The 241,997-nt window shown below is 33.6% G+C and overlaps 4 protein-coding genes across 4 annotated transcripts; 1 reads left to right on the plus strand and 3 right to left on the minus strand.

Annotated features, from left to right (window-relative positions):
• Positions 1–12,354: 12,354 nt before the first annotated feature.
• LOC118193285 (neuroplastin-like) lies at positions 12,355–167,618 on the minus strand. Its single transcript, XM_085819499.1, has 12 exons — positions 167,447–167,618; positions 154,254–154,562; positions 145,484–145,610; positions 132,582–132,754; positions 80,371–80,484; positions 74,737–74,943; positions 53,915–54,029; positions 40,155–40,324; positions 37,773–37,886; positions 27,588–27,761; positions 23,340–23,475; positions 12,355–19,377 (listed from the first exon to the last, which is right to left on the minus strand). Exons 1-12 carry the CDS (start codon positions 167,508–167,510, stop codon positions 19,323–19,325), a joined length of 1,758 nt encoding a protein of 585 aa, XP_085675625.1. The 5' UTR covers positions 167,511–167,618; the 3' UTR covers positions 12,355–19,322.
• Positions 55,080–64,676, minus strand: LOC146996962 (uncharacterized). Its single transcript, XM_085819500.1, has 2 exons — positions 64,406–64,676; positions 55,080–55,490 (listed from the first exon to the last, which is right to left on the minus strand). The coding sequence occupies exons 1-2, from the start codon at positions 64,473–64,475 to the stop codon at positions 55,174–55,176; spliced, it is 387 nt and encodes a 128-aa protein (XP_085675626.1). The 5' UTR covers positions 64,476–64,676; the 3' UTR covers positions 55,080–55,173.
• Positions 167,619–193,443: 25,825 nt separating the features above from the next.
• On the plus strand, positions 193,444–196,059 carry LOC118205778 (apoptosis-inducing factor 3). The gene has a single exon (XM_035378063.2). The coding sequence runs from the start codon at positions 193,528–193,530 to the stop codon at positions 195,157–195,159; it is 1,632 nt and encodes a 543-aa protein (XP_035233954.1). The 5' UTR covers positions 193,444–193,527; the 3' UTR covers positions 195,160–196,059.
• An 11,413-nt stretch (positions 196,060–207,472) lies between these two features.
• On the minus strand, positions 207,473–230,940 carry Dim1 (thioredoxin-like protein Dim1). The gene is made up of 3 exons (XM_085819501.1): positions 230,783–230,940; positions 230,087–230,224; positions 207,473–215,453 (listed from the first exon to the last, which is right to left on the minus strand). The coding sequence occupies exon 3, from the start codon at positions 215,423–215,425 to the stop codon at positions 214,997–214,999; it is 429 nt and encodes a 142-aa protein (XP_085675627.1). The 5' UTR covers positions 215,426–215,453; positions 230,087–230,224; positions 230,783–230,940; the 3' UTR covers positions 207,473–214,996.
• Between the last annotated feature and the right edge of the window lie 11,057 nt (positions 230,941–241,997).

Consider the following 241,997-nt stretch of genomic DNA (forward strand, 5'->3'; position numbering starts at 1 on the left):
TGCGATCGCGGTGTTGAGATTTAATGCCGAGAAAATCCAGTACATTTCGAACATTGTGGACAACTGTCGGTGCACTTGATGTTGATAATGTGGCCACTTGATTTAAATCAAGTGCATTTCGATGTAAAATAAACAAAGTGCTATCACGCCATTTCTCGACATAAAATAAAACAAGGGCTATTGCGCTGCTTGGGTCTTTTCGTACTCATTTAAAGCGCGGTTGCGCTGTATGGGCTTCTTCGACAGTGTTTTTTCAATACCCCATGGGACTCAAACGGTTAGCCTCCTCGCCCCTTCCAGACAGAGAGAGTGCAGAGAAAAAAAATATTTTTCTGAATGATCGATATCATTGATCTATGCATCATTCTATTCAGGCTCGTCCCCAAACATGGGCGGCATAAATAGCGACCTAGGCAGTAATGACAAAAGCCATTACTGATTCTGCACTAGTGACTATCAGGCTTACTAAGAAAGCAATTTCCGAGTCTCTTGGAGGAGAGCCTGTGAGAAAGGTTGCTAACGCGAAGGGATGGGACTCTAGGATGTTATTCATTAGATAGGTCTATGTAAGAAGATTCAAAAACTGTTTTGTATTATTACCGCATGTCACATATTTTCCCATACACGTAAAGAAGTTAGTGTAAAGATTAATAATGCTACAGGGGACATTGTTAGCTACATGTTCGTTATTGCTTTTAAAGCGAAATTAGATAATTAGCTTATTTACATATTGCTCTCGTATAGTAGAGTATCGGATAAAACTGGAAAAAAAAATTAAATCATTAAGATACAATAACATGCCTAACAAGTATTAATTTAGAAGTCAAACAACAAAAATCAGTGTTACATTTTCAAATTTTCACAGGACTAGTTTCCATGGTTTAACCGAACCATCATCCTCAGCTGCAAACGCGAGAATGAACGAGATAAGATATAGTGATTAGCTAAGATAAGATAAAACTGGACAGGAGATAAGCTATTGGCGCCGTCTGTCGATGAAACGAGAACTAAAACAGAATTTCCTTAAAGATTGAAGGGAAAGATGGATTGGAATTAGGATCGTTAACTAGAACAGAAAGATTTTTTTAATGTGAAATGCCTCTAGAAAATCTAATTCACCGATGGAAGATGTTTTTTTAATAATTTTGGCTGCAGAAAAAAGATGCTGATCTCAACACACCAAAAGGCACACTCTTGTTAGGAGATTATAAGAATTCTGTTGTCATTCCCTTCTTTCCATCAATTAGCTATAAAATTGCACGTGTTTTACAGAAATTTAACTTTCGGGTAGTTTATTCTCCCATCAATAAAATTTCTAGTTCCACACTCAAGGACCCCATTCCGGATATGAATTCCTGGGGTATTTACAGGTTTTCTTGCCAGTGTGGTTTAATTTACATTGGACAAACTAAGAGAGACTTAAAATTTCGCGTTAAGGAACATGAGGCATATGTTAGAAAAAAGGAAACGCAGAAGTCTTCTGTGGCCCATCATTGTTGGTCTAAAAATCACACTTTCAATTTTTCTACAGCAAAAATTATTTAAAAAAAAATCTTCCACTGGTGAATTAGAGTTTCTAGTGGTATTTCACATTTAAAAAAAATCTTTCTGTTTTAGTTAACGACTCTAATTCCAATCCATCTTTGCCTTCAGCTTAAATTATGTTTTAGTTAGTAGTTTAAATTATGTGTAAAAAGGAAATTATGTTTTAGTTCTCGTTTCATCAACAGATAGCGTCAATAGCTTAACTCCTGTCCAGTCTTTCTTATGTATTCACTATATCTTATCTCCTTCATTTACGCTCTTGCAGCTGAGGATGCAGGTTCCGTAAAACCATCGAAATTAGTCTTTTGAAAATTTGAAAACATAACTCTGATTTTCGTTGTTTGACTTCTAAAATAATTTTAAATCATATTTTTTTCTGTTTAATAATCTAATTTTTTCTTTTCATAGTTTCTACTTTTCCCCTCCTAATTAGCAGAATAATTGACTAGTTAGTTTTGTGCAATTTTTTTTTTCTAATTACCAGAATAGCTGATTAAGGAAGTTATGTCCTGAACAGTAATTTCAATACTTATTTAAATGTATTTAATTTTAAGAAAATTACTGAAGTTCTTTGCTTAATAGCAAACTTAGTTTTTTAATGATAACGGAATTAACAATTGAGGAGCACAATTAATAATAATTAACAATTATTAAGAATTATTAGCAATAATTATCAGTCGAGAAAAATATATTTTTATAATTTTAATGCCGATGACGCTCGGCATAACGACTTCTCTCAAATAACAGAAAAAGAGCGTTATAATCTGTGGCTGTTATAGTAAAAACTGCTTTTAATACGCCATTGGAGGCATTTTATACTATAACAGACGGTACGGATTTTATGAAATAGTAATTATAACGATAACTGACTGTAACAATATTTCCAGCATGCCTGTCTTAGAAACAAGATACACAGATATCCCTTTCCAAAATTAGAGAAAACTTAAACATTCAACAATTAACCATTTAAGTAAATACTGTAGATTTTCTTAAAGAATTAAAAGACCTAAGAAGTATCTTATCTTTTTTGTGTTGCCGCGATTGTAATTCCGTAAAGAAGCAACGAAAGATATCGTTACGACGATATCGAAGACTTTACAGAGAACTAAACAACTTCGAACTTGGTCGCATTGTAGGGCTTCCACCGAGCAATAGGTCGCCACCTGCAGCGTACAGACACTGCTGTGCAAAGATATTGGCAGCAATGGTTGCTACAAGGAAACTGCCGACGAATGAAGGCCAAGGGTCACAAATGCGAGGCAAGATCGCCAGGCCTGAACCGCTCCAACCGTATCATTGTCGACTATTCAACGCATTACAGCCACGTCTATACCTCCCGTAGTACCGTCCACCATCTCACGGCGCTTGCTTGAGGCGGAGTTACGCTCACAGAGGCCTTTAAGACGTGTGCCTTTGACCCCACAACATCGGCGGAGTCGTCTGGAGTGGTGTCACAGCCGATCATCATGGCTGCCATCAGACCGGCATCGTATAGTGTTCAGCGATAAATCCCCCTTCACTCTTGAAGCAGATGACCACCGTGTTCGTGTCTGACTGGGCCAACGGTCCCAGTCAGCCTTTGTTTTACAAAGGCATACAACCATAACCCCTGGTGTGACTCTGTGGGGCGCTATTTCTTATGACAGCAGGCCATCTTTAGTCATCCTCCGTACATTTTTAACAGCTCAACGATATGTTGATACCATCCTGCGGCTGGTTGCATTACCCTTCATGGCACGTCATCCTGGTGTCATTTTACAAACACGATAATGCCAGGCCACATACCGCTCTCATATCTCTAGACTGTCTCCGTGCGGTTGATACTATTCCTTGGCCAGCAAAGTCACCAGACCTATCACCAATCGAGCATGTCTGGGGCATGGTAGGCCGCCAGATTCGGGCACCACAAAATATCGCAGATCTGGAGCGACAACTGATGAATGCCTGACAGAATGTGTTGCAGGATGCAATTAGGAACCTCTACCACACCTTGCCACGACGAATTCAAGCATGCATTGCATCCAGGGGCGGTTCGACCAACTACTAATTTGAACACTCAATGGGTGATTGTGAGCCGTGAACAGGCCTTGATGTTTTAATCATTTTATTATCTGCGTATGAGCTATACACATAATCAGTTTCATCAAAAACAACCACTTCCTTCATGGTGCTTCGACATTTTTGCAAAAGAGCGTATTATGAGCGTTAAACTGCCACTATAGACTGCCATAAAAGTCTATAGTGGTTAGGGGAGCCGACTACGATTCCGAAGAGCCTGGGTTCGAATCCTGGAAAAAACATGGTGCAAATTGTCTGCCACCTCATAGGAGGTAACAGTGGCCGCCCATTAGGTGCCTCCATAATAAAATGACTACCAATTCGTGTCTAGGTAGTGGGAAAAGCCTAAAAACGGCTAGTGCTCGCCGTTAAAAATGGTAATAAAACGTTTTGAAAAGTTAAAGTTTCTGGTTTTTTTTTTTTTTTTTTCTCTTTTTTCCAGAGTAAAATTAAATCACTACCCAGATTCCTAAATTAAAAACGTCTCCAAAAAGTCAAATAACTTACTTATTCTAACTACTGTATCTGAAATTTTCTGCAATTAGTAGTTTTAGCTAATGTTATGCATTTTTAGAGGTTAAAACGCTTCCACACAAGCATATCGAGGAAGACTGCGCATGCCTTATGCTTATGCATTTTTTTACACATTGGCATTTATGCATTAAACGACAAAATAACATAAACTAAGATTTTATGATGATAATATACAGGGTGATTATAATTAAAGTTTAAGTTTCAAAACGCTATAAAAAAAGAACCATTCATGAAAATGACGTCAAATTTGAAAGGAATGTTATTGAAGAAGGCGGAAAGCGTATGGCAGAAGAAAAAATTTAGTTTCAAAAGTTACCAACAGATGGCGCTGCAAGCGGAAGAAGACGTAAATTAAAATATTAGTTAAATTTCAGTGTTATAAAGCCGCCAGGTACCAGGCTGTTCCTCATTTCGCGACTCAGGCAATCGCCATGGGTGTTTCACTGCAGGACCGCGCTCTGCTGGTAAAGCTGTATTACAAGAATGATGATTGTGCAAGAGTAGCTCTGCAAAAATTCAGGACACTGAAGGGTATAAAAGAAGGCGTTGGTCCAATGAGTGTCGTAGGTCTAAAGAAAAGGATGCAAAAATTCGAAACGACAGGTACGAAACATCCTGCAATGCTATCCGTACAAAATTGGCCATGTGCAGGAGTTGCTTCCTTCTGACCTGACAGCTAGGGAGACGTTGGAAATTTTCCACGGCCATTCATTATCCACTTTCCATATGACCATATGACCATAAGCCCATTTCCATATGACAGGATACGTGAATACCCAGAAATTGTCGAATATGGGCAACAGAAAATCCACTGGCAACGCACCCCGTACCACTTCATCCTGAAAAGGTCACGGTATGGTGTGGCTTTACGGCATTAGTCATCCTACAACCATATTTTTTCGAGCAGACGGGTGCTTCCGGTCCTGTTACCGCAATCGTCACTGGTCAGAGGTATGCGTCTCTTTTGCGCAACCACGTGATTCCAGCTCTGCAACAGCGTGGATGTGTGAATGAAATCATTTTTATGCAAGATGGCGCTCCTCCGCACATTGCATATCCCGTGAAGCAGCTGCTGAGGCGCCATTTCAGAAATGCTCGAATTATCAGCCGTCATTTCCCTACAGCCTGGCCGTCCCGATCGCCTGATCTTACTCCGTGTGATTTCTGGTTGTGGGGATATCTGAAGGATGTTGTGTTCCATGCTCCAATTGCAAATTTAGCGGAATTAAAGGCACGCATTTCGCAAAACATTCTGAACATCACCCGGAGACACTGCGATCCGTTGTGGAACATGCTGTTTGTCGCTTTCAACTTGTTGCACACAACGGTGGACATCATATTGAACATGTTTTGCGACAGTTCCGAACTTCTTTGATGAATGGTTCTTATGCGGTATGCCGCCGCAAAACTCTTGAAACCAACCGATTTGTCCCTTCCGATGTGATATGTACAGTCATGCAAATAAAATTATTCAACAATTCTAATTTGTCAATGCGTTTTAATGTGTAACTTCCACCTTAGCCGTTGTTTTACGAAACATTTCTCGTTTCTCGTCGTGATTCTGCCGCTTACAGCGCCATCTGTTGCTAACTTTTGGAACTAAATTTTTTCTTCTGCCATACTTGTTCCGCCTTCTTCAATAACATTCCTTTCAAATTTCACATCATTTTCATCAGTGGTTCTTTTTTTATAGCGTTTTGAAACTTTAATTATAATCACCCTGTATATCTAGTCAGTGCTAGTGCTAGGCATTTTGTCGCCCGGTACAATCTCTGAGGGTCCTAAAATCTGCCGTCCGGTCCCTGCTACATTCTAAAATTTGTTCTGCCCCTAAATTCTACTGTCTAATACTTCTTCGAAATTCTAAAAAATCTGACTGACAGCTTTAAATTTTGCAGCTTGGTGCTTCTCTACATTCTAAACCGCATCGGTTGTACCATGTCTGTATTTAATACAAATTCGAAATATTGTGAATAATATGGTCAAAGTTCATATATGATAACTGTAGTTACGAACTAGAGCTGTATATAACTTAAGAGCGTAAAAAACGACTACCTTTATACCCCCTGAAAATTCTGTACTCTTTTTATTAGAAACTTATAGTGTTCCTCACTACTTTGTGTATAATAAAATTCGAGGAACTTAGTGAATTAAGTAGGGACTTATCGCTGAGTTCAAGTAGACAGCGTAGATTGGAGAACGGTTAAAATACCCTTTTATTCACTCAAAGAAAATAATAAAAGTTTGCCCCTTTTCGGGCTTACAGCAAAACCCCCACTTGAGCTTTTAAATCAGGATAAGAAAATAAAAAACTAATCTAATACTAACTAAAATTGACTTACCCGAAGCTAAACACAAATATTTAACGTAGTTGGCCCTTAATTTAAACTATCCGGCGATTATCAACAGGCACATACATACAATACGGTCGAGCGTAATAGATTCAAGCAGGGCTTAATTTCTAAAATTAGGAATGTCAAAAGTCCTGGTGTGCGTTTGTAAAATTCAATAAATCTAAATCCCCTGCTGAAATATTATGTAGCTGACTTTCATCATAATTAACAAACTGACATCCAAATAACTAACTGCACACTGTATATGAAAATGTTAACGGCAGTTTGCCTTAAAGGAGAGCATATAAGGTATTTTCTCCTCCTTTCCGCAAGCCTGCCTTCGCTGTGTAATTGAAAGCATACTCGACGCGTATTTGAGAGGTCCAGGGTTCGAGTCCCGGCGAGGGCATTGTGGATTTCTTCAATTTCCTGGGGGGGGGGAACTAATGACTCTACAAGTGGCGTATAAATTAAAAAATGTGGTGGACGACGACAATCTGTCACTACCAGAAATTGGATATTGGGTCTCTTAATTCCCAGTCACCCACTAAAAGGAGAAGTATATAAGATACTTTCTCCCTTCTATCTGCATGCCTTTGTGGTATAGTTAAAGGCTTACTCAATGCGTATTCGAGAGGTACAGGGTTCGAGTACCGGTCAGGGCACTGCACAATTTTCACGTCTTCAGCATCAAAAACCTAAGGCGCCTGAACTAAAAGGTGGCGACGATACTTCGTAACCATCAGGATTTGGCGATTGGGTCTCCTAATCCCCAGTCACCCTTTAAAAGAAGGAAGTATATAAGGCGTTTTCTCCTTCCTTTCCGCATGCCTTCGTGGTATAATTGGAAGCATACTCAGTGCGTATTCGGGAGTCTAGAGTTTGAATCCCGGCGAAAGCACTGCACGTTTTTCACGTTTCCAGTGACAAAAACTCTAATGACTTAACAATGGAAACATTTTATTTATATTTGTATACAATCAAAGTTGTCAAGTACTGATCAGTTATGCATATCGAAAAGTAATTAATACTAGAAATAAAATGTATATTCAGCAAATATATCCGATCTTGATACTGCATATTTCAACAATAACCAGTTATTATAATTATCCATCACATTAAATGCGTATGAAAACGAAATTCTCATCTGAAAAGATAAATTCAAGTGTTTAGTTGAATTTTTATTATTTCAAAATACTTTTAATTAAAAAAAAATCACGAAAACATTATTTTCTTCAAGACAAGTTCAACAGTTTTGTGAAACAACAAAACATTTCAAAGTTTCTTATCTAGAGATTTACATAACTTTGGTATTTAGAAAATTACGGTGAAAAAATTGTCATTTTCACAAATTTTTATCAAAATTCTGTTCTGCTTCCTTACTCTAAAATGAATCCATTTTTTAACACAGTTTCTCAATACTCTTAACCGCCATTCTATTAAAAGCTGAAGAAAAATATTTCAATACGTTCTAAATTATCCGCATCCGCGGTTTCAGCATTCAGGAGAATTGCCATGTATTTGGCATATTTAGACTATACACGAACCAACAGCCAAACGTATTCAAACGGCGCGTGTTTGAGAACATGCATGTTTACACATTTTATATACACAACTATGGCTGATAAGTGTTTTTTTGCTCACCAGCTGTGAAAGTGTAGATATCCGCGATATAGATTTTCCCTCTATTTTCAAAATTACCTGTTTCTCATCAAATATTTTTCACTATTATTACAGAACAGTACCTATAAGCTGTAAAGATATCCAAAAGCATTTTTCATCAATGCCTTGGCAACTTTTCGTTTATTTTACATAAGGTACTGCATTTGCTTAGGTGTGGTGATGTTTCTCTTCTTACAAGTAGCTCAGAAAGGTACTTATTTAAATTCTGAACGTTCTAAATTTCAGCTCCAAAATTCAGTAGAAACCCTTTTAACTGGCATGACTGGAACCTCACTGATTTCGGATAAGATATTTTTCTTTTGGATGACTGAATATATTACTAGGGTTTCTACGTGTATGTTTTGGCATGAAACTGCAGCATGCAATGTTAGTTGGTCACTCTTTTTTTTTTTTCCAAATCTATCGGCTGCAATCGAAGAAATAATATTGAAAATCGTACAGATTATTTAAAATTAAAACACATACTTTTCCAAAAGACGCGGTTATGGTAAGAACATAACAAGTGAAAAGTATTCATGGATAAAGTACCAATAACTATCACAATGTTATTTATTTAAAGAAAACTTTATTTATTCCTATAAGAATACCTAGTAATATTAGCATTATAATATCTACAAGTAATAAGAGATCATCATTTCTATTTCCTCTTATCTCGATTCTCTCCCGGTCTTATAGCGCATTCTATTCCTTAGGATTAATCATTCATGTTGTCTATGTTATCACCACCAGGTGTCCTTCTCTCGTGCAATGATTTTCAGAACTATGAAGAACATTAGATATCCCTGTTATCTTGAAGCTCTTCACTATAATTGCTTCACAGTCAGAGCTAATGCGCCCACAATCTATGAGCAAATGAATTAGTAAGAAGAAAACGACTACGTGGACGAATCCTCTTTTACAATTTCGAACTCGCATTCCGAACGCTTTGAGAAAAAGAAAAATCGCATGAATATTTAAAACAATTTAAAAATATTTAAACAAATTTCGAAACCTCGCGGGAGAAAATTTGGGGTTAAAACAAAATAGTACAATGACCATATGTATCGATATGGACCGTTTTGCTTTTCTTAACATCTATTACAAGGGATTGTAATAGATGAAGTATTGAGCGGGTAAGAATGCGAAGCAGATATTAATAGGCCTAGTACAAATCATTTCAGTCTTCTAGAGTGTGTTCATGTGGTGATGCCCTTGTATCCAAGTTATTATTCAGTTCTCTAAACATTCAGTAACTCTAGAAAAAGAACTTGAAATCCTTCCTTTGTAGATTTATGGGGGAAAAAAAAAAAAAAAAAAAACACCACCACCTTTTGCTTTTCTTATTTTTTTTTTTTTTTTTAAGAATATTAACATCTCTGAGAAACATCAGTTTTTTTTTAATTTCTCAAATTTTGAGGTATTATGTTTCTGTTAGAAGCAGTTCAAAGTGCAGGTAAACTACCATTCTGTTGCCATTCGCATCCAGTGTTAGCTGCATTGCATCGAATATCTTTTTATTAACAAGTAATCTTTTGCAATGAATAATACACAGCATTGGTTTTTGTCCAATCTCTCATGATTAACAAGCTAAACTTTTCCAACTCGCAATTTTAAATGTGCTAGGTGCAATTTTTGTACCTCTGAAGAAATAACGTACTGCTCAGTAAGCCTGTCCTCTTCACGATCCATATATAAATCACCCACTGAATTATTAAGGTTATCATTTTTTTTTTTTTTTTTTTTCTGTATTGACATACAGAATGCATGTGCTTGTAGAAATTCCATTTTACTTTCTCATCTGCGCATATACAAGACTATTTGTGAAACATATTCTTGCTTGCGTACGAGTTCGTAATGACTGAATGCACATAATAGCTTAATAAAATTTATTTTCCAAAAAGATTCACTTTACAGTTCTAGCTCTTCTCAATATTACAGAATACAATTAATTACACTTCAAAATACTGAAAACGTTAAACACAATGCAATGCAAGCACATCTGAAAGGCGATGCTTTCATGCAGATGTCAATACTCCGCAACACTCCAAAATCAGCTCTGAACTAAAAACCAAGAGCAGATGCTCTTTCCGGGCTTATGCAATTTTTCCCCAGCCACCAAGAAATCCCTAGTGACTTCCCTTTCTAAAAATTTACAGGCATATACAGTAATAGATGTAGAGTTTTACACCTTTTAGAGTTACATATAGGGATCAGACAAAATGTCACCGAATGCTCATTAAGTTTCCCGACTGCCCACGAAATTTGGCAACAAAAATATCTCCAGCTTGCCAATATCGAGAGATAGCCATTTTATATCAATGTTAAATAGATTTATTTCTGTAATCTTATTTTTTTGGCAAAGCTTCATTTCTCTTTAGACTTTTCATGCTACATTATACTACTACAATTTCACTAAAATTATTTACATACATACAAAAGTCGTGACAATGCCCCATTCCCAAGGACTGCCCCCTGGGTTTTTGGCTATTTCTTGGCAAATCTTAATAATAAAGCTAAAAGTACCAAAAAAAAAAAAATTTTTTTTTGTTAGTGGGCATGAATCCAATAGCAAATTGGTAACCTGAGATGCTAAGCAATAGCATAAAACTCTCCAATGCGAGGTTCTGAATAACTTCAGCTTCCTTTCTTTCTGTCCCCCTTTTTTTTGTTTAGCATCTGTGGTGCATAGAACTGGGCAATACTCCTGGACAGGGAGACATACTTACAACTAAGGCAAATCAATTCAATACTAAAACAATATCATCAATAAATAACATACAAGAAATCAAAAAATAAATGAACAATTAAATGCATGAATTTACATACGCATAGGGCCATGGTCTTAGTATAATATTTTCATTATATTCATTATGCCAATTACATATTATGGCCACAATAAGGGCCTAGTTTGTCGGAATGAAAAATTTTAGTTTTCGAATTTAATGACTAACGGATCTGAACTACGAGGTCATTCAGCATGTTTAGGACTGTGTAAGAACCATCTTAGGGTGACTGTAGTTTAGGAGAAAGGCCTTTTTGTCTAATAGGATTCCATAACCACAGCTTATCACCTTCGTTGAATCGACTTCCTGTAGCTCTTGTGAACTATCGGGTGTACATCTTCTCCGTTGCCAAGTTAACTTGGTCTCAAGCAAAATTTTTCATCACTTCAAAACTCTGCCAGGAGATCATGAATGTAGGAGCGTCTGGGATGGAGAATAGTCGATAATCTCATGGACAGAACTGCGTCAGGCCAGTAAGAACAGAAGTCAGTTCTGATCCCCATCCTGTTGGTTTCTGGAAACCATCAGGGAGAGTTTGTTAAGGATGGTTCAATTATACCTATTATGCCGTCTGACAGTGGATGTAATGTGTCATTTGGGTTTGATCTATGATGAGTAGTTTGCAGAGTTAATTACAGCTGAGATAAAATTCTTTCCTTGATGGAATGTGACTGAATAGGCACTCCAAACATGGAAGTCCACTGTTATGTGATTCGTCTGCTACTATGACAGCCTTTTGATAGGGATAAGATACTCTTCAGGTCACTTAGTGAAGTAATCAAGCTTTCCAGGCAGGGTCTTCTAGACAGGGAATCGGCATTTCCGAGGAAAACCTTTCCTATGATGGAGAGTGAGTCTCTGTATCCTTCTGGCTGTTTGGCCTTCAGGATTCTTGAAGTTTAAGAATGATGTCAGCGAAGGCATAATCTGTTCGGAACAAGAATGCAGAGGTAATGGTGGAAGTGTTCTACATTTTAACTATGGGGGCAACTCTTTTCTGGTGACACAGTAATTCCTCTCCGAATTCCTCTTTCTGTCCCCCCTTTTTTTGTTTAGCATCTGTGGTGCATAACAGAAATAGTGATGTTCAGCGAGTCTCAGAAAGTGATCGCTCACATGATGGACTACAATATCCAATTTTATACTAAACGAAAAAATATAATTTACTGATATATTACTGAAACAATATATAACAGCAAAAATATACTAAGTTAGTGTGATTTAGGGTGTTATTTATTACCAAAAATATTATATAATTTAAACAGCTTATTTTATATTTCAAATTTTGCACAGGATAAAATGTGGGAGAGAGGGATTACGGCAACTGTATATTAAAAGAAAAATTATTTTCTGCACCAAATTTCGTACAGTATGCAATGAAGAATTAATATGAAATTATCATCCTACAATCAGCAACAGAAACCATAAACACACAAAAATGATGTAATGAAATTTTTATTACTCTTTTAAGTTTTTAGATTAAAAAATATTGATATAAAGGGTAACTAAATGATAAATACGAAGTCATCTATACATCAACAATTATTCAAGAATTTCACAATAAGGAAATATTTTAAGTATCAGACAGATTCAAAATTTATTTTTTTTTTCAATAAAGATCAGAGTGAAATTATTATATAACATGAAAATGTTTTGAAATTTAAATAGTATACATTAACTTTTATAAAAAATGGAAAAGTTTTTATAAATTATAATTATTACGCTTGTAAGTAATTTATACAAAATCATAGGATTATGTCTATTGCATATATTAAATAAAATTTTTGATTTTACAGAAAATGAGGTTAAAGTTTGACTTCAGCTATTTGATTAAGAGACAGGGAAAATAACATCTAACTTTTTACATGCCGGCCTAACTATTATTTCTTGAATTTAGCTTTATCACCATGCTTATAACCAGTGACTGAGAAGAGATGAAAATGGGAACTGAATAAGAAATGAAAATTTAACTATGTATGACTAACATTTTTGAACTGTTTTAAATAAACATAGTGTGAAAAGTTCTCGCTTATATTTTTCGAGTCTTTTCACATATAAAACATTTCAGGGGAAAAAAAAAAAAAAAAAAGTATGATTGCTTTTGGCCACTATGAACTAAATTTGTACTTCATTTTATTTGAAATGACTGGAAATGAAGGATGTCCCAATACTTGATTAATAACGTAAAACAGATAACAACAAAGTAATAAATAGAGAGTAACTATGAACATTTCTGGTTGAGAGAGCTTCATCATGCATATGGAAAAATTCCATATTTCCACGCATGTATGCTTAAATAAATAAGGACACGGAGATTTGCCAAAACAAGAGATATTTCACACCACTGCAGAATGAACACCGAAATATATCCACAGATGTTCAATTCTTTTAAATAAATTATTTAAAATGAAGAATGATTATAACAAATGCAATAAAAATATAACATTAAAAATGAATCATGTGTTTAAAAAAGATTAAATTTAAACTTGATAGGGATAAACCATATTAGCATATTTTTATATCCCTTAATTTTAACTATCAAAAAATAGACATTCAGATTTTTAAAAAAATGCCAGCATTTCAGATATTTCAGTACCTTCTACAGCAAAACAAAGAAATGTAAAAATCTGCTTTATTAAACCTGACTAAAAAAAAATATATATATCCCTATCCAGTTTTTAGACTGAAATAATTTACGTTCATCGCATATCATTTTTGACAAGATTCGATCAGAAAAATCGAAAAAAACTGTGCTCTGGAGAAGGAGAAACGAGGAAAATATTTTGTCCTGAACAAAGCAATTTTAGTTTTCAGTCTCTGCTTATAAGTCTTTAGGAGAAAAAAAATGAATAAATTAACTAAACATGTTATGGTACATAAGTAATAACTTCTCAAGTAACTAGATATTAAAATAAATAAAATTGGCATAAGGGTGATTTTGAATAATTCTGAACAATTAATTAGCTGCCTTATGAACGATTTAACATAGTTTTCTGTCTTTTATGTAAATTAGCTTTTAGAATACGTTTCCAATAACTAGTGCTATTATTAAAAAAAATGCAATCTCACAACTGCAGAAAACAGACACACAAACATTAACTGACATGTTATTGTTTTATAAGCTCAGAATAAGTCTTCTAAAAGAAGAAAAACATTTACGAAGATTAAGAATAAAAAGATTGCACATATTATACATATACACATACATAAACATTCTAAGTAATGTTTCCATGACAAGGAATTTTTGCAAGCAGGAATTTCAGATGTCTTGATAAGTTATCAGTGATGGAACAAGAACAGTCGAAATCATAAAAATGACAAAATTATAAATATGTTAATTTTGTGATCTACTTCCTTGTCTCATGTTAAATTGTACAATAAATAATTAACAATTAAATGTATTTGCTGCAAATATATGAAGAGTTCTTTATACACTGTAACACAAAACTTCAAAAAAGCTATTTCTTTGTGGAGTTAATATACTATATACACATTATGAACATTGAAAATTAATTTTAAACAAAGTGAAATAAAACAACAACAGCTATAAAATCTACATAACTACATTGCACAACTCAATTCGGCATCATTTCTTTTAGAATAAATATATGGCAATTTTTTTAAGCTGGGAACAACAGTAACTAAGACAGTAAAATACAGACTAGAATCAAAATATGAAATACAACATATAAAGCTGCATTTTATGGAATTAAAATGCATAGAAAACAAGGGCTACAAAAATCTTTCTTCAAACAAATAAAAAAATCATCAAAACAATACAAATATTTTAAGAAACTTGGCATGCAGTTTAAAACCAAATCTACATGACGTATAAAATCACACAACAAATAAAAAAAGATTAACACTAGTAGACTGTTTTCGTACAAAACACGTTAAAACTATCTGACATACTGACGAAGTACTGTACATATATATATATTTATTTATATATTTATATTTTATATAAATAATCTGCATAAAATAATTTATCACTGTCGTATTTACATACTGACAAAGCTTCTAAATTTACATGACATTTTAAAACTTAATAAAATCTATAGGTACACAACTAATCGTCTCAATTCTGAATAAATATTTCATTATGAAATTACTTTCATAAAATGAAAACACTGGCAACACCATCAACAATTAAAGGGAGAAAGTGTATCTCCTAAACAAAGAGGTTTAACATTTTAATAAGAATAATCACAAAAGTTAGAACAGCCTGAATTTAACGTCAGAATAACTAAGTAATAAATTTCGAAAAACAAATGTTAAATACTTCAGATTTTACAATCAATTTTTTGAGAGAGATAGCTCAAATAGCCCAATATTAACAGGTTAAGTCCATATTATTTTCAATAGAAAGAAATATAATAATACATTTAAAAATATTTTATATATATGAACATTTGTAACTGTGCTTCTTATTAAGTTAACATTAAATTTATTGCAAATTATAGTACTCTGAGGTTCTCAAAATACATGGCATTAAAAACACTGACATTTAATTTACTATTTCCTAAAGCTCAGTCCAGTTTTACAAAAGCAGTTAAATTATACATACAAGCTATTTTTTTTTTTTTTTTCCCAAAGAAGAGGCAAATTATTTAAAATAACACAAAAAGGGAAAAATGAATTTTATGTCTGAAGTACTATTTGAAATTGTTATAACATAAAAAATTATGTACAATCAAAACCATTTAGAATACTTCTCGCAATATTTTTAAAAAAACTGCTTAAACATGAATATTTTTCACGCAAGTGCAATATATATTTATGACATCATGAACAAGATCACATAAAATAAATACTTTGAGAGGAAAGACATTTTTAAGAAAGTTCTACTGTATATATATCTATATGGATAACAAAACACAAAACAAATGACAAGTTATAACTTTTCCCATTTACATAAAAAATAAATGCAGATACTTTAGGCACTGATTGCTATACTTTTGTGAATTATTCTTAAATATACTGATAAAACATATTACTTTTACTTAACAGTAACAAGCAACAGCATTTTTACATGATGGTAGTAACATTAAAATCCACATCAAAAGCAAGAGAAAAATAAGAATTGAATGCTGGAAATTAAGGATATGACTTAGTTAAATTGCCTAATTACATTAGAATAAGTGCTCATTTTGAGCACATCTATAAACATAGGACTTATATAAAATATAAACATTCATACATAATTTTGAAAATATAATTTGGAGAAAGGCCAAAAAATACATATGATAAGAAAATGAAACATTTCCAGCTATCAAACAAACCAAAGAATTTCTAGTAATTTCTGAACCTGAAAAGATTATGCAGTTTTACATCAAGAAATTTATGAAAAGTAACTATAAACAAATAATTAATATACTTTGATTTTTTTACAAATCTATAATTATGCATTCAGAAACTTGCATATATCTGTTGCGCTCTTAATTTACATATTTCCCACATGTGAAAATGCATTAATTTTCAATAAAAAAGCAACTGCTTGATATTTCTCCCATGTTGATCAGAAAGTGGGAAAAAAATTATGTAAATATAAACACAGGGAGGAGAAGAAAAAACAAGATTTGCATTAACAGAATACCTCCGGCCAGCAGAAACCAGTAATTCAAATGATATATAATACACATTTGTGCACAAAAACAATCTTTAGAAAGTAAAACATGCAAATATATTAACAAGTACAACACACTGGATAGACAAAAGAAATACTTTGTACTAATCATTTGCATGTTTGTTATTAGATAATCAATTAATAATCTATTAGAAAGCTTTGTAAAACAGCAAGACAGATAATTTAGGTTAAAATAACATGCCAAACAAATATTAATTTAGAAGTCAAACAACAAAAATCAATGTTATACAGTCAAAAGTCTTTAATATGGATGTCCATAATCCGGACCTCAAAGCTACAAACTTTCTGTGCATGCGCATTTAATGTATAACGGAGTGTATAAGCTAAGCTAAAATTACCTAATCATCTATTTCAGTTAATGTTGCAGATTGCGTTGTTCCTTAATCTTCTAATTGAATCTGGCTTATTATTTTTTGCAGACTGTTAGAGCAATTTCATAAAAGTAAGCTTGAACTTTCGATTATGTCAAAAAGAATTTCCGATTCTGGAGCTGCCAAAAGGATCTACAAAGCAAAAGTATGTTTCGATGTCCACCAAACAAAAAGTTGAATTGCTGCAAAAAATGGATAAAGGCATATCCTTTGTTTCTCTAACCATTCTAAAATCTGTTAATCAATTTCACGCTGCTCTGGCGGGGAGGGGACGGCACGGCGTGCAATGAACTGGAAGTTGATCTATCAGCAGTATCCTTATCTTCCGAGCAGATGTTTTTATTTTATTCGGCTTATAATTCCTTACTAAATGTATTATTTCATCTCGATGTACTCTGTCTTTGATATGATTTAAATCAAATTCCTCGTCATTATAAATATCACGAATACACATCAAATAGTTTTCTGGTTGCAATTTTCTAATTTCGACTATGCGTAATGTATGCTTTACGCATGCGCGCATGTTGAAAGTGTTTAATAAAGTAAACAAATAAATATTATGCTTTTTTTTTTGTAAATTTTGATACCCTTTAGATCATAATTGCTCTTTATTTCATAAATTACGGTTTCATATTTTTAATTTTATAATTTCTGCATGCCGTCTTACCAGATTTAAATTGATGATCTATAATCCGGAATCGCCAAAGTCCCGACGAGTCCGGATTAAAGATTTTTGACTGTATTTGCAAATATTCACAGTTTCACACTGTGAAACTTTGCAAATATAATGCTGATTTTTGTTGTTTCACTTTTAAATTAATAGCAAAATAGATAGTTTGTAGCAAAAATAACCTATGATTTCCTTCAGTTATCTCAGAAATGCATCCCAATGAATAGTGATCTTATACCAAGTCTAAGAAGTAAAATGGCTTCTTCACAAAACACCATAAATATGAGCATAAAACAGAATATTACCTGTATGGCTTTTATTTGTGAAATTTAATAAAGAGTACACCCTTTTTTAAATGGAAAAAAAATTACAGCAGCATTTTTTTCAATGACATAGATAACGATATATAATAAAAGGTAAAGATAGGCTTAGAATATAAAATACAGAAAGAACATCCACTGTATATGAATAAAATTGTGGCTAGCTATGTAAAACTTTGCTTGATGAATGAAAAAGCATCACTATGTTTTTAAAGCACATAATGCATTAGTATGAAAAAGAAGGTAAAATTTTTAAGCATTACTAAAATGTCATTTTAATTTTAATTTGGCTTAAGGTAATACACATTTCTATTATGTCTTTAGTCACTTTGAATGACTTGAAAAAGTAACTTGTAACATGCTATTTCCCCCATTAGTGAAAGTATTAAAGGCATTTGACTGCACAGATTGTTGATGCACAAAAGAGGCCGGAGGTTAGACGTACAACACTCTAATAAATAAATAAACAAAACAGTTTTTATATGCAAATAAAGCTCCTGTAATGCAAGTCATAAGTTTTAATTAAAACATACAGTTTAAAATGGACAACCTGAACATACAGCAGATTATAAAATGACTGAAAGACAATTCTCAGACTTTTCTTTCTTTCTTTCTTTTTTTTTTGGTACTTCACAAAACTGAACAACACCCAAAATGACAAACATAAATAATATTAGAGGGAAAACATACACAAATATCTACAGCCTGTATCCAGATATGCTGAAAGTAGTATAAAATCTTATATGTAGCAAACTGATTCTAAGATATGTCTCAAATTAAAAACACTTCTGATGAGAAAATAATAATAATAAAAAAAAAAGATAAACTTTATTTCATATGATTATCATCATGATCTGTAGAAAAAGTAATTTCCTTTTAACAGTAAAAATAAAGGAAAATGTGAGTAATATCATTTAAGGCTATATGTTATGCCAGGAAAACTGCAAACATAAGAACATCTTGCTTTATGAAAATACTTTTTTTTTTTTTCAGAAGTGAGCACTGTAGAGGAATATTTTATTGCATTTGACATTAACACGCAAGAACAAGAATACTCTAATGAGTCCCATAGGTCCTGGCACTACACACATAACTACTAAAACACATAGGACATTTAACTGACATTGCTAATGTTCTCGTTGTAGCTATGCATTCAAGATGCATATAAATCATCTCAAGTTCTAAATTAAAACTTCCTTTCTCACATGAAAGAGTTCCTTATAAACCATATTTAAATGATTAACACAACCATATAAGATTAAATTAAAAAAGGAAAATTCCAAGTGACAAAACAAGTAACAAAACAGAAAATATTTCACATAAAATGAAATACAAATCAAGAATAAATACAGATAATGAAAATATATTATCACGACTAAATTCAATGAGCTCCTCAAAACTATTTCCTTTGTCTAACATCTTGCCCTTTCATTTTTTGGTCACGATGATGTTTGCTACGGACAAGAAGAAACCACATTAAAAGCTTAATTATAAACACAAATTTAATTAGATTACAACATATACTACAAAGTTAAAAGTTAGCAAAAAATGTTAACAAAACATTTCAAATGTAAACAATGTGTTTAGTCACTGAAACATTTGCTACCAGATGCACTGGAAGACAGAAGTCTTTTGGTATTTGTTAGATAGACCTACAGGCATATAAGCAGGTTGTATCATAACAAGGATCATTTCTGCATTAAGAATTTCTTAACTGACATAGTTGTATGATTCAGAATATTGTATACAGCACTCAACCAAATTCACAAGCACTTACTTGCACACAAGACACAGCACTAACAGTGGAACATGTTGGCACAAATTAATTAACGGTTAATGCTCAAGTTACAAAAGAAAACAATCAATATTACTTTGACTTCAGTTTTGATACTTCGTATTCTTTTCAGTCTCAAAGCTATAGATGCAGATCTGGCTCTAAGCATAGGTAATTTAGACAACTGCTTAAACTGGTGACTTTTAGTTACAGCAGCACTGGAAATATTTATTATGCAACTGATAATGTTACATATGACAAACATATACTTCTTTATAATAACATGAGTGAAATGCATTAGCTGAGACTTTCCAACTTATAAATTCTTTGAATATCTGAGTCAAACAAAAGCAGTGATTCATTGTTGAACACAGTACAATTCCAATTAGATTACCATTTCATGTTAACAGTTAAAAACTAGATGCTGCCACATACTAAAGTTCAGCCTACATCAGCCTTCTTTTCATGATCACCTTAATCTTTTAATAATTAGTCTTCTTTTAATGGCTGTATCCCCACACATCCAAAAAATAGGGATATATGGCTTTGAACGACAGATAGAGTTATTTTTCGTATTTTCTTGTTTTCTTATCTCATGTGTAGCAGCTCAGTACTATAGCTGAACTCGTCTACGACTCTTTCGACCTGTTGATATGTTCTCCCTTTTACTTCCCATCTATATGGTATAACTGTTAGAAAATCGACTGCTTGTGTTATCCAGGGATAGTGCACTCATGCGCAAGAGCCTAAAACTGCGAACTGTGTTCGCCTGAGTCGACAGATAGAGTAGTCAAAGCGTAAGTGGGAGAAAATAAGTTTCAAAATCCTGATTTGTTTCTATATGACAGTATAGTCTATGGTGCAGTGTATGAATAATGAAATTAAATTTTCCCGTTTATACAATATATATATATAATCAATCATCTGTCTAACCAATTAACATCAATGGCCTTCACCCTTTAACTACTATAAACTAGTCACTATTAAGAAAACTTCAACTGTAAACTTCTCAGAATTTCTGTACCATCTTCGGCAAAGTGCCTTCAAAGCTCTTTTATAACTTTTTCATTGCAGGTGACTGACATTCCCTTACAACTGCGAAGAGAAATTTTTTGAAGACAGGGATCAGAGCATTTCTAAGAGTAAGAGCTTAGGGGACCTTGGTTCACTTATGAGTTGTTTAAAGCTATATTTACATAATACAGTCAAAAGTCTTTAATCTGGACGTCCATAACCTGGAATGATCTATAATCCGGACCTCAAAGCTACAAACTTTCTGCGCACGCGTACACGCATTATGAGTTTACGCATGTGCATAATACCTTTACACACGCACAAATACGTTTATGCATGCACGTTTAATGTATAACGGATTGTATAAGCTAAGCTAAAATTATCTAATTATCTATTTCAGTTAATGTTGCAGATTGCGTTGTTCCTTAAATCTTCGAATTGGATCCGGCTTATTATTTTTTGCAGACTGTTAGAGCAATTTTATAAAAGTAAGCTTGAACTTTTGATTATGTCAAGTTTCCGATTCTGGAGCTGCCAAAGGATCTACAAAGCGAAAGCATGTATCGATGTCCATCAAACAAAAAGTGGAATTGCTGTAAAAAATGGATAAACGCATATCCTTTGTTTCTCTAACCATTCCGAAATCTGTTTATCAATTTCACGCTGCTCTGCCGGGGAATGGACGTCGCAGTGTGCAATGAACTGGAAGTTGATCTGTCAGCACTATCCTTATCTTCAGGGCCGATTTTTTTTATTTTATTCGGCTTATAATTCCTTACTAAATGTAGTATTTCATCTCGATGTACTCCGTCTTTGACATAATTTAAATAAAATTACTTGTCATTATAAATATCTAAAAAATTTTCTGGTGGCAATTTTCTAAATTTCGACTACGCATAATGTATGCTTTACGAATGCACACGTTGAAAGAAATGTTTAATAAAGTAAACAAATAAATATTATGCTTTTTACTTCCTTGTACAAAGTAAAACGGAAGTATTGTAATTGCAAAAAGTTTCAGCCAGCATATTTCAACTAAAATATCCCATTTTGACCTCTTTCAAATGCAATTTAACTATGTATTTCCGTGATATTTGTATGTAAGAACAGAATAAAACACTATTTTCCCCCAAAAAATTATAAAGCTGCTTTAAAATGAATTCTGAAGAGAATTTTTCGTGGCTTTTGTACGAACGTGTGTACGTACTTGCATAACTCAAAAACGAGTAGCCTCAGAACGTTGAAATTTTGTATATAGGACTGCTATAACATGTAGATGTGCATTTCGTATTTTGGTTGCAATCGGCGGCACCAAACGTATATAAATATATTTATATATATATATCCACTCTATTACCCGGCTCAGTGATCTCAGTTTCTTTACTCTTATATGTTTGTAAATTGCACATTTTTTGCTTTAAAAATGATTGAATTATGTTGTTCTTCTCATCCGGTTAAGGTTTTTATGCCTTTAGTAAATCTGTATGGAATATTTTTAGAATTATCAACAATTTTAAAATTGTTTAAGTGTTGCTAAGCCTAATAATGTTTTTGATGGCAACCATTGCTCTTGTTTACATTTGAAACAGCAGGATAGTGGATTTGTTGCCAATCTAGAGAAACTTAGCTTTGCAACAACAAAGATAATGCCTTCATTTATTATTTAAATCATGCTTAATCCTTTCTGGAATTTTTTCGAGGAAATAAGCGTTTAGGATTTACTTCGTAATTTTTAATACAGATATTTTGAGCTTTTATGTATTTTTGCCTTGTCGCAAAGTGAAAACTGAATTGATTGAATGAGAAATACTCAATCGTCTATGAAAAACTGTTTCTTTTTTGTTTTGTTTGCTTAATTTCTTTTATACATCGTTCTAGCTTTGTTATAGTATTTGAATAGAACATGTGGCAACGATTAAATAATTTTTTAAATGATATAAATTTTGTGCATTCTGAGTTATAATATGAACAAAATATAATACTGTTAAGTAAACCTAGCGCCAGAGTGTTGCTATGGTAAACAAAGTGAATTTTAAAGAATGCAATTATTCTAATGTGGTTTATGCGCTGTCGGCGAAGTAGGTTTAATTTAATCTAATAAGTTTAAATGAAATGCAAGAAAAAATGCATATAATTTAATATTCCGTACAAGGAAGTCGTGGTGTACACATCAGATATTTTTTTTTTGTCAATTTTGATACCATTTAGATCATAATTGCTCTTTACTTCATAAATTAGGGTTTCATATTTTTAATTTTATAATTTCTGCATGCCCTCTTACCAGATTTAAATTGATGACCTATAATCCGGAATCGCTGAAGTCCCGAAGAGTCCAGATTAAAGACTTCTGACTGTATTACATAAATTAATTAATAAATCTATAAGAACTAACACTCATGGATAAGTATAATGTCTTCATTCTACCTAAAAGTAATGTCTATAATAAAGGTTTTCTAAGACATAATAAAATATATCTTTCATCAGTAAAAGTTACAAATAACAATAATAATTCTAATAAATTACAGTCTGTATTTTCATATTGGTTTACTAATGTGTACATATACTAAAACACATACTAAAAAAATGCAAACTTGATTTCAAAATATTTATGTACCAAATAAAACATACTTATCTGTGGGAAGATCAGTGTCTGGTTCATCACATTGAGTCATACTCTTCCTTCTTTCATATACAAAAATAATGGAACATAATATAGCAACTTCTGCACAAATTCCAAGGAAAGGCCACAGTGCAGCAAGTTTATCTGAAATTAAAATCAGTCATGAGCATAAACAAAAGATTTTAAAAGTAATATACCATTAATTTCTAGCAATAAAAATTTGAAAAACTACTTGATTTGAATGAAATCTATCATTTTTATTCTTTGTAATATGTAGATACAAATACAAATGTAAAAATAAAAACAAAAGTGCATTTACTTTGCAATATCCATTGTACCTAAATTTTGAATCTACATTCACAAAGCAGTGGCAATTGTTCTAGTAACTTCAGACTGAATTAGTTAATCATGGGAAAACACTAAATATTTGTCCTCCCCCCCCAAAAAAAAAATAAATGAATCCCAACAACATTCTTAAACTGTAAAAGTTCTGTTTAAGATTTCTCATTAAACACCAGCTTTACAATAAAACAGGAGACTTAATTCTTTGACACTTTTCTGTTTCATTAAAATTCTTCACATAATTATCTTAGGTATGATAAAATAGTTCTATCATTCCATTCTTACAAATTTGATTTAAATTTTAATTTGACTTATCTTGGGCAGCTTTAGATCATTATAATTATTATTTTCTTATTTACTGCAATTTGCTTATTTCAATAAATAAAGCTTCCTTACTTATAATGAAAAGACTTCAAACTCCTTTTTCATCATTTCTAAGCACTTCCATGGCTGAATTTTTAAAACTACACATGAGGGGGGATTTACATGATTTTTTTTTTTTTTTTTTTTTTTTTTTTTGTTGACATCTACCTCTAATGAACAACAGCAAAAGTTTTATTCACCACCTTTTTCAGGGACAGCAAAATACAACTGTAGTAGTAGTCTTACTGATCTTATCAGATATTAGATCTTCATGTCATCAATATTTAAACAGAAATTTTTTTAATTATTGCTTAAATCATTTTTTCATAATGTCACATATTTCTTAAGCTTCACAAAACCCATCTCAATTTCCCCCCTTCGAAGTTATCAAAAAAGTGAAGTAGACAATGCCATGCTTTTTACTGCAATCACAATATGAAGACTAACAATGATATGTAATAATATGGCAGGGTCATTCAAACTCCACCCTTGGCAGTTCTGCAACATTAAAAAACATATTAAGTACTCTACTGTAATAATCATATTATATAATTCTGTTGAGTCCTAGTGCTGCCAATGAAGCACACAAAAATTCTCAATGAGCATGATGCCACACAGAAGTGCTGCCTAAAAAAAAAAACCTAGATGATGAATGGCACATATTCATCTATATAAGTAGCACAGTCAGAATGGTAGTTGCTCTCTAGTTTTAAGAAACGCCTATAGAGAGCACGCTGTACCCCACCTGTTTCTTCAATATAGGAATGGAATTTGTACTAGCGAGATGTGCTTAACTATGAGTAAGAATCTTTGTAAGGGAATCGCGGACCCTAATAATGAGCAGCAAAACAATACTATACTCTATTTCAGTAACCTGTAAATAAATTATTTGTTGTGTTTTAAACTGAGCCTTTCATCGTCTGTTACATACAAAAATGAACCACTGAAAGAAATTAAATTGACAACGTTGATGATAGTTACAAGTTTTGGATTAGCAAAATCTAACACTAGTCTCATTGCAAGCAAAAGTTTAGATTTCTTCATGATATTGCATAAAATAGTCCAAGGATTTGCTGCATTTGAAGTTCTTTCTATGGAACACACTGTGTACATACTGCCTTCTAATACTGCTGGCTCCCAAGTAAGCAGTTAATATACTATCATAAAAATACATAAAAATATATTTGCTATATATAATAATACAGTAGTCATCTTTCATCAAATTAACCATAACCTTTCTCTTTGTAATACGATAATTCAGAGAATAAACCATTTATATTTACACATCTCTCAGACAGTGGTGGGATTAAAAAATTTTCAGAACCAGCTGCAGCCCAAATAAGCCTTAAAATTAGGTGCTTAGCAGATATAAATTGCTTAAATAAAATTAAAATTCTACTTCAACAGCTGATTTTCCAAGAAACCTATTTGAAACTGAACTATTTGAATCCTCCCACTGCTCTCAGTTAGCATAACCTATTTTTAAAAACGGTATTATGTGCCTAACAACTTATTCTTCAATGAGCTATTCTATGCAACCTTTCTACAGGTGAAGTATCTTTTATATTTAAAATGTGCACTGCAATGCATTATTGCTTGGCGAAAAGCATAATTTTAAATTAATCATTCATTAATGAACTACTATTCTCAAAGCTCCAATCACACTAATTGCTAATGTTATATTGTAACCTCATACAGGCCTTGATATTGAAATTACTATGGCAACTGCTGATGCAACTGCCATGGACAGCAAAATATCATACCAAATCTATGTTAATTTGAATTAACTACCTAAATAAAACACTGGAGAAACTTCATCGCATATTAAATCAAATAACTATGAAAATTTTCACTATATAACATGTTCTATGTATTTAATCATTCTGGTTCATTAAAAATTATACACATTATCCTATTTATTAATAAAAGGACTTTTCAGTATTGAGATTTTAGAAAATGCGATACCATACTAGTCTTCAAGGATTCAATATCACACATACGGAAATTGAGGAGTTAATTTCTCTTACTGTCTTTCAGTCAAACATGCTTTGTTTTCCAAAATAAATATTATCACAAAATTGAACAATTAGCTATGAGTAATTCCTCTTAGTCCTGTACTTGCTGACATTGCTTGCTAATGCACTACTTAGTTTAAGTAGTGCATTAGCATTACTAAGGTCAAATTATTTGAGAAACTATCTTTCCGTATCAGGATTCAATACTGAGACGACACTTTTGCATTTTTGATAGTTCTCTGTTTATAGATCTATTAATTATTATCTGGCCATCCAGTTCACTTTTGAAACTGAATCTGATATCATCCTTCCCATCCTTATAATAATTCAATATTCTTATAATAATTCACAAGGACCCTGATTCCAATACTACTGTTTATTGTACACCACTTATGTTTGTTTACTACCCCATGCTAAGTCATGTCACTTGGCTAAGCAAAATTACCTTCCTTTTACCATTATGTATTTCACACTTTCAAAATTTGTTCCTCAAAACCTCTGCTCACAAATGAGCTACATTATTTGAGATCAGTTGCCACTGACCAAAGATTTTCTTCTCCGTGGCCTTTTAAAATATTTTCAGCTTACCATTAAAGACATTTTGCTATTAGAAGTAACATTAATAACCTTGTCCTGCTTCCAATTCATTCTTCTGTGAGTTACAAAATTGCAGAAATTCTCTAGAAATTCAATTTTCAAGCAATTTTCCCTCCTATTAATAAAATCCATCGTTTAACTATTAAAGATTCCATTTCTGACTTTAATTCTTGGAGGATTTATAGCATATCATTTTGATAGGTTGAAGTCTTTGATAGGTAATCATACTTGAAAATTTAATCATAATTTTGATTTTTTGACCAATTTGTGTCAGCAAAAATTATCCAAAAAGCTTCTTTGAGTTGCTGAATTGGATTTTATTGAAGTTTTTCCCATTCATAAAGATTTATTTTGAAAATTTTCTTTAAGTTAATGACTTTAAGTCTAAACCAGTCCTTCTTAACCCTTTTAAAATTCTATTAACTTAATTTTTCAATTTTGTTAAGATTTTTGCTGACAGATGATGCTACTTTCTTGCTCCCTTTACTGTCGTAGGGTATAAATATGACCACTGCGCCTACTGCTTTTTAGTCTCACAGATTTCTTTGCTCCTGATGAAGAGGGACCACCTGTACTTGTTTGCCTTTAAAATTGACTGAGTTATTGACTATGACTATGTATGCTAAACACAAGGTTGTTGCTTTGCTAATCTTAAATTTCACTTTGGTGTCTTTCTCTTCTGTTTTTGATATGCAATCTTATCAAAATCAATCCTCTTTGATCTAATAAAAATTAAACCATTAATCTTTCAAGGTCTGCAACTATTTTTCCATAACATGAACTTTTGTGCAGCAACATTAATAGATAAAGAACTGCAAATGGTTAACTGTAACAGTTTGATTACATACTTTACTTGGAAACTAAATTAAATTTTATAAAAAAATTATACAAATAAAAAATAGTAATAAAACTTATATAAAAAAATAATAAAACTTATACCCTTTATTCTTATAAAAATTGTAGCGTTAACTGAGTCAATTTGATTATAAGCTTCACAAGTATAGTAATTTCTATCTTGAAAGTCTGCTTCTTCAATCATCAACTTGCCCCTTTTCAAACCTTCATGATCTAATAATTTAACCCGTTCATTATCATCATCAACTTCTTCACCACCTACGTGTAAAAATGTAAATAAAATTTTAATTTTAATTATTTTTGATTTTACACAAGACAACAAATTAACACTAGACTAGATTATACTCCAAATCTCTCTATGAAATTAATGCTAGAACTACCAATGCATCCAAATGATGGACTTTTCCCCTTAGTAAAAAGAAGTGTACATTAATCATTGATAGTTCTAGTAACAAAAAACTTTTTACGGAAAATAAAAACATTATGGATCTGATATTTGAATATATTTCAAGCAAATACTAAGAAATATAAGTGGAAAAGAATTAATTAACCCTTTGTAAATGGAACACCCAAATTTAATCACTTCTCAAACCTTTAAATTCAACCGTAAATAGATAAAGCAGCATATCAAAAGGAGACACAGAATTTTCATTTATTATGAGTTATTAAAATCCACTTTTTTTCAAGTAATTTTCTCTATTTTTTTAATGATATAAAAAATTTTATTTGGAAAAAAAAATTAGGCATAATTTTGCTGGCTGTAATCCAAATTATTTGTTCTATATTTTTTTTAATCTTTCATACAAAAACCATACGCAGAATCATTGAATAAAGCCAGGTGTTCCATTAGTGGGAACACTGCGCCTTTAGCGATCTCATGCTGTTACGAATCAGAACATCTGTGCTTAGGAGAGAACATCCGTTGTTTATGTTTTCTGTTTCTGTTTTTTTTTTGGGGGGGGGGGAATGAATTCAACCAAAGCAGTATTGAGGGGTGAGGTGTGTTTTGTGTTATGAAAGCCCTAATATTGGCATCTCGAATTTTTTGGGAGTAGTTTTTAGGCGGGAATTTCATTAGTAGCTTGACTTATCTTTACTTAGACCTGCACGAATTGGTTGCTGTCGCATTTTAGTCTTATTCCCGTTTATTTTCAATAATTGCATAGATATTTTTCGTGTATGTATATATTATAGGCTTATTTTTCTTTATTGTTAATATTAATCGTAGTTAATTTCTTTATTATTAATTTTCCATAAATGACAAGGAGAGGTCTAACTCTTTCCGAAAATTTGTAAATATTTTTGTATATAGGACTTGTGTATATAGATATTTATCTCATTTATCCGTATATATTCAAGAATATTTTGAATATCCAGGAAACCTTGTATACAGCCATAATACAGAGTTTTTTCATTCTTATACAAATGCTTCTACTCATTTTTGTGCTTCACTGCAATGTTCGCTTACTCGCACTTTTAAAATCTCTGGCGGCGAAGTGTGAATTAAAACGGTAAGTGCAATTTTACAAAATTTTACCTGTATACTCCTTTAGGATTAAATAGACTGCACACAACTTTTTTTTGTTGAAATTCCGACGTTAACATATAGTGCGCCGCAACGGGTTAAAAAACCAACATTTATTTTCCAATATAACTCATAGTTTGTATAACTTTTAAGACACATCACTGCATTGAAAAATAATTCTGAAAGGTTGATATTACTTTTCCAATGCAACTTCTCCACAGTTTAAACACACTGCTTCCTGTATTTCTAAGACATTTTTAAAGTCTCCTCCCACATAATTTCTTTGATGGAAATCCAAATAAGGATTAAAACTATTAACTATAATTCAATTAAATTACAGTTAAGAATAATGGACATCATACATAAACAAATTTTTCAAAAGTGAACAAACATATCTATTAAATATATGAAAACTATAACAGCACTTTGTTATTTATTAAAAAAGAAAAGTAATAAAGTCTTCTAAAAGGCATCTAAAGTCTTCTAAAAGTTTCCTCTCATTTCTAGACATTTTAAATTGAAAAATCCACTACACAGAGTTTATGAAACTTGGGTTTCAGATAAATTTGTTAAGTCCATTTTCCTAGTTTTACTATTTTAAAATCTAGGTTCCCCATATAAAGACACTAAATTTATTACTTTCTCGATTTCAACCTAATAAGTGGCTGTAAAATAATTTTGCTTTCTTGGAGCAATCTATAAAATTTAAACTAGGTATAAACAAAGATTTAGCTGGGAAATTTATGTATAAGGGGGGAGGAATCTATCTATATAATTACTAACATAACGCACAGCATGGTTAGTAGAAAGTAAAAATTTGCATAAAACACTGTTGTAAACCGAATAACAAAGTTATAAACGAATCAGCCTCACAAACACAATGCTGTTATAGTGATACACAAAATGTGTGCTGCTTTACCAGGCCATGTAAATCATTTGCTAAGAAAAAAAGTTTTCAATAAAATAGAAGCAACCCTAAAACCACAATTCATGAATTCAAGTACTCTGAAAACTTCTGAAAAGGCCACTAGAAAGATTATTTTATGGCCTTGAAAAAATAGGATCATTGGAAATTAAGAGCTGGAAAAAGACTTTAATCTATTGTACAATAGATAACAGAAATTACAACTGCTATCATTGACAGATCACTCAATAATGGGATATATAAGGGGTAGCAGGTGACTTCAATACACTAAATTCAACAGCATGAAAAGCATTGCAACAAAGTAGCAATCTTATTAATGAAACAGGATCATTCGAAATTAGACCTGGGAGAAGGCAAACTGTTACACTACATATAGCAGAAATGACAACTGCTGTAATTGACAGATCATTCGATAATCCCTATAAATATCCAAAATTGTATAATTTGGAGTTCAAACACTCCAAAGAATTTAAAACTCCAATATATCCTGTCTGCTGTGGTTTACAATAAACTATTAAGCCAATTCTCGCTTATTACACAGAAGTTACACAGCATGCTTATCAGTTTTGGTATTTCACAATGTTTGTAACAAGGCTGCCTAAATTAAGACATTTTTATGCCTAAGGACTTCCTCACATTTAAAAAACTCGCAAAGAAACTCCCGTGACAAGAGTCCATACAGAAAGAATGATTAACATTCTTTTAATTATCTGAGTGGCATAATTTTTTAGATCTCCTCATGAAGAACTGTATTTAAAAAGCTTGTGATATCTGGCGACTGTTTGGCGATCAACAGAGCGTGCTTGGCGCATGTAGCTCTTCTCCAAGAAGGGTTAATGTATTTGAAGGGAGTTGAACGTTAGCCTCGGAAGAGGAAGGTAGTAGACTCTGCTATGCTGTAGGAGCGACGTACTGCTCTCAGTTCACTATTATACTTTGAATCATATATTTAATAAATTTTTGTTTCATCTTCTTAAATGGTGCCTTGTTGAACCATGAAGTCATCACAACACGCTCTCTTACGAGATCACCAGAGAGGTTAGAAGCTTAGAGCGTTGAAAACAGAAATGGTGTAAAGTTAAGCCTAACTCACGAAAGAAGTGTGCATTTGCAAAAGGGAGTAGAAACATGAGAATTATTTAATTGAGAGTTCAAAAAGCTTGATTCTAAAGCGAATAGAAGAAAATGTTCAAAAACGCAAAGAAAAGAGGATTTAGTAACAGTTCTATTGGAAATTGGCGAAGAAGCATCCCCAGATTTCAAGCTAGTAGAACTGAAACACAAACCTGAATTCGTGCTGAGTTCAAGATGCTGAGTTCATGAAAGAAATTCTGATTACTACAGTGGAGAATAGAAAAAGAAAAGAAGAAATGGAAAGAATACAAATGGAAGAAGAAAGATTAATAAGAGAAAGAGAACATGAAATACAATTAGCGAAGATTCGAGCAACTCAAAATGAAGGAAGTAGAAGTCTGACACCTTCATTCCAAAACACAGAACGAGAAACCGAAATTTCCCTTGACAAGCTGATCAAAGGAGTAGAAACACTGACTATATGAGTACCGAAAAGAGCAGAAGAATGGAATATATTTTTCAATTCTATCGAAAGAGCATTTAAGCGCAAGAAGGTTCCGGAAGAATACAAATCGGAAATATTATTGAAATTAATTGGAGAAAAAGCTTCAAATGTTCTTGTTTATATAAATGAGGAAGATCTGCAAAATTACGAAAAAGTGAAAACTCTTGTTCTGAAGGAATACCAACCTACTCCTCAAAACTGTTTAGAAAATTACAGAAGTACTAAACGTTATTCCGGAAAAACGCATATCCAGTTCGCTTCATGACTAACAGCTACATGGGACTATTACTGCAATTATTAATGCAAGTCAAGAGAAGTAAAGGATTTCGAAACACTCAAGGAGTTAATTATTTCAGATAAATTATTCCAAGCTTTAGATGAAGAAACAGCTGCACACGTCGCAATACGCCAAGGAAATAAATGGCTGAATCCTCAAGAATTAGCTACAGAATGTGATATTTATTTCACGGCCAAAGGAAAAACTTTCAATGAAGTTCGAAATGGAATTAAGCGATCACCGACATTTCTGGATACAACATATACACAAGATAAATATATTCCACCAGCCATGAGAAAAGAATATTAAAAACAAGAAGAATTTCATGCGAGAAGAAAAGAATGTTATATTTGTGGAAACTATCAACACATCGCAAGAGATTGCCCAGACAAAAGAAGAAAGAACGAAACTGCAGTAAATAGGAAGGGAAAGGATGATTCCAAAACTCAAAAAAAAATTCAAACAGAACATCAAAAGAAGAAACCATTTACGATGGTTTCTTCTTTTGATGTTCTGTTTGAATTTTTTTGAGTAGTAGACTCATCCCATCTACGATCCGAATTCGCAGAACGCACATTCAACCACTGCAAAAAGTAGATGTTTTTATTAACTCTGAGAAAAATCGAAGCTATCGTAGACTCTGGAATGCAGATAACGATCGTACATTCATCACTCATTCCAAATTTAGAAGAGAGAGAAGGAGGTAAAATCTTGCTAACACCTGCTTTCGGACAACCAATTGAAGCAAAAGTTTGCCGTGTACCTATTTACCATAAAGATAATGGAAGCAATATATTTCATTTTGTGGATATATTAATTGCAGTAACTGATAAGCTAAATGTGCCTTGCTTAATAACTCCAGAAATACACGAAATGTTGATTAATCCTGCGGCAGAAGAATCAAGCGCAGAAAGAAATAATTACAGAAACGAAAAAACGCAAAGTTTATTTGCCAATGCACAGTCAAACAAAAGCGTCGAGTACACCCCGCTAATGCTTTTGGAGGAGAAAAACGAAGAGGAGGAAGGAGAGAAGGCGAGTGTTTACGTAAACACAGACTTGTCGTCTGCTGAACGCCTACACGAAGAGCAAGTTAACTGTCCTTTGCTGAGAGAAGTATGGAATCTAGCTGTAAGAAAAAAAAAAGGAAATTATTTATTTATTGATCATCTGTTACATCACCAAGAAAAAATATTAGAACAGACTGTTTTTCAGTTAGTGCTTCTGCTTAGTAGAAGAGCACAAGTGTTGGAATTAGCACATAGTTCCATTTTTGGTGCGCATCTTGGAATAAGGAAAACAAAGGAGCGAATACGATATTCATCTTATTAAGCTGAATTAGCACAAGATGTCGAAACCTTTTGTAAAACATGCAAAGATTGTCAGTTGAAAAGTCCAGAAAAGCGATCTGACAAGATTCCCATCACACCGGTCAGAAGGCCAGGATTACCTTTCAAAGCAGTTAACATCGACGTTATTGGACATTATTGAACCTCCCTCTGCTAGGAAACATAAGTATGTGTTATGTCTGGTAGATCAACATTCTCGATGGCCAGAAGCCATTCCACTAAAAAGCTTGACAGCAAAAGCCACTTGCGACGCGCTTTTGGAGATTTTCATGAGAACAGGAATCCGTAATATAATAGCTAGTGACAACGGAAGTAACTCTGTTTCAAAATTAACTAAAGAATTCCAGAAAAAGACTAGGTTCTCACCCTAGGTTCTCTACATCTACTTACAGTGCTTCAAATGGATTAGTAGAAAGATGGAACAAGTCCTTCAAGCAAATGTTACATCATGTCATCAGGACTGATCCTTCGAATTGGGATAAGTACATCCCATACCTGCTCTTTGCATACAGAGAAGTACCAAATTGTACCACGGATGTCTCACCATTTCAGCTGATGTATGGAAGACAACCAAGAGGTTTTTTAGCAGTACTGAAATCTTCATGGTCAGGAGAAATACCTATACCACCTGATCTAAGTGAATCGGCAGTGGATTACTTACAGCATTTAAAAATAAGGTTAGAACAAGCAGCTGAACAAGCCAATTTAATTGCAAGTGATAAACAACAAAAATATGCTGACTACTTTAATCGGAGATCAATACCAAAAAATTTCAAAATTGGAGAACAAGTTTATTTACTCATAGCAGATTCAAATAACAAACTATATGCACGATGGACAGGACCAGGAGAAATCGTGGATCATTGCCCACCTCATTCTTATAAAGTAAAACTACCTGATGGAAAGATCAAACATGTTCATGCAAATAAAATTAGAAAATTCCACGCTAGCGTCAATGCAGTTGGAGTGATATTTGAAAATGAAGAAGAATTTGGAGAAATTATAACTTCGCCAGGAAAAGATTCGAAATAGAACATTGCCCTGGAAAAAAACTGTCGAACGCAGATGCATTATCCAGATTCCCCACCTGTTAACTTTGAACATTAATTTACTGTTCATCTTCACGAATATTTTGTATACAGTCAAAAGTCGTTAATTCGGACTCGTCGGGACTTCGGCGATTCCGGATTATCGATTTTTTCGGATTATAGATCATCAGTTTAAATCTCGTAAGATGGCATGCAGAAATTCTAAAATTAAAAATATGAAACCGTAATTTATGAAATAAAGAACAATTATGATCTAAAGGGTATCAAAATTTACACAAAAAAAAAAGCTTAATATTTATTTGTTTACTTTATTAAACATTTCTTTCAATGTAAGTTGTTTAAGTTGCTTCGTTTTATGTGATAATAATTTCTCCTTAATTCTATAAACAGACATAATTTCTTGTTCAGTCATAAAGTTCCGCTGTTCAAGTCCCGTTAATTGCTGTGCCGAGAATACCGACTAACTTGTCAATCGAAATTTTTTTGTTTTCACTAACCTCTCTGTCACATTCTTCATGTCTTTATTAATTTTTTGGAGCAATTCCACTTTTTATTTGTTGGACATCGAAAAACGAAACATACTTTCGTTTTGTAGATCCTTTGGAAGTTCCAGCATCGGAAATTCTATTTGACATAATCGAAATTTCAAGTTTACTTTTATAAAATTGCTCTTACAGCCTGCAAAAAATAATAAGCGGGATCCAATTCGAAGATTAAGGAACAACGCAATCATTAACATTAACTGAAATAGATAATTAGATAATTTTAGCTTACACCATCTGTTATACATTAAACGCGCAGGCGAAAACGTATTCTGCACTTGCGCACACGCATATGCGCAGTAGTCAAGGTCTTACGCGCACGCGTAAGGCGTCTGTGCACATGTGCCAACGCGGCGCATGCGCAGAAAGTTTTTAGCTTTGAGGTCCGGATTATAGATCATTCCGGATTATGGGTGTCCGAATTAACGACTTTTGACTGTAGTTAATTATTAGATAGTTTTTCTTTGCTTTTCATAATAATTTCATAATTTTGTGCAAATAAGATGTTTATGTAATTTGAAATAGATAGAAAAATTATTGGATAACAAATATTCGAGGTAAGTGGTAAATTTAGATATTTGTCTCCCAAGGATATAAATCATGCTGCAGCATCATTAATTAAAGAGAACGTTAAGAATATAATTTTATATATATATAAGAAGCTTAATAATTTTTACTGTCATCATTGGAATAATACTAGGGTATATTTTAACATGTTTATAAAAGAAAAAATATCAACTTGGTTTCTTTGGGTTAAGAATTGATAAACTGTTACAATAATAATAATGCTCGGAACAAGTAAAGTTAAAAATGCGTTATCTATGTTTATATATGTTTATGTAGTAAATTAATCTGCAGTTGTACGTATTACATTGCAAATGTCTGTAGTAATTGAGATTTGAATATTAGGGTAGAACGTATAAATGTATATGTAGTTTCTTTTTCTCGTTGATCGCAAACAGTTGATAGATTTTAGTTTTCAGATTGCTGATTGATTGGTAAATAATATCAACAACAATCTTACGAAGAAGGTGTGATATCTGGCGACTGTTTGGCGATCAACAGAGCGTGCTTGGCACGCGTAGCTCTTCTCCGAGAAGGGTTAATGTATTTGAAGGGAGTTGCATGTTTGCCTCGGAAGAGGAAGGTAGTAGATTCCGCTATGGTGTAGGAGCGACGTACTGCTCTCAGTTCACTATTATGCTTTGAATCATATATTTAATAAATTTTTGTTTCATCTTGTTAAATGGTGCCTTGTTGAACCCCGAAGTCATCACAAAGCTTCTATTACTTAACTTTGAATAATTATTTATTTTAGTCTCTGTTTTCATAAACTAGCATTCACATTAAGATATTTACATCATTAAAGAAAGTAAGACAATAAAATAATTTAAACTAATATGCATCAAGTAATAAAAAAAAATCTCATGATCGGAGGAAGGTGGTTAAGCTTATTTGGCCGTCTCACTTTTGAAATCATTTCATGCCATTTTTGTTTGCAGGCAGGAATAATTTTTTTACTGGAAGGAAATATTTGTTGCCTTGCTATCAGAACTAATAAAAGCAATTAAACCATTGTGCTAATTAGTAATGGTAAATAATAATTAATGCTTTAAATTAGCCCTATTTTACTAAACTATTATTAACAAATAAAAATTACGCACATTTTATTAAATATATGTATTAAAAAACAATCATTGCTTTAATCAGCATGTAATTCTAATAATGGAAACTATAAAAAAATGCTTAACCCAACTTCTTTTAAAAGCAAAATTAATAAAAATTAATTCTCGTAAGCTTATTTTTCTAGATGAAGTACCAGATAAGCTTTATCATTGAAGCCAATCAATGCCACCAATCGCAGCTTATATTATATCCTTTGGAGTTTGTCAAAATGGCAGTTTGAATTCCAGTATGAGAGATTTTGTCATTTAAAAAATTTCAAAGACCAGAGATACCTTTAACCCTCTGAACGGCCAGGGCTTTTGCTAAGAAAGCACAAATTTCGCAAAACTACTATGAGAACAAATTATTTTTTTGATTTTAATGTAAAAACTCTCCTGGTATTTCATACCTGGATTTGTTTTCTTTTGATATATTGCCTTAATTTCTTTGAAATATTTTAATATTCATGCATATATACGTTCTTACAGATATCACAAAAAATATTCTAGGCCGTAATATACAGCCTTGCCGCTTAGAGGGTTAATGCGGCAAAGGCAATTTTTTTTTTTTTGTCACAGTGGCAATATCCCATACTGAGAATCCGTCCTTTCTTTACATACACTCATCAGTTTATTAACCCTCTGAGTGGTTATAGGTACTTACAGTCTTTTAATTAAAATTCGAGTTCCACAGAATGTCATGAATTGGTGGTATTTTCTTGACCTTAATTCCAAAATGACAATCTCACTTTATACCCTGGACTTCTTTTCTTGGAATATACTTTCAATCCAAAATTGGGTACCTAGGAGATGGCTCAAATTTTCATGTGCCATGAATCGGAAAGCTATACCTCTATATGGAATTTTATTCCTTGGAACATTCAGATGAGATTGCATATTTACTAGTAAATAACAGGCTGAAAATCTGTCTGAGAAAGATATAGCTGCTGATTTTGACAATTGGGAATTTCAGCAAAGCTTTCACATTGTGCATCAACACCATTAAAAAAAAAAAAAAAAACTCCAAATTTCCTTTAAAATATATGATTACAGTTATTGAACTATTTATACTACGATTTTTATGTAAAATGTATTTAATTAGTTGTTCGAAATTTTATGTCATTTGGCTGCATTTTTTTAAAGCTTTTTTAACGCTTTTATCTGCAGAAAGAATCCACAGTGATGTGTTATAATTACCTTGTTTAAACTTGGCACATTCATAAATTGAGAGTATACTTCAACAAAACACTTGTTAAAAAGAGCTATAAATACTATCGTTAAGACAACTTAAATCAAAATTAAAGTATTTGATAATTAAATGAATGTTCTTACAACTCTTCATAATGTATAACAAATTACCTATAAACCACTTTATATGTGGCATAGGAGCTCCTTTGGCAAGGCAGTATAATTCTAGAGGACTACCTTGAACCACTACAGATGATTGCTCAAATTTCTCTAACTTTATTTTAGCTGAAAGGATAAAATTGCATTTGTATAAATAGTATATATATTTAAGTATATATACTGATGGAAAATGAAATCTCAACATTAAGAAGAAATCTTTAGAGGAATGAAATGTAGGCAAAGCATTTGTCTAGGTAACGTATTTATTAAATTAATGTTTCAAGGTCACAGGTTAAAGTATGTCGCACAAGAATAGCCATTTCAAATGTGAAATGATGATACACTAAATAAACCATTGTAGTCATCATGATGTTGAATGCAAGCTTGCAAATGTGTATGCATTATGTCACACATGTAGCATATGTCATTTTGCGGGGTACAGTTCTATGCCTGTTGTACTTGGTTAATCAAATCAGCAACAAGCTGTGTTGGTTGTGAATGTCGCTGGATTTGTTGCCCATGTCCCTAATGTGTCGATGGGGTAAAGATTGGGTAATCTTACAAACCAAGGCAATGTGTCTACTCTCTGTAGAACACACTGGTTGGTAACAGCAATATGGCGATAAGCATTATCCTAAAGAAAAATGCCTCCCTGGAATATTCCTCAAGAAAGGCAGCACAACTCGTGTAATTAACATTCCAAAGTAAAAATTTCCTGTCAAGATGTGTGGGATAACAATGAGAGTGCTCCTGCTGTCATAAGAAATTGCTCCCCAGACCAGAACTCCTGGTCAAACGTGTCTATGCTGCAGATAGCTTGGTTCCAAATACTCATCTGGCCTCCTTCTAACCAATAAATAGCCATCATCTGCACCAAGACAGAAATTGTTCTCATCTGAAAATACAACTGATCTTCACTTTGACCTCCAGTAAGCTCTAGCTTGACACAATTAAAGTCACAGACGGCAGAGATTTAGAGTCAGTAATATGGCCACTACAAGACATCTGCCTTAGAACTATCCTTCAGGTAATCAATTTGTTACAGTTGTTAAATGATCCAACAAAAGTTGGAATGTCTGCTCCAGATGTGGTACTACGCACCACAGACGTGCAGGAAATAAGACAGACTTCTGTTTGAGTAAGCAACACATGCACGGCCAGACCCAGCTTTCTTGAGACAGTACCTTCACATGACAACTGCAACCAACATGCATGCACAATGGATACATCCTGCCATGTCTTTCTGCAATATCATGAAAAGATAACTCATCTTCTTGTTCTATTAAACAGCCTCATTCAAGCTGAATAAGCTGTTGCTACTGTCTTCTTTGCTTCATTCTTGACACAAATTTCACTCACCCACTCTAGAAGATAAATAAGGACGCGAAGTTTACATTGTGCATTTAAACCACACATGATCACGAGTGGCCAAACAGTAAAGTCCCTGAACACTGATAGTTTTGGTCCGAGGTCCGAATCCCGCGAATGGGCTGGCTGCATGGGAGTTTTCATGGTTTTCTTCATGTATAATGTGTTAATACGAAACAGTTTCCTTTAAAAAAATCCTCCACAAAGGCTGGGAATTTTCATGGTTTTCTCCATGTATAATGTGTTAATATGAGACAGTTTTCCTTGAAAAGTTCCTCCACAAAGACATCCAACAAATATGATTTGCAAGTTCATAATGGGTCCTATTAGTACCATATTTAATAGTGAAATCTGAACAGATATCATTTGTCAGATGTGTAAATATACCTCCCCAAATCTGTTTATCTAAGACAACTCCTTCTTGATGTTGGGATTTCATTTGCCATAACTGTTATATAAATATATTCACCTATATTATAAATATTGAAAGATGCTTTTAAATTTTTATGACAATAATATAAAAAATACATCAATCTTTAACTGAATTAGAATATTTTGCAGAAATAAGTTTAAATGAAGTACAGCAAAAAACATTCATAATTTAATAGGTCGCAAAGGAAGTCATGGGATCCCCATAAGATTTTTCAATTTCAATTCATCATTATGTAATTACTTTATTTATTTTATATCAAAGTGAATTCCTACTTTTGACTGATACTCATGATGTTAGCACAAAATCTGACGACTACACACCAGAAGCTACCCTCTCTATGTGGTATAGAATATGTGTAAATTTCCCCCTTCTCATTAAAATTCAGCTTTTGTGACAGTCTGGCATAACATAAGTAACATTTTAGCTTTCTAAGCAGTCTGGAAAAATTTGTGTAATAATCACAAGACTATAGTTATTGAACAAACAAAACAAATAAGAACATCACTGTATTTGAAACGACAGAAATGTTTTTGTTTTTATACCCATTTTAAAGAATAAAACCCAAGAAAAAGAAACAAATATGATGAACTTACATTGAACAACTATGGTAGCATTTAAGGCAACATCAAGCTGCTTTCTATCAATAGCACAGACATAGACACCTGAATCATTATATGAAGACTGCTGAATAAGAACAGAATTATTCTTTTCATATATTTCTAAATGACCTGGAATAGGTTCTAATAATTTATCGTCTTTAAACCTAAGGGGGAAAAAAGAAGTCTATAAGAACTTTTTGGTAGTCTTATAAATTACTACATAAAATTAGTTGCTAATAAATATTGATTATACTTAATAGTACAATAGAAACTTCAAGAAATAAGGGAAGAAAATTATTTTTAGACCTTCACTGGAAACTAAATTTTAATACGGAGGAGATAACTAAATTCTTAAGTTCCACCGCAAGTTTTTGGTTTTATTGTAAGCACAAAGTATATGCATTTCATTTAAGAATTTGAAGAATAATAAAGGGTTAACTTTATCTTTTTTCTGTGCTGGTATTATTCACACCTGTGCAAGAAGTCGCCAGGTTTCCTAGTAAGATCTGTTTAGTTTATGATAACGAAGAGAATAAGATCTTGCAATGTGTTTAACTATTAGGTGATTCAGAAACAACAGGATTTAATTACCGACTCCTACTAATACTGCTTCTCATAACAATGCATTCTACATTATTTTAAATTTAATGTAAGGTGGGAAATGGTAATATATTTTTACTAGTATATTTTAAGATCTCATAATTACATTACAATATTATTTAACATAAAATTAAACCATTATGTAACAGGGAGTATACAGGACATATTTTACTTAGGTATTAATGTATTACTTCATGCCGAGAAGAGTTTTTTTTTAACATTTTTATCTCTAAATAATTAATAAAAATTTTCACATTATACACTGTTTCAATTTTCAAAACAGAATAATTCATATTTACGAAATGTATAAAATTATACATTAAATTACTTTAAAAAGCGACACAATAGATTTAACACAAAGTTATTTTCTCTAATATTAAAATGTATCATTTACTATAACAAGTAGAGACAAGGATATGATGATTCTTCTCTGTAAGGGATACTTTATCAGTTTTTTTGCTTTCATTGAAATTTTCAAACACACTAAACCTTCTTCTGCAAAATTGTCAAAATTATATTAAAAATTATTAGTACATAATGTTGGACAACAGACAATGTCACCAGCAAGTAACAAATGTTTAATACTGCCCTCTGAATCTTCTTTAGAAAAGGACAAAACTTTACTCCACTTCTGCAAGTCTCTGGAATAGAATATTACCATAGAATGGTTTTGCTTAAAGACTCAGTTTGTCACAAGAATACATATTTAATGTAATCATATATGCATTCTCTAAGCTACATATGTTCATCTTTTTCAGTGTAAGTTAAATAAACATAATTCATATTACATGAAACATCACACATTATTAGTTGTCTAGAGCAAGAGGAATTTTACTGCAAAATAAGAAACTTTTATGCACTTCATTTTTAAACTATCAAACATAATTTCTTAAAGTAGAATACAAAAAAGCTTGCTCCTGATACGAAAACTCATAGATACAAGCTAATCACACTGCTGCATGTCTGTTGGTTATGTAAAAAAAATAACGCTATCATAGGGGGGGTGTGAAGTGAAGTTTTGTCGTTTGGTTATATTATGCGTAACTTCATATAGAGTTTTTGGAATGCTTTCGTTTTTGTATGGATTATGCAATTAAGGTTTGATACTGTGTCTTCGTTCGGGTGTTCATGTTACCCACATCCATGATTATCCTTAAGTCACACGTGCCCCCTGGGTAGTGCTAAATGGGTAACTGCCACAAAGTCCTGTCGCATATCGGGGTTTAGTGGGATGAGGTTTGGTTTGATGATGAATAATCTTATGACGACCCAACGGACTGCTCCTCCCTGGGAAAACCAGCGACTCTAGGGAGGATTTGAAATTCTGAGGACCTTTGATCTGGAGAGGAGGGGTCTTGGAGGAAGCAGCCATATAGAGGATACAGGAGAAAAACTGAGTTTTGCGTCTCAGGCCGCCAGATAGTACATGAGCCCCGGCCAGCCTAACCAGCATGTCTTGGCTGCTCTATCAGCTGGTGTATAATCTCGCCTGCCTTGTAGTTCCAGGTGGTGCCTGGGTGGGTTCCTGCATGGCAGAGCGGGGGGCTCTTCCGAGGTCACTGCTGGCTGCTGAATCTGGGGATAGCCCCTCCAAACTGGCTCTTAGTAAATCGGAAGGAATTTTCCCCCCTTTTTTCAATCAAATACCAAAATGGATGTTAGCAATATAGAGTCAGATAAAAATGCATCCTCTGAAACCCCCACTTTAAACACTGTAGCTCCTTCTAAGGGAGTGAATGCGCCCTTTGGGTGCAGATGCTCTTCTCTTTAGGCCTACAGAAACCAGAACCGCTGGTGAAGGGGTGAAGTGAATGTGAACCCAGTGGGGATGGATATTGACTCCTCTGTCAGAAGTGCTGTGCCAAGTGTGCAAGCGGATGACCAGTCACCAATGACAGAGGTTGTAAATAAAAGAAGAGAAAAGAGACAATGCCAGAAGGAGCGGAAATGGCTGAAGAGGGCCATGGAAGGGATCTCGATCACTGGGGAAAAGGGAGCGAGGGAGAAAACAGATAATGCTGGGACCTCTGGAATGACCTCCAAACTGGTGAGGGAGAGCCATTGAAGCGATGAGGATTCTTGTAAGAGAGAACGCATTGCTGGTCACACCTCAGAAATGGCCCTCAAGAAACGACGGCTTTATAGTCAAGCTGTGAGGAAGGCAATTACTCTGCAGGTCGTCTGCAAGGATGACTCCAGAGACATAACGTCGGCAGATTCGGAATTCATCACTTCTATGATTGAAGACTGAATTATCGACGGCTCCATCACCACCTGTAGGGTCCACAAGACAGTCCTGTAGCTGAATGGCCTCAACATTGCATGTGAGGACCAGTAGACTGTGGACGTCCTAGACTTTAATCAATGATCTACCTGGCCCTGAAGAAAACCATCCCGGTTATCACGCCGTGGCTCCCAGGGACAGACTACCCATGAATAGGTTTTTCGCTTGGTTTCCTGGTAATAAATAGGTCACCAAAAGATAACATCAAGCTCCTTGATGCCTGTAACAAGGGCCTGGATGTTAAGAAGATTGCCCTCAAGGCAGTCATCCCTGGAGACGGAGGTAACACTCTGATGCTGGGAGTGGAACCTGAGCTCATGGATTACCTGGAGGCCCAGAATTTCAAACTTTTTTGTGGTGCCCATGGCTCTGTACAGCTGAAGGAACCAAGACAACAAGAGAAATCAATTCCTCCACCCAAGGATCCTTTGAGGAAACAGTTGATGGGAGAAGGGGAGACCGAAAAGGATTCGGAACCAGAGCTTTCTTTGGAGGCTCTGGGGAAGACCTCTGAATAGGTTTCCCTGTTACGACTCCTAAAATACTTTAGGGTAAGTTCTTATCTCTCATTTAACCTGTTTTAAAGGTTAAGGTTAGTCAGCTAAACCTGCAACATAGCAGAGCAGCTTCATATAATTTAGCTGCTCAATTAGGTAAGCAAAGCACTTTTGTTGCCTTAATTCAAGAACCTTGGGTCTTGGTAGGCCCATGAATGCACACTTCTTTTCGTCAGAAGGACCTAACAAACGACCTAGAACTAGTATTTACATTTCTAAAAATATAAAAGCTATGAAATTATCTCAGTTTATATCAGAGGACTTAACTGCTATTTTAACCAAGGACATAAATAGTTCACTGAGAGGAAACATTTGTTTTTGCTCGGTTTACATGGCTTATGACTTTAACATTCCGCAAGAATTTATAGATCTTGCGAGTTTCTGTGAAATAAACAATATTCCTATGGTTATTGGTGGTGATGTAAACGCTCATCACCTATCATGGGGCAGTTCTGATACCAATCTTAGAGGAGAAAAACTCATGGAACTGATAATGAATACCAACCTAACTTGGGTAAACAGGGGAAATCACTCCACCTTTGGCAACAGAAGAAGAGAAGAAGTCATTGATCTCACACTAACCTCTTCTGATATTTATAACCTTATTAAGAATTGGCATGTAAGTGACAATCCCTCACTTTCAGACCATTGCTTTATACAATTTTGTATTAGAGATGAAATTTCAGCTGAATATTTCAGAAACATAGTCACAATGACATATGCCTGGACTTGGGCAATGAGATCCCTATAATCTACATGCCCAAAGATGCAATTACTAAAACAATAGTTCCAGATAAACTATTCTCAACTTATATACCAAAAAGGAATGAGATAGAATCTCTAATTGACCTAATTCCAACAGGATCAATTGAATGTTACACAGATGGATCAAAATCCAACTTTACCGGAGCTGGAGCTTTTCCAGAACCAAGGGATCTGGACAAGATTTCATTAGATTTCATCTATACCTTGGTAAACTAACAACTGTTTTCCCAGCTGAGGTTCTGGCGATCAATAGGGTCGCCAGGGAACTCTTAGCTAAAAATACAGTTGATAAGAATATATATATTCTCTCTGACAGCCAATCAGCCATCCTTGCCCTTACTAATCATGTCAAGTTACAAAACTGTATTTTGAACTGTACTCAAAATTTCAATTCCCTGGCTCAGGCCCATAACACCATTAGTTTAGTCTGGGTCCCAGGTCATTGTGATTTTGCTGGAAATGAACTAGCTGATAAAGTAGCTAAAGATGCTTCGCAACTACCCATGCCTGGCCCAGAACCATTTTACCCAGTTTCATATCAATCTGTTAAAAAAGAAATAAGAAGCTGGATAAAGAACAAACATGATAATATATGGTCTAAACTACCAGACTGTGCTCATTCTAAACTGGTGCTCAGTACACTTAACTTATCAGGTAAACTCATATACCTCAGTAAAACTAACTTACGCCAGGTAATTCAAATTGTTACCAGACTTGCTTATCTGGCCAAGCATCTCCACAAATGTGGTCTTGTCGAAATCTCCTGTCTGCCCAGCTTGTGGAGAAGAAGAGGAAACACCTTTTCACTTCCTGGGACGATGTCCGGTGCTTTCTGTCCCTAGAAACAAATTTCTTGGGTTTCCCTACATTAGCTTTGATCAGGCTCTTCTATACAAAGGGCTCTCTGGCATAATAGGGTTTCTGATGTATACTAAACACCTACAGGTAAGGTGAATATACACCACCTGGCCATTTGGCTCTGCCCTCCTTAATTAATTAATTTTTATTTATTTATTTTTTATTTTAAACTCACCATCACACCCTTGTTTGGACAAGAGTTTGCGTTTGGTGGTTTGGGAGGGATTGAATCGGCTCTTCATCCAATTGGGAAGTTTTAACGATTTAACAGACACCCTGAATTGGACACCCTGAGATGGGATCTTTTGCTAATACTAAATATTTGGTGTCAGTTTGGGATCTTATCTATTTATTTATTATTTACCTTTCAGGGAGTTACCATTTAAAACCTTTGATGTAAATGATCAAATGGCGGAAGACCAATGAGCAACATTGCCTAAGTTCTTTTCCTTCTTTTCATAAGACGGAAGCGCCACTAATGTTATGTTATGTGTCATCGTTCATTTCCGGTGTTGCTGTCGAGAAATCTTCAATCACAGTAAGTGATAAATTAATAAATCTTCAATCATGGTAAGTGAATTGAAAGCGATTAAAGCTAACAAAAAGAGCTTAAAATGCATTATCAGAAAGCTTGAAAATAAGGTAAATTCTACAGTGGATGAAACAGATATTTCCTTATTGGAGTTATATGAATCAAAAATATTAGAATTTAAAAAGGAATTAAGTAACATTTTCGATTCTTTATTTGTAAATTGTGAGGAAAAGGACATCAACAAATTCATTAAGGAAAAGGAAAATGTAGTAGATAATCTCGATGAAATTCATTTGAAAATTAAAAGAAAACTTTCTGAGATCAGTTCTCAAAGGAATAGTTGCTCAAATGAAAACGGTTCGAGTCAAGACATAATTGTTTCGGATATAAAACTGCCTAAATTGTCTTTTCCTATATTCAGTGGGAAAATTGAAGAATGGACTGAATTTGAGGATTTATTTTCCACAGCTGTGCATAAAAATTTCAATATTTAAAGAGTTCGTGCAAGGCAGACGCTTTAAATATTATTCAGACCATTCCAATTTCAGATTCGAATTACGACATAGCATGGAATCTGTTGGTTGAGCGCTATTGCAACAAAAAAGATTTGATCAATTCTATCATAAAGAAATTAATTTCTATATTTCAAATGAGTGATTCTACTTCATCGCTTTTAAAATTTATCGATAAGATGCATGAATGTTTATGATCTTTAGAAGCATTAGAGCAAAAGGTGGAAGAATTTTCAGACACGTTAATTTTTTATTTATTAGTTGAAAAGTTGGATAGAAATACTTGGTGTTGGTGGGAAAGATCACTTAAAAAAAAAAAAAAAAAAATAGGAGCAGTTAAACAACTGGCATGCTTTTTGAAGAAATACGCTCGCACTCTATCACATTACAAACCTCCGCATGGGGAATCGAAACGTTCATTTAATACCAAAGCTCTTACATCACTTTCGGAAAATTCAAAAAATTGTCCTTATTGTAAAGGTGATAATTTATTGTTGAAATATGCACAATTCTTAAATTTAACAGTAAAGAAACGATTTGAATTTGTAAAGACAAAAAAACTGTGTTTCAATTGTTTATCTTTGGTCCACATAATCAAGGAATGTAAAAGTTCTAATACATGCAGAAAATGTCAGAAATTTCACAATTCACTCTTACATTTTGATCGAAGTGAAGAAAATTTCAATACAGCAAATGGCACATCGAATAGAAACACAAACAAGACTAATAAATTTTAGCAGTAATCTTTCTCCAAATGCTGATATACATTTACTCCATTGGCAAGCAGCCAAAAGGTTAGTGACACTAATGAAACCAACCAAGCAAAGTCCAATAACGGTACTGAATATTTTCAGTTCTTTCAATAAACAAGTTCTACTTTCAACTGAAATTATTTTCGTTAAAGGTGATGATGGAAAATTTATTTCGCTGAGAGCTGTCCTTGATTCCGGTTCTCAAAATAATTTCATTACTAAAGAATGTGCTAAGTTATTGAATTTGAAGAAAAGAAAAATAAACGTTTCTATTTCAGGTAGCAATAGTACAGTTATGGGTGTTAAGGAAAACGCTATAGCAACCATCGCTAACGCTACTAGAGATTTTATTTGCACCTTACAATTTTTTGTTGTTCCAAAAATAACTCGCTTAACGCCTCTTAGATATCTAAACATTCCTGATGTTAAGCAGTTGCAACTCATTGGTTTAGCTGATCCAGAGTTTTATAAACCTGGTCCAATACATGTTTTATTATGTAATAAAATATTTTTTGATTTACTGGGAACAAATAGAATAAATATGCAAGACCTGATTCTCCATCAGTCAGTTTTTGGATACATTATTAGCGGGTCAGTACGCATGCCGCAGCAATGCAATGTTGATAATTATTGTGGGTTTGTTGAAACTGTGGATCATTTATCTGACAATATGAGAAGGTTTTGGGGGTTTGAAGGTATTAATGAAGGAAAAAAAGTGAAGAGTCAGGAAGAGGAATTTTGTGAACAGCACTTTCTTCGTACACACAGGAGGCACGATGATGGCAGATATGCAGTGGAAATGCCAATTAAGGAAGAAGGGCTTAGCCTTTTAGGCGAATCGAGAGAAAACACTAGCAAAAGACTGAATCACCTACTTAAACTCTTCACTCGCAATCCCGCAATGAAATCCTTGTAAGAAGATTTCTTAAAGGAATATAATAAATTAGGCCATTCTGAAGAAATTGATGAAGGGGATAGCTCTAGTTTCTCATATTATCTTCCTCATCATGGGGTTTTCAGACCCGATAAACCTAACAAACTTAGGGTCGTGTTCGATGCCACTGCTTCTACAACTACAGGAATTTTGTTAAACGATTTCTACTGAATGGAGGGTTAGTTCAAGACAAACTATTTGATATTATTTGCACATTTCGAACACATAAAATTGCCTTCACAGCAGACAATGTAAAAATTTATCGTCAGATTTTTGATTAAGGAACATCAAAGAGATTTATTACGTATCTTATGAAAGAGTGCTGAAGAAGAACCAGTTAAGGTCTATAGACTGAAGACTATAACTTACAGTACTTCCAACGCACCATATCTAGCAACACACACACTTAACCAATTAGCAGAGGACGAGAGAAACACTTTTTCGTTAGCAGCGCAAATAGTACAAAGGGATTTTTACATCAATGACGTACTCACAGGAGCCCATATTCTAATAGAGGCTAAAGAATTACAGTCGCAATTGATTAACCTATTATTACATGAAGGAATGCGTTTGCACAGATGGTGTGCTAATCAGCCTGATCTTTTGCAGTTTCCATATGGACAAGAGGAATATTCTTTCAGTTATTTCGATGACGATCAGAGCATCAAAACTTTAGGATTATTATGGAATCCAAAGGTAGATTGTTTTTTGTACAAATCAATGATAAAAAAACCAGCTACTTACACAAAGAGAACAGTGTTGTTTGACATTGCTCACGTTTATGATCCATTAGAACTGCTTGGTCCAGGGATAACAAAAGCAAAAATCTTCATCCAAAGACTTTGGCTATTGAAGCTTGATTGGAACGATCCACTACCCGAAAAGGTAATTAAGGAGTGGTAACTTTTTATTGATTCCATGCAATCTATCAACAATTTGCAAGTGAGTAGATATGTTTTACAGGACAGTTTTTCTGAGATACAAATTCATGGACTTTCAGGTGCATCAGAACATGCATATGGAGCAGCCATTTATTTACGCTGTAGAAGTGACAATAATTTATCTTCACATTGCTTTGCAGCAAGTCCAGAGTAGCTCCACTAAAACCGTTGACAGTACCATGACTGGAACTCTGCGCAGCTGTACTGCTAGCACAGCTTGTTACAAAGGTGGTGCCTTTATTGAAATTGGACATCGGTAAAATATGTCTGTGGTGTGACCATAGTGTTAGCGTGGCTTCAGAATCCCCCGCATGTACTAAAAACTTTTGTTGCTAACTGAGTGTTGCAGATCCAAGAGCTAACACAGACATGCCAGTGGAATTATGTGCATTCAGAGGAGAAGCCAGCAGACCTTATTTCCAGAGGACTGAATTTTGACAAGCTGCATGATGCTGATCTCTGGTGGAAAGGTCCTTCCATTCTTGAGGGAAGGTGTTATACCTAGCAAGAACATTGACTTTGAACAATTAGAAAAAACAGAGACATTTTCTAATGAACCGAGAAAAAGAACTGACATTGCTTGCTTATGCACTTTGCCTTCAAAATTTATTGATAATGTCCTAGATATCACTAACAATTAAAATTATTACGTATTATTAGTTATATTTTCAGGTTCATTTGGAACTCTAGGTGCGCAAAACAGAAAGGAGCACAGAGAAGAACAGGAGGGGTAAGTTGAAAAAAGTTAAATGAGTCAGAATCCTTTCTAGTAAGAAAGGTTCAAAAATGTAATTTTTATTTAGATTACAACTTTCTCGCACAAGGTAAACCCATTAATAATAAAAGTAATTTACTTTCTTTGAACCCCTCTTTTAGATGCAAATAATGTAATGAGACGAGGGGCCAATGTAAGGTTTTTACATAAAAATCAAATAATTTTGCCTGCTAAATGCAAACTAACTAAGCTGATTGCTGAGCATTATCATCGGAAATATTTACACGTAGGTTTGCAAGCATTATTGTGTTTTATGAGACAGAAATTTTGGCCATTTCAAGGTAGGAATTTAACTAGAAAGATTACCCATGAATGTATATTTTGTAGTAAAAATAAACCAGTCACTATCAAACAAATTATGGGGTCACTACCTGCAGAGCACGTAAATCCAAGCTCACCCTTTAACCATGTAGGCACCGATTTTTGTGGCCCATTTTTTATTAGGAACAAGGGGCAGAGGAAAGGAACTCTTCATAAGGTATACTTAGCTCTTTTCATTTGCCTTATAACAAAGGCTGTGCATCTCGAACTAGTGAGTGACCTCACCACTGACGCATTTATCGCCATCTTAAAGAGATTTATTGCTAGGCGCGGAAAATGCTCAATCATTTTCTCAGACAAAGCAAAAAACTTCGTTGGCGCAAATGCCGAATTTCAAAGAATTAACAATTTAATTAGAAATCAAAAAATTAGCAGATTATTTAGGTGAAGGACTCGTTTGGAAATTTATTCTCCCACGGACACCTAATTTTGCTGGACTATGGGAATATGGAATAAAATCCGTGAAATATCACTTAAAGCGGATTGTAGGTAATGCAAGGCTGACTTTCGAGGAGTTATTAACTGTAGTAACTCAGATAAAGTCTGTTTTAAATTCTCGCCCTATTACTCCCTTATCTTCAGATGTAAATGATTTAGAGGCCTTAACACCAGGCCATTTTCTCATTGGAAGACCCTTGAATGCTATAGTAGAACCCGAATTAATTGATATACCTGAAAACAGACTCTCAAGATAAAAATGAACTACCAGATTTGTCCAATTGATATGGAATCGTTGGCATAGGGACTATTTAAACACACTACAACAGCATTCAAAATGGAAAGTAGAACAAACGAATATTAAAATCGGTATGCTAGTACTAGTTAAGGAGGATGGGTGTTGGGGCGCATTACAAGACTTTTTCCTGGAGTGGATGGTAAGGTTAGAGTAGTAGAAATACATACAGTCAAAAGTCGTTAATCCGGACTCGTCGGGACTTCGGCGATTCCGGATTATCGATTTTTCCGGATTATAGATCATCAGTTTAAATCTGGTAAGATGGCATGCAGAAATTATAAAATTAAAAATATGAAACCGTAATTTATGAAATAAAGAACAATTATGATCTAAAGGGTATCAAAGTTTACACACACACAAAAAAAAAAAAAAAAAAAAAAAAAAAAGCTTAATATTTATTTGTTTACTTTATTAAACATTTCTTTCAATGTAAGTTGTTTCGTTTTTTATGTGATAATACATTCTCTTTTATTATATAAACAGACATAATTTCTTGTTAAGTTACAAAGTTCTGTTGTTCAAGTCCTATAATTGCTGTGTCTACCGACTAATTTGTCAATCGAAAGTTTTTCGCTTTCAATAACCTCTGTCACTTTCTTCGCTATCGGAAGCGAATTATAATGACAAGGAATTTGATTTAAATCATATCAAAGACTGAGTACATCGAGATGAAATACTACATTTAGTAAGGAATTATAAGCCAAATAAAATAAAAACATTTGCCCTGAAGATAAGGATAGTGCTTCTAATTCAAGCGGCGTTAAAGATAAACAAAGTTTAGATAAACAAATGTTAAAGTTTAGATAAACAAAGGATATGCCTTTATCCATTTTTTGCAGCAATTCCACTTTGTGTTTAATGAACTTTGAAACATACTTTCGCTTTGTAGATCCTTTACATATTAATAAATATATATCAGAAATTCTATTTGACATAATCGAAAGTTCAAGCCTACTTTTATAAAATTGCTCTAACAGTCTGCAAAAAATAATAAGCTGGATCCAATTCGAAGATTAAGGAACAACGCAATCTGCAACATTAACTGAAATAGATAATTAGATAATTTTAGCTTAGCTTATGCCATCCGCTATACATTAAACGCGCACCCGTAAACGTATTTTGCACACGCGCACAAGCATATTCGCAGCCGTAAAGGTCTTACGCGCACGTGTCAACGCGACGCATGCGCAGAAAGTTTGTAGCTTTGAGGTCCGGATTATGAGTGTCCGAATTAACGACTTTTGACTGTATTATTTAGGCATTATTAAACGTATTAAGCGGCATTATTAATACATATTATAAAGGCATTATTAAGCGTGGAATTACAAAAATTGCAACCCCAGGAAGAAGCTTCCTAAGTTAGTTAAGTGTTAACTTATTATTATAAAGCTTGTATTGTAACTTGTATTGTGTATAAAATTTTGTATTGAAAATTGAATATTATTGTATTGAATTGAGATGTTATTCATATTGCGTTATTGTATAAGGTTGTAATTGTACCATTTTGTATGTTATTATGAGTAGTATGGCACGAAATTATTGAAGTAACCCTTCCATGCCGGGGGGGGTATGTTCAGTCATTAGGACTATTTCGCTTTAAGATTACGTCATTTTTTCCCTTCTTGGCGTTTTCCACGGCACAAATGTTCATTACAGCAACCCTGTAAATGCTCGCTCAGTTTTTATTGCTGTTGTTGTTAGTAGTAGTCATCGCTTGAAAGATGGCATGCATGTGATTAAGGTTTTAGAATAAAATATTAATTAGTACAGTCCACATCTAGTTAATTTGGAGTTGTTGTATAACAACGCACGCATCGCATGAACACCATTGATATTTCAGTACCAAAGACAGAAACAGAAGACACTTGGGGGGGGGATGGATAAAATAAATCCATCAAACTTTTAAATAACAAATTTTCAGTTATTAACAATAAATGTATTCTTATTTATTTATATAACTTGAAAAAATTACTTCAGAATACAGAAATTAAAAAAACTCTGCAACACTAAAAAGCATTCAACTTTTAGATGCACCTCATTTTTTAGCAATGTGAAACTGATCTCTCTTCAAATGAAAGAAATATATCTACTACAGTCAAAAGTCGTTAATTCGGACACCCATAATTCGGAATGATATATAATCCGGACCTCTATTTCAGTTAATGTTGATGATTGCGTTGTTCCTTAATTTTCGAATTGGATCCGGCTTATTATTTTTTGCAGACTGTAAGAGCAATTTTATAAAAGTAAGCTTAAACTTTCGATTATATCAAATAGAATTTCCGATATATATTTGTTAATATGTAAAGGATCTAAAGCGAAAGTCTGTTTTGAAATCCGAAATCTGTTTATCAATTTCACACTGCTGCTGGGCGGGGGGAACGCTGCGGCCGACGCGTAATGAATTGGAAGTTGATTTGTCAGCACTATCCTTATCTTCAGCGCAGATGTTTTTATTTGGCTTATAACTCCTTACCAAATGTAGTATTTCATCTGGATATGCTCCGTCTTTGATATGATTTAAAACAAGTTCCTCGTCATTATAATTCGCTTCCGATAGTGAAGAAAAGTAACAGAGGTTATTGAAAACGAAAAAATTTCGATTGACAAATTAGTCGGTGTTCTTGACACAGCAATTATAGGACTTGAACGGCGGAACTTTGTAACTGAACAAGAAATTATGTCTGTTTAATAGAATTAAAGAGAAAGTATTATCACATGAAACGAAGCAAAACTTTAACAACTTACATTGAAAGAAATGTTTAATAAAGTAAACAAATAAATATTAAGCTTTTTCTTTTTGCAAATTTTGATACCCTTTAGATCATAATTGTTCTTTATTTCATAAATTACAGTTTCATATTTTTAATTTTAGAATTTCTGCATGCCATCTTACGAGATTTAAACTGATGATCTATAATCCGGAAAAATCGATAATCCGGAATCGCCGAAGTCCGGACGAGTCCGGATTAACGACTTTTGACTGTATCAATAGCTCCTTAAATAAAACTAGTAGTTTTAAAATGCTCTAAGCAGATTATGGTTTTGGATGGAAAGGTTATAATTTAACGAAGATTACCTTCATTAAATGTTACTCTAATTGCAAACATAGTATATAAACAACAAACCAATAAAATAATAAGTAAAAATATAGTATTTTTGTAAGTAACAATAAGCATGAACTTACCATACTACTGTACAATGAGGACATTCAGACGTATTACACTGTAAAACTAATGGCTCTCCAGGAATCAGTAACTTGCCCATGCCTGGTTCATCTTCGTTTGGTTCTATCATATTTTCTTCAATAAATAAATAAATAAACAAATAAATAATAGTAAAATGTGAAACAACTCATTTTCATACAGATTTTGAGATCATTAAATACAATTTAAATGAAATCATAGCTACGAGGTAACCAAAAAAGTTCCTGCTGTTTCTTACATCCCACTGATAAAGTGTTCACAGAGAGGAAGTTAATTGTGTGCTGGAAAAATGATGGAAGGTTAATATAACCACTGATCAGCACTAATAAATGCACAATACACACACATGGCAATTACAGTTGTCCAGCATGGATTGATGAAATAGAACAGAAATATGAAAGAACTTCTATTCAACCATAGATGCTATGAGAAAGGTGCAGATTTTTGAGAAACGGAAAAGTTCAAAATATAATGCATACTTAACAATGCTCTAGAGAAGCGGTATTCAAACAAGGTGGATAAATAAAAAAAATATTAAAAAAAAAAAAAAAAAAAAAAATTCTGAATTTGATGGAACATAATTAAAGGTCAATGCTATGAATGGAAGACTGTTTTTTGGGAGTTGACTGCATTTTTATGGGCTCGCACTACATAAAATTTGAATACCACTGCTCTACAGCTATATAAGTTTATATATATGGATGAAATAAATTTTTAAAATTTAGATTATGTAATAATAAAAAGCAATTCTGAGCATTTGTTTAAATATGATAAAATGCGATGATAATAAAAAATGATATTTGAGAGATAAAACTATAAACTTTCACAAATTTAAATGTTGTTTAAGAAATACAGAAAGAAGACACCACAATATTTGGAGGTGGGGAACAGAACTGCATATTGTTAGATGCAGCTACATTAAAAAAAAATAGTAATTAACAAGTATGCTTAAAATAAATGCATCTTTTAACTGGAAATGTAAAAAGCCTAAAACCCATAAACATCTTATACACGTTAGTATTACTTTTCATATCTATACATTGAAAATAACACTTAAAATATAAAATTTTCAGATAGTATCACACAAAAATAATTTATCAGCAAAGTTATACGATGAACATTCTGGAATAATAACACAACACATCATATATTCTAAAAATTTTTAATCACAGAAAAGAAGTATACAGAAAGAATACTCAATGATTATGTAACACTGTAAGGAATATTTTTTCATCTATTTTTATAGATATTTCTTACCAGTAACAACAATGACGTTTTGATGATATACACCATTACTGTTACATTTATATTCACCCGTATGAATAGAATCTGCGTCTTCAACTATAAGACGCATAGTTGTGAAAAAATCTAATTCCTCCGGGGAATATGTGAGAGAGTCTTGTTCCAGATGAAATTTATTGACAGAGTTTGGCACTACCGGCTTTCCATCTTTATACCAAAGATGTATACCAATTCCTGCAACTCTGCATGCGAGGATGAACTTTCCACCCTTCTGAACGTACGTTGTACTAGTAGTGAAATCAATGCTGGAAACAGCTGAAAAACAATAAAAAACTTTGTAAATTTTATCCATATTATAATAAATCTAACAAATTAATAAGAAAATGTGGTACTTTTCCGTTTTGCCGGCGCAGGTGATAAAGTCGACAATAATGGTACAACTGATGCCAAACGGAATATCCTCGCTGGTAACCTTTTACACCTCATTTTCAAAACAAGTCGCAGCCATTTCGTATCACACTGATTGTTTCAATACTGGCATACAATTACATAGAATTTTTACCAGATAGTTCAGTTTTATGCCCTAAGGCCAATCTAATGAGAATGCACTAGCCATCTTACCAGATTTAAACTGATGATCTATAATCCGGAAAAATCGATAATCTGGAATCGCCGAAGTCTCGACGAGTCTGGATTAAAGACTTTTGACTGTATGCTTAAATTCCCCCCTTAAACAAAAAGTGCTTTATTATGGAAATTACTTTATCTCAGTTTTTCTATCTCTAATAACTATTCTATACAATGCTCCCAGAAATTACCTATACCATATTTTTTATTTCTAAAGCACTCCCAATAGTATATCTCGCTAAGTAGCATTTTCTCCTTATTTTTTCCTCTTACATGCTTGCACTTTAACCTTTAAGATGGATGAATTATTAAGACGAATTCATTGTCACTAAACGATTAAAAAGTTAACTGCAGATGGGGGTACGAAAGAGTTTTAAGGATACATGGAACATCTCGACAGGAAAAATGAAGCAATTTTTGCAAAAGATTGAACAACATGTATTTTATTTTAAAATAAAGATATAACCGAGATTTTTCTTTCTACAGTAAATGTACATATTTCAGCTCATATATAAATAAAAAGAAATTAATTAGCTGTATAAATTAGTTTGTAAGAGCTAATTAATTTATTATACAGCTATGAATTTTGGGTACTTTTCCATTTTGCTGGCGCAGGCAATAAAGTCGCCAATAATGGTACAACTGATGCCAAAAAGAATATCTTTGCTGGTAACATTTTATGCCTCATTTTAAAAACAAATCACAGCCATTTCTTATCAGATTGATTTTTTTTCAATACTGGCATACAATTACATAGAATTTTTACAAGATAGCTAAATTTTATGCCCTAAGACTATTCACGGTAATTAAGTCAATTAGGATGCAATCAAACCGCTCACCTAAAGGTGCAACTATACAAAAGGCAAAATCAAGGGTTAATTTCATCAATTCTAATGAGAATACACTAGCGAAGTAAAGCACTGCGGTTTTACATAATTTCTGAGTAAGCTATTCGTACAAATTGAAATAATTCTTGCATTTAAACTTGTATTTCAAATTTAGATTTAGCTTGAAATTAGTGTAGATAATTAGCGAGAGAATTAGATTTGTGTAGCGTAGTTTACGTGAGATGAGATCACTTGGGGTCACGTGAATCAGGATGTTGTACCAAAGAAAGCATAGTAAATTCTTAAATTAATGACTTTTTACAAATTTATTGTCTTTATTTATTGACTTTTTATAAAATTTAAACGATATTAAAATATTTATGCCCTCAAAATAAAAAATTCTTAGAACCAACATTTGTAAACATTTTGTATATGTATGCTCTATGTTGTCGCCAATAAAGTCTGCTTGGCGAGATTTGCGCAAGCGAAACGGAAAAGTACCGAAAATGAATATAATAACAGTACACAAATTACAAAAAACTGTAAGTGCTCTTCTAGCACATGATCTATTGTGATTTGTGATTTTTTGAACACACAGGATACGTACAATGAACAACATTTTCATACAGAAGCTATATTATAATTTCATTTCATTGAAAATATAGGTTAGAGTAGACAGAAGAGTGCCCCTTGTATTAACATGAAGTTGTTGTTTCATTTATTGCCAAGTTGATGTTTCATTTATCATTAAGTTGGTGTTTCATTTATGGTAGCCTGAGTAGTTGAATGTTATGGAAATCATATTATGATGTAATCGGTTGCATGATTGCTGTAAATTTGTAAGAGCTTGGTGGTGGTGTGTTGGTTAGGGAGTATATTGCTTGTTTTGTGGTTTAGACTGTAAAATGGCTGAATGTAGTAAGATTAATTTGATGTTTCTGTATGATTTGGAAAGAAAGAGGAAAAGAGCATTACTTGACTGATAATGAAGGTTTACTTAGTAGCCATTATTAAATGTCCTGCGTGTAGAAAGGAAATGCCGTATGGGCAAACGGCGAACGATAACGGCGCATCAGAGGGGTTTTTTACTCTTATTTTGTGAATTTATGTGGCGATGCCATTATACAGATTCTAGTTCAAATAATTTTAGGAAGTTTTTGGATGCTGTTAAGGAACACTGTTTGACTGAAGAAATGCTAATTCGTAAATAAGGTAAGTGGATATTTCGTTTGTGTAGTGCACAGATGAACTTCCTTTTTTATGTTATTTCAATGTTTGCTTTAAAATGTAGTTTACTGAGTTTATATATATTTTGTTGGTTGCTTCTTTGACTTTTTAAGTGAATATAGTTCGATGTGTACATGGACAAAGTCAAGGGAGTGTGCAATGCCTAGTTTGTCCAATTCTCTGATGTTTTTTTAAGTGAAAATAGGTCGACGTGTACACGGATACTGAGTTCGTGCAATTCTTTGTCTTATTATTCTGGGTTTGTGTAGCGGTGATTTTTACCGTAAAAATCACCGCTACAAAACAAAATAACAAGTCAAAGAATTGCACAAACTTGGTATCCATGCACCGCCAAAAATCGCCAAGGGGTACTAATAAATATATTTTTACTAAAATATATAATTACAGATTTTAATTTTGATATATTCTAATAAAATTTTAATTTCTGATACTTTCAATCTGACCTAGTTGATAACACAATATAAAATAAAGTAATAAAACAGTTCTGATGAGAATTTATATTACAGCTTTTATATATAAATTTTTATGAATGCCCCTTTAATAAAATAAAGAACATATATCATGAATAAGCTACAGACAGTAAATACCTTTAAAAAAATTAATAGACAATATATACATATATATGTTAAGAACCAGCTTCCTTTATATGATTTATCATATTTCTATATTGTTACACTAATAATTTCCCTTCATGTCTGATATTATATAATAAATCAGTCCAGAAATGATTGTTTCTGATGTAATAACTGGCACGAGCAATTGCTGCTCCATCCTGAAAATTACTATGGAGTAAAAATCTAACATAATTTTAAGTAATTCAAAAAATCGATGTAAATTATATATATATATATTTTCAAACATTTTCATTAGTGAAAGAAAATACATCATACTTTTTAATTTATTAAATGCTAATTTATGTTTGATAACATCATTTTAAAGTTACTTAGCCCTTTGGTTTTGGAATATTTAAAAAAATAAATGTTAAAGTAAACTTGCTTTTGAGGAGACAGGATTAAGTTCTGATTGCTCCATTTATATTTTTATGCATTTCTTAAATAATGTTAAAAGTTCAACATAATCAGCAAGCTATTTTAAAGTAGACTTTCATGTAACTTTCAAGTACTAGATCAGAATCTGAATCAGTTGTCGGAGATGAGGAACTGCTAACATGTAGTGGTTATCAGTATTCAAGGATGTTCTACATTGTTATAATACCATCCATATACACTGCTCGACATTGAAAATGCAACACAAAAAAGGAGTGGTAAAAAATTTATGCAAATTTTAGAGTAGACGCACGTCACTGAGTTATGCGAATGATGTGAAATGCGCAGCTCTCCGACACACGTGAAGTAGGATATAATGGAAGGAACGTGCAGAATGGGCAATATTCGTGTCATTATTTCTGCTAGACGAATTATCAAAGAAAGCTGGATTTTGTCCCGGAGGATACGTGTAATAGTAGAGAACGCCAGGCTGCCGTCAACGAAGGCGCTTCCAGCAGATAGACGATCTTACGAGGGGTATGGTGATCAGACTAACAAGGGCAGGTTGGTCCTTACGTCAAATTGCAGCTGATACCTACAAGGATACAAGCACGGTGCATCAGCTATGGCGAACATGATTGGAACAAGGAAATGTGGGAAGAAGGAGGGGTGCAGGTGCAGCCAGAGTGATGTCAGCCCGTGTGGATCGACGCATCCGCCGACAAGCTGTGGCGGTCCCGAAAGTCACTTGTACCACGATTCTGCAGCATGTGCAAGATACAGTTGATGTTCCCGTGTCGACCAGAATCATTTCCCATCGATTGGTTGAACGTGGCCTGCACGCACAGCGTACGTAAAGAAGACTGCCATTGACCTTACAGCATAGATGCCAACGTTTAGAATAGTGCCAGACTGGAGCCATGTGGATGACAGAATGGCAAAATGTTGTGTTTTCAGATGAGTCACGCTTCTGTTTATCCAGTGATAGTCGCTGCATATGTGTGTGTCGTCGACATGGAAACAGATCTAATCCAGCAGTAACTGTGGAACGCCCCACCGTGCAACAATGTGGCATAATGGTTTGGGGAGCTATTGCCTACAATTCCAGGTCACCTCTAGTTCATATTCAGGGCACTATGACTGCCCAACAATACTTGAATAATGTACTGCGGCCGGTGGCAATCCCCTACCTACAGGGGCTGCCTAATGCAATTTTTCAGCAGGATAATGCCCAACCACACATTGCTCGCATCTGCTAACGTGTTCTGCAAGGTATACAGATGCTTCCCTGGCCACCGTACTCTCCTGACCTGTCACCAATCGAACATGTGTGGGATGTATGTGATTGCACGCCATTTGCAGACTCTCCTGCCTCGTTCAGAAGACGAACTGTGGCATATGTTGAAAGGGAATGGAGAGCCATCCCTCAAGACACCATCCGCACTCTTATTGACTCTATGCCTAGACTTTCTTCGTGCATCGCTGTCCACGGTGGTCCTACATCCTACTGAGCCGACACCGTTCTCGCTCTGTGTCCTGACTATCATTTTGAAATAAAGATCATTTATTACAGCTTGCTGTCTCTTTTTTCCAAATTTCATCACTTTCTGACCACTCATTCTTTGTGTTGCATTTTCAATGTCAAACAGTGTAATTAAATTCATTTTCAACAATGTGTTTGTGGAAGCAAAAGACAGTTTTCATCAACTTCATTAATGCTGAATATCTTTGTTTTCCATTTTCTTTCAACCTGAATAATTCAGCCCACTGCTTACAATATGGTAACAGGTAGTTTGGCGACATTTTGCAGGCGATAAAGGTTACTACCTAGGACTTTGGGAATAATGTGAGAAGTACTCAGTTCCGATTACGCATTATTTTGTGTGAGGGAAATGAGGGATCATGACATATGTCATGTGACATTAATGGACGAATCCCTGTTCTTTAATTGAAAAAGGGGGTAAATTTGTAAAAATATCTGCCGTACTTTATAGCGTTAGTTTCATTCTATGTTCTGTGAAACAGTGTTGTTTAATATTTGGATCCCATGGCCCTATATAAAGTAAATCTGAAATTTTTATTGCGTTTATGTGTAATTGAAAAGAATTGCTTAATTGCGGATAAGTATGAATGTCCAACATGTGAGAATGAAATGAGATTGTGTGAAAGGAAGGATATTACAGATAAGTTTGAATGGCGGTGCAAGAAATCTGGTGAAAATGGACATTTTGTGATCCATCATGCACTCAAGATTCTGTAGAAGATTAGGTAAGTTAGTATTTTTAATTATCTGAGGATATTATTTTTATGCATTGTTCTAAATGTAAGCAGTAAATAAATTAATATGGTATTATTGGAAAATTGTTATTAGCAATGATTTAGTTTAAAGTAATTAGGATTGTAAGCTAATTTTTATTAATTTAATGCATGTGCTTATTTATATTTTAAGTAGTTTTTTTAATTTAATTATATTTTAATTTAATGATCGTGATTTTGAGAGTTACATGTTTGTAGTATTTTGGAATACGTTTGAGTAGAAGTAAATGTGCATGGAAAGAATTTAAGTATTTGCCACTAAGTAATTGGAACCATTTTTAATGTTTGCATTATAAATTGGCAGGTGAGGTTTATAATAGATAATTTAGAGGGAAAAGTTTTTGGATATTTTATTTATTTTATACATGCTAATATTAATCCTTGGAAAGGGTATATACTTTTTCGTGATCAGGTAATTTCATATATGTCCTTTTTACCAAATTTAAAGATTCACAAAATTTTCATGCATTTTCGTGAAATTTTTCTAATTTATGAGAAAAAAGCAGTGTACATGGATATAGTGAAGAGTGTGTGCAATGCCATTTTTGTGCAATTCTGGGATGTTTTTTTAAGTAAAAATAAGTCGACGTGTACATGGTTTAATTATATTTTTAATTAAATGATAGTTATTTTGTGAATTATATATTTGTAGCAATTTGGTATATGTTTGAGTGGAAGTAAACGTGCATGGAAATAATTTAAATATTTGACACTAAGTATTTGTAACCATTTTTAATATTTTGTTATAAATTCGTTGGTGACGTTTATAATAGATAATTTAGAGGTAAAAGTTTTTGGATATTTTATTTATATTATACGTGGAAATGTTCATCCTTGGAAAGGGTATATACTTTTTCACGATCAGGTAATTTCATATATGTGCTTTTTACCGAATTTAAAGATTCACAAAATTTTCTTGCATTTTCGTGAAATTTTTCTAATTTATGAGAAAAAAGCAGTGTAGATGGATAAAGTCAACAGTGTGCACAATGCCATTTTTGTGTAATTCTGGGATTTTTTTTAAGTAAAAATAAGTCGACGTGTACATGGTTACTGTGTATGTGCAATTTTGAAAAACGCGGCAAGGAGTTTGCGATTCTGCACTTTTTCCCAATTTTGCAGTTAATATTTGTCATGATTAAGCAGTTTTGTTCCATAAAATTTCTAGCATAAGTGTAATTCGGCTAGCAGATTGTTGGAAAAAGTGTTGAGTAAATAAAAAGAAAAGAAACATGCCTTTACTTCGTGAAGACAAAATGGCGGCGAGGAAAAAAAAATAGAGGGTTGCTGTAGCAGAGTTGGTCGCCAAATTTTCACGAAAAAATCACCAAGTTACCATAATCCAAAGATTAACCAAATTGCTATCTGACTTTTTGTTGTATCATACATTTTTTCATGTTCTGAAATGAAATTGAGCAAATTATCATATAATTTCATCAGTGAAATGGCATTAGTTATTTCATGGCTTGGAACAAGATTAATATCATTATATTTGATAAATGATAAATACACTTTAGGATATAAACCTCCTCACAGTGTCCTACAATGAATGGGGTAGAGTTCAACTATACAGAAGTAGTTTCATCCGCCCCATATATTCAGCCTCTTATATATACGCATCTTTCAGAATAATAACTTTCCTAATGGATTAAACATTTCTAGAATTTCTACATTTTTGTAGCCTGTGCTAGTGATCTGTCTCAAATCAGAACAGCAAATGTCAGTAGACAAATATTTTAATGAGTATTCTCGTATTTTAAAATATTACATACTTACAGTACTTTAAAAAAAATTGACATGTAAAGTAATCATTTATTTTTATCAGATTATATATTTCGTTTTGTAATTAATTCATAAATTTATTAACAGTATTAATAAACTGCCATATCACAAATATACTTCAAAATGTTTCTTAGCAAAACTCCCAAAGCCTTAATTATTGATTTCTCTAAAACCACACCGCCACAACTGGCTAACATAGTGTGGGTCATCTTAGAGAAGGGTAACTATATTATGTAGATACACTCTATTATGCAAAACAAGGCATGCATAGTAAAAAATGGAAAGCTTGAGCAATTATTAGAGAAAATTTAGAACACAACACAGAAGGTTAATATAAAGTTTATAATCATAAAATTAATTAAAAGAAGCAAAAATTTGGCAAGACTTTGTATTTGTAAAATGAATATATTATAAGCATTATCTCAGAATGAAGTGTCAAGCTTGAAAACGCCAAATTTTATTCACCAGGCTAATTCAGTTTTAAAAATGTGAAATGCTAAACTTCACAAATATTACAGCTGCTTTAAAATATAAACTCAAGTAAATAAAATAACTACCTTAAAAGATATATTTCAAATGAATTATAAATACACAACAAAAAGCACTTTTTTTAATTATAAATTTAGAAAAATTTATAATAAAAGTACCATTTTATGAATCATTACACCTACATATTATAAAAATATTTTAGAATTTAAAATTATATTTATAATTCGAAATAATAACATAACATTCATCAGAGGCAAAAGTTAGAATAAACAACTACTTTACAATCCACAAAATAAAAGTTAATGCATTCTAACTTCAATTGTTAACGGCGTGGGTCGCCGGCAATTCTATATTTCGGCTCTATACTTTCTTTATATTTAATTATACAGTTAATTTGAAATCGGTATTTACAGGTTCCTAATATTTACTTTATTCAATACTCTGCATGTATTACCATAACACATGAATATCATTGATATTTCATAAATGGTTTCAATATTTCTCATAAATGGTTTAAATTTTTAAAAGATAATAGCACTCGCGTGTTAAGTGACACTGATGCAAACTCCCTCTGAAAATTTTTTGCAATGGATCGCGAGAAGCCTATACATGTTCATAGTATCGACGAACCACGGTAATTGCGGAATTAAAATTGCAAAATGTGAAACAGCATTAAAAAGAAAAACTGAACGAAAAAAAAAATCCATATTTAAAGCTGGCTATACCCTGGCATACACTGTATTAAAATGCTTATATACAGAAAAATTAAACAAATCAATTTCGATCCAAGTAGCTGATACATGAAGTATAAATGACAAATTACTTTACTTTTCAAAGATGCACAAAAAATAGAACTGCAAGCATAATGCACGTGAAAATTCATTCATAACAATGCAATGATTTATTTAATTACTTTACGCTATAAGAATTTAAAAATCACAAATAAAACACATACCTGATATTAAACAGAGAAGGCCACAGATGATTGAAGGTACGAGCTGTTTACTGAATAATAATTCCTCCATACTTGGAAACGAAAGAAATGACTACTGCATCAAAGAGGCTTCACGCGATCATGATGAGAAATTGAAAAATGCTGATAATCATTACAACAAAAACAGTAAGTAACACAAACACAAACAACAAACATGAAACGATTATCCTACATACACTGCGCACAGAGAGAACCCTGCGCGTAATATCAGAGAAGTTAAAAAACCTCTGCGCAATGCCAGATATTGCTTTGCAAGAAACGTGTTTTGTGGAACAACTTTAACACCGGCGCGATTATTTTTAGATTCTTCCGGCACCGTTTTATGGATGATGCATTCAACAGAGTAACAGAATGTTTATTTGGAAGACGTCCAGAAAATGTCACATTACTGTGCTCAAAAAAATTAAATTAAAACTTGAAGTTTGAGGTAAAAGTGGTCAGAGGAACACAGTTTGCAAGAATATCTAATTATCGTATCATAGTTCAAAGTACATTTTGGTCTTCCCTTTTTACATTGTTTATTAAAAGTTTAGCATTAATTTACACCCGCTATGTTTTATTCAGACAGAAATAACTTAATCTAGAATATTCTTTATGCCTAACCTTAAAATAAGTACCGTTTAGAACAGGATAGTAACGTTTTCTGAACAATTTCAGCAGTCGCGTAGTTTTGATAATAATAATAGGTTTAATCTTTAACAAAAACTATAGAGATGTTTTAATAGGCAATCATAAATTATTATTTAAATCTGTAACACTAAATCATCATAACGAATGTAGAATAACTACTGAGTTGGATTGTTCTATTAGAACTCACATCTGTAGTATTCAGAGAGTTAAAAAAAATTGTGCTGTATTTAAATACTTCCCTGAAAACGAAAACTTCTGTATCCGATGAGTATCTACGGGATAGGTATCCTTTCTGCTTGGCTTAGGCTTGTATCGGGAACCCCTTCTGCATGTCTGATTGGTAAGCGTAGAATTTTTCAGAAATAAGAGAGAGTGATTTTCTAGATTTTTTTGCGATATTATAGAATTCATTCTTTTCAGAAAGCTATGAAATTCAGCACAGTTGATAAAATTTTTTCTATTGTGAACAATATTTACCTAAATCAGATATATAGGTGAAATTTCGAAAAGTTATATTACATTCTGATACAAAATTGTGTCAAGTGTAAGATATATGTGATAAGAAGGAGAACGACCAAAATCCCAAGCAGTACTGTAGCGAGGATTTAATTTTGGAAGGGGGGCTATGACTTTCATCTAAAACTAATGTAACTGTGTTCTATTTATAGACTGAAATTTCCGTTTCAGGGCCTTGCAGTCCTTTCAGCTTTCCCTAAATACAGCCATGATGCTGTGTAAGATTAAGGCTAGCCTATAGATGAACAGGCTAGCTCATTCGGGTAAACTAACGAAAGCTGAAGACTCGTTCGGCTGTGACGTTATTGAAGTTTGCTCAAGTCGCTCGTAACGTTTTGCGTTTCTTTTCGAGATTATTTTTCTTTTCATTGGAAAAATAAAAATTCGAATATTTGGAATATTTGGTAAGAAGCAATCCTTAATCCATCAAGTATTGTTTACAAGTCTTAATTAGGAAAATCTCCCCCAGTAATTTATTATTTCACAAAAGATCTCAAACCTTCGTTGCAGAGTTTGAAATTTAAGATTTAGGTACTCCTAAAGTTAATCATTTTTGCTTCATCAAACTGCAAAAAGGAATTTTACAAGAACTGGAAAAGATGTAGTATAGTAATATTTAAATGCTGAAATAGAAGAAATTCAAACAAGGCAATTTATTCTTTACCTAACTCTCTGTCCCATATTTATAGCTGTACCACCTTGTCCCTAATGTCTCGAATTTAATTTGCTGACATGTAAATTTATTTATGTTTCTAGAGTTCTTTTTCGGTCGGATCACTTCTGCAATACTTGTTTCACCCAGAAATTTTAGTTATTGCTTTGGTGCTTTTGTTCGGATGAAGTCCCATCACTTTTTCTTGTCATATGTGAATGATTTAATAGTAGACCAAAGTGGAAATCGTATAAAATCCCGAGTCGTTAGCTTTTAAAGATGTATTATAGTTTCTTGCTGTAATCAATAAAGCAACAGCATTTAAGTAATAAGCAGAGTCGTAGCTAGGGTTTTCAGCGCCCAGGGACAACTGAAGATTTCGCGCCCCCTACTGCTTGCCAAGGAGGGAAAACATTTAATTCTAAAATGTCGTAACATCAGTTTGGCGCCCCTTGGATTCTGCGCCCGGGGACAGATGCCACCCTTGCCCCCCTCTAGCTACGCCCCTGGTAATAAGGTTATGCATATGAAAGAAAAGTATTAGGTATTTATGGTCATAACGCATGTTTTATGCATGTCTTTATATGTGTTCACAGTATTCTATATATTGTGTCATTGGCATTTACCGTAACAATATTTAATATAATAAGGTTATATATATAATATTTTATAAAAGTAATTATCTATTGAATATTTTATGTAATAGTGTTAAGTTTAATCTTTTCCCGTGGGCTGTAAATTTTAGATCATAACTTACTGAAACGTTCTTGAGACTTCAGTGAAAGTTCTTGAGACGCATTTAAAATAGTGAACATGCTGGACATATATGTTCCAGCCCCTGGAAAAGTATGAATGCTGTATGAAATAATATGAAAGAAGAAAGCTTTAAATTGCTTTAGTATCTTTCCAAGTTATTGTAACTAAATTATCCACAACTGATAGCTTTAAGTATAACAATACAACTGAATATTTTAGAAAACAGAATTGTGAACTTTTAACATGTTGCTTTCTGTATTCTATGGGCTTGTTATTCCCTCTTAATGCTTATACGTACATCGCATATTATTGATATCTTGATTCTGGTATGAACAGTATTAACAATTCAACAGGATCGCATTATAAATAGTTAATGGGCTCACAAGTGGCCTAGTGGCAAAATCACTGAACACTGGCTGTTTGACCTGGGTTCGATTTTAGTGGTGTGGTGGTGTATTAGATTACGGCAAAGCACTCGAGGGCTATCTTCCTTAAGGGAGGGATGCCTTCGTGGAGGACTTTTTAAGGGAAACTGGCTCGTATACACGTTACACATGGGGAAAACCACGAAAACACCCATGCAGCCAGCCCGTTCGCGGGATTCGAACCTCGGACCGAACTACCAGTGTTCAGCGACGTTACCGCTCGGCCGCTGGTGGGCCTCGGGTTCGATTTTAGATGAACGGACTGAGTGCATGGGAGTTGTCGTGGTTTTTTCCAAGTTTAATGTGGATACGAGCTGGTTTCTAGTAAAAATTCCTCCACGAAGGCATGTCTTCCTTTAAGCATATTTCTAGAGTGCTTTGCCATAATCAAACCAATCTAAGTACTTAATGTGATAGGGCCACACGAATATAATTTTAAACTATTTAAATTTATTTGATACGATGTGTATCGTATGTAATATTACTTAACCTTTAGCAGCCTGTCAAGTTATTTTCTAAAAATGCCTTTAAAACTGTCGCGAATCTTGGACAGAACTCCCCATAAAATGTCGCGAAAATAACCCTAAACCTCTGAAAAATGCCTGCTACTCCTTTTATTATTTCTCTTCTCTCCCAGAATTTTACTTCAATGATTCCAACTAAATGCGATGGATTGCTTCAGTAAACATTAGTAAATGCAAACTGTCAAGTTGGAAATGAATAGCTTATTCCTGATGACCATCTCAGTGCCACATGGTCCATCAGGTACAGCTACCGAACTTAAAAGCTTTCTTTCCAAAGGGACTCTATAGGATCTTAACCTCTTTATCCACATAAACTCTACTAGATCATACTAAGGAACCCGAGGACTTCTCGCACAGACGTAAAATAATACCAGCATAGAAGAAGGGTGAAAGTAACCCTTTATTATTATCAACTATGAACAGAAAGGCACGTACTCTCGTGCTTTACAATAATACCGACAACTTGCGGTGGAACTTAAGAATCGTTACATAATAAATTCAAGGCTAAGGAATGGTGATGGACTAGCACTTTAAGTTAAGGCTAACTAGGTTGACTTGACAACATATCCGGCGTGATAATTATTAAAATAGCCAAAAGGCGTATCAGCAATTCCACGTAACAGCAAGGACAGACGTGTAATGTGCCCTAACTAGCGGAAACACCCTCTGAATAAACTCCAAGAATCACCCGTTTCAATACTCCCTTTACTTTACTTTAAATTAGCATCCCGGCGAGAAAATGCGAGGAGAAGTTCAGGCAATATAACAAAAATCTGAATACTGGTTAACTGAACTAAGGGAAACTCTACAACTCTTATTTTCAAATAAAGTGTTTTTAAAACTTACCCAGTTCTCTTTTTAATTATTATGCATTTAAGTCATTGGTTATCTCCTGAATTTCAGTACAGATTGATTAAACTGCTATTAATAAAAAGCCATATTAACAAACATATGGGGCAACGTACGTGCGTACGTACGTACGTATCTCGCATAACTCAAAAACGAGTAGCCTCAGAACGTTGAAATTTTGTATATAGGACTGCTATAACATGTAGATGTGCACCTCGTATTTTGGTTGCAATCGGCCGCACCAAACGTATATAAATATATTTATATATGTATCTAACTCTGTTACCCGGCTCAATGATCTCAGTTTCTTTACTCTTATATGTTTGTAAATTGTACATTTTTTGCTTTAAAAATGATTGAAATATGTTGTTCATATCTTCCGGTTAAGGTTTTATGCCTTTAATAAATCTGTATGATATATTTTTAGAATTATCAACAATTTTAAAGTTGTTTAAGTGCCACTAAGCCTAATAATTTTTTTGATGGCGGCCATTGCTTGTTTACATTTGAAACAGCAGGATAGTGGATTTTTTGCCAATCTAGAGAAACTTAGCTTCGCAAAAACAAAGATAACGCCTTCATTTATTATTGCGAATTAAATCATGCTTAATCCTTTCTGCAATTTTTTCGAGGAAATAAGTGTTTAAGATTTAATTCGTAATTTTTAATACTGATATTTTGAGTTTTTATGTATTTTTGTCTTGTCGCGAAGGGAGAACTGAATTAATTGAATGAGAAATTCTCAATCGTCTGTGAAAAACTGTTCCTTTTTTGTTTTGTTTGCTTAATTTCTTTTATACATCATTCTAGCTTTATTATAGTATTTGAATAGAACATGTGGCAACGATCAGATAATTCTTTAAATGATATCAATTTTGTGCATTCTGAGTTAAAATATGAACGAAATATAAACTGTTAAGTGAGCCTAGCGCCAGTGTGTCGCTATGGTAAACAAATAGAGTGAATTTTAAAAAGAATGCATTTATTTTATTGTGGCTTATGCGCTGTCGGCGAAGTAGATTTAATTCACTCCAATAAGTTCAAATGAAATGCAAGAAAAATGCGTATAATTTAATATTCCGTACAAGGAAGTCATGTGGTGTACACATCAGATTTTTAAAATAAAGTTAAATATTCAGCGACATAAAACTTTGGGAGTGAATATCTAAATTTTAGTCCTAAAGCGGGAGGAGGTGGGAACCCAATTTTTAAGGTTATACGCGGATTGCTGATTTGAAAAAGGATGGTATTAAATGCTAATTATATTTCTTGTAATTTATGAAAGCGAAAATTCAGATGATTTAAGGATGTAGTATAAACAACTGTTTAAAGACGAGTACAAACAACATAAGTTCCAAAACAGTATGGACCTCTTCCATATTGTTTTGGAAGGATAATATTTTGAATGCTATTCATGCAGATTACCATTCAAAATATTCGTGAATGGTATTTCTTAGCATGATATTCCTGCTAAGAAATTTATTAAAAATATCTTTTCGAACATCAAGTAATGAATCTTTGTCAGTAAAAGTTTATCTATTATCAGAATAATAAAGTTTATCTTTATCTCAACGTAATAAAGTAAAAGTTTCTCTTTGGTATAAATAAATCTTCTGTTTCTGCTTTTTCTTAAGCAATAATTTCAAGACTTTTTAACGTTATGATATTAATTTTAAAACATTTCATCTGTTTTTAAGATCAATAAATAAAACATTTAGGAGTTATTTAAAGATTCAGACAGTGATAACATCAATGTCAAATTTGCATTTTACTTTTTTATTTTGTATTACATTCGAGACATTCAGAAAGGGAATTTTAACCTGAAACTGCTTTTCTTTATGAATTTTCAGTTGATCATTAATTTACTGACTGAGTTTAAAAATCTTTGCTTTTCTGTCCATGAAACATTAGTAAATTTTGGATTGAATTAAATCTACTTCTCCGACAGCGCATAAGCCACAATAAAATAAATGCATTCTTTTTAAAATTCACTCTATTTGTTTACCATAGCGACACACTGGCGCTAGGCTCACTTAACAGTTTATATTTCGTTCATATTATAACTCAGAATGCACAAAATTGATATCATTTAAAGAATTATCTGATCGTTGCCACATGTTCTATTCAAATACTATAATAAAGCTAGAATGATGTATAAAAGAAATTAAGCAAACAAAACAAAAAAGGAACAGTTTTTCACAGACGATTGAGAATTTCTCATTCAATTAATTCAGTTCTCCCTTCGCGACAAGACAAAAATACATAAAAACTCAAAATATCAGTATTAAAAATTACGAATTAAATCTTAAACACTTATTTCCTCGAAAAAATTGCAGAAAGGATTAAGCATGATTTAATTCGCAATAATAAATGAAGGCGTTATCTTTGTTTTTGCGAAGCTAAGTTTCTCTAGATTGGCAAAAAATCCACTATCCTGCTGTTTCAAATGTAAACAAGCAATGGCCGCCATCAAAAAAATTATTAGGCTTAGTGGCACTTAAACAACTTTAAAATTGTTGATAATTCTAAAAATATATCATACAGATTTATTAAAGGCATAAAACCTTAACCGGAAGATATGAACAACATATTTCAATCATTTTTAAAGCAAAAAATGTACAATTTACAAACATATAAGAGTAAAGAAACTGAGATCATTGAGCCGGGTAACAGAGTTAGATACATATATAAATATATTTATATACGTTTGGTGCGGCCGATTGCAACCAAAATACGAGGTGCACATCTACATGTTATAGCAGTCCTATATACAAAATTTCAACGTTCTGAGGCTACTCGTTTTTGAGTTATGCGAGATACGTACGTACGTACGCACGTACGTACATACGTTCGTACAGTCGCAACGAAAAATTCTCTTCAGAATTAATTTTAAAGCAGTTTTATAATTTTTTTTGATGGAAAAGAGTCTTTTATTCTGTTCTTACGTATAGATATCACGCAAAAACATTGTTAAATTGCATTCGATAGCGGTCAAAATGGATATTTTCGTTGAAATATGCTGCCTGAAACTTTTCGCTATTACAATACTTCCTTTTTACTTCGTACAAGGAAGTAAAAAAACAGTAAGAGAAAAGTTTAGATTTATGTAACGCATCACAAAAGAGCAGAATAATACTAATGCTTTTTGTGGATATACAGAAGACAGAAACATGTTTTCAGATATGTTCGTTCATCAAAGAAAAACATTCCATATGAAGCTGTTTTCGAAATGTTGAATATAGAAAAGTAATACAAATGCAGTATAGGAATTCTTTTTTTCCCTCGCACCCAACCGAACAGATGAGTGGACGATCAAAACATAACGGGTGGCTGGAATTATTTTGCTTTACATGCAGTTTTCCTGTATATGTAAAACAAAATAAACTTCTACACATTCCTGGTAAGCTATAAATAGTTTAAACTGATGAATTGAGATGGAAATTTATCTACAAATTAAACTTAATTAGAGCAAACTGTCAGTAGGCCTTTAAATTTCTAATTTTCAATTAAAGCACAACCCTTGCAAGACATTTTCAGTTTCCCTGCATTAATGGCATTGCTGTTGACTTTTGCCCAATCACTGCTCCGGATTAAAACAAAGACTTTCCGAGCTTATAAATACTACTGCAGTTATTACGTATCACTCTTTCTCCACTTCGCCTTCCTGCTGGCAACTTGTCTCATAACCTCTACTAACTATTCTAAATTATTTAAGATGTAAGTGCTTATCTAAAATTGTAGGGCACGTTTAGTCATTTACGTTCACCTCACCAACTTTAAAAGACTGGTGACCCGGACGTGATTTGAACACGCAACCTTCTGATACCAGTCTTTCAATGGGGGTATTGATGGGAAAGCGAAATTGAAACTAAACAGTCAAAGCATTTCATAATTTAAATAAATGCTTATTTTGGTCTTAAAAAAACAGCATATTTATTTTTATATAACTTCCATACTTGTTTACAACATATTTCTTATTTTTTTGACATAATAATATAATAAGCTTTTTAAGAAATAAGGCTTACGCAATGCTTATCATGGAACACTCCAAGTAACAACGTTTTTAACTAAACTCCTTGTTGCCACACAGCGAATCTTAATAACTATACAAAAACATTACATCATGTTGCCAATTAGAAAATCTTAATAATTATATAAAAACATTAAATTACGTTCCACTACACCAGTAAATGAAAAAAGTTATTGATTTTGCAGCATTCTCAATAGCAGCTGATAAGAGTACTGGTAGTACAGATATAAAGCACCGCCTGCTGTTTTCATAAGAGATGTTACTGATGAATTTGAAATAATTGAGAATTACTGGAAATAATTCTTGTGAAAGGAAAAACTATTGTACAAAATATTTTTTTCAGAAATAAAAAATGCAATAATTAAAAATAAATTAATTTGGGATAAACTGTTTGGATTTGCAAGTGTGCTATGTTTGGTAAAAGAGAATGGAGTAGTGGTAAATTTTAGAAATATAGCGAAAGAAGATAAATTTTTAGAATTTTTAGAATACATCGCATTATTTATCAAGAAGCAATCTGGCAAAATTTTGCAAATTAATCAAATTTTGGAAACGGTAATTAAAACAGTAAACCTTATCCGTGGATGAGCTATAAACCATCGAAAATTTTGTTGCGTTGCTTGATGAAGAACTGCTGTTAAAATATTTCGATTGTCAAAAGCATCTTTTAGCAACCTGATCCGATGTTGATCGGATTTTTCGAAACCTTGCCTTTTCATTGGTTATCAGGTTTCTGGTAACCAATTTACTCTGTTATCAGGTTGTAACCAATTTAACCTGGTAAAAATTGGTTTCTGCATAGTCTTTCTAATAGCACTAGATAGGGAAATTGGCCGATAACTACTAAGTTATTTTAGATGTTTATTTTTCTTTAGGAAGAGGTAAAATCACACCTCTCTTCCACTGCGCAGATACTAGACCTGTCGCTCAGATTCTGTTAAAGATACATAGTTCAGTGCCCTTCTCAGTTTCACTCAAATAATTCAGAAATTCTACGTGGATGTTATATTCTCCTAAGGATTTCTCCATTCTCTGTCCGTCAATGGCCATTCTAAACTCATCTAGAGAAAAAGGAATAGTAAAAATATCGTGAGTGTCAATTGAGCTGTTTTAACTTTTACTTAGCTTCTCTAATTTCTTCCTTGTTTAGATTTGATATTTTCTGGGTGAAAATCCCCTTTTACCTGGATCTTAGGAAAAGCTTGGCCAAAAGTATTCGTCACAACTTTATCTGAAGTTAAACTTTTCCCATTAAATTTTAAGAGCCTGTCTCTTATTTTGCAAAAATGCCAAGAATGTATATATTTTCATGCTATTTTCCTTATTATTGATGTTAAATGTAAATTTATCAAAAGATTTCCGTTTAGCTTCCAAGACAGCCTCCCCGAGCACTAGTACATGTTTTCTCCAGAGTTTTGCATCACGCCTGCCTTATAGATAAGTCATCTTTTCTTCTTTAACAATCCCGATTAGTTTTAATTTCCTTCACTTTCCCTGACCAAAAGCATTTTTAAGCCCTGACTCTTTGCTTTTGGCAACCTGATTTCAGTTAATCTCCGAAAACCTACCCAATCAGCTTTTTTTTTTTTTTTTTTTTTTTTTTTTTTAAATTTCTTGATTTACTTTGAAAAGAGGGAGACGTAGTTTTCTATACAAACTGGGGTACAAATTTGTCTATGCCCAGATTCTGGGTCCTCAGGAATATATCGTTTTAAAAAAGTAAACAAATAAAAAGAAACACGCAGTAAATCCGGCGCTAGCATTTCCTTAGTAGTGGCTTGAGTCGGTGGGTCAGGGGTATCAAAAACAAGCTCACGGGAGCTAGAATTAAGAAGATCCCTAACTTCTAACTAATTACAACTGGTAGACAATAATAATGACAGAAAAGAAGGTTAAAATTTGATGCTTACCTCTTACATGAACAAAAACAGATTCCTCATCATATACTACAGAAAGTCCTGAGTCAATAGAATTTTCTGCTCTGCACGTATACAGACTGCTGTCTTCGTCAGAGACATCTCTGATGGCAAGGAAAGTGTTCACTTGGCCACCATCAGCTAAAGAATATATGGTTATCCGTATATCCAATTCTTTAAGATGAGATGCCATAATGTTTCCTAAAGAATACAATTTTAATATATTTCAATTGTCAGCAATTCATAATAACTGATTAAAAGAAAATCATATGTAAAAATGCTCACAGTTGTACGTTACAAGATTAAAATATTTTCAGATTTCTTTTTAGCATCTTTTCTGTCTTAATAAGACGGCATGTTATTATGTTTCTTGTAAGATAAAAACTATAATCATTTAAAGGAAGTTTTAACATTTCTTGCATCTTTTAATGGCTGGATGATTAGACTCTAATTTTGAAACATTTCGTGTTTTCTTCCCTTCTCTTACTTTTTATGAACATAATGCTTTACTTATTACAAGAAGATGCGAAGAGGTAAAATGATTTGATTTTTATATCTTAATTTAAATTCTAAGACTTATGTTAAAATTAGTTTAAAGTATATTTAAAATCCATCCCATATTTAATTCGGAAACATCTTTTGCTGCTTCATCATCAGAGGGTTGGTTCAATGAAAGAAAGAAATAATACCTTACTCTGTTTCTTAACCGACAAAGGCACAAATTAAAATTCAGTACTTAAAGAATTAATCAAAATAATCCGTGTCTTTTATCAGTCCATTCCCTAGAGGCCTTAGTCAGAAGTGCAAAATATTGCAAAATTATAGCATCAAAATCATCAGCAATCTTTAAAAAGCTTAAAGAATTTTTTTTTTTTTAGTCCAAAGGGGCTTTGTCCCTGAAGGACTATCGCTTTCCTTTTGCAATTTTGCGTTGGTTTACTACAAATGTCCATTTCACATTTCAAACTATTGCCACCAAATGTTGCATTATATTTAAAGAAATTAAACAATGAAAAATCTGCAAAATGTATGTATATTTCTCGCATTGTGATAAAACAAAGGTACATAGAGCCATCGAATTTTGAATGACATAATCCTACTGAGAATATGGGCAAGTGGAACCCAAATTTGAAATTTGAAATTTGTTTAATTATCGATTTCATACTTTGTAAAACTTTAACGAATTTTTGATTAACAAACTCAAGGATTTCTTTAAATAAATGCAGGGCTCTAATATTTGGTGGAAAATTTTGAAAAGTGAAACGTCGTTTATATTGAACCAACGTAAAATGCCAAAAAATTCCAAATTTGGGCTTCAAGATGGCCATGTTCGACTGGAGGACAATGTTATTCAAAATTTGATGTCTCTAGGTACCATTGTTTTTTCACAGTGCGAGAAACGTACCTACATTCATGCAGATTCTTCATTATTAATTTCATTATTTAATTTCTTTAAATAAATGCAGGGTTTAATATTTGGTGGAAACAATTTGGAAAGTTAAACACCGTTTATATTGAACCAACGTAAAATGTCAAAACGAAATTAATAGCCCTTTGGGGCAAATTGCCCGTTTGGGCTAATAAAGTAGCATTTCAAAAGGTACCGAAATCAGCAACACAGGTTTAGTTAAAATGGATTTTCTAAACGAAATTTTAGAAAAATTAATCATAAACAGATAAAAATTTCTTATAATCAGTTTCTTCAGTGGTTTGTTAAAAGAAGAGGCAAGATGAGCATTTTCTTACACGCTAACCAAACTCAGCTGTTTTTGGATGAAATTCCTGCGAATTCATAGAGTACAGATTACTTGTCCAGTTTCTGTCAATTAACTCATTTTATATGATCTAGATCTATACTATAATTTCTCTTTTCTATTAGCTCCCACCAAGATGCGTATGAACAACGACTATTTAAGGCTGAGTTCTTGGAAGTTTTAAGTATAGAACATAGAGCTAAGAGCTTACTTCCTACTTCCATGGTACAGAGCTTTCGGCAGCAACAGTCGCAGATATACTTTCTCTCACCAATTCTGATAAGTTAGTATACCGGCATTATCCATTTTGCTAGTCGATATTGGATGGCGCAATTAGAATTTTAAGTCAGCCCTTTAGGTAGTCCATATACACTGCATAGTCTTCGGCTACGAAAGCATCTGAATTTGTGAATTCAAGTTTCTGTTTTCTAAATTCCACTGGTAACAGAGTTTTAATCTGCACGCAAAAGTTGTGCATTTTGTGAAACGTAAGTAAAAAAAAAAAAAAAAAAAGCTTAGCACCTTCTTAGGACTGACTCTGTTACTCTTTCATAGACGAAGCGATAACTCGCTGGTCTGAGCAGGTTTAAGTCTTTTTAGCTTAGAGTTACACGGGATAGTAACCTACAGTTGGCAACTAGCAATCAAGAGGAAATGGATGCGAGAGATGGAGCGCCATTCACTGTCAATAATACGTTTTCTCAATAACATGGAAATTATTTTATCTGCTTTTTCTGAATCCAGATAATGATCAGGTACTTTTGAATTGCCATTCATAATGTTTTTGTTCAAATGAAGACTTTACAAATCATGGCTTATCAAGAAACAAGAAACGAACAAGATACAGTGTTCACGAACAAGAATATAACAAACTAAAAACTTAATATAATGCTGCAAGTACAATTCCAGTTTAGAGATAGAAATTAAAAAGTAATATAACTCGCCTTATTGAGCATAGGAACACTAAAATGAACATCACGACAAATAGATTTACATATCTTATGTCATATAATCGCGCTCCTACGTGACATGATCACAAGTGACAGGATGACGTAGAATAACCGAGATATATCGAGAGATTCCGACATTTCAACATCACAGCAAGCAGTTCACGAATACAGATATGCAGTTATCTGTTCTTTATGAAAGCTGCCATTGCTACAACTACAGCAGGAGTTTAAATCCAATCTAATTCCTACACGATAAATACGAACGCATAATAAATGCAGCAAAACATTTACTGAGCAAAAAATGCAAGTATTAACGCTACAGCAAAAGTTCAATGATATGAAGTGAAAGAAAACATAACAAACTGTTACTAAGTCTTAAAAGCTAAATTAGAGTTAAAAGTGTTTTAGGAAGCATAAAAAAACAAATCTTTTGAGTGTTGTTGAGTAATAATTTTGTCCTGAGTATCATAGCATTCTTCGTCAAATTTACAGCTGGATTCTTTTACTTCGAACAACTTTTTTCAATAATGAAAGATAAAGACGTCAAATAATGTTTATAAAAGAGGTGAATGGCTTTTCATATTCTTCATAGAGGAGTCCAAGTAGGCTCTAGTAATACAGCTGTGTTTTGTTATGATCTGAAGAAGAGAGGAACATCGTAGAGCCAGTTGAACATTGTTGAACGGGACTGTTAATGAGATGGCTTTAGCCTCGTTTAGGCAAGAATAAATCTAAACTGTTATGCTGGCCTGCATGTGTTTCCAGGATGACCTGTCCATCTTAGATGTATAGAGACGACATCCTCGATCCTTATGTAACATCCATTGGCTGCTACAATCGGTGATTCCTTTTAGTTTATCATAACGCCCTCCCACACACAGTATGTGTAACGTAGTAACATCGCGAGCAAGATATTCAGCGAATGGATTGGAATTTTGCGCCAAACATTCATGAACAAGAAGAGCATTATGAGCAGGCGTAATGTGATGCAAACTCCTCTGCGCAATTCATTTTGCATTCTACGAATTACTTCACGCAAATGTCGCAAAATATTCAAGTAATGTTCTTGTAAATAATCTGACAAACTGATTTCTGAATCTGATCATAATTTCTTCGTATATTTTGGAAATATAATGAACTCCGTGTATTTTGCATAGCGTGCGAAGAAACTTTCCACGATTCCAGATGATTTTATTCCTCTGTGGAAATAGTCCTTTTAGATAGATGACGCTCGTTACAAACATTTATTTATGCTCTCAGAAATACTGATTACTATCAGAAGTCAGAAATAATAGTCACTTTCCTAGAGATGTCTCAAGGAGAAAGTATATTAAATTTACCTTTTTCATTGGAAAGCAACACGACAACATAACACGAGCGGACTTGTAATACAAGATTAATTTTGCAGCGCCGCCATGCGTTATAATGAGTGTGTACTATATAGAAATATTCATGGTTCATGCACATGAAATATAGGTCTTTATGTTTATGAGAGAAATAAAAATATAACCGAAGATTGGAAAAATCTATAAGAAACAATAATAATATTCTTGCGTTCTGCGGATACATGGATTTGGAGTGATTTACGACAACACTTAATGAAGAATCAAAATACAATTACTTAATGAAGAATCAAAATAAAATTTATTCGCAGGTATTACACAGAAGATTTCCAAAACACGTTTACAGTCGTCGAAAAGACTACGTTTACACGCTGAAACAATTAATAACACAGTCTTCCTGCTTTCAGGCTATAAAAGGGAAGACAGCTTCACAGCAAAGCACTAAACTGCAGCTCCCGACTCTGTTCGGTCGCTCTCAAGCTGTGGCGTATCTAGGGTGGGGCAAGGGGGACATCCGTTCCCAAGCGCAGCATCCAGGAGGCGCCAAATTGATGATACACATTTCAGAATTAAATGTTTTCCATTCTTGGAACACAGAAAGGGGCGCAAAATCTTAAGGTGTTCCCGGGCGCTAAAAACCTTAGCTACGCCTATGCTCTCAAGCTAATCTCTGAACTCAGGATAATACTACTGAACTCAACATGCTCTCGATACTCTCAAGATACTCATACTCTTCACGATACACAGTAGTCCGTGAAAGCCAGCCTATTTATAGCTTTTGACCTGTCTTCGAGCACATTGCGGGAAAAACCGGTAACAATTCATTCTATAATGTTCTCGCTCCGTCTATAGCATATCCCCAATTTTGACTCCAAATCGACGATTTCACGCCAAATCTGGCAACCCTAAACTCGCTTTGAGGGGTAGCTATCTTACCGTAGCTAGGCATTTCGTAATAATATTGATAGTTTTTATAGACTGTTTTGATATCATTACTTTTCATTGCGCACTTGGTGACATAAATTTTAATATATACATCGATTTTCCCATTTTTCATTCCTGAATGTGCAAAATGGTATCAGTGATATATTTGTGAAATAAAATGGAAAAAATCACTGTTTCCATACAAATGATATTATTACAGTGGAAAAATTAAAGGTTTCGAAGCAAATAGTAAATACACGAAATTTTACCAGAATTTCATCAGAAAAATATCTCGGTCCTTGAACTGGACGTAGAATCCTCTTGAGTGCTATAAAGATTAAAACGTTTTATATACCTTTACTCTGAATGAATAATATAATTTTATCTGGCAAATACACAAGAAGAGTTCCCTGTCATTCATTATCTTATCCATTTAGATGAATAGTTAATAATGTTTTCTCTCCGGTTTTAGTTTCCCGTCACAAAGCTATGAAATAAGAAGTTATTTCTCGCTATCTATTCGCATATCATCAATTTCTGTCAACGAATGAAGTAAACATGTCACATTTGGACGGACAGTTTATTGAAAAAAGTGTCGTGATGACTGCGAAGTTTAGATGATAAGTTGGTTGTTGCAAAGAGAAATAACCTACTTACCAATATACCATGTAATCTTGGGCTGTGGGAAACCTTGCGCCTTGCAGTTTAGTTTCAAGGTTCGACCTTGTATGACGCTCATTTTCTCAGGGAAATCGAGTATGTTGGCAGGAGCTGTGAGAAAAGAGAAATAATTAGCAACACTAATAACTTAAAAACATGTTTCGGAAGAAAAAACAAGTTTCATAAGATCAACCTCACGCCGTGTGCTCATTAAATAAAAGATAGGAAACTACTGAAATAGCACAGCATCTTATTACCCTCGTCTGCTCTATCATGCGTCCGTTTTCAGAAAACAAGAATATCTCAATAGAATAATAGATAAATAGATTTATTTGAAATTTTTTATTTTAAAATAAATTAATATTTGTTTTAAAATTTATATTAGTTCAAAGGGACAATTTGCCCTTAATTTCGTTTTGGCATTTTGGGTTGATTCACTATAAAACGGCGTTTCACTTTTCAAACTGTTGCCACCAAATATTAGAGCCCTGCATTATACTTAAAAAAATTAATTAATGAATATATGTATGTTTCTCGCATTGTGGAAAAACAATTTTATCAATTTTTAAGTAAATCAAATTTTAAATAACGTAGTCTTCCACTCAAAAATGGGCATCCGGAAGTCCAAATTTGGAATATGAAATTTGTTTTATTGTCTACTAGCTTTCAACCGCGGCTTCGCTCGCGTTGATGTCCTTAAATAAGTTTCAACTCCGCGTGAATTTTAAAAATACACTTAGAGTAAAATTTCAGTAAATGCTGCACTTCTTCAATAGCTATAGACCGCCGCGGATATTTTATATTTACGCGGAGTGTATCGTCACGAAATCTAGTAAAACTGCTACGTATATTTCTTAATGACTGAAAAATGTTTGTGAAAGAAGAGCCAAGAGCCGGAAATCCTGATGGATTTTAAATAATAAATTAAATTAAACAAATAAAAATTAATAAGCGCTTAAAGCTTAATTAATAAATGTTACGCTTTCATGTCTTAATTACTTAATCGACCATCATGAAACTTTCAAGAAACATTTTTGATATATTATAAAAAGTTATAGGCTATAAAAAATATTTGTGCGGTTTAAGTCACGCACCTGCACGCGCAAACAAACTTTTACATACTGCTAACACGATAAAAGCTATATGCATGGATGTTACTTTTTGTAAACACTTCTTAAAATTATTTTTTATTTTTGTATAATTTATACAACACTATCGATTTTAATCATTTAAATTCAGTTTTACATGCATTTTTAATTCAAATGGGCAGAACAGAGGTGAAAAAGAAATTCATACTATAGTTTTGATTTTTTATAACGCAAATGAGCAAATTGTTTGGTAAAATTGCAGCATGTCAGCAAGAAATAAAAATCGTATACTTTACTGAATTCTCTGGTGAAGTCGTATCGTCTTCAACTTAGAGTACATTTTAATAGTTTTTTAATTTTTAGATTTTTAATGTCATTTTATTGCCATATTTTTAGTGTCATATTGTCCATTTATATATGTATGTATACATATATTTCGTAATAAAAAGTTTTTCATGCATTGCTTGTTTCATTTATATTTAAATTACTTTGTTCATGGAAATTATTACAATTCTGCAGTTATGCTAATTTCTACTTAGATTTAATCAATAAATAAAATACATAAGAAATTTCGGCAGAATTATGAAAAATTAATTTTTATCTTACACATGTGAGCTAATCCATATTATTTAACTTTAAAATTTACTTTATTCTTCGCATATGAGACTTGGAATTAGATTAGCATATATAAAAATAAGTTATAGTCTAAAAATATATGTAAACATTTATTCACCTGTAATGATTAAGGTAGAGGAATTTGTATGCATATAACTTCTCAAAAGTAAAAAGCGTTATGAGCTAACTGAAGATTTTAAGCTTTATTCATAATTTGGCGTAATAGGTTAATTAATGTTAAGCTCTTCATAATTTTGTAATAAGAAGTAGAAATATTTCTTTGTCAACATTTTATGCAATATATGAAGTTAAAAACAATAACATGAGAGTATTTTATGGTTACTTATTTTCTGAATCTCATACATTGCAAATAAAGCTGAATAATTTTCATGTAAGAGAAAGTAAATTCACATTTTTTTCTTATTTTAATGTATATTAAAATTTATTATTCGATTTTTTATGCCTATTATGCTCAAGTAGACAAACTACCAGTAACATCAATTCACAAACTGTATTAAAATATTCATTTATAAGTAACATTTTAGGAAGTTAAATCTAGAAGATTATATTAAAGGTTTACTGAGACATATATATATATATATATGATCAGCCGTTTTAACACATTCAAATTTTGCAAGAAATATTTTTAATAAATTAATTTTCGACTATTATGATTATTTAATGGAAAATTTAGCTTACATAATTGCATGTTCTAATCTTGTGAATGAAAGCTATGAATAATCATAATTTTTTTAACTAAAATATGTATACAAAATTCAGAATGTATATCGCTATATATGATTTTTAAATTTCTTTTATAAAACTTGCAGAGACATTAGGTATTTTTTTCAAAAACAAATGCAACCGCCTTCGCCGAGAATCGAACCGCGGACCTCTGAAACACGCGCCCAGCGTGCAGACCATCACACCATAAAGGCATGCCAAGAAGGCGGGAGAAATACCTTATAAACTAAGCATTTTTGATTTCTCACATCAAATTTTGAAAATTTCTGAAATATTTATTCAAATTTTTAAGTACCTGAAATACCTTATTTTTTATTAAAAAACCAAATTTTCAGTCTGAATTTCTTGCTATTCCAGTTTTTATGTATAAGTTGCATCGATTTCCTTATTTTTATTACTTACTACACATAGATAAGGGCAAAAACCATGTTTCTGATAGCGATAGTGTTAAGTATTTCAGAATGTTAAATATTGTAACATGACACCGAATTTCCAATATTTTAATTTGGATGTAATTTTTTGAAATATATATTTCGTTAGATATGGAAAGAAAAATTATATGTCCAAACAATGAAGATATGGTTGTCTTTAAACTGTGCGTTTTATTTCAGTAACGGTCTACTTTGATTCATAATCTTCTTCATCACCAGTAAATGTTTTTGTAAGTACATAGGTAGCAAATCTAAACAGATGTATATGTCAGATATTTAAAATCACAATAGCATGTTAAAAAGTAGCGTAAAACATTTTTTCAAGAGATAATATTAACCAGAAATCTAAAACTTTACCTCAGCCATAAACTTTACATACAGCAAATACCAATTTTTCAGTTTGCAAATAAAATAAATATAAAATAAGCATATAAAAATCGCACCATCAAGGAGTGAGCAGAGTATTATAACTCCTTGTAATGCGTGTGGTTTCACCCGAATATCGGGCGATATCTCACTATCGAGAAGAGCGAACGAAGAAAGGGTCACTCCTTTTTATCAAAAATATTTCTTGAAAATATCAAGACGATCGGTTAAGTAATTAAGGCTTGAAAGCGTAACAAACAAACAAACAAACTCACATTCGCATTTATAATATTAGTTAGAATTTCATATTTTGTAAAACGTTAGCTAATTTTTGATCAGCAAACTCGATGATTTCAAAACAAGCAATGGCAATGGCAACACTGTACGAAAAAGAGGAAAAAAAAAAAAAAAAAAAAATATCTCCATTGCCGCAAGACTGCATATCGGAAATTTTAAAGTTCTAAATATTTAAAAGAGTTTAGTGATGTTTCTGTTGCATTGAATTTTATGGTTTAAGTGCGAAGAACATGATATTTAATAAATAAATGAACACGCAAAACGTTAAAAAGCGCTCCTTTGGGTATAATATAAAATCTGAAAGCTTTCAGATCTTTATTTAAAACAAATCATGCCAGCCAACCAGAAGATAGCACGAACACGTTAAATACATTAAAAAATTCCCGCGTAATAATAACAATCAAATAAATTTCCCAGGTGTGACCACAGATAAAAGGATTTCAAGAAAACGTTTTTTTAATTAGATTATGTTAATTCAGGACACAGCAGGAGCAGAAATTTCTATGTTCAACATTCTATCCTGGAAAAACTTAGAAGACAGAATAAATTTAACGGGTTGAAATTTTATTTTATGTATTTTAGTTACACCAAAAGAAATGCAATTCGACACAGTTCGGTTTAGTTACGGCTTCTAAGAGATATGAACTCGTATTTACATTATGCTTGAGGAAAACTATGAAAACACCTATGCAGCCAGTCCGTTTACAGGGGATCTAATCCGAATCGAACAACCAGCATTTAGCATCTTATCAGCATTCGGCTATTGACATTCGAGATAGAACGTTACATATAAGTACCAGCTGCATGACTTTTAGTTAAAGGAATCCTATCAACGTGTTAAAGCACAGGAACCTCCGAGACGATACAGTGATTAGTGAAGCTGACTACTGCACCGAAGCGCTTGGGTTCGAATCCTGTATAAAGCATAGATGTCTCTGTGTAGAAACGCACTCAAAATGCACGGTGAGTCAAAATCCTCTTGAAAGATTGCTGGTAAGGAAAGAGGACTGGGAGACCATCGGAACGTATCCCAGTGTGTTCTCCCTCAGAATTCTATCTGAGGCGCAGTCTTAGCAGTTAGCATGGCTTGGCGATATCTGATATGCCTAATTGGATGCGCAGGTGCCGGCTTTGATTCAACCTGTGCCTGCATTAATTTCAGGAGACAAAAGAATAATGTTTAGTTTGTTTCATCCCTTTCCTTTAATAGACGGAAGGAATGCCGGTAGAAGAAATACAGGGTGATTATAATTAAAGTTTAAGTTTCAAAACGCTATAAAAAAAGAACCACTGATGAAAATGATGTGAAATTTGAAAGGAATGTTATTGAAGAAGGCGGAACGAGTATGGCAGAAGAAAAAATTTAGTTTCAAAAGTTAGCAACAGATGGCGCTGTAAGCGGCAGAATCACGACGAGAAACGAGAAATGTTTCGTAAAACAACGGCTAAGGTGGAAGTCACACATTAAAACGCATTGACAAATTAGAATTGTTGAATAATTTTATTTGCATGACTGTACATATCACATCGGAAGGGACAAATCGGTTGGTTTCAAGAGTTTTGCGGCGGCATACCGCATAAGAACCATTCATCAAAGAAGTTCGGAACTGTCGCAAAACATGTTCAATATGATGTCCACCGTTGTGTGCAACAAGTTGAAAGCGACAAACAGCATGTTCCACAACGGATCGCAGTGTCTCCGGGGTGATGTTCAGAATGTTTTGCGAAATGCGTGCCTTTAATTCCGCTAAATTTGCAATTGGAGCATGGAACACAACATCCTTCAGATATCCCCACAACCAGAAATCACACGGAGTAAGATCAGGCGATCGGGACGGCCAGGCTGTAGGGAAATGACGGCTGATAATTCGAGCATTTCTGAAATGGCGCCTCAGCAGCTGCTTCACGGGATATGCAATGTGCGGAGGAGCGCCATCTTGCATAAAAATGATTTCATTCACACATCCACGCTGTTGCAGAGCTGGAATCACGTGGTTGCGCAAAAGAGACGCATACCTCTGACCAGTGACGATTGCGGTAACAGGACCGGAAGCACCCGTCTGCTCGAAAAAATATGGTTGTAGGATGACTAATGCCGTAAAGCCACACCATACCGTGACCTTTTCAGGATGAAGTGGTACGGGGTGCGTTGCCAGTGGATTTTCTGTTGCCCATATTCGACAATTCTGGGTATTCACGTATCCTGTCATATGGAAATGGGCTTATGGTCATATGGTCATATGGAAAGTGGATAATGAATGGCCGTGGAAAATTTCCAACGTCTCCCTAGCTGTCAGGTCAGAAGGAAGCAACTCCTGCACATGGCCAATTTTGTACGGATAGCATTGCAGGATGTTTCGTACCTGTCGTTTCGAATTTTTGCATCCTTTTCTTTAGACCTACGACACTCATTGGACCAACGCCTTCTTTTATACCCTTCAGTGTCCTGAATTTTTGCAGAGCTACTCTTGCACAATCATCATTCTTGTAATACAGCTTTACCAGCAGAGCGCGGTCCTGCAGTGAAACACCCATGGCGAATGCCTGAGTCGCGAAATGAGGAACAGCCTGGTACCTGGCGGCTTTATAACACTGAAATTTAACTAACATTTTAATTTACGTCTTCTTCCGCTTGCAGCGCCATCTGTTGGTAACTTTTGAAACTAAATTTTTTCTTCTGCCATACGCTTTCCGCCTTCTTCAATAACATTCCTTTCAAATTTGACGTCATTTTCATGAATGGTTCTTTTTTTATAGCGTTTTGAAACTTAAACTTTAATTATAATCACCCTGTATTTGACAAATACAAATTGATTAATTTTGCTTTTGCCTTTCTCTTAGATCAAATTGTTTGCATTATTTAGATTACGGCAAAATAATCAAGGGGTATCTCCCTAAGGGGAGGAATGCTTGCATAGGGGAATTCTAAGGGAAATGACTCGTATTTAGTTACGCAGGGAAGTAAATACATAAACTCCTAAAAGAAGAAACTATTAGCTGGGCCTGGGACCCAGGAGCCGTAAAATCGCTAAATAATCAGTGTTTAGTGATTGTGGGAAATTTCTAAAACCATCAGTGGGCAGTTTATAAAACAATAGCAACAAGACCAGCAATCGAGATGGCTGAATTAGTGTTTTCGCAGTTTTCCCAAAGACACAAAATGACAAAAGGTTAAATTTTATTTTAACTTCAATTTTCTTTAAAATATTCTTTAACAAAGAGTCTTTTCAGTAGGCAAATTACTCTAACGTGCTCTATCGTAGTTAAATAGCCACATCCAGCAAGAACATGATTGTTGCAAAAAAAATCATTCATATTCTCAGATGGACATTTTATTGGTACTACAAACAGTTATTTTCATTTCTAACATATTGTCAAAATTCTGTATACAAAATAAATATTAAGTGAAAATTTGTTATGCTGTCAAAAATGAATGAAAAATGAATTATATTTACATACAAATTATATTTTTATAAAGATTTTGCTTGTCGCTGGCAAAAGCCTTGGGCACACCATATAGGTGACAGTGGGGCTTTACTCAGTTCCACCCCGAATTGTGAAGAACAGCACCCCGGGGGGAACGGGTCCGAGGCTGTTAAGGCCCTACCACAACCTCTTGAGAAGACTTTCGACTCGCCGCCTATTTCAAGTGCCCCATGCCGCTCAGATACTATGTGTTTACAAATATCCATGCCTTCTCCGGGATTCCAGTTTGGGCTCTTCGGTTCGGCAGTCAGTGTCGCTAACTACTATCCCGGTTTGGCGGCTAAATCGAAACATGTTAAAGTTACCCAGGAATTCAAAATCATCCTACTAGAATTTTTAAATTGTAGTTTTTAGCTTCCTATATATGTGTGTGTGTTTGTGTGTGTGCGTGTAATGAAATAATTTTTATTGACGATCGTGGATGATGTAGACACGTGACCAGTAGTAGTCATATCGGGTTCAACACTTCTAGTTTCTTAGTAAAACAACTCTAGACACAGGAGTACACAGAAAAAACAGCGCAAGATAAACGCCACTTGGCTACAATGTTACATTTTACACTTTTGTAATACATCTGAGCCTACCAGCGGCCGAGTACCTGAGTACCACAGAAGCCATTTTACAGTAGTATCGCAACTTATAAGGTATTTCTCCCGCCTTCTTAGCGTGCCTTCGTGGTATCGTGGTCTGCATGCTGGGCGCGTATTCCAGAGGTCCGTGGTTCGATTCCCGGCGAAGGCGTTGCTCATTTTTCATGAATCCTGCTTCCAAAAAATAACTTATGACTCTATAAACTGAACAATGCAACAATGACCAGTATCTTTTTCTTCAACGAAAATCGGTTCGATGTGTGATTCCAGATGTTAGTTCGCCTGGCATGAATACTGGCATATCAGCAAGAAAGTACTGAAGAGAAATTGAAGAAACTTATCGTTATGATGGTGATTTATTTCGGATGGCAACATGTTTGACGGATGTATTTAGTTCCTGAAAATGGCACCTTGACGCCATTGTAAAGAAGTTTTTGAACACCACATTTCGAACTAAGGGGGAATTCTTCCCGCGGTCGGCCTTTTATTCAGTATTTAGTTTTAGTTTATGAATATAAAAAAAACTACTGTTTTTAAAGGCTCGGTATTTATCAATACTTTCCGTTGCTTAACTTATGAAAGAAGTTAAAAAGTAACTTAAATAAATGTATATGTATTTTTCGAGTTGTAGAAGGGAAGAGGGTAGCACTGATGAAAAGGTTGGCATGAAGCAAAAACAGGTTGAGAATCTCTGCCATAGACGAAGTATTTCTTTTTATGGACGATAATGCCACACATTTTAGAATCAGTGCAGTGGTGCACTCATAGGCATCAGAATCTCCTACGAGTGAAGAACCGGTTAGCTGGATGCTTCGCTAATCTCAGCCCCAGTGAGTACGTACGGGACATTATAATGACAGAATTAAAGCTTGCAGTCCTCTACCAAAAACCAAGCAAGGTTAAATTAATGATCGGCAAGGGGTCCCTATACTTTGCCTTTAGAAACAAAGAAACACTACTGTGAAACATGATCAGAAAGATTTATCGGTGAGGTAAAAAAGTGCACAACGTTTCATCAACTGAAAGATTTGTACAGATAATTCAAAGAAAATCTAATATCTAGCTGAAAAATCTAAATACCAAGCTAATCAAAATGCACAATTCAGTCTTCCATTTCTGTATCTCTTCGAATATGTTATGAAATTGTGAAAAAAAAAAAAAAAAAAAAAAAAAAAGCACCACACAACCGCAGATGACAGCGAATAATAGTAAGAATATGGACATGGGCTCTGTTTATCGCTTTGGTCATCGTGTTGCTATTTAGGATACAAATCGAAAGAACTAAAGAGTAATAACTTCCTTTGCATATTTCGTGCCCGTAGAATAGGGCAAAAGCATGGAATTCCGACAGATAATATATTATTAATGCTGAATTCACATTTATATAATTTCAGATAGCATGTGAGCACAGTCCTTTTGAAATAACATATTTTTTTAGAGCGACTCCATTAAGGGAAACTGACAATGCAGAACAAAGGAATATCTTCTGACATTTGAATGTAAATTCCTAATATAAAAATGCAAAAATCAGAGCGTTACTAAACTGATAAATTTGACTATGATTGAGAAAAGTACTCAAAATAAATCATTTTAAAAAAATGTTACATTTCAGAAATCAGACGATAACTATGTACAGCGAGTGCGAAGCTTTGTGAAATATGTTTTACAATCAAATTGTAAAAGTGATTGCGCTAATACTTCATTTTCGCAGCATTTCAAAGCTTAAATATTACATATATTTTTTTAATGCGAGAAGATGAAATATATTATTTGAATATATAATTTCACGTTGATCTTTCAATTATTTTTCCTTAGGCAGAAAATGGATTAATCGGCGAAGAACCTAGAATTATCAGAAAGCTAGTACAAGAGGGGAAAAAGTACTGAAAAGCACGGAAAAAATGCTAAATTGAAGGAAGTTAAATAACCAATATTTCGTTCTCTTAAAATTTCTTAAATACGAGCAAAACTATTCACATTTGTCGAAGATCAAATATTTTCTGCGTATATTAAGCACTTTCAGACATTCCTCCTGTGTACGAAGGGGACAAACTGACTGCTGAGACACACCTATAAAAATTTTAATCTCGAATACCTCAACAAACCACTCAAAATAGATGGCTAACAATAAAATAATTTTTGTGGTGGTTCAAATAAAAATTTTTTTCATTCCCAAGTTCATTAAAGCTGGAAAGTTTTCTATCAATAATATTCTCGGCGCATGCTGTGACTTAGAATTTTATCTCTTCAAGTGGGTCAAATCCCCCCCCCCGTAGAAATATCCTATAGGGTTATCTAATAGTACAGCTCAGCAGATTTGTCGGACCTTTACATTTCATCAAAGTATGACTCAGCGTCTAGTTTCATGAGGGGGGGGAAAGGACATTTTCGATCTTTTTTACCTCGTCTGAACACAAAAAAATAAAACTTTTCCTTTTTTTGTATCGGTGGCGGGTGGTTCAACTAAATCTACCAGCATTCTTTTAGTTAAGATCTAAATTCTCAAAAGCCAGCTAAAACAATAAAAATGTACATTTAAGTTTGTATCACTGCAACCATCCAGTTCCAACATGTCAATTTTTTGTACGTATGAAATATATATACATGTATGTATATGTAAATAAATATACATCATATAAGTACTATGTGTACATACATATACATGCATAAATACAAAAATTGATTAGTCAAGGATAGACATTTAAAAAATGTCAGACAAGAATATATAACAGAATAAATTAAATTCGTACGTATAATATACTATTACGTTTCAGATTAGGAATATCTCAAAGTGAACAGCAAAAACTTCGTCTTTGATATCACAGTAACATGCTATGAAACCATATAATGGGCAGGTGATATGTTCAGCTTTTCTGTCGTCGAAAATATCATATAGATACTTGCTATTAAAATTCGATTCCAAGAGGAGCCCACCAGCGGCGGAGCGATAAAGTCTGGTAGTTCGGTACGGGGTTCGAATCTCGGCGAACGGGCTACCTGCATGTGTATTTTTCCCCATGCATAACGTGTAGTATACTAGCTGGTTTTACAAAGCCCTTCACGAAGACAACCCTCCTCCAAGGCTTCGAGTCCTTTGCCTTAATAAATAAACCAAAACCAAGCCAAGTTACACCGATTCCAAGATTATAAAAACACGAAATACTTACACAAAATAAATATCAGCGCAATTTAGCAACCCTGAGTTAACATAAAATTATAATTAGGGTCGAAAATTGAGCGGAGCTCTGATTGTTGCTAACTTGTTTTACAGTAAAAGCTGCGAGGGAGGGAAATCCAGAAAATTTTAGATATGGACCCGAAATTTAATACCAGATATACCTCTCAATTTTCTTAACAAAATGTCGCATTTCTCACCGAATATTGGCACAGTTAAGAAATTGCAAGTATTCAGCTGCTTTACTTAATCTTGAAAGTAGATATTTTCCCTTCCCTTTTATTATTTCTAAATTAATAGGAATTTTTAAAAAGTTGTTGCTTTTATATTGTTACAGATTTTGTGCATTAGTGAAATTATATGTGAAATTGTACTTATATATAGATATATATAACGTAACATGAAAAATCTAAAGAAGCCATGCCTTGCCAGAAAAGAAAAAATACAGGGACAAGTCCATTTAACTTTGAGTACTCGCTAAACTGGAGAGTTATCGCCAAGCTGCAGATGATTTTGGAAACTAATTTCTGTCAGCAAATTTGGCGATAAATCGCCAAAATTTGCCAAACTTGGCGACCATTTGGCGACATTTGGGCTCGGTTCCTGTGTAACGTAATGAGTATTGTAATTGAATAACTGTAATTTATCCTCTATGTAGCTGTAACCGTATCTGGTCCTCATATGGCCTCCAATAATTTCGCGAAGCACTAGTGATTTCACGGTGGCTGGGAGAAAGCTATATAAGATCGGAGAGAGTACCCATTTCTTAGTTGTTAGTTCAGCTGAATTCGGAGTGTTGAGATATCCGTGAGTGCTTCACCTTCTAGATGTGCTTTGCTCTGCGTTGTGTTTAACGTTGTTAGAGTTTAAAGTGTAACTACTTATTGTACTCTGTGATACTATGAAGAGATACACGACTATTTTTGTGGAAAGTTCTAGAACTGTGAAAAGTTTCTTTTGGTAAAATAAATTCTATCAAGATACCATCGGTTCTGTGTGCGTTCAATCTATTACGAATCCGTTAGCACGCAACAATATGCTAATTTATTTATTGGATAGCTTACAAATATATACAGCTAATAAACGTTCTTTATATTTAATCCTTTAGATTTGCAGGCATAGAAACTTATCAGCTAAATTATTTCATAAGTTCATATCAAATTTTAGCTATGAATGAAATACCAATTAAAGTACGTTATTTTTTTTTCCTCTTTTTGCAGGGAAGTTATTCACATACATCATTTTAGTTAACATAAAGTAAACATTTACTCGTCTGGCGAGTCTGATAGATGATCAAGATGAATTTGCAATGTTAAGAATACTTTTACTTGCAATGAGCCGTTTGATGACAATTCCAATGTGAGAAGGAAGTTCTTTATTTCTTGCTGTCAATCATTCATAACGGCAAATAACAGTTGCAATAAAATCAAAGAAAGAATCCTATTTACTTTCTTTTAGAAAGAGGGAGATATTTAACAGAAGCAAGTTAAGATGTGTTTGTAACCATTGTTACTAATGATCATTTGCCTGCAGCATTAGGACGGACTGAAAAAGTTCTATCTTTTTGCAGACACGCTATGCATAAGCAGAAAAACCTTATAGTTGAATCAATGAGGCTGTAATGTTGCGCGCTCCCAACCTGCACGCAACAATAGTGGTGACTGCTATGAACTGGAAAGTATACAAAGTCTTGAGAAGGGTTTAAATCCCTTTTTATTCAACTTTAGAAATTACAGATGCGTGCTCTTGACGCTCACAAACTACGCCGACCCGGCGGTAAAATAAAAATAAGAAACTAAAAATGAATAATAACAAGTGACTACCTATGAGGCTCTCTAAAACGTAACTAACCTAACCGCGTTCTAAGATACCGCTGACAATTCAGCAAACTTCTGAATATTACGTTGAAAGATTTAACTATCTACCGAGGCAAGCACACAGGCCGAAACCCGTGGTTCTTCAATTTCTACCTAGCCACCTCCACGCTCGTGAAGCAAGAAAGCACACTTTCGAACTCGTTTCCCTTCTATTTAACTCAGCTTACTTCCGCTGACAATTTTGAATACTTTGCGCGTTCTACTAAAATTCACATACTCTGGCATTGGCAATTCCAGGGGAAAGTAAGGCTTGACAGGAAAGATAGTTTAAACTTAAAATAAATGTTAGTTAAAATAAATATAAACCTTACATTTGCCGCTGCCAGAATTTGGTAAACTTGGAAGCAGGTCCTAGAAACGACCTGTTGAAAAGTTTCCACAATTCTGAACTAAAGTTTAAGAGCCTCGTTTACATAAAAAAACTGTTTTCTCACAAAAGGTAGAATAAATTTCTGTAAATACCTATTTAACCCTCTCTTCTTACAGCAACCTTTCCTGGACTTCAGCAATCAATCTGTTCTCTTCCTTCCAGCATCTGGAAGGAATAAGTATCAGTATATTTCTAAATACATTATAATTTACACTTTCTTGACACTGAATAAGTTTTTGTTTTTGATCGATTTATTTTCCTTAGTTACTGCTTAATTCACATTCATTCAAGTATTCAAACATGAATTTAACTTTACCCTGGCTCTCCACCATGTGTGGTGTCAGACGGGAATATTCGTGTTTTTGTATTGCAACACTTCCCCTAACCACAATGATTTGTTAGAATTCAACGACCAAATAGACACACCTTACTCGACATTCTAAAACTCGATGAGCTATTTTAACATTCTTAAAATTCAAGTGTAGGTGGAGAACCCTACAAAACACATTCATTCTAAATTCCCTCTCCTTCATCTTTAGACATGTAGGCTTTCGCTCTAAAGCATGATTTTATCTACAGTTTAATACTTAAATTTGAATTAATTTCTTTTGAGCATTTACTTTTAGCATCTAAAATTTTATGCTTCCAGACTAAATTCTACTTTTACATAACTTTCAAGTATTTACGTATATTTACAAAATTCTAATGCATATGATTTTTACAATTTACCATAAAATGAATAAGAGAAAAATAAATTTTTACTTTACTCATTCTTCGCCAAGCTGGCGGCACTGAAACTAGATTTCTTATTAATACAATAATACGAAGTTATTTTTATCTTCGGCCAAATTTTGGCTTTAACATAACAGAATTAGTCTTTCGACAAACAGAAACTGCTTGTTCTTAGATTTTATACTTAAAGAAAATAATACTTTTACCTTAGCTAAATAAAGTAAAACAAAACTAAGTCTCAACGAGACAAATTAACTTCCGTCAAAACATAGAACTTCGTATTTACGCATAACATTTCGGAACAAAAGAAAAATTTTTTATAGAAGATTTTAACTTATCTTTGAGTTTTCGATGATTGGAACTCCGACATCCTCTTTTGGCAGAATTGCTCCCACCATATGGAATTCATCGACGTCAGTCGTCTCCTTTGTGTCCTTCGAGTGTCGTCCATGTTGATATTTCTTTTTCGCCCTCTGCATGCTGGCCTCTTGGAGTGGTAGTCGTCGGGTTGCTGTCTTTTCCGTTTTGCCCCTGGACGGCTGGTCTTGGCGTCCTCTGGTCTGGAATCATGCTTGAATTTCTTCTGTTGGTGGTGGTCTTTTCGTTCCTCCTGCCGTCTTTTCGTTCTCGGGAACGGCGGCCTTGTTTGCACCTGACACTCTGGCCCTGGAGGCGTTTTCCTCGATGCAGAATTTCTACTGCGATACGTTGTAAGTAGTGTTTTCCTCTTTACCAAAGCTTCTTTACGCGGCGGCGTTGCTTTCTTGTATTTCTTAAATGCTGGAGTCTGAACGTTTTCATTTCTTCTTTTCGGTACCGTCGCATGACTTGTAGAAGGGCTAGGTTTCTCTTCAGTTCTCTGCTTCTTGGGTGGTGGAGCGGGTGACGTTACTTCTTGACCTTCCACTGAAACTTTTAAGGATTTCAAAATCATTTTGATTATAATATTTTTTCACCTGGTCGGGACTTGCTTTACCAATTTCCCCTCTCTCGTTCTTAAGGTACACTACGACTCCCTTTATTTCCTGAATTACATAGGGGCCTTCAAATTTTTGAGCTAATTTTGCAGTAAAATTGTCTGGGGCACTTGATAAAGAAAATTTCCGCTTCAACACTTTATCTCCAACTTTAAAATCTGCTTCACGGCGTTTTCTATCATAGTATAATTTTTGTATATTTCTTGCCGTATCCGAGCTTTTAACCGCCTGGTCAATAAGTTTTTGCACATCTTTTTGTTTAACTTCTTGCTCTCTTTGTTGCACAAAGAATAATTTATCTAATGGCGTAATTAACTTCCGTCCTAAAAATAATTCTGCTGGAGTTTTTCCCGTAGTATCGTGATTTGCCGTTCTTAAAGCATAAGCTAATTCATTTATGTAGCCATCCCAGCGCTTGTGATGTGTGCTCACGTAACTGCGAATTATTTTTACTATGTTTTTATTAACTCTTTCTGCTATGTTAGCCTGTGGTCTATACGGAACCATTTTGATATGGCGGATGCCAAGTCCATTGCATATGTTTTCAAATATTTGACTAATGAATTGTTTTCCGTTATCGCTAATGACTTCGGTGCACCGTATTTTAAAATGTATCTGTGTAAGAATGCATCTGCGACTGTTTTGGCTGACGCGCGTTTAAGTGGAACAATTTCTATCCATTTTGAAAAATGATCTACTATTACTAAAAGAAAACTATTTTTATTTAACTCGCTCTGGGGAAAGGGACCAAGGAGATCTATGCCTAAAATTTCATTCGGAAATGTAGCGCGAATGCTATTTAAGTACCCGGCCGGGCTGTAATTAATATCATTTATTAACTGACATTGATTGCAGGACCTGACATACGCCGTTACTATTTTGTATAATTGCGGGAAATATACCGCCTCGCGTACCCTTTTTATAGTCTTTCTGACCCCTAGGTGGCCCGCTGTTTTTTCTTCGTGCAACTCCTTCAAAATGCTTAATCGAAGCGAGGCTGGGATAACTGCTTTGTACTCGAAATTTTCGTTTGTTGTTTTCGTATAAAATAATAAATTATCTATTATTTCATAGTTTTCTGCTCTATTTCTTATCGCATCGATATCTGTGTGCTCAAAGCTTTCGGGGTCTTTCAAATATGCATAGATACTTCCAAATTCAGGATCAGCTTTCAATTCAGCAATAACTGTTTCTCTAGAATCTAAAATTTTTGAAGTCAACACAGCGCATTTGAGTTCGTTTCCTTCATCGTCCAGTTTTATACGAGAAAGTGCGTCAGCTACATTGTTTTCCTTACCCGGTTTATATTTGATTATTAGATTATATTCTTGGAGTTTTAAAGCCCATCTTATTAACCTAGGCGTTAGGTTTTTCCCCGAGTAAAGTCTACCAACAGCCGCATGATCCGAAAAGACTGTTACTGGCGCTTTGCCGAAATAAATTCTAAATTTGTGTACAGCCATTAATACGGCTAATGTTTCTCTCTCTGTAGCTGTATAATTCCTTTGTGTAGGGTTCAACGTTTTACTAAAAAATGCCAAAGGATGGCCATTTTGCATAAGAACAGCACCTAGAGCATAGTCCGACGCATCTGCTGCAATTTCCAGGTTTTCGTCCCCCTCCGGGAATTTTAAAACAGGGGCATTGATGAGCGCTTCTTTTAACCTTTCAAATGCGGTATTTGCTTCTGCTGTCCACGTGAATTTACTTTTCTTTCTTTTAATTACTAACAAGGGTTGAAGAATATTAGCAAAATCTTTTATGAATGACCGATAATAAAAACATAACCCAAGGAAAGAAGAAAGTTTCTTGGCGGTGTTGGGAGGTGGGAAATTCTTGATGGCTTTTATTTTTGAATCTTGAGTTTCTATACCCTTTTGCGAAATTTTATAACCCAGATATTTAAGTTCTTTAGTTGCGAACTTGCATTTTGAGGCGTTAATTGTAAGACCGGCCTCTTTTAATAATTTAAAAACCTCTTCTAGATCTTTAATATGTTGTCCCAACGTACTACTCGTTATAATTATATCATCTAGATAGATTAAAGTCGATTTTCCTAGGACAGGCTTTAGAACAATGTCCGTAGCTCTCTGGAATGTTGACGGGGCCCCACACAACCCAAAGGGCATGCGTAAAAATGCATAAGTGCCCGATTTTGTTATAAACGCGGTTTTATGTATGTCTTCGGGTCTCATAGCTATTTGATAGTAGCCAGACGTTAAGTCCAACGTAGTCATGTATCTTGTAGATTTAATCTTTCTAATAATTTCCTCTATAACCGGCAAAGGGTAAACTGGGAATTTAGTAACACTGTTAAGTTTTCTGTAATCGATAGCAAACCTCCAAGCCCTTTTATCCGAAGGAGGAAACTCGTTCTTTTTCCTACGTAGTAAGACTGGACTCGCGTACTCACTATTTATGGGCGTTATTATTTGGTTTTTAACATTTCCTGAATGTGTTCTTCTATGATTTGCTCTTTCTGTTTATCATAGCGGTAAGGTTTAGTCCTACGGGGTTTGTCGGCAGTTAACTGTATCTCATGCGTAACTATTTGACAACTACCAGGCCGTTCTGAAAACAAGTTTGAAAAAGTACTCACCACTTGCTGGATGGCTTGGCTTTCATGGTCATTCAAATGGCTAAGGTCGACTTGCGGTTGTTCCACTGTTTCCACCACCCTCCGATCCATCTCCAGCATGATAGAACTTTCCTGAAAATTCAGTTTGGCCTTCGCGGCTTTTAAAAACTCCATACCTAAAATAAGTGGACTTTGCAAGTTTTTTACTACAAAAATTAATACTTTAAAGCTTTCGTTTTGAACCTGTATTTTTAAAGATAATTTTCCAATACAGTGACAAGTTTGTCCTTGCGCTGCTATGATTTCTGTGTTTTTATTTTTAAATAAGCGTAACGTATTAAAATTCTTCTTAAAAAAAATATCACTCATAAAATTTTATGAATCGTATATGAATTTTATGATATAAAATACAATATTACAATATGATATATATATTATGATATATATATTATGATATATATATTATGATATAAAATACAATATTACAATATTAATCGTATATGAATTTTATGAATCGTATATGAATATTTTATGAATATTTTACTCATAAAATTTTATGAATTTATCGATACAGGAGCAGAAGGTAATTACCTTCTGCTCCTGTATCGATGAGGGCTTCTACTGGTACATCGCCAACCAAGACTTGTATAATTGGTAATTGTGAGTTTTTTACGATGACCGTATTTAAGTATCTTCTTGAGGGTTTTTTTAAAACTTCCGGGGTCTGGACCCTCGCTTTCACAGGCCCCTCTACTCGTTTAAAGCTTTCCTTTCAACTTCTGCCTTCTGTGTACGCGGACGGTTGTTTTCAAATTTCCTTTTTGGGCCTTGACCTTCGAGCTTCGATGAGTTAGCTTGATAACTCTTTCCCCCATAAGAGCGGTTTGCATTTCTGGTCTGCTCATTTGAAGATTGTCTTCGGATACTTTGAGAATACGATGCCCCTCTAGCTTTTTCCGCTATTCTGCGATTTTGGAACTTGACCGCCAATTCGAAGAGCTCCTGCAATGTGCTTGGGTTTCTAATTTCGAAGTAATCTTGAGCAGCAGGTAGCAATCTTGGATTGCTACCTGCTGCTCAAGATTATTTCAATAATCTCCGCATCGGGTTTCTTCCCATACAGCATATCCGTCAGCTTAATTTTTCGCAGAATAAAGTTCGTCAGTTCTTCTATAGCCCGTTGATAAAAACTATATAGTTCGGCTTCTAGCCTTGCTCGGTCTTTCACTGTGGGGAAGGCCTTTAATAACGATTTTTTGAAATTTTCAAATGTATATGTCTGGCCTCCGAATTCCCTAATAAAAATTTGCCTATATTCTTCCACCATAGCGAGGCCTGTCCTCTTAGTACAGATGTGGCGATGGCAACTTTTTGTCTTTCAGGCATAGGGTAGAGCTGGAAGTGGTTTTCGAGGCCTTCTAGAAATATCGCCACCGAATTTTTTCCGTCGAAATTGACGTTTGGCTTGATTGACGCTCTCATCGTCTGGACCAGGTATCCAAATCCTTCCAATTGGCTTGCCATTTCTTGTTGTTGTCCAGCAGCTTCCATTCAATTTTCGGCCATTTCAGTTCGACAAGTGTTCGGGGGCCAATGTAATGTTGCGCGCTCCCAACCTGCACGCAACAATAGTGGTGACTGCTATGAACTGGAAAGTATACAAAGTCTTGAGAAGGGTTTAAATCCCTTTTTATTCAACTTTAGAAATTACAGACGCGTGCTCTTGACGCTCACAAACTACGCCGACCCGGCGGTAAAATAAAAATAAGAAGCTAAAAATGAATAATAACAAGTGACTACCTACGAGGCTCTCTAAAACGTAACTAACCTAACCGCGTTCTAAGATACCGCTGACAATTCAGCAAACTTCTGAATATTACGTTGGAAGATTTAACTATCTACCGAGGCAAGCACACAGGCCGAAACGCGTGGTTCTTCAATTTCTACCTAGCCACCTCCACGCTCGTGAAGCAAGAAAGCACACTTTCGAACTCGTTTCCCTTCTATTTAACTCAGCTTACTTCCGCTGACAATTTTGAATACTTTGCGCGTTCTACTAAAATTCACATACTCTGGCATTGGCAATTCCAGGGGAAAGTAAGGCTTGACAGGAAAGATAGTTTAAACTTAAAATAAATGTTAGTTAAAATAAATATAAACCCTACAAGGCATTTTTTCAAGAGATAAATTTCGAACCTTGTGCATAGTGAAAACAATTAAAAATAGGTGTTTACTAATCTACTACTGATTGTTTTTATGTGGAAATTTTATGTAAACTAAAAGTATGCCATTTTCACTTATGCAGCTATTTCTGGCAAAAAATATAAAACTAGATGAATATGAAATAAAGAAGATTAAAATGCAATTTATTTAAAAAATGAATTTCGATTTGAAAGTGAAAAATATTATAACTTCGTATTTATAATAAAATAGTTCAAAAAATAAAATAGTTTTATGAATAAAACAGTTTTAAAAATTGTCACTAAATACGATATTTTTCATAATAAAAAGACCGGATAAATGCCAAGGGGGCTCATATACCTTTAAACCCCTTCTGATCTTCGAATTATGTGACTGTCGCAAAAATTGGGATATTTTATTTATTTTAAAAGCAATTACTTCCAACTTTTTACAGCTGACTACATAATATACTGCTTTGGAAACTAGTAACCAGAAAGTTTGTGTTGCCACAAATATTTTTGTAATTTATTCCGCTTTATGACAAAATTTTTCTTCATGTTTCCACCTTGTGCGCATGATGTTTTAAAAATGGCTAATGGTACATACTTGAAATTTCATGGAATTCTTTATATGGGCACTATTTTCTAATTGAACCAAAAATCTGATGAATATTTTAATATTAAAAAATTTATGCACGAAAACATTACAGGTTTTTTTTAATAAAATACATTTTATAAACTGAACTCGAAATAAAATAAAAAATTAACATGAAATTCTTAGAATTTTTGGTTCACAGTAGTTTTAAATGTTATAAAATCTATATATTAAATATGGAATTGAATTATGCAACAGAATGTTTTAAACTGTGCGCGCAAGGTGGAAACATGACGAAAAATGTTGTCACGAAGCGGATTAAATTATAAAAAATATTTGTGGCAACACAAACTTTTTGACTACTTTTTCAGAAAGCAGCTATATTATGTAGTCAGCTGTAAAAAGTTAGAAGTAATTGCTTTTAAAATAAATAAGTTATCCCAATTCTTGCAACAGTCACATATTCGAAGATCTTATGGGTTTTAAGGTGTATGAGTCCCCTTAAATTTTAAGTATGAAATCCTCCATCATTAAACTTATCTGTAAGAGCTTTTTAAATGAGTGCATTATTAGTGAAACGCAGATAAGCGAAATGCGAAATACTGCTATTCTTTTTTTTTTTTAAAAAAAAAAAAGGTTTTAAATTTCTTGTTTTCCTGGCCTCAATTATCCTTACTAATTTCCGCTGGGAAACAGAGCACATAGGATATACAAACGTTGTGATGTCAGTGACTCCATGACAATGAACTTGATCACAGTTAATGGCATAGCTTACTTTCTAGTTATCTATTGAAAAGTCCTTAAAATCTGTAGATGGTTCGTTAATCAAGAAGTGAGGACTTTTAAAGGCTAGTAAATCAAGCGCTGTAAATCTGTCTGTTAATCCTCTTTATTTTTCTCGTAATGTGTGTGTGTGTGGCGAAATTAAAAAGCTTCTGTTTCCTCATGAGTGTCGGAATGAGTATCGGAATACCAATGAATGTTACCAGCTAAATACTAAAATTCTCAAGCAATACAAATGAAGGATATATTAAAAATAAAATATACAGAAGGAGTTCTGCTTGACTTCGGACATTGAAAACTGTTGTAGCTTGTGATACTGAACTAGGTATCATTATTGTAATGAGGATTTGGATTTACTAGATTTTTTTTTTAAATTTTCCAATGGCGGGCAATTGCCTATTCAACATCGGCCACTCCTAAGGCCAGAAGTGGTGGCCATTTTATTGTGGAGGCATCTAATAGGCGGCCACTGCTGCCTCCTATGAAAGGACGGATAGTTACAACCATTTTACTTCTCCTGGATTCGAACCCAGGCTCCGAAGAACTGATTTATATTCACGTTGCACATGTATGAAACCACAAACTCCCCACATATCCAGCTTATTCTCTCGGATTGAACTACCAGTGTTCAGCGCTCTTGTGCGCTTAGCCAATGGTGTGCGTACTATGGTGGGCTATAATATTTAAAATGCAGTTGCTTAACATGGAAGGACAGCTTCTCAGACCGGAAGGTGGTTACTGACTCCGATTACCGTAGTGAAGGCCTGGGTTCGAATCGCGGAGGAGACATGGCTGCAATTTGTCCGCTCTTCATAGGGGAATACAGTAGTCTACCATTAGGTGCCTCCACAGCTTCCGCCTTAGTAGTGGCCAACGCTCATAAACGGCTTGAGATCGTCATTAGGGAAAAAAAAAAAAAAAAATGCAGAAGATAACCATCAAAGTGGGAGTGAAACTATTAGCTGCATATATATATATATAAATTTAAATTTTGTTTCTATGGTTTAATTATTGTTTTTATGATTAAGGACATTTTGCCTCGCTCATGATTTAAACTCTTTTGTTTACACCTGTATAATTTGGTCCTAAATGGGGAAAAAAAAAAAAAAAAAAAACTTAACAAATCTTAATAGTGAAAATAGCATCAGTATGAAACTTAAACTAATATGAAATTTTTCTCTAGCGGTTAACGAATATTTTTAATTAATTTAATTAAAAAATAATTAATTAATCAATTTCATTTATTATCGGTACCTTTTTTCCCTAAAAGAGGGAAAATGAAATAACGCAGCAATGAAAGGCATGAAGTGATAGTTCATAAACACGTTACTTGCTTCCATACTTGCATTTTTAGTGTAATCAATTTAGTTCCGAACTGAATTTTAAATCTTATTGAAAGATTTGTGATGGTAGAATTCTGATTGAGATAAAACAGATTAAAAGGAAATAAACAGATTAAAAAAGTTTGTAAACTGCTATTTGAAAGAAAATTTAATTCTGTTGACATATTATCATTTCATTGTATCATATAGATTAATTAATTAACATAAAAAAGAAGACATCTTAACGTTTCGAGTTTCCTGCAAATTATCGGTAAAGGCCATCGTTGTAAATTCATGTATATTTCATAAATGCTCATTAAATGTACCAGCTAAATTTTTATCTTGATAGTTTTTAACCACAGCCTTGATAACATGAACATGAAATCGCAAAACTAAGAAATAACCATGGTCGACTAGAAAAAACTGTAATTACAATGTATGGTTTTTAAAAATTACTCTTTTTCCTTTTCTAACACAGAAAAATATGATCCATTCAGTTTCATAAAACCCGACAGATTTTCAGATTTTTTTCCCCTATTACCAGTTCAAACTAACGGAGAAAAAAAAGTAGATCACTGCAATAAAATGGGAAGCCGGAAAAAAGACTACATTTTACAAATGATTGCCGTAAGAAAAACTGGCCTCTAAATGCACGAGTATTTTAATGCAACGATTAAATAAAGCACTGAGTAAAATAAATCTTGACGAAAGCACTGACTGACCAGCGGTTTTTTCCCCCTTAGAATTACGTTTCTTAGAGGTTAGTTCTGATACTTGTTTACAGTGATTTAATCAGAGCGTAACGTGTCAATACAATTTTTTTACTAGTCAAGGAAATTGTCAACAGTTTAAAAATAAACTTACATACAAATTATGGTCATCATCAGAATGATCAAAACATTTTTGTAGTTTCAGGCGTTTTTTAAAAATAACTTTTATCGAGTTTCAAAGTGTAGAAAACTTTGAATTTCAATCACGTTCCATGAGGAATGAAAGCAGTTCTCTCATGTTCACTTGTGATGTAATGGTCATTACATCGATCCGATAAGTCTAGTATCTCGAATGCGATTCTTGTCAAGAATGCAGTCAGACTTTTTTTAACGCTCTTAGCTTCCAAAATTTATCGTTCTCAAAAGCTACAGAACATTTTACAAGCTGTTAGAAATCCATTTCACTCAATGATTGTGTGCAAGTAATGTATGTTTACTAAAATTAGCGTAGTCTTTTAATCATTGCACAAAAAAACCGATGTATTAACAAGTGATGCAAAATCAGTGCTGGTCTTGCTAATTATGTATTATTGGTTATTGTTGAAATAAATGCACGAGACTTGTGGTTTCATGTAAAAGCTAAAATCAAAACATACTTTAATAATAGAAGTTCAATAATAGTTCAATAATAGAAGCAACATACAAAAATTATAAATAAAAAAGTACTGAAAGGGTTCAGAATTAAACGATAGCTCCAAAGGGCTCTTTGAAAGTTTAATATGGTTTATCAGAGGAGATTATCCATAGAGATGGCCCGGGTTATCAATAGGATATTGGATGAATATTCATTTAGACTAATACGGGAAAGAATTTTCTGTATAAAAAGTGAAAAAATATGTGATTCTATAAAAAATATTTAATGTTTTTAATTAGATATATCATGATTTAAATGTATTTTTAATTTAAATCAATCAGATACTATTTTTAAGAATAGAATATACTGCTTTTAAATAGTTTAGTTTGTTAATTAATAACAGATGTATTAAATATGAAATAAGAAACAAATTAAATATTCTTAAACGAACAGAAAACCCTGTTTATTTTACGTCCCCTCCCTTCAGAATTTCTTATTCTCGCAAGAAAAGTATAAAGTTATAGAGGTTTATTTTAATTTTCTGATAGTTATTTTTATTTTAAAACAAGACTTTCCTTTCTTGTTTTCCACCTGCAAATCTCTACCAGAATGAGTTTTCAGGATCGCCTTTTATGTAAATGAGGTTGAAACCAGGATTTAAATTGAAGTCTCTGTCACTTCAGCAGGAGAGCTTAGAAGAGCCTTGTACAGCGTTAGAAAAGCGTGTTCTGCCTTCTGGATATGTTGTTGCTAAGAGTATAATCTCACTACGATTCGGCCGTATTTTTACGTGGCTGCTAGTATTCGCCGGTGATTTTTATAGAAAGCCAACTCTGTTAGCTATTTCTGTGCAGCTTCGGCTTACTTAGTATTAGATTAGTTTCTTATTTTCTATCTTGAGTTAAAGTCCAAGTGAAAGCTTATTGTAAGCCCGAGAAGGGGCCACCTGTGAATCCTTTTGAGTTAGAATAAAGAGTAAATTTAACCCTTCTTTGGACTCGTCATTTACGTACGAGAACTCTGCGGTTATTTACTACACAGTTCTTAAATATTCTAGGTTTCAAGGATTACAAATTTAGCTAGAATATTACAAAGTAATAAACGAATCAGGAATCTTAATTTACATTAGCTATCCATTTATTATACTTATTTTGTTTATCCAAATGTGTATTTTTAGCCATTTACACAGTAGTTTATAGAAGCAGATAGACTCTTTTTGGGTTAGCACGAAACAAATCAAGCAGAAAACCTTCAAATCATTCTATTCATTTAGAAATTATTACAGTTAAAGATTAGTTACTTATGCAGACAGTTAAACTTTGTGAATACAAATGTATTTAGCATATTCAGGCTTATTTCAGGCTGAGACGATGCAGCATTTTGCGACTTTCTTGCACTTCCAGTGCAGATGCTAGTGCAGCTCTAGCAGATTCTAGTGCAGTTCGGTACAAAGCGATATAATATGTATAAAATTACATAATTTTAAGTCTTCAATTCTTAACTACATTTGATGTGAAGTAATTGTTTCATAGTGAATATCATGCTTTCTAAAAATAATTGCTTGTTTTCTACTTTAGTTTTTCTCGCATTATTTTTTTTAGTCTCCTTATTAATAATACAAATTTATAAAAACCGGTTTAATTGGTGAACCGTCGAACGGTGCCTATTCTTGGTAGCTCCCGCCTGCGAGGCAGATCTTGCAGACCCGCTTCCACAACTCTGGTCTCTAGAAAAATTTCGCAGTATAAAGCATCCACCGATGGTTGCTCATTATGAGGAGTTCACACATGTTCTAATGTATACTATAAACTGGTAGAATGAGCTTTGGTCATTACTTCCTTTCATGCTGGGACAGCGAGAAATGCTCTCAACGCCATCTTAGTCTAGGAACATCACTGAGATTTGTGTTACAACTTACGTGGTTTCACTGGTGATTAGTGTCTGAAAAAAGTGCCTGAGGTGCTCAGAGATGATTGTTCTCGTCATACTATAGTTTTCAAGTGTACCGGGAATCGTGCTTTAGTCGAAGAGCATACGACACAAGTGTATCACGGTCCCGTGAGATGCTCTAAAACTGAAAATGGAGCATCTCTCTGTGTCATAGCATCGTTACCAATGATGAAATACCACTTGATTAGTATGATTTACCTACGAAAGCCCAAAGAAAAATTTCAATACTTGAAGTTAAAAATACCATCGCGACTGCGCGATAACGGTTTGGGACTGCGCGAAATAACGGTTTGGGAAGGAAAGAATAGAATCTTCGAAGTCAGGTGAGTTATGAAATGTGTGGTACTCGAAACACAAAACACACTCACAGTGAAGCGACAGATCGTGCATGGCTAGAGTTGTTCAAACTCTCAAGAACATACGTCCGCGTTCAGAGGTTAAATACCAGATTTTTCCACCCCGAAAGCGTTCCCACACAACGTCGTAGATTCTTCGACGATTATTTAGCAGGTATTAGACTACAACTGGTAGCATACACACCTTATAGCTCATATCTCATTCCATGTGACTTTGCTCTGTATTTTCATGCGGAGAACAGGCTAAAACTTAGATAGTTTTCCAACAAATATGATCACGTTAAACGATCACATTTGTAAAGGCTGAGATTGAAGAATGCGTACAACTCCTCGACGTCTGGTTACAAAGTAGGAAGAAATGTATAGTGGAATATATTTTCAAAGATAATGAAAATGAAAAGCCGCACTACTTGATCTGTACATATTCAAAATAATGTTCCAAGATTATGATGTCGAAGATTGAATCAGAGACAGGAAAAAAAAAAATACTTGGAGTGTAAGACCAAGTACAAATGCCTTTATATTTAGTGAAAAATACTACAATTGTATTACATTAAGTATAAACAATCTGTTTACCTAACTTGATAAAAATTATTTTATTTATTTATTATTTTTAACGAACTGAAAGTCACTTAAAAATCTCCAAATCATTTCCGACAAATAAAAGAAAATTTGCCACCAGCTCCGGTTCCAGCCTTTTGGTTTGTCCAGTTTGAAATCACTGGCCCTAGGCAGGCCAGTGATTTGGTCACTGTCGTTACTGGCATCCCGCAAACACATTTCATTTTTACTTTCTTGTACGAAGTAAAAAGGAAGTATTGTAATCGCGAAAAGTTTCAGGCAGCATATTTCAACGAAAATATCCATTTTGACCGCTATCGAATGCAACTTAACGATGTTTTTGCGTGATATCTGTACGTAAGGACAGAATAAAATACTCTTTTCCTTCAAAAAAAAATTATAAAACAGCTTTAAAATTAATTCTGAAGAGAATTTTTCGTGGCATCTGTACGAACGTATGTACGTACCAAAACGAGTAGCCTCAGAACGTTGAAATTTTGTATATAGGACTGCTATAACATGTAGATGTGCACCTCGTATTTTGGTTGCAATCGGCCGCACCAAACGTATATAAATATATTTATATATATATATATCCACTCTATTACCCGATTCAGTGATCTCAGTTTCTTTACCCTTATATGTTTGTAAATTGTACATTTTTTGCTTTAAAAATGATTGAATTATGTTGTTCTTCTCATTCGGTTAAGGTTTTTATGCCTTTAGTAAATCTGTATGATATATTTTTAGAATTATCAACAATTTTAAAATTGTTAAAGTGTTGCTAAGCCTAATAATGTTTTTGATGGCGGCCATTGCTCTTGTTTACATTTGAAACAGCAGGATAGTGGATTTGTTGCCAATCTAGAGAAACTTAGCTTCCCAACAACAAAGATAATGCCTTCATTTATTATTTAAATCATGCTTAATCCTTTCTGGAATTTTTTCGAGGAAATAAGCGTTTAGGATTTACTTCGTAATTTTTAATACAGATATTTTGAGTTTTTATGTATTTTTGCCTTGTCGCGAAGTGAAAACTGAATTGACTGAATGAGAAATACTCAATCGTCTATGAAAAACTGTTTTTTTTTTGTTTTGTTTGCTTAATTTCTTTTATACATCGTTCTAGCTTTATTATAGTATTTGAATAGAACATGTGGCAACGATTAGATAATTCTTTAAATGATATACATTTTGTGCATTCTGAGTTATAATATGAATGAAATATAATACTGTTAAGTAAACCTAGCACCAGAGTGTCGCTATGGTAAACAAAGTGAATTTTGAAGAATGCATTTATTCTATTGTGGTTTATGCGCTGTCGGCGAAGTAGGTTTAATTCAATCTAATAAGTTTAAATAAAATGCGTATAATTTAATATTCCGTACAAGGAAGTCATGTGGTGTACACATCAGATTTTTTTAGTTAATTAGCGTTATGAAGTTGAAGGTTTAAGATTTTAATAATTTTGAGTCCAATTTTACATTATTTTTATTTCCATTAAAAACGAACGTTAGTAAAACTCCAGAAAATCTACAAATGCAGTTAATTTACACTGTGATATTATCAGGACTACTATTTTGTCTAATTTGCTTTGGCAAGCATGTTGGTGTCCTGATGTAGAACAGTGAGTTTACTTTAAACTATGTTCGTTGAAATTGTAGAAGATACGACACAGATGAGAAGGGTTTAATTACCCTTTATTCTTCACAGTTTGCAGCTGTTCCCGCACTTCGGTATACAAAGACCAGTACTTGTGTTCTGAACGTAAAAAATTAAGAACTACAAACCTCGTATTTTGGTTGCAATCGGCCGCACCAACTAAATTAAGTAAGGACTAAACTCCAATGCTTTACAAAGACTACTAACGCACGAATATTGGCCTTTTAAATCTTTACGTATGTAGTACGTCGAATGCGGGAAAACTACAATACGTCTTCAGTATCAAGAGGACTAAATTTCTGGCCTTAAAGGCGGACAGCAACTGACTGAAAAACGCACGTGAATTAAGGTGGCGTAAAGTCTCTCTCTCTCTAACCCTTCTTGGCTCTACTGAATTCTTCTTCTTCTTCTTGGCTCTACTTCTTGGCTCTACTACAGCCTCTACTGAAATAATTAACAGTTTGCAAGCTGAATTTTCATACTAAAACTAACCGCGTTTATTATTATTTTTCGCGTTTCTCAAAAGATAATACTTTCACTTCGAATTTTTGCTAAAAGAATAATCACCTTGTTTGGGAATTCATTTACTTGGCAGCAGTTTTTCTGGAGTTGAGAATTAATAAGTCTAAAAAAGAAGCAGACTGACCAACGAACATTTACAATTTGCAATAAAGATAACTTCTCGTAACACTTCTCCAAGGTTGCAAACTTTATTGAAGCTGAAGTGCCATGAGGTGTTGTAACTGAAAGTCGTTAGTAAGACATAAACAAGTTTATAATTATTTATATACAAATATACAGCGTGTTTCAGGAAATAGGTTACGTTTTCAGGAGAGATAGAGTACACCTAGATGATGGAAAATCACGTAGCAAGTCATGGTCGAATTGGCTTTCCTGGGGCGGTAGTGATAACACAAAGCACAAGAAAAGAAGAATATGAACAGGGTTAGGAAACATGTTTATTATGCATAGTACAGCAAAAATCAAGAAATAAGAGCAAAAATAGACAACGATCGTCATCAAAGAAGGTGTTCGAAATTATGTCCCCGGGCCCTGATGTAGGTCTCACATCTCCGGCATACAAGATCTTATGTTCTGGAAAACATCCGGCGAGCCCCGGACTTCTCCAACAGCTGCCACGATGTGTGCAACAAGTTCCTCAACATTTCTAAAGGGAGTTTCGTACACCAGTGTCTTGACGTACCCACTAGAAGAAGCAGTCAATGTAAGTGTGGTCTGGCGATCTTATTGCCAATGCACCGGACCGCCTCTGCCGATCCCATGTTGAGGATACGTATCGAACACCTTTGATGACGATCGTCTGTTTTAGTTCTTATTTCTTGGTTTCCGCTGCACTAAGCATAATATATATATATATATATACATACATATATATATATATATATATATATAAAACTCAAGAAAGGAAGGACATGAGCAGCGTGAGATTATATATATATATATATATATATATGTCCTTCCTTTCTTGAGTTTTGTGTCATCACTACCGCGCGAGGAAAGCGTTTCTGACCATGCATTATCAGGGTCAATTGTTCCGTCTTACCTTCTTCGGGAACATGCAAGGACCTGACTCGGAACAGAGAGCTTACTAAAGCTATGTTCAAAACTGTGGGAAGTAGACAGGATACACAAGAAGGGTATACAAAACCCTTTATTTTTCTCTATTTACAATAACTTCCGTACTTCGGAATATACAGACCCGCTACTTGGGGTCTAACGTAAAAATATAAAAAATTGAACTAAACTCTAATTTAACTTTAAAATAATAAACGTGGAAGATTGGCCTTATATTAACAGGAAGCCGTATGTAGTACAGAGAACTGTGAACACTACAATACGTTTAAAATTTATCAAGAGGATTAAAACCTCTGGCCTGGAAGGCAACCAGCAACTGCGTAAAACTTCTAAGGTAAGCGGCCTGCTTCGACTCACTGCTTCCTCTCTCTCGCTTGGCAAAAAGCCACAACTTAAATACTTGGCGTTCTCCAGACAAACTTTGCATAAATACATTAACGCTTATAATTCTGGCCGGAAGTAGAAAATAAGAAGTGATAGTAAAGATTAAAAATAAAATAAACGTTAGTAAAACTTAAGGTCCTTACATACTTCCCGCCAGAGTTAATTAGTTTGAAACTGAGGTCTAAAACGACCTTGTTGAAAACTTTTAGCTCTGGAATCTAACGCGAGGCCAATCTTTTACAAACATTTTTCGCTAGAAACTAGAAATTTAAAAGAAAGAAATTTGTTTTTACAATAGCAGCTCCCAGGACACACAATTTTTTTTCATCTGTACTGCATCTAAACAGGAGCTTTTATTCAAATGTGGTTCCTTCCAGAGATCTGGAAGGAAAACTAGTTTAATGAAATGTTACAAAATGAAATGGCAAGTAACATGTATAATTATATTTCTCTTAACATTCTTATTTCATTCATAACTATTTTAGTTATCTTTCCCCGTGCTCTCTGACATGTGTTGTAAAAGAACACCAAACACGAATGTGTTTCTGTCTACGTGTTCAACACTTCCTCCTACAATCAAAACACTAACGTGTTAAAATTCAACATACCAAGACCTCGTAACACACCCTAATTTCAACTCTAAACCCTGAGGTACTATTCTGAAAGTGGCTAACTCTGAAGTGTAGCGTCAGAGAGCCTAACTACATCATTCAACCTTTAACACATATTCACCTTGATTTAGTCTTTTCACAGTCACACGAATTAAAAAAAAATTTAACATTACTTTCACTTTTACCATATCACGGTATTTCTTAACATTTAAAATAACAGTTCACATTGTATATAAGAACATATTAACATGCCGTTAATTTTATACATTTGAAAACATACATTAGTAGTACATTGTTAACTTCTATTCTTTTCAAAGCAAGTGCCAATTCTTTCTACATTGAAATAATACATTTCAAAAAGTCTTTAAGACTAAAACTTCTTTCTTGCCAGAATGTTTTAAATAATATTTATACAATAACTTTTTACAATATTTAAGTCTTTACACAACGCTATTATACATCAACTTTAGTTTTACGCGCGAGTAATTGAAAAACATAATACCAAAATCGGTAACAACTCATTTCTCGCCCTTTTGGCGATAAAGGTAGACCTCGCATGAGGTAAAACTTCTTGAAATCTGCCATTTGCAGTAAGAATGAAAGATTAACTTAAGTTTGCAAAGTAACATAAAATTTTACTTATCTTTGTGATATTCGGACATTCTTTTCTGGGCCCAGTCCTTAAAGGTAGTGCAGATAGTTTTTTGATTTATCCTCCTTCTTGTACGGGCTCGCCCTTCAGTGCCTTCCTCTAGATGCTTTCTTTTTTCTCCAGTTCGGTCACCCTTGAATACCTTCTTTTTCGCTTCTGCCTGTGGTCTTGGTCGTTTGATGGCAGCTGGTCTTGGCGGAACCGGGAAACTTCTTTCGTGCTCCTGCTTGGACCTCGTTGCTGGCCGTTCAAATTTTCCTTGTAACTTTTACTCCGCCGCTGATGGCCCTTCCGCAGTTCGGCGACATTTGCTGCGGAGAGTCCTGTCGGATGAGTAGATCTTCCGTTTTAGAGCCGGGTTATAGTTGCCGTCATTTCTCCTGGTTCTCTTTGCATACGTCGTCCTTCTCCCTTCTTCATTCTGGGGGTGTTCGCGAGCTCTCTTTTCTGGACGGTGGAATGGCTTCTTTTTCTTGTTACCTTCACTTTTCCCGCGGGGAAACTTTCTTTTCACTTGCTCCTGCCTCTTAATGGCTTGCCCTTGTACTTGTAGTTGTTCCACCTCTGGAGCTTGTGCCTGCTGTGTCTGCCGTGCCGGATCCTGCAAAAGATCTGAAAATATTTGCATTTTATTACGATCATAGTAGGGTTTGATTTGATCAATGTTTGCGGAGCAGGTTTCACCATTTCTGGCTTTTAACACTACTACAGCGTGAGTTATTTTTTCTATAACATATGGTCCTTCAAATCGTGGAAAACATTTGGCAGTTTTATCTTCTGGTGCTGAAGAAAGTGAATGCTTAACTTTTAAAACTTCATCCCCTACTTTATAAGTTACTCCCCGTCGTTTCAAGTCATAATAGAGTTTCTGTTTTCTCTGTGATACTTCAGTATTCTTCTTTGCTTCCTTAATTAGTTTTTCTATATCACCCATTTTAAATTCTGGGACTCTTTGTTGCACATAAAATAATTTATCTAACGGCGTTATAATCTTTCTGCCTAGAAATAACTCAGCAGGAGTTTTGCCCGTTGTATCATGTTTTGCGGTCCTAAGGGCGAAAGCAAATTCATTGACATAGTTATCCCAGCTTTTATGAAAATTTTTAACATAACTACGGATAATTTTCACTATATTTCTGTTGACCCGTTCCGCTATATTTGATTGAGGCCGATACGGGACCATTTTTAAATGACGTATGCCCAGTTTTTGGCACATGTCTTCAAATATATTACTTACAAATTGAGGACCATTATCCGATATAACTTTTAGGGGCGCCCCGTATTTTAAAATATATTTATTTAAAATAGACTCAGTAACTAATTTTGCGGAGGCTCGTTTTAAGGGAACAATTTCGGTCCATTTACTAAAATGATCAACCATAACAAGGAGATAGCGACTTTTATTTAACTGACTTTTTGGGAAAGGGCCCAATAAATCGATGCCAATTATTTCATTTGAAAATTCGGATTTAATACTATTTAGAAACCCGGCCGGGCGGAAATTAATATAATTAACTGCTTGACATGTTGGGCAGGACTGGACATACGCCCTTGTTAACTTTTGCAGTTCAGGAAAATAGACTGCCTCGCGTACGCGTTGAGTCGTTTTTCGAATACCAGCATGAGAAGCTAAAGGGCTGTCATGCAACTCCTGCAGGATATTTAATCTAAGACTAGCTGGGATAACAGATCGAAGTTCGTTGTTGGAATTCGTAGTTTTTGTATAGAATAATAGACCATCTATTAGTTCGTAATGGGCCGCCCTATTTCTTATCGCCACAATATCTTGGTGGCTAAAATTTTCAGGATCCTTTAAATACTCATAAATGCTTCCAAACTCAGGATCCTTACCCAGTTCGGTTATTACAGTTTCTCGGGAATTTAATGTACATGCTGTGAGCATTGCCACCTTTACAGTATTACCTTGTTCATCTATTTTAATTCTTGATAGGGCATCTGCTACGATATTTTCCTTTCCGGGGGTATGCTTGATTACCAGATTATATTCTTGTAGCTTGAGTGCCCATCTTATTAACCTTGGGGATAAGTTTTTCCCTGAGTACAATCTAGTTACCGCCGCATGATCAGAGTACACTGTTATGGGCGCCTTTCCAAAATAGACTCGGAACTTTTGCACTGCTAACAGAACTGCAAGTGCCTCTCTCTCGGTCGCGGAATAGTTTCTTTGTGTTTGATTTAAAGTTCGGCTAAAAAATGCCACGGGCTGCTGATTTTGCGAAAGTACCGCTCCTACCGCATAATCCGAAGCATCCGCTGAAATTTCTAAATTCTCATCCTTTTCAAGAAATTTCAACGCAGGAGCTTGCGTTAATGCTTGTTTTAATTTTTCGAAAGCACTATTGGCTTCGGCGGTCCACGAGAATCTTGCCTTTTTTCTTTTTAATTTTAACAATGGCTCAGCGATAGCTGCAAAATCTTTTATAAAGGACCTATAATATGAACAAAGTCCTAGAAAAGAAGAGAGCTTCTTTGCCGTGTTTGGAGTCGGATACTTTTGTACAGCGATTATTTTTTATTCGTCTGTCTCTATTCCTTTCTGAGATATCTTGTAACCTAAATATTTTAATTCAGGGGCTGCAAATTTGCACTTTTCGACATTAACTTTTAGACCGGCCTCATTTAATAAAGAAAACACCTGTCTTAAATCCTGTACATGTTGGTCGAGATTATCACTAGTAATAATGATATCGTCTAAATAGATAAATGTGGACTTTCCAAGAACAGGTCTTAATACAATGTCCATACATCGCTGAAATGTTGCCGGGGCCCCTGAAAGGCCAAACGGCATACGCAGAAGTGCATAAGTGCCAGACTTGGTTATAAAAGCAGTCTTAGGCACGTCCTCAGGCCTAACCCCTATTTGAAAATAACCAGTCGTAAAGTCTAAAGTCGTCATATATTTGGTGGATGTTATGTTCCTTAGAATTTCTTCAATAATAGGTAACGGATATACCGGATATTTAGTTATGGAGTTTAATTTACGGTAATCAATCGCGAATCTCCACCTTTTTGGATGTGTCAAAGGATAGTCATTATTTTTCTTACATAAAACCACCGGGCTAGCATAACTACTTGAGATGGGCGTTATGATCTTTTTACGTAGCATATCGGTGATATGCCATTCTATAATTTTTTCCTTATTCTTATCATACCGGTATGCTTTTTGGCGAACTGGCATTGAATCTCCGGTGTCAATACTATGGTTAGTAACCTGAGTAGATCCTGGAATATCACTAAATAACGAAGCAAATTCACTTACCACTTGTCGGGTTCTTCCTTTCTCGTCATTAGGCAGGTGGTCAAGATTTAACATCGGCGGTTCAGCCTTTTCTGCACGAACTGGTTTCATTGTCAGCTTAAGGGACGCTTCATTAAAATCCAGCGTTGCTTGTGCTTCTGAAAGAAAATCTATTCCTAAGATTATATGTGCTTGCAGATTCTTTACTATAAAAAACATCACCTTTACTTGTTCGCCCTTGATACGGACATACAGCGGTACTTTACCTATACACTTACATTTTTCTCCTTGCGCCGCTAACACTGTCGTATTATCCGAATTATATATGCGGTATTTCCGAAAATACTTCCTAAAAAATTCTTCTGCCACACAGGAACACTGCGCGCCTGTATCCAGGAGTGCGGTGGCTGGGATATTATTCACCAACACTTCAATCTTCGGAAGAGTCAAATTTCTCACCATTACCGTATTTAACTTGAAGGAAGAGGGGTTTTCTTGGCCTTCGGATTTCCGCACCCTCCCGTCAGCAGAAATCCGTTTTAGTTTAAATTATTTTTCATTTCCGTGCTTTCCTTCTTTTTCCACTGGCCTTGAGACTTTTTTCCTGGATTGCTATTGAACTGTCGACGTTCGCCGGCTGGTTTTGAATGCTCGGGTTTCCTTGCCCACTGATTCGCTTTGCTTTCGTAACCGTGTGCTTGAGTTTGCTGTAGTCTTGGCGCACCAAATTGGTTTCGCTGTTGATATTGGCGTCTTCTTTCAATGTCCGCCGTTCTTCTACTTCCAAACTGGATTGCTAGCTCAAATAACTTTTCCAGTGTAGTCGGATTTCTTAATTCAATAAAGTCTTGCACTTGGGGCAGTAACCTCGGCAAAATCACTTGAATTATTTCAGGATCCGGACGGTTTCCATTCAAGAGTTTGAAAACGTGAATTTTTCTTAAAATAAAGCTCGAGAGGTTTTCGATTCTTTGTTGATATATTCTGAAAAATTCCGTTTCTAATTTCGCACGATCCCTTACAAAAAGGAAGGCTTTTAGTAGGGCAGTCTTGAAATTTTCGTAAGTATAGGTGGGACTTCCTGCTTGACCCAAGAGACTTCTGCCTATACATTTGAACCAGTTAAGCGCTTGGCCCCTCAAAGCGCTGGTAGCTAAGGTAACTTTTTGAAACTCGTGCACGGGGTAGAGCATGAAGTGGTCATCCAATTTTTCCAAAAAACTGGTTACCGGTGAGTTTCCATTAAATGTTGCTTCTGGTTTCATCGAAGCTCGCATGGTCTGGACGATGTAACCAAATCCTTCCAGGGCGGCAGCTGGCATTTCTGGATTCTGAGCCGTTTCTGCAGGCAGCACAGGTTCTTCTTGAAACTCGGCCATGGTTATTCTTCTTCGTTGGGCGCCACTATCAGGGTCAATGTTCCGTCTTACCTTCTTCGGGAACATGCAAGGACCTGACTCGGAACAGAGAGCTTACTAAAGCTATGTTCAAAACTGTGGGAAGTAGACAGGATACACAAGAAGGGTATACAAAACCCTTTATTTTTCTCTATTTACAATAACTTCCGTACTTCGGAATATACAGACCCGCTACTTGGGGTCTAACGTAAAAATATAAAAAATAGAACTAAACTCTAATTTAACTTTAAAATAATAAACGTGGAAGATTGGCCTTATATTAACAGGAAGCCGTATGTAGTACAGAGAACTGTGAACACTACAATACGTTTAAAATTTATCAAGAGGATTAAAACCTCTGGCCTGGAAGGCAACCAGCAACTGCGTAAAACTTCTAAGGTAAGCGGCCTGCTTCGACTCACTGCTTCCTCTCTCTCGCTTGGCAAAAAGCCACAACTTAAATACTTGGCGTTCGCCAGACAAACTTTGCATAAATACATTAACGCTTATAATTCTGGCCGGAAGTAGAAAATAAGAAGTGATAGTAAAGATTAAAAATAAAATAAACGTTAGTAAAACTTAAGATCCTTACAGCATTGCTACTTGTTTTTCCATCGTCTAGGTGTAATCTGTCTCTCGTGAAAATTTGTAACCGATTTGCTGAAATACCTGTATACATTTTTTCAGTACTTGTCAAAGAAAAAATTAATAAATAAACGAAAGATATCATTGTTTATTCTTAAATTTTGTTGCACTCGTTAAGTTTTTATAGTTTGTTTATATTTAGGTTAAGAAAATTATTTAGCGGTTTATTTAACGCATTAGAATAATTATGTTAAATAAATATCAGTGGGAAAATTTAACATTTAACTATCAATATGTTTGAAATACAATGTCTAACCAACTGAAATTTTTTTCGATATCAAAGCTTTAATTTATTAATTAAAAGTTTTAATTTTAGTGAAAAATAAACAAAAAGGGGATTTTCCCCTTAAAATCATTATTATTATTTATTAACTGCATCACTGTTTATAAACATTTAGAAAATAAAATTTTAAATTTAGATATTTTTTTTGTTAGGAAAACCTTTTTATTTTCGTTAAAAAGCATAATTCGGCTTGCTAGCTATCCGTTATCGTTAACCGCATGCGGTTTGACTTCGAAACCACTGCTCTAGGCTATGATTTGGCACCTCGTATAAATGAAACATATTGATAAATTAAAACTAAATGTTTCTTACTTAGTTGTCACTTGTGAGAAAAATTTAGAATGGCACCTTAGAAGACTACCTATGTCGTCTTGCTTGGAGTGTGCTCTATTCATTATGGTTAGCAGGTTTTGAAAATAATGGCAAACGCACACTTAGGAACGTAGGTCCAGGAACAAAAAATATTTGTCTCTCATAGAAGAACAATATCTTACATATGATATGGCGTCATGAGTTACCTATGTTGCTTAGAGATGATAAAAAAAATTCTGACATCATCATAGTAAATATTTTAGCAACATATATTGGTCAACATTCCGTTTTTACTTCCTTGTACAAAGTAAAAGAAGCATTGTAATTACGAAAAGTTTCATCGTGACATTTTTATATACGTACATATGTAGCTTGAATAATTGAAAACCAATTAGCCGCATAACGTTAAAATATTGTATATGGGATTGCTATAGCATCTGGTTGTGCATCTCCCTTTTTTGTTGCAGTGAAAAATAATATATATATATATATATATAATGAAGCATAGTAAAAGGCCAAAAATTAAAAAAAATTAACAGTATTAATGTTTTTGCAATGCCAGATTAAAAAAAAAAAACTGATTTTGGACAAATAACGAAATCTAATTTTTAATGCGGTCTCCCGGTTCCTATACTTATATTTGGGCAAGTTTAATACTCGTTATGAAGATGTAGGGTTTATATTTATTTTAACTAACATTTATTTTAAGTTTAAACTATCTTTCCTGTCAAGCCTTACTTTCCCCTGGAACTGCCAATGCCAGAATATGTAAATTTTAGTAGAACGCGCAAGGATTCAAATTATCAGCGGAAGTAGTATGATCTAAATAGAGAGGAAACAAGTTCGGTGGGTGATTTTTCTTACTTAGCGAGCGCGGAGGTAGTTAGCGAGAATTGAAGAACCCCGCGTTGCGGCCTATGTGCTTGGCGGGAAGTAGTGGTAATCGTTCCAGTGAGCTTCAAGTCTGCTGAATTAGCAGCGGTATTGTAAAACGCGGTGATTTAGTTATTTTAGAGAGCCTCGTAGTTAGAATCTTGTCTTTACTTTCTTTTCAGGTTATTATTTTTATTTTGACTGCCAAGTTGGCACAGTCTGTGAGCGTCAAGAGCACGCAATTGTAATTTTATTACGTTGAATAGAAAGGGACTTAAACCCTTCACAAGGCTCTATCTTTTATACAAGTTTTCACAGTCACCTCTTGGTTGCGTGCAAGTTGGAGGCGCGCAACGTTATATTGGCGCCCGAACACTTATCGAACTGAAATGGCCGAAAACTGGATGGAAGCCGCTGGACAACACCAAGAAATGACAAGTCAGTTAGAAGGATTTGGATACATGGTCCAGACTTTGAGAGCATCAATCAAGCCAAACGTCCATTTCGACGGAAAAAATTCGGGGGCGGTATTTTTAGAAGGTCTAGAAAACCACTTTCAGCTCTACCCTGTGCCTGAAAGACAAAAAGTTGCCATCGCCACATCAGCACTAAGAGGACAGGCCGCGCTATGGTGGAAAAACATAGGAAAATTTCTTCTAGGTGAATTTGGAAGCCCGACGTATACATTTGAAAATTTCAAAAAATCGTTAGTAAAGGCCTTCCCCATAGTGAAAGATCGCGCACGGCTGGAAGCCGAACTATATAGTTTCTATCAACGGGATACAGCACAATTGACGGACTTTATTTTACGAAAAATCAAGCTAACGGATATGCTGTATGGAAAAAAACCCGATGCGGAGATAATTGAAATAATATTACCAAGATTGTTACCCGCTGTCCAAGACTACTTTGAAATTAGAAACCCAAGCACATTGCAGGAACTTTTCGAATTGGCGGTGAAGTTTCAAAATCGCAGAATAGCGGAAAAAGCGAGAGGGGAAACATATTCTCAAAGTACTCGAAGGAAGGAGGAAACCAGAAATGGAAATCGCTCTTATGGGGGAAAGAATTATCAAGCTAACGCATCGAAACTCGAAGGTCAAGGCCCAAAAAGAAAATTTGAAAATAAGCATCCGCGTACCCAGAAGACACAGATTGAAAGGAAAGCTTTAAACGACTAGAGGGGCCTGTGAAACGGAGGGTCCAGACCCCGGAAGTTTTAAAAAAACCCTCAAATAGACATTTAAACGCGGTCATCGTAAAAAACTCACAGCTACCAATTATACAAGTCCTGGTTGGCGATGTACCAGTAGAAGCCCTCATCGATACAGGAGCAGAAGGAAATTTTATGAGTGAAAAGTTCTTCAAAAAGAATTTTTATAGGATACGACTATTTAAAACCAGAAATACGGAAATTATAGCGGCGCAAGGAAAAACATGTCACTGCATCGGGAAATTATCATTAAACTTACAGGTAAAAGAGGAAAATCTCAAAGTATTAATTTTTGTGGTGAAAGATCTACAACACTCTCTTATTTTAGGTATGGACTTTTTAAGGGCCACGAGGGCCAAATTAAATTTTCAAGATAGTTCCGTGGTGTTGGAGATGGACCAGAGGGTGGTGCAACCTGTGGAGACACCTGAATTGGACCTTAGCCATCTGAATGACCATGAAAGTAAAGCAATACAGCAAGTGGTGAGTAATTTTTCTCATTTGTTTTCAGAAAAACCAGGAAACTGCCAAATCGTGACTCACAAGATTCAATTAAATGCCGAAAAACCTTGTAGGACTAAACCGTATCGTTATGATAAACAAAAAGATCTAATCATCGAAGAACATATTCAGGACATGTTAAAGAATAAAATAATAACGCCCATAAATAGTGAGTACGCGAGTCCAGTCGTACTATGTAGGAAAAACAACGAGTTTCCTCCTTCGGATAAAAGGGCTTAGAGGTTTGCTATCGATTACAGAAAACTAAATAGTATTACTAAATTTCCAGTTTACCCTTTGCCGGTTATAGACGAGATCATTAGACAGATCAAATCGACAAGATATATGTCTACTTTGGACTTAACGTCTGGCTACTATCAAATAGCTATGAGACCCGAAGATATACACAAAACCGCGTTTATAACAAAATCGGGCACTTATGCATTTTTACGCATGCCCTTTGGGTTGTGTGGGGCCCCATCAACATTCCAGAGAGCTATGGACATTGTTCTAAAGCCTGTCCTAGGAAAATCAACTTTAATTTATCTAGATGATATAATTATAACGAGTAGTACGTTGGAACAACACATTAATGACCTCGAACAAGTTTTTAAATTATTAAAAGAGGCCGGTCTTACAATTAACGCCTCAAAATGCAAGTTCGCAACTAAAGAACTTAAATATCTCGGTTATAAAATTTCGCAAAAGGGTATAGAAACGCAAGATTCAAAAATAAAAGCTATTAAGAATTTCCCACCGCCCAACACCGCCAAGAAACTTTCATCTTTCCTTGGGTTATGTTCTTACTATCGATCTTTCATAAAAGATTTCGCTAATATTGTTGAACCACTCTTAGTAATTAAAAGAAAAAAGAGTAAATTTACGTGGACAGCGGAAGCTAACACAGCTTTTGAAAGATTAAAAGAAGCGCTTATTAATGCCCCTGTTTTAAAATTCCCTGAGGGGGACGAAAACCTGGAAATTGCAGCAGATGCGTCAGACTATGCGGTGGGTGCGGTTCTTATGCAAAATAACCATCCGCTGGCATTTTTTAGTAAAACATTGAATCAGACACAAAGGAATTATACAGCTACAGAAAGAGAAACACTAGTCGTATTAATGGCTGTACACAAATTTCGAGTTTATTTCGGTAAATCGCCAGTAACAGTCTTTTCGGATCATGCGGCTGTTGGTAGACTTTACTCGGGAAAAAACCTAACGCCCAGGTTAATAAGATGGGCTTTAAAACTCCAAGAATATAATATCACAATAAAATATAAACCGGGTAAGGAAAACAATGTAGCTGACGCACTTTCTCGTATAAAACTGGACGATGAAGGAAATGAACTTAAATGCGCTGTGTTGACTTCAAAAATTTTAGATTCTAGAGATACGGTTATTACTGAACTGAAAGCTGATCCTGAATTTGGAAATATCTATGCTTATTTGAAAGACCCCGAAAGCTTTGAGCATACAGATATCGATGCGATAAGAAATAGAGCAAAAAACTATGAAATAATAGATAATTTATTATTCTATACGAAAACAACAAACGAAAATCTTGAGTATAAGCCAGTCATCCCAGCCTCGCTTCGATTAAGCATTTTGAAGGAGTTGCACGAAGAAAAAACAGCGGGCCACCTAGGGGTCAGAAAGACTATAAAAAGGGTACGCGAGGCGGTATATTTCCCGCAATTATACAAAATAGTAACGGCGTATGTCAGGTCCTGCAATCAATGTCAGTTAATAAATGATATTAATTACAGCCCGGCCGGGTACTTAAATAGCATTCGCGCTACATTTCCGAATGAAATTTTAGGCATAGATCTCCTTGGTCCCTTTCCCCAGAGCGAGTTAAATAAAAATCGTTTTCTTTTAGTAATAGTAGATCATTTTTCAAAATGGATAGAAATTGTTCCACTTAAACGCGCGTCAGCCAAAACAGTCGCAGATGCATTCTTACACAGATACATTTTAAAATACGGTGCACCGAAGTCATTAGCGATAACGGAAAACAATTCATTAGTCAAATATTTGAAAACATATGCAATGGACTTGGCATCCGCCATATCAAAATGGTTCCGTATAGACCACAGGCTAACATAGCAGAAAGAGTTAATAAAAACATAGTAAAAATAATTCGCAGTTACGTGAGCACACATCACAAGCGCTGGGATGGCTACATAAATGAATTAGCTTATGCTTTAAGAACGGCACATCATGATACTACGGGAAAAACTCCAGCAGAATTATTTTTAGGACGGAAGTTAATTACGCCATTAGATAAATTATTCTTTGTGCAACAAAGAGAGCAAGAAGTTAAACAAAAAGATGTGCAAAAACTTATTGACCAGGCGGTTAAAAGCTCGGATACGGCAAGAAATAGGCAGAAACTATATTACGATAGAAAACGCCGTGAAGCAGATTTTAAAGTTGGGGATAAAGTATTGAAGCAGAAATTTTCTTTATCAAGTGCCCCAGACAATTTTATGGCAAAGCTAGCTCCAAAGTTTGAAGGCCCCTATGTAATTCAGGAAATCAAAGGAGTAGTCTTATATCTTAAGAACGAGAGAGGGGAAATCTGTAAAGCAAGTCCCGACCAGGTGAAAAAATACTATAATCCAAATGATTTTGAAATCCTTAAAAGTTTCTTGCAGGACTCAAGTCTAAACGAAGTAGAACATCCAGAGACTACAACAACTATTCCACCACCCAAGAAACAGAGAACTGAAGAGAGACCTAGCACTTCTACAACCCGGACGTCGGTATCAAAAAGAAAAAACAATTTTCAAACTCCAGCGTTTAAGAAAAACAAAAATACAGATGCACCGGGTAAAGAAACCGTGGTAAAGAGAAAAACACCACCTACAAAGGATAGCAGGAGAAATTACACATCAAGGAGAACGCGCACACGGCCACAGAGTCAGATGCCAGCAAGGCCGCCGTTCCGGAAACTGAAACGCCAACAGGAGGCACAAAAATACGAGGAACAGAAGAAATTCAAGAAGGACTCCAGACCGGAGGACGTCAAGACCAGCCGTCCCAGGGAGAAACGGAAAGGACAACAACCAGACGATTACTCCGCCAAGAGGCCAGCATGTAGAGGACGCAAAAGAAAAAGCAACGTGGACGACACTCGGAGATCAATAAGGAGAAGATTGACATCCATGAAACCTCTAACTTGGGATCAATTTTGCCAAAAACGGATGACGGAGTTTCAAGCATCGAAAACTCAAAGATAAGTTAAAACCTTCTATAATTTTTTTTCTCTTTTGTTCCGAAATGTTATGCATAAGTACGAAGTTCTATGTTTTGACGAAAGTCAATATGTCTCGGTTGAGACTTAGTTTTGTTTTACTTTATTTAGCTAAGGCAAAAGTATTATTTTCTTTAAGTGTAAAAGCTAAAAACAAGCATTTTCTGTTGGTCGAAAGACTAATTCTGTTATGTTAAAGCCAAAATTTGGCCGAAGATAAAAATAACTTCGTATTCTTGTATTAATAAGAATTTTACTTTCAGTGCCGCCAGCTTAGCGAAGAATGAGTAAAGTAAAAATTTATTTTCTCTTATTCATTTTATGGTAAATTGTAAAAAGCATATGTATTAAAATTTTGTAAATGTACGTAAATCCTTGAAGGTTATGTAAAAGTAGAATTTAGTCTAGAAGCATAAAATTGTAGATGCTAAAAGTGAATGCTTAAAAGCAATGAAGTCAAAATTTAAGTATTAAACTGTAAAGTCATGCTTTAGAGCGAAAGCCTGCATGTTTAAAGATGAATGAGGGGGAAGTTAGAATGAATGTGTTTTGTAGGGTTCTCCACCTACATTTGAATTTTTAAGAATATTAAAGTAGCTCATTGAGTTGTAGAATGTCGAGTAAGGTGTGTCTATTTGGTCGTTGAATTCTAACAAAGCATGGTGGTTAGGGGAAGTGTTGTAAGACTAAAACACGAATATTTCCGTTTGACACCACACACGGTGGAGAGCTAGGGTAAAGTTAAATTAATGCTTGAAAAATTGAATGAATGTGAAGTAAGCAATAACTAAGAAAAACGAATCGTTTAAAAACAAAAATTTATTGTGTCAAGAAAGTGTAAATTATAATGTATGTAGAAAGATACTGATACTTATTCCTTTCAGATGCTGGAAGAAAAGACCAAGATTGATTGATGAAGTCCAGGAAAAGTTGCTGTAAGAAGAGAGCTTTGTAACGTTCAACAGAATTTTAGTATACAAATGGTTACATAAGATATTTTTTTTTTTTTTTTTGTGTAAACGAGGTTCTCGCCAATTAGTTCAGAATTAGAGAAACTTACAACAGGTCGTTTGTAGGACCTGCTTCCAAGTTTTCCAAATTCTGGCAGCGGCAAATGTAGGGTTTATATTTATTTTAACTAACATTTATTTTAAGTTTAAACTATCTTTCCTGTCAAGCCTTACTTTCCCCTGGAACTGCCAATGCCAGAATATGTAAATTTTAGTAGAACGCGCAAGGATTCAAATTATCAGCGGAAGTAGTATGATCTAAATAGAGAGGAAACAAGTTCGGTGGGTGATTTTTCTTACTTAGCGAGCGCGGAGGTAGTTAGCGAGAATTGAAGAACCCCGCGTTGCGGCCTATGTGCTTGGCGGGAAGTAGTGGTAATCGTTCCAGTGAGCTTCAAGTCTGCTGAATTAGCAGCGGTATTGTAAAACGCGGTGAGTTAGTTATTTTAGAGAGCCTCGTAGTTAGAATCTTGTCTTTACTTTCTTTTCAGGTTATTATTTTTATTTTGACTGCCAAGTTGGCACAGTCTGTGAGCGTCAAGAGCACGCAATTGTAATTTTATTACGTTGAATAAAAAGGAACTTAAACCCTTCACAAGGCTCTATCTTTTATACAAGTTTTCACAGTCACCTCTTGGTTGCGTGCAAGTTGGAGGCGCGCAACGTTATAAAGAAATAAAATTATAAGAAATTTGTTTGCCCTACGGCAAAAATTGACCGTGATATTTAATTTCAAAATTTGCAGGTTTTGATGTCATTTTCATCTTGCTTTGAGAAATGGCTTAGTTAAGTTAGAATAATTCAAGGAAATAAGTTTGAATGAAATGTAGCAAAAAATGTGCTTAATTTAATAGACCGTTCTAGGAAGTCACGTGCTGTTTACATCAGATTTTTTTTATTTATAAAGGAAACTAAAACAAATGCTAAAACATCCCTAGCATAATGCCAACAGGGCGGCTTTAGTTAATTCTCATCTTAAGACATGCTAGTTTTACGTTACATATTGAACTAAACCATCTTTCAAATAATTTTAGATGATTTAACAACTGAGTAAAATGTTTCAAAGTTTTAAATTTGAAAAATGTCTGTTCGTACTAGAAGAAGGGGGTTGTCATTGTTAGTACTAGAACAATATGTCACATCGAAAAGTATACGCATAGAAAATTATATTGCTTTTTCTAAGCGAATTTCTGCTTAAGTTTAATTAATTAATGTATGAAAATGACTGGAGTTCTAGCCTTGCTTGACAAGACTTTAAATTCGGATTATAATATGTTTACAAAATTTGCTTAGTAAGTAAAATTGCAATCAAATATCAACTTAAAAACTAAGCAACAGAACAAACAAGTGCTGAGGTAAGCTGGTAACTTCCATTAAGGGAAATTTTTGCAAATGAAAAGATCCATAATAGTTGGTAATTGGCAGTTATGCAAATAAATTTATATTCGAATATCCACAGTTAAAACATTCGAGTTTTCTGTTACCTGCTCTTTTGATGCATCTCAGTATTTAAGGCATGAGTGTTAAAAATAAAACTGACTTGCGTATTTCAAATATATATATATAACGATAAAATTTGTCGTATATTCTCTCTCATTAGACAACAGTGAGAAATTCTCAAATCAAATATAATATCCTTTTCCACAGCGTAGCTTCATCACAATGCGAGACACGAATGTCACTTTCATGGACCTGAATTCTATTACTCAGATTTTGCGTTCATGCGTAACGACATTGATTTTTTTTACCTTACTTAACGCTTGTTAACATTGTAACGTTACTTTTCAGATTTTACATTACGCCCAAAGGGACGTTATGACGTTTTGTGGTTACCTTTATTTATTAAATATCATATTCATTTTACTCAAACCATAAAATTCAATTCAACAGCAACATCGTAAAACAATTTTAAAATTAGCATACCTTTAGAATTTTTTATACACAGTCTCGCGCGATGTATATATATATTTTCGTACGGTGTTGCCATTGCTCGCTTTGTTCGTTGAATTTTTTAATCAAAAACTCATAAATGCCTTGCAAAATATGAAATGGATAATAAAACAAATTACAAATTTGGGCTTCCAGATGCCCATATTCGGGTGGAGACTTAACGTTGTTCAAAATTTGATGGCTCTAGGTACCGTTGTTTTATGACAATGCGAGAAACATACTACATTCAGGCAGATTCTTCATTATTTGATTTCTTTAAATATATTACAGAGTTCTAATATTTGGTTGCAACAATTAAAAAGTAATTCGCCGTTTATAGTGAATCAACGCAAAATGCCAAAACGAAATTAATAGCTCTTCTGGGCAAATTGCGCCTTTGAGCTAATAATGTTGTGTCAAAATGTATAGTAGATATAGTTCAGAAGATGATAAGAGAGATAAAAATGCTAAACTAAAAATTTTGCATATTAAAAAAATCTATAGCTTATTCTTCGCATTTTTTATGAATAATAAAGTCTGGGAAATGCTATCATACAGCGAAACATATAAGCTTTTATGCGGTCTGTGTCGTTGTAATATTTTCTGGTTCTGTGTCGATGTAATTACATTCGACTTCCCATAATATCTTTAATTTATCTTTCAAATATAAACTCTGTATTAAAATAATGTATATTTATGTTTTTGTTTATTTAGGACGAAGTCCGGCCCGCCTCACGAGCGAAGCTCGTCTTATGACACAAAAGAGTTGCGCTCAAATTACACTACACACAAAAAAACAACCAAACCATATGAACAAAAAAGTGTATGTACTTTTTGATATTTTACCCCTTCATCTTATTTTTTAAAAAATGACGGTCAGATTTTAACGGTCACCCAAAATGGTTTGTTATGGTTTTTTACGATTTTGCTGAGCTCGTAGTCTACCAGTCTTCTGTTACACTCACTCCTACTAAGCTTTTTTTTTTTTTTTTTTTTTTTTTTTTTTTTTTTTTAGCTTTATTATTAAACACAATTATCAGTGTTCAGTTTTCTTACTAAGATGGATTTACAAAACGTTTTCTATACTAATCTCCTTGGTCTCCAAACGACATTTTGTGTCGAATCACTAAAAAAAGCTTTGAATTCCTTTTCAGATTCTTGCCAACAAATATTATCGTCCTGTATTATATTTAGACAAATTAAATAATGAAGAATATGCATGAATGTTTCTCGCATTGTGAGAAAACATACGTACCATACGTAGAGCCATCAAATTCTGCACAACGTATTCCTCCACCCGAATATAGACACTTGGAAACCCGAATTTTGAATTTAGAATTTATTATCTGCTTCATATTTTGTACAGCGTTCACGAATTTTTAATTAAAAAACTCAACGATTCATTACGCGAGCAGTGGCAATACTGCACGCTGGGCCGGTATTCCAGAGGTCAGTGGTTCGATTCCCGGCGAAGTCGTTTGCTAATTTTTCATCTTGCCTGCTTCCAAAAGATACCTAATGTCTCTACAACTTTTACGTAATCATCATCGGATAAATTTTGCTTGATTAGAACATTAGAACGAGATCCAAAGCACAAAGAAAACAAAATATTTAAATTTCTCCAAACGAAAGAGGAAAAAATCGCATAACGCAAAATATATGAGCTGCTCTCCAGAATTTCTAACACATATTATTCGGATAGCATAAGGCTGCAACAACAATCATAGAAAAAAGAGCGTGATTCGGCTCATCGGTTTTCATCAATGAAGGAGGCATGTAGATTTTGGTTCTGCATTTTCTGATTTGCTATTTCCCTCGTTTTCATACAATAGATTTACAGCGACATCATTTCATGTTTCTCTTTTTGTGAATATTTTAACTGTTTTACTTATTTATTTGTATGTTTCTTCGTACTCTTATTTTAGGATGCCCATTGGGAGACTCTCGGAAAATTCTTCTGGGTCCAAATTTTATCGTCAATTTCGTCCCAAATTTCTACGTAGCATTTGTTACTTCTGAAGGTAGTCAGACAATAAATAATTTGAATGAAAAATTTAGAAATTTCTGTCACACATCTGAAAATGTTTTCTCGCGTCTCCAAAGGAGCACGCACCCCAGGTTAAGAATCATTGTCATAGGATGTCCGTGCCTTTTACTGAGTGGAAAAGCTAAGCTGTAATTTTTAAGCAAAAATCCTCATAACTTAATAAATTACTTACAAAACAATTTTGTATCTCGTATAAGTACAATGTCTTCGAAAGCGCGAGCTGTTTTCTCTTGAATTAAAACTAAAGAAAATCGTTAGTTCTATGTTTCAAATTACTGCGTTAGTTGTTCCCCGAATAAAGAGTTTATATTATTGAAAAGACCCCAAAATCTTTTTTTGGTGTAAAATTACACGATAAAAGTCATTTGAAAATTATAATCAATAGAAAGACAGGAAAACTAAAATGTTTCTTTTCTAGTTAAAAAGAAATTCACTATGTCAAGAATGTTTTCCTGTTACTTTATTTAAATGTTTATTTATATTCCAATTTAATTTTTCTACATTTTAAAGCAATAATTAAATAGTTGCAACTAGATATAAGAATATAGTCGCAGCTCTAGAATGTTCTTGAATTTTACAATGCGGTTCCTATTGACGTGAAGCTGACTAAACTTGACATTAACTACGAGAAGATGGCTTCGGTAATTCTGTGTTTTCTTACCCCTTTGCTTTAAATCCTGAGTTAAAATTCAATCGATACTTAGATTTTGTAGTGGTTCCCGATAAACGCTGAAAAGCCTCGTGTTTTTCTGATGACATTATAACTTGGCCTGCAAAAAATTATATTCACCCAGAAAAAATTGATCCACAATTTCGAAACGTGGCATGCAAATACGGTCTGGTGGAGCTGTGTAAATGGTTAAACTTGCAACACCAGAAGTGTGGAGCGATACGACGCGCTTCTGAATTACGCAGCTGGTAGAACGTAGAAGGGCATGTGCGACGAGTGATGAGCATTTACAATCGCGCTGACGGCTTGAATACACGACATTGTAACAGAAGATGCCTTTAAAACGTACTCAATGGCGTTACTAGCAGTTCTCAGACTTTGAGACAGCGCGCATCATAAGGCTAATAGAGGCCGTTCGGTCGAACAGGCGAAATGGCAGGCATATTGATCAATGCAATATGGTCCTTGTCCTTTGCTGTAACCAGTGGCTTAGCAAAGTCGTAGTCAGCCGCCATTAGTGGCTCGGAATATCCTGGGGCCACTAATGCTCAAGATTTGTTCGCACAATTAGAATAGATGCCCCGTCCGCACCAACAATTACGCTATCGTCGATTCAATGCCATTTGCCGAATCCCAGGGATGCCAGGATACCCAGAAGATTGCAGAAGACACGATTCGCAGAAAACTAGGTGACGCTGGCCTCAGATCTAGACCTCTGACACTCCACCATAAACAGCGTCGTCGTGCATGGTGCCGCTCTCGCTCAAGCTGGACAGTGTCCTGTTGGAGAAATGGGATCTTCAGCAACGAATCATGCTTTTCTCTCTGTGCTGACGACCGCCGCAGACGTGTCTGGAGACGGAGAGGTGAGTGGTCCAATTTACCATTTGTTATTGAGTGTAGAGGGTGTGACAGTCTAGCCTATCTTACAGGGTGTTTGTGACAGTCTGGGGAGCGATTAACTAGGACAGCCCTTCACCATTTGTCATGTTGCGAGATACTTTAACTGCTCGCAAGTACGTTGACAACAATTTGCAGCCGATTGTACTGACCCTCTAGCAGGTCATCCAGGTTTTGTTTTCTAGCAGGGAAACGCTCGGCCATATAGAGCACAATTTTCACAACAATGCCTTCGACACGTTAATGTCCTCGACTGGCCTGCTAGGTTTCCAGACCTCGCCTAACGAACATGTTTGGAATATGTAACTAATATTGTAACAATTCTAGACCTTGCCTATCGAAATATTTAGGACATACTGGGCCGCTAATTTTAGCCGTATACAAATACGTTCCAACACACCGACCAGTTGCTCTATTCGTGGCATAATCTACCTCAGGAACATTGGCAACTTAATAGTCTCCATGCCCAGCCGCGTATCGGCTTGTATAGCTGCCAAGGGTCCTTTGCCACCTACTAATTCTTTGTATTGCTACTCATAAATAAAACGCTTTTTTCTCCCCAGTTTTTGGTCATTTGTTTATCTACTCGAACACTATACTAGTGCTGAGTAGTTATGGCTCAGTTCTCTCTTGGAGCATTTTTTTTTTTTTTTTTTTTTTTCAACAGAGTGTTTTTGCACCCCAAATGTAAGGATGGTCTATAGAAAACTTCCCACTTGGTTAAGACTTCAATGGAAATTTCAGTAAAATAATGTTACGTGTTGTAATAAGTGCAAAGAAAATCAGAAAACGCGTCATGAAAGTAAAATTCGAAAACCCATCTAAATAGAGAGAACAAATATAACACAAAGCTCTCAAAATGCATTTGAGAATCAAAGATGCTTTTTTTCGATTTAGAACTAAAAATGATGACAAGCGTCATTTTCGAAGCAGAAGTTAAAACTTCACTGACGTATATTTTTACAGCAATCGCTTGTGGTTCAAAAGGTGTTCTAATAATAGAGTGACAGCTGACATAATTTGTAGATCACGCTTTCTCAAGCAGCTGATTCATTCCTTGAATTACATCAAAACCATCAAAACTGACGACGAAGGAAAATTTTATACAGATTACTATGATTACATTCATTGTTCGGCCACCAGCTTTCATTTCTCTTTCTTTCTTCGCTTTAAAGTATTTTAAATAAATTGCGATATTTTGAAAAAACTGTGTGAATTGTCACACATGCTTGAAATAGTAGATCATTTGAATATTAATGCCCTTAACATATCCGTCCTTGTTTAAAAGAGTTATTATGTTGAGGGGGAGGAGAAAAAGCTCGTATTTCAAAACAGCAAATCTTGTAAGATTAAAATCTTATAAATCAAGCAAATTTCTGAAACTGTTTTTCTTCATGTAGAGATATGAATGTATTTCTAACAGAAAGGCAAATAATTTATTAATATATTTGATAATAACGAAAGAACGCCGGATATTTGTAAAAATGGCTGTTTTATATACAGCTATTTTACGCAGTAAAGTTGTCAGGAGTTATAAGGAGACTTTACGCGTAAAGTCTCCTTATAACTGATTATGGAAACATCACCAGGAATCCTGAGTGGGAACAGGGAGCTTACTCAAGCTACGTTCGTATGTACAATGAGTAGACAAACAAGTTAAGAAGGGTTAACTTTACCCTTTATTTCACATAGCGCACAGTGGTTACAGTTCCCACAGTGGTTACAGCCGAAAACATTGCGGCAAAAACATCGCGAACTAAAACGTCGCGGAGAAAACAGATACAGAGACCAACACGTTTTGGTCTTAAACGTAAAAAATAAGAATAATTACCATAAATTATCATTTATTCATTCATTTACGTTGCTGTTGTGACAGTAACATCAGCACAAGTCCACGAAATTCATCGTAGCATGGAGTACCAGATTTCGCCTGTTGCTGGCAAGAGCTTTGAGCATCATGCAGACGACAGTACGACTTTGCTCAGTTCTGCCCGCAATTTTGAGGAATGATGGGAAAGATGGGTCCAAAGGTCTCCCACCCCTCTTCCCCTACCACAAGCCTCTCGAGAGGACTTTCAGCTCGCCGCATATTTAGAGTGTTCCCATGCCCCACAGACACTATACACTATACACACTTTACCATACATACACACAGACACATCTCCAGGATTCGAAACCGAGCCCTTCGGTACGGCAGTTAGCGTCGTTAACCACTATCTCTGTTTGGCGACTCATTAATCTATGGTGTTAGATTATTATTGATGACAAATCATGGACTAATCAACTTGTTTTATCATTTGTAATAGTAACATATATACTTATTGCCTCTTGATAAGCTGACTCATCAATATCGTTCCATTGATTGAAACTAAATACAAATTCGATGACAGAGCTATTTTGTCAGTAAGTTGGCCATCTTCCCCCCACAGGGGGAAAAGAAAAAAAAAAAAGTTCATTTTTAGAATTGTATATAGAGAAAAAATTTTATATTTTGAATTAAATTTCTGAATTTTAGCTTTAGTTATTTAATTTTTTTATAATTTTATGGCTGTTAAAATGTTGCCCAGTATATGCTTGCAACAGAAACTTACCGTTTAATCGGAATATTCTTCCTATATCCATATATCCTGTGACATAAGGAGTGTCTACAGTACACATATATTCCCCAGCGTCATCCTCTTGAGCATCCTGAATGATCAGATTCAGGCCAGAAATTATGACATTGGAGTCGGAATTTTCTAAAATTCGACGACTGTTCTTGTACCTGAAAATGAAAATTGTAATAGCAAATAAATATGCTTGTTGTTCTTTCACTGTAATTTTTTTCTTCTAAATAAATAATTAAATGCTATAATTTCACTGTAATAATATGCTTTTTATTTTTAACAGGCTGTATTTTAACTAGCTATATTCATTCGCTCTATGCTATAAAAACACAAAATTTCACTGTTCACAAATATCACAACAATATTATATATTTTTCTACTGAAATAGTTAGAGGTATTCTCACTCGAGATCGTTTGCAATTAAAGCTGGTAGATTCCAAGGCTTGCAGCTTGGGTTGGGTGTTGCTACACATTTTCTTAAAATTGGCATACAAAATAGTTAAAAAAAAAATTTTTTTATGAGAAAATATAGCCTACGCTGAAGGCATAAACGCAAAGTAGAAATAAACTTTAAACTCGTTGTTCTTTTAATTCTGGTTTACCCTTGTTGATTGAAAATTATCAATTAATATAACACTAATGAGATTTTATGGGTTGAAAGCTGTTTGTGCGAATATTGTATGAAGTAATAGATGATTACCTTTATAATAAAACCATTTAAACCATTTATCAGAAAGGGGGGAAAAAGGCATTTTGAAATTTTCAATTAGCATTTCATTCGAGATTTGAATGCTTGTCTGTTTAACTTATTATATGCCACGGCATGCGAAGGCTATCTGCCTGAGAAAGGGGCTGACTTCGTGGAGGGTTTTCTAAGGGAAACTGTCTTGTATTTATGTTACACGAACAAGTGTAATCCGTGTTTCTTGTTCGCAAAAACATCCACAGGCATGCAGATCAGATCATCTTGGGGAATCTAAACCCAGACTGAGTAGGTATTTATATTTATTTTAACTAACAATTTAAAGTTTAAGTTTAAACTTTTCTATAAGCCTTTCATTCTCCTAATTGTCAGTGCCAGAATAGCGCGCGTAAAAGAATGCAAATTTCTACTTTGTACGTACTCGTAGAAAGTACTTAAAAGCCGATTTTCTGTAGGAGAAAGGGAGAGTTGGGCTCTAGACGCCGTCTCTGCAGTAGGTAACTTTGCTTCTTGCTGGTTAAGTGGCTTAATTGCATTTATTTGCAACCACTAGCTTCGAAGGGGGTTTAAGTTAAAGTATCTCGCTAAGCTCTGTAGTCTAGTTTTATCGTTTGTTAATATCTTCAAATTTTGAGTTTAGTTACTTGAATTTTCAGTTACCGCCCAACAGAGGTGAAGTTTGTTAGCGTCAAGTTGACGCATTGTAAAATTTCAAAGATTTAATAACTCTTGTGTAGTTTTCTGCTACTTCCATTTTCATAAAGCAGTTTATATACGGTATTCGGCAGTCTTACTAACTCGGGACTGGTTGTCGTGAAATTCTACATTTATGTGCTTTCTATGTCGTATTTTTTGTTTTATTTTTTTAATATTTTAAGTGTTTAAAGTTACCTGAGACTCTGCAAAACTTAGTAGCATTTAATCATATTTTCTCAGTTCTAGTAGAATAACTTTATAGATGTACTGAAGGCGGTTGAATATTGCACCCCTAATAAAAGTTACTATATTCTAAACAGATTTTATAATTTAACCTCTATTACTAAATGATTTACTAAAATATTATCATAAGTACACCTAAGCCAAAATACATTATAACCAAACATTCTTGCAAATACAGCGAACTTTATCAAAAAGACCACCTTCTTAAGAAGATCATTTCTAGAATTGACCATTTTTTCTAAGAACATAAAAAAGCATAATTTCTTTATCGCAACAACCTCCAGAATACCAGAATTGTCTAGGACGATTGGAGGTCGCGTTAAGGAGGATTTACACAGTCAATATTGTATTCAAAAATCCTTGTAAAATTTCAGCAAAGAATTAGTAATATATAAATACAAATTACTTGAATAACACGTATACTAATTCTAAATTAATTTTTTATGTATGCACATATAAACTTTGTTCTTCAAGAGACAAAATAAAATAACGCTTACGTATTTTGATTTCATAGTTAAGAAGCACCTATAGAAATGCAAAACAATTTGTTTTAAGTTTACAGAATTTGAAAAAAATTATCTTCAGCTTGAGGCTGGTGCTATACAGAATGGTTTTACGCATTTTACTGGAAATCTTATGTAGATCATTTTAGCTTCTTGGAAAAAAGGAATCTGTTCCAAAACTTATTTGAAGCTGACAAAATTTTCTTGAATTCTAAGCTTCAATTTTCCAAATTAAAAAAAAAAAAAATTATTAAGTTTTTTCCCGTCTACTAATTATTTTAAAATACAAACTCAAAAATTACAATTTTGAAATTATAATTTTTTTTTTAAATTTTAACGATAAATATCATAATTTCTCTTTAAATACTTATAAACAAATCCATGTTTGTCTTAAAGAGTTTGAACTTCTATTTTAATAAAAACACTCATCGAAATCTTCAATCTATTGTACGGATTTAAGGAAAATGTACTTAAGAGCTAGCATGTCAAACTCGAAAGCTAACACGGGCCAGTTTAACAAGGTCTGAAATTATGTGGGCCGGGAAAAAAATTCAGTTTTTAATAGAAATATAGATTTATTTTGAAAATAAAATAGAAGATGCACAGTTGTAAAAATTAGTATCTTCTTTCTGTCACTTGATATCTGTTCTCTGCTACCTTCCTACTTCGGAGAAAATCTTGTTCGCAGGGATTACTTCAAAACTGACCCAAGGTGAATGCCAGTAACTATGGATCTGATAGAAGATTTGCTTTCTTTCGTAAGCGTAAAAAACTCTCGCACCGATAAATTACCAAGCATGGAAATAATATCATATGCGAAATTTTTAAGGCAAATATTTGTAAAATTCAGGCATTCCAGCTTCTCTGATTTTTACCTTCAAATCTGAATCGCACTAGATCTCGATTACTTCCATTTTCATATGATTGGGTACTGATTCTAAATTCTATAGCTAAGGAAAACAATGAAAACTTGTATTCCAAAGATTTAAAATTTGAAAACCTTGTTTCAAACTATATGTTCTAAAAATGAATTTTTTCTCCGGGTATTTTTGATACGATGTAGTTTCACTACACTTGATTTATTCATGTTGCATGTCGGAAAGTGCGTCATATCTTCCTTTTTCAGTTTCCAAAGAAATAGCATATATTTGAATGATTTAACTTGGTCACAGTTGCTCGTAATAATCTGATCTTTACCTTAGAGTTTGATATTTAAATCGATTAAATATTTTGTTTATATAGACCATGAAGGGTAAATGTTGCAACCGTAGTGGATTAGAAAAAAATCTGATGTGTACGCCACATGACTTCCTTGTACGGAATATTAAATTATACGCAATTTTTCTTGCATTTCATTTAAACTTATTAGATTGATATTAAACCTATTTCGCCGACAGCGCATAAACCACTATAGAATAAATGCATTCTTTAAAATTCACTTTGTTTACCATAGCGACACTCTGGCGCTAGACTTACTTAACAGTATTATATTTCGTTCATATTATAACTCATAATGCACAAAATTTATATCATTTAAAGAATAGAATTATCTAATCGTTGCCACATGTTCTATTCAAATACTATAATAAAGCTAGAATGATGTATAAAATAAATTAAGCAAACAAAACAAAAAAGAAACAGTTTTTCACAGACGATTGAGTATTTCTCATTTAATTAATTCGGTTCTCACTTCGCGAGAAGGTAAAAATACATAAAAACTCAAAATATCTGTATTAAAAATTACGAAGTAAATCTTAAACACTTATTTCCTCGAAAAAATTCCAGAAAGAATTAAGCATGATTTAATTGGCAATAATAAATGAATGTGTTATCTTTGTTGTTGCGAAGCTAAGTTTCTCTAGATTGGCAACAAATCCACTAGTCTCCTGTTTCAAATGTAAACATCAATGGCTGCCATTAGAAAAGGCTTAGGGGCAATTAAACAACTTTAAAATTGCTGATAATTCTTAAAATATTGCACACAGATTTACTAAAGGCATAAAATCCTTAACCGGAAGATAAAAACTACATAATTTAATCATTTTTAAAGCAAAAAATGTACAATTTGCAAACATATAAGAGTAAAGAAACTGAGATTACTGAGCCGGCTAACAGAGTGGATATATATATAAATATATTTATATACGTTTGGTGCGGCCGATTGCAACCAAAATAGAGGTGCACATCTACATGTTATAGCAGTCCTATATTGTGGGCATCACAGGCAATGAAAAGGCAGATGAGCTTGCCAAATCGGCAGCAAATGATAAAAGCCTGAGAGAATATCCTGTGAAACTCCCAACCTCTTATCTCAAGAGAAGTACTCTTGAAAATTTATTATGCCAGTGGCAGGAAAGGTGGGACTCAGCACCCACGGGTAGAAGGACCTACTCTTTTTTTTCCAAAAGTGGGAACTGTAGCAAAAGTCACGAACGGTGCACAGACCCACTTTTTTCTGTACATGGACCATTCCCTACCTATTTAAAGAGGTTCCACTTAAGCGGAACAGAATTCTGTGAATGTGGAGAGGTAGGTGATCCAGATCACTATCTCTTCCATTGTGCATCCACCAAACATTATCACCCGAGGAGACCAAGTGATTTATTTTGGCCACAATGGGCCGAAACAATCTGCAAGAATAGTATTGCTAAACGCAAATTGAATGAGGTATTAAAGTACAGGGTGATTATAATTAAAGTTTAAGTTTCAAAACGCTATAAAAAAAGAACCATTCATGAAAATGACGTCAAATTTGAAAGGAATGTTATTGAAGAAGGCGGAAAGCGTATGGCAGAAGAAAAAATTTAGTTTCAAAAGTTACCAACAGATGGCGCTGCAAGCGGAAGAAGACGTAAATTAAAATGTTAGTTAAATTTCAGTGTTATAAAGCCGCCAGGTACCAGGCTGTTCCTCATTTCGCGACTCAGGCATTCGCCATGGGTGTTTCACTGCAGGACCGCGCTCTGCTGGTAAAGCTGTATTACAAGAATGATGATTGTGCAAGAGTAGCTCTGCAAAAATTCAGGACACTGAAGGGTATAAAAGAAGGCGTTGGTCCAATGAGTGTCGTAGGTCTAAAGAAAATGATGCAAAAATTCGAAACGACAGGTACGAAACATCCTGCAATGCTATCCGTACAAAATTGGCCATGTGCAGGAGTTGCTTCCTTCTGACCTGACAGCTAGGGAGACGTTGGAAATTTTCCACGGCCATTCATTATCCACTTTCCATATGACCATATGACCATAAGCCCATTTCCATATGACAGGATACGTGAATACCCAGAATTGTCGAATATGGGCAACAGAAAATCCACTGGCAACGCACCCCGTACCACTTCATCCTGAAAAGGTCACGGTATGGTGTGGCTTTACGGCATTAGTCATCCTACAACCATATTTTTTCGAGCAGACGGGTGCTTCCGGTCCTGTTACCGCAATCGTCACTGGTCAGAGGTATGCGTCTCTTTTGCGCAACCACGTGATTCCAGCTCTGCAACAGCGTGGATGTGTGAATGAAATCATTTTTATGCAAGATGGCGCTCCTCCGCACATTGCATATCCCGTGAAGCAGCTGCTGAGGCGCCATTTCAGAAATGCTCGAATTATCAGCCGTCATTTCCCTACAGCCTGGCCATCCCGATCGCCTGATCTTACTCCGTGTGATTTCTGGTTGTGGGGATATCTGAAGGATGTTGTGTTCCATGCTCCAATTGCAAATTTAGCGGAATTAAAGGCACGCATTTCGCAAAACATTCTAAACATCACCCCGGAGACACTGCGATCCGTTGTGGAACATGCTGTTTGTCGCTTTCAACTTGTTGCACACAACGGTGGACATCATATTGAACATGTTTTGCGACAGTTCCGAACTTCTTTGATGAATGGTTCTTATGCGGTATGCCGCCGCAAAACTCTTGAAACCAACCGATTTGTCCCTTCCGATGTGATATGTACAGTCATGCAAATAAAATTATTCAACAATTCTAATTTGTCAATGCGTTTTAATGTGTAACTTCCACCTTAGCCGTTGTTTTACGAAACATTTCTCGTTTCTCGTCGTGATTCTGCCGCTTACAGCGCCATCTGTTGCTAACTTTTGAAACTAAATTTTTTCTTCTGCCATACTCGTTCCGCCTTCTTCAATAACATTCCTTTCAAATTTCACATCATTTTCATCAGTGGTTCTTTTTTTATAGCGTTTTGAAACTTAAACTTTAATTATAATCACCCTGTACTGTGCACAGAGTCATGCAGGCATAAACAGAGCGAACATTTCAGAATAATTGACAATTACTGCACACATCTGTACCTTGTACGCTCACAATTAAAGGATCATCTTAGGGTAAAGACTTCCTTGTGAATGACATAACATTAGCTTTATTACCACTGCAGAACCTTGAACTGTTCAATGTTTGTGTGATTTAACCACATTGGTGTATAGATTCTTAATTTTTCATTGTACACATCTTTGTGACTTTTAGATTACCCTACAATTAATAAGTCTCATAACTGAAAGAATTAATAAAACGTATTGTAAAAATTACTAGTTATATAACTGTATCATTGTTGAATTGTTTCTATTCCATCATTGGCAAAATTATATTTATTTATTTACTCAGCATAGATGGAGGCATAACCTATTGTTACCAAAAATAATAATAATAATAATAATAATAATTTTTTTTTATTATTTTTTATTTATTATTATTTTTTTTAATTTAGAGTGCAGAATATAAATTGGATTATGCTTTATGCTTGAAATATCAATGTTTAAATCATGTTATTGGTAGTTCCACTATTTGCTAACTAGGAATGGTTTTGAAAAGTGTATTGTAACCTAACCTTAGCATTTTTCATTTATAGTATTATCTTTGGGTACCTGCATCAATAATGAATAACAGTGTATGGTTTGATTAACATTGTATATTATTTCTTAATTTTGCAATAATATGGCTAACTAGTACAGTGTGAATTGTAATCAAGATATAGAGCTACTGTATTTACAGTAATTGTTCAGTATATCTGTATAAGTAGTAGTATGAGGTTATGCGACTTTAATGCTTTTATATTTTGTAAATTTTGTACATATATATAATAGAATCACAATGTAATGTACCCAATGTAAAATGCAATTCTAGCCGAGTTTGTACTTTTGTAGCTTATAGTACTAGAGTGTAAAGTTTCGTAGGCATTGTATTGTACTCCAAATTGTGCGATAGAAAAATGATCTAATATTATCGTATTATATTTATAACCAGGTTTACTATGTCTTGCATTTATATAGGATATTCTATGTCTAGCATTAATATATTCTTCTATGCCTTGCATTTATATATGATATTGTTACAATGTATAGTACTCAGTGTAAAATGTAGTGTGGTCTAGTGTAAAACATTGAAGTAGTATTGTAGTGTAAAGGAATTATAGCAACATTGCCCATGTTAAAGTAGTGTAGTATAGTTAGCAGCCTAGTAGTTAAATTAGAACTTGAGTTAACATCCAGGCAGTTATAGATACTAAAAACCTATGTAAAATAATGAGTGATTATGAAACCTAAAATTTTGAAATAATAAATGCTGTCGGATCAGCGAGTCATGATTAGACAGCATCTGCCAAGTGGAAACAAATACCGTAGTTAAGGGCGGCAGTCCACTTGAGCAGCGTTCAGCAGTCCTATATACAAAATTTCAACGTTCTGAGGCTACTCGTTTTTGAGTTATGCGAGGTACGTACGTACGCACGCACGTACGTACATACGTTCGTACAGACGCCACGAAAAATTCTCTTCAGAATTAATTTTAAAGCAGTTTTATAATTTTTTTGAAGGAAAAGAGTATTTTATTCTGTCCTTACGTACAGATATCACGCAAAAACATCGTTAAATTGCATTCGATAGCGGTCAAAATGGATATTTTCGTTGAAATATGCTGCCTGAAACTTTTCGCGATTACAATACTTCCTTTTTACTTCGTACAAGGAAGCAAAAAAACTTGTGTCTTGATTTTTGGTATTAATAAGTAGCATACTTTTCTTTCAAGTCACAGAATCGTTTAAGAACCTTTAAGAATAAGGTATTTCTCCCACCTTCTTAGCATGCCTTCGTGGTGTAGTGGTCAGCACGCTTGGTGCGTATCGGAAGGTCCGGGAATCTAGTCCCGACGAAGGCATTGCTCATTTTTCCTGAATCCTGCTTAAAAAAAAAAAAAAAAAAAAAAAAAAAAAAAAAAAAAAAACTACAATGTCTCTACAACCTTAGAGCAGGTTGGTTACACAGCATACCTCGGTATAGTGAGACAAACCGAAATATTTACTGTCTAATTTACTTAAGAAAGCAGAGAACTGATTTTGAATTTGAAGGCTGATTAAACCTTTAAATTTGAGAGAGCCTTCAAATTCTGGCTTAATCAGCCAGAAGGCTGATTAAGCCTTCAAATCTTACTAAATTGATAATTTTCTTTGATAGATGTTAACATATTTTCCATCTTTATTACCTTCGTATATAACATCTTGAGGTACATAGCAATATGTATGATGAATCTTGGGTCCGCTATAAATTTCATTTCGTTGTTTTCGTAGAAATGCTACGAAACCCTATGGTTTCGTGGCAATAACCTAATGGTTTTGTGGCTTCAATGACCGGGAAAGCCAATGTTTTCCCGGTCAATTGAAAGCGCTTCATCTAGTGCTACAGAAATCAATTTTGATAAAGGTAGATTTTATTTTTGCAGAAGTTCATAAACGTTAATATATTTTGCCCTATGGTAGGGCCACACATCGATTAGGTCCAGTAATTCCCCAAAAATGCTGAAATCTGTGTCCCAAGTATGAAGAGACATAGCTAACTGAGCTACGTCTCCAGTTCTCCAGTGTCCATACTCGCATCACAGGCAATGGAAAAGGTTTCGGAAAGTAGGCGATTTTGTTTTGATCTGATCATTTACACTGCTGACCAAATCAGAACTCTTTACACAACGATCTTCTGAGAGCAAGAGCTTTCTTAGAAAAACTTCACATTTCCAGGGCAAACAGTTTCAACAGCTTTACTTAAACATTAGAATCACCTTCGATAAAAGATTGAGTTTTAGTTATCAGCAAGAAGGGACTTGTATACACCTCGGCTCCATTTTCTTATGATACTTTAGTAAATATGAACTGTCGTTTTTTTTAAACAGATTATTTTATATTTTATTTCACAGCAAAAATAATCCAATTCCCATTTTTCTCGGAAATTTTGATCTTCATGATCAATTTTCCGTTTAGTTTTGTTACCATCTGGTTTCGATGAAAACACACTGAATGCACAGGCTTAAAATAGATGATCAATCGTTAACACAAAATTGAAGAATTTGAATTACTGACAAAAATCCCGACATGCAGCATTGAATAAGCAAAATAAACCTCACGTAGTAGTATATGATTGTGGTAATTTACGACTGAGAGCGGCGGGAAGGGGGAAAGTAAAGTTGGCATGTTCTAATAAAAACTGAAATGTATTTGTGGTTTTGAAATGCAAAATCATTTTAAATAAAGAATAACGGACACAGATAAAGCAAAGAGGTTTAAGTTAATTTTAATGGCGATAGCGGTAGAGGTAAAAATAACTTAGTTTGTGAAATCCATAGTGGTAAAGTATTTGGAATAAGTATTATACCGGTGCCCAAAGTTTAAGGATGAGACGGATTTTTTAATGTAACATTGTGCAGACGTGTTCCCAAATTATACCATGTCCTCAAGATGAATAGCATGGGATATATGAGCAAACCCATCCAAATAAGGAATCAAAAGAATAAAAATGCACTTTATTGAAAAGGTAGCTCCGAGCATAACTGGGAGAAGATAGAAACGTCCATGTGAAAGGCCCCAAGCAAGAAAACTCCAATCTTTAGAAGGGTATATAATCACCCCTGATTGCAATGCAATAGTTATAATGTGTGTTCATGATGAGAAAAAGGTTGTCAAGAAGCTGATGAGACATCACGGCTCATTCCTCTTTTAGTGCCAATTTAGCTGCGGAATCATTGTTGAAGGGCTGGCCACATGCTGTCAAGTGTCTCCAGAGAAAGGACTGTAACCTGTTTGATATGTATAATGCTGTTAGTGTAACCCAAGTGTTTTACAAGATAAGTTACACATGTTTTACAAGATTTAGGTCCAGTGCGCTTTCAGGCCAATCTGCGTTGAGTATCTTCACTTTTCAAGAGCTCGGCGACAGCTATTGTACAATGAGGTGTAGCGTTGTCGACTAGGAAGAAGAACTCACGACACACAGAGCATCTAAACAGATGCACGTGAGACAAGAGAATTTAGGTACAATAGCGAACTGCACTGACTAAACATCTTTGGAAGATATGGAGGTCAGTGGGGTTACCAAACATGATATCACACCAAACGACATATCCGGCACCTCCAAAACGATCCCTTTCGATGATATATTGGAAGGATTATTGCGTGTTCCCTTCTCTTTCCAGAATTATGTGTATATGCCCAGAATCTCTGGTCAAACTAAATAGGGTTTCATCCGTAAAGAGCACTCTATCCCACTCCTGTTATATTCAGTTATTATGTTCCCAGCAATACAGGAACCCGTGTCTCCGATCAGCAGACGTTAATAGCACACACATGGTCATTGTGCATACAGAACATGTTTGTGCAGGCTTCTGGTTGCTGTAAAACGTAATATCGGATGTCAATAGTCTGTTGTATGTGCCCTGCGATATCTCTCCCTGTCTGACGGCGGCAGGGCTTAATTTCTAAAATTAGAAGTGCCGGAGTCCTATGGAAGACCGTCAGCAAAGGGAAACAAGAGTAAATAAATAAATAAAATGACAATTAAACTCATTAATAATTTTAAAACTAAATAATTAATTATTATCATATTAATTAATAGCTATTTAATTAATGTTTACAAATTGCTATTTGATCAATAATTATTATATAATTAATGAATTATGATTTTATAGATAATTAATTAAACCTTATGATTATGATTTTATAGATAATTAATTAAATCTTTCTTATTGAAATAACTAAAGAGTAAGGTAATTAAATAATTAAGATTAAATAAAATGCAAAGAGATAAATTAAAATTTAATAAGCGATTTTTAATAAAATTTTATTGTTAAAATAAAATGTTAGGAATTCTAAATTTTTTCCCTTCAAATTGTGCTTCAGTTTTATAGAAAGAAGTACTGGAGCTCATCTTATCTAGGGCTTCGGTGCGCTCCGGCGCAATTTAAGCACTGGCCGCCGGTATCACAATATAACAGTCTTCCGCTGCTGTTGTTATTCGCGGATGACCACTGCTAAACGCTAGGGTAGCTGCTCTTGCAGTTTGAAACATTCTTCAGCTTAGCGAAACGATGCTCTGAACAATCCCAAACTCCTTCTCCACACTTGTTAACTTCGAACTTCTTCCAGCTTTCTGGCTTCTGTCTCATTAAACATGGTCAAAACGACGAAATCGGCCATGCCAAGTCAGCACGCTTACTGGTAGCCGAAGCCGAAACGAACTACGAATACCATCAATCTTATTTGCCTGACTATTCTGCCTTAGAGAACAGGACTTTCGATGATGTTCCATTAGTGTTATTTAAATTATGTTCTCAGAAATTCTGGTTACTTTTAGAGCTAGTAATCTCCCGGAAGTAGTCACCGTAGAAGCTTCACGGTATTTTTATTATTGCAGTAATTTTATATAAAACTTAAATAATGCTTAAATTCAATGATTTACTTAATAAAACTTAAATAATTTGATAGTAATAAAAAAAGCAAATGTCTCAAGAAAGCGCAAAAAAGGCAGAAAATCGAGTGATATTGAAATTGCTTTTATGCTAGAAAGTTAAACATGTTTCTATTTCTAAAGCATTTTTAATTAGATAAATTTTTATCAACGGAGACAATCCTTACAAATTGGAGAAAGTGAAATCCAGCATTGTCCATCAGAAGCTGCATGACGACAAGGGAAAAAAGTAATCATCTTAATCACCACCTTTAAAAATTTTTAGTTGGCGGTTGTTTTTGTTTGTGATTGCTCGAACATTTTTACCGGAATATATTTTGATTGTATGCTAGAGAAAAATGACAGTTCTAAGCACAGTGCATCAAGAAATAATATTTATCGAATCAGAATACATAATTAGATTCGATTTAAAACAAGTCTGTGATCTCTAACTATGGTCAGGCTACAACTGGTATGTGTGAAAACTGATATCATTCGGGCAAAGAAATTTTTTTTTAATATACTGCCAAATGAAAATTTCGGGCTTTCAATTTTGTGACCTCTGTTTAATGTTCGAGTTTTCTCTTACAAATATTAAATACGAATATTTGCAATAAACTTAATGAGAAAAAGCTTGCTATTCATTACCACTCTTAAAATTTATTCTTCTAATTATAGTTAATAATTTAGAAATGTAGATTTTAAATATTTTAAAAAGATTTTTATAAAAATTACTATTATTCTTTCAAATATGATGGTTCATTAAAAGGATACTTTAACTGCATTTAGTCAGACAAGCCATCATAAAATAAAAGCTGATAATAAAAGAAGGGGAATGTATCATTCAAGTTCTTTCACAATCTCCGTTTAAAACAATATTTGCGTGTTTTAGTAATCCTTTTCTATTTAATATTACTTAAAGACTTTTTCCTTCTTGCGTTCGTATTGTGTGATTTGCATTCGCACTGTGTGAGAGAAAGATAAGGTGAGTATGCAATAAATTCTTTATTAAAAAAACTCACCATGTGACTTGAGAGTTATCGTCTCTTGCGGAGGCGCAGTAGTATTCAATTGTTTCATTTACTTTCAATACATGTTCATTGGATCTTTTGACAATAGGCACATCTTCTTTACCATCTTCTTCAAGATCTGAAAATAATTGAACAACATTCATAATCGTAATTTTCTAAATATTTATTCAAAAACTTGTTTTGAGAGTTATTAAATTTAGAACAAAATGAACACAAATAGCTCTTCATAATATTGGAGTGAATCATAGCTTTAAGAAACTGAGCTAAACATACTCACAGTGTAACTACTGTAAAGGTTATGCAACTTACACTATCGAACTCACAATACTGGAACAAAAAACTCACACAATATTGGGATCAATAACTCACAATATTGGTATAAAAATTAATATAAAATAAATCAATAAATGAAGGCTAATTTATATTCCATGTGTATCTATTTCTTTATTAGCTTAAAGGGCGTTAGACGCGAAGGGTTCGTAATTTCGTTTTGGCATTTTGCGTTGATTCACTGTAACTGAAAACGGCAAGTCACTTTTCAAACTGTTGCTACCAAATATTAGAGTTCTGTATTATATTTAAAGAAATTAAATAATGAAGAATCTGAATAATTGTGTGTATGTTTCTCATTTGATAAAACAACCTAGAGCCATCAAATTTTGAACAACGTACGTCTCCACCCGGTTATAAACAGCTGGAAGCCCAAATTTGGAATTTGAAATTTGTTTTATCTATTTCATATTTTTTAAAGCATTTATGAGCTTTTGATTATGAAACTCGACGATTTCAAAGCAAGCAGTTACAATAGTGTACCCTCCCCCCCCCCCCAAAAAAAAATCTCCAGGGCGCGAGACTGTGTATCGAAAACTCTAAAGATATGCTCTTAAATATTTTGTGATATTGCTGTTGAATTGAATTTTATGGTTTAAGTGCGAAGAAGAACATGACATTTAATAAATCAAGGTAACACACAAAACGTAAAAAAAAAAAAAAAAAACCTCGCCTTTGGGCGTAACATAAAATCTGACAGATTTCAAATTTATTTTTTTAATTTATTATTATTTTTTTTTTTTTATTTTCTGTTTTCTTTCGGTAAATCGATAATTTTACGGCTCAAACAGTATTTTAAACTTTTGAAAAATTTTCAAATTAGTGCTGCATCGGCAAGTATTCTAATGGATTGTACCTTATCTATCTATGTTTAGCATTCTATCAAATAATTTTTTATTAACATGGATTTTTGGATCAAAGATTCCGGTATATTTTTTCAAAAATATTGAGATAGTAATTTTAAAAGCCTTTTTCAAGTCTTCAGACTTATGAATGGCCACGTGACCTACGTTAAAAAGTTCTGATAGTTGATATTTCCAGCTGTTCAATAAGGTGGCTGCATAAGGCTTTCATGGTTTTCTTTATTTGTAATATAAATATGAAACATTTATCTTATAAAGTTTTTTATGAAGGTATTATGGGAGAGAGCAGTTGACTGTTTTAATCATAATTAACACTACATGACAAATCAGAAAAATAAGTCTTTTTAAAGTTATGATGTATGAAAACAGGAATAATCCAATGGAATTCTCTACTTATTTTAATATGATATAAGCTGGCAAGAAAGGTCTTTCAGCTTAGTACTCTCAATTTTCTGAAAAATAATATATATATATATATATACTATTTTGGCATGCAGGCACAGGAATTACCAAATTTGACGATATAACTACATCAGATTAGAGTGTTGTCGTGGCGGAGTGGAAAACAGCAGAAATGATGACACAGAAGGATTTCGTTTTTTACTACTCCATATCTTTATTTCAATTCTCACCGCAGATCATTTTTACTTTAGATGAAATTCTCCAAATTACGTATTCCATAGCGATTTAAACTAAGTACGATTAAATTTAGACTTTCTACGTCATAACTGCTCTAACAAAGGAAAGATGGGTTGTAGCGCAGGAGGAGAGAAGCATTCTGACGCAAAATGGCGTGACTTCTTCATTTATGGGAGCGGTTACGTAACATGCTCGAATGTTCTCGAAAACACTGGTTTGGGGGAAAATCCTGAAACTGCGGAACTTTAATTAGATGTTGCCTGTTCGCGTAGAGCAGGGTTTCCTAAACATTTTTCAGTCGCGACCCCTTTTTATCACTGAGATTTTTTCGCAACCCCCAAGACCCCATAATATTTACAAAATTTTGGGGAGAGCCCATAATTATTGCGCAAATCCGACACACACGTGAGTGAAATTGTCAATTTTTTCACTTGTACTATAATATGCTACTGCAGTTTTAGGCCATTAACTTTAATTTCTAATTTTAAGACATAGAAGAATGTAAAAATTTTAAATAAGTAACAGACGAAATGACAGCGTCACATGCAAAGAAAATGAACGTGTATATTAGCGTCGAAACGTTTTCGTTTTTTCTTGTTTGTATTGTCTTATCTTTATCTATTTTCAGATACATTGTGTAAAAATATTTGGTAATTGTAAAATTATTACAATAAGTTAAAGAAATATCAAAAATGCTAAAACCTGCTGCAGATCCCGCAACCCGCTTGGGGGTCGCGACCCACAGTTTAAGAAACCTTGGCTTAGAGCAAAGTCATCGTATTGTTACGGATTTGGTATTTAAATAGTTAATGTTATTAGAATTGTAAATAAAATTATTTTATCCCCGCAGTGCAACGCGTGACGAATTTTAAAAAGCTTATAAAAAGGAGGAAAAGCTCTCAATTCAGTTTATTTTTGAACTATAGGCACTCCGTAATTTATAATCATTGGCATTGGCAAGTCAGTTTAGTTGTTTTAAGAGTCTGTTTAGAAAACTGCTCTTGTTGACTATAGCGAATTCGCGGATTAGCTTTCTCTAGCTGTTTTGAATTAAATTCTGTTGAACGTTTGAATAGTTAAAAGTCAACTACTGTGACATATTGTAATACTGTACGAATATATGAGGAAACTTAAGTATTTTGTTTTATTTTATCGTGATAATAATAAATTCTATTCATTTTTCATCGGAATTGTGTATTCAGTTCATAACGAACCCGTACGCACGCAACAGCATCTTTTATATTTTATATCTGTATGTAATGATAGCACACCATATTTTGAATACTCGATGATATCTATGATATCTCTCAAGATATGATATCTATCAATGTTGTTTAGCGTATATACTTGATGCTTAGAGCGTCCTTCTATTTTGAAGAGGAAGCAGTCGAATTGGATTAAATTCCATATTTATTTAAACTCATATTTGTGGCGAAAATTCACTTGGCACTCCCAATCGTGCCTATTTCCAGAACATTTACAATTTTGATACTATGGCGGTAGAAGCGATCATGGCAGCACATAGATGACTGCAGCAGCGTCTTCCCAGGATGAAAGCGTAAACGAAAAGAGAGAAAGTGTTTCAGTAGTAATGCAGAGGAAGAAGGAAAGGAGCAAAAAAGTTTTGGTTTATAATTACTTTGATTGGGCAAGAGACATCTGCATTGAGCGTTACGTAAGATAGCACGATAAATTTGAATGACGCAGTTTTGACTTATGGAGCTATTTCTAAAACAGAGAGAGGAAGTCCCTAAATTAAATAAAAATAAAAGAGGTTATAGCCAATCAAAATTAGAAGTTTGCTTTCATATTTTTTGCTTTACACATTAGACTTATGGCGCTATTTCTAAGACAGAGAGAGGAAGTCCCCAAATTGAATAAAAAAATAAAAGAAGTTATAGCCAAACTAGTTGGCGTGTTAATTAACAGAACTGAATTACAAAAGTTTCAAAATTTCAGCGCCACTTGTGGCCAAGCGGTGAAGCTTCTAAACTCAGCTAGTTCAACATGAATTCAAATCATGGTGAATGTACTAACTGCATGGGAATTTTCGTGGTTTAGCCTATGAATAACATGAATGTGAGCTATTGCCCTTAAAAAAGGTTTCCCTTTCTTTGAAAAAAAATATGGTTAATTATTTTGAACACACTGCAAGCCATATTTCGCGTTTCTTATACTATGCCAGAATGTTACCGCTTTTTCCTTATAATCTCGTGATACGCGATACAGGCTGTGGGATATATTTTCCCCCAAGACTCATTATTTGAAAAAATAACTGCGAATTCACTTTCAAAGGAGTTATCTGATTCATTTTCAAAGACAACAAATCAGACTTCTCAAATCATTTAGTGACTTCATTTTTTAAATTTCTGAAAATGAAAACTCAATTACCGCTTACTATGAAGGAAAATAGGCTTCCTTCAATTAAACTGAAAAGTTGTGTGGTATTGCAAAGACGGGAAAGTGGCTAGTGACGCTGATTTGCGTACCGAAGTGTCAGGGTTCGAATCCGGGAAAAGGCATGGATGCTTGTAAATGTACAGCGCCTGTGCGGCATGAGGGCACTCAAAATATACGAGACGAAATTTCTCTCGAGAGGTTGATAGTAGGAGAAGAGGAGTGGACTCGGACCTGTTCCCCGGGGTGCTCTTCAAAACTGGGACGGAACTGAGAAAGTCAAACTGCTACTTGTAGGGTGATCAAGGCAAATAACGAACGCAATCTTGTACTCCTTACTATCCTTCGTGGGTTTGTTCTGATTAGGTCAGATAAATGAGATTAGGCACAACAACAGCAATTATGTGGTTTGCTTATTATTACAAAATATTGTCAATCTTCTATGCAATTCCTGCAACACACTACGTTGTATGAATCAGATTTTGGGTATTGAAGACATCCGGAATTCAAGTTCAAGTGTTTTTAGTTTGGTCCAAGAGTTTTTTTTTTTTTTTTTTTCCTCCCTATTTTTGTTGGGTTTTGATCTTTACCTCCGTTTATTAATAGAAAGGGTTCGGTTTCGAGGGCCGTAAAAAATCGCCAAACTATTATTGATGCCAATGCTGCCAAAAATAATTGCGGCAACCCTAATAATTGGGGCAAGAAAGAAAGTATAATAGTAAATAACTATCTAAGATAGATGATTTAATTTAGATGATTTAATAGGTTAATTTCATATAATACTTTTTTATTATTATTATTTATATGAAAAAAGCTAAACATGACTGAATGGAAGCATAAGAGTAAATAACTATTTCAGATCATTATCATAATTTATATAAAAATTGCTAAACATAACTGAATGGATGACTGCATCGCTATTTCGATACCGACTTATCGCTAAAGCATAATTTCATCTCGTTGGTTGTTCAAACGTAATTTTCTATAATGAATGATGCCTTTTCTTTGAAAACTTTCTCGGTAAAGTGCAGAATCGCTCACTTAGTATTTGTTTTCCGCTTTTTACAAGGGTAAAAACAATTGAATTTTTGTCAATTTTCTTTTACTTTTTAAGTGAAACTAGGTCGATGTGTACATAGATAAAGCCAAGGGTGTGCGCAGTGCCATTTTTGTGCAATTCTGGGATTTTTTTTACAGTGAAAATAGGTCGATGTGCACATGGATACCGAGTATGTGCAATTCTTAAAAAGGCGTCAAACGGTGGGTGATTCTGCACTTTACCCAAAATTCTATTGCTGACTTTTCGTAATGGGCAATTCCCAAATTGTTAAACCCATAGGATATTAAAAAAGAATTTCAAATAAAAAAATGGATTTAAAAATTAAACTAGTATTTCAATGGCGTCTTAAGAAATATAGAACTATATAAACTTACGCAATCTGAAATCAGCGCGTACGCTAGATTTGGCGCGCTGTAAAATGGGCGCATTTGCTAGATTTGGCGCTTTTGCGCATACATTTTCGCTGCAATTTTTTACGGTCCTCAAAACGGAATAGTACCATAGAAAGAATACTAAATAAAAAGTTGCGGACAAAAGGAAAAGAGAGAGTAGACTAAAGAGATGGCTAAAAAATTAAAAAGTGAAACATAGATAGAAAGATAAGATTTTAAACCGTAATTATTCGGTTTCTTGATATGAAGCGTTTGGGTGTTTCAATAAAACAATTTTCATCAATATTTCGTTACCTTTTTTAATGCTTTTGTAACAATATCTTAACTTGTAGAATTTTAGACAGATTCTACGTTTGCAAGATCAGAAATCTCATCTTAGCAATAGCTAATGGTGCCTTGAATTTTTCATTTTCTCTAGAACTAGTTTGCATTTTTCGTTTCACTGTTGGGTTAAATTAGATTTTTAGTCGCATCATTTCCTTCGTTCTGAATTTTTTAGCGTTAAATTTTCCGTTTCAGGAAGGAAGGAAAGCAGATGTATTTTAAGTTGCAAAAACTAATTATGAACTACTCGAAAAGCTATTGTTAGTATCCAGCAAACTTCGGACATGCGCCCTTTCAGACTAACCGGCGCGCCCTGCTTTCACCCATACACACACACACACTGCCAAGAATTAGAATAAACAGAAAAGTTGTTACGCATGTTACGCCACTAGAAGTGCCTCGAAGATGGTATAATTCCCGGCTCTTAATTTTGAGTTCTAAATATATTATTCGTTTGGTTCATGTTTCCAGTAAAAAACAGTGCCGTCCAGTACTACGTATGAGTTTTAATTACAAGAAGAACCCACATTACGCGTTTATGCAAGAACCTATAGTATTCAATTTTTAGTTATTGCAAAATGCAAAACTTAAATTGTAGAGTCATTAGGAATTTTTGGAAGCAGGAAAGATGAAAAATGAGCAACGCCTTCGCCGGGAATCGAACCACGGACCTCTGGATTACGCGCCCAGCATGCAGATCACTACACCAAGAAGGCATGTTAAGAAGGCGGGAGGAAAACCTTATATACGCCCCCTTTATAAAGGGCAACTTGGGTTTTTAGGGTACCCAACCGCAAAGGCCTGGGTGTGGAGAATCATCATCCACCACCCTTTTAGTTCGGGCGCCACTGTAGAAACATTGGGATTTTTTTGGAAGCAGAGATATGAAAAATGAGCAACGCCTTCGCCAGTAATCGAACCACGGACCTCTGGAATACGCACCCAGCGTGCAGACCACCACACCACGAAGACATGCTAAAAAGGCGGGAGAAATACCTTATAAAATTTAGATTTAAAGTTTTGGTGGTCCTTTTTTGAGTATTTTCCTTCTGCTGATAGATCTTGAGTATATTAGTTATCGCAATGGGTTTAGGTAATTCAAATGATTGCAGATATCCGAAGAACAACTCCAGTGAGAATATTCGTTAGCTTACGAAAAGTTACAATTCGTATTTAGCACAAACCATAAACTATGAATAGAAGGCGTGTAACGCAAATTTTAAAAGTAGCGGAGCTGCATAATCCGCAACAACATCTATTGAACTGAATGTACATAAAACTGATAACATCTCGTGTTTCAGCATTGTGATTCATTGAGCAGAGAGATTCCATTGATGAATGGACAGCATAATTGGAAAGTGATGAGGCAAAAAAGCAGACGAGATGTTAGTGTCTGGACGAGGAGTCCCCTTCCATATCACAATTTGCACTTAACAACAATAAAATTCGATGAGTTAAAACCACTCTGACATTCCATGGCTGTCAGCAGAAGCTGAGGTAGAATCATTCAGAGGGAGAAAATTAGGGTTCAGACGACGTAACCAGCTACCTTAAGCTAACAGAATAAAATATTGTAGCGTTCTACGGGTTCGTAGATTGAAGTGATTAATGACAACGCTTGATGAAGAACCAAAACACAATTTATTCTTCAGTATTACACAGGACAGTTCCAAAGACGCGTTTACAGCCGTCGAAAAACTACGATAAACACGCTGAAACAATCATCAACACAGCCTTCAGGCTATAACGGTGAAGACAGCTTCACGGCAAAGCACTAAAGTACAGCTCCCGACTCGGTCGATCGCTGTCGAGATAATCTCTGAATGACCCTACTACTGATCTCAAAATACTCTCGATACTCTTCACGATAAACTGCTACTCCACGTATAGGCAGGGTATTTATAACTTTTACCTGCCTTCGAGAACATTCTCGGGAAAACTGGTAAGAATTCGTTCTAGAATGTTCTCGCTCCATCTATGACATATTGCCAATTTTGTCGCCAAATGGGCGATTTCGCTTCAAATCTGGCAACCCTGTCTTTCTTTGCTATTATCTGGCAACCCCAAACTCGCCTTGCGGGGAAGCTATCTTACCGCATCTAGACATTTCGCAACAACATAAAGGAAATCTTTTAAACAAGCATTTGTCTCTTCTGTAGAAAGATTCTAAGCATTCTTACATAAAATTTTCCATTAAAAATAGCTTGTAAAGGAACTTTTAAATATTCCTGAGCGCCCTTATTTCCATGCGAAGCAGTGTAATAAAGCATAGATTTCTGTATGTTTGATACTTTTATTAAATTTCGCATACAATAACTTTTTAGATAATTTGTTGTAAATTATTATGAGTCTATTTCATGCCAGATAATATATGCATTTAAAAGTAGAACTGATAGAACTTCTCAGGGAAACTCTAAGAATACGTGATCTTGCGGGAATTACGAGAAAAAAAAAAAAAAAAAGATCTCTTCGAGAACTTGGTTCTAAAATGCTGGAGGAACTGGAAACTCCACAATAAACCTCTATGAAAAATAAGTTACCAAAATGTAAAATGCTTAAATCTCATCGACCTCGTAGTTCCTCTGGTAGATCTTTATTAAAAAGCAGTTGTGATTTAGGGATCATCGAATGTAATGAGAAAAGTTAATGATAGTATCTGCAACTAAAATACTCGATATAGTTGCAAGAAATTTCAACTTTGTAGAAAAAGATAATTTAATTAACATGCTGCAGATAATTAAGATAATTATACTTACCATCTGATGAAATGGGTATTACATTTAAATAATGAAAATCCCTGCTGTATTTGTTGCAACGATATTCTCCTTCGTGATAAAGTTGAGCTGACTGTATTTCTAATACATATTTATCGTAGAAAGTCTTCGCTGGCTTTCCCAGTAACGCGTAACCTTTGTCGTTATCTTCTTCAATAATATATGAGCTATTAATTGTCCATTCGTGAATATCTCTCTCGCTCATAACGCAGGATATTTCCAAAGAATCACCTTCTAACACTTCTGTTTGGCCAGCATAAATTACTTTATGATCAACAGGATGTGCACAATCTGAAAAGAAAAAAATATTTTTAAGAATTTATAGTGCTAATAAAATAATTGTTGCTAAAATACTATACCATAGTGTTTCTAATTACAATACATTAGACACCACTCTCAAAAGCCCACCAGCGGCCGAGCGGTAAAATCGCTTAACACTGGCAATTCGATCCGAGGTTCGAATCCCGCGAACGGGCTGGGTGCATGTGCGTTTTCGTGATTTTCACCATGTGTAACGTGTATACAAGCCAGTTTCTCTTAGAAAGTCCTCCACGAAGGCATCCCTCCCCTTAGGCAGATAGCCCTAGTGTGCTTTGCCATATTCTCAATACACACACACACACCGCCCTCAAAAATAAGAAGTTCGCGCATGAGAAGAAGAAGCGACTGAGCACTATAATCGCTGAACACAGTAGTTCGATCTGGGTTCAAATCCTGGAGGACGGGCTAGCTGCAAGGGTGTTTTTGTGATTTTCCCCATGTGTAACGCAGATATGAGTCAGCTTCCCTTAGAAAGTCCTTCACGGCATTCCTTCCCTTAGGCAGATAGTCCTTGAACGTTTTGCAGTAATCAACCAAAAGAAATCCTTCTTTAAGAGCGAACGGGCTGGCTGCATGGGCATTTTCGTCGTTTTCCCCATGTGTAACGTGTATACGAGCCAGTTTCCCTTAGAAAGTCCTCCACGAATGCATCCCTCCCCTTAGGCATATAGCCCTAGTGTGCTTTGCCGTAATTTCAATAAACGAACCAAACCAACCTTTCTTTAAGAATTCTTTTTACTTCTGAAATAAACTTTAAGAGGTGTATATAGATTTTTCTTGGGTATGAAGTTCCCAAGTAATTCTTTTTCTCGCTAATAAAGCTAATTCCATAATATGAATACACAAATATTTACGAAATTTTCTTGTTACATTTCAAAAATCTGTGTATAAAAATTTTGTTTCAAAAGTTTTATTTCCCTTGAAGACAGATTTCCTGGAAGATTTCATATATTTATATGAAATGCCGTAAAAACTACTTTTTTAGTACCAAGGAAAGTTAAAGAGATTGAACAAAATATTTCAAAGATGTAAACTTATCAGTAAAAAAGAGATTTTTCCTGCTAATAATCAAATTTTCTCTCAATAATATGAATCAAAATATTTAAAACTAAAAGTTTTTATTGCATATGAACACGATGCTAAGGGGGAAATTAAGCGAGAGGGCTAAAATACATGAGTAAACACAGTAGTTTGTTCTTGTCGAAACCAGACTGTTTTTTTCCTGTATGGAACACAAACATGAGTCAGCTTTTTCTAGAAAACTCCTCCTAGTTTTTAAAACAAGCGGCATATTAGTGTTGTGCAGTAATAATTTACCTCCCTACTCCTGTTTGTAACAATGAAATGCAAACGCTCAAGGCTGAATAACAGGCTTAAAATACTTTGGTTATGTCCTTTCGAACATAGAGATCCGTACTGGGAGCAAATAAATCCCATCAAAACTGATATAAAATATTTTCATACTTATAAGTACTGAAGTATTTATTCAAATTGATAATAAGAATGCAAAAATATGCTAAATAAAAGAGGAAACGTATAGATCTCAATGCAAGCAACGTAGACAGTTCTGCTTCAGAGAATTTTCCGCAAAAGTATTGGTTCTTCTTGTCACGCTCCAAAAACTTGAAGTTGATGAAGTTAATTGAATACACCTAATGACAGTGAAATTTGTTGGACATGAGATTGTAGTTAAGAGTTGATTACTTGTAGACCGATACTTAAGCTCGAATGAACTTGGCGTTATGTAGGGCGTTAAGAGAGAAATTCATTGAATTCTGAGTCATAGTTTGGTGAACATAGTAAATAAATCACCAAGTGTGGGACTTTCAAAGATGACAACATAGTAAAAACGTGCATTTGTGACCAATACAAGTTTCAAGATATTCACAAAACTATACATACGCATTTTATTTATTTATTTTATTATTTTATTTATATATGTATTACTTTTTATTACTTAACTTTTATTTTTATTATTATTTTGGTTTGTGTGTGCATATACTATTAAAACATTTTTCAAAGGTTAATTTTTAATGCTAACCTTTTGCTTAAACCATTGTACAACTGGCACATCATAAAATGTGTGGATAGTGTAATGATTAGGATCTTATTCCATATGTAACCATTAGGATCTGATCTTTTTCATTAATCCAAAAAGTGATGCTAAAACCAGAAAGATATGATTATAAAAATTCCCTCAGTACTTAATAACATTTTTACATATAAAAGAAAAAAAGCGCGTAAAAAAGGCATTACAAAAAGGATAGAAACTTACAATGAATTACCACCTTCCTTCATCACGCATGTTCTCGTGGTGTAACTTTTAGCGTGCCACATTAGCAATCGAGACATCCGTGGTTTGAATCCTGGCGACAGCAATTGTTCCTGTTTGACATTTCCTGTTTTAAAAAGTGAGCTATTCCCTACTACTATCCACTCACGGACTATTCCGGGAATAAATAGACCCTACTATCCACTCACGGAATAGTTACAGCTTTCCTAACTTTTCCACAATCAAATAAATAAACTAAACATCTGTCCAGACCAATTGCAAACAATGCAACAGCCTGAAGAATCAGGCTCATTAGAACAACAGAACTTGTCATATTATATTTAAAGTTATTAAATACATCAATGAGAACTTCAATGAATTCAAAATGTTGCATGCTGATCTTAATACTAAATATAGTTACTTGCTTATCTGAGTATAACAACTATATATTATTGCAACAAATACTTATTAACGCAGTTCATTTCAGTTAATGTAACACGTAAAGCAAATAAATTCACCTTAATATTTCTACATGTACCAGCTGTGAATATCATATATTACTGTAAGCCTTTGAATGCGAAAGTAAAAAGCTCGAAACCTGTAAATTCCTGCACTTCCTTTAAGAAACTGGGAAAAAAAAAAAAAAAAAAGAAAAGAAAAAAAGAAAAAAAAAAAAAAAACTAAACTTAGTGGCGTAACAGTGGTACTGGGCCAAGGCCTGCAGTGCCCGAAATCTGCTTTCTTGACCTTGTGCCCCGCGGTGCGTAAGCATATACCCTGAACAAGTGCTCAGCTTGTCGCAGCCCCCCCCCCCCAGTGTTTAGTCCCCAAGTGAACTTGGTACTCATTTTATCGACCCAAGGGATGAAAATCTGCTTTCTTGACCTTGTGCCCCGGGGTGCGTAAGCATATACCCTGAACAAGTGCTCAGCTTGTCGCAGCCCCCCCCCCAGTGTTTAGTCCCCAAGTGAACTTGGTACTCATTTTATCGACCCAAGGGATGGAAATCAAGGGATGAAAGGCTGAGTCAACCTTGCCCAGCCCAGAAATCGAACCCCGACCTGTGGTGCTGCTGCGCTAGCCACTGAACCACCGTGCTGTTTAAAAACTGCAACTTTTGTTAATTTTTTTCTCAACAAATTATCAAATAAATAAAATGGCAGACCCGATTGGAGAGGGGGGTTCTTGATATTTTCGATAAAATTTTATATTGCTTACTTTTTTTATGAACATCTGCTATTAGTATAACTAGAGATTATGTTACACAAGTCTCTATAGTAACTTTCCTAATAGAAATATGAAATTTTATTTGAAAAGGTGTAAGGTAAAGAAGGAGAGAGGAAAAGGAAGGAAGTTTCTCCCTCCTTCCAGCATGCCTTCGTGGTGTAACGGTAGCACACTCGGCTCGTATTCGAGAGGTCCAAGCTCGAGTCCCAGGGAGGGTATTGCTCATATTCAGAATAACCTAATGACTCGAACTAAAAGGTGGTGGACGACAATTCGCCTAAAAGCGATTAATTGTATTATCTAATGCTGATTTCGAAATTCTCATTAAAATAACTTTAAGAAAATTGTAAAATCCTTCTGATGAGGGAAAAAAAATTGCATAAGCGCTCCAAACCACATTAAATATATTTTAAAAACCATGTGTAATTATTAATTTTGGTCAAAACGTTTTGAAATTTAATGCTTAAACATTTAATAATAGTTAATTTACAGCTAATAGCTCAGAAATGAAAAATTAGAAAAACATCCTAAGAGAACATTAAAACCGAATAAACTGTTTAAAATGCTAAAAATTTTACTTAAGAAATCACATCCTTCTTATGATTAAAGAAGATGTTTTGTATCACCATATCATAAAATTCAACTGAGTGTCACAAGACTAAAATTCAATCTATTCTTACTTTGCTACATTAACTGGAATTTTACGCATTTTATGTTTAGAAATAAAATCTTATTATTATACTCTTCAAAGCTTTGAAAATTTATTTCTTAAGCTTTCTACATCAGTTCTGAATCCAATGGAGACAAAGTAGATTATCATTTCTATCAGATTGCGGGAAGCCAGAAAAGTGCAAAACAGGCCTCCTTTTATTCTCTCTTCTTAAATTATTAGAAAAGTGAAGAACCGATAAAATAAATCGTAGAAAATAAAGCTGTGAACCTGAATCTTTTTTAATTTCTCGGCTCTGAAGTTGAGAAGAGTTTGAAGTAAGAAAAAGAAATGTTTTACCCTACACCAAAATCAAGATTTTTTACGTTAATAATGAAATTAACAAGGCACCTTTAAATCATCCTGTAATTCCTTATAAGCCTGATTTTTATCCATAAAAATAAAGGAAAGTGTCCTTGAGCCTATGACCTCAGATTGTCTTAATCGGGCGCTAATGATAATTTTGCTTTTTCAAAAATATGACTCTTTCGTAAAAGTATATTAATTTCTTTAAATATGAAATGCAAACTACAACTTATTTGCTTTATTTCGCCACTACCTATAAATCAACAACAAGCATCTGATAGAAATATTTCAGAAATACAAGCTGAAAATAGTATGTATTTTTGTCGTAAGGTATATTGATGTGATTATTATAATGGAGGCCTGTTATGACCATAGGCGAGGGTATTTAATGGACGTGGCCTGTTATGACCATGAGACCAACTTGTTTGGTTAAGCGGGTCGGGCTGCGCCCACTACTGATACTGATATTGATGTGATGATTTGAATTTTTACATTCCGCATTTTTACATTGAAGTAAGAACAAAAGTTTGCGCAAAACAGTTCCGCGCAAAACAGTGAGTTAATAATACACATATTACGCTTCACTAACATTCTTCTCACTAACTTACTTGCATACAGTGTATTTCTGAACTAATACTTTTGTGGAATATAAATTTTGAATTATGAAATTGTTTCTTCACAAAATCTTTGGGCTAGATCAGGGTTTCTCAAACTGCGTTCATAAATAAATACATTATTTTTAGTGTTACAGTTGTAGAGGTTTATTTTAATTTCCTAATAGTTATTTTTATTTTTGAACAAGCTTTCCTTTAATTTTTCATTTTCCCACCTACAATTACCTGCCAGAATGACAGAGCTGTAGCAAGGGTTTTCAGCGCCCGGGGACAACTGAAGATCTCGCATCCCCCTCATGTTTGCTAAGAGTGGAAAACATTTCATTCTAAAAATTCCTAACATCGGTTTGACACCCACTGGAACCTGCGCCCGAGAACAAATGTCAGCTCTTGCCCCCTCTAACTACGCCCCTGCAGAATGAGTTTTCAGGATCCCGTTTTATATAAATAAGGTAGAACTAGTATTTTACCTGAAGTGTCCGTCACTTCAGCAGAACAGCTTAGAAGTTCTTAGTAGAGCGTGTTCTGCCTTCTGGCCACGTCATTGCTTTAAACCAAATCTTACCGTTCGGCCGTATTGTTACGTGCCTGCTAGTATTCGCCGGTGAGCTTTGAATAAGGGCCAACTCAGTTAGTTATTTCAGTACAGCTTCGGCTGGTTTTTAGTTTAGTTAGCATTAGAATAGTTTCTTATTTTCTATCTCAAGTTAAAGCCCAGGTGGAGGCTTCCTGTAAGCCCGTGAGGGGCCATCTGTGAATCATTATTGAGCTGAATAAAAGGGTAATTTCACTCTTGTTTGGACTTGTCTTTCCACATGAACTCAGGGATAATTCGCTACACAATTCATAATGTTACGAAATGTACAGGTGCGTTAAGATGGCTTCCGCGCAAAACAGTTTTAGGGTTGCCATAAAATGGCAAAGGAAAGCAGAGTCGCCACATTTGGCGAGAAATCGCCCATTTGGCGACAAAATTGGCGATATGCCATGGAAGGATGAAGAACCTTCTGGTACGAATTCTTATCGGTTTAGCCCAGAATGTTCTCGAACACAAGCCGAAAACTATATAAACCTTGCTGTTCCGCAGTCAGTTAATGTGTGTATCTCATCTAACGAGTCAGTCCCTGCGGAGTGGATCGAGTTGACAGCCGGGCAGCGAGTGCCGAGTGGGTCGTCGAGTGCACCGCAAGAGTCTCGTAGTATATCGCGGTTAGTGCATCGTGGAGAGAGCGTGTTGAGCTCCGGGAACGAATGAACTGAAGAGTCGGGAGCTGTGCTCGTGTGTCGAGTGCATCGGGAGTTGTGGCGTGGAGAGTCTCGAGAATACGTGGAGTTTCGAGAACGACCAAGCAGAGTCGGGAGCTGTGCTTCGGAAAGCAGAGGCGGGTGCTTTGCAGGAAGCTGTCTCCACCGTTATTGCCTGACAGTGTGAAGGCTGTGTCGCTGATTGTTCCAGCGTGTTTATAGTAGATCTTCGATGACTGTAAAAAGTGTTATTGGAGCTGTTTTGATTAATATTGGTTAAATAAAGTGTGTTTCGATACTTCATCAAGTGTCGTCGTTATTCACTCCAAATCCTCACGAACCCCTGCGAACATAACAACTGGTGTCAGAAAAAAGAAAAATGCAATAATAAGTATTCTAACTGCCAAGGACTTTCAGTTTAGCTAGAATGTTACACAGTTTTTACCTGAAAGATTTAATGTTCAGATGACTGTAAAATGGCGCTCTTATTAACATTTTGTAGTAATCTTTATTATTCAAATATATATATGTTTTGACACCCCCATTAAACTGGCCTTTATGGCAGCAGGCACACTGTCCATATGCTAGTTATGACTCTTGATTTAATAATGAAACGAGTAGTAGACTTTTTAAGAATTTAGCTTGGCAAATCGTACTCCGTCATTGTTTTGGTTTCCCCCCCCCCTTTTTTTTTTTTTTTTTTTGGTTTTGTGTGTGTGTCGTTGTTTTGATTTATTATTGAACTACGTCACTGTTTTACTGATGAACCCTGGCTATCACGTTTAGAATATTTGTCCGATATTTTTGGAAAATTTAATGAACTGAATTCTATTTTTCAAGATTGCGATATAAATGTTTTTACTGTATATGACAAAATAAATGCATTTGTGAAATAAATAGAATATATATACAAGGTACTTTCTCCCTCTTTCCGCATGCCTTCGCAGCGTAACGTAGCACACTCGGCGCACATTCGAGAGGCCCAGGTTCGAGTCCTGTCGACGGCATTGCACATTTTTCATTCTCTCCTGCTTTTTTAAAAAAGAAAAAAAACTTTAATGACACTACAGGGGCGTCCGAACTAGATGGCCGCAGACGAGAAATTGTCATCATCAGGATTTGGCGACTGGTTCCCCTAATTCCCAGTCGCCCTTTAAAAGGGGAAGTATATAAGGTATTTTCTCAGTCATTCCAATATGCCTTCGTGGTGTGACGGTAACATACTCGCCTCGTATTCAAGAGATCCAGGTTCGAGTCCTGGGGACGGCATTGCACATTTTTCATGTCTTCTACTTTAAAAAACCTAATGGCCTTACACATAATTAAAGAAGAGAAAAGCAAGGAAGTTTGCTCCATTACCAACATTAGAAGCGTTTCTCCAACATTGCCAGTTTTCATTACCAACAATAGAAGAGTAAAATGTTCTGTCACTGACTGAGTAACTAATTAAAGTTATGGAAAAGCGCCGCATAAGATTTCTTAACAATTTTCCTTCCAACCTTACTGAAAATTTAGAAAATGTCGGATAAGAGATATGTTTTTTATTTCGAATACCCTTCTAGTAAATGTTCCAGTTCAAGAAAATCAGCTTTTAGAAATTTCATGTGACATAAATTTCATGAATTAATTCAAGAAAGATATCTTATGTAATTTTTGGTTAAAAAGAAGGCATGAACATAAGTATCTTTTCTATAAAGTTAAAAAAAAATCTTTTCAACATACAATATCTTTGCGACATTATTGTATTCAGTTATACTATTAATTAAAAACAAAACGGCTGCAAATCTGAAGAGTAACGCTTGAATTAAGGAAGATAAACTCAGACATATCGAAAGTGGTTACTATGAAACAGGTTCTGTGTGGTTTATCTATTTATTTTTAAATAACAGTTCATTTTAAATTTGACTACTCTCCTATTACTCTCTTTTCACCCACGTTTTTCATGCCAGAATGTAAATGAGATAGCGAGAGTTTACTTAGATTAAAGTGTTGTTTAAGCAAGAGTTTCAGAAGTTAGTTTTAGAGCGTGTCTGCCTATTCCAGGCCACATTGTGCTGTGATTATTAGCGACCTGAGTTAGCGGTGTTGAGTGTTTCTAGCCATTTAGCTTTGTCTCGCCGGTTTACTACAAACCAGAGCCTTTTCTGCACATTAAAGTATTCTGTGAGCCGTCACCACACCTTAAAATTGTTATTTGTTACGTATTTCTGTTAATCCAGAATTGCTTGGCTTATATAAACCCAAGCTAAATGGGACATTTGCAGTGTCCGAATAAAAGGGTCTTATATACCCTTCTTCTGATTTTGTTTTGTTTAACAAGGTTAGAATATAATTCTTCAATAGTCCTTTTAAAGTCTATAGTTTATACTCCCAAAAAGACATAGACTTTACAGTTCATTTGTTGCATTAATCCTCATCAATCATAAAGCTTAATGTTTACTCTTATGAATTATTATTCACTATTCACATACACATAATATACATATATAGTGTATTTATATTTTATTTTAACATAAAAATTTCATTTACTAATATATTTGAATAGAATAAATTTAAAATGTTTTACTCTTTGATTTCAAACACTCCATTTAAGATACATTGATCTCTAATCAAAAAATGCTTTTATAATGATTCAGGTATTTTTAAATTCCTACTATTAGCTCACACTCTTCCTATATTTTGTTCAAATTTTCAATCGTTAATAAAATACTTTTTATTCATCCACTCAAGTTCAAACACATTTTTTTAAACTTGTAGTGGAGGACACTTGATGTTAATAAAGTTTTTTCACATATTAAAAAAATTTTAATTAAAATATTTTTCTTTCCTGACCTAACTAGGAATTGACTTAATTTTATTATATTACTTGCTTATTCTTATTTATGAGGTACAATATTTAAAATGTTTGAAAACCTCTGGGCTAAACGGTGGGCTGATAATTAGTGAGCTTAACGATGAAAGCAATATATTTTATGCTTTGTATGTTTACTATAGTCCATATAAATTAGGATTCAAAAATACAAGAAAAAATGGCAACTGATGAACCTGTTTGTAGCAAAATTAGTTAAAATTAGGCAGATAAAATTTTGCGGCATGTTTCGTAGTGACACAACATGAAATCTTAGTTCATAATTAATTATTTGACCTAGTCAACTAGTGTAGAAGCAATTACCAAAATTGAAGTAGGAACTATGTAGAAAACACTTTTTTGAGGTGATACAGTCTTAAGTGCTGTTGGAAAGTGGTACAAATATAAAGATTAAAGCTTTTACCTCGGCGGAATATTGTGGCAGAAGAATAGATGGAACATTTATGTTACATTTCAGTGTGAACACTTTTTAAACATTATAGGCGTTAGTGTCCACGATGTAGAAAAAGGTAGCGTATCGTTTTAGTTCCTCAAATATTGTTTCCAGACATACCCTTCAGCTCCAAAATTTCTCAAAATAAAATAGAACATTTTATGAAGGAAAAGTCTTCATATTGTGAGTAATAGGGTTTCAATAAAGGTAGAAGATGATCCTTATATGGTTCTCGAAAAGAAAAAATTCCAGTTAGTAAAATATTTGTTACGTTTTATTAAGTTGTAACACATGTAAAGTATTCTATGTCTTCACATATAAAATTTGCAGATATATGAGCAATTGATATTTCCACTGGAGCAGTTATAAACTTCATTAGAGTTATGTTTTACCCAGTGCTCTTCTACTACCTACCAAAACGAAAAACATTTTTTTCGGTACTGAAGGGGGGGAATTCTTCTTGGATTTAATAAACATTCAGAAATGAATTAAATCGGTAAATTTGTTCTCAAATAATAGCAAAATTTGCGCATAAAGGGAAGAAACGTTAATTTATTAAAACATTATGAATATTTTACATAAGTTTGTTTTGCTTGCAGACTTCAAATGAAAGATTAGATTTTATATTTACATATCTTTTCTATTCACACAGTTAAAACGATGTTTAAAAAATTATCTTATTGTGAAAAACTTTTTAGAGGCAGATGTTCAGCATAATAATGATCTTGGTACTATGCATGTCCAACATGTCTCAGTTATATGAAATCTGAAAACTTTCAGATTTTTTTTCAACCTTTTTTTTTTTTTTTTTTTTTTTGAAATTTTATTCATCATTTATTATACTGCTTTCTGCATACTAACCTCCTTTTGAGCATCCCTCTTAGTATTGTTATTCTTATGCCTAACATTAAGTTTCTAATTTCATAGGCATATTGCCACTTTGCTGTATCTTTCTCCTCTCATCTGTCCTTTTGTATCAAATTATTTCGGTTCTTTCAAACACATCTTTTGCCAGATGTCCAGCTATGGATTATGCTGAATTAAGTTCTCGATACGAGTTAAAAGAACTGTATGTTCAATAACGTAAGCAATGTAAACATTATTATAGTTTTTTTTTTAATTTTGGCATTATTAAAATTGCTGAAAACATTTACCCAAAGCGATTTTCCTAAAACGGTTAGAATATTCTTCTCCACCGAAATAATGATGACGACCATTTAATACAGTGTGAGAAAGAAGTTAAGAATACTGTTTTCTGTTTTAGAGAATGAAATGCAAGTTAGGTATCTAAACGATACGCAACTGCTGCCGGTAATTTCTGACAAACTGCCTTCGGAAATGGAAAACAAGAAACACATGTTATGGGTTAGGCAATACGAGACCAGAACAGTTTTAGAAATTTTCCAATAAAGAAGACAGATAGAGATTATCGAAATACATTATCGATTTCTATAACAAATTAAAAAGAAACGGAATAGTTTTTAATATTGCTTTTATTGAACAAAAGTTTTGTTCCAGGTAATTCTCACTTCTGTGCCAAATTCTATTCCTCTCGTCATGGAGATTATATTACCACTATATATACTGACACCAAGGAGGTCAGAAAAATTTGCAAAATGGATATCCAGAAATTCGGAATTCAGTTTCTATATTCGAGGGGTAAAAAATACATATATTTAAAAAGTTTTTTGACAAACAAAATATAGCTTTCAAACAGAAATGTTTCTTAAAAGTCGCAGAAAATCCTTTCGTTTTCCTGTATAGAAATCTAACATATCAAAATACGCTTTGTGTCCTTATGAAGGAAAGGGAAACAAATGATGAATAATGATTTTTAGTATCATATCGGTATTTATTCCAATATGAGATAAGGTTACCAATGTTTCAAAAGAGCTTTTGCTTTTTCTTATACACTATTAAAATTTGTCGAAGCAAGTACAAAGTTTTTGATACACCAAACCAATCCAAATGGTATTTGATAATACATTAAAGCAGAAAATGAAACGGTTGTTTAAAAGGAAAAACACGCTAAAATCTGCCATTAAAATCGTTATTTAAAGCTAACAAGATTTTGTGGTTGTTAATGTTATGAGAAATACCTAATTCGCCGAAGGTAATTTTTTTTTTCATTTAAATTTAAATAATTTCAGTAGAAAATGAATAAAGATTTCATTAACGGAACGGGTTCAAAATCTACCTGAAATATGAGGAAAATTGCAGCTATCCAGTAACTATATCCTGCATGTAAATCTGGCTCAGAGCAATACTGAGAGTATACTATTTGTAATTCAAATGGTATCGAATACACTCTAATTTAACTTTTATTCTTCTTGTAACTTAAATATACATCGAACAAATTGTCTCATATCAGCAACATTTTTATTCTTCATCATTTTTATTTCTAGGAGCTTAAGGATCTTGCTGGTAAAACAAGCCTATACACTATACGCCATTTTACCCGTGTTACAAAAACACAAACCTACAAAAAGTTATAATTTTTTATAACCTACAAAAAGTTCTAAAAAATTATAATTTTTAATACATTACATTTTATACACATAATTTAAGCAGCGGCGAAAACAATACCAACAATACTTAATTTTATTTATTTATTTATTTATTTTATTTTTATTTTTTAAATTTTATTTATTTATTTATTTATTTTTGCAGCGAAACTACTAGTAGCATGTTAAATTAATATAAAAACGAAACACAGGTTTATCTAAATGCCATAAAGTTTAAACATGTCTGTTATTGTGATATACATAAAGTAATATACATAAATGCACTATTATGAAGATCAGTGAAACAATATGTATAAGTCAATATTCACTATTGGATTTCTATACAGTACCATTTATATAACTTTTATTTTAGGGATATTTATTGCACCTATTTTATTTTTATTCAAACTAAGAAAGACTATGCTCAGTATCTAAAATTTTTTACTGTAGAAAAGTTTCCTTTTGTTTTGCGCAGCTGCGATAAAGAGAAAGAGCATTCCCCTGAAAGCGGAATTTGGTTTAACTGCTTAAACATGCCTGCTATTGTTATACAAGCCTGTATTGTTGTTAGTTAAAAAGTCTCAAACCGCAAATGCTTTGCTCGTTGCGCCAAGAAAGCTGGGCCATTTTTTAAACAGACACGTAATTTAATGTACCGATAGGTTCAGTACTTACATACTAAGTGTAATCCACAGAATAAAATCAGCAAGCATTCTTTTTGGATGTAGAGAACTGCCATTCTTTTGAACAAAGAGGTGAACAATAAAATAAAATATTTGTTTAGCTCACAATAAGAAAATTTGATGTCATCACAGTAGGCGATAGCAAGGCGAAATGTCGCGCTGCTTAAACACGCGAATATCAAGTTTAGTGAGTATGCGTGTGGATTAAAAATAGACGTAATCTCCCATCCCCCTGTTTCCCGAAATACAGTGAGCTCACCGAATTGCTAGTCAGACTACTAGAAGGCTTCAGCGTGAGAGAGAAACAGTTTCCCTAAAACACACTGTCATAACTACTGACGTGTTTAAATTGCTTCATTGTTTAAGGAGATATTTATTTCCATTTGTCAAATAGCAATGCTTGACCACTTAGATTTATAAGCAATGTTCGACACATTGAAGTTGCGACAACTCTAGTGGAGAAAACAAGAACTATGCCACAATTCGAAGCTGCAAGTCAACTAAACTCGAAATTGATTCACTTTTAGAAGTATACTTCTTATGTAGATTATCGATAGATTTTAATTATCTATTAATGAGGTCTTTATACATAAAGCCCGGACAATATGTAAAATGATTTGAGCGCTTAATTGGGCAATATGCATCGGGCATTATATCTGATAAGCAGAGTATAGTAACCTTATTGCAGCGGAAGTTTCCGCGATAATTTTCATAAATTTTAGTTGATTTTCTAACCTTTTACGAAAATTAAATCATCCGCTAATATCAAATAAAATTTTTAAAATTCAGATATTTTTCAATGCTATTTTTTAATTTTGCTATAATTGCGATTATTTTTCATAATTCTATAACTCTTATTACTATTAAATAATAACATATTATTTATTTAATAAAGGAAAACATTTTTAAATCATACGGAGCTTTCGTTCTCTTTTTTAAAGGAAAAAAAAATAGTAATTATTTTCCTCTGGATGAAATAAAAGGTCATTATCCAAATAGGTCTTAGAAATGTGAAGCAAGTTGAGGTTCATGAGTAATGAATTTCCGGATAGCTCATTGTATTTGAAACTCTGGATATCAGCACGCAAATGGAATAAAATATCGGATATTGTAATTACTGTTCGTGGCACGTTTGCAACATTTGTTTGTGGCACATTGCTGCAAAATGAGCTCTATCCACATAGTTTTTTTAAAAATTACGGCTTAACATTAAAAAAAAAAAAATGAATCTTTGATTTTGCCAGCTAGCAGTAATTTCTAAAACGTATGCAAAGTATTTGTATCTTAGTCAATTTGATTTCTTGGTCCTTAGAGGGCAAAGAAGATCTGATTGCATCCAGCTACATTTTTAGGTTCGAAGTTGAGGCCTAACAAAAATGAGAGTTTCGTTCATAAAATGTGTGAGTGGGGCAGGAATTTCATTTCACTTAATTTGACTCTCACATCACTGCATTTCTAAAGCTTCACAGCTTTCATTTTAGAGGGATGTAACACAGGAATATTTTTACAATATAAACACAGAAAATTCTTCCATTTAATAAAAAATTGAATTTTTAATGGGTCATAATCACATTAATTCAGCGTGTTACTGAAAATTTTTTCATGTCTCACGTTTCGCATGCGTGCCATTCACCTTACATTATCCAAAAAAAATACAACAGTTTCACATATAACTGCACTAAAATCATCTATCTATGCACAAAATTCCTGGCAATATGTTTTTGAAATCAAGAGTAATATTTGACCATTTAACTGAATAATCATTTGAAGGAATATTATCTTAGGTTTAACTGCTTCCTTTAGACGTCTTTTTGTTGCCATAACTTAAATGTAACCTGCAACAAAATTATTTTGTTTAAATTGATCTTCTTACTCACAGAATCCTTCGTTAGAACTGATTTTTTTCAACACATTTCCGTTATTAATCAAGAATTTCTGCTGCTTATCTTAAATTCGACGTTTTATCTCCTAAATACTTCTAGCCAAATTTAGGTAGTCAAATTTAGCTATCCAAATTTAGCTCAAATACGTCTAGCCGAATTTACAAGATTACGACTTCATTTCCGTCAATCACGTAATGTTTTGTAATATTTGATTATTATAGTTAATTACTGAATCAAAGAAATATATCTTGAGCCTTGAAGATTATGAACTATCTGATTCTAACCAAATGATTCCTTTCTGCCATCCTTGCTCAAGATTATCAATGCCGTTTCTTTTGTTGGGGGGGGGGGGGATAGAGTATAAAAAAGTCAGTTTCTAATTTAACCACACTGTTTTTTTGAGAAAAAGTAAATTTGTTCAACAATTATTTAGTTGGGCAAAACGCAATTATCGGAAAATTTTGTTAAATTTTAAGCATTGGTTAAATGCTTTGGCACGAAAATCTGAAAATATTCAAAAAGCGGAGTTTATCACTTTGGTCTGTAAAGTGCTTGATTAATTGAGATGCAATGGAAAAATAAATCAAAAATTTTTATTTATTTATTGATTCACCTTAATTTCTTTGGGCGAATATAATTAAATGACCTGATCTTTAATACTTATACGTTGGATTTGATATAATTGTTAAAGATACCTCTTTGAAGAAATTCCATAACAAATTATAATCGACTCGCATTATAACAACGCTCTAGGAATCGGCGAAAACGAAAATTTACCAAATGTTCTTTATATGGCATAGAAAATTGATGAACATTTTCTTATGATTCATTATGATGGGTTGAGTTTTTAAATCGAGTGTCACAAGTCAATTGCAGTTCTGAAATCCAATGGAATCAGAGCAAATTAACTATTTCAGAAGTCAAACAACAAAAATCAGCGTTATACCTACAAAATTTTCACAGGACTAGTTTCGATGGTTTTACAGAACCATCATCTTCAGCTGCAAAACCGCAAATGAACAAGATAGGAAATAATGATTAGATAAGATAAGAAAGGCTGGACAAGAATAAGCAAGTGGCGCCATCTGTTGGCGAAACCAGAACTAAAACATAATTTCTCTAAAAGCCGAAGGCAAATTTGGATTGGAATTAGGATCGTTAACTAGAACAGAAAGATTTCTATGAATGTGAAATGCCTCTAGAAAATCCAGTTCTCCAATGGAAGATGTTTTTTGAATAATTTTGGCAGCAGAAAAATTGAAAGTGTGATTTTCGGACCAACAATGTTGAGCAACAGAAGACTTCTGTGTTTCCTTTTTTCTAACATATGCCTCATGTTCTTTGACGCGAAATTTTAAGGCTCTCTTAGTTTGGCCAATGTAAATTAAACCACACTGGCAAGGAATCCTATAAATACCCCAGGAATTCATATCCGGAATGGGGTCCTTGAGTATAGAAGTTGGAATTTTATTGATGGGAGAATAAACAACCCGAAAGTTAAATTTCTGCAAAATATGTGCAACTTTATAGCTAATTGATGGAAAGAAGGGAATGACAACAGAATTTTTATAATCTCCTAAAATAAGAGTGTGGCTTTTAGTGTGTTGAGATGAGAATTTTTTAACTGCTTGATTAATAATGTTGGGTGAAAAGCCCCTGTCAATAGCTATTGCTTTTAAATAATTTAGTTCTTCATCAAGGGCGAATTTGGAGGAGCAAACTTGAAGAGCACGGAAAACATAGGAATAAAATGAAGCTAACTTTTGTTTAGTCGGATGACATGATTTAAAGTGTGGTGGAAGGCAAACCGATGAAGGTTTACGGTAAACTGTAGTACTGAAGTTGGATGTGTTACGTGTGACCAGAATGTCGAGAAACGGAAGAGAATTGCAAGTCTCAAGTTCAAAAGTGAACTGAATAGCAGGATCAATAGAATTCATTGTTGAAAGAACTTTATTTAAATCATCTTTATTACCTTCAAACAGGGTAAAAGTATCGTCTACGTAGCGGAACCATGCCGGAAAGTTTAAAGTTTCAAACAATTTTGATTCATAATAATGCATGTAGATATCAGCCAGGATGGGACTGAGGGGGCTTCCCATGGCTAATCCCTCAGTTTGTTTGTAATATTTATTTTGGAAAACAAAATGTGTTTGTTTCAAACAGAGTTGAGTGAGAGAAATTAGCTCCTCAATTTCGATGCAAGAGAAATGAAATTCGCGAAGTCTGGTTTCTAGACATCTTAATGCACCCTCCACTGGGACATTGGTGAATAATGATTTTACATCAAAAGAAACCATGAGTAAATTACTAGGAGAAATGTTTTTAACCTTTTTTACAAACTCTATTGAATTTTTTATGGTGTAAATATTATTGTCTAATAGAGTGGAAAATCTAGAAACTAAATATTTAGCTAAAGGATACGAGGCAGTACCTAAATTTGATACAATAGGGCGGAAAGGAATACCACTTTTATGAATTTTGGGAAGAGCATATAATCTGGCACAATTCGCAACAGATGGGATAAGCGAATGTTTTAAGTTGCTTGAAATGATTTGCGAAGATTTGATCGCAGTTTTTATTTTGGATAAGTCCGAAGGTGAAGGATCTTTAGGGATCGGATTATATGGTCCTTCGTTTAAGAGTTTAGTGACACCATCGATGTAAGTGTTCTTATCCATGACGACTATCTGGCCACCTTTGTCGGCCTTTGAAATGATAATATCCGGGTTAGAATGAATTTCGCGCATTGTAGCTCTTTCTCTCGCAGTTAGATTTGGTTTTAAAGGTTTATTATTGAATTTCACATTATGAGCGATAAGATGCCTAATCATTTCTTTCTGTGAATCTGAAACTTTACTGAACTTGAAAGCTTTTTCGATAGGAGCCAAAATCTTTGGAATCGAGGGTTTACAGGTTTGTGAGAAGTTAAAATTATATTTTAGAATTCTCTCTTGTTCTTCTGAAAGACTAACATTAGAAATATTAACTATTGGCTTGATGTTTACAATGGGAAGATTTTTTGAACTACTTGAACTGGAAGACTGTAAAAGAAGTTTTTCGAATTTAACTGCAAGGGTGTTTTTATGACGGTTAACTGCATTCTCCGTTCTAGACCAAGACTTTTGTTCAAGGGCAGTGAATTTTGGATATGATTTAGCGAGTTCCAGATGAAGCTTATAGAGTTCATGTTCAATTTTGGACAATTGTTGACGTGTATCCCTTATCACGGACCGAAGTAAGGCAAGCTTGCAATTTAACAGAATTCTTGAAACGCGACTCGAAGGTTTTTGATTAGATTTGATTTGAATAAAATTGGGGATCAATTTTTTACATTTACATTTAAGTAAAAAATCAAGATGATTCAGGAATTTTTGCCGTTTCAGGCGTAATTTAGTGAAACGATTAACGGATGAAGGCATGATAAACAATGCAAAAATCAAACTAAATTAACTGAGCAATAATAAAATACACACAAAACACAGAAAAATCCCTCGCTGAAATGAATAGAAAACAAAACGTTTCTAAGCAAAATACATGAAATCAGACAAGCAAAGCACAATATCCAAATGTACAAAACATAAACATAACTTGAAAATTGCAAAAATGTACTCACCGAAACTCCTACAATCACAAAATGGCGGCCACACCACGTGCAAAAAAGAAAGCAAAATATAAGCCTGTTTGGGGCTTCTATAATTAAGACACAATAACACGCCGAATAAATACTAATTCAGAAGTCAAACAACAAAAATCAGCGTTATACCTACAAAATTTTCACAGGACTAGTTTCGATGGTTTTACAGAACCATCATCTTCAGCTGCAAAACCGCAAATGAACAAGATAGGAAATAATGATTAGATAAGATAAGAAAGGCTGGACAAGAATAAGCAAGTGGCGCCATCTGTTGGCGAAACCAGAACTAAAACATAATTTCTCTAAAAGCCGAAGGCAAATTTGGATTGGAATTAGGATCGTTAACTAGAACAGAAAGATTTCTATGAATGTGAAATGCCTCTAGAAAATCCAGTTCTCCAATGGAAGATGTTTTTTGAATAATTTTGGCAGCAGAAAAATTGAAAGTGTGATTTTCGGACCAACAATGTTGAGCAACAGAAGACTTCTGTGTTTCCTTTTTTCTAACATATGCCTCATGTTCTTTGACGCGAAATTTTAAGGCTCTCTTAGTTTGGCCAATGTAAATTAAACCACACTGGCAAGGAATCCTATAAATACCCCAGGAATTCATATCCGGAATGGGGTCCTTGAGTATAGAAGTTGGAATTTTATTGATGGGAGAATAAACAACCCGAAAGTTAAATTTCTGCAAAATATGTGCAACTTTATAGCTAATTGATGGAAAGAAGGGAATGACAACAGAATTTTTATAATCTCCTAAAATAAGAGTGTGGCTTTTAGTGTGTTGAGATGAGAATTTTTTAACTGCTTGATTAATAATGTTGGGTGAAAAGCCCCTGTCAATAGCTATTGCTTTTAAATAATTTAGTTCTTCATCAAGGGCGAATTTGGAGGAGCAAACTTGAAGAGCACGGAAAACATAGGAATAAAATGAAGCTAACTTTTGTTTAGTCGGATGACATGATTTAAAGTGTGGTGGAAGGCAAACCGATGAAGGTTTACGGTAAACTGTAGTACTGAAGTTGGATGTGTTACGTGTGACCAGAATGTCGAGAAACGGAAGAGAATTGCAAGTCTCAAGTTCAAAAGTGAACTGAATAGCAGGATCAATAGAATTCATTGTTGAAAGAACTTTATTTAAATCATCTTTATTACCTTCAAACAGGGTAAAAGTATCGTCTACGTAGCGGAACCATGCCGGAAAGTTTAAAGTTTCAAACAATTTTGATTCATAATAATGCATGTAGATATCAGCCAGGATGGGACTGAGGGGGCTTCCCATGGCTAATCCCTCAGTTTGTTTGTAATATTTATTTTGGAAAACAAAATGTGTTTGTTTCAAACAGAGTTGAGTGAGAGAAATTAGCTCCTCAATTTCGATGCAAGAGAAATGAAATTCGCGAAGTCTGGTTTCTAGACATCTTAATGCACCCTCCACTGGGACATTGGTGAATAATGATTTTACATCAAAAGAAACCATGAGTAAATTACTAGGAGAAATGTTTTTAACCGCCATTTTGTGATTGTAGGAGTTTCGGTGAGTACATTTTTGCAATTTTCAAGTTATGTTTATGTTTTGTACATTTGGATATTGTGCTTTGCTTGTCTGATTTCATGTATTTTGCTTAGAAACGTTTTGTTTTCTATTCATTTCAGCGAGGGATTTTTCTGTGTTTTGTGTGTATTTTATTATTGCTCAGTTAATTTAGTTTGATTTTTGCATTGTTTATCATGCCTTCATCCGTTAATCGTTTCACTAAATTACGCCTGAAACGGCAAAAATTCCTGAATCATCTTGATTTTTTACTTAAATGTAAATGTAAAAAATTGATCCCCAATTTTATTCAAATCAAATCTAATCAAAAACCTTCGAGTCGCGTTTCAAGAATTCTGTTAAATTGCAAGCTTGCCTTACTTCGGTCCGTGATAAGGGATACACGTCAACAATTGTCCAAAATTGAACATGAACTCTATAAGCTTCATCTGGAACTCGCTAAATCATATCCAAAATTCACTGCCCTTGAACAAAAGTCTTGGTCTAGAACGGAGAATGCAGTTAACCGTCATAAAAACACCCTTGCAGTTAAATTCGAAAAACTTCTTTTACAGTCTTCCAGTTCAAGTAGTTCAAAAAATCTTCCCATTGTAAACATCAAGCCAATAGTTAATATTTCTAATGTTAGTCTTTCAGAAGAACAAGAGAGAATTCTAAAATATAATTTTAACTTCTCACAAACCTGTAAACCCTCGATTCCAAAGATTTTGGCTCCTATCGAAAAAGCTTTCAAGTTCAGTAAAGTTTCAGATTCACAGAAAGAAATGATTAGGCATCTTATCGCTCATAATGTGAAATTCAATAATAAACCTTTAAAACCAAATCTAACTGCGAGAGAAAGAGCTACAATGCGCGAAATTCATTCTAACCCGGATATTATCATTTCAAAGGCCGACAAAGGTGGCCAGATAGTCGTCATGGATAAGAACACTTACATCGATGGTGTCACTAAACTCTTAAACGAAGGACCATATAATCCGATCCCTAAAGATCCTTCACCTTCGGACTTATCCAAAATAAAAACTGCGATCAAATCTTCGCAAATCATTTCAAGCAACTTAAAACATTCGCTTATCCCATCTGTTGCGAATTGTGCCAGATTATATGCTCTTCCCAAAATTCATAAAAGTGGTATTCCTTTCCGCCCTATTGTATCAAATTTAGGTACTGCCTCGTATCCTTTAGCTAAATATTTAGTTTCTAGATTTTCCACTCTATTAGACAATAATATTTACACCATAAAAAATTCAATAGAGTTTGTAAAAAAGGTTAAAAACATTTCTCCTAGTAATTTACTCATGGTTTCTTTTGATGTAAAATCATTATTCACCAATGTCCCAGTGGAGGGTGCATTAAGATGTCTAGAAACCAGACTTCGCGAATTTCATTTCTCTTGCATCGAAATTGAGGAGCTAATTTCTCTCACTCAACTCTGTTTGAAACAAACACATTTTGTTTTCCAAAATAAATATTACAAACAAACTGAGGGATTAGCCATGGGAAGCCCCCTCAGTCCCATCCTGGCTGATATCTACATGCATTATTATGAATCAAAATTGTTTGAAACTTTAAACTTTCCGGCATGGTTCCGCTACGTAGACGATACTTTTACCCTGTTTGAAGGTAATAAAGATGATTTAAATAAAGTTCTTTCAACAATGAATTCTATTGATCCTGCTATTCAGTTCACTTTTGAACTTGAGACTTGCAATTCTCTTCCGTTTCTCGACATTCTGGTCACACGTAACACATCCAACTTCAGTACTACAGTTTACCGTAAACCTTCATCGGTTTGCCTTCCACCACACTTTAAATCATGTCATCCGACTAAACAAAAGTTAGCTTCATTTTATTCCTATGTTTTCCGTGCTCTTCAAGTTTGCTCCTCCAAATTCGCCCTTGATGAAGAACTAAATTATTTAAAAGCAATAGCTATTGACAGGGGCTTTTCACCCAACATTATTAATCAAGCAGTTAAAAAATTCTCATCTCAACACACTAAAAGCCACACTCTTATTTTAGGAGATTATAAAAATTCTGTTGTCATTCCCTTCTTTCCATCAATTAGCTATAAAGTTGCACATATTTTGCAGAAATTTAACTTTCGGGTTGTTTATTCTCCCATCAATAAAATTCCAACTTCTATACTCAAGGACCCCATTCCGGATATGAATTCCTGGGGTATTTATAGGATTCCTTGCCAGTGTGGTTTAATTTACATTGGCCAAACTAAGAGAGCCTTAAAATTTCGCGTCAAAGAACATGAGGCATATGTTAGAAAAAAGGAAACACAGAAGTCTTCTGTTGCTCAACATTGTTGGTCCGAAAATCACACTTTCAATTTTTCTGCTGCCAAAATTATTCAAAAAACATCTTCCATTGGAGAACTGGATTTTCTAGAGGCATTTCACATTCATAGAAATCTTTCTGTTCTAGTTAACGATCCTAATTCCAATCCAAATTTGCCTTCGGCTTTTAGAGAAATTATGTTTTAGTTCTGGTTTCGCCAACAGATGGCGCCACTTGCTTATTCTTGTCCAGCCTTTCTTATCTTATCTAATCATTATTTCCTATCTTGTTCATTTGCGGTTTTGCAGCTGAAGATGATGGTTCTGTAAAACCATCGAAACTAGTCCTGTGAAAATTTTGTAGGTATAACGCTGATTTTTGTTGTTTGACTTCTGAATTAGTATTTATTCGGCGTGTTATTGTGTCTTAATTATAGAAGCCCCAAACAGGCTTATATTTTGCTTTCTTTTTTGCACGTGGTGTGGCCGCCATTTTGTGATTGTAGGAGTTTCGGTGAGTACATTTTTGCAATTTTCAAGTTATGTTTATGTTTTGTACATTTGGATATTGTGCTTTGCTTGTCTGATTTCATGTATTTTGCTTAGAAACGTTTTGTTTTCTATTCATTTCAGCGAGGGATTTTTCTGTGTTTTGTGTGTATTTTATTATTGCTCAGTTAATTTAGTTTGATTTTTGCATTGTTTATCATGCCTTCATCCGTTAATCGTTTCACTAAATTACGCCTGAAACGGCAAAAATTCCTGAATCATCTTGATTTTTTACTTAAATGTAAATGTAAAAAATTGATCCCCAATTTTATTCAAATCAAATCTAATCAAAAACCTTCGAGTCGCGTTTCAAGAATTCTGTTAAATTGCAAGCTTGCCTTACTTCGGTCCGTGATAAGGGATACACGTCAACAATTGTCCAAAATTGAACATGAACTCTATAAGCTTCATCTGGAACTCGCTAAATCATATCCAAAATTCACTGCCCTTGAACAAAAGTCTTGGTCTAGAACGGAGAATGCAGTTAACCGTCATAAAAACACCCTTGCAGTTAAATTCGAAAAACTTCTTTTACAGTCTTCCAGTTCAAGTAGTTCAAAAAATCTTCCCATTGTAAACATCAAGCCAATAGTTAATATTTCTAATGTTAGTCTTTCAGAAGAACAAGAGAGAATTCTAAAATATAATTTTAACTTCTCACAAACCTGTAAACCCTCGATTCCAAAGATTTTGGCTCCTATCGAAAAAGCTTTCAAGTTCAGTAAAGTTTCAGATTCACAGAAAGAAATGATTAGGCATCTTATCGCTCATAATGTGAAATTCAATAATAAACCTTTAAAACCAAATCTAACTGCGAGAGAAAGAGCTACAATGCGCGAAATTCATTCTAACCCGGATATTATCATTTCAAAGGCCGACAAAGGTGGCCAGATAGTCGTCATGGATAAGAACACTTACATCGATGGTGTCACTAAACTCTTAAACGAAGGACCATATAATCCGATCCCTAAAGATCCTTCACCTTCGGACTTATCCAAAATAAAAACTGCGATCAAATCTTCGCAAATCATTTCAAGCAACTTAAAACATTCGCTTATCCCATCTGTTGCGAATTGTGCCAGATTATATGCTCTTCCCAAAATTCATAAAAGTGGTATTCCTTTCCGCCCTATTGTATCAAATTTAGGTACTGCCTCGTATCCTTTAGCTAAATATTTAGTTTCTAGATTTTCCACTCTATTAGACAATAATATTTACACCATAAAAAATTCAATAGAGTTTGTAAAAAAGGTTAAAAACATTTCTCCTAGTAATTTACTCATGGTTTCTTTTGATGTAAAATCATTATTCACCAATGTCCCAGTGGAGGGTGCATTAAGATGTCTAGAAACCAGACTTCGCGAATTTCATTTCTCTTGCATCGAAATTGAGGAGCTAATTTCTCTCACTCAACTCTGTTTGAAACAAACACATTTTGTTTTCCAAAATAAATATTACAAACAAACTGAGGGATTAGCCATGGGAAGCCCCCTCAGTCCCATCCTGGCTGATATCTACATGCATTATTATGAATCAAAATTGTTTGAAACTTTAAACTTTCCGGCATGGTTCCGCTACGTAGACGATACTTTTACCCTGTTTGAAGGTAATAAAGATGATTTAAATAAAGTTCTTTCAACAATGAATTCTATTGATCCTGCTATTCAGTTCACTTTTGAACTTGAGACTTGCAATTCTCTTCCGTTTCTCGACATTCTGGTCACACGTAACACATCCAACTTCAGTACTACAGTTTACCGTAAACCTTCATCGGTTTGCCTTCCACCACACTTTAAATCATGTCATCCGACTAAACAAAAGTTAGCTTCATTTTATTCCTATGTTTTCCGTGCTCTTCAAGTTTGCTCCTCCAAATTCGCCCTTGATGAAGAACTAAATTATTTAAAAGCAATAGCTATTGACAGGGGCTTTTCACCCAACATTATTAATCAAGCAGTTAAAAAATTCTCATCTCAACACACTAAAAGCCACACTCTTATTTTAGGAGATTATAAAAATTCTGTTGTCATTCCCTTCTTTCCATCAATTAGCTATAAAGTTGCACATATTTTGCAGAAATTTAACTTTCGGGTTGTTTATTCTCCCATCAATAAAATTCCAACTTCTATACTCAAGGACCCCATTCCGGATATGAATTCCTGGGGTATTTATAGGATTCCTTGCCAGTGTGGTTTAATTTACATTGGCCAAACTAAGAGAGCCTTAAAATTTCGCGTCAAAGAACATGAGGCATATGTTAGAAAAAAGGAAACACAGAAGTCTTCTGTTGCTCAACATTGTTGGTCCGAAAATCACACTTTCAATTTTTCTGCTGCCAAAATTATTCAAAAAACATCTTCCATTGGAGAACTGGATTTTCTAGAGGCATTTCACATTCATAGAAATCTTTCTGTTCTAGTTAACGATCCTAATTCCAATCCAAATTTGCCTTCGGCTTTTAGAGAAATTATGTTTTAGTTCTGGTTTCGCCAACAGATGGCGCCACTTGCTTATTCTTGTCCAGCCTTTCTTATCTTATCTAATCATTATTTCCTATCTTGTTCATTTGCGGTTTTGCAGCTGAAGATGATGGTTCTGTAAAACCATCGAAACTAGTCCTGTGAAAATTTTGTAGGTATAACGCTGATTTTTGTTGTTTGACTTCTGAATTAGTATTTATTCGGCGTGTTATTGTGTCTTAATTGTCTAAATTAACTATATTAATGCTTGCTACGAACTCAGTAGTTCTGTACATAAGAACAACTTCTATCCAAATAATTAATTAAGTTCTGTTAATGATATCTAAATATATATTTTTTGTGCCTTGTTGCTCATAAAAAGGTTATAACTTTCAGCTGTTCATCTTAAACTCAGCCAAAAAGTATAACTTTGGATTCATTGCATTTAATCAATAAAGAAACTACAGCAAATGATATGTAAGATATGCTACTGGAATACCAATTACTAAAAGCAGTAAAAATATTTAGGCAATTCACAGCGATAGATGTCATAACATTTTCAGAACCAATACATAAATTAATGAATAAATATTTTTTTGACAACACACGCACACATAAAAAAAAAGAATCTCCATTTACGAATAACATTTTGAAATAAATTTTATGACTATCGATACATCTGTGCGTCTGTGGAATTAATAAAAATTTCGCAATAAACCTAGAGAGTTATTCAATGCATTGAAATCAAACTCATCGTATACAGTCTTACTTTGTTGTTTTGTCCCAGGAAACGCAATTCTGTAAATGTTTTGCTTAGAACCGATGTACTTGTAAATATTTTAACATGCATTTGATTATAAATATTAAAGACTGCGTGTGCATTCGAATTATTTTTCGATTTGTTTTATTGATTTGAGTGAGACAATTCATTGCAAATATCATTAAACAAATAGCTCTTCAATTTTTCTTTTCTTCATTAAATGACAATATCATGCAATATCTTCACATTTTCTTGTCTTTCTACAAAACTGCATTTTTGAAAATATTTGTTATATATTTAATTTTGAATTCTCATTTTAAAAAGAATAACACAAAGTTTGATGAGAGTGATTTTATTTTCCAACTCAATACTTTGTGTTTTATTTTTAAAGATAAAAACATTCTTTTTGTAAGGTTTGAAAAATGGCATTAAAAAAAGAAGATTTGAGTTGTTCTGCTGCCAGATGCAGTTCCATGTTTCTCTAGCAGTTAAAGAAATTTTGAGTCACTGCCTTACCAGTTCATAAATACCCTTTATAAATATATTTTAAAATTCATCAATTTTAAAGTTTTTCTCCTCATTTTGTTTACAAAAATTATATGTATATATATAAATATATATATCTGATAAAACTGCATTATTGTTGTAATAAGATGACTTGGTGAGAGTAAAGTTGCAACGGATTGGTGTTGGAAAGGACTGCATCATAACTCGAAGACTTTGCTGCGTAGTTAGCAAGACGACACTCTAAGAACAGACATAACGGTCAATTCGGCGCATAAGTTTATTCCTGAATGACAATGCACATTATCACTGTGGGGGCACTATGCACCTCCTTATTTTGTTCAGCTTACATCTTAAACAATGGACAAATTTAAGACAGTAAACTTTGCGTAGCTAACAACGCAGCAGAAGAGACGAGCGAAGAGAAGAATGCCAATGATTATAAGTTACGGAGTGTCTATGGTTCAAAACCATGTACCTACACATTAGAAAAATATCTAAGTAGCGAGCAGAAATAGGAAAATTGCATAATTGGTTATCATGATGCACACTAGAGAGAGCTACATTAGTTCGAGAAAGTTTAGGGATAAGAAAAATCAAGTTTTTATTTTTTTGGAAGTTTTATTATTTTAAACTTTTTTGTGTGTTTTTTAATTTTATATATATATATATTGGTATTTTTTTTTAAATTTTATAAGACATAAATACGGCACTAAAGCAAAAAGCGGGAAGGAAAGATTTTACAGGTTAATAGGTTCATTGGCATACGGCACTAATCACAGCGAAGTAAAGATTAAATTTTCGCAATGAAATATCCAGGGCAGAGGGCATGAGGTGATTAAATAGTGAACAGATTGATAAGAACGCAGAGGTGGCCACTTTTCAGTAATACTGGACTAGGAGAATGGTAGAGCAATTACATGGCAGTACGTCCTTCATGGGCCCGGCGCTGGAACTGAGAACAGAGGGGGGTGTCTACGCCTTTTAGCTGGAGGATAGATGCCGTATTCGCGTCCCATGATGGAGCGAGGTATTTTCTGCGAGCTGCAAATAGCAGGATTCGTAGGCCGGTAACTGAAGTGCACGGTTATCAATCTGTTCAATTTTGAGAAATAAATTTTGACTAAGTTTTTTAATAACAAAGTCTATGGGTTTAATGTTAAGATCCGAATGAATCACATCAGTACGGACATAATAGGCTGCATTAAAGACTAAACGCAGGGTCTTACTTTGAAAGCCTTGAAGTGTTTTTATGTGTGTTTTTGCCGCTGTACCCCAGATGGTGCAAGCATACAAAAATATTGGTCGAATGATGGAAGTACAGAGAAGAGCTTTGTTTTTGATTGACAGAGGGCTCTTTCGGCCTATAGGGGAGTAAAGTTGCGTTCTGACAGTCTTCGCTTGAGTGTATAATCAATATGAAGACGCCAGATTAATTTGGAATCAAGTATCACTCCTAGATAATTATATGAATTTGACCAGGGGACATAGTCATCGAAGAACTTTATATTAATGGTAGGTTACGGGATTCGGGAGCGTGTGAATATCATGGCAGCACATTTAGCGACGTTAATTTCGATTTTCCAAGTAATGAGCCAGTGCTGGAGCCAGTGCTGTAGAGTATGGAGATAACTCTGAATATTGTGAACCAGAACATTCAAATGTTTGTGTTTTGTTAGGATGGCCGTGTCATCTGCATAGAATGCTAGAGTAACACTGCGTGATTTTGGAATGTCGTTGATAAAGATGTTGTATATAGTCGGTCCAAGTAGACTACCTTGAGCTACGCCACTTAGGATTCGACGGGGAGCCAAAATGATAGAATTAACTCGTACTGATAAAGAAGGATTAGTGAGATAAGAGTTAATTACGTAAATAAGTTGAGCCGGGATACCCAGTCGCATGAGCTTGATAATAATACCCGTATGCCAAGTCCTATCAAATGCTTTGGCTATGTCAAGAAAAAGGGCGCCAATAAGCATTTTGTTACGAAAGCCTTCGTGAATGAACTCCACTGTCCTCAGAAGCCGGTGCGTTGTGCAGTGTTTTGCTCGGAAACCAAATTGCTCGTCAATAAGGACTTTTTGCCTCCGGAGAAAATCATTCAGGCGTTTAAGTAGCACAAATTCATAAATCTTTGATAACGAAGATAGGAAGCTGATAGGTCTATAATTTTGAGAATTTGAATGGCACTGGCCAGGTTTCGGAATAGGCACAATAAGCGCTCTCTTCCAGGTTTGAGGAAAATAGCAATGCAGTAACATATAATTTATGAGCATTACTAAGAAAAAGCTGAGCTACTCTTACGACCTTGCTGTCCAAGGTAATGTTCAGCAAGCACTAAGGCAAGCAGTAGAAACATGTGCAGTGTGGGGGCGGGCATTATCTTGCTGAAATGTAAGTCCAGGGTGGCGTGACATGAAGGGCAACATAACGGGCCTTAGAATTCGTCGAAGTCCCGCTGTGCTGTAAGGTTGCGACGGACGACAACCAAAGGGGTCCTACTATGAAATGAAATGGCACCCCAGACCATCACTCCTGGTTGTCGGCCTGTCTATCGGAAGACAGTCAGGTTGGTATCACACCGCTGTCCGGGGCGTCTCCAGACTCGCCTTCGCTGGTCATCGGGGCTCAGTTCAAAGCGGGACTCATCACTGAAGACTATTTTACTCCAGTCAGTGACATTCCAGCGCGAATGAGCCCGACACTGCAAACGAGTTTGACGTTGTACAGAGGGCAATGGTAGTCGGCGCAAGGGACGCCGTGACCTCAGCCCCCTTTCTGTGAGCCGTCTACGAATGGTCCTTGTGGTCACTGAAGCACTAGTTGCACGTACAATTGATGATAATGATGCATCCGGGCTGTGAGTGCCGCTCTGACGATTGCTCGGTCTTCACGTTCTGTCGTTTCTCCAGGCCTACCGCTTCCTTCTTGACGCTGTGTGCGGTGAGCGGCCATGGTTCACCCTTTCCTGCCAACATCGTCTAATAGTGGCATCGCTATGCGTCGCTAAATGTCGAGCTATTCGCCGATAAGACCAACGGCTTCTTCGAGCACAACTACACGACCTCTCTCAAATTCTGACATCTGCGCATATCGTTCGCGCACCTGTATACGAGGCATAGTTACTGTCTACCAGAGTACACGGAATGAAATTCGTGAAAAAATTTATGACCTGGTATCGTAATTTCTCTTAAATATACTCCCAGTTGCGCAGATCAGATGCGCTGTAGCGACAACCGTTCATTCATTGGCAGCCAAAATGTAAAATTTTGTATTTTCCGTCGAAACCTGTATGCAGATCAATTTGTGTCCAATTTGCTTTATATCTTCTCGGTGCATCGTTTTTTTTTTTTTTTTTTTTTTTTTTTTTTTTTTTTTTTTTTTGTCTAAGAGTGAATTTTAATTTGAGGTGGAGGACAGCACTCTAGGAATTATAACTTCTTAGCGGATGCCGTCGAAAGATTTTTCGGTATTTACGGAATAACTCAACAAATGGTACAAATGGCAAAATGGAAAATTACCTAGAAAATTTTAGTTTGTCTTAAACTAACGGCTCTAATGTAGAATTGGGTGTCCTTTCGATTAGCAACATTTTTTTTTTTTTTTAATTTTTTTATTTTTTTGGGCAATGAAACCTCATTTCTGGTTACCATGATAGTTTTAACTTTTTTAGCTTCCTGATTTTATTTAAATGAAAATAGATTGATGTGTACTTGGACAAATTTAAGGCAGTGAGCAATGCCTAGTTTGTGCAATTCTAAGATGTTTTTTAGTGAAAACAGATCAATGTTTACATGAACACAGAGTTTGTGCAATTCTTTGACTTCTTATTTTGGTTTTGTGCAGCGGCCATCTTGAAATTGTGCCTTCCTGGAGCCGATCTTGGCGTTAAAAAAGAATCACCAACAAACAAAGGGCACCCAATTGCAAACTTTTACCAAACTAACATGTCTAAATTGTATTTTAAGTCAAGTGTGCATATTGAAAGTTTTCAAGAACCATGTCTAAATATATAAATTTCAACTGACTTTTGTAGATGCATTATTTCATAGTTAATTTTTAAATATAATAAATTAAAATTAATTTTTAAAATTACGATATCAAGAAGACTTAAAATATAACATCTATGTATTTGAAAGAGCATAGTTGAAATCATTAGTGAACTGAATGACCTGCAGATTAATTTATGAATCAATAGCATGCATTGGGATAAAAACTGATGCTAAACGTAGGTATTTGTTTTCGAAACATTTGTACCAAATACATGAAAGAAGAAATGCATTTGGTAAGCTGAAAAAAATAATAACACAAGCTTATAATAATATGGCTTTAATGAGATTAATGTGAAATCTGAGTTATTATACTTCAAATAAAAGTGAGTTCTAAGCAAAACTTATATTCTAAATATATTTTTAATTTTTAATACACTTTTTTTTCTGAAAATATCTGATGTGACAGCACAGGAATTTTTTGTACCGCCTATTAAATTATACACATTTTTTGCTGCACTTCATTTAAATTTATTTCTTCGAATTTCATTAGATATATATTTCTCATTCAATGAATTCAGTTCTCAGTTTGGGGCAAGACAAAAATGTATGAAACTCAAAACAGCTTCTTTAAAAATTATAAAATACAGGGAAAACTAAAATACCAAATACAGTTAAAAAAATTGTGTGTACACCACATGACTTCCTTGTACGGAATATTAAATTATACGCATTTTTTCTTGAATTCTATTTAAATTGATTGGATTGAATTAAATCTACTTCGTCGACAGCGCATAAACCACAATAGAACTACAATAGAATGTTTTAAAAACAACAGCACTCTTTAAAATTCACTATATTTGTTTACTATAACGACACTCTGAATGCACAAAATTTATACCATTTGAAGAATTATCGTTGCCACATGTTCTATTCAAATACTATAATAAAGCTAAAACGATGTATGAAAGAAATTAAGCAAACAAAACAGAAAAGAAATAGTTTTTCACAGACCATTTAGTATTTCTCATTCAATTAATTCAGCTCTCACTTCGCGACAACGCAAAAATACATAAAAACTCAAAATATATGCATTAAAAATTACGAAGTAAATCTTAAACACTTATTTCCTCGAAAAAATTCCAGAAAGGATTAAGCATGATTTAATTCGCAATAATAAATGAAGGCGTTATTTTTGTGTTGCGAAGCTTAGTCTCTCTAGATTGGCAACAAATCTACAATTCTGCTGTTTCAAATGTAAACAAATATGTCCGCCATGTTATTTAAAACTTAACCGCACTTTAACAGCTTTTAAATTGTTATATATAGAAAATTTTAAGGTTCTTTTGCTACTCGATTTTGAGTTATGAGAGATACATACGTGTGTACGTATGTAAAAATGACACGAACCAGATCACTTCTGAATCCATTTTATAACCTGTTATGGATAAAAGAGTCCTTCATTCTGTCCTTAAAGATAGGTGTCACATCCTTGAGATGGATTCGAGTACGATCAAAATGGATATTTTCCTTAAAATATGATACCTGAAATTTTTCGCGCTTACAATCCTTTCTTTACTTCGTACGAGGAAGCAATCCATCACTATTCTAAACATTCAATTCAGTTATTCGACATTTAAACTACTTAAGTGATTTTTATATAAAAAATATAATGGTCGTATCACGCTCAAGAAAGAAGCAAGCATTTTTTAAATGCTCTCGAAAATCTATATATCATGGGTACCAGAAAATCTATACCATGGGTTTTTAACAGTTTAGTAAATAGAATTGAAACGTTGAGAGTCTCCAAGAAATTTAACCTTTCCTGCGCCGGCAGCTAAAAGTTTTAAAGCATCTCAATCAGTTAAGATGGTATACTGCCCGTGATCTGTAATAAAGCCAGCACTCTAGGGAGCTGCTGTCCTGATCGCTCATCAGGACATCAGGACAGGATGGGTCAGGACATCTGCTCTCCTCACTGAATCCGCCAATCGCCTCTCAGTTCGTCATTAATACACCAATAAATGTATTTTACCATCAGTACCCAGTAGTGCACCAATCCCTCAGTGTCTAAGTTCTATCAGCGTCCATCAGTGCCTCAGCACATTCTTCCTTCAAGTATTAGCACTTGCACATGTAAACAATGTATCTGCATTCATTATAACATTTGTTCCTGTAATATATACGAACTGCGCAAATTCTATAATACTCAAATTATCTTTGCAATAACATCTGCGCATTATGTATATATCCATTGTACTTAAATCTTTAATGCACTATCTTCTGTTTTGTATTCTGTTAATACCTTTGTATACGTATTCCGCTCTGTATATCACATTTTTAGTGTTGTGTACTATTTCTAAAGTTGCATCATGTTTCATGTATTTTATCAATGTATTTCATGTCTCTTGTATTTTATCAATGTATTCCATGTCTCATGTATTGTATCAATGCATTGCATGTATTTTGTCCTGTATTTTATAAAGTATCATGCTTTTACTAAGCTTTTGTTCACTGTGTGTACACCCTGTAGTAAGTATAGAATCTCTAGATACCTCAGTATTCCCAATGTACAACACTATCACGCATTGGCAATATGCTTAAGTTTATGTATTGAGTGAAGAGTATTGGTATCTAATTACGCCTTATGTTCATGTGATTAATGTGTTGTTTTCGGTTTTTTTTTTTTTTTAAATTTTTTTTTTTATTTAAGACCCTTTCTCTTTATGTCTTGCACTTGACTATTTATGACATGCTAATGTACCCTGAACTGCAATGTAACACAATCACTCATCTGCTCTTTGCACCAATCTCATTGCACTGTAAATACTTTTATTAATTTAAATAAAGTTGCTTCTTATACACAGGGGAAGGCGGGGGACATATGCCTGTTTACCACTGTTAAACACCAGGCGTCCCCGTCTTCCGTCACCTGTCACCTGTCCTGATCGCACTCCTGCTCTAACTGTCGTCAGGAGCCGACCTAAAATTTCTGAAGGTCGACGCCAAAACCTAGTCGGCAGTGTCCAATCTCATTTTTTTTTTTCAACGCAACAGAAAGATAAATAAATACATTTTCCCCTTTATATTACAGAATTTATACTTTCCAGAAGACCAGAAAGTAGAACATTTGTTGATGGAATATTTGCTCTTATGAACAATATGAGAAGAAATAAGAGAAAACTAAATGAAGCATGGATAAAGTGGAATGTTGTGTTAGATTCTGATATAAAATTGTATTATGTAATATAGAATCTTTTATGATAAGACGTAAAAAAGATGAAAATGTATAACTTCTCCAGGGAAATATTCATCATACAATCATTTTGAAACGTACATTTAACATGTTTATATCATTAAACATCTCTTATTGAAACAATTATATCATATGTTACAAATTATTCCCTGTCTTTTAAATAAAATAGTGAATACTTCAATTTGTGTTAATCAGTTGGTTGAAATGCGGTTTAGCCCACTGCTTGGCGATTGTTTTTCAATGAGCAATAAACGCGACAACATGGCTAACCCGATGTTTTGAAGCTGTGTTGTTATTCTGTTGCCACTAGATGTTATCGCCCTGTGTTATATTTAAAGAAATTAAATATTGAAAAATCTGCATAAATGTTCCTCGCATTGTGATAAAACAACGGTACCTAGAGCCATCAAATTTTGAATAACATACGTTTCCAAACTAATATGGGCATCTGGAAGTCCAAACTTGGAATTTGGAATTTTTTTTTATTATCTGACTGATATTTTGTAAAACTTGAACGAATTTGTGATTAACAAACTCAAAGATCTCAAAGTGAACAGCGGCAACACAGTACGTGGGGATTAAAAAAAAAAAAAAAAAAATTACGTGCAAAGCGCAAAACTGTGTATCGGAAATTCTAAAGATATGCTCATTTTAAATTTATTTTGCGATATTGCTGTTGAACTGAATTTTATGGTTTAAGTGTAAAGAACATTATATTTGATGAAGAAATGTAACTCACAAAACGTTAAAAAAACGCCCCTTTGGGCGTAATGTAAAATCTGAAAGCTTTAATTTTTTTAAAAAATTTTTACTTGTTAATTTGAGCAGTTAATTCTATTGCGGTTTGAATGTTCTTATGTGGTGGTTCTTTTTTTAATCGAAGATTTCCCCCCCTGTGGGCTTTTGCCTTTTTCTGCATATATTACGGAAACGGAATATAAAACGTTTGTAAATTTATTTAAAGAGGAGGGGGTGATCCAAAAGGGTTTTCCCTGGAGATAAATTCAATATACACATATAAAAACCCTAAAAAAGATTTTACATTTTTCTTGAAAAGAGTAAGTGAAAAAAATTTTCTTGTATGGTTCGTTTTAAAGTTGCTTATTTTTAATATTTTGTATTTCGTTTTGGCTCGATCCTAGAAGATTGGAAAAGCTGAGGTTGTGCAATTTTCTGATGTTTTTTAAGTGAAAATAGATTGATAGGTACATGGGCAAAGGCAATGCAGTGCGCAATGCCGAGGTTGTGCGCGATGCCGAGTTTTTGCAACTCTGGGATGTTTTTTTAAGTGAAAATAGATCGACGTGCACATGGGCAAAGCCAATGTGGTGCGCTATGCCGAGGTTGTGCGCGATGCCGAGCTTGTGCAATTCTCTGATTTTTTTTAAGGAAAAATAGATCGATGAGTACATGGGCAAAGCCAATGCCGTGCGCAATGCCGAGGTTGTTCATTTCTCTGATGTTTTTTAAGTGAAAATAGTAGATAGATGTGTACATGGGCAAAGCCAGTGTAGCCTGCAATGCCAAGTTTGTGCAATTCTCTAACGTTTTCTAAGTAAAATTAGATCGACTTGCACATGGACAAAGCCAAGGCAGTGCGCAGTGCCAAGTTTGTGTAATTCTCTGATTTTTTTAGTGAAAATAAATGGATGTGTACATGGGAAAAGCCAATGTAGCGCGCAATGCCGAGTTTGTGGAGTTCTCTAATGTTTTCTAAGTAAAAATAGATCGACTTGCGCATGAACAAAGCCAAGGCAATGCGCAATGCCAAGTTTGTGCAATTCTCTGATTCTTTTAGTGAAAATAGATGGATGTGTACATCGACACCAAGTTTTTTCACTTCTTTGAAGTTTTTCGAGCGAATACAGATCGTTGTGCACATGAACAAAGCGAGGCTGTATGTTATACCGAGCTGTAATGTAACGTATTTTATATGCAATGTTTAATGTATCGTTTGTGTATTTTAAATTTGCATTGTTGTTTTAATTGCAAGTTATACTTTAAACCTCTTTTTTATTGTATTTTTAATTGCTTGGTTTTGATATGGCAAATTTCTTGGTTTGATTGGCAAAATTTGACCCTATAAATAACTTATACTTTTTTATTTTAATACGTAGTATTTGCTATCGCAATTGCACTTGATAATATGAGTTCATTGATAATATGTGTGTGTGTGTGTGTGTGAAGCATTGCTTAGTGTTCGAAATTTGTAGTATTTATTTTCTTTCATTGTGAGAAATGAGATTTTTTTTATTTGTAGAATGTATAGAATTCTAGTAAGACTATAGAATATGACGTGATTTAAGAATTTAAGAAAGAGTGACATGAAAGCTGAGTATGATGTTGATCTGCAATAAAAATATTAATTATTTTTTTTTATTAGTGTAAAGTTAAAAATTTTTAGAAAATAATGAAGATTGTCTATTTACTAGTACCTAAGCGATTGTATCGTTACGTAGCAACAAAGTAATTTGTAAAAATGATAAATTAAAATGTTCGATAACATGAATTTAAATTTGTTGGCAACTACTTCGGTGAAAGAAAGAAAAAAAAAAAAGAGGGAAATAGTTTTTGATTCGAGCGTATTGGCAACAGAGAGAAACCAGACGGAAACCGTAGAACTAGTACTTTTTTTTTTTAACTTGAACTCAATTTTTGGTAGTTTTTGAACCAGCTGTAATCGGATATTGTTCTTTAAATGATTATCCTTTTAAACTAAAAATGTAAATAATATTATGTCAATATAACCCTCACCCCCCCAAAAAAAAATCAAAATCATGTGTATGATTTATTTTACGATGAATCATTCACAAAAGTAGAAGTTAGTATTTTTCTAGTAGCTATCCGGAATATAATCTAACATAAAAAAAATCATCAAAGGGGTAAGGCTTGGAATTTATTAGGCCCTTATATTAACAGATTTAACGTAAATTGGAGTATATACTATTTTATTTAAAAGACACGCAATAATTTGCAACATCCTGATATAATTGCCGCAATAAATTTAACAATAAAAATCTTTTTTTATTTGTATAAATTCTAAAATCTTTGAAAATACTGAAGCTGTATGAAATACAAATATGAGAGACTGCGACGTTGTTTACCGTTTTAATAACTGGTACAATTCATTTAGTGCATTATTGTAACTTAAAATATAAAGAATTTATTATACTTATTTCTATAACTATAGAGAATACATTATGACGTCACAATTTTAGTCCCACCCATTTATGGACGCCACTTAGCTTCGCCTTAGCAACTTTGTTTACACAACGTATTCTGAGATTTTACTGGCGATTTTCAAAAAATCGCCAAGCAGTGGGCTAAAGCACATTTTCATCAATCAGTTTATAAGGGCTCATTAAATTTCAAGACTTATCCCTTTGATGATATTCTTGATGCTGTATTATATTCCGGATAGCATGCTAGGTAAAAACTAATGTCTTCTGTAATAAATCATTTATCACGTAGGAATAATCATAGACATGACTTAACTTTTATTAGTTTTGTATTGAAATAATATTATTTACATTTTTAGTTTTAAAGGGTAATCAATTTAAAAGGACAACAATATTCTATTACAGCCGATTCAGAAGTTCCCAAAAAATCGACTTCAAGTTAAAATTCTAAATAAAAAATGCTATTTTTACGGTTATCGTCTAGTCTTTTTTTTTTTTTTTTTTTTTTTGTTGTTGTTGCCAAAAAAGCTCGAATCAATAACTACTTTTTTCTTCTTTTTCTTGCACTGGAGTAGTTGCCAACATTCTAATATCTTTCTTTGAAATAACTGACCATCATCTCTTTTGTGCTGTTCCAGTGTCCCGTTTTCATGTTACTGAAATCTGGTGAGCCTGATCATATGTCATGCAAATTAAACAAGGTTTTAGCGGAGCCCTATGGAAAGCCGTCAGGAAGAAGGAGATAAATAAAATAACTAAGGAAATAATAAAATAACTAATAATTTAAATAATCAAATTTAAATTATAATTCGATAAAATATAAAGACATAAATAAAGATTTAATAAATTATTAAATTCATGATAAAAAAATTAAAATATCAGACCTTATCTTATTTGGGGCTCCGGTTGAACTTGTAGTTTTATTCCAAAATTAAGGAATAGTTCAGCCGGCCTAAGGCTGAATTTGAGCCCTGAATATACGATATAACGTACTATTTCAAGAAGGATGAGAGAAACAAATATCATTCTTCTTCCAGCACACCAATGGAAAAAAGGTTAAACAAATAAGCGTTACTAATGAGAATAGAGAGAATGCTAGAAACAATATGAAAGTAATGCAAGAAATTTTAATGGAGCTTCAAAGAGTTCAAAGCTTTTTGACCGTGATGTCCTGACAATATAATTCTAACTGTCAAGCAGAATGCGATGGGGGGAAAAAATTCCCCTGAATCCTATCCGATAACAACAATAGAATAAACGAAAGGTCTACTCAAGCAATAGTCCCCCTGCGTATTGGCTATATTGCTCAAGTGTTCAGAAGTTCTGCAGTGAAAGCTCACTAGCATTGGATGTGCGTGACCAAGGCAATCATTTTTAGTACTTTCGGAAACAACTATTTTACCTGAAGAATGAGTCTTGTAGATTACGGACTTAAAAGTCTTTACCTCGTCGACGTGACGGAGAAAGACAGGTGTGCATTCTCCGTCATTGCACTCCCTCATATGGTCCAACTCATTTACCATATGAGTTATAATCGACTTTTAAAGCATATTTATTTTTCAAATAAAATTTGTCGGCTGAAACTGCGTTTCACTTACATAAAAGAAGTGCCGGAGCCCTTTTATTTAGCGCCGGTTTGCTGCTAGAATTACGATTTACCTCAGAAATTGAAAATTTAAGCTCTGGACTCTATCAAACATCGCGTGAAACTCTTATGTTTGAAATTATAAGCATCTAATTTTCTATAATGTGTTATACAGCGCAATTTTTATACACCAGATCAATATATTGGCATATTGCTGAAATTTATGTTTTCATATAGTTTGCAAAAATAATTAAGCATTAGTTTTGCTTATTGTCAGATCCAACTTGTTTTCAGGTAACTTTAACTTTCATTTTCTGTCAAACTAGTTTATTAGGGCGAATAGCCCCGCCCACATGTTGCTTCTGTTTACCAACGGATGCTAGCGGCTTTCTAGTACACAAGTTATAACGAAAATTCTGAAATATGGGTGCTTTGGGATCAAAGAAAGAATACAAATTTCCACGAAAGGGTGAGAATTCGACTGAAACAGATAATTATTATGTTGAAAAGGTTGTATGCAGAGATGAGGAATTTCAAGATGGTAGTATGGCAGAATTTGACATTGGCCAAGATGGCAAAGTTCTTTTGGTAAAAGAGAATGGAACTTATTCTGCTTTAGGTCCTAAATGTACCCATTATGGTGCACCTTTAAAAAATGGTGTGTTAATTGGAGGGAAAGTCAGGTGTCCTTGGCATGGTGCTTGCTTTGATAGTAAAACGGGAGATATTGAAGATTTTCCAGGTTTAGACAGTTTACCATGCTATCAGGTCACTGTAGAAGACGGAAATGTTAAAGTTAAAGCTCCGTTATCTTCTCTGAAAAGCAATAAGAGAGTGAAAGCTATGACAAAACCATCCCATGCTAATCCTGCTATTTTTGTTATTATTGGTGGAGGTGCTGCTGGCCATATGTGTGCTGAAACTCTAAGGCAAGAAGGATTTAATGGAAAAATAATTTTAATTTCTAAAGAGAAACATTTACCATATGATCGACCTAAGCTGAGCAAAGCACTTGACAGCAAACCATCAGATCTTTATCTGAGAAATGAAGATTTCTACAAGAAAGCAGATATTTCATTAATGATGGAAACAGAAGTAACTTCTGTTGATCCAAAAGAAAAGTGGGTTGCATGTAATAATGGAAAGTTGATGGTAAAATATGATATGCTTATGATAGCAACTGGTGGCCAACCTATAACACTGACTATACCAGGCTCTGACTTACAAAATATATGTTACCTGAGAACGCCAGATGATGGATTGCATATAGCTAAAGAAATTCCTGGCAAATCAGTGGTTATACTTGGATCATCCTTTATTGGCATGGAAGTTGCTTCTTATATGATTTCTAAAGCAAGTTCTATTAATGTAATTAGTCGGAATTCCGTGCCTTTTGCTACTGTTTTTGGTAAAGAAATAGGAGAACGAATAAAACATATGTTTGAAGAGAAAGGAGTGATTTTTCACAGTGGTAAGAATATTGTAAAGTTCATTGGAACTGATGGAAAACTGAATGGTGTGGAATTATCGACAGGTGAAATTCTGTCAGCAGAAGTTTGTGTTGTTGGTATTGGTGTCAGACCAGCAACAGAATTTTTGAAAGAATCTGGTATAGCCATCAATGATAAAGGCCATGTGATAGTGAATGAAATGTTGGAAACAGACATGAAAGGAATATTTGCTGGTGGTGATATTGTAGAGTTCCCATTAACATGCTATGATAACCAAAGAGTCAACATTTCTCACTGGCAAATGGCTTTGTCTCATGGCCACACTGCTGCATTAAATATGCTTGGGAAAAGTAAAGTCTTTCACTCCGTTCCATTCTTTTGGAGTGCAATGTGTGGGAGGAGTTTTCGGTATGCTGGATATGGTGCAAATTTTGAAGAGGTTATAATTAAGGGTGATCTTGAGAATTTACAGTTTGTTGCTTATTATTGCATACAGTCAAAAGTTGTTGCAGTTGCTACAATGAACAGAGATCCAGAAGCAGCTCGCTTTGCTTCTTGTATTAGCCTTGGAGAAACACTTTTAAAAAGCCAGATTGAATCGTAAATAATTGTGAATCGCATTTCTTTAAGCCAATAATTTGATTTCATGCTTTTTACTGAAATGCTTTCAATTTGAAAAGCAAATTTCATTTAAAAATAGATTTCAAAATTAATTGTATTGTGGGCACTTATATTATAGAAATGCTTTTTGAATTATTGTGCCAAAAACCTAAATGATCTAATTTGTTGAATAATATTTTATGAAGTTTGTAGAAGTTAAATATCAAAATCATTCATTACACTGTTTTCATGCACTCTTCAAGTTTTGATATTAGTTCTTGAATGCTAAGTGTGAAACTTCAGTGTAATTTATTTTTTTGTTGCACATTAATATATCCTGGTTGTGATATCTCGTGAAATCGGGTACTAATTATCTTAATCTCTTTCATAAATTTTATGAAATAGAACTTTTTTTTTCCCAACCTCAGTTGATCTGTATGAATGACATACAATACAAAATTATTTAGTTTTGAAAAATGATATTTGTTTAGTACCTGGCATTAAATTTGTTAGTGTTCATTTGTATTTAGATCTGAATTTACAATTAAAGTTTGTTAGTATAGTGTTTTCCATTCAAATAATGATTTTTGGAATTTTATGTTTTTTTTTTTTTTTTTTTTAACTTGAATACATCATAGTTTTAAACTGAAATAGTTGTGTGTTGTTAATATATGAGTGCATTAAATTGAAATGTCTAATATTGTTTTGAAAGATCTGAGATCATGCATTTAAAATTGGAATTTATTCAGCATGGAAAAAGAAGTGTGTATTTTTCTTCGTAAACCAAATATAACTGATATTTGTGATTTAGAAATAATTTTCTAGCTTTGCAATTTACTTAATGAACTCTATGGTGCCATATTCTATTTGAATTGCTGAATAATTATTAAACATTGAAAGCTTAGTATAGTGTCCTAATATTTGTTGTAGCTGCATATCCATTCCATCTTTTATAATTTAACTCGCTACTTTTTATATAATTCTGCTGTTAAAGTTATATATATATATATATATATATATATATTACTGTTATAATTTTTTATATATTTCCTTGAATGTATGCATATGATTTTCAGAATGTTGATAATCATAATTAATTTAATTAAAAAAAGGGAAGAGGCTTATAAATTTTTCCTTGCAGTGAAATTTATTATTATTTTCATTAGACTAGTTTGTTTTAGAATTTTAAAAAGAGCAAATGTCAAAAAAGCTTTTGCTTTTAATTTCCATATTTACAATTTTAAAACTATTAATATATAATAGTAACAAACAAACAATTTTAGTTGATAATACTGATAATGTATGACTAAAATTTTTAATTATAGCTTTTAATTTAGAAGTGAAATCTAACCTATAAAGTAATATTCAGTTTTTAGTCTAAAACTTTTGTAATGGAATCTTCAGCAATTTGAACTTACTTTCCATGTCATTTTACTTAGCATTACAGCACATATTATTTTTGCACTGTAATACAATAATACCTTTTCAGAATATTATATTGAGTCTTTGGACATCAAGAATATTTGAAACTATAAATTTCTAATGAAAATCTGCTATGATAATGATACGAAATCATATAGATTGATGTTGAAATTCGCTTGAAAGCAGGGATTCCCAATTTTTTTGTTACCTCACAGCACATTCTAGAATACTGGTGGGGTGGCAGGCACAATTTTTCTTTCAAAATAAATTTATAGGTTAACACAGTTAAAATTATATATAATTAAAAAAAATATTCGAAAAATATAATTTTAAGACAAAAATTATTGATTGCATTCTTATAAATAACTACAAGTTCGATAGTTCTTTATTAAAAATACAATTTGTAAAGTCAATGCAATATTTGGCATTGCATTTCATTGGCTGTTGCTTCATAATTGGGAGAGTATGAAGATAAAATCATCAAGATTTTGGTACAATTCCTTTTGGAGGACCATAAAAAATCGCCAAAGTACTGTTGATCCCAGTGCTGCTATTTCCACCTGTAAGTCGAGATGATTACTAAATGTCACATATTGTTTTCATTTGACTTATTTTTTTAAAAATTTTTAACAAATAACTGCGTCAAAATAACGAATTGGCTGGGATCATACCATCAAACTAGCACACAATCTTGATCAAACCAGGACATCTGGTAAGGTCATTTAAGATTATAAATAAATATTTTTTTTAATAAATCTGCTTGTATTTCTCTAATTAATTACTAACAATAAAAAAAAAAAAAAACTGCATAACATTTCATTGAAAACTTACACTTTTATTATCATGGTTGCAGAGCAGCCGGCACATATAAAACTCTTCTCTTGCCGGGTGCAGGTGCATGCGAGCATATGGTTGGGGGATCTCTGATGTACTCATAATGTATGCCATCCATGTCATAAAAGTGCAATAGTATGTTATGGTTAGTATAAATAAAAAACAGAGAAATCTATGAAGAATGCCATTTAGTACGAGATTGAAAACAACAGATTTGAGTATTTTTAATGTTAAATGTTTTTATAGTTTTGATTGAGTAAAATCATTGCTATACAAATACTAAAATGCTAAAACGGATGTTGCAATCAATTTATAAACATTTGAAGGTGATTTTCTAACTGTATATTGCAGTATTATTATTGTTAAAATTGTAAACTTCCTAGCAGCTTTATGTATAATATTGTTTTGTGTTAATACTAAATTGAAGTCTCTTTATATTAATGTTTCTATGACCGAATACTTTTTGAATGAAGTTTGGAAAGCTAAAATTACAGAAATATAAATATAAAACCACATTCCTCTCATGTTAAAAGTTCATTTAATGGTAATTTAGGACTTTCTTATTATCCGCTATGCTACTGGAAAGTCGAAAGTTCATAACACCCTTTGGAGAGTATCTGGGAACTCTGCGACCGATTTTTTTTGCTAAAGAGCCATTTCCAAACTGGCAGTGTACTAAGAGCTCCTAAAAGGGCAATCAATCAGTAAAAAAATTTTAAAAAACAAGGAACATCAGTAATAAAACACTTAGCTTTTTCAAGAAATCCGCTTGTAATTTTTTTATTCTGTTTTCATATTAAAAAAATAAATCAACAGAATTACTCTAATTAGGCATTCTTCCAATGCCAGCATTGCACATTGACCCATATAAATACTTTTTGGTGGCATTGTGGATTGCCAGATAACTTACAACAACTTTGGCAACATACTTATTTGCCTCATGAATACTTTTTCATGATTTTTTGGTGGGGTGTGGATTATCAGAAGTTCTAGTATTTTTTATAAGCCAGGACTTTTTAATTTTTATTGTATCTTTGAAATTTATATTTTTTACTTCTGCAAAGTTGTATGTATGATCTTTAATATTCTGGTGCCTGACTGATATAGGCCATGTAGGAAATAGAATCTTGAAGATAGTAATGTCAAATTATAAACTATGATGTACATTATTTGTTTAGATAAGACCTTTTATGATTTTTTAACTGACGGTTATATGTCAAAAACATGAACTGCAAATTTTCATTTCTAAAATGTTAAAAAAACTGTTCCAAGTATATTTTGCCATATAAAAAGAAAATCAAGAGAACTACAGAAAACTTAATATGATGAAACTTCTTGTCGTAAAAATTATTATTTGGCAGTTAATTGTTATTTGATATCTAACCCTTTTACTGTTAAGCACATTTTTAAAAAACGCACATGTACTTAATGAGAGTTTTATTTTTATATATACTTCAAATCAAATTTTTCAATATTAAAATATTTATGAATATTTACTTGTTAGTAAAAACATTATCTTTAAACGTATTTCTTACAGATAATTTCTTAAGGATAAATAAAATAAATTAGGATTACATAGGATGATGACTGAGAATACATTCATAGATTAAAAAGTATATTTTAATATTTATGGATGATAAGTGAGGAGTATTCATAATTATTTGTAATTTTCAATATTTTTAAAAATGTTAATTTAAAAAATGTTTCAAGTTTTTAAAAACAGTAAATTGAAAATATTTTTAAAAAGAAATAGTGATATTTTTAATTTAAAATGTTCTCATTTTGAAATTTTTATTCTGATTTTGAAGTTCAGTTTACTATATCTGAAACCTCTCAGATGTTATCATGAAGTAAAATCATATCTAAGAGATAATTATTAGCTTAAAAAGTTCATCTTAATTTCATTTTTCCTATTAAAAAAATTTGTTTTCTGTGATAACATGAATATTTTTCTTTCTGTACTTTATTTAAGTCGCTTTTGTTTAGATTATATATTGGTTATTATTTTTATGTTAAACTATTTTAAAGTTTATGTAATTGATAAAAACTGATACTTATTTTTAGGTATAAAATTATATGTTCATATTTTAAACTGAGTGTGGTTCCATTTAAAGCTTGTTGTAATCTGTTAACATTTCTAAAAGAAAAATAAATCTTTATTTATTATTCAACTTTTGTAAGTTTGAATATTGCACTTTGTAAAATTTATTGTTCTTCTAGTCTTTTGGTGTATTTTAGAGGTGAATTAGTGTGTTAGCTATAAAAGTTAAATCTTAGTCATAATATTTATATACTATATAAAAATATCTGATGTGGACACTATATGACTTCCTTGTACAGCCATTAAATTATACACATCTTTTGCTGCACTTCATTTTAACTTATTTCCTTGAATATCATTAGAGGTATATTTCTCGTTCAATCAATTCAGTTCCCACTTTGTAGCAAGGCAAAATTATCTGGTTGTAACCAAAGTTTTCTGCTTAAAAAACTTTCTTAATAAAGTTAGAAAAATATGAAAGCAATAACTTTAGTACCAGTAGTAATCACCATCCAAATGTATGATTTTCTGCCAATGTTTTGGTATTTTTTCAAAGCTTTTGGCCCCGAAACTTGGTGGCTACGATCAATCTCTTTTTCGGACATCCTGTGCAGAATGGAAGATAGCACGAGCTAGATGTAGCTGTATGTGTGAAAAAAGGCAGAAGTGTAAAGGAGTGATGTTGGGGCTATATGCTGTATGTGGCAAAAGATCCCATTCAAGTCCATACAGAGTCCAGCTGGTGAATGCTGACACATGTGCTCTTGCATTACCTTGATAGAACATTACCTTTCTGTGCCGGAATTCGGATCAGTCTTTCCTTGATAGCAGTGTTAACACGTACTAGCATCTTGCTGTACATTTTTACTGTCGACGGTTTTATCTTTTTCCAGCTATTTTTTGTGGTAACCCACCAGATACAAAGTATGATCTTTTTGTTAGTCAAATTGCGCTTCGTGCTGCTGCTGACGGGCTCACCAGGCACAGACCAAACCCCTTTTTGGCCTGTGCTGTTAAAGTGCCACTTTTCATCACAAGTGACAAGATTTTTGTTCTTGCATTGATAGAGCAGATTAGCGCAAGCATGAGTGTGTCTGTTCTTATTTGCTCGAGTCAGCTCATGCAGCATCCAGGAATTCAACTTGACCGTCAAGTTTATGCATCGAATATTGTGACTAATCAATATGGCACTAACATTTTAACTCCTTATAGCAAGCTCTTGAGTGGTTGCATACTGATCTTCTTCCACAAGTTCTCGCAGCTGGCCAAAGCACTGCTTCTTGATAGTCATAGTCCTTGTTTTTGAACTTTCGGTACCAAACCTTCACAGTACAGTACAAAGTCTGTAATCCAGACTCGTTGAAACTTCGGCGATTCCGGATTACGGGTTTTCCAGATTATAGATCATCAATTTAAACCTGGTAAGATTTCATGCAAAAATTATAATCTATTTTACATCAAAATTTACAAAAAAAAGCTTAATATTTATTTGTTTACTTTATTAAACATTTCTTTCAATGTAAGTTCTTTAAGTTGCTTCGTTTTTTGTGCTAATACTTTCTCTTTAATTCTATAAACAGACATAATTTCTTGTTCAATTACAAAGTTCCACTGTTCAAGTCCTGTAATTGCTGTGTTGAGAATACTAACTCGTCAATCGAAATTTTTTCGTTTTCAATAACCTCTCTGTCACTTTTTTTACTATCGAAGCAGTATTTTCTGGATCTAGAACTATACTACAGATTTCTCCATTCATTAATTGATTGATGATTGGGGCATTGTCATCGCAATGAAAAACTTCTGTTATATCATCTTCATATATTATCACTTCTCCACATTTCTTTAAAAACATCCAATAACTGGAAAATTTCACCTTTAGTTTCCGATGTCCGAATCGCGCAATCTGCAACATTAACTGAAATGCCTTAGAATCATTAAAGATAATTTTAGCCTAGCTTATACCGCCTGTTACACATTAGTTTCAACATTATTATTTCTTTACGTGCATGCATAAAGCATACAAAAAAAAAAAGTTTGTGGCTTTGAGGTCCGTTTGCGATTATAGATTATTCTGGATAATAGACGTCTAGTTTACGGATTTTGTACTGTATCACATGATACAACATTAATACCTAAAGCTATATATATATGATTTGGTGACATTCTGTGCAATACTGGAAGTAAATGATGCTTTTAATCTGGTAAAGTGGTAGTACCATTTCAGACAAAATGTACTTAAAGATAATGATTTTTTTTTTTACAAATTTCACAACGCAGTGTTCTACAGCAAGTCTCTTTCTTTCCTATATATATCATTTGACAAAACATGATTAAACAGGCTTATGCGAACTATATGTGCAGATGATATTTAAGGTGGCAGGAAACTTTTGTTAAAACCCAATACGTAAAAACTTGAAACATTTTCACTAAAAATTGTAAAATACAGAAAAATCTAAGACACAAAGCACAGTTTAACAAGAATTTTTGCAATTAGTTTCTATGCAAAAATAAATCTGTCAACAGGCGAAAAGATAAAATCTTTCGTGCACAAATCTTAAAGTTAACTTTGATCCCATTGGGCAAAAAGACACTGAAGTTGCTGCACAAACTAACTTAATTCACCATTCTACTCAGAGTTTCAAATTTTAAAGAATGGTGGCCTCAGGATCAACAGATCAATAAAATTACAAATGCAAGTAAATATGGAACAAATATAAATTAAAAATTTGTTTCTCTGATCTGCACAGTGAAAATGCAGGTTAAAGGATCTCGGTACCGTTCCCAGACACACTTCCTGTTTCACATAAATTTGAAAATTGCCAATTGCTTTACACTACAAAAATTTTCTGTCACTCTGAGGAACTGACTATTCATATTCTGAAGCAATCTGTCTTTCATTCCTATACAATTTGAGAGCACTTTTCATATTTAATCTTTCAGGTGACTGAAATATATCAAATTTAGTTAATTATTCACATTGAATTTCTAAATGCTAATATAACTGAATGTCAGGAGGAAGATTTCATTTAAGGAAGGGCCTATACCTGGCATGAACAACTGTGCTTCTCAGGCCTCATAACTGCGGCTCACAAGTTGCATTGAGGATCTTTGACCCCTTAAATGTGACTCAACAAAAACTAGTTTTATATTGGAAATACAATTGTGAAAGGGAAATTGTGCAATGACAAACTTCTTTATCAACTGGTAATTTAATTTCATAAATTGTTTAATGTGTGTAAAAATTTCATCAATTTCAAATTCTCCATTGTACTTTAATCATCACAGTAGGAAATAAAACAGAAAATTTGGTTTCTGCTAATTATAGTGCACGCACTGTGTTATTTCTATAGCAGTTAATGGCCATCAACAAATGTGAAGGTAATTTAAAAAATAATGCATTATAATTTTGTCCCTTCAGGTTTTATTTCAGGCAGTTTTTCTAGTCCTCCTGCTTTTTAATAATGGCGATTTAGTGTTTTAGAAAAATGCTAATTCTTAGTAGGGGCATTGCTTTTTTTTTTTTTTAATCTCTCTTAGAATGGCTTGGGCAGTCTCTGAAAAAGCCTCTTTCAGGAGAGAAAAATTCATTCCACCCAAATGGTCTTTAAATTTAGATATAACCTTTTCATGTCCATCCATAAGCAAGTCTGGTTGTTTTTGTGCATTTCTCTAAAAAATGTTCACCATTTGCAATAATATACTGTAGTCAACTTTTTCCAGGTAAACTCTTATTTTTTTTGTAATGACCTCTTGGTATCCTAGGCACAGATCATCATTTACTTTATCTATGTTCATACATGCTAAAATTTTTGGAATCATGGGAAGGATGGTCTTTACTGGACTATCTGAAATTTAAACTCTGGTTGAAACTAACTAATCCATGTTTTATCGGATAATTTGAAACAGAAAACTTTCAACTTTAGCTTTCATTTTCAACATAGTCGCATCAGTATTACATGTTACTCGATCTTCCTAGCATGTTTATAAGTATCACATTTTTTTTTTTTTTCTTTTGATAATTTTGGTCTTTCAGTCATCTTTAACATCTGATATATTATTTAAGAAAGCGAGCAACGTAACAAAAGACCGTATTACAATTTACTATAAATTTCATAGAATGTAATTCTATTGGAATTTCACTATGTAAACCTTCAATTTTGAAATAAGAAGTTTGTTTTCTTACAGTCATACTACCCCAGACACCTACATACTACATTTCACTCATTCCTTCAAAATGTCATATTTTAGAGACCTCAACTTGCTTTTGTTTCGAACATTCAGCTGAAATTTACAAATGTATGAACTTTGTCCCACTATCAAGGGTTACCAGGAATTAATGTAAGCTTTTATATAGGGTATGAAACATATGTGTCAAAATTGATCAGAAGATTTAATGCAGCACTTTTAAATCTGAAAGCCAACTGGTCCAACATTAAATAAGCTTTTAACTGAAAGATATGACATAACTTATAAAAATAACATAGGAAAAAAAATGGAAATATAGAAAAAAATTGCTAAGAAAAGATACATAAACTACAGAATTCTTCAATTAATATATAACATTTATGATATTTAATAATACTTGATATCCTTTCTGTTTAGTTCCACACTAAAAATTTTTACAAGATCATTAGTTGGTAGTTCTTTCATATGCCTTGAAAATAGTGTTAGTAACATCACCATTTGACCTATAACATGTATATGTAAATATTTTATATTAAATGTTCCATACTATATTAGAAAATGACTAACATTAGTAAAAATTCAATACAGTCATCTATCTGAAATACACTTTCAGTAAGAAATTTTGGCAGAAATAGTAGTGTGAATCTCTGATCAGATCATTCCATTTTTGGTGTACTGTTGAGTTATATTTATCTCATGAAACTTTTTTATTGCCCTAAATGGCATTTTCATAACAAAGTCAATATTGGGAGGGGGCTCATTCTGACTGCATTTGTCAGCTTGCAGTATTACTGCCTTTTGCAGTAGTTTTTATGTGAATCTACATGCATTAACAATACCATAATGTATCCCATATCTTGCAAAAAAATATTATGAATATGTATAATTTTTAATTTACAATGGAAGATTCTGAAAGATTTTCAAATATCCTTCAAATAAAAAAACAGGAAGATTAAAAATACTAAAATTTTTAAATAGTTTGAAATTGCATTTAATGAAATACAAATATAAACATATATATCTTTTAAAAACCATGTTTGCATTTATTAAACACTGCAAAAGAAATTTAGTAAATGAAATACGTAATTAAAACTTTTGAATCTTCAGTTTCATTTTCTCAACATATTTGAGTAACAACTAAAATTTCAATTTTAAGTTCAAAATTAAGCAACCATAACTGAATAGTTAAACCAGGAGACATACAGAATCAAAGTTACATCGCAGCATTTATATGCCATAAAGTCTTAAAACTGAAAGATATTTGTAATATAATATCCAAAATTATTGAGGTAATTCAAGAATTGGTTTTGAGAATTTCTCACAACAAGCAGCACATCCAATTACTTGAATAAAAATTGTGGAAGAATTTTATTTATTTTGGATTCTATACTGGAATAATGTGCCACATAAGGGCATCACGGGATGACTTTATGATTCAGATACATTTCAAATAGAAACAATCGCACTAGTTTTTTAATGAACCAATGAAACTAATCTCCAAAATTTGGAGTTTAAAACATTTAGCGATTTCTTAGTTTAGGAATTAGAAGATGATGATAACAACAATAATAGTGCTAAGATTTGAGTTTCAGAAATTAAAATCTTTCTGAAATTCCATGGGTTCTGAGGATTCAAATGCCTCAACCTTAGAAAAAGATAATTGATAAAACTATTCATATCTAAAGAATTAAGTCAATTATTTTAGAGCTAGGGTTTAATCTGAGTATGTTGATGCTTGGTTGATTGTACGGGAAAAACTACTTTAAAATGTTAAGAGCTTATTTTAAAATAATATTCCTTTCTTGATAAAAACATATATGAGTCGGTTTCCTTTTAAATGTCCGTCAGGAATGCATCTGTATCTTTTGGCAGATAGTCCTTGAGTACTTTGCCAAATTCAAGCAAATCTTTCTCGAACAGCATTTTCTGTAACGTGCAGTGGTTCCTTTCCTGTATTTTATTCTTAATGGAGAAGTACATATGAGTTAAAAATAGAAATCACTACATCTAGTTTTTAAATTAGAACTTAGATGGAAAACTTTTTATGTTGCTGAAGTCACGAAAGCTATTACAGTTCCTCATTTTGATTTTATGAAAATTTCTGCTAAAAATCATTTAACAAATATAAATGGAAAAAGAAAGGAAGGAACCCAGAAGAAAATGCTTGTCTGTCTTTCTGAAAAGGAATTTCCCCTTGCAATGTACAACAGTTTCAAATATGTATAACTATTGTTATATTAAACTGTCCTTAATCTTCATATATAGAAGGAAAATTTTCAGGAGAAAAGTTCTTATATCTATACAACCACATTAAAATGCAAAATTATCATCGATTTACCTCATGTACTTCTTTTCATGAAAATCTGTTTCATACTTTTAAAAGAATGTATATAAGAAATTGTGATTTTTAGAAAATCTAATTGTGACTACAAAAATTTCCAGAATCCTAATATGTGGCTCCTACCATCATCCAGTCTGGCCACCCATGGAATTGCATTAAGAAAGACAACTGCAGAGATTTTCACTTTTATGCACAAAGACCATTTATCAAAAGGCTGCAGAGTTTAAAACTTTAATAGTAAGCATATGAGGTGCTATTTCTAAGAGGAAAGATGCCTTTATGGAGGATTTTCTAAGGAAACTGGCTCATATCTACATTACATGTGAAGAAAACTACATGGAAAAATCTGAAAGAAGTATTCAATTATTTTTTTGCATTTGCTTCATCCGATGGTAGAAGAAACAGATGAGATTTTGAGCAGATATGAACTGGAAAAAAATCTAAAACTTAACATTCAAATGTCAGTTCAAACCCATATGCAAATTATTATTAGGAGAGAATAAAACGGGGAAAAAAAAATTGAATCCAGCAATACATAATGGCCTGACTAAAAGGTTGCCATAATGATGCCACATCAAAGTTAAATAAAAGCCAGCTACATTTGGCATTGCTATTTTGGCGATTTTTAAATTCTAGAGCCATTAAACAAGCACCAAAATCTTTATATTTTCTTTAATATATGTGTTATTTTAGCAAACATGTACATGAACATTGCACATAACACGCAAATAAAAGAATATATAAATAAAAATAAAAGTTGCATATCATTTCTCGATTTTATGAAACTGGGTGATCAAAAAAGTTTTGCTTAATCATTTTGTCTTTGGTTCCCTACATATGCATTCGTGACTAACATTTTCATTGAAAAGTGTGAGTTCAAGCATGTTACTTATCATATTTAACTTTTCAAACAAAGCAGTGGAAGACCTTTAAACAAGCTCTTTGTTTAGAGAAATTACTTTTTTGTCACTCGCAAGATTTCAAAAAGATGGTCGGTGTACGAGTCCTTAACTGCCATATATTTTGCAGCTCTTTTCTAGGAATATAACAGCAGATCTTATTACTCCTGCAACAAAGATATTAAAAAAAAAAAAAAAATACTTGCTAGCAAAAAAACTTATAAAGAATTTTATAGCATTAGTCTTCCCTGAATATCCTGAGGATCTAGAAGTGGCTTTTCTATGAAATGTTAGATAATGTCATTTAGAAACTTCAATTTTTTTGTTGGCTCAATGGAAAAGAAACTACAGGGATTTCAAATGAAATATCAAGCATTTTCATATTTTAATGGCACAGTCTGGCAGAATGCTTTTTATCAATGATTTGCTTGGTGTTACTGGTTATAACAAAGCATGTGAGAACTGTGTGCCTTATTAGAATGTCTTCATGGATGACTTCCAAAGAAAAAGAGTTCAGTTTGAAAAGAAAGAAATATAACTGAATTTAAAAGAAATTCAAAAAGTTCAAATTTTTCAATTAATTTTAAAAATTCAGTTTAACAAAAGTTAGCATTAGTTTTTAATATCTTTATCAGAGGTAACATTTAAATTGATTTATGCAAGTTCTATTACATAATACATATTTCACAACCATTTTGAAATGCATAAGACTTATATTTATAAGCATATTCCAAATGATATGCTGATAAAAATAACTTTATGAGAATGTAAAATCATTTTTGAATATAACATTCAAAATTATAGTTGGTTTGTTTCACCCAATAGCCGTTACCAACTGTTTTACCCATAGATGGTTGATACAATTTTTTTTGGGGGGATAGCATCAATGAAATACATAAGCTGAACTGAAGCAACCTTCTGTTCTATAATTATACTTTCACACATTTATAGCATTGCAAGTGGTAATGAAGAAAAGCAGCAAATTACATATTAGCTGGGCAGAGGCAAATATGAAAATGCAAAGATTATGTGAACTGATATTAAATTACAAATGGTCAAGCATTTATCTGTAAATAGAGAAACACATTATCAGTTTACTACTGTTTGTTTCTAAGTTGCTTTAACTATAATTGGAAATTTTACTTTCACTATGCAAGGATACATATCATTAATATTAGGTAAAAAATCGTACGACAGAAATTAATTTTGAAATGATGCACTTTAGAAAGATTTATACTATTATTTAACTATTTTTAGAACAGAAAGGAAAAGTAATCAAATTAGAAAAGGATGTATATATAATTTTAAGTTACAGTACATGTCATGTGTAATAATTACGTGACAACTTAAAATTCAAGAATTATAATCCTTATGTTGTTGGTTAAAAATACATAATTTTTCTTGGCTTTAGCCATGATTTTTGGTTAAAAAATTTCTAATTAGGATTTGGTAAAAAAATTATTATTTTATTCCCTTATAGCTATTAATTCAACTCAAAATTCTAACTAAAAAAATCTGGCTCCACTCTTATATGTGCCTTAAGGTTGCCAAATGTGGCGATATAGTGCGCTAGTTTTTGGTGCGATTGTGTGTTCTGTTCTGCGATGGTGGTTTCTATGGCAACCCTTTTTACTTGGATTTGCTAGTTGGTTTGTGGGGTAATTAAGTGATTTATGACACGTTGGTAAAATTTTAGCCGCGTGCCTGGTACAACTATTTTTTCAGGTGCCTGGAAATTCCACAACTATTTAGGAGAAGAAGGTTTTGAACATTTATTTGTGAAACACAGTATCAATTTGTGTACAGTGAGTCTGGCTGTCGTATAAATACGATAGAGATTACGTGGCGGCATGTTAAAGCGACGTTGCCGACTTATACTCGGAAATGCGATTTGGAGTTTTATATACTTTTCCATCGTTGTTCTGAAACGGGAGAAGATGCTTTTAACAAATTTTTGGTGATGTTTGAAATTGGTATTTCTGCTGTTGGAAGAAGCATTTATTTATGGTAAGTGCATTTTGCTTTATTCTTGTTCTGACTTAGTAGAATGTTATGTTCATTGTTTTTTTAGTACGAATTTTTGTTATTGTTTTTTTAATTGTTTGAAATTTTAGTTATTTTCATTTATTTTGTTGATTAGTGCGCAATGCCTAGATTGGGCAATTCATAGATGTTTTTCAAAGTTTAAACAGAACATTGTGTACACGGTATTCTTGAAATTTATAATTGTTATGTTAATTTATTAGTGAGGTGAGCATAGTTCGTAAATTCCTTCTCTGCCTACATTGTGCAATTCGTAGATTTTTTTTTAAGTTTAACCCTTTGAAGTGCACCATATTATTTTTATAATTTTGTTAACTAAAAACACTAGAAATTGAATATTATGATCCAAGAGACAAATAATATATGAATTTAAAAAAATCTACTCTCGCCCATTAATATGTGGGTGGTGGTTTTGCTGTGAAACCAGCGCGTTTCTAGGACTTTGAAACTTACTGAGTTAGTAGGAAAAAACAACTTAGCCTTTTCCGTACGCATTTCCAATGAATGACGAAATTCGCGAATAAAAAAAAAAAAAAAAAAAAAAACTGCACTTAAAAATTGCATCAAATGTAAATTTTTTACTTTATTTTAGCAGCAGTGAAAACATATGAGAACGTACATAATAAGGAAATTGGGATAAATAGATAAAAAAACTCAATAGAGTATTAACAAACTCAGTGATTTTTTTTAAATGTCAAAGAAGTAAGTTATTTTTCATGAAACTGCTCAAAGCATGTTTTATCTTTTTGGTACATGCATAAGCCTACACTGCACGTTTCGCACATGTATCTTGTTCTATGAGGTTTCTCCCTTATGCTACAAAATGTACACCGCAGGGATTTGCATTTTACTGGCATATGTCCTGCGTTATTTAGTCGTTTTTCATCTGGCACATAAAATTTACGGTTTTTTATGCTGATAGGCAGGCTTGATCTTTTTCACTTTGGTACGGATCCCATTTGTATCATATTACTGATTATATTCATTCTGAAAGACTTGAGTATAATCAAACTGGGGTCACTTTCTGGAAGCATTTGGTATATAATGAAGGCGTTTATAATGGTGACATCAATAAAATGAAAGAAGATTCGATGCCACCATTTTTTACTTTTTCTATAAATTTCATATAAGCTTTTTAGTTAGTCAAAATAGTCCACATATCCCATATTTTTATTGTAATCTATAAATGCCTTTGGACATTGTATCTGAACTTTTTGTCCAATTTTTTCTTTCCTTTCTGCAATAACGAGATAAACTAGGCTAGATAAAATGGTAACACATCTTTTGTGTTTCCATTTTAGACATGTTATTTTGTCATCACTTACTGCCCTATCGAAGTCACCCCCGTTTTAATTTCTTATCTTCCATCAGTCTTTTGGGAATGTTTTTTCTTCTTATATTTACAGTTCCACAACAAAATATGTTTTTCGTTTCTAAAAACCTAAAAAGTTCATAGAAAGTAAAATAATTGTCCATGCATACTCTATGATTTTTACCATACAAGGGCTCACTTAGCATTTTTGCCACTCTTTCACTCAGATGTTTTTCGACTTCATGGGCTTTGCCAGTATAAATTTCAAATTTACAAGCATACCCGCTTTCATCGCAACACATCCATACTTTATATCTTCATTTTATTGTTTTTTTTTTAGGTAAGTATTGTTTTAGTGAACTTCTACCTTTGAAACGAACCATTGATTCGTCAATCGTCTGATTTTTTCCTGGTCTAAAGAGACTATCAAATCTCTCCGACAAATGAGTCAATAGAGGCCGAACTTTATAAAATTTGTCAAAAGTTTTGTCCTCTCTTTTTGGCATCAGGTTGTTATTGTTCAAATGCAAATTACCTAAAATCCATGAAACTTTCTTTACCGCCATTTGCTTTGCCACGTACGATTCATTCGGTATTTCATTAGTAGATCAGAAATCCCGATAGCTTGGGAGTTTTTTAATTCCCATTAGGATGTTTATCCCTAAAAATTTCAACATATCCTGAAGAGTTATAGGTGAAAACGGCTTACCTTTTTGAGTTTCATCCATGAATTCAGGAGTAAAAAAAGCCATAAATATATCCATGGGTTTTGCATCTTCCATATAGGTAATTTCGTCAGTTGGACCATAATCCTCAGAAAATTCGGGAATGGATTTAACTACATTCTGCATTTTATTCCATGTTACATCTGCAATTCTGGAAGGACCTGGTAAATTTATATCATCATTTTCTGACTGATCATCACTTTCATCTTCTATATTTCCATAAGCAGGATGGAAGGGGGTAAAGGGGTATTTCCTTCTCTATCACTTTCATCCTCAGAGACCACTGATTCTGGATCTGAAGATAATTTTTCAAGTAAGGCTAATGCATCAGCTATTTCTAACCCTTAGCGAAGCATTTTGAATCTCAAAAGTAGAAAATAAAATATTGACAAAATATTTTTAATTTAATTAAATTTTTGCACGATTTCTATTAATTATTCAAAAATATATTTGCAATTTTTTGGAACCACACAAAGTAATTTAGAAAATATCAGTACTAGCATAGAGAGCAAGCATGATGAACGCAGAGAAAAATCTCTGGAAATAAAAAATATTTTATAGGGGCAAGTGCATGTATTGTTTGGTAATACAATAACTCTATGGTTTCAAAACCCCTTATCTATATCCGGGTAAAAATAAACACTTCTATTTGAAAGCAGCAAACACCACTGTAAAGAGCAGTGGTTTCAGGACGCGACCACCAAGTCTCTAGGGGAATGTGAACATTGTAACACAATGCTCTAGTGGGGCAGTGGTTGCGCCCTGAAACCACAAAGGAAATACCATAAATACACACAGGTTGTTTATATATGCAGTTTAATTATTGCTGTATTTTTATTGTTTATGAGAGAAATAATGATGTGCGATAAAAAATTTTGAAATTTTAAGTTATTAATATAAATAAAAGGAAGTTATTTTGTCTCACTGAAAATGAATTTTAAAAGGGCATCCGATTTAAAATACTAAGACCTAAAAAATGTATTTTTCTGCAGTAATTTTGCATTATTTAAAGGTAAAAGATAAGTAATCAATCGGTTTTCACTCAGTTTGGAAACACGAGTGGGAAAAATTTCGAAAATTGGTGGTTCCAGGGCGCGACCACCGCGCGTCAAAGGGTTAAACAGAAAGCTGTGTACATGGTATTGTTCGAAATTTATTGTTGTTATGTTAATTTATTTAAGTTAGGTGTGTGTAGTTCGTAGATTCCTTCGCTGCATAGATTGTGCAATTCTCTGATTTTTTTAAGTTAAAAAATATCACTGTGTACATGGAATCTTGTCGAATATTTTTGGTTGGAAACTTTACTTTTTTGCTATCTAAATTTTTTGTTTTTGTTTTGGACTTTTAGCTTAAATTGTGTGTTCAAAACATGGTTTTTGTGCGTGCAAAAATCACGCTTTTGTAGACATTTTAGGCTAAAAGTTTGAAATGTACACAAAAAATTTAGGTAGTAATATGGCGGAGTGGAGTTTTGTCGCCACATTTGGCGACCTGAGGGCACATATAAGAGTAGTTCCAAAAATCTTTCTAGAAATGGAATCAAAAAGCATACAATTTCGATTATGCTTACCCTGATGATGACCAAAAGTATATCAAACTTTTTTTTTGGTTCCGTTACCCACTTTTTGAATTTTTTGTCATTTAAAATTTCTTCTGCTTTTTGTGCGACAGGAAATTTGGTTTACACAATTTTACTTAAATTATACTTTTTAATTTTATATAATTCTTTAAAGGATATTGTTCACTACAAAATTATGATTACAGGCTTTCAATCTTCGTAATCATCTAGCTTAATCTAAAATTGTAATTGAACATACTTCATGTATTTGGGTCTCTATTTAAAAATATCATATTGATAATATTTCTTTGATGATATATTAATTATTTACACCAGGGGTTCCCAAAAGGGTCGGTATGGACGACGAGGGTAATAAGAAAATTTAAAGGGGCTCTACGATAATCAAAGTGTTGGTAGCCGAATATGCATCGGCAACTGATCAGCATAATCAAGTTGCCATTGACTGTAAAAAAATGTTTAATATAATTGATAATTTATTATTTATTGAAATAAATCTTTATCATGCCAAAAAGTCAAGTTTTATTCAAATACACAAGGTTACATTAAGTTATTGCTGCCCAGACGGTATGGTGGTTAGGGGAGCCTGACTGCGATACCGAAGGGCCTGGGTTCGAGTCCCGGAGAAGGCATGGATGTAACTGTTTGTTCCTTCATAGGAGGTAATGGTGGCCCACCTATTAGGTGCCTCCATAATAAAGAGACCACCACATCTGGCCTTAGTATAGATTAATGGACTCTTACAAAAATTGTAACTGTCCGCAATTTGCCATTGGAGGAGGGATTAAGTTATTGAAATTTATTTGAGAGAAACAACGCAAAATTAAATTGCTTTACTGGACCAGCATTATTTACTTTATGTTCTTACCCAGTGCAAACAAGCTTTAGTCAAAGCAATAACTTAACACAGAAAGTGGAAACAAGTTGAATATTTCTGACTGGGATTATTTAAGAATTAAGCTAAGCAGTTTTATATCAGATATTCAAAATATTGCATAAACACATTAAGCACAGCCATCACATTAATTAAAATCAAACTTTTGAGCAATAAGAATCTATGATTTTGTATCCGATACATTGTTTATATTTATAAAATTAAAAATAAGAATATAAAAAGAAAACATAAGTCTAATAAACCATTTTTTTAAACTTTTGTTCATATTCTTAATCTAATTGTTATCTTTAAGTTATGGGTGTACAGTTATTTGTATTATGATTACATTGTGTGCTACGTATTACAGAGAAAAATGTAAGGGGGTTCAATGAAGAAAGCTCTTCTTTTAAAAGGGGTCTATGAAAAAAAGATTGGAAACACATGATTTACATACTCAAAACAAGGTGATTTTTCACATAACTGACAACTATATACTAAAACCGAGCAAAGATATCTTCAAAATTTTAATTAACTTTACAAAAAAAAAAAATTTCTATCACAACCTGCAATCTGATGATATCAAGCATAAAGAAATAATTTCATTCAATACTTTTTATTTGCATTCAGATGATCTAATTTTAAAAATTCATAATCTTAACACTTTAGTACTTTCAGGATGAATAACAATCATTATCTAGAAATATGTACTACCAATATATACAACCGTTATATGTTAAGTTATATAGAAAAATTGTTGTGGAATTTCATTCATCCAAAAAAATAAAATTAGGATAACAATTTTTGGTACTATTCCGTTTTGAGGACCGTAAAAAATTGCAACGAAAATATATGCGCAAAAGCACCAAATCTAGCAAAAGCATCCATTTAACAGCGCGCCAAATCTAGCGTACGCGCTGATTTCAAATTGTGTAGTTTAGATAGTTCTATATTTCTTAAGACGCCATTGAAATACTAGTTTAATTTTTAAGTCCTTTTTTGATATCCTATAGATTTAACAATTTGGGAATTGCCCATAACGAAAAGTCTGCAATAGAATTTTTTCAAAGAAAAGGCATCATTCATTATAGAAAATTATGTTTGAACAACCAACGAGATGAAATTATGCTCTAGCGATAACTCGGTAGCGAAAGAGCGATGCAAGAGTCCATTCAGTTATGGTTAGCCTTTTCTTATATAAATTATAATAATAATCTGAAACATTTATTTACTCTTATGCTTCCATTCAGTTATGTTTAACCTTTTTTATATAAATTATAATAATAAAAAAGTATTATATGAAATTAACCTTTCATATAAATGAAAACAATAATCTTTAGATAGTTATTTCGTATAATACTTCCTTTCTTGCGTTAGGGTCGCCGCAATTATTTTTGGCGGCATCAATAATAGTTTGGCGATTTTTTACGGTCCTCAAAACGGAATAGTACCCAATTTTTATTACATGCATTTATGTAAATATTTACAATATATTATCGTTATCACAACACAAAACAGACTAATTCACATTCATAAGATCTTACAGAAACAAAGATGCAATAAATGATGATAAACAGGAAATCACAAAACATTTAATATCGATATTTTGTTGAATAATCTTTCGGAGATATTACCAGACCTCTACCTTTCCTTGCACCTCTGTATAGTACTTCTAGAATGTCAATCATTTCATTTTTGTCTTCAATTGCCCAGTTGATCTTATTGTTGTTACCAGTTCCCAAATCAATTTGGATATGTTTGTTACGGAAGAAAAACATAAGAGTACAAGGGTCATATAATTCATACATTTTGTTAAAGTCTGGAACTTCAGTAGTATCCACTAAATAAATAACTGCAAAATTCTTAATTCTTTGTGCAATCTTATATAATGTTTCATCCATTTTCATGCATGTTGGATCCCAATCATGTCCAAATCGAATTACTACTAATCTGTCCTCTTCTGATAGGATAGCACGGTCAACTTGCCATCCATTATGAAGATGTTCTAGCATGTAAGACATTGTCAAAAATTTGCTCTTCTGTCAAGCACTAAGTGGAAGAAAAATACAAGAATTATTTAATTATGTATGCACTGCTTAAAATGCAAAATTTTTACAACAGTCATACTTAAACCAGAAATCAGATGGAGAAAGACAAAAGACTAATCATGTGTTTAATCTTTAAGAATACCTATTAATTCTATTTTCAACTAAAATAATACCAAATTTATTTATTAAAAGATTTCAAAGTAGGAATTTTTTTATTTAAAAACTGCATTTAAAAAATTTAGAACTACTTATGACAACCAAAAATTTGATTTTCATATAATATTAAGCAGTACTTGCATATTATCCAGTTCACTATGAAACTCGCAGGTAGAATGACTTTGTGCCAATTTTGGATAAATGGACGTTAACAACATACTCACAGTATACACGCTCTTGTTTGATGTAATCCTGACCAATTCTCAATAAGGAATTTTTTGTTTTTATGAACAAGGATATATGATTTGCTCACTACTATTGCTGTATTTTCCCCCTTGCAGTAAAAAAAAAAAAAAAAAAAAAAGGTGTAGAATTATATTTCCAATGGCAATTTAGTTTTTTAACAGCTAGTCAAAAGAATTAACATTCACTGAATGGGGGGGGTGGATATGGCTGACAAAACAGTAATAGACTAGAACCTGCAGACAGTATTTACAGCATTATAAACAGAGCTTTCAGTAAAACTGGAAGTTGTAATAGTTGACGGATGTGACCCCCCTCCCCCATAAAAAAAAAAGATTTACTGTAAGAGTTGCAGATGGAAGTGTGGCTCAGAATTCCTGATGAACAAGTGGCAGGACATTGGTGGGATCTCTCCCAAATTTCATAACTTTCATGGTTCAATGATTACCAACATTCATGGCCAAGAGAATAATACGTAAGTATCCAGTGAACTGAACAATCTTTTAATCAAAACAAAATCACTATCCTGTTAGAGAAATGTAGTGTTCAAAATGAAATTATTTATAATATAATTTTCCCAGCAAACGAAAGAGACATGTTCCAGCTTTGAACATGACTCTTCCGTGGGCAAACACTATCATGACCCTGTAAATGTTGAAGCAAATGACTTGGAATTTTCTACTAATGATTTTATATTTAATGCACAGTGTGAAAATTTTCTAGCAATCCTCCCTCCCCCCCTCGAAAAAAGTGACTGCACTAAATTTTATTTCCTTTTGATAGTACAGAGAAAAAGAAATATTACAATTTTGAATTTCATGAAACAATGTAAAGCAGCTGTACATTATTTTCAACAACATGAAGTTTTACCACTGGGAACACAATGTAAAATGAACATGACATGTTGCATCTGAAACCAGACTGTTAGTCACATTGCATGATTGATTTACTTTATAGCTACATGCTTTTAAATAAAAAGTTCAATGTGTCTATAATTTTTCATATTATGCATAATACAGCATATCATAAACTCTTGAAAAACTATACTGAAATACATCTAGCCACTGAAATATGAAATGGATCTCTCTTTAGGGTTGGCAAGTTTCTTCTATTAAAGGAAAAGAAATGGAGGAAATTAAGTTTTAAACTTATTTTATGTTTATATTATTTTATTCACACTTTATTCATATACATTAGCACTTACATTACTAATTTAAGTATCTTCATTTTTCTATGTAAGATTAAAATCACCATCTGCATACTTGGAATACCCTTTCTTTGATAATATATATGTGTGTTTGGGTATAAACTGGTTAAGAGATCATTTTTACATCTGTGAATTTATACTGGTTCTAATCTGTAATCTAATTCTAATTTGTGAATTTATACTAGTTTTGTTATTTATATCCATAACAAAAATAGCAGAACTATTTAAAAAGATAAGAAAACAAAATGGAACTACTAAAATAATAGTAATTAGAAAACTGAATTTAGATCATCACAAAAACAGTGTAACAAAACAGAAAATTTTTAGCTATTCAGTGTAATAACCTATTTTGAAATTTTGATAATGAATGGATAATAATTCAAATGAGGAGAAAGTTTACTCTAATGGTGCTTAACTTCAATTACATTCATTATATATGCAATTCATGTGAAATTTCAGAAATGAAATATTCCTGACGGATGAAAAAAAAACTTCGTAGGAGAAGGTTGCCTAGTGAGTGGATAAAGCATATCAATAAATCCAAGCTGATATAATCATACTAGCTTTTATTATATCAAAAATCATTGAAAAGTAACGTCGAAAGAAGTGATTTAGAACAGAGCAATTAAAGTGACCTTACAGTCATTTGTTTATTTAATTCTGATACTGATGCATCACATTTTGACTATTTTATATATATAAATGCAGTTTTTCTGTTTGATTACATAATTTACATATTTCTTTTCTTGTCGTATGGTAATTTATGATAATAAAATTTACCAGGTCCATAAAAGCAACGTCTATTAGAAATTAGCAGAGTTCAACTTTGGAAAGTTTAACCCTTTCGCGACGAGGTGTTTTATTTATTTATTTTTTAATTTTATTTTTTATTTATTTATTTATTTATTTTTTTAACAACAGAACAATTTTGATAACATAAACTATGAGTAGGGCACTCTAGAATGCTAAAAAATTAAAATGTTATATTTTTAGAAAAATTTTGAACACTGATTTAGGACCAGGACATATATGTCCCATTAGTCTTGACTGCTGGGACATATGTGTCCCAGTAGTCTTCAATGAGTAATTTTGTAAAGAAAACCAATGATTTTCTAGTAATAAAAATTTAATTATGAATGGTATGGTTTGAAACAATCAATGCACAATGCGACATTACACATCGTGCACATTATTTTAGTGCGCGATTCCTTCTTTTGTTGTGCACATTTACGGCACCGCCGTCGTGTTTTTGTTGCTACTGGCAGATGGTCACCAACATTGAGTAAGCTTCGTGATGTTTTGGATGGGCATCCAGTTCCTCTACGGCGATGATAGTGTGCACTGAGCTTTCCGGACGCCATCAAGGTTTCTGCAAGAGGTACAATGAAATCAAGAAGTGGGGTTTTTCGATGTTTGAGTTCGCAGTATGCAACCCATGAGTTGACCACTGCGGTCGTCAATAGGCGAAAAAATACTTTTTTCCACCACTTGCAAGATTTTCGATCTAATTCATAGACATTTGCCATTTGATCTGCAAGATCTACACCTCCCATGATTTTGTTGTAGAATTCGATTGCCACAGGGCACTCAAATTCTTCTTTGCTTCCATCTTTCATGGTGCGATTTACTTTACTGTATTTAGCTTCGTGGCAATTACTTAGCATCATCACTTCCTTTGAATCAAGCCACCTCGCACACAATGTTCCATTTGTAGTTACGAGAAACTCAGCCTCACCCCTTTTGCTTAGTTTTGTTGCAAAATTAGGAACATCTTTGCGTGTCTTGATGTATGTACCAACAGCAGGAAATTTCAGGGTTTCCATCAGGTGCACACTTGTAAAAAATCGTCCAAACGCAAGCATCACGTCTTTACCTCAGATTGTCTCCGTTAGCTTTGATACTACCCGTTTCCCGAGTGTACCTTGAACTTCACCCGTTTCTTTTCCGGAATAAATGCTCATGTCATATACATATCCTGTTTTTGAATCACATCGCTGCCAAATTTTTATCCCTCTTTTCACAGGTTTCATTGGCATATATTGTTTGAGGGATGAACGTCCCTTGAATTTTGCCATTTATTCATCAATAGCTTGATATGAGCTTTCGCTTCGGCACTGTTTGAAGGTTTGTTTCAGGCACAGAACAACCTCATCAACATAATATGTTTTACTTGCATTTTCTGGCATTTCTGGTGCAGCAAAATATAGTTTCGACAGCAACGTTTTACATCTGTCTCTTGAAATAGCATTTTTTATTGCTATGTTTCCCAAAGAAGGATTAGATGACGAATAATGAGAGAATTTCGGCACCCTATTGTAAGACATGACAAGCATGCATCCAAGGACATAATTTCAGAGGGGTCTGTAGGGTGAATTGTTTGTCCTAACTTTTCGAGTCGTTGGTTTGTGCATTGAGAGATCCAAATTATAAGACGTTTTGGAAAGATCTTGAGAAACACGTCCAATTTGGTAGCTGAACGATTTAATTTGAATAACAAACTAGACAATGACTCTGCTGGAATTGTCATTCGAGGTTGGAAAGTTGAATCTGCATGAAACCATAAGATTGGTTTGCTGCCTGAAGCATTAGCTGATGGTATCTCATCAACTGATGAAAGTGATGCCATATCAGTATCACTCAAAGCACCGCTGTTCTTTGTATTTTGGGGAATGGTATCATGATCGATATCCATTTCACACTCGTCTGAATCGGATGAGTACTGCAAATTGTGTGTTGGATCTTGAAAATCGGGATCGTCTATTTCATCATCCAAATCAATATCTTCATCATCTGACTCTTCTAAAATTTTTTTTGATTTCTTCATTAGTAAGTCCCCGACGTCGAGTCATTTTAGATTGAATTAATATGTGCCTAAATTAAAAATAATAAGCAACTATTTCAAAAGTAACCGAAAAATATAATATCTAGAGAAATGATCACATAGGACTGTTGGGACAATGTGTTCCCACTATCCAAGATGAGAGGGACACATATGTCCCGATAATAAAAATGGAAGTAAAACTTTGCCACTTACCAGTTTATTCGAGGTAATCCGCTTCGTGAGTTACTTATCTGACCTTAGATTTATGGATAAATTAAAATTTAATCAAAAATAGGAGGTACTTTCCAAAACTAAACTATTTACGTTCGTAGAGTATGGAATGAGCTGCTACAACACTTCAAAAATGCGGGAATTACATTATGTATGTTAGTGCCATCTATGTTCTGTGAATGAAAATAACTTCAAAAATATTGGCAGAACTGGTGGGAAAGTCTCCCATTAGACAAAGAAGCGTTTCTATCCCAATAGTATTTTTTGAAATTTCCTTGGGACATATGTGTCCCATTAGGCGCGAAAGGGTTAAGGTACAATTGTTTACTTATTTATGTACTACTGTTTATAGTTATTTAGCAAATGTTATCACAGCTTGAGTATAGGACCCCAATGGCGACTTTTGGCTTAGCACACTTTTTGGACAGTTGTTTTCCTGGTAACTCAGCAAATTCTAGAATACTCCACTTCGGCAACCCTGTCACATTCCCGCGTGTTTTAAACTGCAAAGTGTCATTTTCTTCGAAGGAGCAAAATATTGTTGTATTGAACAAATTTCTCAAAATTCTAAGGGACATAAATTGGGCAGAGTATAGGATTTCTTTGTAAATTTACCATGATTTTGTAAACTTTACTAACTTTCCAGCATTTCTTTTATTTTTAATTTAAACATATATTCTGAACTCCTGTTTTCAGTTTTATACCTTAAAACTTGCATTTTCAATATTGCTGCTTAAAATATGCCTCCATGTACTTGTGTATTTTCAAACTTTTCTTTACTTTTAATTTAAACATGCATTCTTAACTCCTATTTTCATATTTTTAATTTAAACATGTATTCTGAGCTCCTCTTTTCAATTTTACAGCTTGTAATTTGTATTTTCAGTACGACTGCTAAAAATATGCCGTTATTTATTTATTTTCAGTTTCACTGTTTAAATATATATTCTAAATTTGTCAAAAGTCAGTTACATATTAATACAGTCAAAAGTCGTTAATCCGGACACGTCGGGACTTCGGCGATTCCGGATTATCGATTTTTCCGGATTATAGATCATCAGTTTAAATCTGGTAAGATGGCATGCAGAAATTATAAAATTAAAAATATGAAACCGTAATTTATGAAATAAAGAACAATTATGATCTAAAGGGTATCAAAATTTACAAAAAAAAAAAAAAAAAAAAAAAAAAAAAAAAAAAAAAAAAAAAAGCTTAATATTTATTTGTTTACTTTATTAAACATTTCTTTCAATGAAAGTTGTTTAAGTTGCTTCGTTTTTTATGTGGTAATACATTCTCTTTAATTCTATAAACAGACGTAATTTCTTGTTCAGTTACAAAGTTCTGCTGTTCAAGTCCTATAACTGCTGTGTCTACCGACTAATTTGTCAATTGAAATTTTTTCGTTTTCAATAACCTCTGTCACTTTCTTCGCTATCGGAAGCGAATTATAATGACGAGGAATTTGATTTAAATCATATCAAAGATGGAGTAAATCAAGATGAAATACTACATTTAGTAAGGAATTTTAAGCCAAATAAAATAAAAATATCTGCCCTGAAGATAAGGATAGTGCTGACAGATCAACTTCCAATTCATTGTGCGCCGCCACTGCGTTAAAGATAAACAAAGTTTAGATAAACAAAGGATATGCCTTTATCCATTTTTTGCAGCAATTCTACTTTTTGTTTAATGAACTTTGAAATATACTTTCCCTTTGTAGATCCTTTACATATTAATAAATATATATCAGAAATTCTATTTGACATAATCGAAAGTTCAAGCTCACTTTTATAAAATTGCTCTAACAGTCTGCAAAAAATAATAAGCCGGATCCAATTCGAAGACTAAGGAACAATGCAATCTGCAACATTAACTGAAATAGATAATTGTATAATTTTAGCTTAGCTTATACCGTCCGTTATACATTAAACGCGCACTCGTAAACATATTTTGTGCACGCGCACAAGCATATTCGCAGCCGTAAAGGTCTTAATTTCTTACTTTCTGCGCGCGCAGAAAGTTTGTAGCTTTGAGGTCCGGATTGTAGATCATTCCGGATTATGGGTGTCCGAATTAACGACTTTTGACTGTATTTATAATTTTTCTTGTTAAAATGTGCATTCTAACATCTGTTTTCAATTTTAACTGGCTTTACAAGGCCAAACTCGTATTATCAATATTACTACTTAAAATGTGCCCTACTTACTTACGTACCTTCAAATTTGCTGTTTAAACATATATTCTAAAAATGTTTCTGGTTAAAACGTGCTTTTTAACTTGTGTTTTCAATTTTAACGGCTTTTCCATGGCTTGGCGACATTTCTGGTCACCAAGCCAAAAAATCGCCAATGGGGTCCTATACTCAAACTGTTCCCAATGGTGATTATATCAACATGGAATGGTATTGCTCAATAAATTTATATTAAGTGTGATATTTCAGAATTTGTTGGTAGGGCGTATATGACAGCGTGGCTTATCCGATGAACTTTTTTCTTCAGTCAATTACCACAGTCCTGTAATTGCTCTGTCTATAATTCCATTAAATGGTAAACTTAGATTTTTTTTTAATTCTCAACAACCTCTCTGTCACTTTCTTCACTATCAGCAGCAATATTTAAACCATACTACAGATTTTGCTGTCCCTTAGCTTATTGATTATTAGGATATCTTTATTACAATGGAATACTTCTTTTATATCATCTTCATTTATAATCATTTCTCCATATTTCATTAATTGTAAAGTTTCACTTTTTGTTCACAATATCCAAGAGCCTTCAAATTTGTGCGCATCACTGTAAAGCTTAGATAGCATCTGCTATTATGAGATTGACTATTAAAGAGATGTTCCACAAAATTAAGTCTTGCTTCTATTGCACTTCTGAGAAGTTTCCTGAATGAGCTTAGTTATTTATCATACTTAATCTATTTCCCACATATGCTTAAGACGTATCCAAGTCCCGAATTAATAAATTCATTAAAGACTTATTGGAACAACAAATCGGTTGCTCTTAAACAGCACTAAATATAGTCTTTTAGCTTATGAATATCATTTAAAAATCCAATTTTATGCATATGGAAAGAAATTTCTGTTAAATTTCTCCTTGTCAACACACTCAATGCTTCATAATGCAGTTGGCTGTAGTCCATTGTTGACACCAAGTGTATGGGATTGAATATGGGATGAATTTTAAACATATTATTTAATTTATTTTGCATTATTACCATCACATTTTGCTGCTTTCAGCACACAAATGGATTAGATTTTTAACACCTTTATTAATTTTTGTATGTATACAGAGCTAATCCAGAAAGAAAATACCAGTTGGGTATTAAAAAAGATAAGCAATTTGTTTTCTTTTGTACTTCATCACAACAAAATCTATACAAATTACTTTCTGACACATTCACCATGCAAATTAAAGCATTTGTCATACCATGGGACTAACTGCAATATCCGCACTCAATAGAATTCAGCCATCTGCAACTTGAACCAGTTCTGGATGTTTACCATTTTCCATAATCTGATCATCACTTGCAAAGTGCTAGCGAGTAAGAAATTTGATGAGAAAACAAATACAGAACAGAAACAACAAGCTGATGAGAAACAAGTTGGAGCTAGGTCCAGACTATATAGGAAGGATGAGAGAATTGTTCCCAATGAAATGAATCAAGCAGTGTCATCCTTATACATACGATATGCGGTCATGCACTGTCATGCACGAGCACAATACTAGAAGTTAGTAATACACACCTTTTGTTCTGCATTGTCTGCTGCAAGTTTTTCAGTTTCTTGCAGTATGCTACAGCAATGACTTTTTTGCCTCGTTTCATTCAGTCCACTAGGAAAAATTCCTTGGCAGTCCCAAAATACAGTGTAAATGATTTTTTATTTTTTGAAGAAAAAGGTAGCTCTGCTTTCTCGAGTTCTGGAAAACAGAATGCCCCCATTCCAGTGACTTTCTATTCGTTTCAGATGTCTCGTAACAAATCCATATTTCATTCATTGCCCATGACAATCCTTTTCAAAAAATAATTTCCTTCTGTTGCATATAATGCAGCAAAAACTTCAAGATTGCTGTCATGCATTTCCATTTTTGAATGTCTGTTGGTAGTACCCACTGGGAAAACAATTTTTTGTAGTGCAAATGTTCAATCACAGTTTCATGTAATAAAGATTATGAAATGTTTTGAAAATGCATTAACAAACCAGAAATTATGAGTCATCTATTGAAACAAATTTTTTAGTTGATTCAGTGCACCAAATCTTTGGTTATTTACTATGGGCTGCCCTGCACTTCTTATCGTGGACATTTTTTTTCGTCATTAGTCCAATTTTGAACCATACTTATGCTCATCACGTCCTCTCCCAAGTTTCACATTTCTGACAATAAATTTCACAAGGTCAAACATTTCTCGCATTAAAAAACTTGATAATAGCTCTTATTTTACAGGTGGCAGACTGATCGATTATCTTAAACATGGCAAAATGATTACCGACGTTAGAACAATGACTTCAAACATTACTGCAAACAATCAAAAGGGCTATGCTAATTTGTTTTCGAGTTGAATGATGTACATATGCATGCACGACCTTCATGCTGTCTGATGCGTGGGACATATGCGCAAATGGTACTTACTTTCTGAATCAGATTTGTATATATATATATATGTGTGTGTGTGTGCATACTGCATGAACTTTTTTTAATCTGCTATGAGATCTGCAAGTTTGAATTCATTTTGAAACTAAATCCCAGTTCCAAAGAGCAACAAAAACATAACTAAATGTAAAACTAATTCATGTTAATTCTAAACTAAACATATTCATTCAGAGTGAACAGAAAATCAAAAAGAATGCATCAATATTTTTCACTAATTTTTTTAAAGAAAGTTATTGAATTATTTTGCATTTTATCACAGAATAAACAATATTTTTAAATAAGTTACAATGTTATTAATAAATTTATCCTCTTTAGCAGCCTTAACAGTACATTATTAATTTCTTCCAGAAGATATCCAACTATGTCTCTCCTAAATTCATTTCCAGGTTTTGAACTTCCTTTTTATGCATAATGTTTTCATAAATGTTTGGTAGATTCTATGTTGTATTTTTGTTGCACTGTACGCATTTGACAAACATTTTTAAAGCATGTGTAAACATACTCTAAATTTCTTAAATGCATTTAAAACAGCATTACACAATTCATAACACATCCACTCCACAAAGATTATGAATCCTGAATGTATCATGGCATTATTTTGCAAATATACACATTACAAATTTTAAAATGCATCCATAAATTTAATGGAAAATAAACACAATTGATAAATGAACAACATTCAAGCTCCACAAAGCTTGCAAGACTTCTATGAAAGAGAAAAAACTTTAAATTGAACATAAGTTCTAGTGTAGAAATAACTAATTTTTTTGTTATGTGCCAATGTTTTTCTTAAGTTTAATCTGCCTGAAAATTTCTTAGTTTAGTGATCAAGGATGACCTTTGGTTTTCGCTACATAGCTAAATCTAATTAACCATCATACTGCCATTTCCACAAAGAAATTACATTCTATAAGATAAACTTTCTCTCTCTTTTTTTTCCATGATTTAAATAAAATAGCTGACTGGTGTACGATGAAGGTTCAATTCATTCTCACTATGAATGCCAAGTTAGAAAAAAAGGATTAGATCCTTTGGCCCGCTCACTTATATGGTGCGTATCACTGTGTACATGGACAAAGTCAAAGGAGTGAGCAATTCTGGGATTTTTTTTAAGTGAAAAATAGGTCAATGTGTGCATGGATACCGAGTTTGTGCAATTTTTTTACCTGTTATTTTCAAGTTGGCGATTTTGAAAAATGTGCAAAGCAGTGGGTGATTCTGTACTTTCCCAGTTTGTCACCAAGGGTGTGGGCTCTCCCAGGATTTTACCTCAAAAAAGATATGCATCTGGTCGAGTTTACAGATCAATCAGATGACTAAGAGTAGGTTTGCTGCGAAAAGGCACTCGTACCAACCTATTCTTACTTTGTGAAGTTTTTATGTGGTGTTACCAGGTATATGGTAGGTTCTTGGAGCAATTTTGAAAATTGTTTCCAACACCGAAATGACCAGTTTACTGCTTATAACAAATACCATGTTTACTGCTCATAATGTGTACCATCCATTAGGGCTAATCTTTGGAATATGGTAACAGGTAGTTTGGCGACATTTTGGAGGCGATAAAGGTTACTACCTAGGACTTTGGGAATAATGTGAGAAGTACTCAGTTCCGATTATGCGTTATTTCGTGTGAGGGAAATGAGAGATCATGAGATATGTCATGTGACATTAATGGACGAATCACTGTTCTTTAATCGGAAAAGGGGGTAAATTTGTAAAAATATCTGCTGTACTTTATAGCGTTAGTTTCATTCTATGTTCTGTGAAACAGTGTTGTTTAATATTTGGATCCCATGGCCCTATATAAAGTAAATCCGAAATTTTTATTGTGTTTATGTGTAATTGAAAAGAATTGCTTAATTTGCTTAATTGCGGATAAGTATGAATGTCCAACATCTGAGAATGAAATGAGATTGTGTGAAAGGAAGGATATTACAGATAAGTTTGAATGGCGGTGCAAGAAATCTGGCGAAAATGGACATTTTGTGATCCGCCATGCACTCAAGATTCTGTAGAAGATTAGGTAAGTTAGTATTTTTAATTATTTGAGGATATTATTTTTATACATTGTTCTAAATGTAAGGAGTAAATAAATTAATATGGTATTATTGGAAAATTGTTATTAGCAATGATTTAGTTTAAAGTAATTAGGATTGTAAGCTAATTTTTATTAATTTAATGTATGTGCTTATTTATATTTTAAGTAGTGTTTTTTAATTTAATTATATTTTAATTTAATGATCGTGATTTTGAGAGTTATATGTTTGTAGTATTTTGGAATACGTCTGAGTAGAAGTAAATGTGCATGGAAAGAATTTAAGTATTTGACACTAAGTATTTGGAACCATTTTTAACGTTGCGTTATAAATTGGCAGGTGAGGTTTATAATACATAATTTAGAGGGAAAAGTTTTTGGATATTTTATTCATTTTATACGTGCAAATGTTCATCCTTGGAAAGGGTATATACTTTTTCGATCAGGTAATTTCATATATGTCCTTTTTACCAAATTTAAAGATTCACAAAATTTTCATGCATTTTCGTGAAATTTTTCTAATTTATGAGAAAAAAGCAGTGTACATGGATATAGTGAAGAGTGTGCGCAATACCATTTTTGTGCAATTCTGGGATGTTTTTTTAAGTAAAAATAAGTCGACGTGTACATGGTTTAATTATATTTTAATTAAATGATAGTTATTTTGTGAATTATATGTTTGTAGCAATTTGGTATACGTTTCAGTGGAAGTAAACGTGCATGGAAATAATTTAAATATTTGACACTAAGTATTTGTAACCATTTTTAATGTTTTGTTATAAATTCGTTGGTGACGTTTATAATAGATAATTTAGAGGTAAAAGTTTTTGGATATTTTATTTATATTATACGTGGAAATGTTCATCCTTGGAAAGGGTATATACTTTTTCGCGATCAGGTAATTTCATATATGTGCTTTTGGTTGATCTTTACAATATGGTAACTGGTAGTTTAGCGACGATAAAGGTTACTACTACCTGGGACTTTGGTAATAATGTGAGCAGTACTCGGTTCCGATTACGCATTATTTTGTGTGAGGGAAATGAGAGATCATGGGATATGTCATGTGATATTAATGGACGAATTACGGTTCTTTAATCGGAAAAGGGAGAAATCAGGAAAAAATCTGGAAATTTTGTATTTGGCTTTATTCTGTGTTGTGTGAAACAGTGTTCGTGAATTTTTGGATACCATGGCCGTAACTAAAGTAAATTCGAAATGGGTATTTATGTATGTATTAATTTAATGTATGTTCTCATTTTAAGTAGTGTTTTTGAATTTAATTATATTTTAATTAAATGATAGTTATTTTGTGAATTTTATGTTTGTAGGAATTTGGTATACGTTTTAGTTGAAGTAAACGTGCATGGAAATAATTTAAATATTTGATACTAAGTATTTGTAATGCTTGCGGTATGAATTTGTTGGTGACGTGTATAATGTAATAGATGATTTAGAGGTAAAAGTTTTTGGATATTTTATTTATTTTATATGTGGAAATGTTCATATTTGGAAAGGGTAAATACTTTTTCCCGATCAGGTAATTTCATATATGTTCTTTTTACTGGGTTTAAAGATTGAGAAAATTGTTATGCATTTTCGTGAAATTTTTCTAATTTATGAGAAAAAAGCAGTGTACATGGATATAGTGAAGAGTGTGCGCAATGCCATTTTTTTGCACTTCTGGGATGTTTTTTTAAGTAAAAATAAGTCGACGTGTACATGGTTTAGTGATATTTTAATTAAATGATAGTTATTTTGTGAATTTTATGTTTGTAGGAATTTGGTACATGTTTAAGTTGATGTAAACGTGCATGGAAATAATTTAAATATTTGATACTAAGTATTTGTAATGCTTGCGGTATGAATTCGTTGGTGACGTGTATAATGTAATAGATGATTTAGAGGTAAAAGTTTTTGGATATTTTATTTATTTTATATGTGGAAATGTTCATATTTGGAAAGGGTAAATACTTTTTCGCGATCAGGTAATTTCATATATGTTCTTTTTACCGGGTTTAAAGATTGAGAAAATTGTCATGTATTTTCGTGAAATTTTTCTAATTTATGAGAAAAAAGCAGTGTACATGGGTATAGCGAAGAGTGTGCACAATGTCATTTTTGTGCAATTCTGGGATGTTTTTTTAAGTAAAAATAAGTCGGCGTGTACATGGTTTATGTGTATGTGTTATTTTGAAAAACGCGTAAGGAGTATGGTATTGTGCACTTTTTCCCAATTTTGCAGTGAATATTTGTCATGATTAAGCAGTTTTGTTAGATAAAATTTCTAGCATAAGTGTAATTCGGCTAGTAGATTGTTGGAAGAAGTGTTCGGTAGATAAAAAGAAAAGAAACATGTCTTTACTTCGCGAAGACAAAATGGCGGCGGGAAAAAAAAATAGAGGGTTGCTGTAGGAGAGTTGGTCGCCAAATTTTCGCCGAGTTACCATAATGTAAAGATCAACTGTGCTTTTTAGAGTTTAAAGATTCACAAAATTTTCTTGCATTTTCGTGCAAATTTTTGTAATTTATGAGAAAATAGCAGTGTAGATGGATAAAGTCAAGAGTGTGTGCAATGCCATTTTTGTGCAATCCTGGGATGTTTTTTTAAGTAAAAATAAGTCGACGTGTACATGGTTACTGTGTATGTGCGATTCTGAAAAACGCGGCAAGGAGTTTGCGATTCTGCACTTTTCCCAATTTTGCAGTTAATATTTGTCATGATTAAGCAGTTTTGTTCCATAAAATTTCTAGTATAAGTGTAATTTGGCTAGCAGATTGTTGGAAAAAGTGTTGAGTAAATAAAAAGAAAAGAAACATGTCTTTACTTCGTGAAGACAAAATGGCGGCGAAAAAAAAAATAGAGGGTTGCTGTAGCAGAGTTGGTCGCCAAAAAATCGCCAAGTTACCATAATCCAAAGATTAACCTATATTAGTAATAAACTATCACCAGTATCAGGATCAGGAGAAACAGGCTAAATTCTGGGACTACATGATTTGCATTGTGTACGTGGAGTAGTCATCCAGCGCTTACAATGAGATGTAATCAAGAACGCTTCAGGTGAGTACTTCTGTTATGTCTGTAACATACACTTTTAGCATTGTTGTGAATGATAATATCTTGGAAACATTGTTTCTTGGCATCATAAGAATCGCAAAAAATATCAAGGGGCACCCAATTGTAAACTTGTACTAGAACATAAATTATAGAATTTCATTCACACAAAGTAGTTCATATTCATTCTTGTTTATCCTAGAGGAATAACTATGAAATTCTTACCACCTGAAATGACTGGACCAAAGCAAAAACTTGCCAATGACTCTTAAATTGAAAAAAGTCTCTTCAACAAACTATGCTGTCTGAGGAATGCGACTTTTCACCCTCCGTAGACACGTACTTCTAGAAACATATAGGTATCTGAATAAAAAAATAGATTCAAAAATTCAATCCTTATGAAATTAAATTGAAAATTTATAAATTGTGATTAAATTAAAGTTAACATTAATAAATACCAACAAGAATTACTTTCGCGACTGAAACTAAATTTTTTGCGATTATGACGCACTAAATTAAATTTAAGATTCAAAAATACTAACAAAAATAATCAACTAAAACTAAAACATTATAAGAACATGAATTCCATAATATACACCCGAGCAACAGTCACTTGGTATTACTATTAATGAATAAAAATAATAAATATCCAAGATTTCCATTTTACTAAATGTTACCTATTTATTCACCTATTATCGGCCTAATGTTTATGATATTACATCCACTGATTGTGAATGCAGTTCTACTCTTGCATAAAAAATATTACCCGAGCTAAAACACATTTCATATGAGCTATAGTTAAAATGAATAAACCGGATTAAATACATAATCTTTAGATTTCGTTCAGCCGGATTAAAGTTTTAAAAGTATTTAATATTATTTTCAAAACACTTATGAATGAAAGTATTGAAAGATTATTACCAATATTATGTAGCCACTGAGAATAACGCTTCACCGTTGCTCTTAACTAAAACTATCAACACTGCAGAGCCGTTGCTGTTATCCCTTTACTAACTTCTAGAAATCGTGGAATCTATCAACCAATAAAATATAAAAATACATAAACGTAAACTTTTCCTGATATTTATGAAAAATTTAAAGTATTATAAAACAATTTTAATTACTTTTCGAGCATTTTTAAGGGTATGTTTAACGATCACATGACGAAAAGTATAAAAACCAAACCGAAACATAATTTTCCCGGAAAATTGTCATTCCCATTATTTCTGTAACCGTATCTGGAGTTTTGTCGATTTGTAAAGAACGAGCTACAATTCTGCAAATCGGAACCCGGAAGTGTGTTGTACGTCATCACCGGAAGTGTACCTACGTCATCGTTACATTATCTTTGCTGACCAATGGCATACGAGCAGGGTTAATATAGTTCTAACAGTGGTTGCCCTACTCTTTGATTTATCACTGCTTGGCAATTACAAGAGGTAAATAATATCGTAAACAAGCACAGTAGTTATCGGTAAAAATTTGCTATCGCTATTATATGGTATGCACTTGAGCTTTAAGGATATAGGAAAACTATACATCTTCAGTGTTTTTCAGGCAGAACATTTTTAAATTCACAGATATTGTTCTTAGTTTGTAAACATTCCGTATTACATATAATTCACAATGTTTGACAGAAAATTTACATATGATATTACTCTGTGACTTATATTGAATTAAATTATTATAATTTGAATACTGTTGTTATTGTATTGCTACGCATCTACTTGCACTCTAAGTGAAATAAATAACAGTAAGAAAAAGTAATTAAAGGGCATCGAAAAACATTTTGGGTCATAGTACATTTCATATTTTGGTTATTAGCAAAATAATTATTTCTCATTAACTGATGTAATGAATGAAAAGGAATAGAAAATCGAGGTAATTCTTAACAATATTTATATACCACATGTACGAACTGCTGGGACAATAATATTTGACTTTTATTTTTATGGGTTAAAACTCTACCAGAAATTAAGAAATATTATTTCTCATTAACTGATGTAATGAATGAAAAGGAATAGAAAATCGAGGTAATTCTTAACAATATTTATATACCAGATGTACGAACTGCTGGGACAATAATATTTGACTTTTATTTTTATGGGTTAAAACTCTACCAGAAATTAAGAAATATTATTTAATTTTTCATAGAAAACGTACTGTTTTGCAAAAACTTATACACATCTTCAAGTTGATTCTGTTGATATTTTCATTAGATCTCATCAAAGAGTTTCATATTTTTCTATCAGAATGTTTTAAAAATAATTTTTTCATTATAAAATGTCTGTATACATCTAGGTTCAGCAAAGAATTTTGTGTAGCTGGTACTCTTTTCATTTACACTTGGGATCTTTTGTATTCCAAACTTTTGTATACTGTAGTTCTAAATTTGATTTACTTTGAAGTAATTATCTCACAATTTTGTGCATTTATTGAATTATAATAAAATTACTGTATTATTATTTCAGTTACATTTTAATTACTATTTTCATTCTGGGATATACAGTCTCAAATCTTATCTAGTGGTGCAGTGTTCCAGATTTAGAAAACATTTTGAACAAAAGAATGTAATCTGTCACTGAATAACAAATTTTCTAAAATTCCAGTCTTATCATTTCATCCTTTCCTCTATATTCTAATTTATATTAATAACTTCCAAGGTACCCTTCTAATGTTTTAATGTGATGCTATACTGTAGGCTGTTTTTATATTTCAAATAAACTAATTTTCCTGTAATTCTATCTATTCTCTTATTATATTTTGTATTATCTTGATTCAGATTTATTAATTTGATTATATAATTTTATATTACTAGTCACAATACTAACAGTTTTGGCTCATATAATTAGAGTTTTTTAATTCTTTCCAGACATTGTTTAAATTTTCATTGTATAACTGAAAAACTGTAATACTAAAAGTAAATAAAGGAAGAAACTAAAGCATATTTCATGCATCTTCTTCTTCTCCCTCTTTTGTAATTCATGCAGTGTATATATTTCTCATTGACTGTTCATTATTTTTATAATTTGCATGTATTGATATGCATATTTTCATATATTTTGCATTGTTACCCATTTCATTCTGATATTCTGTTTATTTATTACATCAATTAATGTAAATTTATTTGTTTTGTCAAAATTTAGTTATTGTTTATTAACTCCCAGTAAATTTAATGTGAAACAGAGTTTCTTTGAGTACTTTTCTCTAGTGCTGTAAATATTTACACATAGATGTCTGTTTCTATACTTCTTTAAGGATTTTGATTTTCCATTAAAAACAAGAATCAAAATTCAATTTTATAAAGCTAATTACTACAATTAAAGTATTTGTTGCAAATAAATGCATTTAAAATTTTAAAATACTTAAAAACAGTTTAAGTAACTACAGTTTTAAGTTTGCTTGTTGGAATTTCAAATAAAAATACAATTAATTTGAATATTTTTATGCTAACTTAATTAAAGAGTTTAAAGCATTCAATATAGTATTACATTAAAAATTCTGCATTATTTAATTTCATCGAGAACACAATGAACCTTCATTACAATATTTCAGTTCATTCAATATTTTCAGAAATGTGCTTGTCCTAAAATTGAAAATATTTTAAGAAAAACATTAAAAATTGACTGATGGCTATTTTATTCATATTTCCCTAATTACTTATTTTATGAAGCTGTATTTGTTAGTCAATTTATGGCAAAGCGCATGAAGGCTATCTGCTTAAGAGGAATCTTTCCTCCGTGAAAGATTATGTAACATTCATATTCACTGTGCACATAGGAAAAATTATGAAGACAAATTGTGCGCCAATAGTCTAACCTGGGTTGAATTACAAATTCTTAGAGATTAATTTCGGGGTTCTTACTTTAAAGATAATTTCTGTACTAAAATTGTTGAGAACATGGGGGTTATTTAAATGTGCAGCTGTTATAAAGTAACACTTATGTAATAAAATAGTAAAATATATCTTTGAGATTCTTGTAAGAGATAAAGTTTATCATTATTATTCTTAATGGAGGATTTTGTTAAATTTTAGTTAGAATCATTAATATGCATGAATCACATATATGCAGAAACCACACAAAATTTCATTTTCTTTCTGAATTTTGAATTAAAATTATGAACAGATTTTATTTTTTTAACAACTAGTGAAGAACCTTTGGTGAGTTTACAAAAATTATGCATTTTCTATATTAAGGTCTGATTAATAGATTTTTATCTTTTTTATATACTATGAGAAGTATAGACATAATTATTTCTTAAACCTGTTCATGACTTTATCCATGAAACAAATCTATGATAATATTAGGTTTTTTTTTTTTTTTTTTTTTTTAAATTTTATTTACTAAAGTTTTATATATCAGATACCTAAAGATAAAAAATTATGGTTTAGTTAATTAATTTCAAAAAGTATCCAAGCATGTAAAACTGAAGCATAAAAATATATATTCATGAATACATGAAAAAATCCAAAAAGCAGTATCCATTTAGGAATAAAATATTTAAAAGAAAAAGATAGAGACTGTTAGTTTAGTAAAATCTTTTTATATTAAAAGTACCTAACCTTATATTAAAGGCGAACGGGTTGGCTGCATGGGTGTTTTTGTGGTTTTCCCCATGTGTAACGTGTATACGAGCAAGTTTCCATTAGAAAGTTCTCCACGTCCCCTTGGGCAAATAACCCTAGTGTGCTTTGCCATAATTAAATACACCACACCACACCACACCACCTTATATTAAAGTAAATTTGGCCATCATTCCATATAGGTATCTGTGGCACTGAGATACTTATTTTACAAGGATACAAGATTCTGTTAATGCTAATCATACACATTTGTTAGCAGTTCATTTAGAAATGAAGATACTATTTTCTGGAATACTTTGTAGTTATAAAATAATTTTTGCCCAAAAATTTGTTTAACTGTTGAAAAAACAGTAAATATTTAGGATGAAATTGAGGTTATTGACCAATTGCTCCCAAACCTGTAATCACAATTTCTGAAGTAGCTGTTATGAATTTAGCCTTAAGTTCATGCTGTCAGCCAAGAAGCATTTCTTGTAATTTCAAAAGGATCTGCTCAGTGTATTCAATGTTTCACGAGCAGAATTGGAGCAATTATTGTACCACAATGCAGTGGTCATCTGCTTAGCTGCACTTTGGCTTGATTAATAGTGTGCACGATGCCATGCCATAAGTTATTGTTTGATCTAACGTGCTACACATCCTTGTTTGCATTTGGGTGTAACAGACAACTCGATTTTTTTTCTCAGTCATGATATAAGAAAGTAAATAAGCATCTTTATTTGCTTATTGTGCCAATATCAGTGCAGCTCTAAATGAAAGGTCCCCCCCCACACACACACTTTATATTTGGTATATTCTTTGGTAAGCATATACAGTCAAAAGTTGTTAATCCGGACTCGTCGGGACTTCGGCGATTCCGGATTATCGATTTTTCCGGATTATAGATCATCAGTTTAAATCTCGTAAGATGGCATGCAGAAATTCTAAAATTAAAAATATGAAATAAAGAACAATTATGATCTAAAGAGCATCAAAATTTACAAAAAAAAAAGCTTAATATTTATTTGTTTACTTTATTAAACATTTCTTTCAATGTAAGTTGTTTAAGTTGCTTCGTTTTATGTGATAATACTTTCTCTTTAATTCTATAAACAGACATAATTTCTTCTTCAGTTACAAAGTTCCGCTGTTCAAGGCCCGTTAATTGCTGTGCCGAGAATACCGACTAACTTGTCAATCGAAATTTTTTCGTTTTCACTAACCTCTCTGTCACATTCTTCATGTCTTTATCCATTTTTTGCAGCTATTCCACTTTTTGTTTGTTGGACATCGAAACATACTTTCGTTTTGTAGATCCTTTGCAAGTTCCAGCATCGGAAATTCTATTTGACGTAATCGAAAGTTCAAGTTTACTTTTATAAAATTGCTCTTACAGTCTGCAAAAAATAATAAGCGGGATCCAATTCGAAGATTAAGGAACAACGCAATCATTAACATTAACTGAAATAGATAATTAGATAATTTTAGCTTACACCGTCCGTTATACATTAAACGCGCAGGCGAAAACGTATTCTGCACTTGCGCACACGCATATGCGCAGTAGTCAAGGTCCTACGTGCACACGTAAAACGCCTGTGCGCATGTGCCACAGCGGCGCATAGCAGAAAGTTTTTAGCTTTGAGGTCCGGATTATAGATCATTCCGGATTATGGGTGTCCGAATTAACGACTTTTGACTGTATTGTTATTACTTAGCACACACTTTTCCATTAAAGCAGATGACAGGCAATGATATCATGCATAATGGATATATGAGAACAGTGTATGGAATTCATGATTCTCATATAACACATAATGTTCATATCACTATTCTCATATAACACATATGAGAATAGTGTATGGAATTCATGAATGGTGTAATGCTAGTCACAAATTTCAACTTTATCTATTCTATGTTATAATTCATTGAAAATAATAGATGTCTTTCCAGGACATTCTTAATCATGCATGTCATCTCTTTCGCCCAAGAACTTTCCATGTCACTGTCTCATTTTTGATTTTTTAACAGGTCAACTTCATAAACTTCCGTAATTTGATATTTAATTTCACATGAAAGAATATTTCTAGTGAGTAAAAATCAAGCAGGTGTCGCTTCATATAAATACAAACTTAAATTAGCACACATCATTGACTGATAATGGATGATTTTGATTGTCACTTACTTATTGTTCAATCAATAGACTGGTGACAGAAGTATGTTACAAAGTAGATATGAACTCTTGTCTCCCAGTTCAATTAGTTGCTCAATACCATAGTATAAACGTTTATATGGAAAATAGCCTGGCTTATGCATTTTTAAAATTAAAATGTTTATTCAAATAAATTTTTCCATTCCTTTTTATTGTGAAATAGCTATAACATTTTGTATATGTCTGGTACAGTCAAAAGTCGTTAATTCGGACACCCATAATCCGGAATGATCTATAATCCAGACCTCAAAGATACAAACTTTTTGCGCATGCGCTGCGTTGACGCGTAATACCTTTACGGCTGCGAATATGCGTGTGCGCATGCGCATAATACGTTTACGCATTTGCGTTTAATGTATAACGGATGGTATAAGCTAAGCTAAAATTATCTAATTCAATTAATGTTGCAGATTGCGTTGTTCCTTAATCTTCGAATTGGATCCGGCTTATTATTTTTTGCAGAATGTTAGAGCAATTTTATAAAAGTAAGCTTGAACTTTCGATTATGTCAAATAGAATTTTCAATATATATTTACTAATACGTAAAGGATCTACAAAGCGAAAGTATGTTTCGAAGTCCATTAAACAGAAAGTGGAATTGCTGCAAAAAATGGATAAAGGCATATCCTTTGATTATCTAATCATTCCGAAATATGTTTATCAAGTTCACCCTGCTCTACAGGGGGAGGGAAACGACGCGGCGCGCAATGAATTGGAAGTCGATCAGTCAGCACTAACCTTATCTTCAGGGCAGATGTTTTTATTTTATTTGGCTTATAATTCCTTACTAAATGTAGTACTTCATTGCGATGTACTCAGTCTTTGATATGATTTAAATCAAGTTCCTTGTCATTATAATTCGCTTCCGATAGTGAAGAAAGTGACAGAGAGGTTATTGAAAACGAAAAAATTTCGATTGACAAATTAGTCGGTATTCTCGACACAGCAATTATAGGACTTGAACAGCGGAACTTTGTAACTAAACAAGAAATTGTGTCTGTTTAATAGAATTAAAGAGAAAGTATTATCACATGAAACGAAGCAACTCAAACAACTTGCATTGAAAGAAATGTTAAATAAAGTAAACAAATAAATATTAAGCTTTTTCTTTTTCTAAATTTTGATACCCTTTAGATCATATTTGTTCTTTATTTCATAAATTACGGTTTCATATTTTTAATTTTATAATTTCTGTATGCCATCTTACCAGATTTAAACTGATGATCTATAATCCGGAATCGCCAAAGTCCCGACGAGTCCGGATTAACGGCTTTTGACTGTATACAATAAATTACATTAATATTTTGCTCTTCATTTTGTATTCAACCAACTGTACACACACATGTATTAATTTTCATAAATTTACTGAAAGGTCACCATTTATCATTACCCATTAATAAAAATTACCCATGTTTTACTGTATTAGAAAAAAAGGCTCATCATGGGTCGAATGTTGTTTGAAGCCATGGAATGCTATTAGTTTGTTCCAGGTTCAATAACCAGTAGATAAATAGATTAGAAACACATGGTTTTCATGGCTTTCCCATAAAAATACAAATTACTTAACTTCAAAAAAGCTGCATTTATTCCTATAGAAATTTAGGCTAACTGTCTTTAAAAAATTTCTCATAAAGGCATATCTTTTATATAATTTGTCACAATAAATTATCTATCCACCTGCTTCATTCAGATTAATGCATAAAATGTGCTAAAAATCTCAAAATTCATCATTAATATGAAAAAAAAAACTAAATGGTTTTCTGCGAATTGCTGAAAGGTACTATGCGCCATGTTTATTTTTGAAATGACCTTCGCAAGGAAACTAGAGACACTGTTGAATGCATCCTGAAAAAATATTCAGCAAATTCTAACTATTGGAAGGGACTAGATGCTGTAGAAACAGAAGTCATTAAATTGTTTGTTTTATTTGTTCGAATATAGCAAATTACATTACAGCTATCTGCTTAAATGAAGATATGAAGGGATGCCTTCCTGGAGGAATTTCTAAAAGAAACTGTCTCATATTCATGTTGTATGTAGGAAACACTATGATCCCAGCTTTTACTTCTGGGTCCGAAAAGAAAGAACTGATTAGTCTAGTTTTTTTTTTTTTTTTTTTTTTTTTTTTAAGTAGAAACAATTAAGTAGAAATTGTTAGCTGGTAATATGTATGCCATTACATCTATCACTTTATACATTTAGAATCTAGAATGACCCATTTAATCAGGGCGTAGCTAGAGGGGGGGCAAGGGGGACATCTGTCCCCGGGCGCAGAATCCAAGGGGCGCCAAACTGATGTTACGACATTTTAGAATTAAATGTTTTCCATCCTTGGCAAGCAGTAGGGGGCGCGAAATCTTCAGTTGTCCCTGGGCGCTGAAAACCCTAGATACGACTCTGCATTTAATACTGAATATTTCCCAATATTTGCGTCTTTTAAAGGAATATGCGTGTCGGACTTCCATCTCTAGCTTTTCTTACGAATGAAAAAGTAAGGTGTGTAAAAATAGATGATACTGTGGAGACCGTTACTGATCTGTTGTCCAGGCGTTCAGAAACCACAAATCTGTATTCCTACGTCATCAGACAGACTTCCTAGATACATATCTAAAATCATAACAGAACCATAGAAAGAGAAGTTTAGTTAAGACTTATGACAAACCCTAGTCCGAGAATATTGGCAATTCCATGCTGAAGCATTCGTTGACTGAGTCTTTTATTAGTTTCCCTTCTTACTCTTTGTAATAGAGGTTGTAGCAGGACATTTAATGTTTGGCATAGAGAAATCCGAAAAGCAAAACTTAGAAAAGCCAGAATTGCGAATCACCTACGCAAACTTCTGGGGGAGGATGGCATACTGCAGCCTTGATCATTAGTTAGAAGAAAATGATAATACCTTTCCTAATCACAATGGTTTTCTAGAAAAGAAGATCAATACTGATAATGTACTTCTGTTCAGAGCTATATGTTCTGCTTTTTTTAAGAGGAATCACTTGATGTCAATATTTTTGTGACAAAGAAAAAAGTGTATGACTTGGAGTTCTCTAAGATCTGTTCATTGTTGTTTGCAGAGACCTTCCAATTTTTAAACAAAAATTTCTCGAAGGCCTGGCTGTTTCTCATAAAAACTGATACTTTGTTGTTTCAAGTCATTAACTCTTTCCAAAATTTTCGGAGTGTTATGTTATGTCATAACACATAGCTTATTAAATTATCTGCAGTCTCCGACACCAGTAACCTTTTGGCTGACTGCCAATAACCATCAATAGTTTTGATGGGCACTGCTGTTCTTTAGTTTAGTTTTAAAATCTGTTCAGTCTTTTTTCCACTGTCTTACACTGGTAAGCTAGTTAGGCGGTCATCTCCACTGGCTGCCAATTCATAGGTCAGTAGTGATCTTAATGGGTTATGTTATGTTAGGGCGCAGCCCGGTCCACCTTGCAAAACAAAGTTTGCCTTATGACCCTATACGGGCTACACCAGTACAAAAATCACCACACAACTATACAACACACGAATCACACACTGATAATGGCTTCTTTATTGTTGTTAATAATCTTCATAATCTTATGCGCTATTCCTCTTGCCTTAAGTAAACCATTTTTCATAAAATCTATGTTCGCTCCATCAATGCATCTGGTTAACTTAACATTCTGTAATAAAGTGGACATTGTCTCCTACTTTTGTACATACTTTACATAAATCATTATCTTGAACATGGAATCTTTTCAGATAAAAGGGAAATCTCCCATGACCTGTAAGTAACTGATTCAAGTCAATGTCATTGTTAATATTCATATTTTCTTTAGGAACAAAAATCTTCATGAACATATTATTTTAAGCACAGTTTTCCCATTGAGTCCGCCGTTTATCTACAATGTCACACTTCATAATGTTAATGCATCTTCTCCTGGAGGCTTGTACATCGACAGTTTCAATATCATTACTCATTGTTGCCTCGTTTGCTAAGACTATAGAGACATTAGGATTTTTTGGAAGCCAGAGAGATGAAAAATTAGCAACCGCCTTCGCCGGGAATCGAACCACGGACCTCTGGAATACCGGCTCAGTGTGCAGAACCACTACACCACGAAGGCACGCTGGGCGAGTGGGAGAAATACCTTAGACATCCGCCCTCTCATTGCCCAAACAACCAGTATGGGCTTTAACCCAATTAAAATTCAATTGATGCCATACCTCCAATTGTATCACCAAATTTTTAATAATTTGAATATTTAAATTTTGCTGCTCGGGATCAGAGAGTGCTTGAAGAACTGACACACAATCAGAATGTATTGTAATTATTTGTGATTCATTCAGATTTCTTACAAGCCACTCCAAGGCTTTTTGTATAGCAATCAGTTCGGCTTGATACACCGAATTATATTTTTCTAATTTAAACTTTCCATGTTTAATCTCCAGTCCACGATAGAACACTACAAATGCTAAGCCAATTTTTCCCTCCAACCCCGAGCCATCAGTATAGACATCAATATCATTAAATATAGGAATGTATCTATTAAAAGTAATTGATCTTCTTTCCCTTGGATGTAAAAGATGACAATTAAAAATATAAAAAGCAGTGTTAAAAACAATATCATCTGTATATGTATAAAAGTCAATCTTATTTGATCTCAATAAAAACTTTTTATAATAAAAGTCATAGGACAACGAGATGGGCGGAATGCCCGCAAGTATATTAGCAATTTCCGTAGGAACAGTTCTAAAACGTCTTGTGATTGCCAGCAGCCAGCCTCTCTAGATAGAATTCAATTTGTTCCTTAGTCTCAGCAACTCCGCTGCCCTAGAACCCCAAGCTCCAACACCATACATTATAATAGGAGCAATAACACATTCATAGATTTGTTTCATAGTCCTATTCTTAATAGCTAAAATCTCACCAGAGAAAGATCTCTTATAAAATTGATCTTCATGGGTACAAGTATTCTTGGATTTTATTTAAGAAAGTATGTAAATTTACTGCAATATCACATATCAGTGATCTTTACTTGTAGGTTTCTGGCGATCAACAGCATTGGCAGGCATCTATGTTCTTCAATATAATTATTATTAAAAATGCTATCTAAATTTAGTACACTACTCTGTACTAGTGAATCTGTTAACAAGTGACAACCAAGCTTTAACTTTTTTGATCGAATGTTATAAATTATGTACGGGCTATCTGCTTAGTTGGAGGGATATCTTTCTCAGGGAAACAGCCTCACATTACCTGAAGATTTGGAACATCTATTATGTGTTTTGCTTTTACCAATCACTCCACCTAAGTTAAAAAAGTTCTCTTTGATTTAAAAATGTTTTGGAAATCTGATCATCCAGTGCTTAGTAACTATCATTCTTGGTAC

Source organism: Stegodyphus dumicola, chromosome 6 (genome assembly GCF_044657685.1).
Source record: "Stegodyphus dumicola isolate Sdum_Otavi_A_Nest chromosome 6, ASM4465768v1".
NCBI lineage: Eukaryota > Metazoa > Arthropoda > Arachnida > Araneae > Eresidae > Stegodyphus > Stegodyphus dumicola.

Bases quoted from the DNA above. Each gene is read 5' to 3' on its own strand.
- LOC146996962 (XM_085819500.1), bottom strand. From the start codon at position 64,475: ATGGAGGAATTATTATTCAGTAAACAGCTCGTACCTTCAATCATCTGT. The intron at 55,491-64,405 runs GTATGTGTTTTA...ATTGTTTTTCAG, and splicing joins CCTTCTCTGTTTAATATCAG to CTGTTTCCAGCATTGATTTC.
- LOC118193285 (XM_085819499.1), bottom strand. From the start codon at position 167,510: ATGGCAGTTCTCTACATCCAAAAAGAATGCTTGCTGATTTTATTCTGT. The intron at 74,944-80,370 runs GTAAGTAGGTTA...TGTATTCTTTAG, and splicing joins CAAGATTACATGGTATATTG to GAAACATTATGGCATCTCAT. The intron at 54,030-74,736 runs GTAAGCATCAAA...TATTTATTGAAG, and splicing joins TGTTTTTGTTCATGTAAGAG to AAAATATGATAGAACCAAAC.
- LOC118205778 (XM_035378063.2), top strand. From the start codon at position 193,528: ATGGGTGCTTTGGGATCAAAGAAAGAATACAAATTTCCACGAAAGGGT.
- Dim1 (XM_085819501.1), bottom strand. From the start codon at position 215,425: ATGTCTTACATGCTAGAACATCTTCATAATGGATGGCAAGTTGACCGT.